Source organism: Anomalospiza imberbis, chromosome 2 (genome assembly GCF_031753505.1).
Source record: "Anomalospiza imberbis isolate Cuckoo-Finch-1a 21T00152 chromosome 2, ASM3175350v1, whole genome shotgun sequence".
In the NCBI taxonomy this organism is placed as follows: domain Eukaryota; kingdom Metazoa; phylum Chordata; class Aves; order Passeriformes; family Viduidae; genus Anomalospiza; species Anomalospiza imberbis.
Window position 1 is genome coordinate 57536484 of NC_089682.1, and position 243793 is coordinate 57780276.

The 243793-nt window shown below is 40.2% G+C and overlaps 3 protein-coding genes and 2 long non-coding RNA genes across 18 annotated transcripts; 2 read left to right on the forward strand and 3 right to left on the reverse strand.

Moving 5' to 3' along the window:
- Positions 1–33754: 33754 nt before the first annotated feature.
- Positions 33755–39041, forward strand: GPR12 (G protein-coupled receptor 12). 4 transcript variants are annotated; one of them, XM_068181226.1, is made up of 2 exons: positions 33755–33894; positions 34499–39041. In XM_068181226.1, the coding sequence occupies exon 2, from the start codon at positions 34511–34513 to the stop codon at positions 35513–35515; it is 1005 nt and encodes a 334-aa protein (XP_068037327.1). In that variant the 5' UTR covers positions 33755–33894; positions 34499–34510; the 3' UTR covers positions 35516–39041. The 4 variants fall into 4 exon arrangements, with proteins under 4 accessions (XP_068037327.1, XP_068037328.1, XP_068037329.1 ...); XM_068181227.1 differs by having other exon boundaries at positions 33758–33911; XM_068181228.1 differs by having other exon boundaries at positions 33770–33894; positions 34496–39041.
- A 6236-nt stretch (positions 39042–45277) lies between these two features.
- LOC137468964 (uncharacterized) lies at positions 45278–52864 on the forward strand. Its single transcript, XR_010996281.1, has 3 exons — positions 45278–45391; positions 45528–45667; positions 51348–52864. It is a non-coding gene; the product is annotated as an uncharacterized lncRNA (long non-coding RNA).
- A 13033-nt stretch (positions 52865–65897) lies between these two features.
- Positions 65898–131752, reverse strand: WASF3 (WASP family member 3). Of its 3 annotated transcripts, none has more exons than XM_068181242.1 (10): positions 131648–131752; positions 112665–112756; positions 89007–89149; positions 82890–83024; positions 79370–79523; positions 78846–78963; positions 72550–72716; positions 71615–71878; positions 69230–69585; positions 65898–68509 (listed from the first exon to the last, which is right to left on the reverse strand). In XM_068181242.1, exons 3-10 carry the CDS (start codon positions 89137–89139, stop codon positions 68352–68354), a joined length of 1485 nt encoding a protein of 494 aa, XP_068037343.1. In that variant the 5' UTR covers positions 89140–89149; positions 112665–112756; positions 131648–131752; the 3' UTR covers positions 65898–68351. The 3 variants fall into 3 exon arrangements, with proteins under 3 accessions (XP_068037343.1, XP_068037341.1, XP_068037342.1); XM_068181240.1 differs by lacking the exon at positions 72550–72716 and adding an exon at positions 74516–74691 and having other exon boundaries at positions 131648–131749; XM_068181241.1 differs by lacking the exons at positions 72550–72716; positions 112665–112756; positions 131648–131752 and adding exons at positions 74516–74691; positions 93459–93568.
- Positions 131753–133219: 1467 nt separating this feature from the next.
- Positions 133220–240779, reverse strand: CDK8 (cyclin dependent kinase 8). Of its 9 annotated transcripts, none has more exons than XM_068181236.1 (13): positions 240531–240777; positions 221013–221088; positions 210432–210542; positions 207184–207324; positions 188886–188943; positions 185982–186113; positions 183965–184108; positions 181946–182015; positions 180838–180910; positions 178470–178567; positions 177034–177112; positions 176756–176914; positions 133220–133595 (listed from the first exon to the last, which is right to left on the reverse strand). In XM_068181236.1, exons 2-13 carry the CDS (start codon positions 221034–221036, stop codon positions 133317–133319), a joined length of 1368 nt encoding a protein of 455 aa, XP_068037337.1. In that variant the 5' UTR covers positions 221037–221088; positions 240531–240777; the 3' UTR covers positions 133220–133316. The 9 variants fall into 9 exon arrangements, with proteins under 9 accessions (XP_068037337.1, XP_068037333.1, XP_068037332.1 ...); XM_068181232.1 differs by having other exon boundaries at positions 176756–176911; positions 240481–240775; XM_068181231.1 differs by having other exon boundaries at positions 240481–240775.
- LOC137468970 (uncharacterized) lies at positions 150211–153125 on the reverse strand. The gene is made up of 2 exons (XR_010996283.1): positions 152569–153125; positions 150211–150901 (listed from the first exon to the last, which is right to left on the reverse strand). It is a non-coding gene; the product is annotated as an uncharacterized lncRNA (long non-coding RNA).
- Positions 240780–243793: the final 3014 nt, after the last annotated feature.

The following is a 243793-nucleotide window of genomic DNA, read 5'->3' on the forward strand; positions in this document are numbered from 1 at the left end:
CCCACCATTTTTTCCTGCTCCACAGGGCAGCAAAACATTCAATGGTGCCTGAAAGGAGAGCAGCCATTAATAAAGACTGAGCATGAGCCTGTGCCCAGGAGTCAAGGTACCAACAGAGGAAGGAGTTAGAGGTCCTGGTTCCCCCTCCTCAGAACATATTGTTGTACCAAGAACAGGGGCAGGAGCCCTGGACTCATCTTTACCCCTGTATTACTCACATCTCCTGGGCCTCTTTATGTATTGCATTTATACACAGCTGGTTATAAATATCGCCACATGGAATAAAATGGTTTGGGGCTTTTTATCTAGCTGACATTCCTCATATTTTCCCACATTTCTTATGGCATGTGGTAGAAGAGCAGATCCCACAAAATCAATCATCCTTTTTCAAGGATTTTCAGCAAGATATGCAGTGAGGCAATAATTAAGACCTCAAATCTACATTTTGGCAAGGTTTTCAGTGGACTAATTTGAAATACATAACAAGATAATGATATCTTAATGCTTTTTTCAGGTTATTATATAAATTACACCACTCTCTCCAGAATGATGGAGGGTCCTACTTATTACTACCTCTTCAGTTTCCATCATTCACTGTTGCCCCAAAATATTTAGAGTTGTTGTGATATCTCTTCCCAATGTACTAAGATACAATTTGCCTGTTGCTATTGCAAGACACCAAAGACCAGATGAAGTTGGGTTTTTTGTTTGAATCTAGGAAGGAAAGTTGCAGGAACATAACAGTAAGTTATAAATAACATCCATTCTGGTGCACCTGTCAATTGCAAGCCATAAAGATACCAAAAAGGGCTATAACATGCTCCTAATTTAAGATCTTTCATCTAAAAGACTAAAAGCTTCAGATATGACAATGTGTATGCATATAAAAAAAGTCAGACAAAAACCAAAAAACAGTCCACCCAAAAACCCAGAAGAAATGAAAAGTATAATTTTCCTCATGCTTCTGTAGGAATAGAGAGTCTATTATGTAACAGAGCTGAGATGACCCTAAAAAAGACCTTAAGCTGTAAAAAGAAAAATTGATAGTGCTTGCTAATTTGACCTGAAGATAAACTCCTTCCCAGTCTTAAACCTCCTGACTGGATCTAGGGGGATGTGTCTATCTCCATTTTAGACCTGCCACACATGATAGGATTTTTTTAGCATAAGTATTTTTTTCATAATGTAAATCAGGCATGTAGCTCCATCTTACCCTAGGAAAGCTGTTCTCTATTTGCTTAAACTAAGGAAACGTGACAGTGTGACTAAGCTGAGACTCCCAAATATGTTTCCTTTTACTGTGAGAGTCATTATTAGCATGCACATGTCCTGGACTAGCCTGTTAAAATTGGTACAGCCCCTGCCCTGTGATGTGCATGTGAGACACAAGAGGCAGGTAGAGCTGGACAGAAGGAAAGAGCAGAGTGAAACAAACCAGCACTAGGATTATTCATGGGCCACTCTTTGTACAAGCAGCACTAATTCATTTTAAATGTCCCAGCAGGGAAGATTTTATTGGGGAGTCAGAATGCAAGCAGTGAGGGAACTTTGCCACTATTTACCTGGAGCTCCTCCACAAACTTAGGGAGACATTCAACAAGTAAACTTCCATGGGTAAGATCACAAGTTCTCTTACACTTTCTCTTAATCCAGAGGAGAAAACTAAAAGTTATTTGCAGGAGTGGTTTATCCAAGCTGTCAGACATTCATGGAACAAAATCAAACTCAAGTTTGGCAAGACCAAGGGATTTTTCAGAGTTGTATTTATTTCAAGAAACCTGGGAGAAGTCCAAGTAGGGTTGTTTTACTAAAAGCCAGAGAGAGAAAGACCTCATCTGACCTGCAAAATCTGAGTGCTGCTTGTGCATCATGAATACTAAAATTGAAATGGCCTGTGGATGCCATCCCAGAAAGAACTCAGCTTTCAGCCCAGAATAGCCAGTACTCGTTGTGGTCGATGCAAAGGCCGAGTTCCAGCCCTGCTTGTTGCTGAATCAGGGAAGCAGTGACAATGCTACATGTCGTGTCTCAACAGAGCACCCTTGTCTTTACACCTCTCATCATCCTTAGTGAATGTATTTTGAAACGTTGGCAGCTTTATTTTGAGGCAAAATAAAAATGGATTTTGGAACTGCAACATCTCTTCATGGGATAGAGTACTTTTTTTCCAGCTCTACTGAGATTTAAGCTTTAGTTTTCAATGCCTAATGCAAATAATTTGAAATTGGAATACTGAAAGGCCTATATGCATTCTAAGCCCTAGTATTACAAATCAGTAAACATAAAACATATTTTAATCTCACTCCTATTTCATTAATCCAAACTTCTAGTAAGTAAAGTAGAAATCTTCCTACAAATTCAAAAGCAAACCACTTTCCAATCTCCTTTCATCTGTTTAAATTATGCTGACTGCCATAGAAAGCATACCCTTTAGAAATAACAGATGATTAAACAGCCTGCCTCACCTGTAAATAAGCATGGAATTTGGTGTGTTAGACATGTTATTTGCTTTGCACCTACTAGTCAAGCTCAAGTCCTCTGACTATTTATCTACCAGAGAGCCTCCAGAATTTTTTCATTTGAAATAAATGCCAAATGACAAATTACTTTTGACTCCAGAGATTTGGAAACCGAACTGATGCCACACATGTAAGCTTGTTGCTGGGGAGCCATCTGCAAGGCAAACACAAAACTTTAACATCATTATTCCAACCCAACATGAAATACTGCAAAATACAAACTCAGCCTCCAGTTTCACTCCTACTAATATGCACACAACATAAGACTCAAATAAAAATGTTCAGCTGTGAAAATTCATGTCTCATTCTTAGCTCCATTGTGTTTAGAGTTTTAGTACACCTTTGGTCTCTTCCCATCCTCCAAATAGACAACACAGAAAGAATTTTTTGTGCCAGTCAGATACCGGCATCTGCAAGACAGAAAGAACACGGCAAAGGTACACAAAATGTAAGAAGAGGTTTGCTGGTCCTTGCTGCATTTCAAATGGATGTTTAAAATATGTGAGAAGTTTTACTGGTTGCAGGATATGCTTTCAAGAACCAGCAGATTTCTTAGAGATTTCTTACATGTGGTAGTCTAACTTGCACTGTCATGTCTCTAGCCAAAATTGCAACAAGGTGCCAGTGGGCTCCAGAAATCTCTGATGTTGTGTTTCTTCACCTATGGGCATTGGGCAAATCATGCAGTTCTGACACACAGTTTTCTCTGAAGACATAGGAAAAATCTTTCCGAATCTCCTCATTAGAAAAAAGTACTCCCTGGCAAATCCAACATGCTTATGTTATTAATGGAAATTAAGAAGAAACCATGCCTCTCACTTGCCTTTCAGACACTAAAGTAAACATTCATTATTATATCTCTGAGCATAACTTGGCAAATTGCATAAGCCCTGCTGGAAAAGATGCATAGAAATGAAATAAAATGGTGCAAATGTGATCTGAGCAGTAAAAATTAATTCTAAAAGAAATACATGATTGCCTTTACTAATCAATTACAGTACTGACAAAAATAATGGTTGCAACAGCTCTGCAGTCACTGACTATTTCTTAAGGCACCACCATAAAACACTATGCATTAAAGATGTTGCAAAACAACAACTTTTGAAAAACTGAATGTATGCTAAAATACAGAATCTGAATACAGAGATTAATCAAGAGAGGAAAGTCTGTGTTTTAGCAGCTGTGTTCTTTCCCTCTGATTTGGATGTAAATACTGTCTTGGAGGACACAAGTGTCAAGACACTGTCAGTAAACATGTATCTGATACAATGAAAGGATGAAGTAGTGACATATACAATTTCTCCCATGTGCCTGACCATGAATCTTGTTCACAGTGACTCAGGTACACTAATTAAGATTTCGAGGAGGAGACACCAGGACTATCCATGCCCTCCACCAGGAGTTTTACATCTAAGCTTTATCTCTACTAAGCACTTCGATGAACCTTTGTGATTCTACTGGATTCAGGGAATCTTTTAGAATGTTTTCCAAAAAGAAATGCAAAGCTTTCAGTGTGATCCTAGTAGGATTTTTTTCCACTTGCCACTGACTCACAGCTGAAGGCACCACACAGATCTGAGGATTTGTTTGTCCAAGGCACTGTCAAGGTCCCCATCACTAAATGGGATTATCCAAATGGCTCACAAATTAACATCCTTTAACAATTTGAACATGTTTAACCTCATACTATCCCTACTGTTTCACAGAATATTATACATATTCTGGAATTACAGCACAAAGAGGCAAATGCTTAGATCCTGGAAAAAGGGCACTAAAAATAATTTACCATTATGCCATTATGTGCCATTGCAATGCCCAGCTTTCAGCATCCTTGTCCTCCTGATGGAATATGGACCTCTGATGGTCTGATCACTTGTATACCTCATGCTGGGGGGCACCCAAGGGAACTGCACAGGGCAAGAAATAGCAACCTATTTCAAATCCTGCCCTCCTTCTATGGCAGCAGAGAAGCATCCCCAAGCCTCCTGAAGGTGATAATGGATACACACTGAAGAAATATAGCAAGAGATCTCCATAATAGTAAGCTGGATAGATGAGCAGCCTTTCAGGGAGCTGTAGAGACCAGTGTTTTGACAGATCCACCAGCCTGGTTACAAAGCAAGAGTGGGGTAGGTGTGTCATCTTGTGTCATTTGAAGGTGGTATTGTCATGTTCTAGGAGGAGAAGAGATCTTTAAGGAGTTAAAGCAAGCTGTCCCTTGACCATGCAGCTAGACTCATGCCTTTAAACAGGTACTTGGTATTGTCCTTCAACATTTACCTCAAGACTTTAATATTGCAAATGGGAACACATTTTAGGACAAAATGAACTGTTAGATGCTCAGGTGTGAATTACTTTGTTCATCACAATTTCTGGTTTTTTTTTTTTTTTTTTTTTTCCGTGATTACCCCTGCAATCAGCCCAAAGTTTAATTTTGTTTTAAGGAAATATTAGGACCAGGACAAACTGTCAGGGACATTAGAACAGCCATGCATGGCAGAGCAATGGTCCATCCAGTCCTGTGCTCCTTCCCCAGTCTCTTTCTGGCCCAAACGCAGGTGCCCAGGTCAGTGCATGACAACAGGGCAAGCACCCATCAGCACCTGACTTGCTTATGCCCCCGGCCCCTTCAGGTTGTGGCTCTGGGACCTCCTGGACCAGGCAAAGCATAAACAAGCAAAGTGATAAAGATCAACATCAAGTGAGCACCCAGGACTAAAAATTCCCTTTATATTTCTCATTGCAAAGCATTATCTTCAGAAAAAGTTTGTGACCTTTTCACAAATTCTGCAAATTTTTATCATTCTTTTTTTGAATATATAAACTGGGTGCAGCCTTTGAGTACCACTCCTACCAATGCTAAGTACAGAATTTAGCTCCCTTTTGACTCAGCAATCTTTCAGCTACATGTCTTACAAGCATTTTTTACTGCAGCACCAAACTAGAATTTCATATTCAGGTACACGCTCACTGGGATTCTTAAGCTTTCATCAGCACCACTGTTTTCCTATGAAAAGTATAGGTTTGATTACATTTAAATACAACTTCATGTAACAAGGCCAACTTATCCAGCACTCCAGACTTCTCTGTAGGTCTGCCCTCTTATCTCTACATGTCTTTCTACAGTCTTTGTGTGAGCTGCAAGTTTTCTTCTGACTTCAAGTTCAGTACCAAAAATATTGAGTAGTGATGGTATTTGCATGGAGCCTTGAAGACTCTCATGAGACACACTTTAATCTGGCAATGATTTCCTATTACAAGCTTCTAGACTTACACAAATTCAAGAGTGGTGTTTTTTACGAATATTGCTCCAAAAATATATCTTATATGCTACTCACGTCTTGCTTTCTATGAGCAATCCAGAGCTGTGTGCTGGAGTTTGTCTTTAAGTCCCAAAACAAAAATGGACCTGGGTTTGATATGTATCAAAATAAAGTGAGCAGAAGTGTGAACAGGGTGGGAGTGAGCACTTTTACACATGCAGTGAGTGCCAATTAACAGACACCAGAAGTTTATGCCAGTGTGAGGCAGGCACTCCCAGCCCCCCCCCACTCACCACAGGCTCTGCTCTGCAGGGACTCTTTACAAATGTGATCCAGAAGCAGTCAGGGCTGTGGAGACAAGGGAGTGCCAACCTGAGACTATCAGGAATAGGAAAAGAGGGCAATTAGGATGGTGGGATTGATTTGGGGTTCTGGTCTGTGGACATGGGGTGAGAAAAGAGGATGGAGCCTCATATCAAAGCATTTAAAAGATGGGTGATGTGGGAAGCACTGCTTTGAGGATGTGGCACAGTAGGGATGGGACCTCCTAGTATTCAAATCCAAAAGCTTTTTTTCATAAATATTTACAAGCCTTTCTCCCTTCCTTTTTTTTTTTTTTTTATAAATATGATTCTTTTTAGCTTCCACCAATTAGCTGTATACTAATCTATTAAAAGTATACATTCTTGATAATGTAGGCATACCTTTGCAATCCAAATGTCAAGTGGCAGATACAAATGCCTCTCAAAATTTAAAGAAAATGCATGTGCTCCTTTCATGTGCAACATTTATAATCTCAGCAAAAATGAAAGCAGATTTGCCTGATGAGATGTACCATGAAACATTGAAATCCCCCTTTGCCCTGGCTTGCCAGCCAAATAAATCACAGACCACTTCATTGAGTCCCTGTCTGAATGTATAAGCATGACAAGACAGCTTTGGGAACATCTAGTAAATCTCATTAAACACTTCCACTGATAGCATAATAACATGCTAAGCATATTCTAGCTGCCACACTGCACTGAGAATCAGAGTGCCTCTCTCCTGCTTTTTGTAATGCTGAGCCTTGCTTCCATAAAAAGAAAGATACTATCAAAGTTTTGTTTTAAAATACTGGCTCACCCTGCAGGTTGTATATTTTCAAAACTCAGCTTTTCTCACTCTCATTTTTGGGATACATCATTTGTTAACCTTGGTCTGCTCTCCTGACAAGGTGAAAACTCATTAACCACCTCTGTATAATTTAAACACACAGGTTTGTTACTATGCTGGCACCAGCCCATAGGGACAGCTGGGTTCCTGTAGCAATAGTTTGTTCTCATGGCAGGTACATCCTCAATAGCTTTCTCTGGGACAGAAAATAATTATCTGCCCAGTAAAAGAATCACAGCACCAGAAAATCCACAAAAATGCTGTATGAACTTGTATAAGGCAAGATCACCTCACCCAAGACTGTCATAGAGAAGAAAAAAATAATGCCACTCTCAAGTTTCTCTTTGCATGTTATCTGAACTGTCCCCATGGGAACGATTCCTCTCCTTGTCTCTCCCAGTACCTGATGGCACGAGAGAGAGAGGCACACACAAAAACTTTCAGCTCTCACGTCAAACACTTTTCTTCTCTCAGCAGCCATTCCAGTGGTAGACAGCTTTTCAAAAGTGATTGTTCTTAATAATAGCCCAGGAGAACAATTTCGATGCTGGGTATCTCTAATACTTTATATCACTGTCCCCTGTAACAGGCAAAGAAACACTAACATTGCTGCCAGGGCTTCAGGGAAGTGGCAGATGGATCCAAGTGGCAGGGCAATAGCCCCACCAGTTTGGAGCCACCTTCCTCAGCACCAAGGCTACATCCAGATGATTTCTAGTTACATTCAGTTAATGTGGGCTCCTTGTGGTTACCGGTGTACCCCTCTGCCAACCTTCCAAGTGTTGTTCAAAGCCTCATGGCACAAGGGATAAAGGCTCCTTCAGCGAGGATCGCTGATTTACATTCACTTTACAGAACAGGCTTTTATGCTTGCTCATTGCTCCAGTGACTGGGTGCATCCAGCACCTGCAGACTTCCAAAGTCACCAGAGACCCACCGGGCTTCAAAATCTTGTGGTAGCAAGATCTGACAGCAAAATCAAGACTGCATCACTTAATTTATGATAGAGTGGGAGATGGAGAGGAAGCGGCTTAGCATGGTAGGCACTGGGTGAAGGTATTAGCAAATGAAAGCCACTGGAACCCTTATGTCAGATTTCCCCGCATGCATTTATTTCTAGACTGAATGCTAAGCAGGATCTGTCTACTTTCCAGTTTCAGTTTGAATGATGCCAAAATCTTTTGAGCACAACCCAAGGAAGTTAGAGTGGCTCATTTTACGAAAGAAAAAATAATCTAGGAAGCTCTCTAGAGTGCAATAAAGGCCCATGCACAGAGAGCCCTGAGATGTGGTTCGGCATTCACATTGCAGAGGGCTTCTGGCCTTTGGCAAGTCCCCCACACTGACACTTCCCATGTCTCAGGTGCCACCTAGAGCTGCTTGCTATCTCCTCTGATGAAGATATGGTGACAGTCCAGGGGCAACAGCAAGAAAGCAAGATGAGAAAAAAAAAATTAGTCTAGCATTTAAAGAGCCAAATTCACCAATTTTTTCTCAACATCATTAAAATGGCATGAGACAATTTTGAAGGGATCAAACTAACTTTTTCATATGGTTCACCTTGTCCCTCATATCCTTCTTCATCCCATCCTCATAATTTTCCGCCACAGAACAACTGAGGCCTTGCAAGTCCTTGCCATTCCACCAGAACCCTTCCTTATTTTTCTTTCCTGATTCTTCAGATCAGGACCTGACCACCTGTTTAAGGGCTGTCTAGACATAGGTAAGGTTTGCAACACCTAGGAACCTCATTTCTCACCACATTTGCCTGTGTGTAAGGCTCTGGGTGGGAATAAATCCACAGTTCTGGCCCACACCTGGAGCACTGCACCAGCTCCAAGAGCAGCACAGCAGCCAGCCTGTGGTCCATCCTGACAGGGAGATACCTGAGCCTGACTCAAACCTCTACAAGTTAGTGGCAACACTCCCATTGATCCAGATGGAGTCTGGATCAGCACTGTGGTGGGACAATTACGAAGATAATCTAAGTGAAAGACTCCAAGTAAATGATCGCCAATGAATGAGGAGCTGATGAGCAGAAGAGAGAGATTGTGGCAGTAGGGAAAAATTTTAGCAGAAGGAGCAACCAGTCAACAGTTGTAAAGTAGAATAAAAAAAATTCCTACGGGATGATACATAGATAACTTGTCATGGATTCCTCTCTGTAATCCCCTCCTTCCAAATCACTTTTATTCACACATAGTTTACACTGGCACTTACTTTACCTTCAAATCTGGACTAATACATTTCAGATCCATGCAGCAAGCACATATCATAGCATAGACAATAGAAAGATCTCTTTCTCCCTCCCAGTTCCTTCCCAATTCACATTTGTGTGGATCCGTCTCCTTCTTTGGAGATAACAAATGCTGTCTCTGTAGCCACAGCAGCAACTTGGTAATGAATTATTAAGGAAGTATTTAATGCTGTTTATTTGGCATCAATTTAGAAACTGCCCTTTTTTAGGAAGGTGACCAAATCTCTAGGCAGAAAATGCCAGTGAGGCCTTTTACAGTAAATCAGTGCATGGAAACTGCTGGTAGAACTACGTGGAGGCTAATGCCAGAGATGTATTCCCCAGATCCAGCTGTTAGCGCTTAGGGGAAGAGACTGGAAACCTACAGTCCAAGGAGAAGAGAACTCCAAAGGCATCCTAGACTGGGTTGAGCCCTCTCACAAGGTACCTTCCTCCTTCCCTCACCGTGGAAGCCAAATTTTGACTAATACAGACCTGTGTTTAGAGGAGACCTGGAAATGGATCTTGTGAAATGGACTGGCTGCTGAGGTAACACGAGCCTGAGCAGATGAAACCACTGGGATCATTTTTCCTTTTAATCATCTATTTTTGTGGCATTGGAAATAGTTGATGTGGGCAGTTGCTCATGCAGGCAAACAGGGAAAACTTTGGAGGGCAATAGGGTCAACCAAGCACCCAGGTTATCCAGTGGGTTTGTCTTGATGGGGCAGGTCCTGCAGGTCAGGACCACGTTCCACAGAGGCACCCAGGGTTAGAACTGCCCTGGGATGGCCAAGGCTTTGGAGAGCTGGAGACCTGCACTGCTGCTGCATGGCCAGGGCAGGGGCTGGAATAGGGCCCTGGCCCATGGGCAGGTTGGGGGGAGGTCTTAAAGAGGTCAAGCAAGGCCAACAGGGTCTGTTAGTGCACTAAGGACCCTGGTAGAAGCTTGGCTGTAAATGTTCAAGGACTCCAGCTTTATCAGATTTCATTATAACCAATGGGATGAAATCATACCTATTCATAATGTGTCTTGCCCTCCTTTTTTTAAATTTAAAAGTCTCTCACTGTAAGCAGAGCCTTGAGAACAGCTGCAAGAATGGCTTGTTATGAGGAACCCAACCTGCAGTGCTGTAGACTATTGCAATTACCTGAATTTTTACCACTGTTGCAAATTACTCCTATTTGTCAATGTCCCCATCCTGTCCAACCCATGATATGTTGTTATCATTGCCTTTGGATTTGAAAATTCCACAATGCTGCATTTGTTGCAGAAGGAATCTATTAAAAAACAACATGAAATTTAGAGAATACTTTTGATTACAGATAGCCTGTGCAATACTACATTAACACTCATCAGTCTTCACTAATTTATTCTTGCTCCCTTGTAATACATGTGCAGACACTGAGTAAACAGGAGCTCTATCAGAATGAATGAAGCAGTTTCATTCCTCAAGCACAGTAGATAGATTCTCACTCCATAAAATTGTTCCATTTGTAAATTATCCTATAGGTTAATAGATTTTAGAACCTGAAGGGGCTTCTGGCATCATCTAGCCTGTATTAACTCTTGCATAACCGCTGCATGTATTAGATGTACAATTTTATCCAGTGACTTCTAGTAAAGAAGAAATTATTCTCCCAAACGTAATGCAGTTGGGGACCTCTGAGGGGAAAACTATGAATGAGATAATCTTTTGCCCTTAAAAAATACTTCTAAAAGGATATTTCCTTGGTGTATAAATCACCAGTAGTTAAAGGCAGATTACATTTATAATAAATCATTGATGTTAGATGTTATCGAAGTGATTTCAGGCTTCACCCCACAAAGGCACTTAAGACTGAATAGCTTTAAACTCGTTAATTGCCTTGTAGGTGTCCGTGGGATCACTCCTGGGCTTCCAACAGAGCCTGCATGTAAGAGCTTGCTAGAATAACTCTTGCAAAAGCTGGCTGAATACATCTATAAAACAGCACCAGATGAGCTTCAGTGTGGACTAAAACTCCAGACTCTAACAGCTGCACTGCAGCAAAATGCCTTCAAGGCAGGTCTGGAAACATTATGGTGTCTATATATCCCACCCAGCTGATTTCAACTTGTCTGTGAGCATGGTGATATCCCATTTAAAAAAATCAACCCTGATACATGACACTCAGGCTTGAAAATCTTGGATTTTGCTATCAGTAATCACAAAATAATGCTCATTTCTGCAGCATATGGCAAGAAATAGTTGGTGTCTGTGCTACATACTGAGCAAAGACTGGCTTTTAAATGGTGACTACAGCAGCTGTGGATGTTTGTTTAGCTGAAGCCACCTTCATTTACTTGCCTTTCGAGAAGACAGTATTGTCACAACAGCTGCGTCATGTCATAAACTCAACTTCAAAACAACAATAATTGGAATCCATGGGAAGCATCTGATACTTTCAGGAAAACACAAAATTGTGTCAAAGCACATCGAAGTAAATTAAGTTATACAACAAGAAAGATGTCAAAGTAATATAAATATAGACAAATAAGAAGGTGAAAGATTAAATGCAACAAATATTATTGCCAGCTTTTGGAAATAACTGCAGAATATCCAGGTGACTGAAAAATATTAATTGGGACACTGGGAAAAGAACAAATTAGCTCACCAAGTATGAGCAAGGGAACTAATAAAAACTAACAAGACTGAATAATACAGCTTCAAGGTGTACTTTATAGAATCTATACAACAGCAAGCTGATTTTGGGATATCTTCAGGTAGACCATTATCCAGTCGATAACTTAAAGAACACTCTTTATTTCCTTGATTTTTTTCCACAGGTTTGTTCCCACCTCTGATGCTAAAGATTTTTTTATCATGATCAACTACTTAAGCCTCTAAAGAACTCCACTCAGAGCAGAGCCTGAAAAAAACTATAGTACCTTAGCAGTACCAATGACAAAGCTCCTCCAAAGCCAGTAGAGCTATTTGTCTTTCCTCATTTCCTAAGGTGGCAGTGAATGGGATACTTGCAATAAAAATTACGAAGCAGACGTCTCAGTTAAGACTTTATCAGCTAAGGTACTTCCCTACTTTGTTTTTGCAGTTGTAACTTGAAAAGAAATTATGTTCCAAACCTCTAGAGAGGTTTGTTAGTGGCTATGAAGACAATAAAGTGGTACCTACAGTTGGCATACTGAGGAGCAAAAGGAATGCCTTAACTGAATGAAACAGCCCCAAGCTACCTACACAAGCCACCTACACCCCACAAGCAGCAGCAGTGCACAGGGTGCTCCTGAAGGGCATCTTTGGTTTAGTTAAATTTGAAGAGAATTCAATCTGTGTGCTCCAAGACCAATTCTTGATGTGAACCAAAGCATGCTAAGGGGGCAATTGCTGCTAATGCACACTCTTACTTTGCACTAAGATATCACTGGCATATTGCCTGCAGGCACCAGCCTGCTCTGCTGGGCTCAGAAGCTGAGCAGCAAGTTAATGCTTCTGGCAGGACTTGAAAACAGGTTTACTAAGGCTCTTTGGGATTTCTAATGTAAGTTCAATACTCAGAGGAAAAGATCGGGCCTTCAGGTGCTTTACTGTAGTGAGCTGCTGTTGAGTTCTGAGTGCCAAGCTAGTCACAGAAGACTTCAGCAATATTTTTGAAACTAGAAAAAGAAATCAATCCTCTTCAAGTTTTGTACAGAGACTGAAAGTCTCATAAATGATCTGAGGTGAAAAATTAAAAAGAACAAATTAGGATGGAGACAAGAGTGTGAGATTGAAGGACATGGACACCCAAAAAATTAGAAAAGCTGAGGAAACCACTGCAAGGCCTCACTTTCTCACTATAAAATTCAGCAGAACTTGGAGGACTGAAATCTTTGGCTGAAGGATAGAAACACAGTGAGGACCAGAGGTGCAAAAAACCATGAGTGACCTGCTTTAAACTTTGAATCCCAATACGGAAATCAGCGATACAGATCAGAAACTTCTCCAGTAACAGTAGGTCCTGCAATCTTCTTAGCCCACATCTGTTTCCTGCTGTAAGTTTCTGTTTTGTCACTGAAGCATGCCAACTTCCCAAACAATTGTTTTGTGCAGGTACAATCTAGACACGAACAGGGTATAAACGTTTTGGGGTTTTGTCATTTGGTTGCATCCAAGAATGATTTTCCTGGCTTTGCAAAGACTAGTCTGTGTCCAAACAGGTGGCACACAGAGTAAAAAAGACAGAGCAAGTTTCACACAAAGCAGTATCACATCAGTCCCCCTTGTCTGCCTTGTCCTGTACACTTTTCTGTACCAGGACTGATACCCCACATGCTCCCCGTGCAGCACTATCAGACAAGTACATTTATGCAGTGGGTTTCTAGCTGCAGTTCTCTGAGACACTGTGTTTTCAGGACATGTTTTCAGATACAAACATCACTCTCCTACCACAGCTAACTTGAACATACCTTAGCAACATGGCCAAAAAATGAGAAGCCTCAGGCTTACAGACAAGTTGCCAGGCAGTAACGAGTCACTGTGTGTCAGCTACCCTGCAGTGGCTATCTGCACTGATGCTGTTAAATGTCTGCAAGGAAAGATTTGTGGCTGTGATTTGCTTCTGCCATAGACTGTGTGCACAGTTGCAGCACATAAGCTGATAGGAGGTCATTTCTTTTCCACTTTCATCCTGCCTGTGCTGCCTGTAGTATTTTGCTGGCTGATTTGACAGGCCTGTGCAGACACAGGCTGTGGATGGCTGGAAGCTTGTTTCTATAATTTCCCACTTTGCTCCTGTTTGAAGCACAGCCTGGCAGTGTGTACCCACAGGCGTGGGTCTGGCAGGCATTGGTTGGCAGAGGGCCCAGGGAAGCACCCATGGAGTGGGAAGAAAACATTAGCTATGATTTAGTGGTTGGGCAGAAGAAGAAGGAAAGAAGAGGGCATGGAGAGAAAAATTATGCAAATGTTTCTCAGTGGAGTGAGGACAACGAGGGTTCATAGAGGATGGAAGATAACAGCTGAGAGTATGATTGTGGTTCTGAGGGCACTGACTCAAAACAAAGGAAAAAGCTGTCATGTCAAGCAGGACCCTCGCCTCACTCCCTATAAAAGAATAAAGATATTGGGAAGAGAAAAGGAAACAAAACCTGCTTATTCTCTTCTTGTTTTCTTCTTTTTCTCTGAAGTACAGAGAAAAAGTACAATACAATAGGAAATTTAGAAGCACACTGAAAAGCAATTTCAGTGAAGTGCCTTCTCTGAGAACAACCTGTGAATTAACTTCAAGACTGAAGTTCAAAAATATATTACTGGTATACCTCTTTTTACACCAAAGGCTTCCTATAACTACCCAGCATTTCAAATCAGCTTATTACAAAGCTTACAGTATTACCTTGTTACAGTTCCCATTTGAGCCTAGTTAATGTTTGCAATAATAAGAAAATAAATTGTTTCAGTGAGAAAATAGCTACTGCAGATATTTGCTCGCACTGTAAAAATGATTGGGTCAAAAAACAACTTCCCCAGAGGGGAAAAATATAAAGAGATCCAAATAAAACCAGAGACGTAAACAGAAACATGCATCACATCTCTATCCTGGCAACCAGCATGAGGGTTAAACAAATCTGCAGCAAATGACATCCAGCTCAAGGTCCAGCATTTTCCTTTATTATTTAGCTTTTTTGATTAAAGCTTTGGAGTTTTTTCACTGTCATGTTTTGAGTGATTGAGACATGCCTTTCACAAATTAAAATGTCCTTTTTTCTTTAAAATGCTGGGGTTTGATGGCTGGCAGGTCACATGTATTTCAACAGAAAAACTGGCACTCTCTTCTTACTCAAGCTGACTACATAAAACAGCATAGATCAAACCAAGCAAAGTCACATGGGAATAATAGACAGGGAAACACATATACTCCAGAATTTGCTGGATTATTATACTTTAAATAGGTGGTTTCTGTATCAGCTCATGGGTCTTCTGTGTACCTGAGATTCATGTTATTTCCTTTTTTTTTTTTTTTTATCTCCTGGGTTTCTTAAAATGTAAGTTGGATATTTCTGCTTGTTTGCATTCCCTCCCCAAACACCAACAAAATCTCTGGAATTGGCACTAGCACTCTGGCACTCTGGATGCATAAAGAATCAACTTTTCAAATTAAGCCATGCACAATTTCATTTCTCTTGGGGTCTTAATAACCACAATATCTTTCAAACACAAGGTACAAAGTTTCATGTCTTGTACATGTCTGCCTTATTCCCCTACTAAAGACAATATCTTAAAGCAATAAAGCAACAAAGGTAGAGGCAGCTATTTAGTCATCTGAATTTGTTTATCATTATTGTTTACTATTTATATCCCAGTGGCATTGTATTGTACACAGTGCAGTATGGATGAAGACAGTCCTGCATCACACAGCTTACAGAAATAACAGTAGCTAATAAGAAAAAGGAAGACCAGGATGGTCTCAATCTCTCAGGCTTTGATGTTCATCACCTTTAAAAGGAAGGTATATGTGCTCAGAATTCTTGGTCATGTGTCTACCATGGAAAAAAAGTGATAGTAAAATATTTAAGTAGCTAGACACTTTTACAGACTTCAATGGAGACATAATTTCAGCACTTCTAGCTTCCCTGTTATATGTGGAAAACTCAGCACATTAGTTACAAATGTGGGCTGCATGTTCATGGGAATCCTAACAGCTGAAAGACAAAGGGAAAATAAGACAACCACAATTTATTACTGAATAAACTAGAAAGCACCTTGTATTATGAAGGCTGTTCTCACAAACTCTAGATGTACAAGTCATGGTTTCGAATATTTGAGGCTGCAGGCTTTGCCCCTGCATTTTTTATTGTTGCCTGTGAGTATAGCACCAGTCTCATCATTAGCACATCTTTATGTTATTCTGCAATATGTCAAGAGCTGCATCCTTAAAATCTGTAGATTTGAAAGTAAGAATTGGCAAAATTCTCACCTTTTTGTTTTAATGTTAGAGAATGGCTAAACAAACTACAAGTGTAATCTGAAAAAACAGACAATAAACACTCAGTTTAACTGGCTGGTTTCTGGTTTACAGGCTCTTACATTCTGCTCCCACCAGTGGGAGGATCAGATACGGTATAGTTAAAAAATTTACTTGCAAAAATAATTCACAGTTCATTTATGGTGGAAATCATTTGTTTCTTACCCCTCAGAAAGTTTCACTTGGTTGCTTAAACAAAAGTGGAACAATTCTTCTGGATATAGGAGAAGGATCTTATATTTTTTCATAAACCCCTTTCCTCATCACTTTCCCCTTTTTACCTTTGGTATGTACCACTCTGTCTTGTGGGCTGCTATTTAGTTAAGAGACAATAGATATACTTTGCTCCAGAACACATCACTATGAGGAAAAGCCACATAAACACTAACAGTGCAGAAGAGAGGACTGAAAAAAAGGCAACTCAGAGCCAAGCTGTGTAATTAATCTCCATAGGAAGCATATGTAATTAATTAAACATTGAAAGAGAAGACTAAAAGCTGCCAGCTGGGTCATCAAGTAAAAATAAAAAACAAATAAAACAATAAAAAGAGATCCAAGAGGCCAACTCACCAACTCAGTGAGTGAGGGCAGCTTCTCTGATAAGCTAAACCACAGATTACTTTATTACTTTTAATGCTACCCTAATATATCTCAAGAATTTGCAGGATAAAATCTGCTCAAAAGCTTAATTCCCTCTCCTGTCAGAATCTTCTCAGATTCTGCCTTTCATATGTGAACTGGTTTCTCCCTCACCAAGCCACTGCGGCCTCAAATGCCTCCAGACTGAGCTCTATTATGTATTCTAGCTGAGCATACCTAGTAAACAGATATATGAGCCAAACTAATGATCAAGGTTATAAAAACCTGCTGCACTGTCATCTCACACATACCACCTGTTCTCCAGCTCATCTGGTTTGGGGTGTTTTTTCCCCCATCCATCTGTTATACTTTCCACTGTCTTCAGTGGTAAGGCCTGTGCTACATCGTTGTATAGTAAGCAACACAAAATTATACCTGCCAGCACTGAGCTATTAATTAAGTTAGCAGTAGTAGGATGATAACAGAATCCTGGCTCAGTACAATTTTCACTTGAACCAGCTGAACACATTGAATACATTTACCTAAAGGAAACAAAGGATGCTATTCCAGCATTTTATGTATCCACGATTTTTATTCATGGCACAATTAACCATTTCTACCATTACAGACAGTGCTGGACAGTTTTATTTGAACAGCAGTCTGTGTTTGCAGCACTGAGCAGTAAAGCTCTGACCTCTTGGTAGGCAACAGCAGATAGGCTTGCTTTTGCTCTGTAGTGGCAACAGCTCCCTGCAATGCTGTAATAAGAATGCTGTGACAACCAGCAATGACACCAGCCAGAAGACATTTGACAAACACTTCAGTAATGTTCAAGTGAACAAAATATTTAACTCTGCAGTTTCTTTACAGGGAAGCCAGGTCGGCTGCTTGCTGAAAGCAGGACCCGGTGCAGCTGCACAGGGCTGGACTGGGGCAGCGACCACTTTGGTGTGCAAAGAATTGTGTGTAAAGACTGGAGGTTTTGGTTCCTTCTCTAGAAAGCAGAAGACTGTCCCTTGCATGCCACACATGATGTATGCTTGCACAGATATGTATTAAAATATGTCTGCATAAAGTAACCCGCCTTTCTCCATCTCTCCCAGTCCAGAGAGATGGAGAATGTGTGTTCATCACACAGCCAAGGTGCCAAGTAAGCAAGTGGAGTATTTGTAACCCTCCTCTTTTACCTAAAAGAGCTTAAGCTATGCATATTTTCTTTATTTTATACTTCCATGCTACATCTGCAGGGAGGAATTACTCTTTCCCTGTGTCTGAACATATTTGATTTATGGAGGAACTAACCATTTCTCTTAATTTTGACCTCACTTCTAAAGCAATCTGACTGAACAGGGGTTGAAAATGACTAACAAGGAAAACACAGCAGCTTTCTAGAACCTGTGTCCATCCAAGCATTTCACTCAGCACTGGCTGTTGTCACAGCCAAGTAAATCCCAGTTACCTACTCCCTTACCAGCTCAAGAATGTATCCTACAAAAGACGCATCATCAGAAAAATAACAAACTGCTACATTTAATCTCCCCATCCATGCACTTTGTACAACAGCAATGCTTTTGTCTCCTCTGCTTTCTTTAATTAGTGTCACATCCATTACTGAGCTGCAGCAAAATTGACATTTCAGGAAACAACATCTGGCTCTTGCTAATCGGAAGGAAAGCTGTAAATCTCGCAAGGAGAGTGGTTTTAATTTGTGCCTATGGGATTCTGATATTGAAATACTGGCCTTAAATGTCTGCTCTGTGGGGAGTTACTGCTGCACATTAATTCTGAACTTACCCGTAGTGAGCGTGGGACTCCAGGACGGTTTGGATGAATGAGAGATCTCTGAAGTCAGGTCTTAGAAAATGTGGTTTCTTAAAAGGGGTGAAAGGCCCTGCTTGGAGTTGCCAGGCGCAACTCGTGGGAGAGAGGGAGAGGGAGAGAGAGGGAGCGAGGGTTCCAGGTGAGGGTCCCAGGGGAAGGTCCAAGAGAGCGTCCGGTCCCTCGGGCACACCTTATCAGGGGGCTTCAAGGTGGGCTGGAACAGGACTTGGGCCAATGGGGTCACAGATATCTGATACTTCAGGGGAGGGTCACAGGTGTGGGATGAACCCTACATTGGGGGTGAGACAGAGCATTCCATTTGACCTTTGGACCTATCTGCAGGTAAAGGGTGTTGTTTAATCAGAAGGGGGGACTGCTTTCAACCTGGCTATACTATTGTTTTCTAGTTATTCAGCAGTCAAGGTTTGTTATTTCAAATCTAGTTCTCATCTCAATGTCTGTATTTTCCAAATCTTTTGCCAGGCAATCATGTTTATAAGGTTTTCCTATTTCATCTTCCCCAACACTTACCAACTGTTGATCTGCAATAAGACCAAAAAAAAAAGAGTGATGAGTGACATAACACTATGTGACATAGAACCAGGAATGCTGTGCAAACGCAGGAGTGCACTCACCCGTGAAGCACATCACACCAATATTCACACCCTAAACACAGCATGTACTATCCACTTGGAGGAGGAACCAGCTTCAGACAGCTCAGCTTCACCAGAGATCCACTCCTACATACACAGAGAGACAGTTACATGGAACAGCAACACAGCCCATCAGAGAGACTTGGAAGGTCACCATCCAATGTGCCACTTCATGCCTTATTTTCTTTCTTTGGTTATAATGACTCATACTGGGACATTTCAAAAAACCACCAAAAAAAAGTCAGATTAACTTAGGAAACTTTTCAGAAGTGCCTCTCTCCAGCGTAACACACTTTTTGATTATGCAGTTTCCTATTGTTTTTGTGAAGTGACATGAGATCATCATGATTCATTCAAGTTGTCCATGGTTCACTACATTTACTGCTGGAAATGGCACTCCAGAATGCAAATGCCCTTCAAATTCCACAATCAATGGAAAAACTTCTGCACCATATTTAGAAAGTCTCAAATCTCTCTTTGCTGTGGCCCTTCATAGAGGAACTTTTCCCAGGGATGGCTGTAAGATGGATTGCTGCTTATTTTTTAAGGTGCAGTAAGACAGTTTAAGGGTCCTTCCATTCTTAAGAAGTCTTGGTAATATACATACCATTACTTTTTTGCTTTTAAATAAGCCTGTAAAAATATGTAAAAATTCAGATTTCCCACATTTTACATGCAAAATCTTTTTAATACCAAATGGTAGCAAAAATATATCTGGTAAATGCAAAACTACAAGGAATTGTCAATTGGATGGAAACAGAAGCTCTCCTTTTTGCATTAGATAAATATTTATATTCATATAAGCTTCAATTATGATTCACAAATATCTCAGAATTATTAGCAGCTTTGTGGCAGCTTCCTGAGGCACAGTAATGCTGTCATGTCTGCTTCAGAGAGGAGGAGCTGAAACACTGAGGTTCACCTCAAAGAACTTTTAGTTTCTTAATCTGAATTATTAACCTGGGTTCCTCTCATCATGAAGCGAAAGAGAAGCAGTCAATTTCAGAGTGACTGGTCCTTCCTAAACTAAGCCAGTTGAAATTACACTCAGACATTATCTCACCCTAAACTAGAAACATGGAGAAACAGGAGGGCTAGAGGATACAAGACACAAATTTTCTTCCTGTGCATAGGGACTTCATTAACAAATAAAGTATGCAGCAAAACATGATTTTGACCTCATATTTCTCAAAAGTCAAGCCCACATCTTAACAATTGAGTAACATAAAATAGTGGGCAAGACAATAAAATAAGCATTTGCTAAAAATCTTTGATGGATTTGATGCAATAAGGAAATTACAAGATTGGTTTAATCTATCAATAATTCTATAACATAGCTATTACAGATGCAGACCAAAGTAGCTTGTTTGAAAATGCTTGATAGGTACAATGATGTATGAAAAAATTATTACATATGAGAATGGTAAATCTAGTGACACAGCTGAATACTACAAATAGCTCAAAATTGCATGCAGCAAGTCATCAAACACATAGGTGGATCATGCAGTTGTTTTTTCTTTTGAATCCACTGGAACAGGAAATTAAGCAGTAAGGTCAAAAGCCAGTCTGGATTTCTGGACTAAAATGTACCAACCAATCAACTAAAAATGAGGATTTAAGGAACCATCTTGTTCATTTGTCAAACATAATTTTATTTGGTTTTCTTTACTTTGTTTCTATTTCCTTGAAATATTCCCCTGTCACAAATCTTTCCTGGAGCTTCAGCATGAAATATGTCAGCTTTCAAGTAATACAAGGGCAGGAGAAATGAGCTAGCATCCAAAGAGAAAGGAGAGAATGAAGCCACAAGATCATAGTTGAGCTTCAAGTGTGTTACAGTCATCTTATAAAATTCTCATCAGTTTGGCTACTTACTCTGCAGTTTTTCCCCAAGATTTCTTTTCCAGCAGAAATGAAGTGTGATACTGTGGGTTGTGTTCAAAGTCAACTGCTATCGCTGATTTCAGTAGAGCAGTTCGGAGTGTAAAGCCAAATGCAGAATTGTGGTCCATCTTGTACAGCTAAATGAAAACAGGTGTTTAGAACAGACAGAAAAAGGGTGGCCAAACCATAGGTCTATTCAAACTAGTATTAAATGTATTCCACATTTTTGAAGCTGAGTCACAGCCAAAGTATTTTGGCTCTTGGGTTTTACATAGTGTGATTTTATTTATTTCACTTTTACAATTATTTGACAATAACCAAAGTGATCAATTATGAATTTCAGGGAAAGTTCTGGTTTCTGCTGGACTTGTTTTGTATGCTGTGGTACAGCTGAGAAACACATAAGGAATATTCCTTCTTTTTCTTTACCAAACCTGGCTGGTTTTCAACATTTGTATTTATTCTGAAATCAATTCAGATTGACTCACTTCTAATGAACCTGCTCCTACATCTACAATTTTAAAGAGGAACCAAAATGCTTTAAAATAAATGTATTCCAAACCCTGCTTACTCTGGTAACCAGGGTTTACATAGTGCACAGGCAAGGAAATGTCAAAGCATTGAAATAAAAGACCAAAGAAGCCAGTCTGTAGAACTGATACACAACTACGCCACAGCAGCTACAGAATCAGAAAAAAAAGAAAAAAAAAAAGGCATAGCAGAGTGTTCCTATGGTTAAGACGAGTGGTTCCAGGCAGCTTGTCAATACACTGGCTGTAATATCTCTTGCGCTCTTTTTACGTGATGGAAAGGCATACATGAATATTTAGGTCAAATAAATAATACATGTCTCATAAATAGTAGAAACCAGTGGGCGTGTCCTTGGAGGTTTCAGTTTAGTGGACAACATTTGTGTCTTGAAAACAGATGCAAGTGTGCTTTAACCTTTTGTATCAAGATGTGCTGGTTTGGGCTGGGGTAGAGGCAATTTTCCTCACAGTAGCTGGTGCAGGGCTGTGCTTTGGATTTGTGCTGGAAACAGTAATAACATGGGGATGTTTTGGTACTGCTGAGCAGGGCTTACACAGGGTCAAGGCCTTTTCTGCCCCTCACCCCATCCCACCAGCGAGTGGGCTGGGGGTGCACATGGAGTTGGGAGGGGACACAGCAGGGACAGCTGACCCCAGCTGACCAACGGGATATCCCAAACTATGTGGTGTCATGCTCAGCATACAAACTAGAGGGAAAGTTGGCTGGAGGCTGCTGCTCAGGGACTGGCTGGGCACTGGTCATTGTTTTTTATTTGCATCACTTATCTCTCTAGGGTTTTATTAATCTCTCTTTTTTTAAATTATCTTCCTTTTCATTACAAGTTATCAATTTTAATATTATTTTATTTTATTTCAATTATTAAACCATTCTTATCTCAGTCCAGAAGTTTTCTCACTTTTACCCTACCAATTATCTTCCCCACCATCCTTCTGGTGAGGGTGGGGATTGAGAGACCAAGTGTGGTACTTAGTTGCCAGCTGGGGTTAAACAACAACACAAAAGCATTGGTGATTTAGTGATTTATATAAAGTTCCTTTTTTTTTTTTTAATATTCATATCCAGAAGGACACACTTAGCAAAACCAAAACAAACAAACCAAACGAACAAACAAAACAACAACCAAGAAAACCAACAAAAACAACCAACCAAAAAAAAAAAAAAACCAAAGGAAAAAAAAAGAAAAAAAGAAAAAAACAATCAGTAAAATAAAAATCAAGGAAACATATTCCAGGCATAAATGAAAATATACTGTGTCAGCTCCTGGTTGCTAGATCGTTTTCTCTCATAAATAGGTCTCTTACCTACTTTTGTATACCGACTGAGTAGTCCAGAATTTTCCTCTTTCACTTAACACAGGTTTGAATTCTAAAATGAAGACTAAAATTAAGACTATAAGATTAATCACTTATAGAAAAGTACACAAAAGCATGGCAAATTAGGAATCAAAATGCAGACAGAGAGATGAAACCCTCCAGCAGTCTGAGACCAACAATTGTGCATTCCAGCTTCTATTATAATATGTATTTATTTTTTCTTTACATCATACCACACATTTTCCTATTCATTATCAGCCAGCTACTATCAGGGATGACCATGTGCTCTCTTACTTACTGCTTTCCTTAATAATGCACTTGCTATATCTTCTTGTCTCACTTACTACACTTGTCACATTTCCAAGCACCCATTTCAAGCAGCTAATTACAGTCATAATTGGGGCACTTTCAGACCAGCATACATGCCTCGTGTTTGCCAGATGGTGGATCCAGATCTCCCTGTCTTGTGTGTACTCAGCAAACACATATAACCACAGCCCAACATTTTGGAAACCTGTTTTAGATCAATGCTGCATCAGTATGTCACTGAGAACTGACTTGGCCTACATCAATACAAGGTAGTTCTGCTTAACCTGTTTCATACTGAATTTCTCCATGAGCTGCTCTGATACTAAAAGACTTTTGAAAAAATATTACAAAGATTCTAACCCCTAAAAGGTGTAATCTGCACCTCTAAAAGTGCAGCTTGCCTATCTAAATTTTAAGACTGCTATGACAATTAAGGGCAATAACAAATTCAAGGTCCTGTCACTGGATGCACCACTCAGGATTTAACACATGTCTGCAGCTCAGACTTTCACTGTTTTTGTACTCACAGCTTGTTCTGCTCAGCACACAAGTAATAATGTAATGACAGGCCAATCTCAAGCTGACAATGTATAGCCATAGAATTAATAAAAAAACATCTAAGAAGAAGAAGAAGAAGAAATATTTAAGCCAGAATGCTTACAGCTCACGGCTTGGAGCCTTTCTGCCACAGGAACTTTACAGTTGCAAGGAGGTAAGCTCAGGTATATTTACTTTTTCCATACAATAGCCACCACACAGGAGTTTAGAAACTTCTCATGTTACAGTTGATCAGCATTTTACTCCTTCATCTGGCCACTTAGCTTCCTTCTGTCCTGTTCAGTGTGCCATCCCTGTGCCACACAGCTTTAGGAAGAAAGATGGAAAGAAGAAATTACCAGTCACTGCATCCATAATGAGGAGAGAGTATTGTAATAGCTTCTGGCCAGGCCATTTCTGCAGTGGTTATTGGCACATACAGCAGCTCTCCTGGAAACAGCTGAAACCTGACGGATTATAGCAGCCTTTGTGGCAAGACTGTTAAAAACAGAGCAAATAACAAAGCGATAAAAATACAAAAAGCAAGGTTAGATTCTTCAGTACTGGGAATGAGTTTGCTACAGTGTTAAGCTATGAGTATGGACTAATTTTACACAAAGACACTGGAACAGCATTACTTTAGATTCAGAAGTGGTGCTTTCCCCAGAGAAGGCTCCCAGGAGAATCACTTCCAACAATTTTTGTCCCACCCCCCTTTCCTCTCAACCATGTGAAGAAGTGCTGTATTCCATCCCTGTCGGAGAGAGAAAAATGAGAGAAAAATCATTCTATCAGGCTTGAAATCCCCAAATGCTTTTAGTGGTTGTAATTTCCCCAGTGAGCAATTTTTAGCAGAATGAGCAGATAAAATTACACTGCAAACCATCAGACTGCAAACCATCTTCGTGATAATCAGGCATCATTCTACCAACCGTTTCATCTCAGGAATTCCTTGCATATTCATCCCTCTTAAAGGCAAGGGGACAGAGGTCTCTGAATAGATGCTGTATTCAGGAGTTCCTCCTACATTTTATTGCAATAGAAACAGTGGCTGTATTTACAGGGCCTATATTTGCTGTTCCATCAGGGTAATCCAAAGCAGCCCAGTGCTCCCAGGGTACAGCAGCTGTACAGTTGTACTCTTTGCACCATTGCTGCACCAGCCCTGGGTTCCTTACCAGGATTGTGGGAATATTAAATACCAGTCAGACACTGAACCCAAATATGTACAGGTGACATCGAGCGGTTATAGATTTACAATCATGTAAATGAAATCATGATGAACCACCAGCTCCGCTCATCACACTTTTCCTCCTGGTCCTCAATCTGTCTTTCAAGTACCGCTTTTTATTTCATACAACTGCTGTGAAAAATGATGGGTCTTATAAATCTTCACAGGTTCAGATACTTAATCACACACCTCCTGCATCTATGACCAGGGTAGAAGCCCTGTAGACCTGGATTTATAAGGCCACATTTCAATTATCAGCTCTATGGTCACGTATTTTACCATTCCTCTTTCCTTCACAGTTTCTAAATGTCAGATGCATAAAATATTTGACATTTAGGGAAATACCGGCATTATAACAAATACAATTTTCATACAATACATGCTAGTAAGCATGTAATTTTCAAGACTTAATTTCTACCCTAGTATGCATATTTTAAAATCACCAATTTTAAAAATTAAATTAGAACAATTGCTAGTATTAAAAAATTATTATAAGCATGATCACAGAACCAAAAATAGGAGTGAGTTATAATTAGCATGCCAGCATATAAATGCCATAGTAGGAACTGATACTGGTTACAGATATTTGATTTGTGAATAGATATGTTCTCTGTGAACTTCAGAAATCTGTAACTCAGAATTATTGTCATTACAGAAACTGGGCATCTTAGGTGAAAATACGTCTATGGATGAATGATCCAAGAAAACTAATCACTTTTATGGCCACAGAAAGAGGTTGTTCTGGGTCGCTGTCCAGATAGTAAAATATTAGAAGCCTGTGATCTTGTTTATAATTCATGATAGGCTATAGTTAGGCCTACAGGTATTAAAAAAATATTTCCTCACCTGAAACAGAAATTGCTCTAGAGACCTCTGCAGCTTTCAGAGTGTAAACACCCAGTCCAATAATTTTGTTAATATATGTCTGTAAATTACAAAATTTTTGAATAAATTGTTTATTCGAATTTGAGATAGGCATCCCAAAAGAAAACAAACCTAGCCCTTAAAATTTCAGTATTGCTGTATTGTCCAAAAAGTACAATAGTAACTTTATTCCATCACTATTTGCTTAACAGAAGAGTGGGAGTGAATATAAGATGAGTCAATAGGAAACACAGGTTCTAACTTTTTCCACAGCTTTGCCTTCAAAATGGAATTCTGAAAGCAATCAAAAAGAAGCCCATGTCTTGATGTTTCATTATCTGTCACTGGGATCATGGTCTGCTGTCTAATGTCCAGCACCAGCAATAATAGTAATAATAGTTTTTTTCTTTGCATAAATTTGGTCTGTATTAGCTAAATACGAAGGTGCTGCCTAGACAGCTCAGTAGCAAAAGCAGCCAGAGGAGCGGGAGGATTCTGATGAGGCTATTTCTTTAGATATCACATAAATTAATTGAAAAATACAAAAAAGGCTCATTAAATACCTCTGTTTTATACAAAATAAGAACACTTTTAGAAACATGATACACAGAAGTAAAATGTAACAAGTATACCTAGCTACATACATGACACAGAGCACGCACAGCACAAAGATCAAATAAAACTCAGAAATCATTGAGATTCCTAACATTTAGGACCAAAGTGTATCTTTGAATCAAAAGTCTGACCTCTGTAAGAGCACATCTAATAATTCTTATGTTTGAATTAATCAGTCAACAACTTAAGCTGTTGAAAGGGGATTATGAGGTGGCAACAAAGATGTTTTACAGGACACACGTGCCAAGTGTCAAAGGAAGTGATGAATAGGTAGCAGAGGATGGCTCCAGAAGCTCATTACAGGTGGTGGACACATCTCAATACTAAATTTAACGTTTCCTGAAGGATATTGGAAGTATATATTTTATATTTGAATATAACGTCATATTTGAAGTTTCAGAGGCCACAGTCAATGGAAGGTTGTTAAGAGAGGATTAAATTGTTAAAAGCACTGCTCTAGGTAAGTGACCTCTGCAAGCAGCATTTTGGATGGATATCAGCTGGAGAAGGCTCCATTTGTTGAGGTTGGATAAAATCATGCTTCAGCGATGAGGGACTGGGCAAGACTTATCACCATGCAGGGGTTGAAGAAAGGCAGTGTGATAATCTAAAGGACATAGCTTAAGTCTGAATGCAAAGAGACAGGGCTGAGTTGGAGAATAAGAGAATGATCTATGAAAAATAAGTAGGGTGGTGACCACTGAGCAAGGTAGGAAATGACCGGGAAAGTCAGGTAAAGAGGTGAGACTAGCCATGCCACTCTAGGGAAGTTTCATAACACAACTAAATGTGTTCCCTTTTAATAAAGTAGGGTGAATAGCTTCTGCTCCTGCCCAGAATGCTTTCTTTCACTCATGCATTCCCTAAGGAATACATACATACTTACATACACACACACACACACACACACACACACACGTGTATTTCCTTTTTCCGAAGACAACTGGCTGAAAAAAAAGCAATTTTTAACTTGCCTTTATTGTGATGTCTTGATAGAAAACTTAAAAGTGGTTCTGCTGCTCTAAAGACATGCTCATATGTGGTACCCATTGTTAATATTTAAGATTTGAGTGGTCTGGCTAAGAAGTTTATAGTAACTAAAGGAATATTTCTTTCAAGTAAAAACTAACAGTGATGGTTTCCAGCTCCCCAGTTTTCCACATCATTAACTATGATCACAGATAATTAAGCTTCTGTCTGACCTGTCCTAAATTGCACTTGCATTATTACACACTTGGATTCCCCAGATGTCTGACACTGGCATTTACAAATAAACAATTCAGAAAGGTGTTCTCATTTGGAGTGGAACTGCAAGCCTTTTCTTTCGATGGATTTTTCTCAGGAAAAAAAAACAACCTAACTTCCAATTGATTTCACAGTTTGGAGTGAAGCATCACACCTATGGAGGCAATAATTCTGTGAAAGACATGTGGGATCCACAAAGAATTTCCGACATTTTCTGCTTTGACACAGAAGAGGAAGTCAGACTCTTCCATTCAGTGGATTTTGCCACCAACCAAGCTCACAGCTAAACCCCTCTCACTGAACATCCCATGTAATACAAAACAATAATCAGACAATGAAGCTAATGTTTCTGCAGGAGGAGTGCATGTTGCTGGACAGCCCCTCCATCCAACTTCCTCGCACAGTTAACATTTCCCATATCATGCACAGTAACACATCTGACTTCAATAATCTTTTAATGACATTTGTGAGCTTGATAACATATCTTTAAGCATTATTATCACAGTTTCCACCAAGGTGCAAGCATGAACATTTAAATCATTTATATGTCTCAATCAATCAATCATCAATCTCAATCAATCATCATTTATATGTCTCAACAATATTGTCACTTACCCTTCAGAGAACTATCTATTATAACTCGACATGCTTTTCAGAACACTCCCAGAAATACTCTCCATGCTTTTAAGAGCCATGATGCCCATTATCTCCTTAAAAAATAGCAGAATAATCAACATGCCTCAAATAGTTTTCCACTTTGGGATACTACTTTGCTGACCAACAGAGCAATCAAATATAGCTGCAAGCCAACCTCACTACTTAAGCATGGTCAATATAGGGGTTTGTAGCACTAACTTTTTCCAGGACAACATACACCTTTTAATATCTTTAATATGCTGCCTTGTTTTCTCTTCCCTGATGTCCTGTGTGGTCTTTTTGAAGAACTCCAAGTACTTTGTGGGGCTCTAAGGAAGCTCAGTGCTTCTCACTCATTCATCTCATGCTTTATGCCCAATGAGTAAATGAAGACTGTAATGAAAACCATTTTTATTGATGTAATAAAAAACTAGCAAAAAGCAGCAAGCAGCTTATAAAAGTGCACTTTCTTCAGTTCCAGAATAATCCACCTATGATAAATCACTACACCTCCCCGCCCACAAAAAAAAAGAAAAAAAAAGAAAAAAAAAAAGAGAGAGAGAGAAGGAAGTTATTTAAAGTGCCTAAGAGAAGAAGTAAAAGAAAAACAGTCAGCTGTGTTAAAGGGAGCAAGAAAGAGACACTAGATACCAAGAAAAACATGAGATATATTTGCAGGGAAACATGCCCCCAAGACAGACAATTTTGAGGACTGTAAATATTCAGCCATTTATCAGACATGGGCAAAGAGTCCATCAGGATAGGACAACTCCTCAAAGCAGTCCAGACTACTGAGAACACAACGGAAAAGGGTTTGTTTTCAAACATCTCAGACCATCAGAGTATTATGTTCTTTCATCTGAAGAGAACAAACGGCGAGTTATAAGAAATTTCTCCTTGCTATAATGGCCCTCAAAAAGGAAAAAAATGAAATTACTACTAATTCGCTCTCATTTCCCAGCACTTTTTAAAACACACTGGCCTGGACTGTACAAAGTTTTCAAATATTGATTTCATCAGTTCCCTGTCCAGAAGAAATAATTATTTCCCTGCTTCTGATCATGATTCTCCTTTTATCACAGCAGCCCTCTGTCACAGCTCTGCATAGGGAACTTATATACAACCAGCTACTTCCCATTCACAGTCAGTGCTGGCCTGTACTTGGTACCCTATAATGTAGGAATGACTAAATTTTTTTTTTCTTAGAAATACAGTTATGTTTATAGCTGTATATACTAAAAAATAAATTGCCTGAACAAGCTATGTGACAAAAGCTTCCCCCTCACCCTGAATCCTCTGCTGTCTTCTTTGTTTACCATGATGTCCACCTGTCTTTATAACAAATCCATTCTTTGCCTGTTCTGCGGGTTATGGAGTAAGTGCAAATCTAGCACAGGCTCTGGAAGCTGGTGTTTTAAGAGGTTGTAAGAAAACAGGTATTAATCCCCTTCACAAGAATTTTAATGAAAATTGGCACTTCTGTTATAATGGCATATGATAAGACAAGTGCCTTTCAAAAATCTGTTGCATCTGTGGAGAAACAAAATATGTCTTCCCATTGTAATAATATCTGTGTGACAAGACTTATTTTCTATTAAATTGATATAAATTGGCAAGTATTCTTTTATGCTCCATTCTCTTTCTTTCCTTTGGAAATGGGCAAAGACTGATTTAGAATAAACCCAAAATATTCTCTATATAACCCCTACTTTAGTTATGCTCCTAATTGTTTCCAAATTGCCTAGCAATTCAGAAAAAATAAGTGAAGACTTCAACACTTGATTCACTTGGGAGGGAAGCAAAGGAGAAAGTTAAAATAAAAAACAAAGGTTAAATGGGCTGTGCAGTGCCCAAAGATTCTGAAAGATCAGTAATAACTGCACAGTTCTGTGCATGGGAAGAATTTGGTTCATTACATGGTCTGAGTGTCTAAATGACATTCATGTAACACTGAAGAGTAAATCAATGTGAAGATGGAATCTCCTGAAATTCTAACAAAAGCCATTTCTACAATGCACACAGGCTGCTGTCATATATTTAGAGTTTTCACACTTCTTTTGTACAGCAAACCATCACTATCTGCAAGAGTTGTTACCAGAAACTTTCTTTTCTTAATTTTATTTAAATTACTGTAAGACTACATATGGGGAAAAATAAAATCCAAAGGAAAAATAATTCCAGATAATGAGGACTCACATAAGTAGGTGCTCCTTCAGGGTGGTTTTGATTATATGGATGAAAGACTAGGAGTCAAAACACAAAGATTAAAAATAAAGAGAGGTTGCTTAGGAAGGAGTAAGAGAGGCATGGGACCCTGCTGGATTCCCTGAAGGGAGGCTTGCTAGATGGTAGGGACACAGATGAAAAATATGTCAATGTGTTATTTCAGGATCATTTTTCTATTTGAATGGTACTGTTTAGTTTCTGTGGATAGCTCTATAATTTACTGGCTGGTAACTCAGGATGCATCTCAAAGCCTGATGCTCCTACTGCTCAGACCAGGAAGGCAATGGAGTAGATGACATTTTTCATCCCTCAATTGTATGAAGAGGCTCCCCATCCATGGCACATGGGGTCTTGGAAGCACACTTGCCCCTCAGGACATGGCTGGGGCATAATCCCAGAGAGGAGATTGCCATGTATTGCCAGTCACAGATACCTGAAAGAAAGAAGGGCATGTCCCTGAATTCACCCAAACTCCTGGACACAGCAGGTCACTGACTGCCTTAAGAGTGTGAAACTTCCAGATTATGACCAAGACAGATAAGAGCACTAGACTCCACAGGTATATTATTCCACACAGGCATATATATTCCTCAGGATATGCCATTATTATGCAAAGTCATGTTGTGTTACCTGAGCTGGGCCAGAGTATCTTTGTACATCACCATGGCAGTCACAGCGTCAGACACAGATCCCAAGATCCTGGGCCCAAAGCCAGCACAGCCCGACCTCTGCTTCCAGTTCCAGCACTAGGCTGTTCTGTGCTAGCTTGAGGGTCAGCAAACATCTCTATCAGCAGGTTCATGAGAGACAGAAATAAATAGCAAGATAGTGGTACAAAAGCTCTTTAGCTATGACCTATCACTAATTTTTGCATCTGGTAATTTTCATATTGCTTAAACAGAGATTTTCCTCTAAGTGACAAGTGTTCCGTTGCACTGGGTGAAATCCATGCCAATGCCATTTGCCCTAATGACGACAGTCTACCATCTCAGGAAAAAGTGAGGAACTGGCAATATCCTGCAATACAGGATACAAACATTAGCTTGTTTATAATGTGTTATAATTGGAATGGAAATCATTTACAAATTAAATAAGTGGATAAACACAGCTCTCCAAAGTCCTAAATTAAAATATTCAATTGAAACGCTTGTCTTAGCCATTTGTGAAACAAATGTTAAAACATTTGAAGAAAAGCTTTTGCATTTTTATTGCAACTGTTCCTAATGGAAGAGTGACAGATGATGAAACACACAAAACATATTCAGTCCAGATCACAGGAAAGTATTTGTCACACTGTCACATAAGAAACCACTGGATAAAACTAGAAGACAATGATCAGCAGCAAAGTGATATCCATTTTTAATTCTTGTTATAAAGAAGGAGGGGCACCAAAAGTATGAATGAATCATCTTGAGTCATCCAGCAAAGTTTCACAAGGCTTAGCACAGTGACTGAGGTCGATCTGAATGAAGGATGGCACCATGCAGACTTGCTGAGTCCATAACTCAACAAAGGAGAAGGAAATCTGTCCAGATTCCAGTCATTCCCCAGGGCCTGATTTTCCGGAGGGTTTTAGGTGTATAGTGGTGTAAATGAGGACTATGTTTTCCTAATAAAACTTCCCAGGCTTCTCTGTAGACCAACTTATCCCACTGTTTTGATATGCCCTGGAGGACACAGTTCTCTCCACTGACTGTACAGAGGACCTTGGGAGACTATTTTCTGTACAGAAACCATCTGTATCTGGCATTTAAAGCTGTTTGGTGTGGCTCCTCTGATCCAGTGGCCTATATCCGAGTTAAGTTCCAACTCACTCCAAGTCCCACTGGCCTGCCTGCACTACTCAATATCTAACACCTTTGTGTAAATATGCCCACGTGTCCCGATTGTCAACATCCAAAGATGGCAGGCACCCCCGTGCCCATGCTACCCCAGCAGGCACCCTGTACAGGCAGAAGCTACCTGCTCAAGACCAGACACTGGGCATCACTCTTTCAAATTTTTTATACCATATTTTCATTTTCATGTGGTTGTAGACCACAGAATCACAGAATGGTTGAGGCTCCAGAGTGCCTCTGGGGGTGGTCTGGTCCAGCCCCACTTCTCAAAGTAGGGTCAGTTAGAGGAGGTCATTCAGGACCTATTGGAAAGGAGGTCGTAGCCTCTTCTCCCAGGTAGCACGGATGAGAGGACATAGTCTTAAGCTGTGCCACGGGAGGCTTAGGTTGGACATGAGGAGGAATTTCTTCAGAGAAAGACTCATTTAGCATTGGAATGGGCTGCCCAGGGAAGTGGTGGAGTCGCTGTCCCTGGAGGTGCTTAAGGAAAGACTGGCTGTGGCACTCTGCCATGGTCTGGTTGACATGGTGGTGTTCAGTCATGGGTTGAACTCAATGATCTCAGAGGTTTGTCCAACCTAATTGATTCCAGCATTCTCTGATTCATTTTCATATGGCTGTAGACAACAGGATCACAGAGAGGTAAGGCTCCAGGGTGCCTCTGGTGATGGTCTGCTTCAGCCCCACTTCTCAAAGCACTGCCAATTAGAAAAGGTCATTCAGGACCACAGAATCACAGAACAGTAAAATGGTTTGGGTTGGAAGGAACTGGAAGACTAGTTTCAAATCTACTTCCAAATCTAGTTTCAAATGCCCTGCCATGGGAAGGGATGCCACCCACTAGATCAGGTCACTCAAGACCCCATGACACGTGGCCTCGAACACTACCAGGGACGGCGATGTCATCAGCTTTTGAGTTACCTCCAGAGGCAGGGACACCACAACCTCTCTGGGCAATCCCGTGCCGCCAGCACTTGACCAGCCCCACGGTACGAGGATAATTTTCATTTAAATAATTCTCTCGCTGCAAGGGAAAGGCCGGCTGGTCCCCGCGGAGCCGCGGGCGGTCAGGGGCCAGCCGTGCCGCAGGGCCGGTCCCTCGGGGGCGGAGGAGGAGCGGGCCGGGGGCGTCCGCCCCCTTTTCCCCCCTCATCGCCGCCTCCCACGCGCGCACCTGCGCAGGCGCGCGGGCACGAGGCGCGCCCCCGCCCCCTCACTCCCTCACCCGCAGCCAGGCGCACGCACACGCCCTGCGCGCGCGCGCGCGCGGGGGGCGCGCACCTGCGCTGCGCCCTCAGCTCCCCCCCGCCTCCCCCCACACCGCGCGCGCGGCGCCGGCCCCGCTGGCGCCTGGAAGGGACCGCGGCGACCCCTCCGTGCCTCCTCCTCCTCCTCCTTCCTTCATCCATCCTTCCTCCGAGCCGCCGGGGGACAGCCCAGGTGATCCGCCGCTGGGGGTGCGTGGGGGATCTGTGTGTGTGTGTGTGTGTGTGTGTGTGTGTGTGTGGTGTCCGCGTCGAGTTTCTAAGTTCTCAGAGGATATCTCCCTACTCTCCCCCCAGCCCGGGCGGGGTTTCCTCGTTTCCTCGCTGGGGGTCGGTGAAAGATATTCCGCCTCCCCTCCTCCTTGCCCATCCTGTCCGCTCCCTCCGTGACCAATATAGCCCCGCGCTGAAATCGCGGCTGCAGGGTGCGGGGTTTACGCCTCCCCGCAGCCAGCCCCCACCCCAAATTGCGGCGCTTAGAGCGGGCTTTAGCTGCTTTATGGGTTGCCTCCCGTGCCCGTGCCTCCCTCCCTGTGCAGGTTACCCTAAGGATCACTCAGCCTCCCTGCCTCGATCCCTTGGAGGATAATCTCGGGCACTTTTAAATATCCTTCCCCCTCCCCCGTTTTTGTTTTTATTTTCTATTGTCACATTTATGTAACAAGTGCCTGCCTGCACATCAGGCTGGTGTTGCTGTCTAGGGCGTTGCATGCTCCGGGGGGGCGATGTATCCAGTGCTGTGGCTGAACATTAAAAACAATGTCTTTCTGTTGAAGAAGACAGGGGTTAAAATGAATGAAGATCTGAAGGTTAATTTGAGCTGGCTGCCTCAGGATCATGTAGAAGCCAGCTCTACAGAGAATGCCTCAGCTGCAGGCTCCTCCCTGGTTCCTGCCGTAGACCCCGAGCCAGAGCTTTTGGTAAACCCCTGGGACATTGTCTTGTGTACTTCAGGGACCCTTATCTCCTGCGAAAATGCCATTGTGGTTCTGATCATTTTCCATAATCCCAGTCTTCGCGCCCCCATGTTCCTCCTGATAGGCAGCCTGGCGCTGGCAGATCTCTTAGCAGGCATTGGATTGATCATCAATTTTGTTTTTGCCTACCTTCTGCAGTCAGAAGCTACGAAACTGGTTACGATTGGACTGATTGTTGCCTCTTTCTCAGCATCTGTTGGCAGCTTGCTGGCTATCACTGTCGATCGTTACCTCTCCCTGTATTATGCTCTGACTTACAATTCAGAGAGGACTGTCACTTTTACCTATGTCATGCTTGTACTGCTCTGGGGAGCATCTATCTGTATTGGACTGCTGCCTGTAATGGGCTGGAACTGCCTCAGAGATGAATCCACCTGCAGTGTTATCAGACCGCTCACTAAAAATAATGCAGCTGTCCTTTCGGTCTCTTTCTTGCTTATGTTTGCCCTCATGCTGCAGCTCTACATTCAGATCTGTAAAATCGTGATGCGCCATGCCCATCAGATTGCCTTGCAACACCATTTCCTGGCCACTTCCCACTATGTGACCACCCGAAAAGGAGTGTCTACTTTGGCCATTATTTTGGGGACTTTTGCTGCTTGTTGGATGCCTTTTACACTCTATTCTTTGATAGCAGATTACACCTATCCTTCTATATACACCTATGCCACCCTCCTGCCAGCCACCTACAATTCCATCATCAATCCTGTAATATATGCTTTTAGAAACCAGGAGATACAGAAAGCACTTTGGCTCGTCTGTTGTGGCTGTATTCCTTCTAACCTGTCTCAGAGGGCAAGATCACCCAGTGATGTCTGATTGGCAGCCACAAGGACGCTCTTTAACATGTTACTTTCCAGACATTCTGTCTTTGGTTTAGATGCATTCATTAAATGGTGTGTGATGGGTTCACGTAAAAACCACAGGATGGACTGACCTTTTTGTAAACAGAAAACCCCAGCGACCGAAATCAATCGAGTGGTTTAAGGAAGATTTCCAAAATCAAAATAATCAGTGTTCTTAACAGATTTATAATGTTGCTCAGGGTCTTTTTGTCATATTACCCAGACTTTGCCATGTTTGCCATGATTTTACATTAAGTTTTCTAATTAAAATTAGATTGAAACAGCACACTTCTTTAGAATTGTTTGTGATTGAGTTGAGTCATACTGCATGTTACAATCTGTTGTTTGGATATTTTTTTCCTCTTTAATTTTTTTAAACAGAAAAAAACCCTCAAACCAAGTCCTGTTACCCCATCTGTATATCATCAGAATACTCTTCAAAATAATGGCCAATTGTACTGATTTATATGGAATTTATTGTAATAATGTCAGTGCAGCGAATTTGCTCGAAGTGAGAAAGTACTTGTGCAGCTTTTTATTTTACATCTCGGCATGAATTAGGTTGACAATTGTTTTCAAGAGTTACCTGTTCTCTTATGTGTTCTGGCTGGATGTTAAAGCAAGAGATATGCGTTGCTTTCCTTTTCAAAAATCAGACATATGTTTTCACTTGCATGTGGGACATTGGAGCTATGCTGTTGATTTTAAAACTGACAGGGGTATCTTTGAAATTGATGAAACAATATGGCCTCTTTCAGCTATGCATTTGTAATAGATTGAAAGCTAGGTTTCTCAGACAAGTTTATCTTTTCAGAAGAGTATAAGAAATGTTTCATAAAACAATCTATAGATTGCTTGCAGCACATCTTTAGCACTACATGAAATGTTTCCTGTATATTTTTTACCAAGTCAATACTATTACCATTTGTTTTTACTGTTCTCCTATGTAATTTTAAATACCGACATTTATAAATTCTCAAAGCATATCTGGTTCATAATTATATGCAACCAGGACTGCAAGATGAAACAGTGTTTTCTCCTTTTCTGGCAGTTTCATTCTTTGCACTGTACACACATCAGTTCACTTCATTATAGAATTTCATTATAGTTCTGGTCTAGAAAGCAGAGCTTCCTTTCATGAATGGTTAAATTTCAGACTGCTTCTAACCTTCCACTGAAGCCACATTAAAATGCACTAGAAATAAAGCATTGTTTTCTGATTTGAAGACTACTTGATTGTCAGAGAGAAAATCTTCCTGGCACTTGTCTTCGTGAAACTTACGATGTACCCTCATGTCAGCGCATGGGAGTTTAGAGTACCGCTTCCATTAGTGTTGATGGGAGCTCAAAGTGTTCATGCCCTGGCATCAGCAGGAGGTTATACTCCCTTGGATGTCAAAGTCAGCATATTGTATTGTTGCTTCAGTACCTTCCATTAAAAAAAAAAATAAATCCAAAACTCAAGTGTAAAACTAGCAATATTTACAGTTCAATGAAAAAATATACCTGTGTAGTAGAGATAGTAGAGACAACTGCGCTGCTGGTCTGGATTTTTCCAAATGGAATCTGTCCTTTCCACGTGGACGTTTGGATGACTGTGGCTTTTTGTGGCAAAGTTTCTGTGACGTTAAGAATCATATGCTATACACAAAGCTGAATCTCAAATGTGAGTTGTCTGTAAACAAGGCTCTGTAGAGATTTTTATGAGCAATAATTAATTTTAGTTGCAATGCTGGGTTTAAATTCCATTATTTATTTGGTTCAACCTTCATGATATTTGGTTCTTACTTGGTAATCTGATAAGTTTAATAATAATTGCATGGCATGACCTAGTAGAGCTGTGAATTTAAGCTCCCCTGGCTTCCCTGTGATTTACAGATGCTCAGCAAGTTAGACTATGACCCCTGCTCAGTGTAGGGTATCGGTGTGCTTTATCTACTTATGAATGTTACTGAAACTCTAGTCATTGAATTTTCTTACAATTTTTTGTATAAGAAATACTCACTTCATAAATATCCATGATACATATGTGTGCAGTTTTGCAAGTATGCAAACTATTGGGAAATAATAGCAGTAAAAGTCATGAGATGAATAATGTAGAGAGGCTGAATAATGTAGGATGGCACTTTTAAAAGAAAAAATAAGTTAAAGTCATGCAAACTTTGCTCCCCCTGCTTTTTCCCTTGTTTGTTCTTCTGTAACAAATTGCTAAAAGTATGATGAAGATGAGCAGCTACAACTGTGACCAAAACTCAGTCCTGAGGGCAACTGTTATTTTCCATATACAGATGTGTACTCATCCTCTTGGATAACTTCATAGGCATTAGTGCTTTTCTCTAGGCAACACCTGTGTGGTAGGGAGGCCAGAGAAAAACAGCACAGAGGGAGATAATGTCATTCCCTCTTCTCATGTGGTTTCACCTCGTGTCCTTGTCATCTTCCTCATTCCACAGACTGCTCAATTCTGCAGAGGCTCTCCAGTGTGCTGGGGGAGCCGACCTCTTCCTTGTGCCAGAGCGGAGAGATTTGTAATTGGAAGCTTCTCTCCTGAGGAGCAGAGCAAGTCAAACAGAGGAAAGAAGGATTAATTATAGCAATCCCACAAAGCTGGCTCATAGGGATGTGATTTGCCCTTGTTTGAGGAGTTGTGCATGGTTACCTTCCACCACAAACAGATGAGAAACATGATTCTGCCTCCAAAGATACTGCTGTGACCTCCAGTAAGGATTTTGCCTCTTCCAGAAATATGTTCCAAAACTGAGACTATGCAGCATAGGCCAGAAAATCCTACTGAACATAGGTTTGCCTGCAGCTGTCAGGCCAAACTTTATCATAGTCTGCAGCACCAGGATGGATGCTACATAACACACCTCTGAATGAGCTCTGGGAAATACAGGCAGAGCTATGGGTGCAAAGCTGCCTACCTTGCTCACCCAGAAGAATTGCTTGACAGCCAGCCACCTTTCAGACCCTGCAGAATTAAGCAACTCTCTGCTGGCCCCTCAGAATGACAGTGGAGGCCCCTGTTCTGTATGGTGGGTGCCAGCATCCATCCAAGGGCCTCCTGGAACTGTCAGAAATCCAGCCAACTTGCAGTTTCTGATACTTTGTTGTCCCGTCAAACAACAGCCGTGCATAAGACCAGGGGGCTTATATTCACCATTCTGTGTACAGTGAGGTAGCTTTCATATCTCTCTTGTAATGACAAATGGAGGTTTTTTTCCTTAATATGTAATTCAGTTTAAAGAATTAAAGTTCATGTTTATTTATTAACACACTTGACCCAAAGTTAGTAACAGGTTGTATCCTCATGGGAAAAATTTATTTTGGTCAGTTTTTCTCATACATTCATCCTCAAAGCTTAGGAGAGGATTTTTTGAATTGTCTTCTTTTTTTTTTCCTTCTTTTTTTTTCTAATAATTTACCCCAATAGTAGTATTTCAGCAATAAGGAGAAATATGGTTTTAGCACAAGAGCAATAAAATCCTCCATGATGTGGATACTATAAACTGCTGAGTAAACTCATAGCAATAGAGAGGAAGCAATATATACTTTAGACAAAAAAAAGTAACTCACGTAAGGACTTTTAGTAAGCATAAGTCTTCCTTTGTTAAGCAGATCCTATCAGACCGATGTAAGACATTATTTCTGGTTGATTTGTTTTATAATCATTGAATTCCTGAATAGAATTACACAGCAATAACATTTTACCTTAATTCTTGGATCTTGAATTTGTGCTATTTGCTGGAAGAATTATATACTGCATTGGGGAGTTCTATTCTTTTCATTGTTTGGCATATAGTTGTACAGCATTCTGTGGATAAATTAATAGTGTTCAAGATTTACAGTTATAACTTGATCCCGAGAATACCTGAATTGGTCATGCTCATCAGGGTGACTGATAAATGGTGCTAGCCTGTTCTGAAGACATCTTGGTTGTGATACCAGTGAAGAAAACCCTACCAATACCCAGGCTCTTTGGAAGCAAGCTCAAAGGACTGATATTGCTTCTGTATCTTCCTACCATGGACACTCAGTGACAAAAGCAGTTATATCCATCCTTTAGTGTTCAGGGACCAGCTTTGAGGCATCTTGGAGTCGCCAAAACTCCTCCATGGACAGCAGTGAACTTTGGCATAGATCAGTGCTCATGCTGTCCCCAAAGAACTATTATTCTCTTGCCTCATTTTCTTAGAGATATTTTAGCTTTTAAAAACAAAATATATGTGACTTTATTTCCTCAAAGTGATAAGCAACCTGCTGTGTGACTGGAAGTTGGATGAAATAACATTGCTACAAATCAAGCCCCTGAAGCATAGCTACACACTCATTGCTTAAAAAAAAAAAAAGAAAAAGAAAAAAGTGATTCTGTAACATTCAGAACAATGTCTTCAAAATGTTGGCCCTGACTTTTATTAAGAGAAAGTATATAGAGTCTATTTTTTCTATGTACAAGAAATAAAAATAAAAATTGGACAGAGCAGTTGCTATTTAAAAACCCAGCAGCAATCCTGTCACTTTATCTGAGATACTGAGTGGTTCTAGCTTGGCTTAGTGGTAGTCCAGAGATGTTCCATGGAGAAAAAATAAGATCTCTCAATCTCTGCTTATAGAGAACTAAAAGGAAGGTACTATAAGGGAGTGGTATAATTTATATCTCATGAATAAGCAATAGGTCAGGAAAGATAAATTAGGCATGTGTATCTCCCTCATCTGTCAGTAAAAGAATGATGGTACTCCCAATAAACTTGAAAGGTCTCCTGACTGGAAATACTTTTTTGTTACAAGAGGAAGTTACCCCTTAAAACTGGGTGCTGCTGTCTTATTCCGACCAAGAAAATGCAGTTCTTTTTAATGGATCAGAAATCTGAATGAAGTGCAAGGATATCTACTTTCATATTAAGTGGATGATGAAGGATGAGAGATGGAAGTCTTTATAGCTATAGTTTGGTGAATCAGCCAGATTCAATCACTCAGTGCTTGGGGTTGGCCGGGAAGGATGCTTGAATAAATGCACCCCCTGTAAGAAGGGTGTTTAGAACTGTCCATTTGGAACCTTACTCCAGGTACACAAAGCCCCCAGGAGGGCCCCTGGGGCTGTCCCTCTTCCAGGGTGTGGTGCAGCAGTCCCTTGTCCTTGGGGCTGGCAGTATGGCTGCCCCTCGTGAGTGGTGTTCAGAGAGCAGAGAGGAGGAGATATGATCAGAAGTGAGGTATCCTTTCCTTGAAAATGTTGCCCCATATTTTATTCAGATTATTGCTTGTCTTGTTAGCACAGTCTTGTGTGACCCCACTTGAAATCAGAAGAGGAGTTTTGTGGAAAAATATTGAAAATTCAAAGTAGGACCACCAGAAGATTATTTTACAGTAAGTCATTATGTATTTCTGTTCCTTTTGGGGAGCAGCTAACTGTATAACTTTGTAGTAAACGTTTCTTTGAAAACAGCATGCCTTTGCTCTAAAAAAGTCCATGCTGTGGTTTATACACAAAGTTGTTGTGATCTTGTAAGCCCCACAAGAAGAAAGAGTTGCACATTTCACTGTTGTAGAAGAGAAGGGAAAAATCCAACTTGAATGTAGGTTAGATGAAAGCATATTACAGTTAATTAGTGTGTCACTGCTGTGGTACAGACTAATTCAGTGCCCTGTGGAAAGGATGGGGGAGATTTTTTTTTTTTAGTATTTTAACTGATGGCCATAGGATTACAGGTTGGGTTATTTTTCTTTTTCTTCTTCGCCTCCCCACCACCCCAGCCCCCTGCAGTAAGATGTCTGGTACAGTCCTTTTTGTTTCAAGGCAAACATTGGTTTGCAGTTGGACTCAATGATCCTAAAGGTTTTTTTCAACCGAAATGATTCTGTGATTCTAAGTACCTGCCTCTCATAAGTACAGTGGTGCATTCCTAGGTAAAAGCTGATTTACAAAGTTTTTAGTAGTTTCTTATAACCCTTTCAAACATATCAGCAGCCCTTTTTCATTGAACCACTTCCCTTACACAGGAAATGTCTGATTCACCTGTGGGGAGGGAAAGCAAGTGTACTACTACTGTTTTCTTTGCACTGGTAATAATCTTTTTCCTCTAACCACTTGATCCCAACCATATGATCTACCATGATGCCCGAGCACTGGCCTAGTCCTGGTTTCTCAAGGAAAAAATAAGCCAATACCAACTGCACATGCTGAAGACTGCATCCTGCAATGATTTACCTTAGAAAATGGATGTGCCTTTCCCTTTTATGAAATAGATGCCAACAAAATAGATTGTTTTTTCTTTTAAGTGTTAACTCATTCTTAAAAGGAAATACCTATGTCCAGGTTTAACATACATTACATTACATGCTGAGTAGAAAAACAGTTTCTAAGAGTATTTTAGTATGCCATTAACTTGATTAAGTATGATGAGCTATCATTTTTAAATAGCATAATTACATACTTAAATATAATATATATACATACATAATTATTATAATTATTTAATTTAGTTTCTATAAGTATGACATGCCATATATCATGCTCTATACCTGCACTGTGGATGTGGTTAAAGTGTAACTTCTGTGCTCAGCAGTTTCTTATGATCAAAGACAAATATTTCCCAACATGTATGAGTCTTGCAAACACTTAAAGATTCAGCAGTAATTGATATGTGAGCAAACAAAGACAGGCAATAGGTTTTGGAAGGGAAGCAAATTCTCATGTCTTTAATTTGGACAAATCCCACTGCCATCTTTGAGATTACAGGAATGTTTTCCATGACCACAGATGGTACAGAATGTAGGAAGGGTTATTGCATGGGCCTATGGTACTGACAAGCCTATAAAGCAGTTATAACTTTTTTCACACACTGTTCCCTTTTCTCTCTTGCTTTTTTTCTGTCTTCCATAGGTGCTTTGGTAACAGGACTGCACAGATCATAATTCCACAGGCAGACATTTTGCACTGGTTGATGCTAACCTGGGGAATGTTAGAGTACCTAAAAGAATTTATTGCATTCATTTTTTAAGGGCACACAAAATACATATATGTTTCAGGGGTTTTCTGGGAAAAAGGCCTAGGACTTCTAAGATTTAGGGCCAAGGTATAGAGCTCTAATGCACTGATTACTTATGGTCACCATAGAATTTTCCTCTTACTTCAGTGTTCACTAAGATTAAACCCATCAAAATTATGAGGAATTTGGCTTCCCCTGCTTTCAGGGGAGAGATATTTTAGAGTATGCAAATAAAAGCAGCATGACCTGGCCCTTCAAAAATTGAAATACCCACATCCAGAAAAGGACAAAAGGGTTGTGTCCACATGGAGTGTGGGCAGTTGTGCCCCATCCATGGATTTTTTGTGTTGCCACTCTTTGGTTGCCCTCTGACAATGTGGTCTGTCTATATATGATCAACACTCAGTCCACCTTGTGGAGCCTCTGCCCCAGAGGGCTCAGGAGAAAAGAGCACAGAGGTGAGGCTTTTCTGCTGTGTTGGTCACAGGTCACAGTACAATGGTTTTGGAAGGGAGCTCTGCTCTCAGCACAGAGCTTTTTGAAGATATGATAGAAAACAGGGAGCCTTCTTCAGTCACATTCCAGCCAAATATTTTCTTTTGTATTGCCCTCTCAGCATAAGCAGAGACTTTCCTTAGTCCAGGAGGAGGAGGGTGAGTGGTTGCTGGGAGTTAGCACGCTCCAGCACACAGCTTATTACACGGCAGCTATCCCAGAGCTGAGCAGCTGAAGGTACAGTAATCTGGTGCTGAACTCAGGCTGGTCCCTCTAGGAAGAAAATGCACTTTTCCAGAATGCAGGAACAGTGTGTCTGCTTTGTGCCAAAAGTTTGGAATGAGTATTGCAGCTGAAGAGGCAGGTAAATTGCCTGGATTACACATACAGCAAAATAGTCAGGCAGTCTCTAGGGTTACTTGCATGTGCTCAAATGTATTTTTTGTTGAAGCTGATAGCAGTCCCATATATGTATGGAGAAGGGGAAGAATATGGACTTTCCTGTTGGGCCTCAGCCAGAGCCAACCAAAGGAAATGGGTATTCTTGGTTTTGTCATTGTTTCTGGAGAGAGACACATTACACCTCGGTCCATTTTGATGTCTATAGCTTTTTACTCTTTGGGGGCTAAAGCCCTCCTTTTTTTGGTCTGAGCTTTACTGTCACAGCCAAAATCTAAGGAAGTTGATTGTAAATGTGTTTACAAATGGAATTTCAGAGGATAAGTGTGCCTCTGAAAGAAAACTGTGTTTAATTTCAGGCCGTGAAATTTGGAATACCTGGGCTAGTAGAACCACTTGTAAACCGCCACAACTCTTGTTGCCAAACGCAATTAAAAATAACCTGTGGTTTACCATGTTCATGTCATCAGATCTTCAGAGAGAACTTTTCCTAGGAAACATTGTACAATTCAGGTAGACACTTGATACTACTGATTGCAGTGTAGTTCCATGCTGAATTCTAAAAGCTTTAGCAAAAGCATCTGCATGAAGGATAGTTCTCATGCTCTACATCTCACTAGGAGCCAGGTGGATTGAAATCCTGCATGTTGTGCTTTTCATATGAGAACCAGTTACTGGTTTCGTACACAAAGGCCTGTGGTTATTTTTTATACTAATTTAGGTTTTTGGTCTGATTTTTTTTTTTGTTTGTTTTGTTTTTTTTTTTAATTTAACTGTGGTTGAAGTTTGAACCATAGCTTGGCAGTGTATGAAGTGATTTTAAAAGGAAGTGAAACATCTTTGCCTCAGTTTCCCTTAAGCTTAAAGCTTTGAATTGCAACTACAGAGCTTCTTGTTGTATACAAGATAGTAATTTAATGCACTTTATTTTAAAAAGGCACAAATTATTTTCTTTATAAAATGTTACAATTGCACTATGCTGTAAGAATTGGTTACTAAATACAAACTGTACAGTTTTATAGTCAACATTGTGTTTAGTCATAAATGATTGAAACAATTACATGTTTCAGTTAATGTTAATTTTATATGTGGTGTGTGTAGCCATAAATAAATCTTCCTTTTTAAAAAAAGAATGGTTCATTGTTTCATTTCATTGAATTCCGCATTCTGTTTCAAATAACAAAATTATATCCTTCTACAAATATAAGATTTAAGTGTGTTCCAGTGCAAAGAGATGACAGATGACACTGACTAAACTTGGGGTATTAAATTTACATATGCAAACTTAAGTTAAATTTCTGTAGATCCTCCGCATCTACAACACTGCAGAAGGAAATACCAGGCACTACAGACAAAAACTCTGAAAGAAGAGCTAACAGGAGATCTTGAATGTAGAGTTTCAAGAAGTCTTCCATTTCTCCCTTTCTTATTCAAGTTAATTTATCTATACTGCACTCCCTTCTGACACGCTGCCTTTTATTATCATTGTATACACTCAGTCTTGGGGAACAAAATGCAGTATGGATTATAAGAGGTTCTGCATTTGGTCGTGCTAAATGGATCTAAATACTTAATATTTGTGTTAGCAGTCATTAACTGGGAGATGTAAAAGTTATTATGGAAGTAAGAAAATGTGTTAACTTAGATTTTTTTTGGCAGTTTGGTCCTAATCCTTGAATCAAGTAACTGAAAAATCAAATGCATGATCACAGTTATGTATTTCCAATTTGACTGTTTAGACAGGCTAAAGGAAAACAAAACGGTGTACTGTCTCCTTTTCCAAATTAAACTTTTTTATAAAACATATAACTTAATTCCTCTGAATGGCTTTCTTGCATACCCATCTTATTTTCCAGGCATATAAATTGATGGAACAAGTTACATCTCTAACCATAGGACTGTCACGCACCATAGCCATTGAAATGTGGCTTCTGAAAGAAATGGGATAGCGACTGACAGATATCCAGGTAAATGATCAAGAGTAAGGCTGCTTCCTTTATTCTATGTAGGACTACAGTCCTGCATGTCAGATGGATCCTGGAGGAGATCTTAGGGATGTTTACTTCTACCAGATACAGCTGTCCTCTCCACCTCTCACATCAGCATTAGGCACCACCTGCTTTGTCTTGAGAATAAGAAACTGGTATCATGGTGCAGGAGTAGAGATCCAGTTTGTTAATCTGACGTTAAACTATATCCAAAAGGACTGCAGCCCAGTGGAGACCAGGATGTATTTGATAAAGGTAACAGAATTATGAATAATGGGTATGTAACTTCATGTGGCCAATGGTAAATGGCCACTGAACTTATAAGGATGCAACAGTTGAAAGCTGTCAGGACATGAAATAATTTCCATGCTACAGTAAGCAAAACAAAGTTTCATTTTATGAGGCCCACAAGTGGAAATTAAAAAGTATCATTTCAGTGTTCTTTAGTTCAAGGATGCTTGACTGCATCATTCCAGGTGTGCCTGCCTGTTCTTAGGTTCATTTAAGTGTCTGTAAGTCACAGCAGAAATACTGAGTTGAATGGACTTTTGGACACATGCAGCATATCTTACCTTCTTACTAAATTCTTATGAATTGTCTTAGTTACAGCAGGATGTCAGAGAGTGTCTACTACCTCACCACTGTCCTATACCATGAATCTTTGATGTGCATGCAAAGTGTGAGGCCAGTGCAGTTAATGGAGATTTTACATTCATTGCTGAAAATTTTATAGGATAAATCATCAATCTGGCATTTATGACAAAGACAACTCCATTTGCAGATATTTTAAAAATCCTCAATTTTAAAGTTATTTTGAATTTATCTATAATCATACACATCCAAGTATTTTTTTTCTCTAAAATTGTTTTTAAAATTAACAGCTCAAATCTATTTTTTCTTTTTCTTTTTTTTAAAATGAAATGTCACCCTCATAACAGAAATGCTCCATGGGATTGGTACTACTTTGCATTCCTCTAATGTGGGTGTGAGCTGAGCAACCCCACTGCTGTACAGCACATTACAGCCACCACTGCATGCAGATGAGCTCTTACCTGAGCATATTCTGCTTGCGAATTTTATTGGGATTTTCTTTGATATCTGCAAAAGCCTTTCATCCCCATATTTTGCACTAATTGTGAAGCTGGTGGCCTTTCAATGGAGATGTTGCTTATCTGACAACAAAAGATATTTTCATGTAACCAGGACACTGCCTTCCCACTAGTGGCCTAGCAGAGTTGCTTTCACCTTCATTTTTATCATGATGTATGGCATTTAAATGGTGCTTGACTGAAAGCCTATATAAACACATTTTCTAAGATACATTGAGTTTGCCATCATCATCATTTTGAGCTGTCAAGCTCAAAAATACACAATTTCCAGAACAAGATCAACACATTCCAAATCATTCAGCTTACAAGGGGAATAGAGAGGATATGGCAACTAAAGTGGGAGAGAGCCTCTCAACTCCAGTTTCAGGCATTAGACAGGTCTAAATGGCAGCAGAAGATTCCAAAATCTCAAACTAACCTCAAGATTTCCTTCACTCCCCTGGCTATTCCTACTCTTTCACCTTTCCATAAGGGGTGACAAAGAAGGGGCTGGTTCTTGTTCCCACCCCCCCACCCCTCAGATGGCATCAGTTGCTGCAGCCTCCAGCTCCACTTTTGTTTTTTCCAAGAGCTGGAATTCCTCAGTGGTGCCACCGGTGATGCAGTGCAAGGATGTACATGGAAATTACTGTTAACCTGGCAAACCATGAATCTGCAAGGGCATCAGGCTGAAGAAGGAAGCATTTGCTATTTGCCAGTTTAGCCCAACCGAAAAAACACTCCCTGACATCCGACATCCAAGCAGGTCAGATAGCCCCACTGCTTTCAGTGCTTTTCCCACTGGCCCTGGCCTAGAGGCAGGGACTGTTGGGGTGGAGGGGCTGGTCCCTGCCCAGCCTGCAGACTCTCCCTTGGTTCTATTGCTCTGCAGATATGATTGAGTTCCCTGCCTGGTAAGGCAACTGAGCCAGGGCCACACGGCAGCAGTTCATCTCTCCCTTGATGCTTTGGATCTTTCTGCAGCCTTGTTTCTTGCTCAGACGGGCTCCATGATTTATTGTCAATGCTGGATTCCCAATGCCTTCACGGCTTTTTGTAGGAACTAATAAAAGAGATCAGGCTTTTGTTGTTTAATTAACTAGCCTATATTAGTGTCCCTGGAGCTCTCTGCACTGAGGTTGGTTTTGGTTTGGGTTTTTACCCTCTCCTGGGAAGATGTCACAGAAAAATGGTGTGGTTTCTTAATGTTTGGTCCATTTCATTCATCGTGCTTTTTCTGGAAAGTGTTTGCTTGCCTTCCACCCAGCCACAGCTTGTGCACAGCCTTTACAAAAATACTGTCAGCCTTGCCAGTAGATGTGTCTGGTGTTAGATATGCAAACCCTTGTGTCTGCCATCACAGGGTCGTTCAGGCTGACTCCCATTCAGCAGCTGCGTGTCAGCTGCGGAATCGCACTCAGAAGCCGCCCCCTTCCCCAGGAGCAGCAGCAGCAGCAACCTGCCTTTGCTAAAACCAGGTGTTTTAGCTGGCAGAAGGGGCAGCCAAGAGAGTGTTCCTTGGTGTGCTGTTTGCTGCTGCTGTGGTCACCACATCCCTGGGGCCTGGGGAGGGTGGGTGTGAGGGTCAGAGAGCAACAGGCACCATTCAGGGAGGCTGATTTCCTTCCCTTGTGATCCCAGGTTGCAAGCAGGTGTAGGAACAGACATTAACTTGTCCAGGATATGTTTGCTGCTCAGCCATCCATGGTGTATCTTCCCTCTAAGATTCACCTGGCTAGCTGTGTGCTGATAGACACCAGTCCTGCCCTGTGGACATGCAGTGAGGCTGTGCTGTAGGGGTGTGTACACTGCAGACCCACAACAGCTTGTTGGCTTCCAGCTCATATCAATTCAGTGTATTTCCTTGCCTTACCAAGGAATGTTGTATTCTCCTTCAGAGATGAGATAACACATTCCTCAGAGCTCAGTAGTTTCCCTTACTCTCTTCAGTGTTTTTCTGCTTCTCCTTGATTCTATTAGAGGCCGTTTTAGTGAGCAGTCATTGATCACACATGTCTGTCTCCAGAGATCTAAACAGCAAAATCTCCATAATTTCCACTGCTTCACAAAATGATAGTGTTTCATTAAAGACAAGATAAAAACAGAACAAAATGCTGCTCTATGTCCCTTTCAATCACTTCACCTTCAGCAGTCATTTGCAAAAAGACTGTTCCTTTATCCTCTGCTTAGAAGTTATTTTTTCACATCATTTAAATGACAGCTTAATCATATGATAAAAGGACTTCCCCGAGCACAGGTCTTCCCCTTGTGTCAAAATATCACTGGATTCCGTATTTAACATCAGACACGGCTGCGTTGCAGCCGTAGGTAAAGTTTCCCCTGTTAATAGTTTGCATGATATTCCATCGCTGTGGAGAGCGCTTCTTCTTGGAAAGCTGCTCAGAGACAAAAGTTAGCAGGGCTCCAGCCCCCACAGTGGAAATCAGCAGCAAAAATCCTGAGCAGCAATTAGGTACCTGTAAAGATGTCAGTGTCCCTGGAAAGGTGGGGCCATGTATAGAATAATTCAGACCTTTTATGATAAAGTAGCAATATTGTTTTGAAAGATACAGAAGGCTTGACAAACACCCATAAAGTGCTTCATAACAGATGGCAACTTGAGCACAAAGAGGTCATATCAAGCATGTGGCAAACACAAATATCTGCTGCTCTTCCTTCTTGCTTTCCTAAGTGTTTGCTGTGAGAATGTAGCAGATAAGACTAGTGCTCTCTGCCACTGTGCATTTGTGGGATTAATGTCTAAAAGAAATTATTACAGTGAATTTAACATTTACTCTAAAGTTCTGAACAATTTCCACTCCTCAACTAGGCTACATCACATTACATCACCTGTATGTCTCCCTCTCAGTAGCTTGTATCATCTGGAAAAGTGCACCACCACACAACAGTTGTAAAGCTTAACATAATATTGCCTTGTTTCAATCTTAGAGTGTAAAACAGGCTGGCATCAGCCTTCTGCTGATGCAGAAGCAAATAGCAGTGTAAAAAAAGAGATGGCAATTTGAAAGGCTTCCAGTAATGGGGCAGGGGAGAGATAGGGATACTTCACAGATTCTGTAGAGCTTTGAGCACTGTGCCTCCCCTTGCATGCCACAGACATGTCTCCAGACTGAGCCAGGGAAAACCCAAGGGGAGAGACAGCAACTGAGAGTTTCTGGGCAGTGCACCAGGTTAGAACCTATGAGGCCTAAGGTTTATTTGACCAATTAAAAATTACTAAAAGCCTCGCTTCCAAAAGGGTTTTGCCAGATGCTTTTCTTTCCTGGTGAAGCTGGAGCCCTAGAGATATTTTGCAACCAGCATCCACTGGTTCAACTGCAGCAGAAAGGTCACAGGCCATTTGCAGCTTTCCAAGTGAAAAGCAGTCCTTAAAACTCCATCTAAAAACCACCTGGCAGCAGTTGTCAAGCGCTGTAATTGCCCCTGTGTTGTAGCAGCTGACTGTGAGAACCAGAACTCGAAACAAAATCCTGCCCAGGAGAGATTATGGGTTTGTTACTGATGGTAAAAGCAGAGCAAATGTGTAAGTGGAAGAGCAGTATGTTGTTTTTGAGTGCATAGCATCACGGCTGGGATACGGTGTTCCAGATATAAGTGGGGTAATGAGCTTATGTGAGAGCTCATCTCATCTACAGTGAGCATTGTAAAAGAATTCAGGAAGAAATGCAGAAACTTTTTGATAACTCTTGCTTTCCCTCTGTTTCAGTATCAGGAGAAAGAGAGGTCTGGGTAGCCGGCGAGGCATAGAGAGGGTATTTCAGATCACTGTGAGACAAAAAAAGCTTGGAAACCAGCAGGGCAGCTGAGAGGGATGCAATTTGGACCAACCTGGAGGAAAGGATTTTAATGTTGATGCCTGAGTTTTGATATAACATCGAATTTAGCAGATGAAATCACTAGAGAGGAACTGAGGGGAAGCTCTGACATTTATGTAAAACATACAGACATCGCTCCTTTAACCTACAAAGGCTTTTTAATACCTAAATTGTCATCAAGATAACAGGGGTCAGACTGGTCAACAAATTGACATCATCTTGTGCTGCATTTGGGTGTTAAGAGATTTGTTTTATAAACACATCCCGACAGTTAAGTCAGAGGTTGCACAACAGCCAGTGAGGAGATGCTGGGGGAGCTTGGCTCCTTCAGCCTGGAGAAGATGTGGCTTCACAAGAACCCAACAAAGCTTGTGGAGGTGTTATCAAGACATCACATCCAGGATCTTCACATGGTGCATGCTGAGAGCCTGCCAGCCCAAGTGAAACAGTGAAGAGGTGACTGGATATAAGGAGAAAAGCTATTTCCCCATCCCGACAGGAGGCAGTGGCACAGGCTGGCCAGAGAGGTGGTGCAATCTCTCTTGGGGGTTTTCAAGACTCCACTGATTAAAACCTTGAGCACCCTGGTCTGACCCTGCTTTGAGACAGAGGATGGACCAGAGACCTCCTGAGGTTCCTGCCAACCTGAACTATCCTGTGATTCTCGTGGACAGTGAAACACACCTGTGGGTGTCCATACCACGATCTGGAAGGCTTAGACCTTGACAGAGCATTATCATAGAATCGTAGAATATTAAGTGTTGGAATGGACTTTAAAGATGATCCAGTCCCAACTCTCTGCCATGGGCAGGAACACCTCCCACTCAGCCAGGTTGCTCAAGGCCTTATCCAACCTGACCTTGAACACTGCCAGGGTTGGGATATTCACAGCTTCTCTGGGCAACCTGTTCCAGTGTCTCACCACCCTGATAGTGAAAAATTTATCTCTAATATCTAACCTAAATTTCCCATCTTTCAATTTGTATCTGTTACTCCTTGTCTTATTTTTAGGTCATAACAAAGAGGTAGATGGAGATCAAGCCTTGGAAGATACTCCCTAGGAAATGGGGGATCTCCATCTCCTGCCATGTAGATCAGCTACTGAAATGGCTTGAGCCAAGCACAAACTACTGGATTTAGTAGAAGAATAAATTACAGACAAATTAAAAGAGCCTATAAAATACTGGTGGTCTGTCTTAAAGATCTAGTGGACATTTCTGGAGTTAAACAATAGGAATCAATGACCATGGTCACAGTAGAGGCACTGACACAGCCTCCACAAGTTACATACTGGCTCTTGCTCCTATACCTCTTGGTATCTGTTGGCTTGAACAGTAACAAACAACTTTGGTGCCTTCCAAAGAGGAAGGGCAGAGAAAGAATGGACCCCCAGCCATTTTTTTTTTACTTTTTACACTATGCCCTTCATAATTTTAAGGATTTCCCCTATTATTCATAACACTGGGTGCTCACAGAAGTTAACACATTTTAAAATTTCAGACATTACAAAAAGATCTGCCTTGGGGCATGAGCATTGGAAATAAAATTAAATAAAATTATATCAAGATCTTCACTGGCCCACGGTGGGTTTATGTCATATCAGAGGCAGTATTTAAAATAAAAAATTAACACTTATGTGTCAACCTATTCAACAGATAAACCAGAACAACAGAAACATTAGAGTTACAGCATGAGGCGCATTAGCATTTGGATTCTGAGTGGGAAAAATTTCCTAATACCATTAAAAGCATGTTCTCTGTCAAACCAAACAGCTCACAGTCACTCAATTCCAGCCCAAGTTGTAGGCAGATTTCAAGTCTGCAGGGCCATATCATCTGGAAGAGTTAAAGCAGAGCCTTCTGTCTGCAGGGTACCCGGCACAACATACCTTGTTCCTCACCTTAGAATCATAGATAACCTGTGTTTAATGCAAATAAAAAAATACATCAATCACAATTATGAGTTCACCATGATTTATTTATCTACTTGAAATAATCTGAGGGGATCAATCTAGTTGGTGGTGACTGATCCATTATTCTTTTGATGTTTGACTCTTATTCACAGACTGGAAAAGGACCAAGAGCACAAAAGTAACTTAAAGACATCCTGACCTCTGTAGGACTGAGGTACACGGAAAAGCTTGCACAATTTCTGGATTGAGTGAGCCTTCCAGTCACCAGGACTACCAATGCTGAAGTCACAAGGGGGAAAAAAGGGACAAAAAAATCCTGCCTTTGTCAGTGTTACTAATCAAGTACTAGTGGTTATGACATGAACATTTTCTATGGCAGCTAGTGCATTGCTAAACTAATATATATTCCTTAATACTATTTTCCATATGATTATGTCTGGCCTTATCTCTCTAGATATAATACCATTTTGCTGCTATAACAGTATAAAATACTACACATCCACAGTTTATAGAAATGCCTGTTCCCTGCTCTGTCTGTACAGTGGACCAAACCACCTGAGTAAGTGAAGTAATAGCTTGTTTGTCAGTGTCCCAGTCACCTGTAAAAACCCCTTGCTAGGAATCCTGGTCAAGCTGCTTTTAGGCTTTTGTCCTGTTGAAAAGATTAATTGAAAGCCTTGAATCTGCAACAAGAACTTTTTCCTGACTTATATTGCATGAATGTTTAAGAAACGTGCACAGTCAAAAAAAATCTGATGGAAGTCTCTATATCAGCCATCTGGACCACCACCATCCTGCCCAGACAAAACCTGCTCACCTGGCAGCTTCCATCTCCAGCCAGAGAGAGAAACACATCCCCAGTACATTTGCAGCTGGTCACTGAAAACCCCGAGTACTAGCTGCTGAGTGACATTCAGGGAGCCCACCTGAAACAGAGCAGAAGGTGCCCTATAAATCCTCAGCAGCTCAGCCTTGGAGTGTGTGAGGCTGCCAGGGAGAGTCATCACTTAGCCTGGGGATGAGGGAGGATGGGAGAAGGCTTGTCTTTAGGAGAATGTGGGTTATAAATTGTGCCAGGTTTCACCTTAAAAGAAAAGCATTATTTCCTAACTTTTCATATAAGGGGAAAAAAACATACCCACACAGAACAGGGTGAAAAAAATGTCCCTCCTTGCCATATAAACCTGGGCTCTCTGACCTGGGTTACTCTACTGACCACCAAAGGCCACCCTTTGGGTAGGAGGGAAGTTCTCAGGAGGGTGTAAAAAGTGAGACTTGGGGGACACATGCTCGCATCATTCCCTGAACACTTGTGGAAATGAAGGTGTGTGGACAATCCCTTCCACATGGAGTGTATTCCACAATGGATACTAACAGAGAGATCACAAAGCTCCAGATGTACCAAAAATAATAGTGTCACACTTTTACACCTATCCATAAGGTAGAGCCTGTCCATCACCACTCTGCTCCCTGACAGGAGAAGGAGCAGCTGAGGAGAGTTCCTGGGGGAACCTGCTTGGCATTGGTGTTTTCCCAAGTGGGATCTGAGCAACAAATGCAGTGGAGGTTACACAGCCCAGCAGAGCTGCACACCAGCTGTGCAGGGTACCTTCCACCTACCTCTGCTACAGCACGAAATTGTGTGTGAAGAAGAAATCTGCCAAGAAGCTGATCTGAGGTGCACCAGAGCACATTCTCACTTGACAGACAAAGAAACTGAAATAAATGAAGGAAGAAGTTTTGTCTTTATGACTATAACTCATAGCAGGGCTTTCCCTCAGCTCTATATAACCAATAAAATGGAATTACAGAAACCACTTTACTAAAATTTTCTTAGACCCATGCATATTCCTCCAAGCATTAGGAACAGATTAAAACCAGAGCAGATAGTAACAGTGCTACGTCATCCAAAAGATTTGCCTACCAATGAGAGACTGCTTGTGTAACGCTGTCCCAAGGAGAAGCCAAGCACCAGGAGCTGAAGGGTCCCGAAGCTGCTGCAAGGCAGCCCTGGTGTGAGCAGTGGGGCAGAGGTGCCCTGACTGAAGCCAAGGGCGATGTGCAGGACAAGCTGCAGTGCCACCTCCCTTTTTGTCCTGTTTTTTTTTTTTTTCCCTCTTCTCTGCCCCATTCTAGCAGGTATTCTCCTCCCTTTCTGCTTCCTCTCTGCCTCCTGCCAAAGTAGTTCAGGAATTAGCAGGGGATGCTCTTTGGCCTCCTTGTCATTACATTTAATTAGAAGACACCCTCATTTGCTTTGCTTTTGCTCTCCTACCTGGCAGAGTAATTTGCATTTCACAGGCCATTCTTGAGCCTTATTTTTCCTCTGCCTGAAGTGAGCAGCACAGAGGGTCACACTGAGTGGCTTAGCAGCAGCAGCTGTGGCACAGCCAGAGTCAACAGCTGAAAGAACACCTGGAAAGTCTGCAGAACTGGTTAAAAAATAATGAAAAGGGAAAAATGCTGAACATGCAATAGGCCTGGGCTGTCTAAGGTCAGTGCAGACACAGAGAGCATCACAACTAGGTGGCACACGGAGAGCAAATTGAACCCTAAGCACCTCTCCAATGCAGAGTGATAAGAAATTCACAGCAGTTTTATGATCTATGCCCTCTGCATGTGCCTGGAATATCTGGACAGCAAATACTGTTCTGGAATTCCCATCTCCTCTTCAAATGGCACCACAGTGAGGCAGCAGTTCTGTTTCCAGGTCCCTTTGTTGTCGAGCTGTGCCAGTGCTGCTACCAAGAGCAGTAACTCATACCACATCCAGTGCTAAGTCACTTTTTTGGCTTCATTGCATTATTTGCATCAGCAGTACCATAACAAACCATCTGCTTTCAGAGACCAGACATGTTTTGAACACCATGTCCCGTAACATAAGTTAGTAATACAGCAACTCTCATGGGTACCCAGATGAAGATATTCACAAACACTTCCATAATGTATGAAATAAATCTGATCTTTCAGGAGCAGTCACTTTCCCAGTGAATGCTAAGAGCTTTTCAGATCTCTGCTATTATAGTACAGATTACAGATAGAACCATTTCAGATTGCTCTTGACTTTGATTTTGTCCCAGCTGTGCTTCCATGGCTGAAGCTTCCAGCCTTCAATACTTACAAGGGAAATTTGAACCTTTGGATGTGCATAAGCTTTTCCTCAGGTCCACTCTTAAACTGGCCCAGAATTATTGAAAAATACTAGTGGGCCAGGAAAAATATTTATGTTGCTACATCGAATCCTAAAAGAGATTCACTGCTGAGAAGGCAATCTAGGAACAGAATGATGAGAAGAATCCTGTCTGCTCTATTTCTTGCCACCTGTTCACATGAGGCTTTTTTAGTCTGGTTCACTTAAAGAAACAGCAGTCATCTGGCAGAGCTGAAATGCAAACACAAATCAAAATGCCAGCCCTGGAATTTGTTTTGGCTAGAGATTACAGAGATAGGAAAATATAACTGCACAACTCACAAACTCTAGGCATTTCAATAGAATGATCTATAAGCCATGTTAATTACCTCAAAATAAATAATTCAGAATCTGCTCTTTCCTAGAAAACATCAATATGTTTAATAAAATTTGTGGTATCTAAAGTTTTCTTCCATATTTTTTTTGCCTTGATAGGGCACAACCAAAGAAATCAAATTAATTTCTCATGACAGCATGGGAAATAAGGAATGCATAGTAGATACAGGCTTTAAATGCTGCAGTAGAGACACAGTTTTACAGAAAAAAAAATTGTCTCTCTGTACATGGTTTTGCTGTGCACACAAAAGCAGCTGCATTACAGAAAGTTATTAATCAAATAGGCTCAGCACTTTAATTTCTAATCCACAATAAATTCTGAGAAAACCTCATTCTAAAGAAGTCAGTTTTGAGTAAACTACTTGGAAGTCATTACATGTTCTCTGAAAAAGGTAATTTTTCAAGCTATTAAGACAGCCCATCTGAAAAGCCATCTATTTTCCTCCCACTCCCACAATTTTGTCATCCTTCTCCCCCTACTCCAGTCCTCGTGTACCTGCTGGTTTTTCTTGCACCTTTGTAAGCACAGAAGACAGACCTAACATGGTTGTGCAAGCTGATTAAAACTGGAGGAGAAGAGGTGATGTAAAGAACCTGAATAAAGTTAATCTTGGACTAATGGCTGTATTCATCATACAGAAGAATAGAGAGCATTTGCGGGGGAGGGGTGGGGAGTGTGTGAAAGAAAAATAGCACAACTTGGAGAAGGTGCAGAAAAACAGCCAGGGAGTGTCAATACTCCAGCACATCATGTTCACTGTGCTCTGCTACTGTGAATCACAGCACAAGGTTTTATGTACCAACCATGGCTATTCAGTCAATTTAAATTGTATTTCCTGTTGTGACATGCCTTTGAAAAGAGACATTGTTCTGACTGAAATGTTTTCTTTCACTCTCACTTCTCCCATCTATTCAGAGTCAAAGCACATTATAGCAAAATAGAGCCTTCAGAATGGCCGAAGCAGATTGTTATATGGCTCCAGTTAGCTCAAAGGAAAGAACAAAAAAATATCAAGTGGCAGCAATGCCTTTCCTAGACACAGCAGAAATGGATGCTGGACTGGGAATCACACCATTGCTGTAGGAATGCACTGGCAACAGGTTCTTTGCAGAGAATGCTGGGTTTAATCTGAACCCACTCCCTGCTTGGTATCAGTACAGCGTTAAATTGAGTACAGCTTGGTCCATAGCAAATGGGCAGGCTTTGAATCAGGAAAAAGTCAAGGTTACTGTTCAGATAATGTGGCAGCCCATCAACTACCCCTCAAATTCAGATTAGACTGCAGGGACCACCTTTTCTTTCTGTGGTTGTGCACCACCTGCATTGCAAGCTTCTGGCCGTAACCTCAAACAGTAATAAAATTATGAAGACTGCAATATATTTCCCATTCAGAAAGAACAAAAAACCCATCTGGAAACAGCCAATTAAGGGAGAATAAAATGATGAAACCTTTTATGCTATTAGTACTATTGACTTGTAATCTCTTGATGCAGTTTAGATATTATGGAATTTCAGACTTAATATTCTACCCAGAGGATGATATAAAAGCCATTATTGATTTCCACTCCCTATAAGCAGACTTCATCTCTATGTAAATTAAAGATTGTATAATATATTTCACAATATAGATTAGTTGTCATTCAAGCGTTGATCAATTCTCATACCAACAGGCAAGCTCCAGGCAATAATACACCCTGTCAAATCTGGTTAGGCCTTTGCCCATTAACACTCACATCTGCAGGTACATCATCAAACACCATAAGGAAAACTTGGGATGTATTTCTTGTGAGAGGAGCCACCAAACTCTTACCTCCTTGAAAAACAACCTTACCAAAACAAGCAAGGCCCTCAGATAATTTCTCATTAGGCTGCTGATAGGCTTTAAAAAACCTCGCTGGGTGGTGAAATTCAAAGCACATCACGCAAGCAAGGGTGGAGAATAATCAAGGTTTTCTAGTTTCATATTAGGCTCAGCTCCTGCCATTGGAAGTCTGATGATAAAACTTGCTGTGCAACTAACTTTTTCTTTAGTGATTTCTATTACCATGTCACTCAGAAGCTGAACAGCACATCCACCTCTAACCAACAGACCATTTTCCCTGTAAAAAGAGAGACTCATGATTTTTAACTCAAGTGTTGCATTTACAGCAACACAGTTTATTAAGCACTGATGGGCAGCATCTGTAAAGCTCAAGAACACAACTTAAAGCAATGGGCACAAAATGACACACAAGAGGATCCCTCTGAACATCTGGAAATGCTCTTTCACTGTGACCCTGACCGGGCACTAGCACAGGTTACCCAGAGATACTGTGGAGTCTCACTCCTCAGAGATAATCAAAAGCCATCTGGACATGGTCCTGGGCAAAGAGCTCTAGGTCATCCTCCTTCAGCAGGGGGCTGGAGCACATAACCTCCAGAGATTCCTTCTCACCTCAAGCCCCCTGTGATTCTGGGAATGAAAAGTTTAAAACATCCAACATTAAGCAATTCATATCCCTCTCCCAACTTCCTTGGAGGCCTCCTCTTCATCATCTCATAACCAGGGCAGGCTCAGGAGACTTGTGAGGACATTTACAGGTGGGAGCTCAGCCAAGGTGCAGTAAGTTCCTCAGCTGTCAGACCTTGTCGCTTCAGTGCTTTTAGCTTCACGGCAGTTTTACATTTCAGAGCACTTTGTTCCAAGTTTGTCAAGGACCGAGACTCTGAGTCTCCAGCAACCAGCACAGTTGCACATGCACAGAGATTTTTCTGTACATCCACTTTTACCACACTACCACTCGATAACTGGGAGAGAAATATCTCTCCCTCTCTCTAACTCGAACTTCTTCATCTTCTCTCTGTCTTCATACAGCTAAATTTTCATTAGAACAAGCTCTTATGTCTTATGATTGCCCCGTTTGTCCACTGGAGGTCAGTCTCTTGCTACAGAAAGACTGTCCCTCTTACCTGGTGGGTCTGCAGGGCACAGAACTCTTACAGCAGCACCTCATTTTCCTGTCACAGGACTGTAAGGCTTTGGGTACAAGATGAGAGAAGCCTAGTGCAGTCCATAATGGAAGGTCGCTCCTGGCACGTCATTTCCCAGTCAAAGTGACACAAAGAATTGCAGGAAGCTCAAATGTAATGTTTTCCCAGATACTGAGTAGGTTCGATCCAAAACCTGCAAGTGCCCTCCTACAGCTCCCCTGCCACCACTGCAGCATTGCAGGAGCCAAGTGCCAGACTCCTCCCTTGGGTAAAAAAGCATCTCGTTGGGCAGGGAATTCGTAACTGATGAATGAGCATTTTGAAACATTTTCACGCTTTCTGCATTACCTGGCTTTGTATGTAAATCAAACACTAAAGTGTAATTACCAGCCAACAGATTTTTTCTATCTAGTAAATCCTACTTGGCTTGTGTGCCAGGATGAGCTCCAGAGAAGGCGGCTGTTTCGGCTGCTGCTCAGGCTGCGTAGGAGAGGTGCTGCACCACGCTGCTTTCAGCAACACCCGCTCATTAGCAAGGCTTCCTCAGCTGCTGCCAACACTTTGCCAGACATTCAGCATAAAGATACGGGTGTTTGCCTCTCCCAGGCTGAGCAACAGATGATGTTGAAGGATGGTAACAGCAGCGACCGGGAGCCAGGGAGTGTGGCAAGGAAGGGTGAACAGCCATGAGAACAGGGCTGTTTGGCAGTCACACACAGAGCACAGGCACTGGAGTCCATACCAGTACTTTAGTTTGGATCAGAAGCACTTTGGAAGCAAATCTGCTCACTCCATCTCTCCATGCTGTAATTCCCATCATGGAACAAGCACGTGAATTCGATTCCTGCCAGGTGCAGGTAGGCACAAGACCTGCTCTCACTACAGCTCCAGGCATTTAGTTTGCATGAAGCAGAACTGAAGCCCAGCACCTGCCATGTCCTGGTCTGTAGACTGGCTCCCTTTGAGCCCCACTTCTGAGTCACCTGGACAGGATCTCACTGGCCAGCTGACATCAGGGTTGTCTAGGCTGCAGTTTCAGCCACTGAGACTGATGAGATGAGACAGTCCCCACGCTGTGGATCACAAGACCTGGAACTTTCAAGTTCTACATTATTTTCTTTAACTGCCATGCTAAGAAACTAATGGTGCCTGCTGTATCTTCAGTTCCATCCTAACAAGATCACTCATGTTCTCAGAGGGAAATTTTGTTCTTTCCATCCCACTAGCTCTCCATATAATTCCATATATGCTTCCTAAGGCAACAACATTTTTCTGCATCCTTTCTACAGCACTGATACCCCTGTTAGCATTCAAGCAGTTGGGTGAGAATAAATGGTTGCAGCCCAAACCCAGAAAGAAGCAATACCTGCAGCAGGCTGGTAATTGCAGCAATTGTGCAAAGCTCACATCTGGAATCCTTAAAACAGAGGAGCACTTCAGAGGTATGCTTTATCCACACATTCTTTTTATATATCCTACCACCCTGAGTACAGTATGTTTTGCTTTCAGAGCAGAACACATTACCAGTTCACTAGATTACTTAAGCAATTTTTGTATTCATGAATTTTAAAAAAGACCTATTTACTATTTAAAATGTCAGCTTAAGTCTATTCATCCTAATCAGGTATTGAGGCCAGCAGCGCCGCCAGTGCCATTTGTACCCTCATGTCTCATCTGATCAGTGAAGGAAATAAAAGCTGAGGCAGGCAGATGGCTGAATCGAAGAGAAAGGTCATTGCATACTGCAGCTGATAAGGTGAAAAGAATAAAATAGGGAAGGTGATCTTCAGGGAAAAGGTTAAAACACAGCCTCACCATTTGGAGGCTTCTGTATGGAGATAAAACAAATACAAAGAGAAGTTTCACCAAAGCACTTTCTCCTATTGTTTAGAACAGAAAAAAATTCCAGACCTTTCTCTTCTTCCCCATCTCTGTTGTAAAAATCTTTATTTTCTACCTCCCATTTAAGAGACAGAAGAATGCCACAGATCTGTGCTGTTACTCTCCCCATGTAAAAGATGCATCCATGCTTAAATGCTTTTACTTGGCTAAAACAATAAATAAGCAGCAATGTTATAGACAACTCCCACATCTCCTCTCAAATTATTTTAGCTGTTGGCAGCTGCTTCACCATTTGGTGTATTTAAACTAGGTTTGAAAATCCCTAAAGTAAGGATTTATTATCTCTTTCAGTAAAGTACAAAGTAAATCTATCAAGCCATATAAATTATTCACATAAATTCTAGAAACATAGCAAATAATATAGGACAGGAGGGGCACCACAGGAGTGGGATGGAGCATCCTTTACTTAAAAGCCTGTGGTAGATCTAAATTCAGTTTTCTAAGCAGACTGTGTCAACTTACAGAATAAAGATGGCTCTTAAAAAATTTTAAAAGCATGGGTTGTCATGATAGTCACTGGGGGTTTTGAAGAGAGTACAGGAGATGATAAAAAATGGGATACTCTTTCAGGTAAGCATTTGGCTGATGGCAGTTGGTTGAGTACTGATGCCTTTAGTTTTAGCTATCATATTTTTCAGATTCTGTGCTGCCTTCGTGTGTGACTCTGAACTTCACATAAAGTGTTAACAAGTTTTCCTCACAGTTTAGTTAGCAAACAATTCTTTTCCAGACCAAGAACCAAGGACACCGTTGCAGCTTCAGGCCCAAAAGGTATAAACAACAGCAAATTGTGGAGAGCAATCTGGGAGGATGGGACTTCATAAACTGAAGCTCTAACTGGACAATGAACCCCAATACATAAATGCACCAAAACTTCTAAAAGTGTAAAGACTCATGACTTGGGGTCCATTTTGGGTAGAGCCTAGGACAGGCTCTTGTACTGCCCAAGGGGTACCCTTTGAAGGCCTTTCAATAAATACCTACTCTATTCCTTTAACACTGCCTAGTCTCTGTTCCAGGTCAGCCTCTCAAGGCCTCAGTACAAGGCAGCAATCTTGCTTATCTTTCTGTAAACATTTGTGAAATGTCACAGTGGTGCTTTGCATCACTTATGCCAAATCAGTGACTGCTACTGGGAGGAGCAGTGAGCCAGCAGGATCCAGGTGTTCTAAGGTAAACCCCAAAAGCCCCAAGGAACTGCGGACGCTTATAACTAATCAAGCTCACATCACAGCACGGCACTGCACACATTATACATCTTAACAGTCTCAACACAGATTAAGTATTCTGATGAACCTATACAAAAGTTCTTCACAGCAATACAAAAACTTTACCATCTGCTGTAAGGAAAACTTCTAAACCTTTGTTACAGCAAAATGTGCTATAAATACAAGTTATGTAGAAATAAATTTATGGGGAAACTTTAACAGCCATCCTTGAAAGTGTTACTTTGGTTGTCATTCTGAGCATATGAAACAAACAAAAATCCTTCTTTCTCAAAGACAGAAATAAGATTACAACATAATGGCAACCATAAGCAGTGTACCCAGCTATGTGAAGGCAACATAAGAATTTTAGGAAGCAAACTAAATTTGGAATGAAACACAAACAGAACAGAAAAACAAACCACTGCAGGTGATGCCTTGTGAAAGCTGACCTAGAAGCGAGGCTAGACAGTTAAAGAATAAAGCAGGTACTTATTAAAGGCCTTAATGGATACACCTTGGGCAGTACAAGAGGCTGGCCAAGGCTACACCCAAGATGAACCCAAAATGGTCACAAAATGGATGACCAGTCATGAGGTCTCACACTTTTATAAGTTCTAGTCCATTAGCAAATTGTCCAATTATAGCTTTAGGTTATGAAGTCCCATCCTTCTTGTTTTTCTCTCTTCAGTCCACCATTGTTTATGCTCTTGGGCCTGAGATTTGGATCGGTTGTCCTTGGTCCAAAGCTAGAAAAGGAATTGTTTTGTCTACCGACTCTGTGAAGAGAGCTTACCATCCCCTAATAGGAAGCTCAGAACTACACACTAAAGCAGTATAGAATCTGAAAAACATAAAAACTAAAACCTAAGGCATCACAGGTATAGCTGAAAACACCCCAAAACCAGACCAGAGAAAATGAATAGAAACAAACATGAAAGAGTGTCTCAAGTGAGGCTGAGGCCTCACATGGTTGGGATAAGCAGCAACTTTAGAAAGTCTTAGTTTAGTGATAAAGTGTGACTCTATGATGAACAATCCTACTACCATCATCCTCCTCCATGGGGAGGAAAAGCCCTGTGCCTTGAAGCAGCACCCCTTTTAACATCCACTGGTACCAGCACACTCAGAGAACAAGGATCTACCCAAGGGAAAGACACCATGGCCAACCAACCAAACCACAGGTCCTGCTGAAACAGGGAAGTGGAATACCCTTGGCTGGTAATGTGCAAACCATCTACTTAAAACCAGGAGGAAGAGACTTACAAGGAGAGGAGGCAGAGGGACAGGCTGCAGGTGACAGCCTGTGCTGGGCTGTGGAGTTCAGGAGAACAAGGGCACTGCCACCATGGCTGGTGACTGCATCCAGTTTATGAAGGGTGACAGAAAGTAGAAAAGGTGACTGGTAAGGGACTAGAAAGTTAAACTCACTAGTGAAATCAAACATTAACAGCAGGATGACTCAGGAAAGCTTGACTAAAAGTTTCACCAGCGCTGTCAGATACCAAGAGAGCACTTGATTTCAAAGAGGAAAGAGATGAGTTCTGCCACCCCCTTCAGTGTAGTTGGCAGGACTTCTGTTCAGAGTTGCTACCCCAGACAAAGAGGAAAGGCTGTCCAGTATTAACTGGCATTAGGGTAACTAAAGTAGATTCCCAGGTCTCTCTTCCCTCCTCTACCCTACACTTGACTGGCAAAGAGTGACTGCTGAACAGAGCAGTTTTCACGTGCTGCCACAGCACAGAGCAATTGAAATGTGAGTGGCTCAGAAAGACAACACGCTTAAGACAAGCTGCCGAGACTTCTCAGAACAGCGTCCCTCAGCTCTAATCTACAAATCACTCTGCACATAACCCCCTGACAAGAGAAAAGCACAGAACTCCACCCTACTCTGGCTAATCAGATAAGAAGTTCTCTATCTGCAGCAGTTAGAATAATCTCCAAGAGACTACTATATTTAGCTAAGAATCTTAGGGGCAACTTGTCTTTTTATGTAGCTGAAAAGCCCAGCCCAGCACAAACCTGAGAGTACTTTCCACTTGTAGGAGTGTACATCTATGTCACCCACAGATGAGAACACTTTTCTCCAGAGAAACCTAAAGAGACTTGACAGCACATGAAAAGCGATTCTTTGCCTGTTTAGTAGAGAAAGTAAGATATGAAATTACTTCTCCCTGCTTTATACCTAAAGGACTTCTTTTTCTCAGTGTTCTTGTTCTTCCTCTTCTTTTTAACGAAAGATGGGCAACTGGCAGCCCACAGTCCTTCTGGAATAGCCACACTTCCTTTCAAGTCCAAGGAAACTGGGAAGGGTGTTCAGTGGTAAGCTCAAGTCTCTCATGACTGTTCTGCAGCAGACACCAAGGCCTGAGGGATTCTAGCAGGGATCATAATTTATTTTTATTCCCCATATATCACCTTCAGTGTTTTAGTACCTGAATGCATATCTGCCTCAATATGCTAAAAATCCTTGGACTTGAGTTCATGTATATATGTGTATGGACTCACTTTTACCAGGAATGCTTGACTCAGAAGTAAAAATCCACACCCACACAGGGCAAGCACTTTTCCCCAAAGCAGACTACAGCAAGCTGAATGTCTGTGGTTTTTCAGAAATAAAAAATGTATAATGTCACCTTAAACAAAATTCACTGTAAAAAACCATCTCTGGATAAGCTGTTCAAATATTTATTTTACTTCTTGGCTAGGAACTAATACCTCAGCTCAAAATTTAATCTGTACAACTTCAGCTTCCAGTCATAGGATTCTAATGAAGTCTTCATTATTATCAGGTTTACACTCAGTTCAGTTCACAGTGAGATTTTAAACAGTTTTAGAAATTACATCTTTGCTGTACCCTCAGGTATGTTGTTTCAAGGAGAAAAGAAGAACTCTTCATTATTAAAACAGTGCCCAGCACAGGAGAGAGAACATAGCTGAAAAATACATCAAGCACCAATTTCCCAAAAAGGTATTTCCCTTCCTCACAACTCCATCTGCATACTGCAAATGAGTTTAATTTGGAGCTTGTGCTCAACACCATGCACCCCTCGTACAATAAAGGACATTCATCTTGGTAAAGAGAAATCTCAAATACCCAAAAATCCAGTTCAGTTTAGTTCCATGAAAATTCTTTAGAATGTAAAGGACAACCACAAAAGCTGTAGAAGCAGCATGCTGAGTGACCATCAGTCCTAACTCCAACCGAGCTACAACAAGCAGTTATAAATGCTTTTACTAAGAGAACTTTTGAACCAAAAAATTTCAAGCTTGCATATTCAGTTTCTAAGTAGAACTGGTGCTAAGAATTGTGGTCTAAATTATTTGAATTAAGTTCAAATCAAAAAGTGGGAGATTTGAGAGAAGTAAGAACTGAGAGCCAGAGGATTGGGGTTTTCAGTTAAACAGAATAAAGATTAATTTATTTTCCCAAGAAACAACCGAGTCTAAGATGCATAAACAAACCTGTTTAATTTACAATTAACCTACTATATTACACAATTGATTTATGTAAGTTCTTCCCAGTAGGATGAAAAGCCTCTCCTGGCTTTAATCTCATTACAATTAAAAGATTAAATTTAAAGTATTTTTCTAGTAGGCCTAAATGAGTTTGTATTTATAGTACTGTGCTGGGTGTCACTAACCTACAAAGATGACTTATTAAAAAAGTGGGCAAGAAGACTTGCTGATGTAACTTGTATTTTCTGCCTATTTTTGTTCTTTCTGGAAGCAAAGCTGGCATTTAATGTATTACCCTGAAAAAAAAAATCCCTAAAGCTACCTGTAGGGAAATTCATACCTCCTTAGACCAGCCAGGAACTTGGAGCTTGAATCAAGGCTGCAAAAGAACCAAGTATAGATGCTAGCAGGAGCAGCAGTACGTCAAAGGAATCTGGTATTGTAGACTCCATCCTTCATCCCAGGAACATCATGCCTTGGGATCAGAGATAGCATTTGGAAGTCTTACATCTTCACTTCTGTTATTGGTAAGTTAAAGTAGAGATTAACAGCAAAATCTTACTCATCTAAGGAAAGAAACACAGGCTCAAAAGTGAGATTTTATTCGTATTTGTTACTTATGCACAACCCGAAGTATGATAAAACTGATAAAAACAGCCTAGAATAGTGTTTACATCACTAAATTCAATTCACATTTTGTCCATAAGATATCAAAAGGAAAATTACAACATTGCAGGTTCAGAAAAACAGGTTGGCTACTATGACTGAAAAATCTACACTATCTTCACTGTTCACAACTGATTGCTTGTTTAATGCTTATTATTTAAAATAAGCACAAATTACAAAATTTCAGACACACCCAACTTCTGTGCTCATAAAATATATCTTCTGTCATATCAAATTTCAGTAGATTGGAAAGAATTTTCTGTTGAGACATTTCATTTCAGCACGTATCAAAAGAACATCAAGAGTGCTCTCACCTATGCAGTGATGTAACACTGAGGTCCCAGTTGCACCTTCAGCTACCTCCCCAAAGAATCATTTTGCAGGCCACTGTGCAAGCACACCATGATGGTAAGGACAAGCCATCTCCAACAGAGTGATGAAAGCCACCATCAGGCTACAGCCTAAATTCTGTCCTCCCTGGTGGGCATGCAGACCTCAGACTCCAGGACACAAAATAAAGCACCCTTCAGCTCTGCATTTTAAGGCAAAGACAAAACCAGCTCCAAGTGGGATGGCAATCAGCAAGTACCTTCAGCTGCCCCTGGTTACCAAGAGCCGTGGTTGCTCACCACTATGCAGAGATTGGTCATACTTTGTGTCATAAATTTTAACACCAGCCCTGAGGCAGCATGTTAACCTTCTACCATAAAGGCAGCCACCAAGGATTGAAAAATCATATGCAGATTAAACAGCAATGCAGTAGCCAACAGTTTGCATGCAAACATTGTGTTAGACTGTTACATTCTCAGGACTAAAACTGTTAATGGTGTAAACACAAGTTAGATAATCACCTTCCATTTCTCTTTTTATTTTACATACTTCTTTTAAGAACAGATGGGGGGCCTCACAGAACAAAGGAGGTTTACCAAATGTTAGACCTGGAATTACACAGACTTCTGACACTTACCAGATTAAAACTGTAATCTGGTAAGGAAAGAAATCTTCCCCTGCTATGAATAAAATTTAAAAGCCTCATTAGGCAGAGCAGCAGCCTGACTCTTGGTCCAGAAAAAAAAAAAAAACCCACAAAAAAAAGCCCCAAAACAAAACAAACTATTTTAATACTGTACGGCTGATAAAAAAAATGGAAAACAAGAAAAACAGAGACAGTCAAAGCGGACTTTATGGGAACAACTATGCCTAGGAAAGGACTAAGAAAGTGAATGTGTATATATATATATGGCATAGTACCTCAACAGCCATCAAAACTGCTTTAACTGTCCATGTTTTATCCATGGGATGTACTGGGAAAGAAATACATTCAAAATAAGAGTTCTGAGTCAATATGCCACACAACTACACATGTACAAATCAACAACAACAGAACTTATTTACACACATTTATACCTACAGGCATAAAGACCAAGTTTAATACTTGTGAAATGTATCCGATTGCTAGATCCAGACTGTTCCAATCTTTAGCAACAGCAGTAGCTTTTCTGCACTGCAACAGCTACAGGATTTCCATCAGGTCTATCCTGCATCCAGTTCATCTTATTGTAAGACTGAAAAGCTCTACAGGTATTTTCATTTCCATTTATAACAGGGACATGCATCTGCTACCCAGCAGAGACCCGCCCCCCCCAAACACTCTTCCCAGCAAGCAGCCAGCAACTCAGAGCTGGTACTGTTACAGACATATCTGTCTGCTTACCAAATGTTCTTTTTGGATCATGTGGGCTCATTCTTCAAAGTATACATTTCATCATATGCTACATTTTTAAGATAAAAAGGAAGACAGTATAAAATCAATTCTGTATGCATAAAAACTTAAGCCCAGAAGTGGTTAAAAATAGACTAAGGTGGGCATAATTAGTACCTAATAAAAAAGCTAAAGGTCACATTTATGGAACTCAACATTTCACTCAGCCAAACAGTTAACTGCCCTCAAAGACCAACAGCCAGACCAATTCACAAGTATCTAAGTTGTTTACATAATTAAAAGAGTAAGATGTAAAGTCAAAAAAATATATTTTATCCCTTCAAGAGCAGGAAAGTAAAATAAAATGCTGGTTTTGTAACAGTGCAACAACTGCATCATATTTTGCACGCAGCACAAGAGTTGCTACATTTAGTGGCACTTAAGTATTATGCAGTAAATACTGAAAGTAAGACAAGTTTCTGATCTGCATAAGCATAATCACATCATTACTACCAGAGTTGCTAAGCTACAGCATTCTGAATAATACCAATTCAATTTTAGCACTTCCCTCACTAGCCTTAATACATGTCAATGTCCTGCTTTACATCTTGCTAACAAAGCAATCACTGAAGCCAAGTGTTTAATGTAGTTGCCAGCAGGCTTGGACCACGTTCAATCTGACCAGTCGTTCTCATCAAACTCGGAGTCATCGTCAGAATCGCTGTACTCCACGGCAATGCGCCTCGACAGGATGGTGGCCACGTCATTGCCAACGGGCTCGCGCTTCGCCTCCTGCTCACGCTGCTCCTGCACCTTTTTCAGCTGAATTCCTGCAGACACAATCACTCTCAGACAAAGTTTTCCAGGCAAGAGATTTCGTATTTGACACTGTTATCAGTGAGTTTGTTGTATTCTTACAAAATATTCAGGAAGAAGGAGGGGGAAAAAAGAAAGCAAGCGTTGAGAGAAGAGAGCCTCCTTGAGCAAGGAAGAGGGAAAGACAAAAAAGGCAGATGGGAAATAATTCTCAGAGACTGAATACTTCTGGACTTCTAAAACTGTCAACAATATGTTGAAGCTAAATATTCAAGACTGTATGGGTCATTTTGATCTGAAGATGAAAGTTTTTAAAACTGTATTTGGAAAAAGCATTAGACTTACAGCTCCATATTGTAAGCGAGGTCAGGAAGAGCCATAAGTCACTGGTTAAAAAAATCAGTGGGCTGAAGCCTGGTGTTGGGTAATTCAGTTCTTCTGAACAGAAGCAAAAATCCATGTACATGTACTGGCACTTTACATAATGAACACAAGTGCTGTGTTCATTAGATTATGCCCACACAAACACTAGAACATGCTTGACAAAGCTGTGTAGCTTCAGGTGCTAGGAAGTGATCCAACCTAATGGCTGAAAAATGTCAGAACAGGTGTGTGGTACTTGTGGTTAGTGAAATCTTCCCAGCTGGGAAAAGAGGCCACAAACCCATTTCAGTGGAAAACACTGTGCTCTCACTGAAAAAAAATGGAATACTTCAAACCCTGTGTGCACTTACCCATCCTGATGGCAGCCAGCAGATCACTCCGTGCATCACTCATCGGTGCCTGCTTCGCCTCCGACGCTGGAGGAGCGTGCATGGGGGAGGAAGAGAGGGATGCACCTGCAGCAGGAGGGCCTGGAGGGGGAGGAGGTGGGCCAGGAGGAGGAGGAGCAGTGACAACAAGCCCACCAGAAGGAGGAGGATGAGTAGCTGCGTATGTAGAGCCAGTCACCAGTCCGGAATGGGAAGGTGGCACAGGAAGCTGAAGGGGACTAACAAATGCAGTTTGTGCTGAAGGAATCATAGGAGGGGGAGGAGGAGGGGGAGGACCTGTAGGATTGTAATAATCCACCATCTGAGCTGGGAGCATCCTATATAAAACAGAACAAAAACATTTAATGCATTCAAAGTTAGAACTTCCAAAATTATTGTCCCTTAACCTGTACTCATCTAACCTCAGGTAAAACAAAAATCAAAAGTAATTTAAACTGGTGTCTTAAATATGCAAGTGATTATACATGTAAGAATTGTCAAATTGTCGAATATTGCTGATTTATTGAGATTTAAGACAAATGTTGAAGTTAAAGGCAGTGTCCTTTCAGCACACTACAAAGTGAGCTTCTTTATCTTAACTCTCCTGCCCAGTTAAGTATGAAGCTGCATTTCTTATTAAACATCTACTCTGTGGGACTGTAAAGTGCAAAGTCTTTCAAGAAGAAGGGACCAAGAAAACTGCAGACTACACCCTTCAATTCCATAGAAGGTCAAGAGGTAATAGAGGATGCAAACATGGAGAAAAATGGAAAGTATGAAAGGAAAGATTTACCCATGGGTAAATGTATCTCATGTGCTTCTGTTGTGTTGTTTTTTTCCAAGTTTTAAAAGTTTTTTAAAAGTTTTTTATGGTTTTTTGATGTTTATATATTTCTACTGGAGTTCTCACACACTGTTTATGTAAATAATGATTGTTTTGTATTTTTTTTGTGGGAGGAGAAAATCGATAGACTGTTAGTTTGACTAGTGTAGCTGGAGAAGTAGCAATTTCATCCTCCAATTCACTGTCACTTTTAGAATTTTATGTATTGTGAGGTCAGAAAAAAAAGCTACTTTTTTGATCTTATGTATTGTGATATATGTATTGTGATATATGTATTGTGATATATGTATTGTGAGGTCAGAAAAAAAAGCTACTCTTTTGATCTTAGCGTGAGCGCATTAGTTATTTCGTACTGTAGTGCGACATGCTTCTTCAGTCAAACTTATCAGTTTAAATACCATTTAATTAAATTGATACATTTGATCGATTCTTAAAATAGGAGGCACAGGGAAGAGCTCATTTCTTTGTTAAAATGTCATTGAAAGAAATCTTAATCAGAAAAAGAGAACTGGTAAGAGTTAAGAAGTAGGTAAAGAACTAGATACAGGAGAGAGGAGTTGAAGCAAAGCGACTGATGACACTGAGTGACACACACATGCCAGTGGTATAACAACTGCAATACCCTGACAATGGTCATGGACCTGAGGATTAAGCCCAGTAGTGTCATACACAATGGAAACAACAGAGAAAGGGCAGGCGGCTGGAGCAGTCACTCCTAACTGAGTCATCTGCAGCACAACAGCCATGAATCAGGCAAATGCTAACCCAGGATGTATCAAGCAAGGATGACAATCTTGGCTTGCATAGTAAAAAACAACACAGGCAAGAATGACTATAACTTTCCTGGGGTTACAACTTGAAAGTTTAAGCTATTTACACAAAAGAACAGACACAGGCTCATTATAAAACAGATGTTTTCTTGCTACAGGAGAACTAGAACTCTGAAGCAAGCCCTCCTTCAGAATGCATTCAGGCAAAGTATCAACACAGGCGTTCGATAAATCTCTGTCTTGAATTAAAAAGTGGCATTCCTCCTGGGACAGTACGGAATTTGTGTCTGAGGAGACCCCTTCCAATTCTGTCACAAGCTTCTCTAAAAAGGTCTTTTAGGGATTTCAGGGATGCAACAAAGACTGCCAGATTAATCACAATCAACAATACTCTTTCTGCCCATTTCCTGAAGTTTAAGATATTATCCAAATTATCCTGCAACTACTTTCCACTTTAAAGGAAAATTATCCCTTCTTCAATATTGTATTAGGCACCCTTAATATTTTACAATCATACTGACTCCACCAATACACACTTCATTCAATACAAACTTGGTTATTTCTGCTTTCACTATTTCTTCACTTAAATTCAGTTCATACATAGAAATTATGCCAATTTTCTTCTGTCCTCACCAGGGAGGTAACTAATGTATTTGGGGTTTTTTTCTTTGATGCATTACACATTACGATAGCTATGAAAAACATGCATTCCTCTGGTTTTGCCAAGAATCCCCTAGAATAAATCAGACTTACCCATATTCTGCTGGTACCACAGGTACTGAGCTGTGCTGGCCATCTGAAGGCTGGGGTGGAGGCGGAGGTGGTTGCTGAGGTCTGTTTAAAGTGGCGTGTCGGACAGTAGCGGAGGGTGGTCTGTATTCATGCTCATGGCTTTGGGATGCTGCCATGTACTGTGGACCATCTCCTGCTCCATAGGAAGGCATTGCTATCTGCTGATGGAGGGAATGATTCGGAGTAGCAGGATAAGAATAATCTGTAACATCGGATGCATGGGATCTAAAATTAAAGTAAATTGATGCAGAAGAGCAGATTATGTGAGTGTAACAGGGCATTACCTAAATAACTGACAAAAAAAGCTAAAAAGAAAACAATCAGCATTATTTTTCTTGCAAGATGATTTCCCGATTTATCAAGTACCACTCCCTTTAAAGTCCACAGAAAGCACAAGAATTTTAGTAGCCATAACAAAGCTTATGGTTTTTGTCAATGATTTTGACAGTCCATTGTTTGAAATGGCAATACTTACCAGCCTGCCTCAAGTTAACAATGGCAGCAGAAAAAGAAAAGCAATACTACAAGCACTTGCAATTACGCAGAAGAACATATTTTACCAATGCAGAGAAAATCAATTTTCAAAGTTAGAAAATTCTTTTTATTTTGTTTGCACAATTAATTTTGTTGGAAAGGCTTAAAGGAACTGGGAAATGTAAGTATTAGTTGAGCAGAGAGTTCATAAAGATACAAAGTCTAGGATGTTCTGTCAAATAAGCCCAAGAGAGGGAGCAAAAGGATCTTTTCATCCCATTACTGTGAAGACTCGTTTTAGTAATGAACAATGGTGCAGCCTGGTTTTTAGTGAACACAGTGAACTGATGCACTTATCTGTGAGACTGGAAGCAAGGTAAGCAACAAAAAGCCAGGGCTTTGAGCAAAACAAAAAAACAAACCCTTTGGGCATTTTGTCCTCTTTCATGCTTCCTGCCTGTTCCATTTTCTTTGCGTCACTCATGAACTCAATGCCCATTTTCCTTCTCTCCCACTCTTCTTTTCTTGTTCTTACTTTTCTCACATTAATTTGCTGGTTTCTGTTTGGATTCAGCTTGTGTTTCTCTCTCTAAAGTACAATAAGTATAACAAATGCATTGTAAATTGCCACAGTCCAAACACCGGGATGTCAACATTTAATCCTTAAGTCTTACAAGTAGCAAACACAAAGAAATATGACCTTTTTTTTTTAACTTTGGCAGTAGGGAAAAAAAGACAGCATAACCAAATACACTTTCTTGGGACGTGACTTACAAAACACTGCTCATGCAGTAGCTGGCAGCATGAAAACGTATCTCAAACCAGTACATATTTCTTTACGTATGGGGTTTTTTTTATAGCTTAAGACTACTCCAAGGTGATAAAATAGAAAGCCCTCTCTCCACCTCACTACCATTCTCAGAATCAACCCTTTATGGATGTAAAACAGATTTCAGGATTCAATCTCAGATATTTGATTCACTGAAATGTAAAATACTCCATAATTTATAAAATATAAAAGGCTTATGTAAGTACAAGGTATCTGTCACACAAACAACATCAAAATCCAACACAGACACATCCCTACGATTTCTGCTTAAAAAAATCCCACAGATTGCAAATACTACATATCTGCAAACAGCCAAATACATGTTGACATTGCTGGGAGATAAAAACAAATCAATTCAATATGATAATTTAAACTTGGGAATCCTGGAAGCAAGGTGTTAAATCTGAAAAAAAAAAAAAACAAAAAAAAAAAAACAAACAAAAAAACCTCAAAAAGTGTGAACCTGAACTCCTGATGAAAAAATCCACAGCTTTTACTAGATCGACCCATGTAAAGCTTTGTCAGTCTGCAGTGTTTCATTAAGACTAACAGGAAACAAAGTTTTGCATTAGAAACTGTAAAATAAAACCAACCAAACGACAGCTTTTAGACAGGGAGGGAGTCTAAATACATTTTTGAAAGACCAATCTCAATATCAAGTATTGTATTTCAATTACAAGTTCATTACTTTTCACTAAAACCACAACATTGCAAAGTTCTGAGCCAATTTTTTTATTTTAAATTAATCTCCTACTGGACAGTGGACTAAAGGTATCAGTCTACATTCTTGCAGTGGTAGCTGCCTCCTCAACCTAGCCATTCAACAATTTAAACACTTTTTCCAGTGGACCCTATTTATTTCTATGCTTATTGTTAGTACTTAATCACAACAGACATAGGAAATAAAGTAAGTGGGAAAATCCTCTGGTGAAACCAGCTTAGTATAAAAACCGATACTTCAGTGCACATCAGGTAACTCCCACTGAGCTCAAAGGGAATCTCAGTCAATGATGATGAATTCTGCTGCGTATCTCTAAGCAGAGATTTTTGTTATTTCAAGCAGTAACATCTCATCTGGTTTTGCAGTTTGGTTTTTAGACTAATATAACATCAGAAACCTGAACTCTTCTTCCACCGAAGCATTCCTTACAGGCAAAAGTATTCTTGACTGAATAGATCACAGAAAAATATTTATTAAGCTACCAGCAGAGCAAACAATAAACTAGACACTAAGGAAGAGCTACTGACATTATCTAGTAGAGGCTTAAATGCTTTGTAACTACAGCTACTGAAGATGAAATACAAAGCATGCAGCAAACACTTCTTTCTCTGCAATATATAACATTAAGATGACAAAATGCTCATGTGAAGCTGAGGAAGAAAAAATCATTATGGAATCTGTTATGTCATTTACGCTTTAAAATAAATTTGAAAAGAATGTTTTACACATGCATTGTATGTTTTGTCTAACTATTCCCGTTCTGCAGAAACACCTAATTCTACTCAGTATTGCTGAACATACAACTGTGGTATAACAAACAGCTTTGCTGTAAACAGACCTAGTATCTGGGGACAGTGATCCCTCGGAAGATGCTCCATGGTACACACTTTGAGACAACCTGTTGTCAGGTCTAAGCTCTTTGTCATATGCCATCATATTCCACTCCTGGCGTCTGTTCCTGGCTTTTCTAACCTTTTTCACCTCACGGGTGGTGCCATCTATACGCTTTTGCTCCTAATGTCCAAACAAAAGAAATAAAGCATGCAAAGAGAGAGAAAAAAAGGAAAGGGAAAAAGCTGGTTAAAATGTAGTTAGAGTGCATGAAAATAAGACCAGATTTACAGATGAAGCCAAGTCTTCATAAAATTTCTCTGCACTAAAATAATATCTCCTTACACTATGAACCTCATTAGTAGCAGGACTTTTGATTTGCCTTTGTTCTGTAAGGACGCATGTGCTACCGTGATACCAATCTTATGGTTTTCCTAATACAAAAATGTGACCAATTTTAAAAGCCAGAAAGTTGATTTTCTTCTGATATCATGTCTTTTATTTAGACCACCCTGAGGCACTTGTAATATTCATCTCCTGAAAATCAAATTTCTGAGAATGTTAAATAAGCTCAGGGCTATTCTGGTTATTCATTATGGTCACAATCAACAGGGCCAAGGGAAATATGGAGAAATAAATTTCTGAGAATGTTAAATAAGCTCAGGGCTATTCTGGTTATTCATTATGGTCACAATCAACAGGGCCAAGGGAAATATGGAGAAATTGGACACACTTCCCTAGTCTAAGAGCAATTATTTTTGTTTGTTTTAACTTCTTCTCCCTTCTTAGCAATAATTAACTACCAAAATTCCTCCTAGTTTCTCCTCATCATTGATATAAAAATGAATTACACTAATTCTCTCTGCAGTGAGTCAGTAATACTCAGGCCAGAAGTATGGGCAAGACACCTTGATAGGTTCATGACAAACTTGGCTGCTTTAATCTTTCAATATAACATCAGGCTCAACCAGCTGTCAGTGTTTATCATACCTATTTGTCTTTACCTCACCGATAGCAAGATCTCCTAATATTGGGACCCAATACTTTCACACTGTGGAAATGTTGTACTCACCTACTTCTGACTACTCAGTATGAATATGAAACTCATACTGGTGCTTCAGCACAAAAAATGAACAAGATTGCTCAATTCAGACTGAGAAGGGTCTGCGACTCCTTTTCTCAGTATTCATGAAAGCATAGGGTTTTTTTTTTTCATTCAGCTCTAGATCCCACACCTTAGAATACATGTCTGATCTATTAGTAGGTTGGTATTAGGCTTTTGGCTGCTAGAAAAATAGCTTCTCAAGAAAGAATTATATTGCTATTCTGAGAATGCAGTCAATGAATTACATTGAGGGAAGAGCTTGGTCAAATTGTGGTAGACAAGCCTTTTACTGGGGAATCTAGACCCACAAAATAAGGGAGAATAGTTGGAAAGTTAGCTCAACAAAAAGTTCATCACAGATGAACACAGGTTTTTTACTCCAACTGTCGAACAGCACTGAGTAAGTAATTTTGAAATAATGTGTTTGGCATTCCGTAAGTAATAAAAAACTAACAAATGGTTTCCTTGTCCTTGTTTTGGTTCTCCTGCTCATTCATGCATGTTTGCATGAGGGACCTTCTGACCTTGCTAACATTTAGAATGACAGAAAAGATTTCTTGAAGTTCAACACCAAATGTTTTGACAAATCTTGCTCATTTCTACAGCAAACAGATTTTTGGTCTGATTTATGTTAAATATCAATGATCATCTTGGTTCTTAAGCAGTTCTCCCAAAATATTTTTCCTCCACTAAGTTTTCTGGGAAGACAATCATATTGATACAATTCCTGTACAATCATGAGTGCTTACATGACTGCTTACAGTTACTGCTTACTCTTTAGAAGTTTAAAGAGATCATCTTTTTTTTTTTTTTATGGAAAGGTAAATACATATGGATGTATAAACAACAAAAAATAAGCACAAAGCTTAGCTGGTTTTAATTGGATCAGATTTCAGCTGGACAGGTTGTTCCAGATCAGCATCTGTAAGCATGCTTGAATCCTTTTTACTCAAGCAGTTACTAAACACTGCTGGTAACAATATTTTGATTAAATATTATATCAATACATCTCTAAAATATTAAATTTCTTCCAAAAGTGGGGCAGCACTATTACTAGCAGCTGACAAAGCTACATGTACCTCTAAGAATAGTTCTAAGTTGTTCCACTAGCAGTTTCATTCCTTTGACAATGGTGACAGCTCTAGCTTTACTACCAAGGGCAAAGACGACAGAGTTTTAGGGGAGCTGAAGCCTTCCTAGATAATTACAGGTGGAAATATTTCTCAGAAAATTAAAGTAATATTAAGAGGAGTTACATTTTCTTAACTAACTGTAATAGAAGCTGTGGCAGACAAGTGGGTGCTGTAGATTAAGGCAGAAAAAAAGTCATTCATGTTGGCAGGAAATTATTTCAGCAAACACAAAACATATTAAAGCCTTCAAACAGGGTTGAGTTAATTGTAAGTTTGATATATGCATCAGGAATTGGCAAAAGATATTTTAAGCATCTTAATAAAGAATTAAGAGCTAGTAATAAAAAGCAGCTTCAGCAAGTATTTGCAGTACTTTCAAAAAAAAATGGAAGCACAAGCCTAGAGTATTTTCCTGACCACAAATTTATAAAATCCTATAAAAACATAAGTCATCAAGAATGATTTCTGAAATACAAGCTTTCCAAGTTTAAAAATTTTACTTGCTTGTATAGCTAATTATTCTCAGATAAAAAGACAGCACAATAAAGAGCAAATTAGAACAGCTTATCCTTTGTTTAATCACAACTGCTCTACCTACTGTCATTCAATTTGTAATACTACTGGTACATACCAAGTCAAAACTGCACTGAACTCTCAGACACTGATCTATGGAAAGTAAAAAAATAGACTACACAGATTTTAAACTTGAAGAATTAAAATTACATTTTTCTTCAGAAAAAAGTTTGCCTGAAAGAGCCAAATCAGAGGAAGCCTGTCAGATATTTTCAATTAAACTGTATACAGAAACAAAAAGCATGATCTTTGAGGCAAGAAAATTAAACAGTTCATAAACCTCCTGCTGCAACAGGTCAAGCACTTAGGGCAAATTATCAAAATTATACTGGAAAAGTGATTCTCCTGATTCTCTGGTGCAGGGACTACTCTCACATTTCACCAAGCACCTAAAAAATTGAGGCTAAAAGTTAGCTGTATTTGGTCAGCTGAGTAGAATGGCATTTGGATATCTAGCTTGTACTTTGTTAAACAATACACATTTATTTCACCTGCAGAGTTTCTCAACAACTATCAAGTTTTGTGCTTCTGTAGAGCACAAACTGAGTAAAGGATTCTCATTTAATAGATTGAAAATTTAAGTTCAGCTATCAAATTGTTAATAAACACTCTGGAATCATTCCTGGTTACAGCTACTATAAGGACAAGAACAAAAGAAAAAGGACATTTGGTTCAGCAACCTGTGGAACAAAGTGTGCCTGGGAGACATCTTATCCAAACCATCCCGCTCTCCAAAGGACACAGATCATGAAATGCATGAAAACCATCTTCTGGAAAGCTAAACCTGAGATTTCTTTCCATCACAAAATTAACTTTATCCATGCAAACTCAAGTCTATGCTGCTTTCTTCGTAGTTGGACTTGGCATATATTTAATCAAATAACACTTCAGCTAGAATTTATCAAGGGGTATTTCTGTGATGTACAGCTATAATCAGACATTACTGGAATTGAGCATATTTGTATTTGTAGACTGCAATAAGACAATTAAAATCTACAAAAAATATACCATGGATGGAAATAAGCAGGATGTGTTGCCTAAGTTAAAGTCTAAAAGTAACTTTTATATATAAAGTAGTTTTGTAGAAATCATTCTATAGGAATAGAGAAATGCTCAAGTGATTTTATTAATTCCTATAAAACCATGTCTAGTTTTCCTTTAAAATCAGAATGGAAAAAAAGGGACACTGGAATGGAAAAAACACTTATTCCAATTCCTTTCCTCTCCCATTACAGTGTCTTTTTCTGGAGCATAACAGGGCCATTTTTCTGGGTACCAATAAACAGATACTGGCAAAAGATTCAAGACAGCATCTTGGAAGATAACCACAGCACTCCTAAAATTCAATTTGCTGCCTTCTTAAAATAGACAGGATAAGCTGTAAAAATAGAATGCACTAAATCTACAGCCACACAAGGAACTATCTTTCCATGCACACAAACTAAGTACAACCTGGAAATTTTTATGTTCGGACAACTGCACATAAAGTTGTAATGCAAAATGTGCCATAATGTTTCTGCTTTTACCTTTTGTCTCCTCTTTTCTTTTCGCTTATCTTCAGTATCTTGTAACATTTTTTCTTTCCAAAGATCAAAAAAATAGGAAGGATCAGTATAGAACTTCAATCCATCTTTCTTATCATCCCTGGAAAAAGAGCAGAAGAAAAGCTAAAAATACATGAATTAGTATGTTTTAAATCCAGAAAACTTAAATTTGATGATCATCCAAGCCTCAAGTTGATCAATAACAACCCTTACTAACTGGATGTCCATGAACAAATAGCATCACTGTCTGTAGCAGCAGAAAAAACACATCCCTTGGCCATAAATCCTACACAATTACCTTCCAATTAAAAATTCTTAAAAATTAAATACACTGCAAATGCTGTGTTATACTATTATTAAACAATAAATAAATTATTTATTGCAGATGATGTTTTATCAATCTTGAAAAATCAAATCTCAATAATCAATGTAGCTTTTCCCTTCTGCATACAATTAGGAAATAAAGGGCAAAGTACAAGAAGGTAAACAATCAATATTTTCCTTACCTATAAGGTGAAAGAATATTCAGAGGTGGTGGTTTGTCACTTTGATTATAAATATCAGCCACCGGGTTTGGAATGCTGTTCTTTGAAACTACCTGCTGGTCTTGAACTGTTGAGCTTTTGAATGCTTTTTTCATGTTGATGTCCTGTAAGGATACTGTTAGAAACAGAAATGCATTTACCATAGGTCTGAAACGAATGGAAAAGTGGATACACTTTTCACTAATCCATTTTTCACTAATAGTGAATCCATTTTTCACTCATTTTTTAAAATATTTTCAGCAAGTTAACAGAAAGACAGGTTTTCCCTTAGTGGGTAATCCTGACATTTAAGCGTAAAGGCATGTAAGAATTCCCATAATAAAAAACATTTAAATCTCACTTGGTCCAGAATCTCACTTAAAATAATGGGACCGTGGACTGTATCTTGGAAGATGATGCAAGAATGCATCATGGACCGTGGACTGTATCTTGGAAGATGATGCAAGAATGCAGATGTCCAACCATTTCCCCTTTTTGTAAGATTTACCCTGGAGTTCTAACAGCAGAAACACTGGCTGCAAGACTGAAACACAAGGTCTGGTATTCCTCTGACAAAGTGTGTTTTATAACTTTACCCTCTTTCAACTCCCATATAACGAAACCCTCCTTGCTTTTAAGTTTTGCTCATGTCTCTACAGAGAGAAATACTTGTACTCTCATACTTTCATTTTATCTTTCCACATACACAGCTCTGGGGGAAATGACACCAGGCTTTTCTTTCTTTTCAAATGAAAGGTTGAAGTTGGTTTTAATTGTTCCTGTCACTTTTACCAAGACTTTCTTTCACTCTTAATACAAGTTTTCATGAGATGCAGCAATCATTGTTAAAGAAGCTCCATTTAAAGGCCAATCACAATTTAGAAGTGGCAGTAAGCTCTTGAGATCATCTTCCACCGCTAAGCACCTGAAATACAGGTTTTAGACTGCAGTTGAAGAGGATGTTGAAGTCTTCACTGGGTTGTCTACAATGACACTGACCACTCCTGGATTCGATCCAAGTGTTTTATAAGAGTGTAAGCTGTAGGATTTGTGCAAACAAAATGCACCGGCTTAGTCTCCTTTTATTCCCATTGACATTTCATCTAATACTTCTTGCCCATTCATCCAATTTATTGAGTCTCAAGAACAAACTGAGAGAAATTTCACAAGGTAAATTAACAGTAATGGCCAAAAATGTAGTATACTGATGACCTGAAAAAAGAAAAAGGGATGCAATTTTACAATGTTATTGTCTGTCATGATGGACACCAAATCCCACACAGACTTCTCTGCCCAACTATTTTTGTTATCTGTGCTGAGGACTTGCTTCTCACTCCTACAATTACTTAGTTTCTTATGTAACTCCTACAATAGCACAAAATTTAAAATAGAATATTTAATGTCTAATACTCGTTCCCCAACTCATATCATCTGAATTATCAAAACATCATTTCTGAAAGTACTTTCTATTTAAATCTGCCTGTAAGTAAAAGGTATTTCAGACAGATTTTTTACATGTATATATCTGAATTGTTTCATTCTTGTTTGATGGAAGACATTCAAAAGAACAAAAAAAATTCTGGAGATTTTTTAGAATAGGTTATTTACATAGTTTTTAAAACTGAACCTCAATTATTTTAAATTTTTTAAAACTGTAGTTTTTTTATATATAAAATATTTTTATATACACTGTATTAGTTATAGCTAAGAATATAAGAAATCACTGATGCAATCAAATCTGAAAGGCTTTTTAAAACAACTTTGCAATTGACATTTTGCTTAAATGCCGAAGTTATCCAGAAACATTTCATTTCTGACAGCACAATGAATTATTATAAAGACTTCAACTTCTACAGTGAAAGAGCTAATAAAATTTACTACTGACACTAAGGTGACAGCAGTTTGTATATACAGCTTATTAATATGAAGCGTGATTAGCAATGCAAGAGTAACAACTGCTGTCAATTTAAAATAAACACTGATTAAATTCTCAGTCCATACACAAGTTTCCCCTTCCAAAAGATTGCTTTTAATTATTCTCCAAACTCTGAAAACTAGCTGGGTGGTACTGTATAACATTAATGAGACAGTAATGAGGCATTAAAAAAAAAAAAAAAAAAGAGGGAAAAAAACCACAAACCAGCAAAACCAAGATGAAAATTGTCCCTTCCAAAAGCACAGTATATTAATATATCATCTAGCTTGCTCATAGTACCAATACAATATACCTCAAAAACTAAGCTGAATAGTGACCCCATAGGCGCTTATTTTATTTTCCCATAAAGCTCTTGACTCCTAAGGCAGCAAGATGCAGGTGCTTGTACCAAAAAATCAGAGTGGTTTAGTTTGGAGGGGATCTTAAAGATTATCTCATTCCAAAACCCCTGCCATGGACAAGGACACCTTTCACTTAACCAGGTTTCTTTGGAGATAGGGTATGTACAACTTCTGCGGGCAGCTGTGAAAGTCTAACAGTTAATATGTTCCAAAACCATAAAATGATGACACGTAATAATTTCCAGACAGTAACCAGCTAAAAAAATGAAGGCTAAATATTACACCATGACACTATTAAATATCAACAGTAAAATTTAATATTGGCACTAATAATCAGCACTATAAATATATAATCCACAAAAATCTGAATGGCACGTGAAATATATAAGCCATATAAACAGCACTATTGAATAGCTCACAAGTAGCATTAACTACTAGTGAGCCAATATTATACTACTGTACTGATATAAAAAGCTTTTATATTTTAGTAAATGTCAGGAATCATCTAAACAGAAAGTACAGGCATTGGCTGGCTCAGACATGTAGCATGGAGGCCAAGATGCACATTAACAGCTTTTAAAGCTAGACAGAGAAATGCTTTATCTACCCAAATAAGTGTTTTCAAACAATACAATGATGTTACTTCAATCCTTTGTTTTTACTGTGTATTTATGAAGTGAATGACCCAGCTCAAATAAGCTGGGGAATATTTTTAAAGCGGGAAATATTTTTAAAGGAAATGCAGTTTCTAGTGAGTAGAATCCCCTAAAGAATTTCACCTAGTTGATCCAAGCACAGTGCCTTGTTTAGATACAAAGTACTTTAAGATCTTTGATGACCACAGAACAGACTAATGTACTAATGAAGTCTGTGATTACCCTACTCTGAAATTGATAGGGACACCCAGTGTCTCAAACTTTTTCCAATATTCTGACTTACTCCCAGTAAGGTCTGTATTTATTAATTTATGATTTACTACACTCACAAACTCAAAGTTTTCCTTGTGAAAAAGGCAGAGTAATAGCTCCATTACTACAGAGGCTTCTTGACTCAAGTACACTTTCACTTGCTCTGCTAAAGTGATTATTCCCAGCTTGCCTTACTGAGACAACAAGATGAAATATCGTTACAGGATTACTTTGAAAAGACAGAGGTTATTGTGCAATTAAATACTGTGCTCTTGTCAACATCACTTCTGGCTCAATGCTTTCATGCAATTACCTACCCTCTTCCACTGTTGAATCCAGCTGGGTGACTTTGACAGCAAGGCGATCAATTCTGTCTTGGAGGGAATTTGCTCTGATGTAGAAGCTGTTGGCCTCATTAAACAATTCACCAAATATGTCTTCAGCATGTTTGCCTGTGTAAGAAAATAGACAAGGAAATCCCTTTGCTAGTGGCTTACAAAACACAAGAAAAATGGCTTCAATATCATGAAGTATAATAAAACACAGTAACTGTAGGATTAGAACAGTGCAGTTTGTCATTCAGCAAAATTTGGGGCAACAGATTTGCACAAAAAAAGTCAAAGTATACCATAAATTCTGCCTGAAGTGTATTCTTCTGGACATCCTGGTTAGCAGTCTTCTTAAAAACACAGGGAGACGTACAAAATCTAATCCTTCTGTAGCTGAGATAGTGCCAACTGACATAAACTGAACATTAAAACCTGCCTCTGTGATGAAAAGGCTTGAAGTTACTGCAGTCAATAAAAGCTTCTGAAGTAGATTTTGAAATTAAAATCATGCAATCCATAGTAGCACAGGCCAACATCAAAATTAAAACAGCGTTATAAAAACAGCAGTCCACTTATCTCTACAAATGCTGACTGCAAACATTGCTGTCCCTGGAGTCATTTGAGAGAGGGTCAGAGGCCATGGACCACATTCCCCCATGGCCACAACTGGACTTGGTGCACAACCTTTTTAGCCTCCCTTTCACCTGCCATATGCTCTCAATCACTGTGACAGTGGACAATGCAGTCCAGATCACCAAATCACAGAATCAATTACATTGGAAAAGACCTCTGAGATCACTGAGTCCAACCTATGTTCAGACACTATCATGTCAACTAGACCATGACACCGAGTGCAACATCCAGTCTTTCCTTAAACACCTCCAAGTCATGGTGACTCCACTATCTCCTAGGCAGCCCATTCCAATTTCTAATCACACTTTCTGTGAAGAAATTCCTTCTCACATCCAACCTAAACCTCTCCTGAAGCAACTTAAGACTTTGTCCTCTCATCCTGTCATGTGTCACCTGGGAGAAGAGGTCAACCCCCACCTGCCTACACTCTCCTTTCAGGCACTTGTAGAGAGCAATAAGGTTCCCCCAAGCCTCTTTTTCTCCAGGCAAAACACCCCCAGCTCCCTCAGCTACTCCTCAGACTTGTGCTTCAGACCCTAAACTGGCTTTGCTGTCCTTCTCTGAATCCACTCCTGCATCTCAATGTCTTTCCTGAACTGAGGGGCCCAGAACTGGACACCGTACTCAAAGTGTAGCCTCACCAGTGCCTAGTACAGATTTGCAGCCTCAGGCCCTTCCCTGAAAGTACTACAGTTGACAGAAGGTGCCACATGATAAACCAAATCCCTCCCTGATGCACAGATCATTGTGCTTGGCCATTCCTCTCCCAGTCCTTCCACAGGACTAGGCATACTCATCCACAGTTTGACTCTCTTCGTGCCCAAGTCCACAACTCTCATCCACTCCAGATCAGTGGTTCCAGATCCCCAATTTAATAGTTTGCCTGGCCCAGAACTTCCCCTACAAATTTCAGATTCCACCCAAACTCATTGCTCCCGCTCACTGAACTGATGGTCCCTCCTACCCAAATACTGATATTTTATTTAAGATGTCTCCCTCTACAATTTCTGCAGCCCAACCCCCTCAAGAAATCCTTGTGGAAAGAAAAGTCCTGCCTCCTGCACTTAGCAATGCTTTATAAACAAAAAAAATTTTAAAACCCTACTTCTGAATTAAGCTCATCTTGTTATGACCTGTATCAAGAAGAGTTTGAAGAGCAGAAATGGAAGGGGGAGAGAAAGTAAAACTATCCAAATAGTTGGAAGAATATGGAATATGTATTAACCACCTAAATGGCAGGGACTTCCAAAGCAGCCATTATTGACATTTTACGTTGGTCCAATAAACAACCTTAACATTTTACAAAGAAAAGTAGAACTACAATGAAAATTTCAGTTAAGATTCCATTCTGTGGACATCTGGATATAATAACTCAGTGTAAAAAAAATGGCCCCACTTAGGAAGTCAACAGGATAATTTGGCCCTTTCTTGGTCACTTACCTGGGAAGGGAGAGAAAACAACAACTAGACTAAAACATTCTCTGAAAACACTGTGAATCACAAGAATAAAAGTGGTGGCCATTGAATTAAGGGCTTTACCAGTAACAGTTTTCATTACTATGTGTAAGATCAGCCAATAACTAACCCAAAAAGTTAGGATATGTCAGTGTATAAGTTATGTCAGTGGATAAGAAAGGTATGCTATCTACCTGCTCCTAATCTCCTCCCCCTCCAAAACAAGTCACACACAAGCACAGAATAGCTGAAGCTCAGAATCATCTGGTCCAATTCCCAGCTCAAAGCACAATGAGACAGGACTCTGACCAGCTGGGTTTTTGAACACTTGCAAGGATGGAGGCTCCACAACTCCTCTGGGCTACCGGTGCCAGTGTTCAACTGCCTTCATACTAAAAATGTTCTCTAAGGGTTCCCAGGAGCTAGGTGAAATTTACTTATAATCCCCACCTGATTTAGTTGCTTCAAATGAAGATGTTATTCCAAGCTATGGAAAAAATAAGCTTTTCAACTCTTCAGCTAAATAAAGCAGTTATTACATTCTTCAGCCACCAGTATTCAGAGCTCAATCAATTTTAATAGATGTTAGTTTATGTTAACATATTGAAATCAGCCTGCTGAGAGAGGACTGCCACATCCTAGGATTAAACAGATCACCCCTGGAGAAGTCAACGAGATGGATGTTTGTCGGTTATCTTTCAGAAGGCAAAGTGGGAGCATACTTCTTTTTAATACTTGATTTTTTTTCAACGCATGCCAGCCCAGAACATGTGAAAGACAGATTGTCAATCTCCTGTCTGTGAAAACAGTCACATGGTGAAGCAGTATTGGACATGCTGTTGTGATTAACATGATGCAGTAAGTTTTAGAAATAAAATAATACTTCAAGTGTTTTCTATGTCGCCATTGTTTAAATTAGATCTTTAATGTAACAGAAATAAGCAGGAAAAAAGCATGTGTCTTTCAATTTAAGAGCAGATTTTGGTACTGTAAGACAGTAATTTAAAACCAACAGGTGTTGCCCAACATGTGGCCAACCTGTACATTAATTAAAAAACCCATCTAAGAAATCATGCAGCCTTTCCTTCTAAGGCTCCCTCCAACTACGTAAGACAGTGATTCCATGGGTGGGTGGAATCACTGTAACTGGATTAACTAGAAACCTAAGAATCATGCTTTAGCACTCCTCTTTTTTTAAAGATGCAAAAGTAGTAGGCTGTTACTGACTAGGTCTTGATTGCCATCTTCTTTCTCACAGTACCATGATACTTAATGGCAAAAAAGCAACCTTTCCAACCCAGCCAGGTTCAGCAGTACTACAGAGGAAAGTGACACAGAGGTATGCAGTGTGCTTCAGGCCAGCATGAAAACGAGTGAAACCGAGCCAATGGCCAATCTACCCAAGAAAATACTAGGAGGCAAGTTGGTGGATGCTGTTCTCTACATTAAGAAAATTGTCTTCCAAGTCTCCACAGATTACACTTCCTCCATGCCACTTAGAGGTACGAGCTGCAAATGCACCCTGTTTTTCCCCTCCAGGAGATTCTTTCCTCCCAAGTAGAGGTGAATCCACTAGACAAGATCTTGCCTTACATAAAGTGCACAGGTTCATACAGACTGCTGCTCACTCTGCCTGTGCTCTGAGCCAGCTAGCTGGAAATGAACCCAAATCTGAAAAAAATAATACAGAAAAAGGTCTCCTGAGAGCACGTTCCCTTTGGATAGGAACTTGTTCACATCTCCCAAAACGAGCAGAGGCAGAAGCAAGCCAAGTTTGTATGCAAGAGTACAGACCTGCCAGTTTTTAAAATCCACACTGAACTCCCAGTGCAACACTAAAAAACCAGTGTGATTGCAAGATAGACTTGAACTTGCTCGCACTATGCCTCAAGCTGTGGGAACACCAACCAGCCCTGATGCAGTCAGCAGGACATACTACTTCAGCTCCAGCACAGCGTTTTTCTGTGATCACTTCCTTGCTCACAGATGGCTCAAAAGACAGGCAAAGCAATGCTGTCTGCAGAAAAAGCCCTCTGCAAACATGACATATTTCAGACCGTGCATGAGAATATGGTGGCACATTTCACTTGTTAAATACCACGCATTCATCTGTTAAGACTAAGGACACATCATTTATTTGCATAGATCTTTAACTTGACACTAACAGAACTTCAGGGGCTGTCTGCAAAGACTTGAGATGACCGTATAAATCCACTAAGGGAAAAGTGACGGATATGAATATGAGCAGTCAGTTCCTTAGCAACAATCTTAAGAGGATCTAAATACACTGTATAACAGATTAGCCCCAAGACCAAATCTGGATAAACGAAGTCGTACACATTCCTAGCAAGTCAGACAAGTAAAAAGTGTATTTTCCAGACTTGGACAATCATAGCACACCAAAATGAGGTCTTATCATGTCTCCTTCACTATAATTAGAACATTAACTATTCTTACTTCTCTGAAACTTAAGGATGGTGCTACTAAGCAGTTGTCTGAGAAAACAGCAACTGAAACTCAGTGACAATACCAACATAAAAAATCCAAATAATATTAGGCACTAACTCATCAGCTGCCTTGCAATCTTATCTGAAAATAATAATTCAATGCTTAGCAACAATCAAAATTCTACAAATTCCTAGGGCAATGATGATAAAACAGAAGTCTGTTTTGAATATGGCCTTAAGTCCTCAACACTTCACCTTAAAAAACCCAGAACATACCCTAACTTACATATCCAAAGCAAAAAAAACAGTGATCAGAAATACAAAATGGTTTCTATTCAAAAAGATCAGGATGCTTCAACCTGGAAAAGACATCACCAAGAGAATAGGATAAAGACTTAATAAAATCACAAATTATTATGGAAATGCACAAGTTGAAAGCACCTTTCATTATTTTTCATCACACCAGAATGAGAAGGTATCAGGAGGAAGTATAGGTCAAGTTCCATTGTGGGACATTCTGCCACAGGTCATTCATTGGTCAAGAAGAAGGTGTAATCCCTATTTCAACAGATCTAAGAAATACCACAGATGATATTTTACAAATGCTCATTACATAGGATGATTCAGATGGACCTCCAGCTCAGAAAAATCCCTAAATCCCTGACTACTGCAAAGAGGAAATGCTGTGTTTCTTGTCCTCTTTCCCTAAGCAAAGGCTTTTTCCTATCATCATGAACTGAACACCAGTGGGCCCCATAGTCTGAGCTCCATACAGACTCTCAGTTTTAAAACCACGTCCATTTACAAAGAGAAGCAACTGATGAAGCAGTAATTTCTTTTCTAGGAGTAGCGTTATCAGCATAAACAACAGCTGCTGATTGTTAAAGACTGTCTGAAAAACATCTCTTATCCCTTTCATCAAAAATATTGTTCATCTTGCAAACACTCCAGTCATGCTTCTAGAACTGCTAGTGGTGGTGTCACCTGACAGGTGCGGTGTGTAGGCTACTCTGTACAGAGCTGATGTTAGCCTGCCTCAAAAGTAGCCTGCAGGATTATTCAGTAAATGGCATCCTTTCAATGTGCTTAATTTCATTCATATGAACTGAGCACACACATATATAAAAGAGAAGGCTTAAGAAATACTAGCACACTACGAAAAACTAAAATTTCAGTCAAACGTGCCATCTGATGCCAAGAGGCGGAAGAGTTTGCTGGGATAATCCTGTAGAACTCAAGTGCTGGTCTTGTTTCTTCCACTGATTTCTCCCACCTCAGAAAAATTTCCGGTCTTCTATGCTCCTGTCTTTTGGTTGGGGCTTTTCTTGGTAGTGTTTCTTTTTTCCTGCTTGTTTGTTTTTTTGTTGATTTGTTTTTTGGAGTGGGGTTTCAGGGTGGGGGGGAGGGTTGGGTTTTTTAATAAACTTCAAAATATAGAAAAGCATAATGGCAATTATTATTATAATACATAAATGGTAATGTCCTATACCATACTTTTGCTATTTAAAACAATCCATCTCAAAGGTTTTCATCGTGAATCAAATTCTTGCAGGAAGTTACAGATACTTACTTAAGCTGCTTAGCTGGCGTATGATAGCAGCAAGGGTGCTATTTGTTACACATTCCAGTTCACTTGTAATTCCCTCTGGCAGAGCTCCTCGGCAGAGATGCCGTGGTTCAATGTTCCTTTTCACCAAAGGCATGGCTCACAATCTGGAATTTACAAACAAATATATATGACATTTACAGAAATGAAATTAAGAGCTCTGAATCAAAGTAGCTTTCAGGCTTTTTTTCTCCAAAAAGTACTTTACCTTTCTTCTTTTAAAGCCTTGCTTCAGCCTTCCCACTGTAAGGCACTGTCCAATTCCTACTGGGGCACTGGAGCTGTGCACTCATGCCAGAATATGACAAGAGCACTGCAGAGCAGCAGAGAGTAAATGCAGTATAGGTAATGTAGGCTTTTTGCCTTAGATTTGGTACAAGATTTACTGTATGCACAGACTTGTGCTGCAGTTCCAGAATCACTGGACTTCAGTGCACATTTGCATTTAGAAAAAACTGGCAGTCCCCACAGGAGTGGCAGGAAAGGTCACTGTCTGGAGCAGGCTGGCATCTTGCCTTGGCAAGCTGGCCACCAAGAGACCGACCAAGCACTACAGCCCCCAATTACATCAGACACCGACCTACCCCAGCTCTGACAGTTTTCAGTAAAAAGTATAAATTCGTCTGACACGTAAGGGCAAGTGCCTCTCAGAATTAGGCTGCATGAGGAAGAAGATGGTTTTCCACAGGTGGAGCTGTATGGCATTCTGAATGGGATAAGGGCATTCAACTGAACAGCTTTTGGGAACATGCCAGATACAGGAAGACATTTATCTGAGAAAACTAAGGTTGCCAGAACCGGTTTTCTTGCAAAAATGACATTAATGAGGATGGTGTCTTGGTTCCAGCCCAGACCAAGGGGAGGAGCCAAGGTATTGTTTTATTTGATACCATCTCACATCATTGCCAGGGGCAGGGAAAAGGGATTCCTCTCTCATTTCCAAGAAGCAGTGCATTCCTCTACAGTCAGGAACAACCTGGCTTCTGTCATGTCAGGCTCTGCATTTTTTGAGCATTTCTGCACGTGAATCATTCTCTCTTTTTATATGCTTTTCTTATTAATATTGTTGCTGCTACTGTTTGTTTTCTTATCTCATTTCTGTTTCCAGTAAATTGTTCTTATCTCAAGCTGTGATCTTTGCCTTTTATGCATCCAGTTCTCCTCTCTGGCTACCTGGGGGGTGGGGGGCAGGGGGCAGAAGAAGGGGAGGAAGGGGAGTGAGCAAGTGACAGTGTGGTTTGGAAAGTCTTGGGAGGAGAACTAAATTGTGGAGTACCATTCCTAAACCACAACAGATGGGGAAAACAAAAAAAGAGATCTCAAAGCATCACAAAAGGGCACAATGGCATAGAAAACACTGGCCTGCAGAGAGCAGCTTTAAGAGCAAGGATGCCCAAATGAGACAGAATTCTCTCAGAAGGGAAGCAATGTAAAACAAAAACAGTTTTCTTTAAAACTACATAAACACAATAGTCAACTATTACATTTTAACAGCAACAATTCAATGTCCATGTACTACTCATGAATAATATTCTGTTTAAAACTATGTGGCATGGAAATTTTCTGGAACAAGAAGTTACATTATTACCAAGGACACAGCTCATTTGGAAAAGACTTAGCTGAAATTTCTTTTTTACCATACTAAAGCAATTAAAGTAGCCTTTCAATTTCTCTAATTAAAATCACATTAGTAAATTTAAAAATCCTTTTGTCTTTCAAATGTTGCACAGTAATTTTTGCAGTGACTTCTGCCTGAAAATTTAAAATATTTTATTCTCAAGAACATTTCTAAAAGCTTAACAGCCTTCATGAACAAAAAGAAACTATTTAACTGTAAGACTATTTCATAACAGGTCAGGAAGGAACAAGCTCATGACTTCTAAGCAGTAGTCTTGAATTATATTGTACGTCTTTCTTAATATGAGACAATTTAAATATGTCAGAATTTAAGGTTAGCTGAGTTTGCTAAATTTTACACAACACATCAGAGGTAACAGAGGAACAATTTCTGTATTTGATTAAAAAAACCTTCCTGTTTCTCTGTTCTACGTTTTTTCTAGTTCTATGTTTTTGTATTCCTCTACAAACACAAATATTTCAAAATACTACTTCATATCCATTGCAGACACTTTTCTGAACTTGATCAAAAATAAGTCAAAACTGGAAAGTCACTATTACTGAAGAGCAACACCTAGCACCAACACTCTGCTAACAGGCTAGCGCATTGGAGCTACAAAATAGAAATCATTATGAGGAATTTTTCCACTGTAATATAAATGTTACCATGAAAAAGCATTTCATATAAACATAATTTGTAAGAAATAAATTAAAAGGAGCACAAATTAGTGCTAAATTAACATTTTCTATGACAAAGCCTGTTTTTCCCATGGCTTTCTGTCTAGCACTCTCAGAGCTGCCCCCTGCCCTTACCCTCTGCAGTTCAGCCAACTCCCTCACCTGCCCACACAGCACTCTGGGCCCAGCTGGATCTGGCTGCGTGCTGCCCAGCTAACCTCTTGGAACACCTACCATACTGAGTACAGTCAGAATGCCTTCCAGCACGAGCTCTTATTTAAGTCCCTTCTCCACATAATATTCTTTCTTGCATGCAAAAGCTAATTTGAAGAAAACTACAACTGCAGTTTGAGCTTTTTGTTTTCTTGCCACTTACTGACGAAATGGTCCAGTGTGTTCAAGAGCTACCAGGGGAGTGACAGACCAACACAAGAAATCCCATTTCTTTAAAGAGCAGGCTAAAGCACACACCAGGGTTGAGGGTAAGGGGGAAAAAAAACAACTTTCATATTTGAATGCATGATTTAAATTATTATGTAGCAACCTCCTTTCAGTTTGAAGTTTAATTCCGAAAGGTAAACTGAACACCAATGAGTAAATATATCCAAGAAAATAAGCAATCCACTACCTGCTCCTGATCAGATGAAGAAAGAACTCTGCAACAGCAATAAGTTTCTTCTAATTTAAAACCTTTACCTGAATTAAACACTTACAGACCTATTCAGATATTAACCCATTACTAAGTAAAAAGCTTGTGTCCTTACTACTAAAGCACAACTACTTTTTTCTTCACCACACACCACTCAGATTAACTTAATCCTTTAAAAAAAATGCATGAGAAGTGAGGCTAAATTAATTTCAAAATCTATGTAGCAAGAAGGCAGATGAGAAATCAAGATAAAACACGCCTCTGAATTACAGGGTCTTCATGAGACACAACAAGACTGAAGGGAGTGTATTACCAGGAGCAGAAGACAAGAATTTGCAATGGCAATTCCACTGCCTTCCACATTCATCTTCCACCTGTTTTGAGTCACACTCATTCCCAGTTTCTTCCTAGACAAAATAATCACTGTGATGTCACTATATTAAATACACTGGCATTTAGAAATCATATTCAATTTTGCAACACAGAGGTTTAATAACTTCTCTTCCCTTCTGCCGTGGTTAAACCCCAGCCAACAGCCAAGCCCCCCAGAGAGCTGCTCTCACTGTCCCCCACCAGCTGGATTAGGGAGAGAATGAAGAGAGTAAAAGATAGAAAATGCATAGGATGAGATAAAGACAATTTAATAGGGAAAGGAAAAGCTGCCCATGCAAGAAAAGCACACCAAGGAATTAATTCACTGCTTCCCACAGGCAGGCAGGTGTCCAGCCATCTCCAGGAGAGCAGGGCTCCACCACACATGATGGTGACTTGGGAAGTCAAAGTACTGCACCATCACTCCTCCTTTCTCCTTCTCCTCACTTCATACACTGAGCATGATGTCACATGATCTGGAATATTCCCATGGTCATTTTGGGTTGCCTGTCCCAAGCACCCCCAGTATTATCCTTGACAATGTCAAAGTACAATAAGCAGAAAAGGCTATAGCTCTGTGTAAGCCCTGCTCAGCAATAGCACCTCTAATTTATCAACCCTGGGTTGAGCATAAATCTGAAACACAGCTCCCCGTGAAAAAAAATAACTCTATCCCAGCCCAAAAAAGAACACCTTCCATCCACAAATAACTGAAAAATCTAATGCAAATAAATTATTATTTTCAAAAATTATGTCAGTGCAGTAGATTGGTCCCAATCATAAATTTGCAGGTTTTTTTTACTCATTTTACCCCAGTAAGTACACAATGAAACCAGGGACTTAAAATTTGTATAAAGGAGTTCATTTCCACTGTGAGGCCACCCTCGCCTGACAGCTGCCTTTAAACCATCGGCTGCACCAAGCACAAGAGAGGAAGACTCTAAAAAGATGCTATATTGCACATATACAACTGGCTGAAGTGGAAATGTATGACACGTTAGTGTCAGACCAGAAAAATCAAAGGAGTCAAAAGGGGAGAGAAGAAAAACTAAGAGGGTGAGATGTCGCTTAACATCTCACTAAACCCATGAGTGCCTCACTGGACATGGATCAGATTTGACATCTGGCTGGACTGAACTCTGACTGGAGTACAAACAGACACTGCTCTCCAAACCCTCCAGGCATCCACAACTTGATTTCCACACACATTCTGAAAGGACGGGACTTCAAAAGCTTGAATTAGCTTAGATCAACCCATTAGAATTCAGATTTTGCATGCTTCCTCAGTATTCTCACCTCCCTTTCTCTTCTTTCTCTCTTCCCCTCCCATAAAAACTTGCATAACAACTCCGTAACAACTTGCCTTTTGTCTTAAAATTAGAAGGCACTCACCCCAGTAGTCATTGCTGTAGAGGTAAGTGTGCTACAGAAAGACTTTATCAAAGCATTTTTGCTTTTCTTTGCACGCTTCCCCTGCAGCCACAGAAGTACCACTCCAGGTCAACTCAGACCACCTTCCCCTGCCCAGCAGCTGTTAAACTGCATGCAAGAAGTCTGACACTGCCTTGGCAAGTCAGATTCTTAAAAAAATCATGAAGAGAGCAGATGTACAGTAACAGACTTGAAAGACGACAAACACCATGTGCTATCTTTCCAAACAACAGCAGAGCACAGCTATTACAAGAGACAAGATGAATTTTTCAAATATTTGAGCTACTGGCAAAAACTCGAAATACCAGCTGTTCCCCAAACCTGCCTTTTGTCCTTTCACATCCCCAAAATGGCACTGCAATTTACACAAGTGCTAAAAATAATGTACGTGAATTCCATGGTTCTTTATTTTAAGTTCTTTACGTGATCACTAATGCCACAAAACAAATTCCAATTCATTAAACAGCCTCCCTACTTGTCAATGTTTACTTACTACATTTTCTCAAAGACTCTGTTCAATCCCTTTCTTAAACTCTTCAGAGATTTCTTCTTATATCCCCTAGTAAAATATGACAAAGCTGAACATTTTACCATGAAAAAGAGCTTACTATATATCAATTCTAAATTCTCCCTGAATATAGTCTATTCTTTTCAGAGAGCTTTGGAGCTTTTCATTGATGAATCTCCCAGCTCTCTATAAAAAGAGAACATACCATAATTCTCTTTCTATGGAGAAGAAAAACAAGACAGACTGAATACACAGCTTGCCATGAGTAAAGTACCAGATGGGATTCCATTCAGGATTAAGCACCTAAATTTGTATGACTACATATATATGAGCTCAGCAGAAACCCACAGAGCAACCAAATCCCTGCATCTCTTGACAGATACAAGAATGACATGGTGTACTCAAATACCTCATGTGTAAGCTCTGATAGGTACTCACCTAAATTCAGTGTCTGAATCTAGAACTGCATTCCACCTCATCAAAACCAGAGAAATACTGTTGGCTTGTTCACATCAAGCCACACAATCAAGTTACACTACCTCCTAATCACAGTCTCCATGTCTAGGGCATTTCAACATTTAAAACCTTTACAGACAGTTAAGTTTTCCCTTATCTGATGTCCTAACAGTCAACTCAACACAGTTTCCATCTCTGAATGGTACCCAATTTGGTAATACTGCCCATTTTCCTGTTCAAGTTTGTAATACTAGATAGCCTGCCATCACCCACCTTCAAGGATCACATATGTGCTAAATTGGAATGGAAGAGAAAGCAGAAAGGTGAAAGACCCCATACACCAGCTTTGGAGATGCTCTCCCATCCCCATTTTTTTTTCCCCATGGAGGTGCCATTATCACACATCTCCATGTCCGCCAAAGGCTTTTCATCCTTCATAAATGAAATAAAAGGGCTACATGGAGAATAAACACTGCTATCCCTACTATTCTAATCAAGGAAAGGAATAAATATGCCTTTAATGCATGCTCCTTTCTGGTTTTTCCTTATCCTAAGTGAATGAGAACCTGATGTTTGTGAACCTTTCCTACTTGTCATCTCTGAATGTCATTTACTACCTGATCAGTAATGGCAAGTTAAAAACAAACCATAACTAGCATATATTCTGGAAATCACTGAATTCGAGATTCATCTAATGTCATTCTTCTGTACTTTTAAAAGTTTTGTGCTTTTTTTTCTTTTATTTTAAACTGGCTTCATTCTAACAAGAATCTGAATCCACATTTTGTATACTGCAAAACAATACAGAATATTTAGCCATCACTTATTGTCTCACAGTGCTCTCTAATACCACAGAATTATTTTTTATCGAAAGACATGCAAACAAGACTAATTTTAATAGTCTCTTCTAGTTATTTAAATCTATCAAGTATGCAACTCTTCAGCCACATTAGTATGTAATTAGTATCAAAACAAAATATTGTTTTACTAAACCACATTCATGCTTCAAGTACCAAGTATTTTACTTTTATTAGAGCTAACCTAATCTAAGGGACATTGTATTTTTTAGTTAATATATGTATTTTTTCACGTTTGCCATAATTTTTAATGCAACTCTCTTGATTTTGATAGGAGTTTGGTGATGCAAGGGCAGACTTTTAATACAAATATGCACATAGTCTAACAGAATTATATTTCCTACGGATAATTAAAATCTTGCCTATCTACAACAAACCACATCTTTCAACAATACATGTAAAGTGAAATGCCTAAAAAATGTCCTCCTCACTACAATTTAATATATAGCCAATTCTACCACCACAGTTTTCACAGCTCTTCCTCCTGATTGCCAGGTCTGTGTGAAAGGAATGAGAGTCAAGACTGGAATGAAAGCAGGTTTTTTCCTCTCAGTATCAAACCACCATTTCTCATCTTCCTCTCATATCATACCAATCTAAGTACTAGCAATGATGAAAAGGGCACAGAAATTCCTAAAGCTATTTTGTTTCTTTAATAGAGCTCTTCAGTGTCTGTTGCAATGAGCTGTTTCTGAAGGTTCACCAACTTGGACGGTTGTTTTGTTTTCTTTTCTTTATTTGGCAGAGCATTTGTCTGTGCTGAGATCTTCAGGGCAGATTTTATGGTCCAGTGATATTATGAAGGAAATCAAGACATTAAGTAATGACAAGAGAAAGGACAACAGGAGTAGAGATGGTAATTAGTTTTGCTTATCTGCAATCTAAAATTTTATGGATGCACATTTTCCTAGTCAACCCTTCATATCTCCAAAAAAAAGTGTAAGAAGCAGAACAATAGCTACCTCTATTAACAGAGTGGGCGTGAAACACAAAAGCTTGCAGAACCATTGAAAGGCAAATGCATTCAATCAGGAATTTCCACTAATTAAAAAGTTGGGAGTGAAAAAAGTGAACAGATCTTCACAGTAGTGAAAATTTACAGCTACTTTCAATTTAGTTCTCAATATTTCAGATTAACTATAAACATGCATAGAAAAGGTAACATTCACAATGTTGTCCTGAGGATGATTCAACCTAAAATTAAGTAGCTATTCTTTCCTTGACCTACAGACTGTAATATAAAAGGCTTTGAAATAATCTACAACTGTGACGTCAGATATTGACTTATTTTCTCTACAGCTTCCAGGATGAGTATTTTGGGGTCTTTTCCCCTTTGTTCTTACAACCCTATGTTTGCTTTACCTGTCCACTGTAGCTCAAGATGCTCTTTGGGCACTGCCATTCTTTGGTAGCATCAAAAGTCTCCTCAACTTCTGCTTAAATACTTACGTCTACAGTTTACTGCCAAGTAAGCGTCCCCCAATGAAGAAAAGAAGATTGAGGGACCACTTCAAAGTTATTGCATTAACTTTTCCCTCTCAATAGAACTGTAACATTTCAAAGCCACAAGCCTAAGAATAACTTACAATACTTTTCACAGTTTTTAAGAAAACAAAAAGCTTATCATCAGGAAGTGCAGACAGATTATGATGAAGTTTCATCTCCTGCTCCAAAATAAGGCATTACATACATCTCACCCTATTAAATGGCTTCATCATTGCTCAAGGAAGAAATAAAGGTATTTCTCACTCTCTGCTAATGAAGCCACTTAACTAAAGGTTAACACTGGTATATCTCAATTTCCATGTATGCAACTTTTAAGAGCCAACAGCAACATACATATGGAATACAGAATGTATTCCCTGTATTAAGTTCTCACTGTTCAAATTAATGGACTTTGCCATTTGACTTCGCTGCCACTCACAGCATTTCTTCCACTGCCCAATATGCAAAAATCTTTGCCAGTAAACTGCATTGAATTTTTTAACTCCTGTCACTTAAATCTTTATACTTTTTAAATAATTTATGAGTTAAAATTATATACTTATCACTGATAATGATATACTTACCATTTTCATAAAAATACAGGAAAAGCATATACACAGTATATTTGTCATACTGAATATGAATATTTACTTAATTCCATCACCCCATTTCTTCACACAATAAGTTTTCCCCAGAACATCTATGCATATCCCTTAACTAGTTTTACCCTCTCTTATTTTTCTCATGCTTATCTTTACTCTGAAAATGGAGATCTGAAAGCTGATATCTTGGATTGTGTCACTTTCTTCTGATTATCTTCTTCCTTAGAACAGCTTACACACTACAGTAGTAGTTTTAGACTTTAAGCATCTCATTTTCAAACAACCTTCCTGAATCTGATTTCAGATTTCTTTTCTTTAAAAGAAACACACAAAACAATGCAAGAAATACACTGTGGTACCACTGAACCTGTGTGTTAAGCTTTGAAATCCAATTGCTCCTTCACTAACACATTTTAGTCTTCCTTGACACCCAGTGTTACTCAGGTATCTATTCAGAAACAATTTTCTTACCTGAAATCTAACAGAAGTTCAGAGTGCACAGCTTGCTGTACTGAATCCAATCATTGCCAGCATCAGATCCACCCACCCTTTTCTACTCATTCTCTTTCGGAATACAGATGATCCAGGGCACCTTCACACATGACTAAAGCCCCTTGCTTCTAAACCACAAGCTGTCCTTTCTCCAACCAAAATTTTGTTCATTAAGCCAGAACACTTACACTTTATCTCAAAAGATGTAAGGCTAAAAGGGTACTAAAGAAATCCAACTGAGTAAACTGAAAGACGTCCACACATGGTATACTTGTTTTTGTAAAAAAGAAAAATCCAAGGTAAAAAAAATAAAGTTCATTAAGAGCATGAACTGAAAAACATGTATAGAAGTTTTTTCCCAAATCAGTACATTTGAATCTGTTTTAACAAAATGCTATTACCTGATACTGGGCTTAACGGTAAAAGGTGGCCAGTCACATCAATACAGCTAAATGGGGAAAAAGTGGGTTTGTATGGGTCTAAGTCCAGCCTGACTACCAATAAATTTATTAAATGTTCTATATAAATCACATTTTCTCTTCTGCCTTCTTTCCACAGCCACATGAATGGTCTTAGCACACAGGGAGTCATGAGACGCCCCATTGTTTCTTTCCGCAGAACAAACAGTGACCAGTTTAAAGTATCAACAAAAGATGCCGACACGTTAATCTTGTTCTTAGCGTGATGGCTGCTCATCCTGCTCCTAGTCCCTTCCAGATGGCTCGGTGTGAAAGAGATGGTGGGATGGGGAACAAGGAATATTCCATGCTGTTCTGAACATCTGTTCCACTGCATTCATACATTTAAAAAAAAACAATAAATACCTTACTGCCACCATCAATTTTATAATTTCAACCTAACTCTGCTAGACTATCACCAAATACAGTGTAAATGTTATGCATGCACTTGAGAAAGGAAAAAATCTCCTTTCAAATCATGTATGTAAGAGCATGTATTTCATTTCTGCTATCTTAAGAACAGACTTGTTTCAATCACTAAGTACTTATACTGCACTGAAAACACAGTTTTCCTTCATATGACCTTTCTGTATTATACCTCAAGAATTTACTATCATCCCTTCTCCTATTCAAGCAAACAGAATTGAATTGAGTCACCATTTGTTTCCCTTTGGTTTTATTTTTTTGTCTTTACAGCAAAGATGCACACTACGCATTTGTTGGAGCTTGTTTAAATTTCATTTGTCCAGTTCGGTACAGCAGCTAAAAAATAATTTGCTTGCGCATATAAAAAAATAGTGGTAGCCTTTTGTTTTTTAAGCAGGGTTGAAATAAATCAAAATATAAATACATTACTACACTGTACTGCCTACTTCTCAAGTGACATTTACCCTTTAAAAATACAACCTCTTTCTTGAAAAGAAGCACCCAGCCAGAGTTAGGAGGAACTCAGAACAGAAAGAGGAAGAAGCAGTGCTTTGTCCTACAGCACAGGAAAGAAGACTTAGATTGATCATTCCCCTTCTTTTGTATAATCTTGACATGTGTGAGCCATACGGCTGCTGAATTATTCAGCTCTTTGTACTTGGAATACCTAATGATTCCATGTATGAAAATTTAGAAGTACTGAACACTGACTGGAAGAGCAGCAGATTGTAAAATCTAATTTTGTTTTGACCTTTAGTACCCTACATGGTAACATTCAGTGAGAAGTATAAACCAGATGAAGTCAAAAGGAACAAAATCACAAAGCAGCGGAGAGCTAGTTATAACACCAAGCTAATTAGGTCACGAACAGCCCTCCACTAGCAGGTCAAAATGTTTCCAGATGTCATCTGGAAACAGGCTTGGATCTTAATCAGATGTGAGCCGAGTTTGTTACGCAGACAGAGCCACACAATTCTCACTTTCCACAGCAAAACTCAGCAGCCCAGACAGTTGAGAAAATGTCTATAGGCCACTATCTCAAAACCCAGAAGTATTCCCATAAACTGGCTAAGATAAATTAAGCCTTAAAAGTAAATCATGGTTCAAGTAACTTGCTGTGTACTGCAATACTATTCATTCCCACTTGTTTAGTACCTGTTCATTTTTCTAGCATAGTAATACCACAAAGCAACAAACAGTAATTTATTTTTTTTTTTAAACATGGCACAACCAAGAGATCTGCTATTGAATAAACATTGGTACATAATTAACAATTAACCATACCACCACCTGAAGGAAATTTCTTTGTTCCCTACCCACCTACTGCAGTCTAAAAAGCATCATTACAAACAAACTCCTCCTTCAGCTGACAATTAAAATAATAAGACAAAGCGCAGCTTTTCATGTCCCAATTTAGGATACACCACTGAGAAACTACTGTAAGTATGACTGTTTCAATAGTCTCTTGAATGATGGCATTAAACACCTTGCAGTGCTTACTTTAAGCCTGTTTTGGTTATCTGATGCACCTTCTTTTAAGAGTTTAGAGTTATATACAGTCGCATTCTATCTACACTACCGAAGTGGAAAAATTCTGTGACAAGAACCATTATCCTATAATTTCTTGACACTGCTTCAGACAATTTGATGCTGGAAGAACTTGTAATAGAATAGTGAAAGTCTGCAATGGTAAACAAGCCTTTTCTTAGTGTTTTAGACTACAATAATGTACAAATAACTCCTGCAGACCATTTAAAGTACATATGTCCCAGCTGTCCTCCTTCACAAACAGCAAGGGTTATCAGAAGCAAATGCCTTGATTATATAAAGAAAACCTAAGATGCAGCTAGGCTTGCTGACTTATATTGATCTCATTTAACAGAGCCTTACTGGATTTAAAGTGCTCGAAATAACTGTCTGGGTCACAGTCCATGCAATAAAGGCCACCTGGTGAGGCCTCAGGAGCCCTCCTGCAGGGACAACATGCCATTCAGATCCTCCAATGACCTCAAGCTAAACCAGAAGCAAATTCAGTAATTTGTTTCTCAGAACACCAATTAACCTTAAATTGGAAGGGAAAGTAAAAAAGAGATCGAGGATTCCATTTTTTTGTCAAATAGTATCCATTTTATGGCACTACACAGTGTTCCCCATTTTCCATATCTAATATTCACCATGAAAAACCTTTTAAAACAGGATTTTCCTGGGGTAAAAAAAAAAAAAATCTGTTCTTAAACTCTTTTATTCCCAGTAGTTGATCTAAAATGTCACATGGAAGTGTTACATTTTCACATTATTCAATTAATCCAAAATTTAAAATGTCACAGCAAAGTGTCAAGTTTTCTTATAGCTCTTTTCTGCACAAGAAACCCCCTAGATGTCATATATGCATATGCACACAAGTACTCTCCGTGTATGTTTATGTTCTATATATACACATGCAATTTATACACATTTATTATACTCACGACACACAGAGATGATGGAAGAGAGCAATAATGTAGGTCAAACAGCAAAAGAAAAAGCACTTAAGATTAATGTTGAATTGTCATGATACTTTCTCCACCCCTACTCCCAACAAACCTCCTCCACTCCCATTTCTCACCAGGCAGGAAAGACTTTACCACTGGGAAACACCTGCAATTATGCTTTTTTCAGGCTACCACACTATGTATCACAATCTTTAAAATACTTTGCAGTCAAAGCAACTTCAATATCCATCTGAACAGCCAAACAACAGCAGCAGAAATTTCCTGGTATGTGTCAGGAAACACATGGACGGCCCATGAAGATTTAAATTATTACAAAATAAAGCAACATTCCTGGAGTTCCTCAAGGTGAAACTTTACACCTACACCACAAATTTTCCTGATTTTGACACTCCTACCAACACTTGACTTTCTTTACCTATATATCAGAAGCCTGAAAATGGCAACTAGTCTGTGTAGGGGAAAACCAGATTTATTTTGGATGCTTTCATGGAAAAACTGAACTAAATATTTTGTGTCCGGATCCAACAGCTGATCCAATTCACTTAGAATTGAAAATTCCCAACTATTTTTATCCTGAGCCAAGTGTGCCATCTGTTCCCATGAAGTCCATCCTCTAGTAACTACTATACTACAGCATTATCACAAAGTGCCATGTGATCAAGGACTGGTGTATAAATCAAGAAAGATACTATGAGAGAAAGAAAGCAATACTCAAGACAGTAGTAAAAATAAAAATTAAAAAAAAAAAAAAGTAACACAAAAACACCAACCCACCACCCCCAAAAAAGTCACCACAAAGCTCAAGCAGCCTTATCGAGGTCCCCTGTTAATACAGCTTTTTGTGTTGTGGTTATTTCACTCTGATGCCTAAGGAAGGCTGAGCTCTAGTCACAGACTTTCCCACAGTGGGGATACATTTTATTTCTTTCCTGTACATTATCTGCCTGTGCACAGTAACCAAGCAGTAAGGATGCTATTTCCCCTCTTCCAGCTAATCTTCCTCACTCTCTTCCACACAGTTAACATCTTCAAGTTAATCACAGAAACCATTCCTGCTTGACCCATGAGAAATAAGCAATGTGTGTTTTTTTCAGTTCATAACACAAAACAGTAACAGTTACAGATGACAGCAGAACATCCAGTTATCAGAAGTACAGGAGCTCCCTGCACCCCAGCAACTGAATCACAAGTGAGTAACACGGGTCCAGCAGAAATCAAGACATATCATATTCCTTTTTCCTGCCCTTATCAAGGGCATGAAGACATTTTTTCAAAACTAAGTTACATGGGCAGATACCCATTTGTACCTCTCACCATAAACAGCATACTAAGAGAAATGAAGTTGCAGTAAAAAACTTAAATCTAAACACACTTGATATATTTGTTATTGATATGTAAGGCACACTAAGACTGTAAGCAGCTACAAAACATCACATCCTCTCTTGGTATTTCTGGCTCTTTTGTGACAGATCCTCTCTCTTGCTAGGATCACAAACTCAGTTGTCAAGGTTCTGCCCATCATTACCTTCTCAATAATTCAACATAAAATGCTGGCCTCAGATTTTTCTTTTTCTGCTGTTCTGAAGTTTTAGTAACATTTTGTGTTGGAGTTTTGTGGGGTTTTTGGTGGTTGGGGGGGTTTGTTTGTTTGTTTTTTGGGGTATTTTTGCTGGAGTTTTCTTGGGGGGGTGTTAAAGCTAAAATCAGTGTCAGGCAGTACAACAAGTAACATGCTTTGATTCAGTAACACTGGCATACAAAACCTCATTTTCAGCATTAAAGAGATCTCCTCATTACACATACTGTAACTCCCATTGTGAGACAAATAAGCTACTGTAAAACCATAGTGAGTCTCAGACAGAATTCAGCAGTTAGTCTTCTGTAAAAATCCCCTTTCAACACTTGAAGGCTGGAAAGAAAGTTGTGTTCCATGAAATCTGGCATTGTATCAACACATCTCCATGGAGCTGGCAGGATAGAAGTGCTCCAGAAACCAGCTTCAATGAAAAAAAGCTTGTACATTCTTACCATGTACAAATAATCACTAAGAAGAGGCTTAAGCAACTTCTTCTCCTAGCTAAAAATCCTCAAATCATAGCTAAGATTACTGAGGATGCAGAGGTTATCAATGATAACACTAAATTCTTTAAATCTGCTTTCAAATCAGTGCATTAAAATACCCTTTGTGGAACCTTTTGCCTTTCTTCAAGACACATATATATAAATATGACTTGAAAATGTAAACCTGGCTTTATACGGAACTATGAAATTTCAGAACCTAACACTGAGTGCTTGAAAGCATCACACTGATTTATAGCTATGTCTGTAATTGTCTTCTTTTAGTCAATGCCAAGAATGGGTGAATGCTAAGTGTGAGCTTGGAGGAAAACACTCTTACATAGAATAATAAAAGCACAAACCATCAAAATACATGGAGTCCACAACAAAGAACAGCATGAGCCATCAAGTTTTTCACCTGTGAGCCTCTGGGGATGTTCAAAGACTTCAGAGACTGCATTAGCAAGTTGTGTGGTTCAATGGGGCATAAGCACCTTCAGAGCAGAACAGCTGCTGCTGATGATCCTGAGTCCATCTTGTATACACTCTTTTTTGTAGGGAAACAGGAATATTTGTTTCAAGCTAGTGCTCTCCCAGTCCTTGGACCATCAGATGCTGACATTGTCACAAATGCCCCTAGAGACAACGTTTTGGTTTTACGCTCATCTGAAAGAGTTCATATACTTCACATCTGGAGAATTTGCATCATAAATATAATCCTGGATCCAAACCAAATCTACAGCATAATACATCCTACAATGTTGTTTCAGCATGCTTTAATTTGCTATAAAAAGGCTGAAAAAGAGTGGTTTTATTTTGAATTTTGTAAAGATAAGATGTAAGAAAGGCAAATACAGGCTAGAAAAAAAAGAATCATCTTAGGGCTGAAAATATGTCACAGTATTTTTTAATTTTGCTTCCCACCAATACTTACAAATGAAGGCTACAGGAGCCCGAGTTACCTTGATCCTCTCACTCCCTATAATGCACTCAGCCTCCCAATCCTTTGGGAAGGATCTCATCTTCCTTACTAACTGTCAGTCAAACACACAGCAAAATCCTGGCAATAGAGCCAAATAAAACCCACTGGAAGAGGAACAGACTGCCTAAACCTAGCAAGGCTGCAACTGCCAAGGAGCATCACCAAGCCTATAATAGTAAGGTTACCCAATACCTTCACTCCTACAGTATCTGTACACCCTGACATGAAATTTGCTCTCCAAGCATAAGAAAGGCAAGAAGCAGCATCTCATTTACACTGCTGAGCAGCACAAGAGCCACTTGTATGCTGGTCAGCATCATCAAGGCCTGTAGAAGGATCAGAAATTGGACATATATCACATCAATACTTAGCAACAAATGTTTCAACCACAAGATGAGTTATGTTTCCTTCTCAAAATCAAAATCCAGCACTACCTTAAGATCTGCTCTACTTAAAGTTGTGCTTTTAAAGACAGCTGCAAGCTAACCACTCCTTGATTTAATTAAATAGATTCCTTTTCCCATTCCTGTTTCAACATTTGTGCTATTATAGCTGCTGCTCCTGGCTGAGCTGCTTCTCATGCTGGAATCAAATTGGAAGTCAGCAAAAACCTAATCCAGGGGAAAGAAGTCAAAGCAGTTTATGGAATTACTCTCCTTGTATCTGAGAGCATGGATGTGATAGTGAAAGCACTCAATCTGCTTCAGGACAAAAGAAAAAAAAAAAAAAAAAAAAAGCAATTCAAGCTGACCTCCCATTTCATATCCAGTTACAAGATTTGGCTGTGTAGGTGAACAGCAAGCTAAGCACAAGTGACTAGACAACAAGGCTGAAAGACTAGCAACTGCTTCCTACAAGATTTGGCACCAATACTGTCACATCAAAAGAATTTTACTTGAGTCATAAAATATGCTGAGTTGGAAAGGACCTGTGACGACAGTCCAGTCCAACTCCTGACCACACAGGGCAAGCCCAAAGTTAATCCAGGTACTTAAAAGTGTTGTCCAAATGCTTCTTGAACTCTGACAGGTTTGGGTTCATGACCACTTTTCTGCAGAGCTGGTTCCAGTGCTTGACCACAATTCTCAGTGATCAACTTTTCCCTAACATCCAATCTAAACTTCCCTGGTGCAGCTTCATGTCATTCCCTTGCATCTTGTCACTGGACACCTGACACGGGCTGGATCAGCACTTCCCTTTCCATCCCCCTCACAAGGAAGTTGTAGACAGAATAAGGTACCCTCTTCCTGAAGATTACACATAGTACCTTCAGCTGCTGCTCAGAAGTCATTCTCTCTAGTCCCAGTCCATCTTAGTAGTAGCAACACAAACCAATGACACTAAAGACATCACAACTCTTGCAATTTTCAGGAACTTTCTGCTGACACATTTCTCAAAATCATGTAGGCATTCCAACAAACTCTGAGTAGGTCAACAAAAAATTTACTGAACAGAAGAAAACAGATATCCCCATGTGTGCATTACAAATTCTGCTTATCACATTAGCCACATAAGTCGTTTATGTCTGTATCCTTTCCATCTCTTTCTGAAAAACCTGCTTTTAGTGAATGCTAACCTGGTATACATTGAATTCTGTGGTTTGCTTATAAAAAGAAACAAGCAGCATATACTCATAAATATTTAAGACCAAATTTATTTTTAAAGAATGAAATATTAAATATGTACTTTTTAATAAATACACAGTACTCTGAAACAGAAGCGTGGATAGCAACTCAAGACAAAAATTAGTGTCCTCTTCTCAGGAACAAGAAGTCACTTATCTGATGAAAGGTACTATCACATCTCAAGAAAAGTAGTTGCCCTTAGCTCCTGGTAAATTGTGAAGGTCCCTTTTTTATTTTCCAAGAGACTAAGATAGAATCAAGGACAAACCATTGAAAAAATTAAGGAACCATTCTCTCTATGTTTTCAATCTACAATCCAAATTTAATCCAATTGATTAAATTGATCTTGTAAGTCACAGAGAACAGAATATTTCTTTACCTGTTTACCATTAATCACTAGTCATAAAATGCAAACAGGTCGATTGCATGTTGAACTGATCACATTTATATTTCTCAATTTCATCTATCAGCATTCCACAGCCAAACACCTGAAGCCACTCAGTTTTCTATTGATGATAAGATGCCCTGCCCATATTTTAGAGCCACAGTCCAACCTTCTCCTTTACAGGTGTCCTGCTGCTAGTGCTTTATCTCCTCCTTCACATCCAGCACCACTCTTTTGTGCATATTTGCCACCCCAGTTGCCAACACAGCAACCAAGATTTGTGTCCTTCACGTGCCCTACAGCCACTTTCCTCTACTAACCTGGACTCTGCTCTCCACACTTCACTTCTGCAATGCCATGTCTCACTGTTTCTTTGGAAGCTGCCAGCTGGTCTAACAAGAGTTGAAGGCAGTGAGCTAAGAGAAGAGATATAAACTAATTATTTTGACTACCCTTTCACCCCTGTAGTTTTACAATCCAGTGTTTGCCAACAAGCCCTATTTGGTACAAAACATTTTTTTTTTTAATAATTTAAACTGTTTACTCTTCAGACACAGATTTAAAATACCGTTTCTTACTCTCAGAAGAGTCTAGCAACTAAAAGAATGGGACAGGGTAACTGCTTCTCCCCCTTTCCTATCCACTCCCCAGAAACATTCCAAACTCCCCTTCCCACTGTCAGTGTAAAACATCCTATTCAAAGGCTGTGTTCTTCTTTGAATATGAAAACTCTTCCAACACACTCCATAGCATGTCAATCCTTCCACAAACCCTCAGAAATAAATGCTGCTTCTCACCAAACAATAAGGAAAATGCCCCTAGCTTACTAAATGCTGACAGATTACAGACCAGGTAGCTATCTGCAAAGACTCAGTGCTCTATTTTTTGAGTATAAGGAGACATCAATGCCTCATTTTAAGCTGTTTTAATGCATAGCTGAGGCTACCTTGTAGTTGCAACCAGGTAACTTCAAGGCAGTCTGTTTTATCTTGAAGGCTCTTCTCAGTGGTGCCAAACAACAAGAAACAGATGTACAGGAAGTTTCACCTGAACATGAGGAAGGACTTCTTTAGTGTGCAGTGACTGTACACTGGAACAGAATGCCCAGAGAGGGTGTGGAGTCTCCCTCACTAGAGATATTCAAGAACCATCTGGCCACAACCCTGTGCCATGTGCTCTGGGATGGCCCTGCTTCAGCAGGGAGGTTGAACCAGATGCCCCACTGTGGTCCCATCTAATCTGACCCATTCTCTGAAATACACAAACCAAATAATAAATGAGGAAGCTTTAAATGTCAATGTTGTATTTACATGTAAAAGTATAACACGGCAATGAGTATAGATTAAGTATGCTTTAATTTTATTCCTGACTTGAAAATAGAAAGGGCAGCCATCTAGATCCTGATGATCACAGCAGTCTCTTGTAAACTTAAAGAAAGCAGCTGGAAATCAATTACAGCACCTATTTCCAATGAAAGAAAAACCCAACTGATATTTTTCACCCCTCCAGTTCCACAATGGTTAGCAGTGAACTTTGCATGAGTTTGCCTTAAAATATTTTGCATACTGGATCAAAACACTTTCCGTATTTCCTATCATTAAACTGCTTTGAATAAAAAGATTTCCTAGATGTTCACTCTTAACACTAATAAGTAGATTTTGAACATAAACATGTTGAAGTGGAAACAATGGTGGGGAGGGGGAATAAAATCCTGGCATGTTAATATTCAGGATGCTTTTGTTTTTCTTTAAATATACAACAGAAACAAAGAAAGATGTTGAATTCTGAAGTGAACCTACTCTAAACTTGCCTCCCTCACAGCAGTGCTGTTGCTGTTATATTAGTGATAAAATCTTCTCCTGTGAAATGCAATTATTAGTTTAAAACCCATTGAGCTGATGAGATCCCCCAATCCAAGAGGAATAGATTTCTTAACTACAGCTGTGACCAGCTGGCTGCTGAACAGAAAAAGGACTGCTATTGCCATCCTCTGTGATGAGGCTCCAGGGGCAATGCTGTGGTTGTTGGCACCCTTCCTGAGGTTGAGAATCACATCAAACCAAGCAAAACCTGTTGTGACTGGAGACTATTTTGTTCTTATGGACTTTCGGGGTGACTGTAGGCACAAACACACTGACTCCATTTCTCAAAGTCTGTAATTTAAAGTTATCTATGATTACACAGGTCTTCCATACACCTCACCAAATTATGTAACAAACCTATCGATATTTACATTGCTCTTAACTACACTTTAAAGTAATCAATGTAATCTACATAGATTACAAGCACATATGGAAAAAATCAACCCATTAGAGACTAATCTACACACAGTTCAAGAAGTAATTTAACTACATCAGTTAAATTTAGAAGCTGATTTATTTAATCATGGCACAGGCAACCAAGATTTAAACCTCATCTTCAAGCAGATCCCTGTGCACTAGCTGCATAATTCAGAGGGAAGTTATTATGATGCCAATCACAGAAAAGTTCAGAGAGAGGCCAATGATTGCATTTATTTGCAGAAGTGAAAATTTCCCAGTCTCAGACAGTGATAACAAAGACTATTTCTAAATGTGATGAGCATGCTAAGGCTCTCACAGTGCAGACATCAGTTTTAACACACAAAGAGAAGAAATTTGCTAACATCAAACCCATCTTGCCAGGCTGCAATTTAATCCAACTCCATGCAGTGAAGTCCAAAATGTAAATAAGTGCATACTGAAAAGAGTTTAACCCCAGACAGGGAAAAGCTAAGCCCAAATATTCAGCCTCTCCCAACATCAAAATTGGACAGAAAACAAGAAAAAGTTCATAAAAAATGTATGTACCTGAAGATCAAAATCTGTGATCACTTCTCTGTCCTGTTTTAAGTTAGTCTCTCCCAAAACCAGTTCCACCTCATTTTGGCTTTACCATTTGTAATGTAAGAATTCTGCAACACTTTCGCCTTTCTCATAGGTCTTCTTCCACCCCTGGGAGACCACTGGAAAAACACTGTCCTCCTATTCCCCCCACCCACTGCTATGCAATTAGTGATCTGCAGTTTTGGCTGGTCTAGTAGTCCAAAAACCTTCCACCATTCTCCAGAGACTATTTCTCTCCTGCCCAACCTACTTTTCACACTCAGTCTGCCCCATTCTGAAAAGCTTACTTCTTTCAGGGGACTATTCTTAATGGTCTGTTTTAAATCAAACATTTAACTTACTAAGTAATTCTATAATTTAGCAGCCATGAAGGTTAAAGGATGCAGGTTGCATGACTGAAGAGTCAGACAGTACAGGCAAAAGTCTTGGCACATAAATTTGGTTGAACCCTGACTAAAAATATCCAAGCTGTTTTCCCAATAAAAATATTTCTAAAGACTGGAAGAGTATCATCCACACAGCAATCACAAACATTGTTTTAGCATCTTTTTTCAAAATGTGTAACTGAATATACAGTATTTTTATCTGTCAAACTACGTGTAAAGGTGTATTTCTTAGAACTGCTTGTATGTGATGACAAAAGAATTCTTCTGGTAGTCTACTGAATTGACAGCTGAGGCTAGTAAGCATCAGAGGCTGTTTTCAAGCCCTGCATCTGGTATTTTATTCCTCACTCCATGCTCTCTAACTTTCTTTGTGGAAGACACTTTTGTACCCTAGTGTTGTAGGTTTATAATGGACATTTAGAAAAGCCAGTGCATGCTACTCACACAGTATGGCATTTTAAGCAATCAGCAACTTGTACAAACATTTAATGTAGTGTTTTTATCACCACTGACAACTTTTGGGGGTATTTTTATTAGCAAAACACAGTAGGAAATCCAGAGAAGAGAGATAAGGCACAATGATAATCCAAGTGACAAAATGAGTGACTTGATTTCAAATTCAAATGCCTTACCCTGCATGCAGAACAGGTGAATTAAGCTGTTTAAATTTTTATTATGACTTGTAAGTGAAATTCTTTGAATAGAAATTTAAAAAGAAAATATACTACATTTCAGTAGAAATCAACCAATATTTTAAGTACAAGTTTCTCATTTTATTCATCAGGTAGTTTCCAAATTTTATGTCCAATCCGAATGTTTGTGATGCATAAATGATTAATGTTCAACCAAAAGTTCAAATTTGTTTACTGGAACTAGATTTTAATATTTTTTAAAAAAACTTAAAGGTTGATATTTTCAAGTATGTTCAGCATTGTCTTTATACACCCATCTGTTACATTAAACTCCAGACTAGTTAAACGCTTGACACTTCAGTTAACCTCTACATGAAATTTGGGCTTAAACTGCACAAAGAAACAGGAAATACTTGATAAAACTACACTGCGAATGAACAGCAAATATCTCAAAATAATTTTTGAAGTTTTATTAATAAATATAACCTAGGTAAAATATTCCAAAACCAAGATTCTTATTCCTGTAGTAACTAATTTCTCTAGCTCCCTGTGAATAAAAGCAATGATGTTCCCATGCAGCAAGAAACGCAACTGAAATGTAACGGTGCTGTAACATTCACTGCTTTGTTAATTAATAAGCAATATGCTGATCTATTAATCTAGTAGTGAAGCATATTTGCAGTCTTGTTTTTTTGGTTGGTTTTTTTGCAGACTACTTACTTTCCCTGACACACTTCCTCCGCTTTTGACATTTACAGCAAGACATCTTTTTTCCAAATGATTTCAGTATACAACCATTGTTTTACCTTTCCGTTTAGGGTAATGCAAGAGAGGTAAAGGGGGAAAGAGTGGGTTTTCTTTCACCCTTCTCCTTCAAAAGTTGTTACCATAACCCCCCCACTCCTGTGTGCACCATATTGCTTCCTTATTCCTTCATTCCTCGAAACAGTTTCCTACTTGAAATTGTGAATGCACACATTTTCCAGAATTCTTCTTTTTCCTAACTCAAAGTGCAATCTTGTTCAGAACACATATGCTGAAAAGCATCTTGAGTATCATCAAGCATATCCTCAGAACTCAAAACTGAAATAAGCAAAAGTGAATTTCACCTGAGGGGAAAAGTGTGCCAAAGGATCATAGGCAGGGTTATAGACAGCGTCAGCTCTAGGACACAGGAGAACAGTATCCTAAAGAACAGTCTCCTAAAGCACTGCTACATACTTTACTGTCTCTCACAGACCTTGAAGCAAGGCTGGCCATGGTTTCTGGCAAAGGTAGCACTGTGATGTGCAATGCAGGAAGAAAACAGTCTCTCCTACAGGTAGCTAATACTACTTTTAACCTCACCCTCTCAGAAGGAAGAACAACAAATCTGCTCTTCAGCTTCTTCCCCTGCTCAAAAGCTTTCTCTCTCCCACTGCAGACGCCAACAAGCTGCAGCTCCCTGTAAATACACACATGCACACACTTATCAGCTTTACTTATTGTAACAAAATTGTCTGTACTTTGCCAGCAGTCCTTCATTAGCATCCCCCAGGTGTGTCCCACCTCTTATGTCACATGGTGAGGAAAGTGCTACTCTTCCAGCAGTGCAACAGATAATCCTTATCTAAAGGTCCCTAGTGTTGGGTGGGGCAGCTGAGACTGGGAAATATTTCCCCATACAGCTAGTTTAATATCAATAAATACAAATCTTTTATTATCCTTTGCACTTTGATGCCAACAAACATTCAACTTCAGCAGATTTAGTTTAAATCTCTTAGACAATACATCAACAAAGTACAGATTATACAGGGTAAGAGTAATTAACAGATGCAAATTTATAAATCCAGTATCTCATGAACAACCATGAATAAAGTAAATTTATTCTGGTTTCTACACAATATGATTAGTATTTAAACCCTACCAGTTTCCTGGGTGAGCAATGCTTTTGACATTTGTTTCAGGGCCTAATCAACATTACAAAAATATAAACCTCCTATATATCAGAAATATAAACCTCCTTCCCAAGGCTAACTCAAAACCTTCTGGACAAGTTTCTAAAATTCATCACTGGTCTTCAGTTTGAGGGACTTACCATAGTCATCAAAGCTATTTGCAATATAGTCACACAAAGGCAAAGTAAGTGACAAGGAACGTTCAACAAGAGCTCTCTTGAACAACTTACCATTTAAAAAGGAGTGTGGAACATCAATACCGTTTACTCGTTTGAGAAGACAGCTGATCTCTTAACTTCCTGGCACGCTCAGGTGGCTTTTTCTGCAAACAACGACAAATCTAACTTAGTCTTTCAGTAACAGAATAATTAAAAATATGCATTAAAAGTGGGGTTTGGTTCAGTGATCAGCTAAAAAAAAAACTCAGTAAAATATGCATGAGTAGAATCCAGATAGTTTTAACCATTTTGTGCTGAATATTTCATGATACAGCTTAATTTTTTTCAAGGTAACAAAATTGCTTGTGTTATTTTATAATCAATTTTTAAACAGAAATATCAGCAGAGAAAGTAACATTTACCCACTTGAAAGACTGTGGGGATGGAAAAATGACGTAACAGCCTACAGAAATGCACAATAAAACAGCAGTCTTAAATCCCTCTGAAATTCTTCACAGCAAATTAAATATTACTGAACAGAAACCCATTAAAACGGACTAAAAAAAAGCAATGAGAACCTCTTGCAAAAATTTAGTGAGATGTTTCCATAAAAATATTACAGTTCCTAGCATCAAGAGAACATTGTGACATAGATTAGCATTTAGTCATACACTAAATTTTTATAAATTAAGGTTTTTTGCAGTTAAGATATAAATGCCCTTTCTGCAATAACTATATAAAAATTATCTATAAAACAGATCACTTGCTTAGAGGAGGCTGATACTATTAACAGAATTTTACCAGAGGTGCTACTATGCATTTTTTTGCCTCAATATTTCACACAATTAAAGTTCACAAGAGGAAAAAAACTTCTTTATCTCAAGGACACAGTTATAAACTGTGATGTATAAGAAAGACAAAGCATCTAGAAGAGCAGGACACTTAAAGTCACCACACAGATTTCTCAAAGGCAAGACAGCACTGTCCTGCTTGCTCACTGTCACCATCTGCCTTGCTCACATTCCTTCATCCTCTCTCAGAATACCAGAGCTTTAAGGTGCCTAGACCTTGATTCCACTAAGCACTGGTGCAGTAACCACCTATTCCAAATAAAATATTGTCCTCTAGTTAAACCTGCTCGCAAAATCTACCAGTTTGCCAAGGTCTTGGTCCTCACTTAAGTGTTTATGTGCTTAGAGAAAAATTAAAGAGACACATTATAAAGGCTCACATACATACAATTCATTCATGTTCTCATTACCAGGACAGGTGTACTATATGGGGAAAGCTATTTGCCTAAATTAACATAAGATGGACGTACACCTGCGGAACGGATTCCAGGAAGGCCACAATGATTACTAGAGGGGTTAGACCACCTTGTCCTATGAAGACAGGATCCTGGACAAGAGAAGGCTCCAGGGAGATCTTACAGCAACTTCCAGTACCAAGAGGAGACCAACAAGAGAGCTAGAGATGGACTTTTCACAAGGACATGTAAGGGAATGGCTTTCACAAGTACAAGAGGGAATTGCTTTAAACTGAAAGAGGGTATACTTAGGTTATGTATTAGAAAGAAATTCTTCACTGTGAGGGTGGTGAGACGCTGGAATGGATTGCCCAGAGAAGTTATGGAAGTGTTCAAGGCCAGTTTGGATGGGGCTTTGAGCAACCTGGCCTAGTGGGAAGTGCTCTGCCCATGGCAATGGCACTGGAACTAGATGTTCTTCATGATTCCTTCCAACCCAGCCCTTTCTGTAAGTGACTTCAACCAGTAGTGATTTAAGTATGCCTGTGGCTCAGGAAACAATACATCTACTTTAGAGCAAACAGCACTACATTAAGAACACTACAGAACAGACATCATAGAGCACTTGTAGTACAAGGCAACTTGAACTTTACATAGATCTTAAACCCCCTAGTACTACCAGGGTGTCTGAGAATGTATTCACACATTATGTTATCCTCAGCAGCAAAGGCACTTTAGGAAGTTCTCAGTTCCCCACATGAGTGACACGTTTTTGTCCACATGCTGCAGTTTGCTTCCATCATTTACATTTACACACTGTCTGCAGTGTTGCACTACATAAATAGGATCCCTGAATCCATTTTCTGGTGAAAGAACTCCTTACTCAGATCAACAATACAGAACCTATACAGGGATGGAAAGAAAGCTGAGAACTACCACACTGTGAAAACAAATCTCAGCTTTCACAGTGAAAATCAAATCAACTATCTTGACATGTATTTCTGTCTAAATCCTTACCTGGCTAAATAAAAACATCAAGACTTGGTCAGTGTCAAGCAGTTTTAAATCTTTTTTTTTTCCAATCAGATTTTTGAGATTTTTTTTAAAGTAGAACATTGAAAAAGGCCCAGGATAAGCCAGAGACAAACTGTTGGACTCTCTATGTGTTTCACATTTAAGATACATAGCTATGATGAAAACACAAGATACAGGAAGGAAAATATGTTTTGGTACACCACTAACAGTCCAGCAATACCTATCTACTGCCCAACTGTGAAAAGACACACATTCCCTTTTGAATGGATTCTTTCTTTCCCATGAAATCCCTAAGTGGGAAAAAAAAACCCAACAAAAGCCATTATAAAAGGATTCTTACTCATTATCAAGAACATCTCTGACTCCTCTGCCAAATGCCCCATTTGACACATTCACTGACTAAATTATAGAAAGTACTAAACAGTTTCAACAGGATAAGAATTTAGACATGCAGAATGTGTAACACTGAATGTATAAGAAATTTATATCCAGCTGAATTTTGTTTAAAATCAACATTTTAACGCTTTTTAAACAATACTCCTAGAAATGAGGATATTACAGGCAAGCAATTTGAAGAACAAGCTATATGGCACACAGAGGATTACTTCAGAAATCCACAGAAAAAAACAATAAAGGATTTAATGCAAGACATAACTTTTACACAAATTGAGGATTAAAAGTATCCAAATGGCAGGTCATCATGAAAATGGTTAAAAAAGCATTTTATTTTTAAGTCTGCTTTCTGGGGTTGAGGGGAGGGTTTTTAATATACATTTTCATATATGGAGACCCAAAGCTTACCACTATAGTTTGAATTCAAGTAACTGCATACACACAAAAAAAAGGAAGTGGTTTAAACCTTCAGTACTGGTTTGCCTTGTTAAATTTATGCATGTATTCTATCTTAAAAGCATGAAATTCAATCTTGGAAGCTGCTGTAACTCTGCAACACACATATGGAAAATCTAGACAGGTTCTGAAGTCTTCAAAGAGTAGAACCACATATCAATTAGTGGTTAGGTCCCCCTTGATCTTAAGTAATCCTACAGTGGGACAGAAGCTTTTCTGTAAAAGAGCCATACAATCAATTACTTAAAATTGAGGGGCCTCTCAGTAGCACATCCTAAGCAGCTTTCATAAGATTGATCAAGACAACTCCAAAGTTTCTTATCTTTTAACTAGACTATCGTTAAATCTCTAAACTAGATTGTTCTACATCCCAGTCTTAAATCAGAGTACAGAACAGGAGCAGCATAAAGACATGGCAACTCGTGTTTTCTAGGTGGTCTTTAATTAAAGATTCACTTGCTGCTGTCTTATCTATGAGCCTCTGCAGCATCCTGAAAATTACTTGGGATAAACACTGTCCTTGGAGTGCAGAGAGCAATCTGCCCTTTGACAAGCCCTCAAGGGATAATTTCCTACTCTGCATCTTCTTGAGAACCACTCTGACAGTCAGACTTAGTCACCACACCCAGTGTGTCCTTTGCCACCAATTCCTTCCAAGGAACAAACAAGTTCAAGTTCTTGAAATTTTTCTTCAGAGCACAGGCAGATAAAGTAAAAAAAAAAAAAATCCAACCTATGTGGAGTACCTGGTGTCTCTTTTATTCCATTTCATTCACTGTATTACGGTACAAATATTCACTACTTGACTGAGTATAGCAGTCCTTCAGTACTGGACAGAGGAAACCCACCTAAACAGTAGACTTGCAAAATCCTAAACACCCTGTGGAATTTATTTGAGGTTAAACACTAGATCTTCAATCTGCAAAAGCCAGCCCATCAAGCCTACAAGCCAGCCAGTAGCAGCAGTGGTTTGTCAGACATTCTTCGCTGGTAAGAAGCATGACCATCCCTACATCTATCTCCTCTTTGGTGTCTCCACAAGAGGCTTGCCCAGGACTACGCTCTCTTCTTATGGTCAGCACTGACTACTGCAAATGAAGCCAAACAAAGATTATACCACAAATTACCAGTACCAACCACAAGAGACAGGAAGTAGCTCTCTTGTCTTTGATCCAAAAAGAGAGGGTTCTTCCACCACCAGGAAAGACAAAAGGCCAATACCTCTGAAAAGGAACAGATTTCAGATGGGATATCAATATCAAAATGTTTTCAAATACTTGAAAAGGTTTGCTGGCAGCATTCACCATCCCTAAATTCTTCACAGATAACAACCCTAATATCACCGTACAAGTCTTCTGTACTATCAGCCTGCTCCTTCTCACAATACAGCCCTGCACTCTTCTCCAGAAGGTCAGAGTACACATCTTTACAGAACAGCAAAGAGCTCCTTCCTAGCTCCACTCCTGGCCTGTAGAGATGTCTCCCTAATGCTTCACAAAAGGAATGCTGATGGCTTTACTCAAGTGGATCCCTACTCTCATGTAGCAACTCTAAAAATGGGTCATCCTCGGCAGACAGCATCTCCAATTTCAATTGTTACCCACCCAGCATTACACAGCATAGATTTTTCAATTACTAATATTTAAGAATATGTTTCTTGAAATAGAAAGGTCCCTTAAATTGTACTTTCTGGAACGTTTAACCTCACTTCTTGTCGTTAGCAGGCACTGCTAAAAAGCATGAACATCTAGACAGATGCTTTGTGTAAGTACTCCAGACAGAAAACCTATGGGTCCATCAAGCGGATTAGTTCAAGGCTAGATGATGTGACTTTCAAGTTAAATGCTTCATTAAAGTACCTGAATTTGGTGACAAAATCAATCCAAAAATATTGTCAGGTCATTAACAGCCAACATTCAAATCAAGTATCAGATTTCACCTTGTGCTGAACAAAACTTAGTATTTTCTTCACTCATACATCTCAGAAATAGTAGAGGGTAATGCAGGTTGTACTCTACAGTTTCAAAATGTTAGAGAGAAGTGGCAGAGTAAGGGAAGCATGAATCAGCACAGGCCACAGAACTCTGCTGAAAAGCATTAGCCAAGAATACCATATATACACACACACAAACCACAAATGAGACACCTCAAGATTGAGAAACAAAATCTAGTAGGTTTCAGAATGTCCAGGAAAAAAAGAGAAATTAAACAGAACTGTTGTAGTTTTTAAAAAGGGGAAAAAACACCACACCAATAAAGAAGTGCAACAGGAAAGGAGGCAGCACCAAGGTCCTACTAAACGACTCCGCACTGCTGGAACTGACAGCCAACTTCAATTCCATGGAATCAAAATTATGCAGATGGTCACAGCCTGGATCAAGCAAGCAGCTGCTCTCTCCAGCACAACCCATTCAGGGCCAAGACATATTTTTACATCTGGATTTAGCCGAAAACAACAACTCACATCACTCCATGGCTAATTCCCCCACAGCTTGGTGGTGAAAGAGAAATGAAAAAACATAAGAGCACTCAGATTTAATGTTTGGAGAACAGAAGGCACATCCTTCACCCCAGCAGATAGAATGATGCTTTGTGATCTAGAGCTGGGTAGATATATGGAAAAACTTCACTTTCCCTGTTATTATGTCCTCCTAATAGGCCACATCCTTTGTTAAAAAACCACAACTGAGATATGAAGCTTGCTTCCGTTGGGAACTACTTTATGATCCCTTAAAATGGCTTTTTAAAGTACATAAATAGCAAGAGGTCTAAAACAAAACATTGGACTTGTGGGAGATGATTAAGTGACTGCTAGGGGTGAATTAAAAACAATGACGTTCAGTGGTTTTTTTCCATTAGAGAATTACAGAATGGCTTAGGTTGGAAGTGACTTTAACAATCATCTTGTTCCAAACCCCCTGCCATGGGCAAAGATACCTTCCACTATCCCAGGCTGCTCAGAGCCACCTGGCTTTGAACACTTCCAGGGATGGGGAATCCACAACACCTCTGGGCAACTTGTTCCAGTGCCTCACCACCCTCTGAGTAAAGAAGTTCTTCCAATCTACTCTTTCAGTATAAGGCCATTGCCTCTTGTCCTGTCACAAAAAGCTTTCTCTTTCCCAGGCTGAACAGCCCCAGCTCTCTGAGCCTGTGCTCACAGGAGATGTAGTACAGCCCTCTGATTATTTTCATGGCCTTCCTAGGGATTTGCTCCAATATGTCCACATCCTTCTTAGGCTGGGGGCCTCAGAGCTGGATGCAGCACTGCAGGTGGGATCTCACAAGAGCAAAGCAAAAGTTGAAAATCACATCCCTCAACATGCTGGTCAGGTTGCCTCAGTCACACTATTGATGGACCTGGGGCTGCCCAGTCCCAAGTTGGTAGACCATGAGTGTGGGAACAGTGAGTTTCCACTTGTGGACACTGAAATTCTAAGGGACAAGCTGTATCAGCTGAGTATTTCCAGTTCCACGGGGAATGATGAGATTCATCCCAGAGTTCTGAAGGAGCCAGTGGATGCTTCAGCAGCACCCCTGTCCATCTTCTACCAAAAGTCTTCAGAGTCGAGAGAGGTCCCTGCTGATCCAGATCTAGTTTTACTCCAATTTTTCAAGAAGGATATGAAGGAAGATCCAAGAAACTACAGACCTATTAATGTAGCCTCAGTTCTTGGAAAAATTATGAAGAAAAGATTATACTGGGTAATACTGAAAGGCATTTAAAGAATAATGCAATTATCAGGCACTGTCAATATGGGTTCACAAAAGGAAACTCATAACTAATAAACTAATTTGGTAACCTTTTCCAGTAAGGTCACACATCTAGTAGATGAAGGGAAGGCAGCTGATGCCTTTTTCTGGATTTTTAGGAAAGCTTTTGATACTCTCACAGCATCCTTCTGGACAAGTTGTCCAGCTGCAGGACAAGTGGGTTCATGGTGCGCTGCGTGGAGGACTGGCTGAAGGGCAGAGCTCCACAGGTTGTAAAGTGAAGGGGGCTACATCCAGCTGGTGACCAGTCCCCAGCAGTGCTCCTCAGGGATCAGTTCCAGGGCCAGTCCTGTTCCTGTACTTCCCAACGATCTGGATGCAGGAGTGCAGTGCACCATTACTGAGTTTGCTGGTGATACCAAACTGGGAGGTGCTTCTGGCATTCTTGAGGAACAGGGGGCTCTACACAGATTGGAACACCGGGCTATGATTTAAAGCATGAAATTTAACAAGTCCAAATGTCAGATTGTGCACCTGGGAAAAAGAAATGCCAGACACAAGTATCAACTGGGAGAGAGAGGGATTTGGATTACATGGCAGAAGCTCGGTCTGAGTCAGCAATGAGCCCTGGCAGACAAGAGGGCAAACCCCATCCCAAGATGCATCAAACAGCATCACCAGCCAGGCAAAAGAGGAGATTTTCCTGCTGCATTCAGTGTTGCAGTGGGCCTCACCTCAAGGACTGTCTCCTATTCTCGGCTGCACAGTTTATGAAGGTTGTGAAAGTGCTTGAATGTGTCCAGAGAGGCTCAACAAAGCTGTAGAAGGGCCTGTGAGGAAAAGTCCTGTAATAAGTGGCTGAGGACTTGGGGTTTCTCTAGTTTGGAGAAACAGAGGCTAAGTGGTGACCTTATTGCTCTCCACAGCTTCCCAAGGAAGGGATGTGAAGAAGAGAAGTATTGAGCTCTGCTCCCTGGGACCCAGTAATAGGATACATGGGAATGGTTCAAAGCTGCACCAGGGCAGGTTCAGGCTGGACAGTAGGAACTGTTTCATCACCAAGGGAGGGGTCGCACACTCAAACAGGCTTTCTAGAGAGGTGGTTGATGCCTCAACCCCTGACAATGTTTAAGAGGCATTTGAACAACGTCCCTAATGACATGCTTTAACTTTTGGTCAGCCCTGAAGCAGTCAGGCAGTTGGACTGGACAACGGCTGTAGGTGCCTTCCAACTGAAATACTCTGTTCTCATAAACGGCTCTCTCATATGCATTTACTTAGGTATGCATGTAGCTAATGCTGTAGTTATTGCATTTATAAAGCCTTGTGTACCTACAGATATAGATCTCTCTATATACATAAAACCAGTATATTTTATCACTAGGAAGATATTTGTGAAAAGTGTGGGGTTTTCCTCCAATGTTAAAGTCTCAAAAACCATATAAATCGTTTTCAAACAGACAGAGGTATCACACAGATTAATCATTAAAGAGACACCAATTATAAAATTAAAACTCAATGCAATTCAACAGCTAATGACTCCTTACAGATGACCTATGGAGTTCAATCAAGGACATTATTATGTAAAGAAATAAGGTGGGTGAGAAACAAGGGACAGAAATTAAAGCATTTAACAGGTGAATCTTATGTATTGAATTATCGCTTATTTCATCCCAGCTGGAAAGCTGTTCTTGAAAGAGACTGGCATACTTTAGCACTAGCTACATGGTTCAGGTCTATTCCAGTTTCTCTAGGGTTTTTTCCCTCCCTACTCCTGTTTTTAAAGGGCCAGATGCAATAGAGTTTTCTTTGTTTCTTTTGGGTCTTTTTTGTTATAAACATTTTTATTTATAAGCCAGTTAAGCTAAAGCAGTTTTGCATGGATCTGTGACCTCAAATCTCACTCAATGTAGAGGAGCTTAGCAGTTTAGGAAGATCAAACAAATCACCAGAAATCCAGAAGTATGTGAAATAAAGTCCACTTTTTCTTTTGAAAAGAAGGCTGAAGTGGCTTAAAACAATCATGCATGGCATTACCATGGGATTTTTATGGTTTTAATTAAGACCTGTTTTCATATAAAGGAATTTTAAAATACTTTTTTAATATGGGTAATGAAAACTATCTACTTCATTATCCCAATCACATAACCCATCCAAGATATCTACTACCTTACCATCAGATTCAACACCATGCAGTCGATACTAACTAAAGAGACTAATTTTACCTGCTCCCACTACATAGTCCCATAAATTCAGTAAATCTTATCCTTCAGATTACTTCACTACGACATTCACAGCCATGTTTAGTATTTTCTGCTGGGGGTGAGGAAGAAGAGGCAGTTAGTTGCCAGAAACACAGCATCTTACAAAGTAATTTCCACAAAGAGATTTAGAAACAATAAGATATGATGTGACCACAAAGAAAACTCACTTAATACATACAATATATAAATCTCAGATATCTCCAAAATAATGTGATTGCAGGTAAATTATCATATTCTGGATTGGTTTCTTGTCTGCATCCCTTCCTCAGTCTTCTAACAACCAGAAAATATCAGTTTCAATTTTGCCTTCCTCTATTAACATTTTGAAAACTATAAATAATTTAGATTTCCAATAATTAAATACAGATTTACATCATGTAAGATGCAAAATATCTTGACTTTTGGGAAAAAAAAATAAACATTTAATGTGGCAACTGGTTGCTGAAAGAGATGGGCTGCCAATAAACATGCAAGAATTTTTTTTTCATTTGAAGAGCAGCTATTCTGTTTAACCCTATGTAAGCAGGAGCGGAGGCAGAGGATGTGTCACAGGAAAGAAGGCCTGCCATGTCCCAGGGCAATGCCATGCCTGCCCAGGCAGCAGCTGACAGCTCCAGAGAAATGTGTGGCTTACATTTGGAAATGGAAGCAACAATATTCTGGATATTACTGACCACTTCATTCTGGGATGGGGAAAGAGAAAAGACAACAGGACACCCGGCACAGCTTCAAATCCACCTCTTCCCACCTCCATATAAAAAAGCAGAAACCACACAATGCTTTGAAGAGTTACAACTCCACTTCCCAGAGGGCAGGGCCAGAGCTGCACAGCTGTGACACATGGCTTCCTCTTTCCCTCTTTATTTAACAGCTGCTTGGTGCTGGCAAAAGATCAGTAGAGGAATAAAATACAACCAAATAGGGAGGCTCAATTAAAACTACTGATATGCAGTGCATTAGGCTTTTGTTCCAAGAGCACCAGCACATGCACTGCAGATGGGGGGAAGATTGCAAGTAAAGCCACACCAGATGCAGAATTTGATGCCTTTACTCTTCTACCACACCTGACCTCAGTTTGAAATGCTTATGTAGCTCTTCGGATGTGACCTCTATGACCAACAAGTGCTGAGGAGGTGTAAGCACCACAATCATTTGAGCTGATCATTCATGTTATTATAGGTTGTGAAACCTCTGGAAAATTCTGCATCAAGTACAATGAACTAAAACAGATCAGCCAAGAAGATGTAGAACCTTGTTTGTTTGGAGGTTTTTTGTTAATGTTTGGGGTTTGTTGTTTTCTTTCAGAGCCTCCTTTATGAAGTACCACCTAAAACTATCATCTGATCCCAAATAATATAGTGTTTCCTTCTGCACAAGTGCAGATGAATACTGGCTTTGTTATTTTAGAAAACCTTGCTGCAGATTACCATGGGACTCACACTCTTTTTTAAAGAGATAAGTGCCCCCAACACTTTCAAGATCCTATGTTTTCACAACTACCTCATTTTCAAATATAACAACAGTATAGAGATATTTTGCCCTTGAGGAGTACCTTATTACCCAGTTAACATGTAAATAAGGCTGTTCTGCAACAAAACTACTTCTTATGGGCCAGCTGTTCCACAGATCACATTCTCTTATACGCAGAATCACCAAAAGTTGTTTCAAGTCTACAAAAAAACATACTGCTTAAGGTTCCTACTTTGGCCAAGTTTGTTCTTCTTTTAACACCCAATAAGAATCTGATTGAAATCATCAAATCCTACATGCTTTGAACAAGAAAAGAGGATGAACACTTCATTATACACCTGCAGAAATTAGCAAAAAAAGTACGGAAGGCATATTTCAGAGAACACTACTAATATAATGCAAATTAACTAATCCACAGTGGAATTCAATTATTTCTACAGTCTTATCTTCCTACAGTTACATTTATTTTAGTACTTTGTTCAAAGTGGATTTAGAAGCCTCAAAAATACACTTCTGACAAAAAAACACTTGTCCTCCAAGCTTCGTATTTCAGACAAGCTTTTGCTTGAAAGTTTCCTCCATAATTTTAGCTCTAAAATATCAGGTTAAACATCTTAAAAAAAGATTACTATAACTCTCAGTAACCCTCAATTAAATTCACTAGTTTTACTCCTCTAGATTCAACACCCATACTTCTCACCCTCACAGTTCCATCTCCCTGATGTTTCCCACCCAGTGCTAAAACATATCATTCTTCTCCTTTCTTAGCCTATCTCTATGAACTGAATGAACCTAGACAAACTTCTTTGAGTAACCCGGACTGCTCTATGCTGCGTTTATTGTTCTGTGATGAGGCATGAAGGAAGTTATCTTTGACCAACAAATCAAAGCTGTTCACTATTTAGACTGTCATCCCTTAGGTTCACAAAACCTAATACAGTATACTGTCTAATGCTTCATATTCAAAACCATTAACAGCAATAATTCCACCAAGATGAATGGTAGTGGGGATACTTGAACTACAGATTTAGAGTCACAGGTCTTGCAGTTAACATCACCATTACCGAAAGTATAAAATAAGGCTGCATTTTTTATAACTGAACCTCAACATTTAAGTTTGTTTTAAAAAACCTTATTATTACAGGCTGCCTATGTGCTTCTCTAACTTCCTCTGCTCACTTGGCTGAGAAAAACACTTGCCAAGCTTGGATTAGCATTTAGCAGCTTTGGGGCTAACTGTGCTTGCTGTTTCAACCTTGACAACCAACTGTATGGACACACTATTCTATTTAAGCTTCCAGAAGCATTTAACATTTGATTCTGGTGAAAATACAGTTCTACTATATGTTTTGAAAATAAAATCACTTTTTCCTCTTTTAGAAGTCTATGATGATGCCAAACATATGCTTGTTTTCCAAATAACAACTGTTTAAAAGAAAGAAAACGCTTTCTGATGTTCCTGCCAAAACCAACATTCTGTGGCTTAAAGAAATCTGATAGTAAGCAGTTCACTCAGCTAAGGGAAGAAGGATTTACATTTGGCAAGGATTTACACTTCATGTCTTGCATCTACTTCCCTCCATTTTAAATTTTTTCGGGGATGCATGTGGCAACTGGGAAGGGTTTTTATGGTTTTTGTTGGGGTTTGTTTTTTTTTTTTACATCTCCAAGTATTTCACTCTCTAAAAATAAGGCATCTGTGGTTTTACTAGAAATGACACAAAGAACAAGTTCATCACAATGTTTGTCTTTTTTACAGGGAATACTAGGATATAGAAATGAGTTTCAAAGGGAAGTAAAAGATTTCAGAAAAAATGCATGAGCGAGAGTTTGCAGCAAGAGGAAGTGGAACAGAAAATGCAGATGAGGAAGTGGTACACAAAACATTTAACAGCTTCATTTTAAAGCATGGAACAGGGAGAGAAGGCAATGAATTTGGGGTTTCAGCAGTCGTTGTCGCAGGCAGCAGTAATGCATACCACATACCCAATAAAGGTGGCTATTTCACTGCTGCCTCAATAGTTTCAGATTAAGAGAAAAAATGGCTAACAGAAACATGCAGTTTGGAATACATACTATAAAAAAATTATTTCTGTACATTTCAGAAAGCCAGAGGTTTAAGATGAGGGTTTAATCTGCTACAATATTTGACTCTGTCCTTCATTAATAACACACAGAAATAGTAACTTGACCAATTTACTAAATAACAAAATATTTAGTCCATTCCAAGCAGCTAAGACAACAGAAGTTCTGAAATTCTCCCCAGCTGTGGAGTATTACCTGCTTCTCCCCAATTTTTGCAAGCAGAGTTCTAAATCACATTGAACAAAACCTTGCCATCACCCTCCAAGATACAGGAATTACTGAAGACTGCTAAACCTGCTCCAGCATCAAGCCAACTAGTCAGACAGTGCTTCAGCCGGCTGTGTGACCAAGCATGACAGCTTCAAGGCCCTCAGAATTCTTAGTACAGCAACCAGAACAACACTTCACAAAGCACACACCTTCTCCAGTAAGATGGCAAGTATTCTAGAAAAAAGATCAGAAGCCCAATGATGTTGCATTAGTATTTCAGATGCAGCTATTTCAGTATGATAAAAATCCTTAACGTTAAAAACTTAACCACTTATTAGTACCCCAACATGGAAGCTTTGCTTGTCATTACCAGTGCAAATCAGTACAGAAATTCAGCAACTAGACATGAAGGTCTGTCATGAATAGCATGAGCTATAACTAGGTGTAGCTCCTAATGTTCACTATGTGCTTGTGTGGAGCTACCCACCCGGAATCAAAGGATACCTGCAATTTCATCGTAGTCTACAAGAGCATGAGCAGTGCTTGATGACAGAGGTATATGTTATAATAGCTACACTTCATGTGAGGGCTGAAAGACGATACCTCGGTGCGCTCTCAGGCACTCCTCTGGAAGGCATTTGCACCTCCTCCCTTCAACTTTCAGGTATATCACACTTACCATGCCCAAGCTTCACAACTCTTTACTAGCTATAAACATACAGTGAGTGCTACAGTGAACATGTACAAGACCTGTAGGATTGGAAGGGAAAGCTTCAAGAGATGCAAGCTGGCTGAGCAGGAGGAGACAGGATCTCCTCCTTCATCTAGGGAAAAAAAAAAAAAAAAAAAAAAAAAAAAAAAAAAAAAAAAAAAAAAAAAAAAAGCTGAAATGCTAGTTCCTGGTTCCTCCTGCCAAAAGAATGGATAGAAAGGACATGGATTGCACACTGGCTTGTCTAGCAATGCAAATACCCTTCTCCTATTACTCAGTTAAATAACCTGACACTGTAACCAAACCACTTGTCTATCTGTACCAAGACATGATCTTTAAATATGACTTCAGATTTAACTGCAGCCCCACTCCAGCTTGAGTTGGCATGCAGAGGTGAAGAAACTTCAAAATTCCATGTGCAAAAAACATTGATACAAGACTGTCTTCAAATTCAGCATGAAATCAAAAGCTTCATTTGAAGTAATGCATTCTTGTCCATGTTTGCAGCTGTTTAAGCATTCAAAGCAGCAGCCAAGCTTCATAAAGAAAAACACTACTTCTCAGGAAATAACTCTGCAGTAAATCTGTGCTGATATAAGTTCCAGAGAATTTCAACATTCTATAGAAAACTCATCAGCAAGACCTAACTGCTGCAGAAAAACAAACTAAAAAGCACCATGGCCACTAAAGCCCCCCTTCTAATTCACAAGTTCGAACTTCATTTATCTATTCACATGTAATGAGGCAGAAGAGCTTCTCAAAGAAGTGTTTCCAAAGGCTGTTTGAAGTTTCAAAATAAAACATGCTCTGCAGGCCTTGTCTTCTAGCACATTAGTCCCCACAGCTGCCTGTTGCTCTGTTAGGACAACACCAAGTCCATAGCAGATGAATGGTTTTCCTCAGCATCACTTGATACTGACCTTTTCAACTATGGGATTTCAAAATCAACATCAAGAAATCAATTCCAACGTTCACTGCATACTATTAACATGTTTTGATGTATCATGTATTATCCATTACATACACAAGCTCTTCAACTACTACTTTTTATGAGCATAGTAGTTTGCCACTGTGAATATGCCCAAGAAACCTGGGACCCGTCAGCTGAAGTACTGAATAACACTTAATTTTTCTGCTTCTAAAACAGATACTTGAAAATGTAAATCAGTTCAAGCATGGAAGTGGCACGAGTATAAAGCATACTCAAAACCAATATATTTAATAAATGTGGCATGCTATGCTTTACACTCAAAAACACACACTATCCCCCTATCACTGAATTTGGCTACCAAAACTCTGTTAGAATAAAGAGATTATATTTGTTAGATAGGAAGGGTCTCCAAGAATCTTGAATGAGTAGCTAAAATTCTGCTGAATTGAGAGGTCCACAAAATAAAAAAAATCCCCATACATTCTGGGTCACCTCTAGAAGCAGAAAACACCATCAGTTCAATAGCAGAATATTTCAGTATGTGAAAGGAAAAACTATATCACAACATGTTGAAATTCCAGACACCTATAAATCGTTAACATAAATAAAAAACAGCAAACCAACAAATATTTACTGTACTTAGAAGCCTTCAAAATAATTCTCCAGCTACCTCACCTGCCAAAAATGAAGAAATCAAAGATAAGCTCCAAGTTCGCAGATTAAATCAGCACAAAGGCTGCCATTTTGATCTCCAGCTGTTTGTAAAATTTTCTTAATTTCTTCCCAAGCATTTTGATTCTTCTTGTGGCAGAAGAAATTACATCCATCAATAGCTAAAAATATTTCAGTTATTTGAATTTTCAAAATAGGGGTGAAAAACATCTGTGCTTTACCAGTTAAGAAAGCAACCCAATGCAACATTTCAACAGCTTTTATCAAAGGTTTGCTTAGATCTAAATAATAGTTAAATGTGAAGGAAAACATTTGGTTAAACTATAATAAATAATTCTGGTGTAACTTGAGGTTATTGTCATTATTACCACTAAAGGCAGACTAAGTTCTCAGGAGAGAATGTAAGTGCTATGGCAGTTCTGCTACAGAGCTAAGGCTCAAGATGCTTCAATTTAATTCTCGGTCAAGATGCTAATTTTTCTTAGATTACAGGTATTCTGTATGTGAGCCTTCCATATGGAGAAGTTAACAGTCACCCTCTACCTCCACCTTATATACAGTGACAGCCTGCAACTCATCATATTCCTTGTACAGGGAAGCTTCCAAAGGCAAAGTACAGTTATATCCTACACTGGAAGACATTTGTAATCTGATCCCATCAATGATCTCCATATATTGCATGCCATTAAGATTAGAGAACTAAGAAATTAGACTGACAAAGCCAATTGCTCCTCATCAGTACTGTATACTAATGTATTTCTGCTATTGAGATAATTAACAAAACCTAGTATCATAACCCACTGGGCATGCACAGCCTGGTCAGTAACTTATACCAGTAGTGCAATTCATGTGATACACTGCCTGTGGCTCAGGATCCTGTGCAAGCAAAAATAAAAACAAGTCAAAAGTAATGACCACAACTTGTCTAATAATTTTAACTGGAGCCACACATGAACCAGGAAGTAATCACACATCTCATTTGAATTGAAAAGTCCAAGAAGAGTTGTATTATACAACATGTATTAGATTTCAGTGCAGTTACAAGACAACAATAAGTACACACCAGCTAAAGACAGGCCTGCAAGAATAGACTGAAATTACCTGCAGCAGTATTTTTTGCTCCTTCCTCACGCAAAGCAGTCAAGAGAACTCTGGAAGACAGTGCTCTGAGACTGCTCAAAAGAACGACAAGTACTTCATTATGCGACCATTCCTGCAGGAAGCTTAATCAAAAAACAAAGACTTGCAAAGGCATGAATGAAAGCTAATTCATGTCCAAGTGACACTGATACAGTGATGGAAACACTGAACCACTATCAGTTCTTCTGGAATTCTTCACCAAAGTATCTGCCCTGGTTTGGTTAGCTTTTCAGAAACCCTGTCCTTCTCATTACTGTATAAGACACTTCAAAACACTATCATCTGTCAGATGATGGCTTTTCTTTCTCTTTCCTCCATTCTGCAATAATGCCCACAGACAGTGTTATTCTTGTTTCAGAAAAGTAAACGGCATGTACCTTCTCAATGAAGAATAAAGTAAATAAACCTGAGCTAAAGTAGGGACACTAAAGAGTAGCTGATGTACAAGGAGTTTATATTGCTACTCCTAAAATCGTGATCCCTTGAGGCATGTTTTACAGATAGGCATATACTGGAAAACAAAACAGGTTTATGCTGTTATTAACTATGAAATGTCACATGTGTTATACCATATAAATCAAACATGAAGCCACAGTAACTTATTCCTGCTATGAAAATACCTTTTTAAAGCACAAGCAATTCTATTTCTGGCATGTAAAGTAATTTTTAATACTTCCATGGACAAATAGGAAGATTAACAAAGACTATTCAATTTCTGTAACCATTGAGTATAATCAAGACTATTGTTTCAGTATCTGATAAAAATAATGTTTTCTATTTTCTCTTTTATTTGAGGAAAATAGCCGTGGAAAACGAGACGAGGGCTGGCTCAATTATACATTATTTCATGTACAACAAAATCACTGTGTTCACTGCCTAATAACTCCATTCATACTGCCGCTAGCTATATAAACACAAAACTAATCTTCCAGCAAGGGACAGAAAAAGTTTGTTTTGCACAACTCATCTCCAGAATTCAGCTGAAAACAAATCAAGTTTCCACATCACTTAAGGGAAACATAGTATGGTCCTAGTCTCAAATGAATAGCTACAGATAAAACATCCTAATCCTTACTAAGAATGACTTGGGGCCCGTGGGCAGATAACTGTCCTTCCATCTTGGTGTATTTTCTTCTGATGAGAACTTAAAAGGCAAAAAGCTGTAGCATAACAACTGACAAAGCTCAGTTCCACGGCTCAAACACAGGGTTTAATCTTCAATCTCTGAAGTCTGCAAGCACTGTAACCAGTAACTTTCACAGATTTCCAGCTTGAGCACTAGTGCAGCATAATTATTTTGTATCATGTCAGCCTCCATATATTAGAAGCCACATAACTTTGCATCTGAACTACAGAGCACTGTAGTGTGGGACAGCCTACAGGAGGATAAGAACTGCGGTCTTATTCCATTACTTCATTCCTCTTTTCAAGTACACTCACTATTAGTTTATGGAAAATATTGTATCAGCCAAAGTCAAAACAACAGTCTGTCTCCTCTAAATGTAATATTTTTTGATTCCCTATGTAAAGTTTTAAAAAGAAGGCCAGTCTTGCAACCTCCTCATCCCCAGATTTAAAGTTTCTTATAGTTCCTGGCTGCTTTCATAATTTGCCCCCATCTTTTTCTAACAGGAATACCATCCCCTCATTCGCTGCAGTTTACAAAAGAGGCACAAAGAATTACAGCTTTTTCCTGGTCCTGCACAAACAACACACACTCTACACCGTTTGAAGTGTTTTCTATCAAGGAATCTCACAACTGTATCCAATAATCCATCACTCAAGTACTGCCCCACTTGACAGATTACTGCTCAACCAAAAACTATCAGCCCTTCTCCTGTTATCTACAGCGATTACTGAACTCTATCAGAAAGAAAGAGAATAAACAAAGCATTTCTTAACTGCTTTTAGGTCAGTGTTAGACATTGAGCAGTTGGGATAAATCCCTGTCTTCACACGCCTGCACTCACTCAGACGCCAGGCTCCTTCTCAGCGATACATTTACTTAAAAGTCAAGTAGAAAAAAAAAATTTTAAAAAAACCAAAAAAAACCGTGGTGGGGCGGGGAACGGTTTAAAAGTTCCCGAGCTGTCAAGGACTCCCAGCGCCCTTCAAAGCCAAAGACTATTATTTCTTAAGTACTTGAAGAGCGCTGGACATCAGAAAGCCTCGGCGGTGCCACGCCGCGGGGGCCGCTCTCGGGGGGCGAACACGAGCGGGGAACGAGTACCCGGGCGGGCGGCTCCCGGGAATGGGCGCCCTGTTCCCGCTGCCCGAACGGAGCGCTGCGGAGAACACGGGGAACAGTTCGGGGGCCCGTCCCCGACCCCACGCACGGAGGGCTCCGAAGCCTCCCCCCGAGAGCGCGGGGGGAAAGTGAACGCGCTCCGCGGCTCCGAGGACCGGCGAGGGGCCGAGGCCGGCGGGAGGACTCGCAACAAAGCTGAGGCGAGAGGGCCCGAGGACGGGCAGCTCAGCCCGGGCCAGCGGAGCACAGCCAGCAGCTCCGGAACGACCCACCGGCGCCCCCGCCGCGGCCGGGAGGAGAAAGGGGCTCCCGCAGGGCAGCGCCGGGATTATCCCCGCGGGCTGAACACCGCTAAAGCACAGCTGCTCCCCCTCCGCGCTCCTCGCAGGCGGGGAAAGGACCCTCTGAGCGCCGCCGCCCGCCCTCCTGCCCTCCCTGCACGGTAGTTGCAGGGGACTGGAGCGGAGCCCCGCACCCACCTGGCGCCGCGTTCCGTCCCATCCCGCTCCAGCCGCCGCCGTTCCAGCGCTCCAGCCGCCGCCGCCTTCGCGGGCTAAGCCGCCGCCGCCCCGCCCCCTCAGCCGCGGGCCCCGCCCACTCACCGCCCTTATGACTCCTCTGCGAGGGGCGGGGCGAAGCCCGCCAATGGGAAGCAGGGCCCGGCGGCGCCGAGCGCTGATCGGCGTGGGCAGCGGCCAATGAGAGCGCCGGGGGGGCGGCGCCAGCTGTCAATCACACCTGGGGCTGCCGAGCGGCCGGGCGCGGGGGATGGTGATTCCGTCCCTCCTCCCTCCCTCATTCCCTCATCCATCCCGCTCTTCATCCTTTCATCTCTCTCCCGGCCCGTGGGTCCATATCCGCCGCATCGGCCCCTGCCCGCCCCGGCCTGGGTCCCGCCTGGCCCCGTGAGGCCGCCCAAGCGCCCAGGGTGTGGCGGCTGCCCTAGGGCTCCCTGACGGCCCCCGAGCCTCTCGGGAGCAGCCGCGTCTTCCCTCAGTGCCCGAGCCGCCCCTTCCCCGCCCGGCGCCGGGACGGCGGTGCCCGGTCCCTCGCAGTCCCCGAGGCCATCTGGCGCCTCCCCTACGGTGCCCGCGGGGTCGGTGCTGTCACCCACCCACCGCCCCGGTCCCTTTTCTGCCCGCAAGAGACCTCTGCGGCGCTTCTGCCCTCATTCCCGACTGCCACAAGCACACCCACCCCCGCTGCCCTTTTCTTGCCCTTGCGACCCAATTCCTGCTGAGTCCAGCTCCTGGGCATCCGGGCCCCCAAGAGATCCGTGTTTATCCCGACGGGCTCTCTCCCCGCTGGGCAGGTGCATTGCGAGGGCTGCAGCTGCCGACCGAGCCCCAGCGATGTGCCCCTTCCAGCTTTGCCTGGGCTGCCGGCCTTTGTGGTTATCCCTGTAGCGAGGGCTTTTGATGCGCGCCGTAAAGCCTTTAGGAAAAAAGGAGGTGGGAGGGTATCACGTGAATCAGATTTTGGAGGGGCAGGGTGGGTAAAACAACTGCTACATTTATTTTAATGGCCCGGGCGGTTTCAAAAACTAATGACTACTAACACAGGACACCCCAAACCAGCGAGCTCATGAAGGTGACGACCAGCTGCTCTGTCCCGTTCAGCATGCTGTCCAGATCGATAGTCTCTGCTTGGCCTTTATATAGGACAAAGAGGTCAGGAACACCCCCGTGATCATGGAATAGCGCTCTACAGAAGGGGAGCAGGCAGGACCCACCGCGATGACGGGCAGCAGTCGATCTAACCAGCTCAGCAGCCTGCCCTCATCCATGGGGGCTCGGGCTGCTCCGCTGCGGACACTTGGACCCCGAGGAGCGGTGGAGCAGTGGTGTCGCAGGCTGTGGAAGGCTGAAGGGGCAGCCGCTCTCTCTGGAGTCATATTGAATAAATACTATTTAGTCAATAAAAATAATCACAGCTGAAAAGAGAGTTTTTAAAACACCATCTCCAGTCAATTGGCAACCAAAAGTTTACTGAACTCAACCGAGTTGAACCACTTCAGTTACCCACATCTTGCCTTAAAAAAAACTCCTCAATATGTGCGATTCCTATAATTCTCAGAAAAAATTATTTGTATTTGAGGTACTTGTGTCGGTCTTGGTAAGAAGCAACAGCTGAGAACCACTGCTGTAATCACTCCAGGTTACACAGCAAAAAGCAGCAAGCCAGCTTTGAACTGCTGATGGTGACAGTTTTATGATTGCTAGCAAAGTAGACAGAAAAGAAGTCTTTAAGTAACACAACCCTAAAAGAAGGAAGCAGCAGGCTTTTTACTCTGCATAAGGACTTAGTGGGACAAAAATCATAAGAGCAAAATAGTCTCAAGGTTTTCAGAAAAATTCGTTCTCTATCAAAAAAAAAAAGAGTATTTTTCCTGAAACACATATGCAGCAAGTGTAAACTCTTCAAAGACTGTAAAACAAAACAGAAGGAAAATGATTTGCTATTGTTAAAATACAGCTGCATTCATGCTCATTCAGTGGTCCTTTTTTCATGCTGAAAATGGGATATTGAGGTTTTATAAATATTAATTTCAAACAGACCTATCTTTACCAGTACTTTTTTTCCACTCCATCAATACAAGTAAGTAGCCTGTGTGATGCAAGGTATTAATTAACATTTATTTCGTTCCGGCTGCTTCCCAGTCTCCTGGATTATTTCTTAGCTTTCATTTTTCTCCTCTGTATTCATGACATTTTTAATGCCATTTCTCATAACATCTAAATCTTGTAAGAAAGTAACTCAGGCACAGCTTTATTACTGCTGCTTTGACCTTGCCTTTGAATTTGCATATAAGGCAAATCTGCCAAACAATTTGTATTGAATTGGTATTGAGTTTTCATTAAGAGAAAAAGAAAGGTTGTTAAATTAAATGCAAGGAATAATTGGATCAGCATTTGTATGAACCAATATTATTTTTAAGTTAAATCATGCTTCAGAAAAGCCCTCTGAATGCAGGAAATAGAGGTTTAGACTGAGGCACACCAAGAGATATCCAGGATAGATCTTCTATTAATTTCACTTGAAGGAAGAACCAGACTTCAGAGGGTAATGAAAAGGGAGGTTATTGGGGACTCAAACCAAGATGAGTTAGTGGAAGTGAGCATGACATTTTCTTAATGTCTACTTATAATATCACTGCTTTAGACCAAATTTATAAGGACCTCATCTTCTTGAATACTTAATTTCGCACACACAAAAAAAATGATACAGCGTAAGAAGAAACAATATTTTGAAAGCCTGTTATACAGCTTGTTGCTTCCTGCAGGAGAGCATATTTCATGATATGAAAACCTTTTTGTCTTTCAGGAAACACAAAATTGCTGAATAATGTTGAAATAAATAGTGTTGTGCAAATGATTTACAATGCCACTGATAATCATTACAGCATCTCTGATTATTAATGGTACATTGATAGGCCCCTGCAGAGTTTCTTGCTGAATCAGCTTTTGAAATAAATTGCTTTCCCTCCATCCACAGCCGCACCCCAGAGAAAGGGGAACCATGTCTTGACTGAAGTAATTGATTTAGGATAGCCAGCAGATACAGACACTGCACAGCCTAAGATGCTCTATGAATTACTACATCTCTGTTAATGGAGTTTATTTTCCTTTATCACGAAACTGTTTCACCTTGATAAGGCTGCATACGTATTTCTCATACTATTCACATTTTCAGTGTTATTGATATTACCATATGACTCACATTTTTCAGGAATACTTTCCTGACACTATTAATTATTTTGCTTTTTCTTTATTGTTTTCCTCCTACTATCCCTGGATTGCTGGAATACTGAAAGACTAACAAAGAATATGAAACCAAGATGCAAGTAGATCCTCAAAGGAAACATTCAACATAAGTTCAAAGAGTCACTGTGTAATCAATCTTGAGGAAAAAAAAATGCAGGGAAGCAAGAACAAAAGGAAGCTTAATAACTTTTCATGACGGCTACTTTCATCAACTAAACAGGAGTTGTAATTCTGCCAATTAATAGTAAGGTCCATTAACTGTAAGTCATAAAAACTATTTGCTATGCAAAGCACTCATTTTTCTTTGCTGGCCCTGACATTTTGGGAGGACAGTGTAGCAGGATATCCTATGAAGCAAGGACTGGTGATCTGTAGCAGGAGTGGACAGACTCTCTTAATGGTTTTACAGCATTGCCAATTGAACAAGCTCCCTTGATAAAAATAAACACAGGAAAGACATGATGCCAAGTTCCCTGAGATTAAAAACTTATATGCAGAAAGCTGTAGTTAGTAGTGTAGTGTTGATTTAATGTGGCACAATTAGGACTAATATGATGAAACTAAAAATTGGGAACCAGGGTAAATATCAAGGGGAGGGGAGGGGAGGGGAAGGGAGGGGAAGGGGAAAGGGAAGGAGAAAGGGGAAGGGGAAGGAGAAAGGGAAGGAGAAAGGGGAAGGGGAAGGGGAAAGGGAAGGGGAAGGGGAAGGGGAAAGGGGAAGGGGAAGGGGAAGGGGAAGGGGAAGGGGAAGAGGAAGGGGAAGGGGAAAGGGGAAGGGGAAGGGGAAGGGGAAGGGGAAGGGGAAGGGGAAGGGGAAGGGGAAGGGAAGGGAAGGGAAGGGAAGGGAAGGGAAGGGAAGGGAAGGGAAGGGAAGGGAAGGGAAGGGAAGGGCACAAGGATGGTTGGGTTTCTGCAAACAGGACAGTGTAAAATGTTTCAAAGAGTACTGTAACAAACACTTTCCCATCAGCTAAAGATGAGCGCATTTATTTTTCTCCTGTCTGGATTCACTATAGCTTTTTACAAATCCAGCAGTCCTTTCCTAAACTTCTGTACATCCTTGTGTTATGGCCACCAATCATAACAGGGGTGTAATGTCAGAAGAAATCTCTTATATAGGTAAAAATGGGCTTTCTTGGAGAAAAATAAAAGGGTAAGGAATAACAACATATTGTTCAGTGTCAAAGGATTTATGCAGTGTTCTGGGAAGTCCCTAGCTGCTTTCTCACTCTTCTAAGCCCATAAACAGACATGGATATTGAAAGATTCATGATAACTCAGTTGGATTGCTCCCAGCCTGATGTCCAATAGTTACTGGTAGCCTCACTCCATCTGATTTGTCTGTCCCTCTTGTGTCTCTCAAGGGTAAAGTTTACCAACAGAGATTGCAACCATCCATTTCCCACTGACTTTCAGCAAGAGGTTATCATCTAGGTCTCTTAGGGCCCCTTAGAAATCTGTCTTCTCATCTGCAGAAAAGAGTGAGTGCCTCAGTGCTGTACTCCATTACCATCTCTGACTTTGGGAAAGTCAAAGGGACAGAGTGAAGATAAGCTATCTGAACAAGAAGTGGCTTTGGCTTATATTTGAACCCCTGTGACTTGCCTTAGATATGAAAGTACTTTGAATGACACATGGATGCCCAAAACTGCAGAGCCAAACCCAAGCTTGTTTAAAACTTTGGAATGTCTCAGTGGCATCCCACCTCTTTGGACAGACATTAGCTGCGGTCTAGTATGTGAGGTAAGGTGAGGGAGGAATAATGAAGGAGATGGCTGTGATGAATGGATGAGTTATGTTAAATTATTTTTCTTTTTTTAAATTCAATTTTAAAAATCATAGTAGGTGCAAATAAAAATATGCTCCTGGAATTGTTAGGAGGAATTTTACATAGCAAACAAATATGAGGAGTACAGTAAAAATAGATAAAAATAGAAAAAATATAAAACCCAACGCTTTCAACCATCTATTCCTCATGGGAATAAAGCTGTCATGGGAGCACCCTGATTACTGATCTCAGTGTCTGCCTTACAAATATCAGCTTCTTTTTAGAAATGGCACAGCCATTTAGATGGCAGGGATCAAATGACCAAGTGTACAAGGATGCACAACAAAGAGTACAAAATGCTTCTGAACTTTCCCTGGCCCATTGTACACAGCTTCCTCTTAGGAGTGCTGTGACAAGTGAGCTGTTATATCCTGTTATGTGACAGGGAAGTGACACAAGGCCAATGAGATTGTCTTCTTCCAGCAGCTTGACCAGGAATTTATTTTCCTATTGAGATGCGACTCTCCAACTCCCCAGCTTCTAGACACAGTTGGATCACCAGTTAGGCTTGCCCAGTGGACTTGGCACCTGGTGTCCCAGAGTGGAAGAAGCTGAGATGTAAAGGATTAAGGTGTGAAAGTAGAGGTAAAAGTTGGAGAGCACCAGAAGAAAATTAAGTCTATGAACCATGGAGGTGAGATGGAGTTTTACTGAGACCATCTTTCAAAAATGTATGTAAATTAACTGCAAATAGAAAAGTTAACACTAGAATTAAATCATGGGAGTAGTGATAGGGACATGGAAAATGGGGCCAAAATGGTAGAAAGAACTATCTTCCTGTGCCAAGCCTACATAAATGAGGGAGATATGGTTATGGACCGATGTCTGCTTTATTATTTTAAGGTATTTAATCTAAAGCAGAGAATTTCACCATTTCCCCATTTATTCTTGCCTAGTTTCTATTGTCAAAAACTTTTTGCTAATATCTAATGTAACTCTTCCATTATGCAATTTTATCACATTCTTTTCTCTTGATATCCACCATAGATACAGAGAACAGATGACAACCTGTGATTATTTGAAAGCTTCTCACATCTCTCCAGATATTGATTCAATAAACTAAAGCCCAGCTCTTTCTCTCTTGCCTCATTGGACATGTTTTCTAATTCTCTGGTCATTTTCCTTTCTTTCTTTTGAACTGCCTCCACATATGCTGAAGTTCACTGCCCAGAACTAGACATGCAGCTCTCAATAGCAAAGCCTCATATTTGCTTTTACTGTAATAGTATGACACTGTTGATACATATCCCACTTGTGAGTCACTGCAACCTCAACATCTTTTTCAGCAAAGTTGCTGCCTAGTCAGCTGTTTCCCATTCTGTGTTAATGCACTTGATTTTTGCAGATTAAGTGCAGACCTTATGTTCTCCTCTTTGAAGTAAGTTCATCCTAGTTTTTTTGGCCAGCTGTCCCATTTGTCAGGATCACTTTGATTGCTACTTCGCCAGCTTTGTGACATCTGCAAATGTGCTAAACATACTTTCTACTTCATCATCCAGGTCCCTGAAGTAAATACAAAACATTACCAAACTCAGGACACATCCCTGGAGAATCTTAGGCAACAGTTTTCCATTGTAGTTGTGATCCTTTGCTAACTATTACCTGATCACTGCTTTCCAAACAATCTTCTCCAGCTTCTTAAAAAGAATGTCTAGCAACATTAAAAATCTCTCTCTATACCAATGTTCTAAAGGGAGCTGAAGTTAAGAGTTTCCTTAAAATTTGTGAGTATATTAAATTTGATTGCTTATCTCTTGTTTCTATTATGGAACATTTAGTATTTTCATGAGAGACACAAAACCATATTTCAGAGTAGACAGTGCCCAGTAGAAAGCTGGGCATTTTGGATACCAGGCAGGGAAAAGTTGGATTTTCAACTCAAAGAAAGTCCTTAGATTTTGAGCATCAGTAAGTAATTTGTATGTGAGTGTTTTCTGACATGACTGAGCGTCCACATCACTATGATTGATCTTGAAAATGACAATTTTCTTTTTATGAAGTTTTAGAATTCTGTATTTATTAATTTCCTTTTTTTTTTGAAGCTTATTCTTTATTGTCCTTAACAGCATAGCTTCAGCATGTGAATTCTCTAGCTTTTATTCTTTTTGGCTAGAGCTAATACAATTTTGCTACATTTTAGACTCAAAAGCAAGGGAAATCATGCTCCTCCTCAAAGCACAATGCACATGTCTTTATGCAAAGTTGAAGAGCAATCACCATGATAGGTTTCCATCTTGCACATTATATCCTAAGCCTCCTGTTGTCTCCAATTAGACCTGTGTACCCATGAAGCATGAAGCATGAGTCCCTTCAGATATCAGTCATGAGCTCAGTCCTGCAAGGCTCCCTTGCTCTTGCGTTATCATAGGCCCTTCTGCCTGAGCTACATGGGAGTTTCCAAGTTCCACCTGTACTTTCTGGGTCAGCACGCTCATTTCTTTGCAAGATGAAACCTGATATGAAAAGAGCACAAAAAATATCACTTTCTGTGGGTCTTACATCTGCCTGAAAGCTGCACGGATGCCTAGGGCCTTCAGGGGACATGCCTAGGGTCTCCTTTCTCATATACAATTCATATTGTATTCACACGTGCCCCAGTGCACAATCAAATCTCATCCAAGTGCATGCAAACTGGAATAGGCAAGAGGCACTGGCTGCACTCTGAATGCTCGCTGTGTCAAAAGGAACAGGAGTCCTTACTCCCAATGGTAATTAAGCCTTGCTGGGAAATCAAGCGTATGTCATATAGAATAGGCTGCCTCTTCCGTTCTCTTTCACTCCCTCCCCCTCTCAACCCCATTTTGGATAGGAAAGAATAAAAATGGAATGAGGGGGAGATTTTAGTAATTCTTAACAGCAGTTTTTCAGGTGTAGGAAAATGTGTTGTTTGGATAACAGCATTACAAGAGGAATTATTAACTGACACTGGAAGGAAATAACAGCAACCACAACAAGACAGAACAAAAACCTGTCAGAATAAAGAAATCTTGGTCAACCCACAGAAAGGGCTATCGGGAAGCTCTGTTGCAGAAAGAGAATAGCAGAGCCTTTATGCAATGTAGATGCTCAGGGAGGCGAGGCAGCAAGGAGAAATAGAGGCTATTTGCTTGTTCAGTTTTAGCTGGAATGGGAGATGGCTGTCTTTCCTATCATACATCAAACCGAGCTCCAGAACTCTGCAATGAAAACAGTTCAATACAGACTGTCTGCAGCTATGTGTTTTTATTCTCCTTTTTCAACCAGTGCTGCATGGGAAACCACTTATCACACATGCTCCCCCAGCTGAAAAAAAAAAAAAAAAAAGTCAGTTTAGAAACAACTGTAATTACATAGCATATTTTTCTCATTATAAGGCACTCAAAGAACAAGAAAAAGCCATCTGCTGTAACTTGGCTGTCCTTTCCATTTTAGGTTAATCCACATTTCTAGCTTTTTCATTCTCATTCCCAATTAAATCTTTCTCAAAAAAAAAAAAGAGATGTTTTTACAATTTGTATTTAAACTTTCTTATTTGTCAGAGTATCAGACAAAATCATCATATCTTATAGAAAATAGTTCTGCCTAAACTTTGAACATGTAACTGATCTTCCATTTTTAAGCAGATCTCTGGGGAAAAGGACTTAAGATCCCATGGGATTAATAGTCCTAGCTTTGTACTAGATGCTAAAATATAATGGCATCATAGCATACCTTGAGCGTGAAATACTTCCTTGTACAGAGTTCTTGTGTGGAGCATTCTGTTCACTTCCACTTTACATTTCTAGGAGGTTGCTAGAAGAAGCTGTTGTACTGTGCTTTGTACAATCAGAGAATTGCACCATGTCCTGTCTCTTGGGAAGGCGTTTGATTTTTGTTCTGCTTAGTTCTATCTACTGTGCCTTAATCTAATACAAAAGTATCTGTGTGGAGAGCAGAATGATGGGAAATGTTTGCCCTCGAGTTCTAATGCTGTCTCTCCTATTTCAGTCTTGTTAATGAACAGCAAAACAATACAACAAACCGACAAGTCTGAGCTGCTCTTTGGTATCACAGCAGGCACGTGGAATGGCTTCTCCCAGTCATACTGATTGGTTTTACTACATTTATAGTGCTCTAATAAATGCTGCTTGGAGCCGCGCCAGGCAATTGTAATTAATTCTCAGTGGGATGCTCATAGTGGTCACCCCGGATCAGAAAGGTCAGGACTTTGTCTGTGCCTTTACAACATCAGTAAAAATTAAATACCCACTTTCCCCAAAGGTCATCACAAGCCAAATACACGAAATGATCAATCTCAATCAGTTTCTCGTTCCCTGCTGTTTCTCATTATTTCTGCAGATATCCTAAAAATTAAAAGTAAACACACAAACAAATCAAGGCAGAAGGCGTTTTCGGTGTTCGTCTAATCTTCTCTCCTATGCAAACAACTGATGAAGATAACAACCAGGGAAAGTGAGAGAGCCTCCTGAGCGCGTGGAGAGCCAATTCACCTATGGGGACTCTGGCTTTAATTAATCTCCCTGCCTTCTTAGGGTGGCTAAAAGAGGAAAATCCAGGCTGGAAAACATCTGTTGCACCGCGGAGGCAGCGGCAGTTCAAGGTAGAATCCTACGGCACCTGAAGGAAAAATGCTTCCGCGCTGCAGGCGCGGGCGAGAAGCGAGGCTGGAGCTGCCGCTCAGCACCATGGACAGGGCGCACCGGGTGGGACTGGGACACGGAGGGATGGCCGGGAGAGATCGGGCAGGCTGGGAAAGGGGCTGCCCGCCCGTGGACCCCCGAGACTGCCGCCCCATCCCCGCGGGACCGCCCGGCAGCCGGCGGGAGGGGAGCCGGCTTGGCGAGACGGCTTTCTTTGCTGCATGCCATTATCGCCAGTGCTCCGCTGTATTTTCCATAACTTGTCATGTCCTTTGAAAAGGGCAATGTGAAACTGGTTGTCAGGCTTCTTTCTGTTACTTTTCTCTTCTTCCCTCTTTTTTTTTTTTTTTTTTTTTTTTTTTTTTTTTGCCAGTTTTGCAAAGGAGGAGGAGGAAGGAGGAGGAGACCTTGGTGCAAGCAAAGCACAAAAAACAAGGAAGAGAAATAGAGCAGTGTGCACTTCAGCCAAGAGAGGAAGCATCAGCTAAAATCATACTCAAAATAAAACCAGTTCTGGACCGTTCTAACCACACAGCTACTCATAACCATGGCCTTCCTCAGGGAGAGAACATCAGCCAAACATTCCTCATTGACACTAGTGTAAATCCAGGTGCCTCTTCCTGCATAACTGTTTTCTCTTTACAGTGCCAGAGAGCACAAATTTGACATTGGTGATTTTATTAAAAATATATAAATTTTACAGAAAAAAATCTACTTCTTCCCCTGTATTGTTTCTTTATCTGACAAATATTATTTTCTTTCACTGTCATGGTGGAAATCCTGAACACATTATCATTTCTTTCACAAACCATGTAATTTTGCTTGCAAATATCAAGTCCTGTTGTTCAGTATGGGAAGTGCCAGGTTCAGAGCCAAGGCAGGCAGGTTGGCTTAAAAACTGCAAGAAACAGTCTTCAAAGGCTATCAGACACTAGGTATCATTACACTGCTAATTTCCCTTGGGACACTCAATCTCTGCTCATAGGCTCCTCACAATCCCCTGCAAATTCTTCATCTCAGCCTCACTCTCTTTGCATCAATCTCTGCCTCCCTCTCCTCCACTATATTCTCACATCTGTGCATCATCTTTCTCACTCTGTTTTTCTTTTTAGTCATTGTGCACCACCATTAAACCAGCCAAGGAAGAGAAAATGTTCCAGCCTCACTGCCTTTTCCTCAGTGCTCTACTTCCTTCAAAGAGCCAAGGAGCCAAATTAAGGTGGATACCATCACATCATATATGATGTTTTCAGGGTCTCTCTTATATTTTACTTTCTTTGACTGCAAATCATGGGGTAGTCAAACTCTAAACAGTACAATTTCAGTTATCTTTGGCTACTGCTGAAGTACAAATGAGAAGAAATTATCTGTCTTCATGTTGTACACAAGATAATTTAATTTCTCATCAAAAAGTGTGTCTTGTAAGAGATGCAAACAGATGATGGACTCTGGCTGGTGTTTATTATATGAAGTTCAACAACTCCTATGATGCAGCCCTCCTTTTCCGCTCTATCTCTCTATTGATTCCCATCACATAATTAAATTGTGAACTCTGAAAGGGAAAGCCATCTTTCATTTCAAGTACTGCTCAGCGTCTGGCCCAGCAGGGCTCTGAGCCTTTATTAGATCCCTGGCAAGGCTGCAATGCAAATGGCAAAGGGACTGCATCTGCCTGCTCACCAGCCCCAAGACTCCATGCTTGCCTAATGCAGGAGTCTTACATATCCACTAACACAATAGTTGGAGTGACAGATCACTACAGTGCTATTGTGCCACAAGTGTTGTTATGAATATAAAGGACTGAGCCAGTTATTAATCATCTCAAAGCACTTTACACGGGCACAAACATAAATCGCAGCACTCCATCCAGATGGGTAATTACATTCTGCCACAATAAATTCCTTCTAAAATTTCTATCAATAGTAGTATTTTTCACTTACAGTCCCAAACTTTGTTCTTTGTTGCTTGCATACCACTAAATAGCTTATGTACTTATCTTCTGAGGTGATCAATTGCTTTCTATGGAAATTCAGATGTCTGTAGAGCTGCAGTATGTTCTTTATGCAGCTGTCAGAGAACTCTAAAAAGCTGTTTCTTCATATTAAATTATGCATAAATGCACTTTTTTTTTTACTATAAAGAAAATGCATGAATGATGTTAAGCAACAGAGTTCTTCAAGCAGCCTTTTTACATGCCAGAAGAGTAAGCATAGATTCCTAAATGGTATTTATCCCATTATGTCATCAAATCCAAAAACATCCAGAAAAGAGAGAAAATAATCTCCTCCTAATGCACCTTTCAAAATCTCCACACAACTTGGACAGTTCTGAATATAAAATGGCAACTTCATTTGCAACTGGCTATTTATTATTTAGTATACAGTCTATATAGCTGTGCATTCCTTTATAATACATGAAGGAAGCTTTTAATTAGTAAAGTAGGGAAAATTTGGCCCTTTAGGCAGCCATGCTGGAGAGCATTTGGAAAGCCTTGTGGAACTGCAGTTTCTGAAGCCTTGTGATGCTATTCATAGCTACCACTTAGGATTTGTTCCTCAGAGAGAGCAGCTGCCCCCGAACACAGTAAGGTGTTTGTGTACAAATGGAAATAGCATACTGGGGCATTCCATGCTGGTGACAGTGCAGGTAATTTTCTTTGTTGAAAAAATTAAATAAAAATCACTTTCCAGCTGCCTTACACAAGTCCTGATGCACTCTTAAAGCTTCCAAATAGCAGATAAATGGATCATCTTTTCGAAACAATGTCTCCGAAATTATGTATTATACCTGATATCATCAGTTTTGCAGCTATCTTTGGAAGCTTCTCTGGTTTAGCAGCAAACTAAAGAGATAAGCCAACACATACTAGGATCTGCATCGTTGCTTAGGAACAATCAGTTTGGGAATGGCATAATCCTCTTAGTCTGAGGAAGACCAAAATTTTAATAGACTTCATGCAATTCAGATGCAAACTCTTCCTCTCAAATCAAATTTTACTACACATATAACAGCTTTCCTCTTTTTTTTCCCCTCCCTACTAAAGGGCGCACAAAAGGCCTCATGGCATCGCAACAATGAATAATGATGTGCTAAACCTTTATTGATTTGCTTGGCATTCTCATAGACTCCCCACTCCCAAAACATATGCACTGAATTACACACTCATGTTTGCAGTATTAAAAATGCATTACATTCAAAAGAGAAGATTGGAGAACTTAAAGGACTGCTAATGAAATATAGAGGTCCAGATTATTCAAGCTGGGCTTGGCACAAGAGCACATCTGGGTGCACAGGAGGGATGCTGACACCACAGTTTTAGGCCACTCAATCAGTTGGCACGTCTGATTAGAGTCCTGCTATTGCGAATGGAGAAACACCAGGATCTCCTGTGACTGAGCCAGAGCAGGGGCTCACTTTACCTTCTACACTTTCTCTGCCGACTACAGAAGCCTCACAACCTGAGAAGATCTTTGAAGTTGAGCAGAGCCTCAGGCCTACTCTGATGTATTTTCAGCTGCCTCAGGAGTCAAATTGACACCCTGGGGCTGCTGCAGCATGGGGAAGCCCTGTGCTCGTGCTGTGGTGCCAGCGAGGAGGGTGCTGACTCCTTTCCTCAGCTCCAGGATGCAGATAGTTCTAGTGATGACTCATGAAGACAACTTTCTGAATTCTAAGTGATGCAGAGCACGAAGAAAGAAATAGAGGTTGAAGTCTGTAGCCTTGCATAGCTACATTTCCAATTTCAGGAGTACTGAACTAGGCACTGAAATCCATCTTTATTCAGAGGAGCTCTCATTTACACACCAAACTCCCTTCTGCTTCAGTGGAGCAGAAACTTGTGTAAAGTGCACCATACACACAATGCTTTCCCAGTGGAATTACTTCCTGCCTCATGGCTGTGGCTGCTGGCTTCAACCCAGCCAAGAAGGAGAGTTATCTAACTTTACTGTGTCAGTGTGAAATTCACTCATTGGCCGCGGGCAGCTCCTTCTCAACAGATATCACGATCAGAGCCGCTATGACAACCCAGATTCAGTTCATACCTGCTCAGCAGCCACACAAAGGATGGGAGCAGCCTTACCAACAGACCTACTCTTCACCCCAGGACACTTCTCTCTGAGGCAGGGTTGAGACTTGCAGGGCAGGAATAATGCTGAGATGCTACTGATGTTGCCTGGACTGAACTCCATTATCTCAGGCTGTCAAGCAAACTTGCACTTTCGACATTAAAAGCATGAATTGCAAAAGTACAAATGGGAGATGATTCTCAAAAGGCATTTTTATAGCCAGGAGAAAGCTTCATGCCAATTGCTTAAAAAGGCTTTGAAAGTTTTCCAAGACAGCGCAGTGCAGGCCCAGATCACTCCTACTGGTTTAGCTTCATAATTGCCTTCTCTTTCAATGCATACTTTTGTCTTTAGCTGAGTGTCTCCTACCCTGCTGCCCAAGTCCTCTCTCACTGCCAGTATCCTTCAGGAAGGGATGAACAGAGCTTCCTTTCCCACCCACAAACGTGACCTGGCTGTGCCACAGGCTGCCATGGGCAGAAGAAGGTGCACTTATCCAGCTGTGCCCAAAAGTATTTCCAACATTCCCTGGGTGAAATATGAGGGAGAAAGTCCAGCTCTGAGGCACAGCACAGCTGACTGCCAACTCCTAAAACTTGGAGTGATCCCACAGCATTTGGCAATTTCTGCTTGGCCAACACAACGTTCGCAAAGCTTAACCTATTCTGTCACCAAGAATTACACAGCCAGCTGAGAAGAGGAAGTGTTTGTGTTTCAGCCAGCCCCTCCAAGTGCTGGGTTTTACTGAGACAGGTTTCTGCAAGTAATTTGAATAAAAGATCATACTCTGAGCTATAACACTCCTTCTGGAGGCCCCCAGAAGCCTTTTTTCACCTGCATAATGTCTATCTTCAACCAGTGCTGGAGGTCCAATGAATTTTTACATGCAGCAATTGGTTCAGAATTTTTCGAACCTTCTTTGCTGCCATTTCTGCACATGTTGCAGAAGAGCTAGTCTGACCCGAGATCTCCAAGACTATACTAGACTGTTCTGCTGTTGTCTAGACGTCCTGGACATTTTTATTTCCACCTTGAGATCTCCAGTGGTGCTGTCCTCACTCCTACATCCAAGCACTGAGAAAATTTTGAGCTAGCTGCTTCAGAAATGCAAAGCAATGGATAATAACCTCTTCTCACTTGTCTTTCTTAAGTGTTAACAGCTACACACACCAGGCACCTGAAGGCACTAATGTTCTCACCATTTTCCCAGAGCAATGTGAGTAAGAGTGGGAAAGAGATGCTCAGCAGTTGCAGAGCATCCCTTACAGTCACTGGGCTGGGTAGCACGTTCACTGAAGCCCTACATAACCTCCTTGCTATAAAGGATTTCTAATTCCTGTAAGAAACCTCACTTTTCCCCATGGCTCTGCAGTGCATGCAGATAATTCCTGTCAGCTCCTAACAGCTCTATGCTATGTGTTTTAATGTGCTTTTCTGAGTATGACAGAACAAGGTCCTGAGAAGTGTGAGATCATCCCCAGCACCTTTGGTTTTGCACTGTAGCAAAGGGGCTGTAACACTGTATTGAGATGGTTTTTATCCAAGCACCGAAGAGCAGAAGAAATCCCCAGCTGATATGGGACATGTAGGATCCATTATCCCTGTTCCTTGCCCACAGAGGCAGTCAGCTCTTAACTATTCTGGGTTTATGGTCATTTTGCCTGAGGAGAGCAATTTAAAGCAGGTGCAGCATCACCAAGAAATGAGACCAGTGACCTGGAGTTTCCAAAGGATTTGAGCACCTAGATGCAAGTACAACCTTGCTGAAAATACCCCCCACTCCTCGGGACATTCCTCCCTCTACTACTGATTACCCTGGTTATTTCAACTCTTCCAACATTTGATTAAAAATTTCCAGATCTCTGATGGAATGGATGAATTTAGGAGACAAAATGCCAGCATTTCCTTCTATAAGCACTGAGATAATTCACTGAATTTCCAAAGCTGCTACCTGCAAATCTCACTCAATATCAGCAACTCCAGTGGGAATTCAATGCCTGTGAGAGTTCAACAAGAAACAAAACCACAGGCTAAAGACAAACTGCAGGGGATATTGGTGAAAGAAATTGAAGAATAGTTTTCTGAGAGATGTGACATTCCCTGGAGAAAAGGCTGTCCAGCCTGGCTGCTGTATAAATTTTTAGGTTGCTTTTGTGAGAAAAAAAAATTTCCAATTATAAATGTGTACAAAAAAGTTTTCACTGCCAGATTATCACCTAAATCCTTTGCAGGAAAAGTGAATTAAAGAGGAATTTGAGTGGAGAAAGAACAGTGCTTGGGTCAGGAGATCAATCCCTTATGCACAGTATATATGCCTTTACAATGTGCATGCATTTTCCTTGTGTTTCCCAACTTTCTTTCTGCCCTTTAATTTAAGCTTGCATGTTCTGATAGTAAATGTCACACAGCTGCAGAAAGGAAGTCGCAGACAGCCTGTAATTTACTGCCAAGCATCACTCTGAAGAAGTTTGCAGTTTGTGGTAATGGTATTGTTCCTTCAATTCTGTTCTTGTAGCTCATCCTTCATTACACACAACACTTTACAAAGCCTTCTGTGTTTAGCAGCATTAGCCCCTCAAGCAAGAGATTACAGTAAGAATATTTAAAATTGTATTACTGCAGCATTTTTTTCAAGTCCCTAGTGGCAGTAAGTACAAGGTATGTGTGGGTGATGTCAGGAAAAATCATCCTTGTTTGTGTCAGGCAACAAATAAACCCCACAGGTATAATACAACTTGACATGATAAACCATCAGTGCAATTAGCCCTTGGATTAGTAATTTTATAATTCAGCTGTTCAGCAATGACTCAAACCATTGTATGCCATCTTTCAAGATATAAATAGCTTTAGCAAGCAGAACAGACACCTGCAATTAATTGCTTCAAAATGCACTTTTCCATTCCAGATAACTGATCTTTTTTCCTGATAAAACAGAAGATGATTTGAATTAAATGGATGGGCTTTACCCAAAGCAGTCTGAGGCTCAGATATGAGTGTATAATCTGTGTCAGCCCTGGATGGGCTGGGGAGGTGCACCTTTGCCTCACAATAGGCCATTTGTCTGGCAAAGAATTTGCATTTTACTGTTTTCCCAGGCAAGAAATGCATCATCTCTCACCTCTAAGGAGGGGTGTGGGTGTACACAGAGAATCACTGCAAAGAATCACACAAGCAGGATTCAAAACAGACCGATCTACTGTTTCTTCATGTTAAAGCTTTGGTTTGCTTCTAAATATGATACTGGTCAAATCCACATAGGATTCAGACTGGTGAAACCCAAATTTATTTTGATGTGTGATATTAGTCTTGTTGAGTTTGCCCATCAATGACTCTCTCCAGATACATTAGTTGGTGCCACCAAGGGCCTCCCAAGGACGGGGGAGTGCTCAGCTCTGCTGCAGAGCCATTATCCACAGACCACATGCAATTGCCCAGGATCTGTGACACTGCACTTGGCTCACAGATTATTCTGCATTGTATCAGTACCCAGTGCATCCTCTTGAGCATTAAAGAGCTAAGCTTTTCCTCTTCGGTGTTCCAATATGATTTTTTCTTTTCCCCAGCCGGGATATTCCTTTCCTCTAAAGAAATCATATCCAGTGCCTTTTGAGGAGTCTCTGGTTTACCTTGTTTATAAACCCACTTTATACCATAGCTGAAACCCCACTGTCTCATATCTCATGTCTTTTTTCTCACCTTAGTACGATGAGAAAGAGGGAATAATGCAAGCAAGATCTTCATCTACTTCATGGAGAACTGACCCAAAACATGGTCTGTGTACAGCCAAGAAAAGTTTTCCAAACTCTGGTAATATACATAAAAAGAAAACAGAAACAGGAATATGAATGATCCACCTTTTCCCTACCAATCAATAACTATATTTAATTGAACACCAGGTCAATAAAATTTTGTGATCAGATAATCTCATTGACTGGAATGAACTCAGACTAGGCAGTCGAGTTGATATGGTGTTTGTGAATTTAGATTTATTTTCCAAGACTAAATTTTGTAAGGTTTTGTAAAGCTAATGTGTTTCTAATGAGGTTAAATATAGAGGTGACATAATTAAAAGGTAGTTCATAGTTAATCAATATTATAAAGATCTCCAAATGCTTTGGTGGATAGATCATCATATATAGTTTTAAATACAAGTAAGATTGGTTAAGAAAAATCATATTTTCAGAGAGATTCTTTGGATGATTTTTTTTTCAAAATGCATTGCTGTCTTGTTCTGACAAGATGAGAAATTCAGTTGCAGAAAAAAAGGAACTACAAGATTTTCTGAGAGGGCTGAAAAAAATCTATAGAAAATGCTTCCTTTGCTTTCTGGAAATCTGTAGCCTCTGCCAGTAATTTTTGTGTAATTAGTCAGGAGTAAATCTAGCAGAAGTTTTACTCAGGCTCTGATTCATTGCAATATAAGAGAAGTAAGAAGTGTCCTCTGTGTAATTTTCTCCTCTTCTAGTATTAATATTTGCCTACTAAAGTAGTTTCTTAAGTACAATATGCTTTCCTGTGCCTCTAGCATATCCTAACATAGAACTTTAACTTTGATTTCTATAGGAAGTGGTACCTGTGGTTTTCAGAGATTTGTGGCACGTGCAGCTGTGCAGGTATGAGGCATCTTTGGGCAGCAAGGTCTGTTTTGGCAGCCCTTATATTCTAGGTATTTCCTAGATTTCCTCAGTTAGCGAAAAGCTCCACAGCAGCAGAGAACCCCAGAAGACTTCATGAAACCTATATGAACAACCCATTAAACACAAGTTGCAGGATAATTACTGTCTTTGCTGTCATCTTTGAATGGCTGGCCACATGCAGTTTGACCAGCAAGCCATGACTTCCATCTCCCCTGCAAAGGAACACGATTAGATGGGGTGATACTTCAGGCTGGCTGTGAACAGTGGGAGACATTTCACTGACTAATCCCTAGAGGAGAAGAGAGGCTGGGAAAGGTGTTGCTTCTCCTTGCTGAGGACAGTTTACCACCAGAACTCAGCATTAAGAGATACCAGCCCTAAGAATAGCCTTTTCCAGATATTCTGTGAGTCCTTAGGGACATGATTGTATCTCAGAGTGAAGGCTCCGGGACATCTCTCCTCTCCTTTCCTTGTTAATGTGTTTGTGATACCTGCAGATTGGCATCTCACCCTCATCAGGCCCCTCTGAATCCACCCCAAGAGTAAACACAGACACTGCTGGTAAGAAAAGCCCCATTTACCCACCAAGAGATAAGTTCAGGTTTCTGTTAGATGATTTGCCAGCAAAGCATAAATACAGTTTCAATCTCAGCCCTGCAACACAATGTGTCTGTTTGCTTGGGCCCTCTTGCCTAGAACATATCTCTGCTCTCAGAAGAAAGGGCTGGAGGCACCATCCCACCATCGTGGTGTCAGCCTCTGCAATCCAGAAGCAGAAACCTCTTCCCCAGTGAGGAGCTGGTTTATAGACCTTAGGACTGGAGTCAGATGTTAAAAAGCAAATGCTGAGAAGGATATTTAGGAGTCAGACTAAGGACTACCTGAAATACCTACAGAGTGTCTTTTCCCTGGACTGCAGACAAGATAATGTAATACATTGCTGTAACATCACAGGGGGGAAAACATGGTGAAACTCATGTATTTTGCTGTCTACTTGCAGCCCAGATGCTCGTTTATATATTTCCTTATTTCCATCCTTCTCCCTCCAGCAAATGTCACAATCAGCACAACAGAGCTTCTGAAGGCCTTGTTTTCTTCAGAGAGCATGAAGTAACCCAAATAATATCATTGGGCTGTGGCTAGAAAGTTTCACGAGGGAGGAGAATTAAGCCAGTTGAATAAACATGGATCAGCTTTGGCTATCACGCCAGGGTGAAATCTCTAGGTCACTTTGGCTGTAAACGGCAGTGTGAAATGGGTCAGACATTCAGCCCTTGGCTCCCCATTTTCCAGGCCCTAAAGTCAGTATTCACAGACCAAGCAAGCAGGGAATGTTTTCACACTGACCCACTGGAGTTAATGTGCTCTGGGGGGGCACAGGGGAGGGATGGAGCCCGCAGAAAGAAGGATGGGGACAATCCATGCTCAGGGAGAACAGGGAGGGGGCAGAAAGGGAGCAGAGCATTGTTGCAGCAACAATGGCGAGCTCCTGCGGCACCATCCTACTGCACCCCAGTTCTCTGCACAGCCAACAGAGAGGAATAATTGTGTTTTCAAAAGGCCTGGTATAAGAGACACGATAAATTTCCTGACTGACACCTCCCTGGTAAATGTGTATAAATTCCCTTGGATAACATGCCACTTGGAGAATTACAGGCTGTGAGTGCTTGGGTAAGTTTTACTGCTTTGGTTTCAGTAGGCTGGCTAATGGCTGTGAAATTCCCTCCCAGCTCCTAGTTTGAGCTCTACATCCGCAATTTAAAAGCACTCACATGTTTACCCCTATGTTAGCTAAAGAAAGAAGCTACATGGGCTGTACGTTATGTTATACTCCTTGATGGAGCTATAGGGATGCCAGAAAGCTCACTTCAGCAGCAAAGCTGTAACTTTAAGTGAAAAAATACACAGAAAACCTTCTCTGGCAAAAAAAACAACCAAAGCAAAACCAAACCAAACAAACAAAAAATCAAAACCCAAAACCAACAAACAAAAACCCAAACAAAAAACAACACGTGAGCTTTGAGCACCAGGCAGAAAAACGTCCTAATTCTGCAAAGATATTATCAGCAGCCACTGCAGCACCTATTGTTTCTATTCATAAGCTCCCTCCAGTATCTTTGTCTCTTTTACTACATCAGTTTCTGGTTACTGAGAAATTCCTTGGTTCCCAAATCAGGCTGAAGCCACTGTAACCCCTGGATGCACTTGAAAGCAGCTGATTCTGATTTTTTTTTGCTCAATTATCTCACATTTCCTCCCTTGACCTCTTGAAGATATACCATTCAAACATTCTGAAAAGAAGCTCTGACTTGCTACTTACATAAACTTTCAAACAAAAGGCGTGCATAATTAGATCGCCCAAATTTGTGCAGTAGCAGAAGCTTTATTAACAGAGAGCAGGCCTGGAAAGACAGCGTTTTCCTAACCAAAGCAGAACTACAGTGGTCTGAGGCTGAAACGCTGAGAACACTTGGACGGTACTTACCTACTGCAGTCTTGTAGATGACATAATGCTGTTAATTAATGGACTCCAGAGAGTCTCTTTTGTTTGTCTTTGTCTACAAGCTCATTTAAGTAAAAACGTTTCAGTCGCTGACTCGAACTCTCTTTGAGGGGCCAATTCTGCATTGCATTTGCAGATGAACAGCCAGCACATAAACAGAGTAAAATAGCTCTATGGAAAAACAGGGCCATGGGGACTTTTCTCCATCCCGGAGAGCTCAGCTCATTTGGAAGGAGTCCAGTGGCCTTGCACAGGCACAGAGTGGTGCCTTTGGAGGGTTGAAGAGCATGTTTGACTCAGATTTTGCATCCCTGCAGACACACAGCTTCAGTGTATTCTGGATGAAAGCTGTGGGAGCACAAAAGTCGGAGTTGAAAGCACAGCTGGGCCCAGCTGTGTGCAGAGACACAGAGCGTGCTGGGTTGTGCAGGGTGGTCGAGGAACATCTGAGTGTTCCACAAGGATCTGCCTGCAAGCAAGGTGCCTGCTCTGCCATTGTAGTCAAGGCAGTCTCTGGCTTTTGGGAACAATTTTACTTCTCTTAAGTAAATATTAGCTTAGCTATGTTGGATGGTTGGCAGTTGTAAAGGATGTATCTACACATCCTTTTTTTCTGGTTTGGACCATAAGTGAGCTTTAGAAAAAGTGAATCTCCTGGTCAGCTCTGTAAAGTCTCCCATGGACTTTAAACACTCTTCCCAGGATCCTTGTCTATAATTTAGGAGAGCTTCAGGCAATCAAACATTTGTCAAATTCTGAAGCTCGGCAAAGCAGCTGTTTCCCTCCCAGATGGTGATACACTTTGTTCTTCCTGAGCAGCAGCCCCAAAGCCTGGTCGAAGAAGTCTGACCAGGACATTAAAGGAGAGCCTGGAAGGGTGGCAGTGGCAGATGAGCTGAGGATGGATTTAAGCCCTCATTAACTTATTTGATCTCGAGTAAGTGCAAAGCTGATTGTTTCCTCATGGAGAAGTGATGAATCCCAGGGTCACCAGAGCCCCAGTCCAGCTGATAGACTATTGAGCATCTCCCATCATTCCTTAACTGGGCCAAGGGCACAGCTGGGAAGGGGAATTCAATTTGAATATTATAGCTTGGTGAGGAAGTATGGATTTCTCTTTGTCTTTTTTTTCTGGTTGGACATTTGTCACACCGTCTTATTTTTTTTCTTGGAAAAGAGATACTTCAATGGATAGTCCTCTGGAAGTTACAAGGAAAATATTTTCATAAAAAGAAAATTAATTTCTTTGGGCTCAAAACATTACTGCAAATTAATGTGCATCTAATAAGAAGTTCACTGTCCAAGAGCAATGATATTGAATTTTGGTGGGGTTTTTTAGTTTTGGTTTTGGTGGGTTTTGGGTTTTTTTTTTGTTTTTTTTTTTTTTTTTTTTTTTTTTGTTGTTGTTTTGTTTTTTTTTTTCAATCTGTGTGGGTATTGTGGAGGTCCTCCTTCTTTTTTGTCAGAGGCAGAGGAGATCTATGCGAGTGCTCTGCCTGCCTGCACCAAAGGCTCAATCACCCTCTTGTCCTCCATCAAAATGGTTCAACTTTCTGAAAAAGGCAAAGCAGGGCCTGCTCAGAGCAGGCTCTGCTGCCCCTTACTGAAGCATGTTACTCTGGGCCAGTCCTTTGTAGGGTTGGGAACAGGAGTTCCATCTTGGCCATGTGCCTGGTAAACAATGTGTTTCTGGGACCAAATCTGGCACTGCCCAAATAGTCTTAGCCATGTCCCACATTCTCCTGGCTCTTCAGTGTGAGCCCCTTGGACACATTCCTGTGGTTGTTGCTTTCATGTACACTGACTGCAGCACCTTAGCATAGGGAGCAACTCTACTTTTGATAGTTGTACCGAATTTCACAGGATGATGTTTAGGGTAGCTTGGTTTTAGTTTTTTTTTTTAATTTTGTTGTTGGTTGGGGTTTTTTTGATTGCTTGTTTCAGGGTTTGGGGGGTTGTGGGGGTGTTTTTTTCATTTTATTTTTTGTTTATTTTCTTTCAGAATATAGAAGGAAATGCAAAATAAAAGAAAAAAAAAAGTAGAGGATGATGTTAACACAAGCTCTTCAGAAAAGCAATTGTCCTTTGATAAAATGTCTAACATAAAGCAGTTCTGACCTAGGCAGGTGCTCACTAGAGCAAGAGGGTGATCCTACCTTTTGGGAAGCTTTCTGGTAGACTGCTCTCTCAGCCACTTTCTCTAGCAGCAAACTAGAAATGGAGCTGCCTTGGTGCTTATGTCTTTTAGCTCTAGAGAACAAATGCTCACAACTCTGACTTCCTAGCCATACAGGGAAGGCAAGAAATCTGTGAGTTTATCTTCATCCCCCTGAGAAAATCTGCTACCAGCTATGGTGCAGCAATCTCCACTTTGTGCTTCGATGTGATGCCCTCTGAGGTCAGGGAGAGGGGATCCTTCCTTCTCCTGCCACTGCTCAATGTTAAACTGGAGGGCTGCAACATTCTCACTGCCTCATCTCTCACTGTCCAGGACCTGCTGCATGTAGCGGGACACAACCTAAGGACACAAGTTTCTTGGGACGGGAATGTGGGGAGACGAAAACTACACAAGACCTGCTCCACTCTCTCCTCACAGTCCCACCCTCAAGGATTTCCCTGCTTCCATCCCTCCTGCTGAAAACCAACCCACAGCTTTACCCTGGCAAGAGACTTTCTTGCTTGGTGCCTGCCTGTTGACTTTCTCTGGCACCTCTTGAGTCCCTGTTGCCCATCTGCTTCCCTCAAAAGCCTGGCATCCCAAAACCTTTGGCTCAGCAAAGATGCTGAGGGGATTCCACTGTAGCCTCTCATAGCAGGCTGCTCTCCTTCTCTCTGCTTTCTCCCTAGTGCCTTGGGAGGCCATGCACATTCCATGGAGCCAAGCAGCCAACCTCGGGCAAGATTTTTTTGTGGCTTGGAAGCATTTGGTGGAAGCACCAGGGCAGAGGTGGAGTTGAGGAAGCTGCTGTGTGTAGGACACTTCAGTCTGTTCTTGGGCCATTACAGGAACTTCTGAGCTTGGCAAAGTTCAGGCCCTTTCCAGCTTCAAACAGTCTTGGCAAAAACAACGTCTGCCACTCGGGAGATTGCTGCGGACTGGAAGAAAGAGGCTGTTAATGTAATTCTGCTCCTTAACCTCCTGTGACAAGGCTTGGAGAGAAGGAAGGGGGAAAAAAAAAAAGGTGTGATGGGAAGAGGAGGAGGGGGTGGGAAATATCTCAGCACTTTAATGAAGACTTTTCAAAATGTCTCGCACCTTGTCCCTGAATTCAGATATTTTCCAGAAATGAACACCAAGGAATGTGGTGCTGTTTTTGAGGCAGCCAGGGTGATAATGCAAGATACCTGCACTGGTACATATGTTTTGGTTGATCTGATTTCTTTTGTTGAAGTTCAAAAAGCATGGTTCAAAAGGTCTAAGTTTGCATTTCAGACCTTGGGAAAAAAAGTTCCTTCCCTTGGAGGAGGAAGGCTGGCTTTGCAGCAAAATTAATATTTTTCTTCTGTGGGGCTGTTAGAAACTGACTTTACATTGAATAATATTCAAAACACTTTGGCTAGAACACATTGCAGCTGTTTTTGTGTCACAACACACTGGAATACCTGAAATTATCCTTCAGGTATAGCAGCCTTCCCAAGACCTATTGACAACCTCCTGGGATAAACCCGTGGAAAGGACACCACACTCCCAAGGTGAGGGATCCTGAGATGTCCCCTTCTTCTTCTCTCTGCCAGAGCTCTGTGCCCATCATAGCCCACCTTTTCCACCGGCACCCACGACTCAGGACAGGGCTACAAGTCCCCCAGAAAATCCACAGGGAATCATCTCCCTCTTACGGTGCGATCCCGTACTACACTTGGGTGCGTCTCCCAGCTCCCCGGGGCTCGCCGGAGCGGGCAGGCGGGAGACTCGGCAACAAAACCATAGCAAGAGTGATCTAACATGGGGATGGGCTGGAAGATGGAAGAGGGGGTTGCTGCTGGGGAGGAAAACGAGGGCAGAAAGGTGATGATGAGGATGATCACTCTCTGAGGGAAACGGGAGGAGATGATCACCCGCGGCTGCTGAGGACTGGAGCCGGTGGTGCAGAGCTCCCAGACAGTCCTTTCCACACCACATCTAAAAATATTCCTTTGCCCCGAAGGCTGTGCTGGGGCATAATGTCCCTCCGCACAGCTAAGGGGAGGGACAGGTCGGTCTGCCCGTCGCACAGGGGAGCACTCACCCGGCAGCACTCGGTGCGAAGGCTGGAGGCATTGCCGTCACCAGTCTACCGAACTCTCACAAATTCCGTGTATTTCTTGTCGCGGAGCTGCTCTGCCTGGCAGAGCCTGCAAAGCTCTCTCTGGAACGGGGGCTGCGGCGGGGGCCAGGGAGGGCAGGAGCCAGGGAAGCGCTGTGCCCGCAGCTCACAGCCCCGCTCGGCCCCGCTGTGGTCGCCAAGGCAGACCTTGCACGGCTCCGTCTGATGCCTGCGCAGGGAAAAAGCCAACCAAGCTTGCCAAAACAAGCCTTGTAGCTGCAGGGGTGTCAGGAAGGCTGGGTCAGCGCTGGCCTGCTGGGCAGTGCCGGTGTTGTCCCGTGGAGAAGCAGCTACCTGTCCGGGAAGCACAGCAGCTCCCTGCCGGCCCGGAAAGCGGCTCCAGGGGCTCCTCCTGCAGCCCCCGGAGGGAAGCCGGCCTGTGCCCGCGTCCTGCCCAGGCCCCGTCCCCAAAAGACTCTGCTGCCCGTGTGCTCTGAAGGTGCAAGCCCAGAGCCTCCAGCACAGCAGTCCCAGACCAGTCAGGCACAGAGGCTGATCCTGGTTTTCATCATCAATCTGATCAATGGGAAACCTTCATGAGACTGTTGCTGCTATGTCCATACACCAGTCTTCAAAGAGGAATGCAAAGTGTTCAGGTCTCTGACTGCGTTGTTTGCAGAGCTCAGGGCAACCGAGGAGAGCTCACTTCATGATGAATATTCAGAGAGAAAAGCCAACCTAGGTTAACAAGAATTACAGTGAATCTGGTTACATTAATTTAAAAACCAAGCTGCCCCATTTGTTCTTCACACTCTATGATTTTCATAGATTTCTCCAGGTCTGACTGATTACTATAAAGCCAGACTATCTGTGTCCAGCTGACACAAGCAGCACTCAAAAATGTAGTTCAAGCGCAGTGCTCAGCAGCACTGCAGGGGCAGGTGCCACACACAGGTGGCAGAACCTCTCAGTGTGGGCACACCCCTCCTCACAGCCTGTGGCAGAGGCACAGACCCTCCACAGAGCTCCTCTCTGCTTCCCACATCCCAACGGCATGTCCCACAGCTCAGCTGATCTGACACTTATTTAATACACTTTACAGCCAGGTGCTCATCCTTTGAGATGGATCTGAGAGGTATCCAGGGGCTGCTGGCTGGGCTGGATTTCACAGGCTGCACCTGGGCCCAGTCCTTGTGTGCCTATTTTGCCCCTCGATTAAATAATCTTGATGCACTGCAGCAGGACTTAAGGGGAAAAGCTGAACACAGTTGAACCTGGGTTTATATTTTGGCTTTGCTCATCCCTTCACAATCCTGAAGAACAGCCAAGTGCTTAAGTGCTGTTCATTTTGTTGGGTACATTCTTAACAGTGTGAAGGCTCCTTGCTCAACAAATCAGCAATAAAGCTAATGAATCTCAAGGTGAATTCTAATACACACGAGGTCTTCTATTTACAAATTTTCCCACTTCTTGCAAAAAATGAAAGCTGAAGTTCTCATGTAATGGCATGAATTTACAGACTAGCAGGAGCAGACTAGCTTCCAACTTTCCATTAACACAGGGAGTGGGTGGGAAATAACTCACTTCCAAACTGGCCAGGTACCTTCCCTCTAGTTCTGCCAGGAGACACCACACATGGGCAGTGCTGCTGCACCAGTCATGTTGCTGTCTAGGTGAAATCCCTGGACCCAGAGACCTTGTTGATCCCCACAAAACCAAGGCAGAAAGGAGATAGGAATCTGTAAATCTTGGATCCTCATTTGCAAGGATTTCTCCAGGCTCCCAGTCTTGCTCAGCAAAAGATCAGCATTCACTGCAGCATGTGTCCTGCAGGAGAAAAATCCCTTGCAATCTACAGTTCCCTGCCTGCCCTTCACATGGAGTTAAAACAGGACCTCTCATTAACCTCTTGTCCATTTTGGCTTCACAGGGTACATTTCTAATCACACTGAAATTATAGGGAAAAAAGGAAAAAAAAATCCGAGTGTTTATTTGCTATTCTGGAGTAACAGTTTCTGAGTAATGCTACCTACAGATAAAATGGATGAAAATAAAACAGACAATATGGAATTTAACAGATAGTCATGGTACAGCAAGCAGAGGTAGACATATTCTACTGAAGTCATAATTTAGCAGGGAAAGTGGTGGGGGGGAAAGAAGAGCAAAAAGGATATCTACTGCTAGGGGAGGTGGTGATAGAGAGGGAACAAAAATACCTGCAATGAGATTTGTGAAAATCACCAAGTATTTTGTTCACAGCCAGTGTCCTATTCATGCTCCCAGTGCACAGATGTGTGGGAGGTCTCTGTCGCACCTGGAGGGAGCGTTTGTATTATTCAGATTTCTTTGTGTGACCAACTCCTCCCAAGTGAGCTTTTACGGAGCTGCGGTGATGGAAGTGAAGCTGTCTGCAGCAGGCTGGGGGCTGCCAGTGGCAAGCTGCCTCTCCCAGCACCAGCAGCCACGTGGCGTTGCTCCCGGCCACCGACTGGGTGACATTCCTTTCTGTGTAAATTACACGTACTACGAGTGAACGAGCAGCTGGAAATTCATCGAGTCATAACTGGGAAGGCCAAGGGGCCATTGCCATCAGCTGCCCAACCTCCTGTATAACTGGCCATAAAACTGCAGCCAGGAGCTCCCGCATCCAGCCCGGAAATTTGTGCCTGAGCAGGAGTGAATCTGTGAGAAAGACACTCTGTCTTCATTAAAATCCTGATGTGTGTCATAAATCCTGGCTGAGAGCTTCTAAGGGCTAATGACTCTCGCAGAATTCATACCTTATTCTCGCTTTGGGTTTGCTCCTGCCCACAGGGCTCCTTACCTACGTTACTTCCAGAGCTCCCCTCCAAAAACCATTATTTTGTTGTACCGGTGTTTGACAGGCTTGGAGACCAATGCTGTTTGTGGACTAGATTTACACATTGCCCTGAGCAAACAAGGGGCAAGGGATTACCCACCCAGAGTATTCAGGACATTCATCCAATATATTTTACACAAATGATTTGCTAAGCCCTTGTCTAAAAGTGCTCAGCAGGTGTTTGTGCCTGCAGTAAGGGCACACAGGGAAAAGTAAGGAGAGGGAGAGCTGGGAGGACTGACCCAGAGCTGATTAAGGAGAAGACTGCTGGCAGTGTGACAAATGTCACTGGGGACTGAAGACTGAAAGAAACCAAAACAAAAAGAGCATATTTTGGGAAGCACCGAGTGCTGAGGGAAGGATGAAGAAAAGGGGTTTGAGACAGAGGTGCCAGGCGGGGAGAAGTCTGCCTGGACTGAGGGCCAGGACGCTGCTCTCAGGCATCGTGCTGGGAGCAGGCAGCTGCAGGGGCCAGCTGCCAGTCACCAAGGCACAGGAGAGCAGGGCAGGGCAGGGGAGCAGAGAGTTTCTCGGCATTCACACCAGGCAGAATCTGACCTCCCATTCCCATGGCAACCCTAACCCAGCTGCGGCGCACGGAGGCAGACGAAGGCATTAATTTCCCAGCAAAGCCATCTCAGACCCTCGGCACGCGCGAGGCAGCTGCCTTTAGGTTGCTGGGGGAACCGTAACTTTTTTATCACACTGCATTAAGGATTTTATTACTCTGCATATTTAGAAGGGTTGGTTTATTCAGATCCAGAGAGAGAGAGAGAGATACTATTTTTACTGTGTCTTTCAGATTTGCCCAGACTTTCCTCTGCATGATGCTGGTGCAGGTGACCAGGGTACCACTGCTGAGGGCAGATGGGATGCAAAATAGTTAGTGTGTGCAAGCAACACAGCAAACAGAGATGCCAGAGAACTGTAAAGTATGTGAAGGAGGGAGGTCACTGAGGTGGTAGATCAGTGCCTGATATATCATATTTCTGTGGCTGTTGAGTGAAAAGACAACTGGGATAAATTTTAGCACGGTGTTTTACATAAATGGCAGCTAAAACATATCAACAACCAAAAAGAATGACAACCAAAGGGTAAAAAAAAACAACTCAATTAGCTACTTTAGGAAAGACTGAGGAACAAATGTAACCCAGAAGAGTTTTTCTGTTCACATCTTTGCATATCTCTGTTATTCCCACTCCTGGCCTGTACTGCTTTGCTCAAAAACCTATTTGGAAAGCTTTTAGAAAAACATCAGAATTAGTCTTTATTTGAACCAGCTGGAAAAAATGACCTTTCCTAAACATTTGGAAAGGTGCAAGAGTGACTGACCTAAAGAAACCCTTGGAGATTGTCCTGGACTCAAGGCTCAGACAGACTTGTTTCCTCAGATGTAGCTGTAGTGCTTTTACATGTCCCTCCAAACTTACCCCACAGACTTGAGTGTATTTAGGCTTCCTGCTGAGCCACTTGGCCCATTGGAGTGGCTGGAAAGGGCGGCGTGGGATGCCAGGGCCAGGCATCTCCTTCGGCCCTGGCAAGGACCGAGAGGAGCTGTGAGGCTGCGTGCAGCCCACGCAGGCTGAGTGGTTTGGTTGCCCCTGCCAAACCTTACAAACAGATGAGCTTATGCCAAGCAGTCTCTTCTGAAAGTAGCAGGAAAACCAAAATCTGTCAGCTTTGTGACATGCGCTTTGGAAAATCCCTTCCAGTGTTCCAGTCATCCCAAGCTCCATCCCAGACAAGCTGAGCAGCTGGCTGTGCCTCTGTCCCAGGCTGCTGCTGCCAGCCCCATCTGTGGCAATGATGTATCAGGATAGAAACAAGATCTGCAGCTCCATTCCTGCTCTGGCTGCTGGGTCTTCAAAGAGGACTGTGGGCACCAGAAACACCAGAGACTCTGCAGGGGGTAAGAGCTGGTTTGTTTATTCCAATGCAATAATTATTGGGAAGAGAAGTCAAAAACAGGAGCTAGTAGCATGTGTACCATGGTGGGCTGCACAGATTGGGGTGCTCCCACTGCTCATGTTTGTCCTTTCCTCCATCTGCTCTCCTTTCCGTCTCTGCCAACTATTCTACAGCTCTCTAGGCCCTTCCCACTCCCTTCAGCAATGCCCACGTTCTTGGTGGTACCTGCACCAGGAGCTGTGGTAGCAGCAGCCTGTGCCCCAGGGGTTCTGGCACCTTTGCTCTCTCATCTCCTCCTCTAACCCTGCCAGCTCAGTGTCTCCTCTCACTCACTTTGCTCCAAGGCTAATTATTTTCAAATTTTTGAAGATTTTGGGCTTTGATTGTCAGGCAATGATCAGGAAAAGGCATCCCATATCAAAAGGCTCCAGCTGTGCTGAGTGAATGGCCACACTGCAGGACTGAGGGGGCTGAGCAGAGCACATTTGCCAGGCTGCAGCCACAGAGTGACCTTCACGTGGCTCAGGGACAGCTGCCCCCACTGTGTGAGACTGCGCGCCGTAGAGGAGCAGTCACCCTTGGTCAGACCAAATGTCCATCTGACCCCACAGCTTGTCCCTACCAGCCACAGATGCCATGTGAGGAGAGTGGGGACAGGGTGAACCCACTCCAGCACCTTCCCAGCCTCTCCTCCCCACCCATGGGGATCCAAGGGGCCTCCTGGGCTGGAGTTAGTGTCTCAGTAGGCAATAGAATTTAAATTGTTTTCCTTTCATGACTTTTTCCGGCCACGTTTTGAAGCTGTGGCTGGCACTGGCAGGCTCCCATGGCAGTGCCCCACTGTGTAAAGACATACAGTGGGAAAGCACTTCTCTGTTTGAAGCTGCTGCCTCCTGCTTTTGCTCCATGCCTCCAAGGTGTTGAGTGGGAAAAGGAAATGAATTGCTATGGCCTATTTGCTGTCCCCAGGCCTTTTCTATCAGCTTTTTGGCTGAAAACCACTCCCTTTTCCCTGCTATTGCAACTGCTGTACACTTTCAACTACAAACTGGCTGTCTGGGGTGGGCTGTTGCACTTGGCTGTGGGGCAGAGGCTGAGAGCCCGTTCCTGGCCCAGGGTGGCACCTGCAGCTGCACACAGCAAGCCACCAGTGCTGGGCATGCATGCAGCTGTGCTGCCCACGGGGCTGAGCAAGCGATCACACCTCACCCCAAAACCTTGTGCAGTCACTGTCAAGGCTGTGATGCCTTTATTTTTCAGTGCCCTTTTCTTCTCCATTCAGCCAGTAACTTAGAAGCACACAAGATATATTTAGACCTAACTTAGAAGTGCTTCAGGTCTGCAATAGGGTGACTCAGCTACCAATGCTGTTTACTTTAGTTTTACAATGAAAATGGGCAATTACAACCCTGAACAACTTTTAGAGACCACATTGCCTTGTCATGCTGTCAGAGCTTGCACGCAGCGCTGTCTGTAAAGCACTTTGCACACTCAAATACGTGTCTGAAGGTTTTCTAAAGCAGGTGGAGAAAAAAGCCCTGGGCTGTCACACCTCTTTCCTCTGTCTGCTTGTAAATCCACCTTCCTGTGCCCTTCGTAACGCTGCCTCATTGCCAGAGGATCCGGCACGCTCTGCTGGGGATGCTCCCCAAGATGACAGCTCGCAAAGGATTGCTGCAGGATTTGGGTCACGGCCGGAGTGCAAGGTGGCATTTTCTCCCTAATGAAAGTCTCTCTCACAGCTTTTTCCTTTCAGAGGAAGAAATCTTTGCAGCTCACAGAGCCATTTGTACTGGTTTAATGATGCTCAAGACATTTATCCTGGGGAAGAGTTCTGCCTGAGCTCCCTGTTTACTTCAAACTCAGTTATTTATAACAACCTTTCCTCCAGTTTTTTAATCCTTCACCTGCACAAACATCTCCTCTAGATCATCTTTATTGAATACAGTTAAGTGTAGCTCATGGGGTTATTGAATTACAGGCATGAACTTAGCAAAATGAGATAAATCACTCACATATTAGCCTCTCTCTATTAAACACATCTCACCCAGAGGCATTTTCCCATAAAACAGTAACTATATATCAAACATTTGAATATTTGAAGCAGCTAAGGCGGGCTTCTCCCAGCAAGAAGTCACACAACAGGAATGTAGCAGCCCTCTCTGAAGATGTTTTACTGCCTAAAATATTTATTAGAAATAGCACCCGCTGTGTGAGGCTTGATCAGTAAGAGCCTGAGAGCTGCATTTGCTCTGATTTCTCTGATTCTCTTCCATGCAATGTGGCACTAAGTGGAGATGAGCAGTGACAATCACCCAGCCCTGACACCCACCTCTGCCCAGCCCCTGGCACAGCAGGGACAGTGCCCTCCCTGGGCTCACTCCCCACTGGGCCCCTGCTAGGCACCAGCTCGAGAGGGACATTTTATCTTTGAGAGTGAGTGGAGCTTGATTGGGGCCGGAGCAGCACTAGGACATGTTGATGCCATCTGGGAATGCAAAGGGGACTCAGTTGCAAGCTCAGCCCCTGGCATGGAGGGCGAGCAGCAGGTCCTGGTACTGCCCCAGGTCCTGGTACTGCCCAGCCCCAAACCACATCACTGCCTGCTTGCCCCACAGCACACTTGCATTCATGCCCCTCCAAAGTATCTCCAGAATATTGGTTTGCTTTTCTCTCTAGGTAGTTTTCATTCTAGCACACCTTTTAACTTATTTTACCGTGGCCTCAGCTTTGGTATTTTCAGAGTCCATGACAAATCCATGTATAACCTTCCCTGCTCTGTGGTTTGACGTGTCTCAGGTTTTGAGGGGATTTTTTCCCCTCCCTGTGTGACTTGGAAGGCTGAGGGGGTGTGTGATGGTTTATTTGGGAGATCCTGATCCCCAACTGCATATGCTGCAAGCCATTGATGCTGTAAGATTTTCAGATCAAAAGACTGACTGAAATACCAATGGAAAAAAAAAATACATATATACAATAATCTGCCCTGATACATCACTGTGAAAATCAGCAACTTCTCAGGACAGGCCATGTTCTGCATCATAGCTCCTTATGCACAGGATTTTGTTCTGAATAGCTCTTGGATATTAACGTTTTATAAATAATTAGCATAATCAATATTTTAATTCCTGGCATTATTAAGAACTACACAAGGATCAGCAAAGGTGTATTTGTAACCTCATGGAGCATGAACTACCCTGTTTAAATACTACTGTTTAAGGTGCTGCTCTTTTACAATCCATTCATTAGGTTTCTAGTCAGTGAAAATGGTTTTCAGTGTGGATGTTCAACCCTTTTCTCTGGAAATGCCTTTTATTAAAGAATAAACTGCAGATTCAATAACAGTGATGACACCTCTATATTCCAGCGTCCTCTGGGGAGGACACTGGGGCTTCTCTGCCCCATTTTGCAATGTTCTGTAAAAAAATGCAGTGGAAACAAAAGCTGCACCCCCCTTCTGCTGCGTGTGGCCCTGCACCCTTCAGGAACCCCCTCAAATGCCCTGAACCCCAGGAGCAGCACTTGTGGCTGCAGCATGCCTGGGCTGCACTGCGCAGTGCGATCAGTCACTGCCCGTGGACATGTGCGTACAATGTGCTGGAACCAAACCAGGGGGCAACTCCCCTTTCAGGGCCTTTTGTTCAAAATGCAGGTTTGTTATACCCACTTTGTCCTCCAAATTCAGATTCCAGTTTGGCTTTTCCTCATTCCTTTGAAGTATGTGCATTTTGCTGGTTTATGGACACTGCATGATGCAGCATAGGTTACTCCATTAAAACACAAACCTCTGGGATATCATTCCTTCTTGTTCCCAGTGAACTGGATTTCATACTTTTTATTCTCTATTAAAAAAAAAAAAAAAGACAGAAAAGCATGACAAACAAGCTTTCTTTATTATGTTTTATGTTGATCCATTCTTCCTGCCTTCTTTTCTGGTGGAAGCGAAAATCACTCTTAGAGCCATCTCCCACTCTTGCAATATTTTAACCAAAATGATCCATCTCCTGTAAACACAACCCAGCATGTGGTTCATGAGAGCAGTGGTTTGGCACCTGTGTCACCAACTTACCCCATGACTGTGCCTCACTGTTCACACACTTCGGATGCTGCACTCATTGATGTTCTGTGGACATGGGCACAGCAATAAATCCCCAGGGGGCTGGACACAGGATTGCAGATCCCAGCAGGCACTGGAAGCACCGTGAGGAACCAGGTGCTGTGTAAGGCAGCTGTAGGACATGAGCTGGTCTCCTCCTACAGCCCATTTAAATCTGCCTTCAAGCACCCACATGCTCTGCAACTTTTCAGTCAGACTAAAGTTTTTCCAGCAGACTGTCCCTTCTGAGAGTGGATCCCCACGGCATCTCACGCCACCAATGTCCTGCTGAGCCCCGGGGCACCAGACCAGCCAGCCTGACCAGCACATCATCGCCCACAGCCACCACCTTCTCTCCTCCCCTCAGACCTGCACAGCACTGCCTGAGCCTCCCTTCTCCTCCTGGGAAGTTGGAGAAGTGTGTGATTGCAAATGACAGCCTCACCTCATGACCTGGATGAGATCTGATCAAGCAGCTGCTTATCAGTCCCGGGCATTGTCTGCCCATCACTCAGGAGCCACAGGCTGCTCTGTGTCAGAAGCCCCTGCAGGGCTCTCCCAGCAAGGCCTCCAAAGACACTGAGGGGATTTTCAAACCAACTGGTTTTGTCTGGTGTGCAAGTAAATTACACAGCTGTATTGCATACCTGCATGGCTGGTGGCAGTGGAATATGTTTCAGGAGTTAATACAGGGATTTCCTGGGCTGGGACATCACACTCCTTTCACCTTTTCTTGGTCTGAAAGCAAGGTGAGGCAGAGCACCAGGGCAAAGCAGCTGCAGAGAACATCAGGAGTGCCTAAGCTGTGCATGAGCTGTTCTGCATTGAGCTGAGCACACTTCAAAACAAAACCCCCCTCCCACAGGCATCATTGCTGGCACCCAAATACAGGATTTATCCCCAAAGAATCCGTCTCCACAGTTTGCTGATTATCTCCATATTCTGATCTACAGGAGCACGTGGCTGAAGCAGGTGTGAAGAACGCCAAACAATATATTCTACTGTCTCCGTTGCTCAGGTAAGGGCACAAACTCACTAAGGCGGAGCTTGGCTAAAGTAAGAACTTCACAGGTCCCTAATTATACTTGAGAAACACTATAAACAGAAACAGAATTCCGATTTTAAAAGGTGGTCAAGAAGAGCAGCTCTTAGCACACCTGGCCAGCATCTTTTGGGAAGACCAGCTAAATACTAAAGGCAACCCTGCATAAACCAGTGTAGGACACGGTCAGATTTTGGCACAGTGGGTCAGAGAAGGAACGAGCTCCTATGAAAGACAGGTGCTCTTTACACCTCAGGGCAAGACAATACCTCTGGGCCTTCTCAGTGTAACCAAGGGCCTTCCATAAGCATCTGCTCAAGGGCTTTTCACCTATAGCTCAGCACTCCTTTAAGCACTGTCCATACACAAATGCCTACCTCACCTCCCTCCCTCGGTCAGCCACTGCATTCGGTACGACCCTAACGGGGCGGCAGAGAGGCGGCTGCTCTTCGTACACTCTGGGTGACACACTGTACAAATTCAAAGCTCCCACAAACATTAAACAAAGGCTTGCTCCAAGGATATGGCAGCTTTCCCACATCCCCGGCTAAGCAAATGGAAACACTTCCCAAAAGCACATGCCGTAAAGGCTGTCCTTGGTGGTTCTGTGGGCTCAGGGCTATGTGCCAAGATGTGCTAAGCAGCTTAAATAGTAACCACTCCTGCACTAGCCCTTTCACCACCTCCCCTGGCTCAGGGCACTACCCAGTCCACCTACCTAGGACCAGAAATGAGAACGGATAGTTAAACTCAGGGATAACTAAATTCCTTGAGAGCCAAGGAAAGGCACCCTAATCCTGGCACACTGAAAAGTACTTTTCAACATCTTGTGACATAGGAGCTTCCAGAGCAGTGATGGAGCTCATCCAGATTCCCATCCTGGGCAGGAGCTGGCGTGTATCACCCCAGGGCAATGGCTTCATTAACATCAGTGCCAATGCCCAGTTCTCCAGCACAGGATCCCTGCAAGTACAGACAGTCCTCTGGAGACAGCTCCTGCCATCATTGAAGCCAACCACCAAGATAAAGGCTGCCTGAAATTCTTGAGGAGAGGAACTTATCACAAGAGACCTGGTAGAAACAGCAGCAGCTTTGTTTCTGCTTTGCTTTCAAACGGTAAGCACCTTTTTCTCTCCCTATCCTACTGCTGGAGTACAGTTTGTACATCCCAGCATTCAGATGTCTGACAAATTATTTCAGTGTTCTTTATCCATAGCTGTGACAAGCAAATTATACTGATTTAGGCTCATCTACCTTGGTCTCCAGGGACGCTGGATATTAAACTCTCTCAGAAGTGGCAGCCTGAAGCACTGTCACCACTCAGCCTGAAGGAAGATGCTGGGATGGCTTCCCTACTCAACAAAAAAAGGCTGCTTTATTCAGGCGAGGAACTAAAATATGATGAAGGGAGCACCGCATTACTCATTCTTTCTGCAGAAATAAGGCTCACCTGAGCCATGGCAACAATACTTACTCCAAATGGCAGGTCTGCAACTTCACCACTGGCTCCAAGAAATACTCCTTCTTTCCTTCCTGATACACAGGAAGTCCTATGAGATCCTGCAGGCTCCATTGCCTCACTTGGTGGCAGTCAAACTGCCTAACCATGCCCATAAAGTGATCAACAGGCACCACACATGAAAGGCAGAGATCACAGCTGGCCTTTCAGTGAAGCCAGGAGAAGGTTTGCCCAGCAGTGTCTTCAGAATGAAGGAATCATAAGAATATCCTGAGTTGGAAGGGACTTAGAAGGATCAAAGTCCAACTCTTGGCCCTGTACAGGACAACCCCAAAAATCACAGCACGTAACTGAGAGCATTATCGAAGTGCTTGAGCTCTGGCAGGCTTAGTGCCATGGCCATTTCTCTGGAAAACCTGTTCCACTGTCCAACAACCCTGTGGGTGAAGAACCTTTTCCTAATATCCAGCCTAAACCTCCCCTGAAAAAAAAAAAAAAGCTAACAGAAAATAACAGAAAATCTGAACACTGGCCTACCCCTCAGCTGAGCACTGCTTGGGCAATGCCATGGGCAACTCCATGAGTGCACTGAGTATTTTCCTATTTACATATATATGCACAGGAAAGAACAGGACAAAACCAGTCTGCTAGTTCTAGGAAGGTGGGACTGCCCTCCCACCACTAATGCTGAAACCCTCTTCAAAAGGGATCAGTGCAAAAGTTATTTATTTCTTCTAAAAGCAGCTGGATCTTTATTTGGTATGATAAATGCAGAGCTGCCACAGGCCAGGCTTGCTGGGAGTGCCAAGGTTAAGGTGCAACAGTACATTTATCCTCACAATCAAGTTAAGCTTGCAGCCCATTTTCAACATAAGCCTACTCTAGCAAAACAATTTGTCCTTTAATCACAGCAACAAAAACAGGCTCCCAAGACTCCAGCTATTTTAAATGCACTTAGATGGGTCCAGATAATTGTTGGTGAGTAAGGAAAAGCTTTGAAGTTCTTGAATCCAAGAACAAAAGCTGAGCAATTTGAGGACAGAGGAATGGCTGGCAGGCTAGCTGCTGCTGCCATCTCCTCATGGAAATTTGTAACTCTTCTATTAAATACTTCTCAAAGGTGCTTTCTTCTTCTCTGTAACCCTCATGTAAGAGCCTAACAACAGGATTAATGTTTTTATACAATTCAGGAAAGTAATTTAGAGCCTTGCCCTCTGTATTCCTAAAGCCAGTATTAAAAAGCTTATTTGATACAGAAGATCCCTCAAAATTATCATAAACATGATGTGATTGACCTTATCTGCAATATAGAATAACACCCTGTCTTCGAGGTACTGAAGGTTATACCAAGCATTGAAAAAGTTTTTTTTCCAAAGTCCTAGAGAAAAAAATCTCAAGTACCTCCTAACAAATGACCAGATGACTGAGACATCAATACAAGCCAAATATTAAGATTTGACTTCCCTGTAGGATCCGTTTGTTGATGTAATCTGCAGCACATCTACTAAAAATGAGAAAACAAGTGAATGAAATTGAAACTAGCAGGCTATTCAAAACTAAATGCAGAATATAATTTGGTTTCATTATAAATATTTGATAAGCTGCATCTTTATCTCAAATACAATCTTAATAAGAAAATTAAATTCAAGCATAAACTAATGGCAAGAACACCTTCTGTCAACTGGATGCACTTCCTTTTGCAAAAACGAAATTCAAACAAGCCTGCTATTTTTCAACTGTAGACATCACCATACAGTGGTATCAAATAAAGTCTGCTATGACATTAATAATATTATCTATTATGCATTATTATGAATATACATCAATACAAAAAAAAAATCTGGGCCAAGAGCACTTTAGCAAAAAAAAGTTACTTTTGGCACCATCTGAGTACTTGGGAACAGTCTGGACAATACTGAACAGGCAAGCTTAAAGCCTATATATAAATTATGAATAAAAACTGAAAATGCTTTCACTTAAAAAGCAAACCAAGAAGTTTAAGGCACTCCCACCTATATATTAATTTGTTCCAGAAACCAAGGAAAGACAGATTTTGACACCTTTTATGTCAAAATTAAGAGGGCATCATACAGTATCATAAAAGCAGCATAAATTCTGCACTCAGATTTTCTTTAGTTTTAAGTCTCCCTTAATACTTGAACCTGTAGTCCCATCCAGTCAGGTAGTTTTATCTTCACTTCAAACATGGTTTGCCTTTCAGGCAGGCTAACGATTTGATTCTATTTTGCTCCCCATCGGAATCTCAGTGCATCTGGATGAATCACACCAGTTGATCTTCACACTACATGAAGCACCTGAAGAAAAATATCCTGTGTGTATTGCATATATTTATGCCAAAACCATGGTGTGGTATTACCTACTAAAATAAGAATAAGCTACAGAAACCTCAGAAGAACTATCCACACAGGAATGCCTCTGGATTTTGTAGATGAAAAGGAACTGTCTGATCTAGGAAATGTCACTAGTAATAAACCCACTTTCAGAGTATCTCCAGCTGATCAGCTACATGTACAGAACAAGAGTAATGCCTTTTTTTTTCTGCTGTTTAAAAGAAACATTATCCTTCTCACCAGTTAATGGAGATAAATTCAAGATAAAGCAAGATAAATTCCTGTTGAATGCTGTTTCTCAGGACACAACCTGATACAGATGTAGGGATGGGGGAGCAGGGGGGTTTTCAATGATAAAAAGGAACGCAGGCAAAGGTCATATGCAGATTTATGAAAAATAAATTTATTACATAACACCTTGTTTTAACAATGTTTGATTTTTTTTTTACTCAGAATACTTGTGTCATTCATGTAAAATAGTTTGATACAGTACATTGTATGTAAGTTTTTCCTCATAATTTCTAAGGCTCTCCTAACATCTTGTTCCTCTGCAGTAGGAATGGCACCCCTAAACAACGTGCGAACATTAAAAAAAAATTAACTGAACAAAATTTAAAATCCACTACACCAAGCTGGTTCTCAAAAATCATGACAAAATATCTGAATGGATGCCGCACCTTTTTAGGAAATATCACTCATGCTTTTTTTAATCCCAAAGCATGCTCACAAATCATTAACACCAACAGGAAAAAAATAAAACACTGTCTATGACAATCATTTTAGTTTGTTTGCTGAACCAAACATGTTTATATCAATGACAACATACTTATTTTACTATCAAATAGCAGCTTTAATACCAGTCAAGTCATAGATTTCAAAACAAAAACAAAAACTCATGTTGGAAATAAATCTTTGGGACGCTTGTAATTGCTGGGAAAAAATGCAAACGCTTCCATGTTCTTAAAAAAATCTCATTGTAGCAATCATGTCGGTCATAAAACATCGATCTAGCTGGAAAATGAACCAACCCACAAAAGTCACTAAAAATAAACGTTTATCAAAACTGTCTGAGAGTTACGGTTAGTTTGCTTTTTTGCCATGGTAACATATACTGTATGCTTCAAGTACCAGTTCAAAGATGTCATGTACTATTGGTCAGATGAAGTTGTTACATCAAGAGAATTCACCACATACGACAACAAAAATGCTTGCCCCTAGCACATTTCACAGCTTCACCTGCTACAGACTGTCACTGAAAAAAATGCATCGGTCAGTCTGAACCATGTCAAGTAAACTACAGAAGTAGCATATCCACAACACAAACTGTGCTAGCACTTTCTTTTCAAGTCTAACCCCAAAACCAGGTACAACGTGGGAGCCCCCCCTCGGCCCCGTGGCAGGGGGTGGGTCGTGGCGGTCGGACAGGTGGGAGGTGTGGTTGTACAGTACATTCTCTGGCACAAGCCAGGCTCCTGGCACGCAGCTGAGCGGCCGGTCCTGCAGCAGCAGCGACAGCGCATCGACGGCACCGGGTGCAGCTCAGTACCGGTGGGTCTGGTGCGAGTACTGCGGCGGCTGCTGGGAGGTAGCTGAATATCCCATGCTGCTCTGTGGCTGCGATGTGCTTGGTCCGGGGTTGGGATAGGCAGCATGGGGGTTGGAACGCTGCAGGGGGGGAAAGCACAGACACACAGCCCTTCGTAACATGGACATGGTGACACAGTTTCACCTACTGACTCGTTTCTTCAAGAGGCACCCAGCACACACAGTCTCAAAGCAGCTGCACTTCCATGCTTTGTTTCACTAACTCTGGTTACAGCAGGTAACAGACATTAGGAATACCAGATTAGAAAGTGACAGCTGCCAGCCTTCTGCTATCCACCCTAATGGGAATCTTCACCCATCACAGTCAAACCTCCAGCCAACCCTCCAGATGGCTACTGTGCACCTGTGCATGACACTGGGCTACCACCACTCATGGCAGTGATCTTCCCCACTTGCTCCCTTCTCCTAGCAGGAAGGAAGGCTGCGGTGGAGGTCCAGGTGAGGCATCTTACTGCTGATGAGCCACTCTGCCTTATTCTGGAGATTTTCACACATATAGGACATACTTGCCACCCTTCTGTGTGACCTAGAAGTACAGGCAGAGAGCGCTGTGACTGGGCTAAGGTGTCACCTATCAGCACCTATAAAAATGCTCGAAGGAGAGTTTAAAGACAACAGCGACATGTTCCTCAGTGGAACCAGATATTTCAGGAAAAATGTCCTTAGGTTGTGGCTTGGGAGTTTCAGATGGGACACTGGAGGAAGGACCAGAACAGCACTGGAAGAACCTGCCCATAGTCTGTGAGCTCTCTCCCTCTATGAAGGTTTTTAAGATTCAGCTTAACAAAGCCATGCTAATCTGAGTGAGTCAGAACTAGCAACAGCCCTGCTCCAAGTGGGAGATTTGGCTAGATGGTTTCCAGAGGCCCCTTTCAAACAACTCCCACAATTATCTGAGTGGAGCATTCATCATTGCAAGAAGCTCTCAGCAAACCAGGAACTGCCTACTTCAATTTTAACCTAAAAGTTATTATTCACTGATCATGCATTATAAAGGAAAGAAGGACTGCCTATGAGATTTGCAGTAAGTATCTGAACACTTAGTAGCATTTAACATTTCATTAAATTAACACAATTTCAGTACATTACTGCACTGGTTTACATTCACATTAAGGTTTACATGCCCTCACAAACTTTGCAGAATTTAGAAACTGTGTAGCTTCTGAATTCTTGATATCACAGCACATATTATGTTTTTTAGGAAAAGCTGCTTCTAGAAGAGGTCTGAAAACTTCCATAAAGTAAGTATTCCAGGACTAGGGCACTGCTACTGAGACCTGAATAGGAAAAAACTGTGGTGAACCAACACCCTAAGTAAAATATTAAGTCACAACATAACACAAAAACCCCAATTTTTTCTTGTACAGCATTCAGAACAGAAGCTACACCAAGGAAGCTGAGATGATGGCAGAAATAAAAAAGGCATTTTCTACTTGTTAACACACACTCACAGGACTGAGCTAACACCTCTAGAGAAAAGAGGGAGAAATGGCTGGACCAGCACTTAATGTCAGTGGAAACAAACCAGCACTGCTGATCCACACCGTTAGCACAGTGACTGAACTTTGTGGGCATTTGCCTTCAGCCTTGAGAGGAAAACTAATTCACTCATCAACAGAAGGGTCACAGCTCTGGGTCACCCTTCTCCATGTTACAAATACAGGATGCACTTCAAAGAGCAAAAATCTTGAACGTTGGTTTTGCCCATGTGTGGCTCCTGTATGTAGGAAACCATCACAAGTTTGACCATTTAAAACTGACCACTCATTTCAGTTGTAAAACACTACCTGCATCCTGACTTCTGAAACAGATCTTATTTAAGACAGAGGCAATGAAAAATCAGATTCCTTTGTGACACCCAGAACAACAAATGCCTTTTGTTTAAGAAAAAAAGTAACTATCCAATCCTTTCTAAATACTATTAAGCACCCAGAGGGCTATCCCAAGCTCCAGCCTGAATTGCTCCAGCCTGCTTAATCACATTGCCTTTGGGAGTGTCACATTGCAGATTTAAACAAGGAGGCAAGTCTGTGTGCCATGTGTCTACTATTTTTATGCATGGCAGAAAAGGATATGAGGTCAATGTGCCCTGCAGAATAATTTGACTACTGAGTGAATGCAGAAACTGTCTTAGTGTGCCTTGCCCAGGAGATGGCAATCCTTCTTCACAAGCTTTTTACGGGGAATTTGAGCAAATCAAATGACGAACAAAGGAACAGGTGTTTGATTAAAACAGAGGGCTGTATTGTAATGTTTGTTTTCCTTCTCAAGCTGCTGGATCAGAAGCAAAAAATGTGAGGAATTTTTTTCAGGGAGACCTGAAACCATCAGTTGGAAACTCTTAACTTCTTTTGTTCTAGTGCTGGCAAGTTCAGGTCTCCATGTTTTCCAGACACCTTAATCAGAGCAAATCTACTGACTGCCTATTTGCAAGGCTAGAGGGAAAAGGATATATTTTTTTGAAAACCAGAGAGATTGTCTCTCCTAGAGAGACAGCAGAAAGATTGGTCAGGAGTAGTCAAGTTACCAGTAAGAGCTCCTGAGACAGAAAAGCAGCAGTTGTCATTATCTTAAGGGAAAAGTATTCTGAAATTAATGTTTGTCAACAAGGGCTCTCCCCAGCTGTAATCCCAGGATGGATATCTTGAGTACAAAAATTCTGAGGAGCACAAACTGAGAATAAACCAATGCCAACTCCAGCCAAGCAATTTGAGTCCTCTGACTTGTCAGCCAGCAAACCTCAGCCCTGGCTCACAGAACTAGGAGCTGAAGTTTGTTCAAAATATCACAATGCATATGCAAAATGAGGTGGAGGGCATGTAAATGAGGCATGTAAATGAGGCTCCCTGACACAGTACAGGAACCTCTGAATCAACCTCCTTAGATGTGTGACTCCACCCGAGGGCAAGATTAAGAAAGTTACAGCTGCATTTGCCTTCTGCTCTGTTGTGTGTGTTTTTAAGAAGTGGAAGAACCAATTAAAAGGCCAAAACAGCAATTGACTACAGCTTGCCAGACTGAAAGGGATGAAACTCCTGTAAGAGTGCCTGTGATGGATAATCCTACTAAAAGAAAGATGACATTTATACTTAGAGGCACCCCTCCCTGCAGAACTATAGTTAAGGCTCACCACCATCTCAAACAGCTCTAAAAATGTGTATTGTTCAAGGAGAATGACTTGCAAACTGATGTGTTATTGATGTCCTGGGATAAACTGAACAAAGACACTTGGGGACTATATGAAGGGTCTCACAAAAAAGCTCCTGAAAATTATCTTATTTTACATTTTTGTAGTACTTTTAAGTTTTGTCCAATGCTGAGAGTACACAGACTTAGGCAAGGATGAAGGTAATGCCACCAGGCAGCTTCTGAGGCTATCTGGTACTCTGAGGAACAAACTCTGAAACACAAGATTTCAAAGCCCACTGGTGGTTCATGGAGAAGCTGTATCAAACTGAAAGGCAAGTTGACAGCAGCAGCTTTACTGACTTTGTTTTTTTAACTCTCCCTATGTTTTGCTACAGATTGTAAGCCCAGCTAAGTGGATTTCCATTATCAGGGTCTCACATTTAGATATCAACATTTAAATTAACTGAAAACATTGCCAGTAGTTTCCAACTTCCCCCTAGGCCATCCAAGACTGTCTGGCCACCTGGACCATGCATTCCATGTGAACCAGTATGCAATGGTTAGTTCCTGCAGGCTAACATTTCCAGCAGCATACCTCCTCTTGAAATCACCTATTCCCTAAGCTTGCAAAAAGCTGCTGTTCTCCAACTGCTCCTGTGAATCATTTGAAGGCTTCCCTGATCCTCTTTCGTAACTTCTAAGCTTGTATTAGCTAAAGGTTCTGTCCTTAACTCTCTTCTCCCCCATGTCCAGTAGCAGCCTTCTCCAAACCCAAAAATTCAGGTATCATTTGCTGGGATGACAAAAATATTCTTATACTCCAGGCTCTGATTTCTTAATGTCTGACCACAAGCTCAAATGCAGGAAGGCCAGAAGACATTTTTCATTATTTCCTTTAAGTGCTTTTTCCCAATGCGCCTCCTCATCTTCCTCACTCATTGACTGCCACCACCTCACCTGTCTTCAGATCTGCAATATTTGGTTTACTCAACCTAGAATCTCCCTTGATCTTCATAAGAGATTATGACTTCATGATGCCAAGTCTCTGTCATCCAAAATACTGTTTCCGCATCCATTAACCCAACTAAAACACTAGTTCAGATTCTTATTTCACAGCTCTTTTACTGCAACATCCTCTGCCTCCTACCACTGCAGGTTTGTTCAAGCAAGAAATGGCATTTTTAGGTGATACAGAACACAGCATAGGAGGCTCCTGGTCCATAACCATTAGCATTCCCTAATATGAAGATGATAATTAGTAACTCTAATAATGTCTGATCCTAATTTCGTTACTGCTAACCCAAAGAACATCAGGATATCAACACATCACCAACTAAATGAATCTGAAAAAAATCAAAAGATGCCAAAAAGTAACAGTTAATGCAGTGACATTTACAAAATTACTTTTTTAGTTTGAAGAAACACTGCTCTAAACATGAAAAGCAAACACACAATATGTGAATAAAACAAAATACCTGATAGTCTGAGGTCATAATAAGTCCACCTGAGGTAGTGGTAGGAGGAACAACTCTCACTTTTTTCAGTGGGGGTCCCTGTGTGTGACTGTTGTCTTGGTTCCCTGGATGACCAGTTCCATTAGTATGGTTATTGCCCTGCTGCTGCTGCTGGTTCTTCTCAATTGTTTAAACACAAAGAAAAATTTCAACTCAAAAGCAGTACATGAAATAACACAAAATCAGGAAATAGTGTAAAAGCCAGTGAAACATGATGATACTGTTCTTCTAGTACTTACTTTGTCTCCTTTATCATCTGGTTCTTCTTCTGTTAAAAATTCTCGTTTTGGGTAAGGGATTTGACAACCTGCAAAAACACTGTCCCCCAAAAAAGTCTATTTATCACGGTATTAGAACAGAAGGGTTAACCTGTAAGATTTACACTTTAGCCATGATAGTTTCTAGCTGCCAAAGCCTTTAATACCTGTAATTTAGGGAGACATTTTCCCTGTCTATCACCATATTCTAAACTTTGTAAAAACATATTCACATTTGATTTTAATGTTCATTTGACTCTTATCCACTAACTTAAGCTCCCAGTATTTTTTTTGTTGGTTAGAAAGGTACATCACTTGTTAGGTATCTACAAGGGCACAAAGAGCTATCTCAGTACAGCTATTGTGTAATTCATAGTCTCAGGACTAACTAAAAATATTCCTGGAAACTTCACTGACTATTAAAAAAACCCACCTGGTAAAAAAGTTTAAAAGTAACTAGAAATTTCACCTATCAACTCATATCTCACAGTCCACATGGATTTACTACTTCTAGTTCAAGCTAAATATTTACCTGCCCTTCATCAGTAGAATGTATTCATAATAAAGTCTCCGTACAGCTGTTAGCAATACTCATTGTGTATTCATATTAAAATGTCAACCTAAATTTGAGAAAAAAGCCAAACACTATCCTAAAAGCAGTTTCTGCAACAGCCATTATTCGCATGACTTTAAATCACAGAGACAGCTCAGGAGATGCTATAAATAATCCAGCAGGCTTTAGTGAAATAATTTCATTTTTAATTAATTTCTTATAAGTATACATATTTTATAAATTCTTCCCTACATAAGGGTAGAGAATCACAGACAGGATGTACTAATAGCTTTCCTAAAAGGGTGCACAGTCATGCTCTCTGGCTAGCCTTTTGGAAGACGGGCTTAATTTTTAATGAAATCATTCACTGTCCATACATTTTCTCCCTTTTGTAAATCGGCCTGTGCAAACAAAAAAGAGGAGTGTCTACAGAAAATGGATTTAAGTTGTTAAGGATGACAGCACAGAGACATAGACTTGACTTTCCCCACCCAGTGAATTTACAACAAAGGCTAAGACAAAAATGTAAACTAATTAGAGTGTGTCATCTGGCATTCTAAGGCAGAGAAGCGGACCTGCGGGCACTTAGCAGTTGTCTACCAAGATCTGTAGCATGCATAATCAACCTGTCAGTGAGTAACAAGATTAGTGCTGCAACTAAGAGGATCAAACTTCCATAAAGCAAGAGATTAATAAAAATGCTACTTAATTTTAAAAACCACAAATGGCATTTTAGGGGTTATAGCTTTCTTCGGTTGTTAGACAGTATTTAGCTCAATATTCACAAACATACTTAGGGCAGAGAGAAAGCACAGTTCTAAAGCATCTCTGAATGCACAGATAGGTTAATAAACTGACCACTTACTCGGACGTGGGAAGAGGATCTTCCAAGAAGTAAGGATCCTGCATAGCCTGTTCTGAGGTAATTCTCTTTATTGGATCCATAGTGAGCAATTTCTGAAGCTGAAAAAAAAAAAAAAAAAACCACACCTTTACATTACCAAAACCATCTACAGAAACTTCACTCTATTCCTGAAAGTTAAGATTATACAAATGTGTCTGAACTCAAAAGCCTAACACTAAATGCCATAACCACATTCTTCTCCCCTGTTAAAACAGTAACTTCATTTCCTATCAAAGAACACCTATTTTCACTTGCAAAGCCCAGGACTTTTGGTTCCAGTCACAAGTGTTCTATCAAAACCATTCAAAAAGTTTCCACAATGTACTAGCACCTATAATCACAAAATAATTTGGGTTGGAAGGGCCCTTTTGAGGTCAGTTAGTCCAGTCCTCTGCCATGGGCAGGGACACCTTTAACTAGACCAGGTTGCTCAGAGCCCTGTCCAGCCTGACCTTGAACACTTCCAATGATGGGGCATTCTGAACTTTGTGCAACGTGTTCCAGTGCTTCATCACTCTCTGAATAAAGAATTTCTTCCTAATATCCAATCTAGATCTACCTTCTTTCATTAAAAAGACATTATCTCCTATTCTATCAAAAGAATGTTCCTCTCCAGCTTTCTTGGAGATCCTCTTCCAAGTACTGAAAGGTGCTATAAGGTCTCCTGGGAGCCTTCTCTTCTCCAGGCTGAACAAGCCCTGCTCTCTCACAGCCTGTCTTCAGAGGAGAGGTGCTCCAGACCTCTGATCACCTTTATGGCCCTCCTCTGGACATAGCACCCCAGATGAGACCTTGTGAACTAGGAACACCAGAGCATAACTATTCTATTTAGCTCTAGCACTGAGTTGCAGTGATGCATTCTTAAACGACATGTTTCTTATTCAAGAAGTCTGGTGTACGTGCATATACTTCTCTCCATCCACCCAAGCAGCTGTGGAATACAGCTGTGCTGGACAAGCAACATGAGATAACCTTCAGATACCACACAGAAAAATAGTGAGTTTTCATGTTTCACCAACAGTGTCCAAGGCAAAACTACACCATGACATACTGTCCCAGACTTGAAAACAAATGCTTCACTTTTAACCTCTAGTGGGTTTTTTTAACAAGAAAATACATAAGTAAATAGAATTAATTTTACATTTCCTATTCATACTTTCTGATAGGATTCATACATTCACCTTTTTAAAAAGATCCCGTGTCATGATCTAAATCTGAACTGGTCATCTCCTTTCACTAGGAGAAATTCATAATTGCATGTGAGAATTCATAACTGCAATGCAAATCTTCATACTTCAAAAGCTGAGGTTGAGAAAGTACATTTCCCTCCTCAGCTTTCAGTTTTGACAGCACGGTTAAGAACTTGATAACTATGAATTACCAGCATCAATCCAGTTTTGTTTTTCACATCATCCACAAGAACTCACAGTAAGTTTTTTCAGCTCTCTGAGTCTACATGAAGTCTTTATAGAATAGCATGTTCAACACGCCAATTCTTACTCTCTCAAAAAGCATTGCCAAGAGCCAGAAAAGGAAAAGGCAAAACATGACAAAGAACTGCCAACACAATGAAAAACACAAATAAAAAGCGCTACAAAATACTAGCATCATTTGTGGTGATTGGATTCTAGAGCTGTCCACCACACGATGACAAGCCTTGGTTGTGATCAGCCATACAAAAAGAAATCAAAATGACTGGGCAACCACTATCCACCCAGGGGATCAAAACTTTGGTTCTGCTCCCTTGTACAGGTGTCACACAGAAGTGAACCTTGTATGTATTATTACAAATATTTTCTATTTTAAAAACTGCTTGATGTAAAGATCACCTTACTAAATGACACAATACAAATGCAGTAAACTTCATATATCATGAATTAATGGGACAATCGCTATAATTTATATGGACCAAAGTAACCATATGGAAGACCAAAAAAAAAAAAATCAGGCATATAGGAATTTTTAAAAGTAAAACTAAGCTATTGAAAGTATGCAAAGCAGCAAAATAACTAAGGATTGCAGCAACACTGCAAATGTAACTACAGGCTAACACAACTATAACACGACTTTAAGAACAAAAATTTCAAAATTACTTGATACTGAACCTAATCCAGTGAATGACACTCAGAATAATTTTATCAATGTGAGAAGATATTTCATCAATATGAGAAAATAAAGTGATTTTGCAATCTTCAGATTGCAGAGTATCAATTATTCCTAACTTAATTTATAAAGTTAGTTACAGTGGACTTGACATCAGCTCAACTCTTACTTGAAACAACCATAACATATATGAGGAATTTGATTTTTTATGTCTGCAGGAACTTACCAAGTGGAATGCCTTACTATCTGGTTTAACTTTATGTTTTTCCATATATTTGATAAGGCTGCAGTTGGTATACCTAGAAAAGGAAACAGAAGTGGTATTTCTAATATGCAAAATATTGATACTGCGAAGTTTTCCTGGTAGCCACAAAACATATTAATAAGAACAGTTTAGTCTCCCTGCAGATCCAATAAGCTGGGAAAAATCACAACTATCAACACCAGAGATTACTTAAAAATCAGAACTGCAGAAAGGCATGTTTCCCTCACATCCTTATAAAAGCATATCATACTCACACAAAAAGCACACTTTTAACCCACATGCAGACAGCAAACTACCAACTGGATTTAAACTGCCTGGTAGCAATTTTACTACTGTACTGTTTGATTCTGTTTATTTCTCATGACAGTGAAGATATATAATCTGCTCATCTGAATGCTCTCCTGCAACCTACAGGCTGCTACAAGAACATTCACATGTTTACTTTTTTAGAAGAGAAACTCAAATAAAAGGTTTCTAAATGGTTGCAATAGCATGGCAGATGCAAGAGATGTATGTAACTATACAGACCCAAATGCCTCAGCACAGAAATCAGGCAACAGGGTGGCATTTTAAGCGCAGGTATTAGCCTGTGGCAATGTGACAGCAAAGCTGAAGGGTATTTTTTTCTTTTGTCATTGTAAGCTACGCTAGACACCAAACCTAACAATTATTCACACTGTTTGCTGGAAATGGTATAAGGTTACCAGACCCCTTTTAAGCAGCTATTAAAGAAAATCATTGGCGGTACCAGAGATTTGGGAACAGCTGTGCTTTGCCACACTGTGCTTTGCAAACTTCAGAGCTCCACCGGGTCTTACTGGCATCACCTGTTTCACACCTGCCACCTTACCCTTTACAGCCTCTGGCTACTCTTCTGATCCACACCACCTCAACAGGCCAAGTTCACCACTATGAAACAACTTTATTTTTCATTTTTCACAATCTAAGTCATAACTATTTCATAGTCCTTGTTTGACATCTACATAGAAAACAACACAAATTGCAAGAAATTTAATGTAGGAAAGAGATATAAAATATGCTTTATTAAGAAAGCTCAACCCAGACTTACGTGTTTCTCCGGAAATCTTTCATTAAGGTTGAATGTTCTGGCATCTTTTTTATGTCTTCCCAATCTTTATCTGCAAAGCAGTATTAATTATTTTTTCCCTTTCTCTCTGAGTAAAACAAAACATTCCTAAGTATCTCCACAGCCTTGATATTTGTTTTTTTTAAATTCTGCTTCTCTAACCTTGAAGTTTATGTCTTTGTACTCCCTAGCTCCTATTCCTTCATCACCTCTTGACAATAAATCATACCAACACCTAAGAGGTTCCAGCTGTGTGCTGATTAACTCAAGAATGTGAAAAAAAAGATGCCAGCTACAGTGGCCACAAAACAATGCTGAAGAAAAACACATCAGGCCTTGTGCTTGAACCCTTCCGGACTGTTATTTAATTTATTTAGACAAAGCTGTGTTCTCAGGACTGGAACACACAGAACTCCAGCAAACCCTGTCTCCTTCTAAGGGATTCTCTGTTCTCACAGCACTTTTAGTTACAGGAAACTGCCCAGACGTACTTCTGCAAAGATATACTGTTACTAAACAAGAAGTTAAGAAAAAATAAAGTTTGCACACTCAAAATGAAGAATAATTCACCTCGATGTAGACCAAGGCCAAAATGGATTTTAGAATAAAACAAAAAACTCACTACCAGCACCTAACCTCAAATGTCTTAAGCTCCAACTCTTGAAAAGGCTCTGTGGGCAACTAATTTGGTTCAATTAAAATCTTTACTAAGTCTGATCACTACTGCAGAACACTGATTTTAAAAGCATTAAATAAATAAATCGAACATAATTATTTAACTATTACTTAGTTAAACAAAATATTCTCTTCTTTCCTATCCCATAGACATGAGAAACTGTTTCAGATATGGCAAGTATCAATTAAAATGCAAAAACTTGCTGCTATTGAAAAGCATTGCTTGATAAAAACCAAAGAACTCCAAAGGTCAAACGCAGACCATTATAAAGGATTAATTAAACCAATCAGAAAACCAAAATGAGAGTATGATCTACTTATATAAGCTATACAGAACCAATGTAAAACCCAAATGAACTAAGAAAAATATAAAAGGGTAAAATTCTAGTTCAAAAGCAGAAGGGGACAGTTGAAGAAGCAAAACTAAGGAGACAATATGCAAAGGCAACATTTCCATGAATCTCATACAGCATTACAGAAGCAGTCAAGTACATATACAACAAAAAAGGCAAAAGCAAAAATAAGAACGTTTAATAACAAAATTCTAGAACCACCACAAACATACAGACCACAAAAGTCATGTGAAAGGAAGAGAAAAGATCAGGAAAAAAAACCCAAAAACATAATTAATAGTGGAGCAGGGAACACAAGCAGTAAGGAGAAAGATAAACAAAACGCAAAAATAAGGCCTCTGTTACTCTGACTCCTGCAATCATGTGAATACTAGAAGACAAAGTATTAACTGAAGAAGCAAGGCAGCCTGCATAAAAACAAAATATAACCAACACTGAGGGGAAAATGCAACAAGTGATATCCCCACTGTCATTTGTTTTGGTTCATACAACCAGTTCTTTCTTCCAGTTTGGAATAAAGAAATTTTTTCTATACCACCAGCTTTCTACCAGGTGGGGGGGGAATCTATACCCTCCATTACCTCCAAATGCTACATTTAATTTGACATGAGCTAAACAAATGCATAATATTCACTAAAAATTTTTTTGCTTGGTTTCATAAATCAGTCACCTTCCAAATCAATAATCAGTAATGAATCAATGTAGAAATATTACTTCTCATTTTTAATCACCCAGCATTAAATACAATCTTTTAAAATAATAAAGCATTGGTACATGTATACACAAAGATAACCCTAGCATTAATAAAAGGGAAAATATCTAATTTGACCATTGGATTCTAGATTTATAACTCATTAAATAAAGATTGTGTTTGAACAGCTTTGTTGCTTTGATCAGCTGCCACCTTCATACGCAAAGAAAGCAATATGGATATCTTTCTTTGAACAGCGGTGATAGAAAATACAGTATGTACCTGCAGGAAATCCCATTACATTGAATATTCTGTCCAGCTGGTCATGGTGATAAGGATTACTAGTTTTGATATCTTCTTGTCGACAATGGAATATTGGCTCTGATGTTAGCAGCTCTGCAAATATACACCCTATGGCCCAAATATCTTTAAAAAAGGAGAACAGAAATAAAAAGAAGAACAAATGAAACTTTCCAAAACCATCTGGATGAGGTAGAATGTTAGTGTTTAGCTTATCAGAGATAAGGTCAAGTTTCTACGGTAGAAGTGCGATACTTCCTCAACTTTTTCTTTTAGCTTTGAATGGAGGTACCCAATTCAGAAACTACACAGGAGCTGAGAGAATAGCACACGAGTTTTTGTGGGGTTTTTGAAGCGCAGTTACCACTTAACATTGTAAAAAATTAATTTGGTTAAGAATAAAAGTGAAGGAAACTATCGGGATAATGGCCAACACACAAAACACAAAGAAAGTAAAGCCAACCAGCATCTTGCCCTTTTAATGCCACACTGTCCTGACCAAGAAATGTGCAATCACTGATCAGCCAAGTTTAAGTATTAAAGTAGTAATGTAGTATTTAAGTAGTAAATGACTCTAAAATACAAGCTGAAAGGTAGTGGTATTGGTATAAACCAAATGCCATCTGTAACACTTAGCTGAAAGAGAGTAACATGCCAATTGCTACAAACCCACACACCTCACAACTTTTCCATAACATTCATTTAAATAAACCCCCAAACCTCACAACCCTCCTCTCTTCATGTTACTCTCCTATCTAATAGTCAGACTGCCTGAATCTTCACAGTTGTTCTCTCAATTCTTTTCTAGTATATACAAACACAATTTCTAACTCAAAGTGGTGCTATACTGAGCCTTGAATGAACAAGGTCATAAACAAGGACAAAGGCAAATAATGCAAACAGCATAACTCCATTACTCAGTGTTTTTACACAGTCATTTTTTATCTACACTGAAAAAACTGTGTACTAAAGGCTATGACTGCCCATGCAGTTTCACACACTGCAATCAGCAAAAACAGCAGTAACGTGAGGGAACATGCAAATACAACAAATTAAGCAGTTTAATGGAACATATAAAAATTTATCTGATCTATAAACACAGTATTAACAGAAAAGTAAACAAGGATACATTTAAGGCATAAACATTAGAATTGCTGACAGAAACACAGATATGATCTTTAAAAAAACAAAACAAGGAAAAAAAGATTGAGTTCTGAGGAAGATTCAGGTTACAGAAACATCACAGTATGCTGACATACAACCTCCATGTCTGTGCAAAGTGGAGTAGCTGCTAGGGAAGTTACTTCCTCCCAGAATTGGTTGCCAGCCTTTAACACATCTTTTAAACCAGGCAGCAAGAGAAAACCTTTCCAGTGCTTTTCCCTACAGTCTCTCTCCCTTCCATAGCAAAGCTGATCAATGCAGTAAAAGTGAATCTAATCTCCCTCCAGTTTGCTGCTGGGCTGCTCCCCTGTTCTACAGCCCACAAAAGCTCTGGCCATCTGTCATCTGTCTTTGAAAAAGACACAGAGAGGCAAAAATGCAGCTTAATTTTACATTTCAGCTTCAGTGCAGCCACAATATTCTCCATTTTGTACATTCTTTATTTCATATATTTATTATACTAGGTAATAACCTCTGCAATAAATTTAATGCACTGTGCCTCACAGTCATCCTAATATGAATTCAACGAGCAGTTCAAAGATGCTTTCATATTTTATAAGCTCTAACAGCATTTATGAAAGTCCTGTGTGAAAGCCACAAACTCAGATTGCATTGCAGGGAATTTGGAGCCAAAACCCAGCAATATATTTCATTTCTCTATATAGCCTGAGACCTCAGTAAACTAATCAATTTGTCAAAGTTTAATGTTTCTTCAAGAAACAAGTAACATACCTTTAACTCAGATACTGTCCTTTGAACAATTTATCTAAGCTCTAATAGTTGGGTACAGTTTACATAAAGAACAAAACAGTACATTTTTGTCCAATTTACTTACCAATAGCTTTGGTATAATGCCTTGCTCCAAGAAGCAACTCTGGAGCTCGATACCAGAAGGTTACAACTACTGGATCCAAGTCTGCTAAAGGCTTCAGAGGTGAATTAAATAATCGGGCAAAGCCCATGTCAGCTGCAAAATTCAAAGAGAGATGCTTCAAAATTTGAGCGAAACTAACAATTTTTATTTTTTTTTAACAAACTGATTGAGTTTACTTGTTAGCACTATCATCACTCCTAAATAAAATGCAAATGCAGACTGTAGCAGATATGAACTCTCTGAGCAGATTTTCTTTCTGTAGAAGTTACTGGATGGCCTATGAAGTATATCACCTATGAAGTATATCATTATAAATCATTACTAACATGAGTCATTTACAACAATGAATTAACCATTGTTCTGAAGAAGTGCATCAGCTCCTCAGGACACTGGTAAATCCTGACTCATTTTACCTGACGTTCTCTGGTAATACTCCCATTATAACAGGATGTTTTTAAACAAAGCAGCAATTTTTAAAGTGAGCAAAATGCGGATTCTGCAAAGGTTAGAATGATTTATAATACATACGTGCACATGACAAAATCTCCCTCTTCATGAAGTTAGCTGTGGCAAGACTTCCTTCACACAAAAACAGCACCTAAGCTTACAGCATCTGCCTCCCTGCTGATTTTCTATCAAGGTGTATTTCCAATATCAATATACCAGTGCTGAATACCATTCAGACTATGATTTTAAAAATTTGGTTGTGGGCATTATATCATTAAAAACTGCTTTCTAGAATGTGTAGTGTACAACTGCCTAGAAAGTTGTCTGAACAACTAAATATAAGTCATACAGGAAAAAATGGGCAGAGACTAAAATATGCAGCTTCTCCCATGAAACTGCTTTCCTGATCCACCAACCCCAAATCCCAAGATAGAGGGACCCTATCATGTAGGGATATTTATATGCTGAGAAAGACTTGAATGGAATGAGATGAGTAGCTACCCTGAGGGAAAAGGACCTACATGCTATAGCTCAATGAGGGAATACTGCAGAGTAAATATGGGTCTCTAACTTGACTACACAATCCTTAATTATTTTTTCATATGCATTCCTATTTATGATTGCTTTAATGCATTTAAAAAGAGAAACATTTTACAGTTTTCTGCACTAAAATATCAATTACTCAGAATTGGTCAAGTCACTAATAAGTATGAATAATAAGGAAAATTGTTGGCAGAAAGTGAATTTATGACCCAAAATGACACAAAACGCCTATGAAATTATTTTAAGTTAAATACCAGTTATGTATCTTTTAGAAAAATTAGTTACACTGGAAAAGTGGAAGCCCTTGCTATGTGTATAACTTCTGCATTCTTTTACTGCTGTGGCAATCTTAAGAAAATAATAATAATAAAAAAAAATCTACATTTTGATAACACACTTCAAAATCCAAGGTTCCCCTCCCTCTTGCCCTGCTGGGAATGGATGGCTCAGAGGACTGGTGGCCCAATACAGAATCTTTCACCTGTCCATTAACAGAATCTGACTTAATTTAGTTGTTTACTAAGCTATTCTCAAATTAATTCAAAACTATAAATTCAGAAATCAATGGGTGGTCTATGTGCAATTACTAGCAAGTAGTTGTGTACAGCAAATATCACCACCACTGTCGAAAGTGAGTCCAGAGGATGACCTACATGCTCTGTTTTGGAAGAAACCCTCCATGAAGAGTAAGGTAATATGAAGAAATTTTCCCTTCTGTTGTCCGTGCTGTATCTGTTTTCTATGCAGACTTCAATCCCTACTGCCAACCTTAAAAGCTCAGAAAGGCACTAAAAACTTTCAGAGTAGGATCTGCAGAAGCATTCAACCCTGGCCCATCGCTCCCTGGATTCCAAAGGACAAGGGAAGGCCTAGAACAGCACTGAACACTCCCAGAAAATCCTACCCTGAATCATTCTACTAGTGACTAACAATATAGTTCAGATCAACAAAACACTAAGAGAACAGAGCAACAATGCAGAAGAGTAATCTCACAAAAGCAAGCCAGAGGGAAGTGAAAAAGATAAACTAGCTTTAAAAAACCCTTCCAAATGGGGCTGCATTACCATAACAAATGTAAGCAGGATGTGCATTAGTAGCCTGCTATTGCAGCACTGCCATGATAATGCATGGCCTGGCACAGTTTATTATTGTTAGAATAGTGTTAATTTTTATTTATGTATTTAGTTTAAAACAATTGAACTTTTACAAATCATCCTCTCACTGCAAATAGTAACTCCCACCAGAAAATGTTACAATAGTGTGGAAGTGTTGGGTCCTTTCTAACCTGGTACACCCCAGGCTAGTCATTTAGCATTAGCTATTAGCTCTCACTAAACATTTTGGATGGATTTCTGTGTTTTCTGCACTTTTAAGATCCCTTGTGTTCATCTCCAAGGGACCTGCCTACTCCTTCAAGAATATTTTGTAGGCTGAATGCCATCTTTGATTCCATCACAAAATTTAAGGTTTGTAGCAATGAGTAGTTCCCTATTTAGATTTTTATAAGCAGCAGCAAGATGTCATGGCATTAGAAGTAAATGGAGGAAATTTTAAAACCCCATTTCTTTCTCCTCCTTTCCTCCTAGCTGGCTGTCATCTTTAACCCCACATCAAAATCCCCCACCCCACACAAACACCCACTTAAGCAAAATATAATGACATTTTCCACTTTTTATTGATGAGGTTACAGCATTTCATTGTCAGAACTGGTACATGGGGCTAATATGATGAAGCCAGTCACTCAGAAAACAGCATTTAGGCAATGTGCCCAGGCACATACTGGTATTACAGTGACTACTTTAGGTGGTACAACTGCACCTTCAGAACATTCTAACTTAAATGCTACACTGGGACTTATCAAAGATATAAACATACCAATTTTTACTCTTCCTCGCTCAGGACCTTCACCCATAACTAAAATATTAGCAGGTTTCTGTGGAAAAAAAAATAAATATACAATACATATACCACGATAAACCTAAACATTAGTCTCTGAAAAGTTAATTAAGCTTTGTTTTGCCAGTTTTAAACCAACTTTGTTTTGATTAAAATGACAAGTTTCTCCGTCACAATAATGCTGTGCAAGGACCCAGACACAGGCTCTCCCTGACTGCATCTTCCTCACATTTCTTCTTGGCATTGCTGTGCTCCAGCAGCACATTCCCTACTGACACCCTGGTTCTGTCCTCGACACGCGTGAGCTGGCAGCCACCGAGCCGCTGGGATTTCTACCCAAATTGCCCTCGATCCTTTCAGTGGGAGGCAGTCCCACTGCTGCCCACCACCCCAACCACAGGGATGGGAAGCCAGCTCTACAGCAAGTTTTGCCCAGGGTTATTAGGCACATTTGCAGACACATAGTACATAAAAAAAAAAAACAGATGAAACATTACCATACCACTTGATATTGGAGAGAACACTCATCTAAATTCTTCCTATTTACAAGTGTTTACCAATTCACACAGCTGCAAAACTGGAAAGCACTGCCTTTATGTTACTTTTCTGTCTTTCCTTTGTTTCTTTTACTATGGAGGCACATTAAAGAACTGAGCTAGAGTTTGGCTGGTTAGAAACATGATAACTCACTTCATAACCCTCTATTTTCTGCTGTCCTGTTTCTCATAATCCATTCTCAGGATCTGTAGTCACAGGATTCCTCAACGCCTAACACAGTTTATATAATAAAAACTACAGTGCTTATTTGGAGGGAAAAAAGTAAAGAAACTCACAACTAGAGCTGATAATGTATGCCATACTTGTTCTCAAATTGAGTGATTTAGATACCCATTCATTCTGTAAATCCTGGACAAAACAGGGATTCCTATTCAGTTGTGACCTGTAAGACTGCAATAAGGCTGAGTTACAGCTCTTGCTTTGCTTTTCCAGTTTAAATTGATCTGAAGGTAAGAGTACCTGAGCAAAACAGCTTAGACCACCTAAAAGTTAATGTAATAAATCCTAGTGTCTTTGTGTGATTTTCTAAACACATTCTAGGATATTCTCAAGCCTTCCTGAATCTATCAGGCTCTAATGTAAACACACATGCAAAGAGGCAGAAGACCACAACATGATATCAACCTAGAAGTAATTGCTATTATGTAAAAACAAGGTAGAAAAAATTAGTACCCTAGCAAAAATTTTCCTTGAGAAATTTAATTATTGTTGTTTATGAAAAGCTGCAAAATGGATTTCTGAAACTGTACAATCCTTGGACAAAATATGTAAAAAGAATCTGAGGTGTTGCATTTCTAAGAACAGGTTAAGGATAGAAGATGTTATCAAAAATGTGGTCAAAAAAGGAATTGTCTTTCCAACAGCAAGAACAACAGATCCAGCCTGTGCTGTATTACCTCTGTGATTTCCAGAAGAAATTGTTCCCCACACCTCCACCACCCCCTTTTGCTTTTTTTTAAACAAAAGCATACATTCCAGATAAGTACTGCTTCAGCATTAAAAAATGCAGAATGTGGGCATACAGCTCTCAAAGCATTCCATTTAGATTGCTTCGACAAAAGTCCTAGAAATAAACAAACAGCATACATCTTTAATTTCATAGTTAGTGCTGAACTTTATGGCAATTCAATCTGCTAGGTATGTAAATACATCATTTCACCAAAGAAATCTTTCTATTGCTACACTGTGACTCAAAGAAAAAATCCACATATTTTACAAAACCTGCCTCAATATATATGGGGTGTTAAGCTACATGTCTAATTATCATGTTTTCATTAGGGTTAACAATACATTACACAGGCACTAAAATTTCTCAGATATATAATACATGGACATAATACATAAAGTATCACTTTCCCCCTTCAAGTTCACAGGTTGACAATACTCTACAAAAATGCTTTTAACATCCTCATATTTTCACCTTAAAATATTTTACTGTTTGGATTTGGGTGAGGACAAGAAGTCCTATTCACACAAAGACTGTATTATACCAGATAACTAATCAGCACGGCACTGGGTAACAATTCCTGCACCAAAGATCTTCTGCCCTAAGGTCAAGGCAGGTAGAGATTAGAAAGCACAGTAAGACAGTACTAGTTAGAAAAGTAAGTATCAACAGCTTGAATCACACTCAAATTTCAGAAGTCACAGAATATACTTAACAATAGAGACAATTTAGAAATCTGTGTAGGAGTATTCTAAAGCCGCAAAATAAAAAAGAACCCTCAGTTGGTCTGGAATATTCAGTTCACCGTTTTCTGAAGTCACAAGTCCTTCACTGAAACAGCTCTGTTTTGAACAGATGATTTTTCCTACAGACAAAATTATTTATGTACTAATATCACTGTAAAAATACATCACAGTTTTAAAAAAAAAGTAAATTAGATGTCTTATTCTGGAGGCTTCCATTTCTAAAATCATTGTATGCATAGACTGGAACAACATTTTTAGTTCAAAAAAATTTCCAAACAAGACCATTCAACTTAAATTCAATAGGGGGATATCTACTAGAAATCAGTATAGGGATAGTATTGATATACCTAAATACTATGTATTTTGAAGAATCCCTGAAAAACACCAAAGTCCACTAACAAAAGTGAATACATGTGTCAGGAATTATTGTTACCCATCTTTTAATTGAGTCCACTATCTGGAGGAAAAAAAAAACCTGAACAACTCCCCAGATTTGTCTCTTTGAGCAACTCATTACACATCAGAAATTTATTCGCAAAGAAAAATAAGCAATCATTAGAAACAGAAGGGAGAAATTTGGATAAGCATTAGTTTAATTCATTAATTTTCAGTTTAATTCTAATTATCCAGAGAAAATTGAAGTTGAAACTGCTTATTCAAATCACTTGGGCTGAGCAAGTGAAGCAAAATCTTTTAGCAATTCTTATACTGTATTCTGAAAACACTTTAAAGCAGCTATACTTTTTAATAACTACAAATTACCAACTTAAAGTCCCTAATTTCTGTACTAATAAAGGAATCATTACTTTTGCCATTCAGTAAAATAATTTGTGCACACCAGACAAATGCAAATGAGAAACCTGTTATGATCCTAAACCAAATGTGAAGAGCCATGCAGTGATGTACAGCTGAGTATTACAGAGGCCAACAAAAGAGTCTGGCAATCCCGTAAAACCACTAAATTCAAGAAAAGTCTTCCTTTCTCCTTCCTTCTCCTCCCAAACCCACCTCAGCAGCAGGAGAAGAATTCATTCTCACGAAAGAATGAACTTGTGACCATGGCACAACACTAAATCTTATTTTGTCCTATATTTGGCTTTGTAGGACTCCTCCTTATGATTCCCAGACAAATCTTCATCTTCTGTATTTAATCACTATTACTGCTGAAAAGAGAATAAAGATCCCCACTGATATATATTTACTTCCAATTTAACAATTATTTGCAAAGTGCAAAAAGTAAGTCTAAAAAGCAGGCTAATTTCAACCAAGGGAGGTAAAAATCCAAAAGAGGTTCATAGATCTGTGAAGAACTTGAGACAGTCACCTTCACTCATCTGCCTGATCTCAAACAATATTGCTCACGTTCACTCTTATTCTGAAGTCTCTGGTGAAGAAAGTTGCACAATTCCCATGCAATCTTCTCTTTCACTCTTCTCCATTGCAGTGTTTTTCCTTTCCTTCTAACACAACAGAAAAGGTTAGTCCCCTTGCCTCTTTTCTTCATTAACAGAAAGCACAGACAACCACTCCTTGACTGCCTTCTTACATTTCCTGGGACAAACATTTCTCTTCAGTTCTATCACATCGATTTTAAAAAAACCCAAAAACTCTCTCCTGCTCTGTGTTTCCTAGTAGGCTTTTTTTTTTTTCTGGATCTATGCTCATTCTTGCTGACTTCCTCTAGCTGTTCTGCCTTGGGCCACCCATTTCTTTGAACTCCAGTGCTCCAAATTACACACTGCTCCTGCTGAGGCTTCACTAATGCTAAATGCAGTGGAGAGATTGTTTTACATGCCTTGCACAGCATCTTCCACACTGTACAATCCCAGTATGGTATCCTGCCTCACTATGTAAGGCTATTGATTATCTTAAGGTTACCAGCCATGCATTTTCTTCACATCTTTTTGGCAAGACTACTACTTTGAAGGAACATTGCAGTCACATACTGCTTCTTAACATATACTGAAAATGTTTGTGTTCTTTCACAGAGGGGAAACTAGACTTCAGAACTTATCTGAATTGCTGTTTTGAAGGCAAAAAGGTAAACAAAATTAAAATTATACCATGTGTCATGATGAGATGTGACAAAAAAGAAAAACCATGATTCTTGCTGCTCAGAGGAAGTTATTGATAGGAGCAGGGGATGATTATTTATTCCCCGTTTGTATACTAGGTATCTGGAAATCCTAGCACATTGTCTCATGCTCATGGAAAAGTATTTTGGTGTTAGGCCCTCCTTTCACTAAGCTTTACTCACCAAAGCAGTGAGGAAAGAACTGCGAATTTTTAGACAGTTTAGCCATTGCAATTTTTGATAGTAATTTAAGCATCAAACCACGTCTGCAGGAACTATTATTCTACATAGGTTTTGCCACTAGTCTGTTTCTGAAATCACCAGTTTTCAAAGACTGATTTTAAACATAGGTATCAGTGAGTAATCTAAACTCCTCTGAATTACCTATTAAGGTATTATAATGTCGATGCTACCTCCCCCCCAACCACATTATTAACTCTTTACAGCATTTCTGTGTATACTAATGAACAGACTCATACTCTTCACACATCCTTTTTAATGTACCTTTTAATAAGGTTTTAGTAAAATCCTAACCAATTTTCATTTGGATAATCCAGTACTTACGAGTTGGGCTCCTAAAACATTACTCTCTAGAGGATTCACAATGATGGGGTGAGTCACACCAGTGGTATTTGTTTAACTGCTGGTATTTGTGCATCCTTACTGGCTGTGAGACCAGTTTACAGAACTGGCCATGCCATCCATTTCCACCTGTGATGAGCCATGATAATTTATAAGAACATAATACTGGCTTTCAATTTTAAAAAAAAGAGCAGGTTAACATTAAAAGAACAATACTAGACAAAGGGCTTCTTTTATCCCTAAATTATTTTGCTTTTGCAACTATGACCTCAACAATGATTCTACTATGATTTATAGTGAATGACTTGTTTGTATTTTAGACTTCAAAGTATCATACTAAACAATATAGGAATTATAATCAATATTAAACAATATAGATTTAAAAACTCAACCCCACAATCATACAAAACCATAACTGAACGTCTTCAGCTGTATGTGAGCAAGTGCCTGTGAAGCTTAAACACAAGTAAGCTAAAAATGTCTTGCTGAGAAGAAAAAAAAATCAAAAAGGCTTTGAAAGACAACTGCAAGGGCTTAACAAGTTGAAGCACGCTCAGAGGAGCATTTTTGTGGCACAGTGGTAGAAATTGCAATATACTGATGTGGTTTATCACTACCCAGTCAGGTCCTCTGACAAGAAAAGCTGTGCAGCAAAACCCACCAGCCTTCAGCTTGGCTTGCAAAATTCACACCACATCTCAAGGTCTCACAAAAGATTCAATGTTTATACTTCTTCCAGCACATCTCTAACAACTTTGTTGATCTTCAAGCAGTCACAGCAACATCAAAATATTTCCTTATTATCAAGGTGATATGATCCCTTGCATTCTTAGGGACTGGAACTGTCTTGGATCAGTTTAGGTTTAGAGAAAATAATTTCATTTTCATTCCAAAATGATTCCATTTTCTTTCCACTTGGAACAAAACAGACTATTTCAATACTAAATGGTACTCTAACACAATAGCAGTGACAATATAACCTTATTCAAATGAGAGTATCAGCACTTTTCTGAAGTTAATTGCTTTCCTTGAATTCAAAGATGTTCATTTTCTTTTGCAACCGATTGGGCCTTTAAAATATATTATAATCAAAAGACCACCACAAACACTGGTGAAAACAATGGCTCCACAACACGTATTATATCTAAACATTAAAATATTCTTTTTGATTACAGAACACATGAATTATAAAAAGCACTGGAAAATTAAGAAAGCCTATTTTAATGTAGTACTTCCCGTTCATTATCTTCTTATAAAGAACATCCCAGAGTTCTTTAAAATAAATAAATTGAGCATCTAAATAAAATTCTCTTTAAAACTAAGAGCCATAAAAATTACCAGTAACAGCCAAACAAAAACAAACCTCTAAATTATCAAAGCACACATGTCCAAAAATTTTAAAAGTACAGGAAGTATTTGGATAGGATGGAAAATAGAGGGATGCCGTATCTATGCCAAGGGGGCCTTCTGCTAGTTACCATCAACCATATTTTATCTCTGTTTCAGCCTGATGAAAGCTGTTAGTCTCACTACTATGTTTTTAGGCTCTGAACATACTCCAAAAATTTTCTTTCACTGCTGTCACTCAATTACTGCCAACGTGGGGCAATGTAACTTATTAAAAGCTTGCACACTACCTAATACACAGAATTTTCTCATTTTCACAGGAACTGAATTCAAGCTGAATAAAAAAACTTTAATTACTCTTTTCAGGCCAACTCTTTCACTCCCTAGAAATGTCAGCACAAGCAGCAGGACATGACTTTCTGTACGAAGCCTCAAAGCAAGGAAAGGTGGATATCACAGGCAAAAATATTATTATAGCAGGAAAATCTACCATGTCAAATTTAAAAGTGTAGTAACAGACTTAATAGATCAACATGAACAGTCCTGAAGAACTGTATTTCCTGTGGGTTTTGCATAGGTTAGAATGATTCTGGATGCTGTGGATACATCAGAGCAGAATCAAATGCAAGAGAAGAGCATGCTCTGCAACTAGTTTTTAGGTACTATGTTATTCTATACACATATAATTCCTTTTACATTCAAAGTTCTGCCTCACAAGTAAGGATGTAAAATGTATAATAAAAACCCTGAGTACCATTTTTGCCCAGTAATTTAATTGAAACAGTTTCCATGGGGTGACAGGCATTCAGCAGTACTGTAATCTCACACATCCCAAAACTTTTACACAAAGGCAGAAAACTGTCTTATTTACTCTTTGGTTTACATGCAGCCGTGTTAACCCTTGCCATTTTCTTTAAATCCCTATTTTGTTGTTTTTCATTTAAATAATACTCTATATTTATAAATAATAGTTTAATACTTTATTTAGATATCACCCTACTTGTATAGACTATAAACAACTCCTCCCTGTTCTGGATTAAGAAAAAATATCAAAGGTGAAAAGCCTATGTAACTTACTACTATGCACTTTCCAGTGGTTGCATGGGCTTTGCCTGTGTTAGAGCACTTTTGTGCATAGAATAAGTACAGTATTTCAAACTACATCCCAAGTATCTCCTTCTGCATCACTCACATTCGCAGTAAAATAGATGAAGTTGGGTGTTCATAAAGAATAAGTTTTTACGCAGGATGAGTGTGTCCCATTCATAATGTTACTTTAAAACTCTCCGGACTAGAGTTACTCAAAGGACTGTTTTCATATCATCTTTTCCTCTGTATCATGAATATAGATAATTCATACAGAATACAGCATTTTCTTTGTACAGCAGACTGCCGTGAAAACGCTTATTATGGCTATTTCCTGTATTTTGAACAATCCATATTCCTACCTTTCATAGCATTTCATGGTGTAATAACTTTTCCACAACCTTAACAAGGTACGTAGCAGTAAAAAAATTCAACAAAACTAAAATTCAAACTGCATTTAGGTGTCTCTAAAATCATACCCAAGGGTTTTTACTAAATCCTACTATGGGGTTTTTATTGACTAAACTTACTTCAAAGGTACATTTGTGATCAAAAAGCTTCTGGTTCTCCATACTTCTCTTAGGTCAGAACCACAAGTTATGCTGGTATTTTTTCCAGCTGGCTAGTACAGCTCATCACCTTTATGGCAGGAATTAGATCTGAAGTTTCTAGCATGCCTTTCTTCTGCAGAACTCTTACCTCTATTTGTATTTACATATATAGACATGAGAGTTCCTGCAGCCATTTTAGTGTAACTACTGAGATGACTGAGTTTGCCTTCAAACAGTGAAGGATTACTTAAATTACTCTTTCCAGTACCACAATCAGGTATCTGGCCATCTTGAAAAGAGAGCACATGGAAAAAAAAAGGCTAGTAACAAAAGAACAAATTTATAGCTGCAGAAAAGAAAGAAATCTAACATAGTCTGCCCAGTATCTGACATATTTCCATCCCTCAATGTGTTATATACATGCATATAGATAAAAGTAATAATTGACAAATTATATTCCTGGTGTAATATATTACTTCTATTACACCATTCTACTTCAGTTATCAATCTAATTAAATGACCTAGAATTTTAAATAGTAAAAATATTTCTAAGCTGGAAAAAAGCAAAGGAAGTATTTCAGCATTTGTCCCTGGTTCAACAATCAATACACTTCTCCCAGAACACATGCCCTCCTCTATGTGACATTTGCTTTTCATGACATTTGAAAGAAACGGTCTGTTCTGATACCGCATCTTTTTACCAAATGTACCTGAAATTTGCTAACAGATACAAAGGTCACTTGAGGAAACTAAGAACCAGCATCCCTAGCGTGTGTCTCCTTAAGTAATCACACAGTATCAACAGAACAACGTAATTTTCTTTTTATTATAAAACATGCAACACAACTTGCATTTTCTAAACTACTTTTTCCTAGAGACTGTAGAAGCCGTGCTATCATTTTGCATATCTACAACTCTAAAGCACCACTTGTTTCCAGCTTAGAAATCAATATGCAATATGAAGACACGTGTTTCTGGTGCTGTAATTAAATGCATATTCCACCAGACAAGGACAAACTTCCCAAAGGCACAGAAAAGGCCTGTATTGATTACATACCCTGTAAAGTAAAGATGCAAATGGTCACAAAGATCAGTTCTGAAATATTCAATTTAGTCTTGAAGGGCTCCAGAGGAATGAGAAAAAATATTCAAATTCGGAATTTCCCTTTTACACTTTTTCCTTTTGCAATTGGTACAAAACTGCTGGTTAAAATTATTCCATGTACAATGATGTAGCAATTTTAGGGGAAAAAATTGTCTGCTTCCATTGCTTCTTGTGTCTGATGGTTTTGCAGCAGATAAGGCAAAAATATCTCACTAAAACATCAATAATAATGCAATGCAATTTCATGCCTACAAATCCTCATCTGTGTTGCACTTGTCTGTCCCTAACATATCTGGTAGCAGTTCAATAAGCAGTCTTACTTTCTCCATTTATTTTCTGCACCTTGTACTTCTTTCACGTAGAAGTCAACAATGATTTCAGAATGCCAAATTCAGAAACTTTATCTGCGCTTTCCCTAGGCAACAACAGTGTCTGAGTACTTGTCTCTAAATTGGGTGTCATGGTTTGACACAGAAGAGAATTTTCTCAGGAAGTTGAGGTCAAACCAATCAGTGGTCAGGTTTGGATATTAGCACTTGGAGTGACCACTGAAGGCATGGACACGCCTCTGAGAACACAGAGGGTTAAAAGCAAGAACTCCCAGGGGAGCTCTCTCTCTTTGGTTCCGGTCAGTGAAGGATGCAGACTCTCCCCTGCCCAGCCCCAGGCTGGGTAGGGGAGGGGAAGCCATGCGGCCTGGGAGAGGTAGGCCAGGGGCTGAAGGGACTGGAACCGGGCCGGGCTGAAGGGACTGGAACCGTTCCAGACAGAAGGGTGGAGAGAAACGGAGATGCCTTTGTTCCACCCCTCCCCCTCAGAGGGAAAGAGACAGAGAACCTGGCAACACCTGGAATTTGCCATCAGAGGAGAAGAAGGCGGGGGGAAGGTGCCCAGCCGTGGGAGTTGGAGTTCTGGGCAGAGATTTCAACCGGCTGGGGAGTCTGAGACTTTTACCTTTCCTGGGAAACGAAAGCTTTGTGAAATATTACTCTTCCTCGATTTGAAGGAGAAGAGAGACAGTCTGGGACCTGAGATGTTAGAAGAAGAAATTTTTAGGTGGGAGGAAATGATGGAGTGGCTTTTGGCTGGACTTTTCTTGTTAGCCATAGACTGAACCAAATTCTCCTGCAACAGAGACTGCATTTCTAGGGGGATGCAATGGTGACCCAAGAGACCTGCTTCAGCAACCACCAACATAGGAATGGAGTGAACAGAGAAAACCTGAGGAGGGGGTGGTGGTGCCCTTTGTCTTCAGAAAGAAGATGATCTCTGTTGAGACCCTCAGCCCCAGGGGAGGAGGAAATGGGGGGTACTGTTGTCCCAAAAAGGAGAAGCTGTTGAACCCTCAGCCCCAGGGGAGGAAGAAAATGGGGGGAACTGTGGTCCCAAAAATGAGAAACTGTTGTTTCTTTTGGTCCTTGGCAAAGCATCCTTAAAGGAGCCCTATGAGCAGTCTCTCCATGCTTGGTGGTGAGAGCACTGTGACATGGAAAGGAGAGTGTCACACTGGCAGATTTTCTCTGGGCGGTGCCATGTGTGATGTGGAAACACAAGAGGTGGCAATTGTGTTTCCTGGGGTTCTATGGTACAAGAGAGACTTCTCTCTCCCTTGATGGACTGAGTATTGATTATCTGAAGGGTGATGACTTGATTGAGCGTCCAAGTTGTGTCTCACTGTGGTTTGTTGGAATTTGGGTGGGGGGAGGAGGAATGTTTTGGAAGGTTTTCATTCTGGATTTAGTGTGCATCTTTTATCACAGTAGTAGCTTAATAAAGTTCTTTCTCCTTTGTTTTTAAGCTTGGGCCTGTTCTGCTCCTGATCTTATCTCACAGCATTTATTTGGGGAGGTGAATTTTCATGGGGGCACTGGCACTGTGCCAGCATCAAACCGTGACACTGGGTCATATCATTGGCTTGGTAAATTAGCAAAGCCCCTCTTATAATACAATATATTATTCCACCTTGACCTTCCCTTTGAACTTCGGACAAAGATTGTATTTACTCCAGTTTCAAAACAAGATATATTCATCAAAAATTAAAAAAAATTGTAACTGTTGTCAGTATTACTGCCAGTTTTAAATATGAAGGTTGTGAGAATTGGGTTTTATTACCACATAAGATTAATTATTTTGAGAATTATTTATGGCAAAGAAATACAGAGGTAACAAGAAGAAAAACTAAATTTAGGTTCCACCAGACAAAACATAAGTCAGTACCCCAGACACAATGATATAGTCAGACCTTTTGGAAACACCTGCTGAAGATAATGAAAGGCTACAAAAATTACAAATAGAGTTGGACTTGACAATCAAGCAAATGGCGCTTTGAATAAAAGCAGCAGCCTAAGAGAGGTAGATTTGAAAAATCTCTACCTGGAATAGAGATTTCTGACCTTTCCTTGCACCCCTGCTTTCACTTAAATCAAGAAAATAAATGAGCTTTTCACTTGCAATCAGAAAAATATCCATCAAATGTTCCCCTATTCAGCACTTCATCTTTTTATAAATTGGAATCTAACAGCACTGTGTAATAAAAGATTATCAAATAACTTGTAGGACTGATTTAGCATTTCTGCTAAACACTGGTTGCTTGGATAAAAATTTTCAAGTGTTACCTGTTGATCTCACGTATTACATAAATCTTGGAGTCTGTACTATTCTTTCATAATCCTTACTTAAACTTGTTAAATGGCCTTGCATTTTCTTCTTGCCATTTTCCTAAGGCTAAAGATGATCAACCTGTAAAAAGCTACAAAAGATTACATTCAGGTTCAAAAATTGCTTGAAGGGACACAGTCTGTGAATGAAAACAAAATTAAATCTTTTCACTACCTTTAAAGATGGATTTACAAAACCACCAGGAAGTCTTGCAGTGAAGGCTCAAACACAACTGAAGAGTAGACTAAATAGTTTCTTTTCATTTATATTCTCCATTTGATCTTAGTACTTAGCAGCTTCAGTGAAGAATGAAAAATATAGGCCTGATAGCTTAAGACTTGGCTATATCTTTCTAGAGATATTGTCATTACACAAATGTTTCATACCAAACAACTGATGATCCAGTAGAAGTGTATCTTTCATTTTTTGACCACACAGCTTCCAGAAAGGTTTTAGGGAATACATTACCTTTTTCCTCAGGAAAAGAAAATGGCACCTTGTCATACCTCTCATCATACTGCAGTCATGATACACTGCAAAAACGTCCTGCTGCACTTCAAAGATTGGGTATTTCACTGTTTTCTTCACACCGTTCCTTATTCCTTGGGAGCTATTTGATCTTTCATACTCATCTTACACCTGCTCCTACACAGCCCACCCTTTGTACCTGGCATCTCTTCTCTTGATTTGTCATCAGCTGGATTTTAGACTTTGAAAGAGCAGTAATTGAATTTTTCAAGACAAATCAAATGGTGAAGATACAACACATTCACAGAATGGCTGAGGCTAGAAGGTGCCACTGGAAATCATCTGCCAGCTTTTTGAGGGTGTGCTCCATCTCACTGTTCAGGTTACTAATGATGATGTTAAACGGCACTGAACTCAGAATCAACCCATGGGACACTCCACAGTGACTGGTGTCCAGCTTAACTTGGTGGCACTGGTCACAATCCTTTGAGCCCTTCAACTCATCCCATTTTCAATGCCCTTCACTGTGCACTTCCCAGGGTGCACTTCATTAGCTTGTCTACAAGGAGGGATGGGATGCAGAGCTGAAAGCCTTATTAAAGTAAGCAACATCCACTGCTGTTAGCCCAAACATTGAGCTCGTCATTGAAGAGTTTCAGGCTGGCCAACCACAACCTCCTCTGCATAAAAATCCATGCTGACTACTCTCAGTCACCTTGATATCTTCAAAATGTTTGAAAACAGCTTCCAGGAGGATGTGATCCATCACCTTTCCAGTGATCAAGGCAAGAGTGACCGGTAACGTAATTTCTCAGACCCTCATTCAAGACTGGAGTGACATTTGCTTTCTTCCCCTCAGGAGATTCCCCTAATGGCTGACCTTTCAAAAAGAGTGGTTGCACAATTATTTGCATATATGAATATGAAGCACATGATTTGATATATCTCTATGGGCTTCTCTATGGTGAACTCAAAGATCTCTCACTACTTTTCCAACTAGAAGGCTGGTAGCACTGTAACAATATGCTCTATTTCTACCTTTAAATCTGCATTTGTACAAAACTGACAGACATTACTCAGTCAAAAGTTTCACCTAACAGGCTATTTTCTCAGGGTTTTTTGAGTAGCTTTTCTCTTTTTTTTAATCACAGGTATGAACATCAAATACTAAAATTTTGCAGTCTCTTTTGATAACTTCTGTATTTTCATTACTTACTGGTTTGAAAGTGTAATCTAATATATTTAAAAAGTCCTCAGAAAGGCAGTCAAGGGAGTAGTTATGCTCCCTGTAAACAGAAAAATTAAAAACACTAGATAATATTATTTCAACTACAGAATTTAGAACTACAGTAAAGTAAAACTCACAGGAAAGCATGTGATTAGAAGCACAAGCAAGAAAATAAAGTTCTGCCAGACACACTGTTCTTTTGTGATCTCATGAAAGTAGCTACCTAATGAAAAACACCTTGGAAACAAAAATCTTGGGAAATATAACAGCTGACAACCAGAAAATGATTGGGTTTGGATTGCTGGGGTTTTTTTCCTCCTCTGAAAGCAAACCATCAGCAAGTCCTTTTGGGAAATAACACCTTTTGGGAAATAAGGCCTATTACTTGTCGATCTACTCAAGAGTAGAAAATTACCCTACTTTTTAAAGCTGTGAACTTATTTCTAGTAATGTGCACTATTATTACGTTCTTGTTTTCAAGGATTTAGGTTTACTCTTTCAAATGACCACAGCTTTGGTAGTTTTATAGGAAGACAAGAAGAGCATTCCTGTATTTCTGAAATAATCCTTAAATATTGACAGGGAGCCATCCTTGGATTCTAGAGTTCTAATAAGGAAAAATGTAAATTGGCACAGTAAAGGTTCCATATATTTAACTTTGCCTACAGGACACATTGAAGTGATTCACTTTATGGAGCCTGGAAAGTAACTAAGATCCTGTCTACAAAAAAATACTCTGGCAGCGGCTTTTCCTCATTCCTTGTTAAAAGAACATCTTTAATGTTCTCACTAATCCCAAACATGGTAGCAGGTAACCTTGGGAAGAGTCCAGATCTCAGAAAGCTATGTGCTAACTGTATTAAAGCCTGAGTGCCTCAAAGCTTATTAAAAGCCATTGCTTGTCCCACAGCAGCCCACGAGCTGAGCTGCACACTAGGAACAACTTCCCTACACTGTACTGCTGCCAGTCTGCAAATGTCCACCAACACAGTGACACAATCCCAGGCTAACTAGGACACTATTGACAAAGGCTAAGAGACTGTTAATTCCTTTGGCAAGAGACAGGAGAAGAAAGGGAAGCAGAAGCCCAACACTCTGTTCCCCATTTTCATACCTCACTTGCCAAATGGCAATTCATCTGTTGAACACCCACTCACACCAGGCACAAATAGGCCAGAGAATGTAGTCTGAAGATTTAGGAACAAAAATAATTTTATACTACTGACCCAGCTTCAGTACTACAAGACATGTGAGATGTCCTCTAGGTTTTATTTGCTGGAATTTTTTGGAGGTGGTGGTGGTGGTATGCTTTTAAGCACTGCTGCACCATGGAACTATTTCAAATAGCTTAGGTGCCAATTCCATTATTAATGTAAACTGCAGACTAATCTTACTTACTGTCACCACACAGAAGCTATGGAGGTGTGCTCATCTCTTACCTGAGACTGATTCTGACTGTGTAGACAGGACTACTACCAAAAAACATTAAACAGAGATGCACTTTCAAATGCTAACAGGCATGGCTTAAATGTTATTGTACCATGTAAAAGGACCTCTATTTTGAGCGCGTTACTTGAAAAAACCTTCCAAGCATGCTGTGAAGTGCATGCTGCCTTTTTCCTTGCTGTTGAAGTTGCATATTGATGAAAACAGATCTATGGCAAATCTTCAGCTTATGCTTATTTTTAGTCTGGAATAAGAACTTTGAGTAAAGGAAGAAGCACAATAACTGTATATTATAAAGTGGAAAAAGTACTCAGAAATGAAGTCAGCAAAATGCAGTATGTTACAAGTATGCTTGATAACTAAATTCAAAATATTATTAAAACTATAATTGATGCACTTTGTGGTAATTATATGAAGTGTTCTTATTTCCTTCCTGTTACAGTCAGAGCATGAATAAACAATCTGCTTTCAATTGCTCTCAGCCATGAAATTTAAAGAGGCTGAAGAATATGCAAGTCAAGTAAGACATTTTTAAAAGGCTGGCATTTATTTGTTGAAAAATTTTACTGGTATGTTTCAAAGACTTATGGAAAAGTTAACTACTCAAGTACAGTAGTATTCAAGGCAGTATTCAAAGGCAAATACAATCAACATCTCCCCGCTTTGATGGAAATGGTGAATTGGCTTTTATGTACCCAGTGGAAGAAAAACAGAGTCAAGTATTTAAGTTACTGCAAAGATTTGTACACATCTCCTTTGTAAAAGGCACACCATAACCACAAACCCCACAACAGACGCTTATTGTCTTCCACCAGCTTTTACTGTTTCATACAGAATACAGTCACTTTATACAAACCTTACATGAGTTGAGGCTTCTTGACTTCAACACTGTGAAGACAAACTTCAGTCTAAGTTTATTGATTTTAATAGCTGCTACGGGATTTTAATTGCTACCAAGAAAGGAGTTGGTTTATGCCATATTTTGTTTCTGATTAGTGAAGTCAAAATCTCAAAGAACCTCCAAAAAATTAGCTACCTAAAAGTTAATTTGACTCAGACATCTTAAAAAACCACCAAAAAAACCCCAAACAAAACCAATCCAAACCCAGAAAACTGCACTTAGACAGAAGTGAATTATATACTTAATTAATATCCATTTAAAAATTCCTTATCCTATGAGAGAATAACAGATTTTTTTGCCAAGTACTATACTCTTTAGCTTCCTACTAGCCCCAAGGCACCATCACTCTTATAATATACTATATGACATGAAAGGAAGCATGTTACTTAAGCAGCTCTGCGGGTATAGCTAAATCTAGGAAAACATAAGACATCTAGAAACTACAGCAATACCTATTGTTTAAAGGCTCAGTAGGAAAAACATAGTAAATCTGTCCAGCCATCCAATCTGGAGTTAAAAGTGATGATTTAACACTGATATTCCTGAAGAATAATGTTACAGGTATCCTGGAATAGAAAATCACATCTAAGCATTAATGTCAGTTATGCTGCTTTGAATCAGGATATTAGTGTAGTCCCAATTCTCAAGCTTAACCAACAGGTGTCTGTCTTTCAAAGACAAAACACTAGGTAGAATCCCTTCTGTTACTCAGGTTATTTCCAGACCCTGATAGAAGAAAGCAAGCATTGGCAGGTGCAATTCTGCCTTTCATTCTGCATGAAACATGTGCTTCCTGAATTCAGCTCAAACAGGACAGTTTTGAAATAACAAGTCCAAAGGCTTCCATGGACAAGGTAGCACAGGCAGCCCCTGCATAGCTCTTATAGGACTCTCACCAACACAGCTTGACAAGGTTCTGGTGGGAAGACTCTCAGTCTCTGCTTCAAGCTTTTGGTCTCTTCCTCAGATTATCAAAAGATAGCCAATTGTGATGGTGGATTTTCTGCTGGAAGGAAACTTCATGCTGGACTGAGACCACCAACTCATTTCACAGAAAATAAGATGGCAATAGTTTTTTGCAGTTGCTAACTTAAACTGTATTTGAGCTACAGCCCTAGATGTGAAAGGCTCTGTAATAAATTACCAATCTCCTGAGCCATCCAGTTAAAAACATGCCTGGTTTTCTTTTAAGCATTATTTCACATTCATAAATTTTCTGAAACTGTAGAAAGTAAATCATAAAAATTTAGATTCTTGATGACAAATCATTTGCTTCCTGTATGGCTCTTAAAAATATAATAAAGTTGTCTAAGTAGTAACATGCACTATGCATTTCTATGTTATGTTTTGCTTCACTACTTCATGAGTCATGACAAAGCCACCAGAATATTTTTGATTTTTTCCCCTCAGTGCTGAGACTTTTGTCTCATTTCTAAAAACAGGAGCAAATTAAAACCATCCACATAATCACTGCAACAAAGCCAAGTTTCCTTTTACTTCAGTTCTGAAAGTATTATTTACCTTTTGCTTTTCATTCAAATGGAGAAACTGGCATTCTGTAAAAGCATTTATCAGGCATGAAAATAGATGTCACAAAACTAGTCCCTGACCACATTTCCAGGAACATTATTAAAGCTATTTCAAAGACAAAAAGTGACTCTGGAGGAGTAGTAAGGAAGCCAGACTTATTTCACCAAACACAGAATATCACTGGCAATACTGACTCATAGGAATGAAATGTCAAACTAATGATACTTCTAATTACTGAAATATACAAATTTCATTTATGCATAAGAGTATCATATACAGGTAGTGCACTTAGAAGTAAATTGAAAAAAAAAAAGAATTCTATCAAAGAATAAGAGCTACAGACGAGTAGATCAGAGAAATTACCCAATTTCAAGACAACAGACAAAAAAGACCAGTTAGATGTGGGCATATTTTGAAGGCAAAAATATAAGAATTGGTGTGATTCACCAGTTGAAAAGAACTTGCTGGTTAAAGACACTAGCTCAGGTTAAAAATGTTTTCCTTACACTGTAGTTTGGATAAACATTAGTTTACTTGCAGAAATCATCTAAAGTTGGCATGGCTATATTGCTGGTAGATTACAAACATAAGGAGAAAATAATGGCTTTCAAAAGTCACTTTCCTACATTAAGCTGATAATTTCAGAAAAAAAAAAATCTTTTTTTCAGCAGTTCTTACAGCCAATCATTCTCCCCCACCTACACCAAAGCTGTATTTAGTTATTTATCTTGCCTGAAGTGATACTACTCAAGGCATTTTCTGTACCTCAACGTGCCTGTTATTTAAATGAACCCATTTAAACTAGTTTATTTAGAAAATCAAAAAACATAAACAGCCATCTGATACACTTGCTCTCATAAGCATATCAGATCACAGCCAGCTTTTAAAATCCACTCTACTAATCAAGGCCGTCTGACTGCAGTGTAAAAATAGATATTAGTACATGCTCTTAGCACCAAGGTTTTTGTTTCCCAGTGGTTTTTCATTAAGAAAAACAACCCTTGCCCTCAATCATCATCCCAGTGCTAAAACCCATTGAGGATCCACTTACCAAATCCCTGTGCAACACCCAGTTAGCATGCAGGTAGTGAATACCATCTAGGATCTGATATAACAGCGACTTCACCATTCCCCGAGGTAACTGAACTGGTTTCTTGTTTGCTTTAGAAGCCCTGTGAAACTTGATTATATGCTGCAAAGGGGAAAAAAGAAATGAAAATAAAAGAAGTGCAATGTTGACACAAAAAGATTGCCATCAACTCCTTACACAGACTTCTTAGGGTTTTTTCAACCTTTCATGATTTGTTTTCCAAACTAGAAACACGTGCCTTAAGTACTAAAAATTAATACTGTACTAAGTAAAGTGATCACTGTCCCAAAGCAATCTCGCAAAAAATTAATTTGGTTTTTGCTGTGGTTTAGCCCCAGAAGGCAGCTAAGCCCTGCAGAGTATGAGGAATACAAAACCAATATGACAATCAAAGCACATTTCCTTTTAGATCATTGATCTTTCAAGTTTTAGAGGTATTTTTGTTTGGGGAGTCCTTTGTTCAGCTAGGCTGATATCCTTTACATCAAATCTCAGAATTACACGTGTATTACCTCCTACATTATTTTACTTCTAAGTTTTCTCCTACATTAATAATGACTGTAACATTCATCACCTAAAGCCAAGCAGAAATTTTTGCAAACTGTATTAGGAATTTTATACATTTAAATCAGAAGCCCAGATTTATTCCTTCTTTATTTACTGTACCCTTATAGCACAGTACTCTCAAAACATAAGCTGTTGACTGAGCAAGTCTACAAATCTGTCCATCTGAAAGTCAGCCACCAAATCAGACACAGAAAAAGAACCTCTAGTAACTCTGAATTTAGACATAAGCACTGATGTCTGGCACTGAGGAGGAGGCCAAAAGGATGTGTTTTCTTAGTACTTGAGGCCCAGGTGTAACTAAGTTCAACAGCCAGGTGTGCCATAGTCATGGTAACCATTTCCATGTTTGCCTCCTTCAATCACAGAAGGAATTTCTAGAACAAACTTCTTAACCCATTCACACTTTTTTTCTGCAATGGCTCGCACTTCTGTGATCATCAAAACAGCCCAGATCTTGTCCACCAAAGCCTGGCACCAAATTTCTATCGTGTGCTCTCCCTATGTTCCTGACTCCTCATATTCCAGGTGCCAATTAGCTAACCCAGCTATCTAACACCCTTTTGCAAACTGCTTTTCCTCTCCTGCTGCAGCCCAGCTCCATACAGCCTGCCCTGCTTCACTTCAGGCAGCCAGGCTTGGCTTTCCTGTGAGGAACAGGCACACTTCTGCCCTATCAATGGTAAAAATGGAGATGCACAGAGCAAAAAAACATTGATGAGAATGGGACAGTCCCTGCACTGTCAGCCAAGCACCACATGCAGGAGCATCCCTCAGCCTGAGCCACAAGTTTTACCTCCTCTCACCTCTCACTTCCATCAACTCCAAAACAAATGTTATTTTCATACAGCAGACAGAGAGAAGTGACTCTTCAGAGACAGGAAGAAAAACAGATGGTTGTCCCAGACTTCTTTTGTTCCTGCTCTAATACACTCTGTATTATCTAGCCCTTTCCCAGCCTTACTTAAAACCTGCTGTCCTAAATACACAAGTGCTGGAGCACTTGATCCATGGCCAGCTCTCCGGGGCACAGAGCCAGCCCAGTCATTGCAACCAAGTCTCTCACATCCAGATACAGTGAACAACCAAGAGTTGGTGCAGCTAGGGAATTCTGGAGTTCATACAGGTATATGCATTTAAGCATAAAGGTCAAAATTGAGGGTCATTCCTAAGTTACTTTCATACAAACCAGTGTTTCATTAACAGAAAGACTTCTGTGGTGATTTAGGTTAAGTATGAAGCAATGCAGAAATGTATAAATACAAACAAGGACAGGTCATAGTAATAATACCCCTAACAAATATGAAGTCTTGTAGCACATTTTGAAACAAAAAAAACTCTCAAAGGTTCCTAGACCTCTGCAGCTTAGCATATCATAAATATGGGGGAGTAGTGGAAAAAAGAGTGCTCTTATTTTTCTATCATATTAAAATAAAAACAAAACAAAACAACTGTATTCCATTTCCTCAAGATGTTGTTGTTTCTGTTTATCAGCCTTAAGAATGTCTCAACATTTCAGCTGTTAGATGACTTTTTTGTCTCTAATTGTATTTTGGTATCAAAACATCAATACCAAGTATCAGAACTTCCAAGCCATTTAACTGTAAGAAAACATCTTTCATTTAGCTTAGCAGAAAGAAAACTGACACACTAGTTTTTAGGCAAAACAAATAATCACAAACTATAAGGAAAACCATTTTTAAAATAAATTAATTTTACTATGGTTTGTGCTAAGTAACATGCTGACCAAAAAAAAAAAACAATTCATGATTCATACTGTGCAATTCTTACATGTACACATTCATTAAAATTTTCCTCTCCTTACAAATTGTTTCTGTTGCACCCTTTGATATGAATCTTAGCATCTTTTGAGGTTAGCATTTGTAGCATTGAGAGCAATGCTCCTCATGTACGTCAGCATTAATTTGAGACACACATACCTTTTTTCAAGAAAGTCAAGGCTGCATGGTATTTTTCATTTTACCATTCTACTTTATTTTTTAAGTATTTCAATTGGATATTAAGCTTACAAATATTGAGTTAACAAAGGAATTCAGTATGTATCTTAAAACAAATTTACTTTGCCTTCAACAGGTTTGTATTTTAAAGCTGTATCTTGCAATTAGGAATAAATAGCTTTCCTCCCAAATACACAGAATTCCTACAGATGAGTCGAGACAAATTTTTCCCACTGATATGTATGAACTAAATATACAGAGTCACTACTCTCTTTTCATGTATTCACGGATGACAATCAATGCAACTAAAACTCTGAACCATCCTATTCAGAAAAAAACCTGTCATTTTCAAAGGGAATTCATCTGCATAATCAATACATTTTCCTGCACCCTACTTTAGCTGTAATAGGGGTTTATATCTACATTTATTTAAGCAGACTTCTAGCTACTGAGAGCTGATTTCTACAGATTTTTTGCATTTTTTTATCTTCTTAAAGAGATCACAGGTTAACTGTGTGGTGTGTTTACTTAACATTTTCCACTGCTTTTCCTTTAGTACTGAAAATGATTCCAACAAACATGGAGTAAGCACTTAAGCTATGTTTAAAATTTATGCATCTCCCCTGACCTTGTCCCTCTGCTGCAACTAAAACTCTAAGCCTGGTACCTACAAACAATTCACCTTACCCAGAGGTCATGCTCAGCGTAGTCAAAGAGAAGCCACACTTTCCTGTCAGCATGAGAAAGGAACACCTTTTGCAGAGAAATGACATTTGGATGCTTGAGCTCCCGCAGCAACTGCAAAAGAAAAAGTCCACAACAGTTATATCCCTACATCCAGAGCTGGGATACTTAGAACACAAACAAGAGAAGCTGAAATCTGCAAGCCACAGAAAATCACTTTTTTTCATGAAAGAACCAGTCATTAATTTTAAACCAAAGCTGAAAGTAGGTCATAACCCCCCTCCAGGGCATTCACTTCCTACTCATTTTCTAAAAGCTCAACTCTGTGTAAACCTCATTATTATCCAGGACCAAGATGACTCTGCAAACAGCCAGCTGTGGCATCTGCCCTTTCGTATAGGCTGTAAACTTCAACAGTCCTATTTTGGGTACCCCATTTTCTTCTCACTCCCAATTATCTGAAAACGCTGCATTTTGGTTGCAGTCATTTGAGACTGAGTGGGATGGCTGATGTAGAGCCTGTTAATGCAGCTAAACCAAGATGTGGTTTGTAAGGTGGACTCTGCTGATCTACAAGGTCACCATTCTCTACAAAAGAGGGTGCTGCTTCTTGCCACAACACACACTACACCAGTTCGTACATTCACAGAAGCCACCCATAAAACAGCACCTAGTTTAAGAGAAAACTATTCTGGATGCACAAAGGCTGGTGAAAAGAAACCTGGTACAGAGCTGAAACAAATCAGGGTACTAAGAGCAGAGAAAGCCCCAGCAAAGGGACACACCTGCAACTTCTTTCAGCAGCAGTGAGCCATTACACCAGCTCAGCTGCTTCAGAAACGATAGTCTGAACCCCATCAAAAGGAAAACACAGATAAGATACAGCACAACAACTGAATGCAGACAGCATCAGTCTATTTGAGGTCTACTGGTCATGGTACAATCATACTGTACTCATTTAATTGCTAAGAAAGAAAAAAAGCTTTATCTAAGCAAACTGTGGTTAAGTGTGACTACCCAAGACTAGTCCAATTCCTGCCAGTTCAGTGTGCCAAAAATGATGATATATTTTATTAAAAGGAATGAAAAAAGCCTTTATTAAAGGGCTTTTATTTTTTAAATGCCAATGCAAAATTAAATTACTCTTTGATTACAGAATTTACTTCTGAGACAATCTATTTTCAATTAAATATATTTTTCCACTACGTAACAGAGGAAACAAAAAAAATCATGCCTTTACATTTATACCTTTGTCATAAGTGCTAAAATTTTAGCTGCTACTGAGATAGTAAAGTGGAAGTATATATATGTGTGCTTGTTTCCTTCTTTCCTATTTCATTTGAGACAGAAGTGCATTATGACTCACTGACCAGTCTTCAGTGTGCCATTTCTTAGAAAAAAGGACCTATAACCACAGAAATTTTACCTCAAGTATAAGATCAAACAGGGAGAGAAAGTGTAGAGGAGACAAAGCAGCAATAGAAAATAAAGCAGAAGGCTGTAGAGTTTCAGCATGGTAAAACTTAAGATTTGTAAAAGCACTACATGGAGGCATTTTAAGGCAGGATCCACAAGAAGTATGGAATTCTTTAAATGCCTGTAATTCCTAGAATGAATAAGATCAGTATGGGAAAAACCAAGAAATGCTTATTTGCACTTTTTTAGCAATTACAGGTGGGGATCGCCTGTGGTAATTTAACCCCAGCCAGAAGCTAAACCCCACAGAGCCACTTGCTTACCTCTCTGTCAGACGTGAATGGAAGAACAAAAATGCAAGAAAATGTGTGAGTAAGACAGTTTAATAAGTAAAAGAAAGAGGACTTAAACATCACATCCACAACAAACAACAACAGAAGCAATGCAAAGGCAATCACATACAACTTCCCCCAAGAGAACTAGTGCCCAGCCAGTCTCCAAGCAAAGGCTACCCCTCCAAAGGGAGGAGGGGCAGGAATGGGACACAGAGAAAGCCTGAACACTACAAGCAATAGCCAAAGCACTGCTTTAGTCACAAATCCAACACACTCCACCATACAGGCTGACGTGGAGAAGATCAACTGCATGCCAGACAGGCACAGCACAGCATCAAAGTCCAGCCTGTCAATGGTGAATGATGTTGCAGGGTTTAAGAATATACTGTGCCATTCCTTATAGCAATATAATTTTTCTTTAATCAACATAAATTCACATATTAAATTTATACTAAAAATTTTATACATGACAGTTCAGCAACTATGTGTCCATACCAAAATATTGTATTTCCTGTGACCTAATGGACACATCTGTACCAGACACAACAAAATATTCCTTGATGAAAGATGCAGATACTAGTCAGAGCTCTAAAAAATAATGTAATGTTCCCTTTTGTTGTTTCTGATCCCATTTAAGTCTCTCCTACTCCTTATTCCTGAGGTAGTTGCTATCACCTACCTAAAAAAAATCCAACCACTTCACATGAAATGTGATTCAGCTTGGAGAACATACAGAAAATCTGTCACCAAAGCTGGACACAAACATGAGAAACTTAAGTAATGCAGCAGCAGGATTCCCTGTCTGTGTAGTGAGGCAACATAGAATTCTCCCTTGTTTGTCCTAAGAGTCTTTGCATACTTTGAGATTGACAGCATTCCTTGCTTTTTTTCCTCCCCACTCCACCTTGATCATTCCCCTTCCTGCCTTTTATTTTCCCTCTAAACATCCCAGCAATCCTCTCAAATACCCAAAACCCCCACTGTCCTCCTAAAAATTCCATAGCAACCTGCTTTCCTTCTCATCAGTCCCAGTTGACACTCACTCCTCAAGTATACACCTGAGAAGTTCCTTCTGCAGCCCATCACCATTCTCTTAGGAGTTCTGGCCTTTGCTACTGTCACTGACAGCACCTGTTACTGTTTGCGCATCTGTGTTATCATTCTTGCTGGTTTCTGCCTTTGCCTTTTGTATTGATTAACTGTTAAATCCACATTCTATCAGTTTGCTTAAAAAACCTGATGGGTTTTGTCAAAGCCAGTCAGTCAACAGCAACCCAGTGAATAGGAAGGCTAAGATACATCAGCAAAACCATCAGCATAAGGAAATGATTGCTGCAGTGGGACAAATGATTCCTGAATCACTGTCTTGGAAAGGTCGAAACGCACACAGTGACAAATGCAAACACTGCCTCTGAAGTATCTGGAAGAGCTCACGCAGATGATAATACATCACATGGGCTATAAACCTCAGTCTCCACGAACCAGGCCTCTCTAGCCCATAAACCACATGCCTTTCCTACCAGATGACTTGACTTGTGTCCAGCAGCTGACAGAGTTCAAACAAAGACAGTTCAGACAAAGTAGACTGCAAGAAACATGCTTTGACTATCACTATGATGCCTGATAATGATAAGGGTATTTTTTGGCCTAAGGACTTTGTTATCTAACTGCTTCTCTCTATCCTAGCTCAGTTCTGTAGAATACAAAGAGAAAGCAGAGAAAAGTGACATTTGGCTCTCAGTAAATTGTCTTAATTTTCATTTGCATATCACATGATGATTCAAATCTATTTCCTCAACCAGAAAGTTTCTCTTATATTAGTTAGTCTGGGTACCCCCTTATAAAGAAGGGAGACCTAACAGACCTTCAAAGAAATAGAAATCAGCAAATGACAAAGATGCCAATACATCTGTTTTAGAAGCCCATGTTTGTCCCTGGCTGGTTCTACCCTTGTTTTCACACTCTTCAAGATCCAGCAAGGGAAACAGCATCCCTTTGTGCAGGTCCCTCCACCTCCCTCTTGAAATGAAGAAATGCTCATTCCACACAGCCACGGGGCAGCTGAGGGACAGTAAATCAAAGTGTCCCAATGATGCATAAAATTGTTAAATTGCTTTGGGAGCAAGGAGAAAGTGAAGTACAACAGGATGTTATCAAATCATCAACAGCAGCAGTAAGGGAACCAGGAAAACTGCAGCATGACTAAGACCAATATTTTCTTGCACTAACAACAATTAACTTTCACATAAAATATGAGCTGAAGTCAGCACAATTTTTATGAACATGACCTGCTTCCTCTAGTAATATTCCTACATTTCCTGTGAAGCTCTCCACGACTACAACAATTCTTAGAAGCCAAGACAAAGCACTCTTCACATAAGTGAGGATTTCTAGCTGTACTGCAAATTCCATTTCACCCCTGCCCTTGACACTTGCTAACCTTTGTGGGCCACAGGGAATCTTAACCTGCAAAACGCAGCCTTGCAATACTACCATGCTTACTTCTATAATTCAAGTTGCACAGGGGAGGTTAAGATCCGTTATCAGGAAATATTATTTCACCAAAATACTTGTCCATGACTAGAACAGGATGCCCATGAAAGTGGTTGAGCTGCTGTCCCTGGAGGTATTTAAAGGACATGCAGATGTGTTGTTGTTGAAGGACATGGTTTAGTGCTGGACTTGGCAGTGCTGGGTTAATGGCTGGACTTCATGATACAGGTCTTTCCAAACCTAAATGATTCCAAAATCCTGTAACTGAGCACAACTGCTAGAACAATTTGCCAGGTAACCTGGCCCAGGAGTTTCCCCTATGTCAGGACATCAGCTATTTTAGAAAAAGCAGCTTCTTGCTCTGACCGCCTTCCTTTGAGTGCCATGCAGCACTTCTCCCAAGCCCTAGGACAGTCAGAAAACTGGCTATACACAAAGCCATTGGCAGTATCAACCACTCATTTAAACAAAAGTCACTATTGCATTACATGGCTAGTTTGATGGCATAAATTCCAACTCTAATCATCATCTCATGCCTCAAAAACGCTCACATCAGTTTCACCAGGGAATCCAAAAACAAACATCATACATTAACAGTCATGCCATGGCCTTGCAATGGAAAAATGGGCAAGCAGGACCTTGGAACACAAAGCAGATTGTAGTTGATGCAAAAAGGCAACTTTCAGACTGGAAGGAGAATGACAAATTTTACTAATCCTGTAACAAGTAAGGTGTCAGTGGAATTATTGGTACAATAGATGAGTACAGGCAGCAATAAGACATTACCTGAAACATTATGTATAATTCTGGCCCATTCAGAGAAGATTAATTCCAACTGCAACAGGGCAAAGAAAGCCCAAGCCTACACCCAGAGGAAGGGAGAGCCTACTGCTCAAAGAAAAACAGCAAGCCAAGACAAAATGCTTATAGCCTGCCAAAACAAAGCAGAGAAGAAACAGTCTCTATCTCTCTCTTAAAAATGCGAGCAGAAGAGAAAAGCTATTTTAACTAACTGACAATATTATGATAAGTATAAATGGGTACAAATTAGTCATGATTAATTTTGGCTTAAAGGCTGAATAATGTTCATAGACTCATTACTAGAATGAAACTCAGAAACTGCCTTCAGAGATCTCTTTTCCTTAAAAGTTTAACTTGTAGCTTGCTATATTTTTTTAAGTACCCTTTGCTTCTCTGCAAGAGCAGGAGTAAAATATGACTCAAGAGATGTCACCCAATTCTACACCACAAACATTTGTTTAAAAGTTTCCAATCACTATTCTTAGTTTCCTATGAAACAGTGGAGCTCGACTCAAGTACTTTAAATGTATTATATAAACTAACCCCCAAATTTTATTATACAACGGCTCAAATCTCAGGCTGGCTTAGCTGCTATGTCATCAGATTCAAGATCTGTTTGCTTCAGTGTAAATACAATTTTAGCTTTATATTCCCTCAAGTCAGACATTCCACAGTACTAAAAAAGAACAGAATACCTGCTGAAAGTACATGCTGTTTTCCTTTCAGAAGTGTTCAAATAAAAGCTTACAAAGGCATTGTTGTAACAGAAAGTTATAATACTGCTCACATTAAGAATTTACTATGAAGCTGACAACACATTTCTGAAGCTCCAGTTCTTCAGACAAAGCAATAATTTCAAAAAAGTTGTATATTTTATTTTATTTTTTTAAGTCCTAAATGTGCAAAAAAGAAGCCTGACAACACAAAATGTCAAGTGGAAAAAAACCCCATATTTCTTTCACTCTTCCACAGTTTCTAAAATAAGTGAGTCTTATGTGACGTCATATGCAAGTCAATATTTATTAGCACCTTCTAATTCCAAACACGTTTGAAGTATTAAAAGAGGTGTTACTAAATGTTCTCTCAAAGTAAGGAGGTGGGTGAAGAACTCAGATGAGACAGACACTGGATGTCAAGCTGGAACAAATTCTGCTGTCATTATGATTCCTAAGGATTCTAATTACAACATTCAGCCAGCATCTTTGTCCCACTGTCACAGAACTAAAAACAGTGCTACACTCCCTTCACACAAAATCTCTCAAGAATACTCTCTTCAGATCAGTAATGTAGCTGGATAAGTAGTCAGTCACAACTGATATTTTACATACCATGTTAGTATTAAAATAAAACATTTGAGAATCATTAAACATGCCAAAAAGAATCTAATCAAACATATCTTCCTCAGTACTTTGTCACCTTTCACTACATGGAAAGATTGCCACGAAACCATAATATGCTTCCTCTGACAGCAGGAAGACATGCACTCATCTAAGTGATTTCTGTGTTTCTTGTGGAAAACTGCTTTCACTGTTAGCATGGAAGGGACATGACAGCCTCCATAACCTGAGGAACCTACACCCAACTATTGTTCATTGCCACACAGCTGGTTCAGGATCTCTTCAGGCAAGCTCACTTGGGAGAACTGTTTGTTCCTTACCAGGGGAAGGTGTTGTAGAGGGTAAATCCTAGTGTCACCCAGTTTTGCCTTCTGCCTCATTGGGTCCCTCTGGCTGCTGCAGGCTGCAGAGATCACAGTCATCCTTAGACTGGCTATGAAAGAGCCTTTATACTCTTCTTCCATCCCTTCCACTAGCAGAGGGAAGAGAGACCTGATATTCACATGGTGAGACACTATTGTCATCCAGGGCACGGAAGGCCCAGTGTGTGAGAAGCACCAATTACTCTCTAGAGGAGCCTCCTTCACCATGGTCAACTTGGGCAAAACCATTCACCAAGAGCACCTCCCTTCTTACTTGCCATGGGGGCTGGGCCTGCTGCTGTGCTTCTGCCTCCGCCACCCTCCAGTCCAGGTGAAAGCCATGGGGATAGTGCAGATGCAGAGATGAGCAGGCCTGCTGCAGAGGCTCTCCGTTTCACAGGAGTTCTGTTAAGTAACAGCACATCCAAAGGATGCCTCAACCCTGCTTGCTCACTCCACAAAACTGCTCTTTTGCCCTTCGGCGAAGATGAACGTCCTACACTCGCGTTATCACTAGATCCAACACAGAGGACATCATCTTTTGTGATAACAGCCTGCACTTGTTACAACAGGAAACATAAAATCCTAGGAATGCCTCCAAGGCAGACCTAAAGAGCAAAAATAACCAGAGAAGCCAGCTGCTTATTGTTCTGTAGTTTACTGTTCCATCCCTGGCAGCCCCAAGGCTGTTTTAACTCACACAAACTGGATATGGCGTTTAAAGGACACAACACAAACAGGAGACAGCCAGAGCACAGCACTGTTCACCTCAGATCTGCATTGTCACTTTCACCATTTCCATCACTGAAAGCATCTGCTATGACATCCAGCACTTCCTCTTCAGAGCCAAGACAAAAATTAATGCTATCGGATATTTCTGTTGACCTAACCAGACACCAATAAACAAATTACATGGAAAACTGGTAAAAAGAAGAAAAAAAAAAAAAGAAAAAAAAAAAAAAAACAAAAACAAAAAAAAAAACCAAAACCCTCACAGCTCCCTCAACTAAACAAAACAAAAGTCCCAAACAAAACCTCAGCCTAAGCCAATTCCTCGCTGGCCAAAGGAAACATATGCAAGCAAAGTACTTGCTAACCTGCTAAAACTGAATGAAAAATGCTAATCAACACAACACATGTCAGCAAGTGATTTGGTTGCTTCAAGAGCTATGACTTCTGTATAGGAAACTGTCCAAGGCAAAATCCTGAAGCTCTGTTTAAAGCCTGGTTAACTACTTCAGCTTTCTACAGCCTTCAAGAATTCTCCTGCTTTGTGAACTGTGAAATAGCATTTGCTGCACTATTCCAGGTGGATAGACTTTAATGACTTTCTTCCACGTGATTAAATCAGAAGATGAGGAATCAATCATTTGGGCTTGTACATTTTGCATATTTTTGTACAAATCTTCTCACCATTCCATCTCTCTGCTCTCCCATCTACTACAAATTACACTCGTGGCGTGCCAAATGTGCAGTTTTTAGTGCCTGCTTAAATCCTCAGAAGTGAAATTGCAGATCACAAAACAGATACCCAGTATAGCAGGCAGTGCACAGATCTGCAGAGAACAAGATATGAGCAGCCAGACATTCAGTTAAGGCTCTGAAAGAGGCAGGATTCACAAATGTTTACCATGGTGGATGAATGGGGCAAAGATAAGGAAAAAATACAACTCTTTAACTAGCTTGATATGAAACATATTGAGTCAATTAACACAGTAACTGTTAACTCCACCAAGTAAACAGATGGTTGAAGAAAATAAAAATTCAAATGATTGAAGGAAAAAAAACCCAAGCAAATCACTTATTTAAACTGAGTTATACATTGAGCTCATACCATAACTGATTCAGACATCTGAAATCAGGTCTCTAACCTAGTTGAAACCTTTCCCTGTGACTGATGAATTTCAATACTTTATTTTTCTTACACTGTTCTCCAACTCAGGTGTCTGCATCAAACAGATGTCTTAAAAGAGTAAGTTATGGGCATTTTAAAATATAAAAGTTACTCAATACTCCAAAACTGAAGTTAGTCATCATAAGACAAAAGCCATGGCAAAGCTGTAAAAACAAGAGTTGCACTGGGATTTCTATCAAGCTACATTCTTCCCAGATTGTCACCGAGTAGAATATACAAGCCACAGCTCTCCAGAGAAACTGAAATGGATATGGCGCATATGCAAACCAAATCATCCTAGTTCCTCCATGCTCTTAACGCATTGACGTTAATTTGGATAGCCCAGAACACACTGTAACAAAGTCTAGCATGCAGCCTTGACTTTTTAAGTGCAACAAATAATTTTATTAGCTATATGTACAGACTACAGGGTATAATACTGCAGGTTAACTCAGTAGCATTTTCACATATGTTACATATACTCATATCATCAATATAAACAGTATGATTATTATCATCATCAATTTGATTCATTTCCATAGGAGGTTCATTTTGCTCCTTTTATGATATTAATTGATAGAAGGGTGGAAAAAATCTATTCAACAGAATTAAAATAAGTAACACCCTATTCCAGAGGGGAAAAAAATTTCCTCTTCACTTCAAACAGCAACATCAAAAGAATGGCAAGAAACCAATTCAAACCCAGAAGTCCATGGTGAATTATTAATTCAACTGCAGGAAAATTCAACCACATTATTAGAAGTCACAAGTCTGGAAGCATAACTAGAAGCAAAGTCAACTATAGCTCAAGAAATATTGCTTCGGGTTTCTCTTTCATCCCTACATCTGCTTTTGGGCTCCACGCCTATCTTCGTTCTTGATGCCTGCTTTCTTGGCATCTTTGGTATTTGCACTGTGCTCCCTCCTTCCCTGACCACACCTGTCCTACATGGGCCCTGAGTTGTACTGCTGTTCTCTTCCAAAGGCACATGCTGCAGCAGCTCAGAGCATGGAGAAAGCATCCCTGCTGCCCGCTCCTTTTCCATCAATGCTGGGGGACCTTGCTGCCCAAGAGGAAGGAGGCCAAATCCTTCCCGCCTGTGCCAGGCTAAGGCTTTTGATTTCACTAAGCCAACTGGAATTTGACTAAGTGGGAAAGCCTAGTACTCACTCCAGTCAATGAAAATTAAATGTAGGTGAAGTTTTACACTCTTGAGGAATACAGACTGAAAATAAACTATTCCCTTCCCACACACACCCTTAAGTTAGGTGCATTTCCTTTTAGCAAGCAATTTCATTTGAAACATTTAAAGAACAATAAACCCATGCAGCAGTAAAACATAAGAACATACAACAGGTAAGCTTCATAATACTGATTTTTCCACTGTTTCTTCACAAGCTTCTCACAAACTATAACTAACTACATTATTCACCAGTTTCTAACAACATGAAATATACAAATGCAAACCTGAAAAACTAAACAAAGTGTTTGAGTAGCATTCATGATTGTATTAGAGCCTCCAAGGCAACAACAGTCTCAGTTTAGTTTGAAATCTTCACTTAAACAGAAGTTAAAATGTTTTAATCATTGTAAGCCAATAAGAACTAATTTTTTTTAGGAAAAATAACTGAAGTACAATACTAAAAGTCAGACCAAATGTGTCATTTAAGCCACTAACGCCAATCATGTTTTTAAACTGCTGCATTTAAATCTAATCTGCCCTGAGGCAGGCAGTAAATTGCAACTTAAAAACACTGTCAATTTTAGACACCAAACATAACAGGTACATAAAATAAATCTTCCATGACATTTGTACTTACTTTATACTCCTATGATAAAAATACAGCACCCATAGTTGAATGTGACTGAGCAGACAAAACCCAGCATGCATGCAAATAAATACTTTTCCTAAATTTGTTTGCCAGTAAAAACAACTGTTACTTACTGCTATTTCTCTGCATGCAGACATGGAAATTCCAGTACCTTCTATCTGTTTTAAAGCGTAATCTTTATCATCTTTCCTGTGAAGAGAAAAAGAAGTTTGGTTTGTTGTTTTTTTTGTTTGTTTTTTGGTTTTTTGTTTTTTTGTTTGTTTGTTTTTAACTGCACCATGAATTCAAAGTGAAGTCTTCAGTACCATTCAGAGATCAGTTTCTAATTAACACAATTATGAAATTATGTATGAAATGTAATATGAAATTATATACGACATTTAATTATACAATTGGAAATTATGCATCTTATTTTCTTTTAATTCTTTACTAGTTAAATGTCTGGATATCCAGCTAAACTGTAAGCTAACCACAACACCTTGATAAAGTTAAAATATAAGTCTGCTCTCATTAGATTGAGTAAATAAAACTTTATTTTCTAAATGCAATGATTAACACTTCTTCCATTTCTTCCTTCTCTTATTAAAAAGAAAACAAAGCAAACAATTAGCACATACTAGAAATAAGCCTAGGGCTTTATCTCACATAAATGTATTACTCTAGGACACAGTAAGTCTCACCCATATTTTAATAAATTCTTAATCAGCCTAGAACTAATGTCACATTAAAACACATTTTCTTTCCCCTAGGTACCAAACTGCAAATGAAACTGCCAAGATTAATAAAAAAACTCCACCAGATGTCAGAGCAATCTGAAGAATCCAGAAATGGATTCCAGTGGAAGCTGTCCCTGTCCCTGACAGGGGAGCTAGAACTGGATGACCCTGAAGACCCCTTCCAATCCAAACCATTTTATGAGTTTATGAAAGTTTGTTCAGCTTCAAATGTACATACCACTTGTAAAAACAATACCGTAACCTCCCTGTACTTCATCCAGTCTGTACCTTAGAGTCACTTATTGAAAATGCAAGCCTATTAGTAACTCCAGCTACCAAAAGCAAAATCAGGAAGAGATACACTGCAGCAAAAGAAGGTACTGAATTCTTCTCATTCTCAGCCTCAAAGACTCAAAACTTTTAAGAGATGGAGTGCTTGTCCTTCCCACTTGTGGGCAGACATCCACAGTACTCCTGGGGGGCATGACACTTAACAGCATTGCTTTCAATATTTAGAGCACTTTTCTAGCCTCAAACCTCTAGGTTACATAAGAAGCCTTATTCATTTCTAATGACTCCAGCTTTCACAGCCATGAAGAGCCACCCTGAAAAAATGAAATTCAACCATCCTTAAGGCAAATAAAACAAAGCTGTAGTTAAGGATTGGGAACAAATGCACTTGTTTCTTCCAGCTCTCACCATCTGTAAAACTTTGATTTGCTTTATTCCTACCTAAAACACCCACTTTTCCCTATTCATTACCACCTAGGGAACAGAGAAAAAAGTGGGAAATTAATGGACAAAATCTGAACACGGATAATGAGGAGAAAGAACAAACAGCAAGCAGACAAGAGAAGGTTTCAGTAAGGGGCCAATTACATGGATGCAGTGAGATAAAAGACAAGAAAATATACAGCATTTGACACAAAAAAAGGACAAAAAAGAATAGGGAAGGCAACAATAGAAGACATTAAGAAGCTTCCATGTAATAAAACCCTAAAATATGCCAGCCTGGAAGAGAAAGAGACAATGCTGAGCACAAACTCTTATGTGGACAAAACAAGGTGTTACACAGTCCCCCAGAGTACATACCTCTACACAACTCAGATGAAATCAAGTTGCATGAAGCCCCAAACCAAGAAACCATTATGATACTAAGCACATAACTGAACTGTGCAACTCATTATGTAAGAATATTACAGGGATCAAAAGCACAGAGATTTAAGATCAAATTACACATTTGATCTTTTGATGATCTTTGGTAATTTAAGATCAAATTAGCACAAACCCACGGTAGATAAGGAAGTTATGGACCACTCCATGAGCAGCTTCCGAACATAACCCAAGGTGCTTTACAGCACAGAGATTTCAAATGCTGCAGACAGAAAAAGAGGGAAATTTTCACAGCTAAAAATTGTTTTATCTTCTACCCGCCTTAGCGAGCAATGGCTATCCAGCTGTCACTCAATAGAAATATGAAGCAGAACAAATTGGACTATAGCTTATTCTCATTGCCCTACATGCTCATCTACTTAGTTTTGAGGTGTTTGGAGAGATCTCTATTTCAAGAGAAGCATTACCACAGAGCTGCTGTTACATGCATTACCACTGACAGAAGAGGGAGCAAAATGGGCCAGACTAAAGGTTCTTCTCATTGCCCTCTTGCTCATCTGCTTAGATGTCAAGGTATTTGAAGGATAAGTTAGTGTTAATATGAGGTACTACCATAAATCTAGCAATATTTACAACAGTGAAGCCTGCCATACACTTAAGATGGTACAACTATTTTTAATTGGTCAAATTTTTGCCAAATTAAATCTGGACTAAAATTTTCCATACCAGATGGCAGACCTTCTCCGGAAATTTTTAGGGAAAAAACCCTCAGCTGTTTCCTAGAACAAAACTGGAAGAACACGCTTTCATCTGTGTATGCTAACTCTTCCACAATCCGGGCTTCAATGCTGAAATTTGACAGGCTGGCTTAAAGAATACAGCATTTGGTCTCCTCAAAGCAATGAATGAAGTCTCTGAAAATTAATCTTCTCACATTAAAGGCCATTTTAAGAGCTGAAATCAAGAGCTTCAAAGCCCAATCTTGCTCTGCCCTCACAGTGTCCCAGGGCTGTGGGGAATGAACTGTTCCCTTGCTGTGCTCTGCCCAGGTGCTGCATGTGGGAACCCAGACTAAGTGGCCTCTGCTGGGTCCTCAGCCTACCCATGCAGTCTAGAAGAAACAGAAGCATGGCAAAAAGAAGGAAAATAAGTTAAGGGATAAAGCACATTTTTTAGCACCACGCTACACTCTACTCCAGAATGAGGAAAAAAATAACCAAAGATGTCTAAAACTTAAATTCTCTGAATTGTGCTGGCACAGTTGAGATACAAAGTAATAAACCAATTCCTAACCCACTACTAACATGTTCTACACGGAGGCTGCTAAAATACCATGATTAGCAAATACACAAGTACCAGCTTTTCCATTTACAGGAGTAGGAATATCCTACTTTTACCTTTATGTAATTTCATTGAAAAACCTAATGTAATGCTTTGGAAGCCAAAGGAATTGGGGGAATACTTTTTAAAGGGAGTGGTAAGCGGGAGTGCCAAACACTATGACCAAGCTTATTTTAAAAATCTTAATAAACTATTTTGCCAATAGTCTGTTTAGAATCATAATGCAGCCCAAGGCTTCTCCATGATTTTGGACATGGGCGATTTCCTTCTCTGAAAATAAAGAGATGTTCGAAGATAAAGAGACATTCAAAGACAAAACAGAAGGAAAAAAAAAAAAAAACAGTAAGTAAAGAAGGAAAAAAAAATGGAAAGAAGTCCTGTTTATAAGCATCTTCCACAGCCAACTTTGAGTAACCATATGGGCCAGTTAGCAGGCTGCATTTTAAGGACACAGTAAGACTCAATTCAACTAAATTTCTTCCTTCTAATAGAGAGCTCATGTTGGGAAAATCTGTTCTCTTTCCCTGCTGCCTGGAATTTAAACATTAAGTAACTTCAGCAGCTCCTACCAGTAAGCACCTATCAGTAGGCTTAGAGAAGCTGGTCAGTCTGAAAACTTAATTTCATACCAATTTATTCTTACTTTCCTGCACTTAAATATGCTGGTATCTTCAACTCTGTGGTGCTCCCCAATAGTAAAATGCGGCATCAGAGCACCAAGAATAAGAAAACTCACTTTGTACACTGCTGCTAACAACAGCAGTACTAACTGTAGTCATGATCAAACTACATAACCTTGTGGAAAATCCTCAGAGGGACAACACTAACATCAGAGATGCAAACTTGAAAAAAATGCTTACCCTCAACACCACTTTGAGCAGATTTTAATGACAACAGCAAAAAAAAAAACCTACTAAATTACCATAAGAAACTATAAAAGGTGTTGCTCTTACAGCTTGAACAAACTAAATCAAAACATTGCCATCTTTAAGAGTTTCAAGTTTTTATTATAATGCTGCTTCTTAACATCGTAGTTTTTAACATTCTATTGAATTTGGAAGTACAACGGCATCATAAGAAATATTTGGTCTCTGGGGGAAACAAAACCCTAATCTGTGTATAAGTAAAAGAGAGGAGGCCTATTACACAAAAGGCAGATTAAAAAAAAAATTATTTCATCTTACATACCAAAAATGTCGTAGAAATGTATTGACACAACACTACAATGTATCCTTTATTCAGATCATCAGAACAGTTCAAAATTCATCTGAGTAATATATATAGCAGAATAAAGTACCAAAGTCTTTAAATCAGCAATGATCATTCTAAATGTACGTTACAGTTAAAAATCTCAAATTCAAAACTGACTGGTCACAATGTAGGATTAGTTTTGTCTATAAAGAAGGAGATGCAAAATCTGACAGCAGTTAAACATGTGAGGGAAATAGACACTTAAGTTTTCAACTACCAAAGGGAACGAAAAATGCAGTATCTCTTCTAGAGAAAACTAAGGAATCTCTTAACTGTTTATGCCTCTTATTCCCTAAAACTAAAAAAAAAAACAGATAATGAAAGATAAGTCTACTACTAAAATGTGTACTTTTGTTTTATTTCTACATGTTAAATTATGAAAATCAAACACAACAGCAATGTATAACATATAGGAGACTTGGCATTTTCATTTTGTGGCATCATTCCCTGTCTCTTCTCCCAAGTCAAACCAGTGGTAATTTTTGGTTTTATTTTTCAATAAATTAGAATCACTCTAGTCATACAAGAGATCCAATGAAGTCTACAAGAAGTAATCATTCAGTTCTTGGGAAGCGTATAAATGCACAAATGCAGATTTTGAAACTGAAAGATTTAATACCTTTATACTAAATGCCCATGATATAACCACAGCAAACATTTAAATACAAACCATAAGAACACATAATACTCTAGAAAGCAGAGCAAGATGAGGACAGACTTGGTACCCATTCAAATGATGACTTGCGAGAATAGAATTATCTGTTTCCCACAGATATTATCAACACCACATTCGTGCACTAAATAATCTTGCCAGAATAAGTTATTTATACCAGGAGTTCTAACTGTTTTGCATTTTGTACCTATTAACGACCAACCCAGTGTGTTGGAGAGCCAAGGGGCAAAGGACACAAGAGGCTCAGGTTCTCAGTGCTTTCTTGGCATCGATTTTCACATCACTGCACACTTTCACAACTACACACTCCCAACACTAGTGGCACAGTCCTGGTGAAAGAAGTAGAGGAAAACCAAATTAGGGACAATGTCAACAAACTGGACACACTCAAGTCTACCGTGACCAGGTGGGCTGCATTTAAGGGTGCTTAACAGCGCTGGCAAATGTCATTGCAAAGCCACTCTCATCTGCAAAAGGTCACAGTGCACACTGGCAGATTCCTGGTCATTGGAAAAGGGCAAATATCGGGACCCTCTCTGAGAAGGACAAAAGGTTCAGCGATATTATAGGCCAACCAGCCAAATCTCACTCTATGAAAAGGTTATGCAGCAAACCCTCCTTGGAAGCTTTAAGGAAATCAAATGACTAGGAACAACTAGCAAGGATTTTCTAAGGATAAATTGTGTCTCATCAACCTGTGTGTCCCATACAATGAGACGACAGTGAAAAAGCACTGGAGGTTACCTTGACCTTAGCAAAGCTTGTGACATGACCTCATCACACATACAGGGCCAAATAAGAGAGCCTGGACAGCAAGCAGCTGCCTGGGGCTGAGCTGCTGAGGTTAATCCTTAACAAGCCCATAAACTGCCTTTAAAACTGAAGAATGCAGTAAAATTTAAATTTACTAAGGGTCATTGTCACAACAGCTGAGAATGAGAAAAGTTTCAAATTGTAAAGACATTTGAATGTATGGAACCCAGCGGTTACCACTGCATACTTTTCAATGTACAATGCTGAACAAGAATAACTCTGCAGAATGAGATATAACAGTTCTGTGAAGAGAGAGGCTAACAGTCAAATAGCAAAAATTATGTGCATCAGTAGAAAATAAATTGTATGGGAAAAAAATGGATACTAGCCACTGGGTACAACAGCTGAGAAGTCACACTATAAGCACCTGACTTCCCAGAAACAAATTTGGGTCAAAACTTCTGTCAAGTTAATGAGCACACACAGTAAGTCTCATCACTGACCCTGTACCTTCAGGTAATCCTAAAATAAAGAACAAAATCCTATAAATAATTCTCTCAAAAATATCTGTGCTAACAATGATGCAATGACAACCACTTCATCTTCCTGTAATTTACTTTTACAAATCCTGCTGGTTTTCATATATCAAAATGTTTTCCAATTATGCTGACAAAAAGAACTGAAAAATACCAAGAAGTTTTGCACAATGGCTTGCTTTGACTCAATGAGTTGCTGCTGAAACAACCCCTTTTTCATACACACAGACACTCCTGTCCTTTGTGCTAGAGCCCAGGCACTCATTTTCTGATGGAGAGGAGCTTGTTCAGGGCTTGTTCTGACCTTATTCAGAAAGGTATTTCCAGATTTTTCTCTGGTACACTTTCTGCCCCATTAGTACATTGAAGTGGCCTGCTGAGTGATCAGATGAACACCGGACTTAACTAAAAACAAAAAGGAGTCATAGCAGAAGTACAGTAGTTCCCGTCCACATTTAAGATGACGTTAGATTATCTTCTAACCATTACATTTTTTTCCCACATCAGCTGGATGCAGTACATTCACATTTGCCAGCTAAGTGCAGCACCCCATGCAGAAGTAATTATGATCACTGGAAAAATTCAAAATAGCTAAAGCCACATATTTTTCAAAATATGGAAACAATATAAACTAAAATTATGTTCTTCTCTTATAGATGTTTAAGAAGGATTTGAAAGTTATTTTACTTTTACTGATACTCTATGCATATTATGGATATAAATTTCCAAAATTTGATTATTCTACAAATACTTAATTTTACAAGAGCCACTCACGGGTTTGTCTAGTGAGCACATTTCAGTTAAACTGGCTAAAATAAGTTGGACGAAACCAAATCAGAAGATAAATATTAGCTCAAATTACTGCTTCTTCATTTGACTGAACTTAAACATTTTGAAAAATGCAGTAGTTCTATAACACGCATTAAACCTACAGGAAATAGGTTAACATTATCTTTTCTATTATAAACTGTGTGCCATACAACCAAAGCATGACTATTTTTAAAAGTTCAGATTTATTCAAGCCTGGAGTATTTAAATGTATTTACAACCAGCTTAAAGTTTATCCCATCATAAATTCTAGCTTGTTCTTTCAAGGAAGAAATCTGCCAAAGAGGAGATAAAATCCCAGATTTTGTGATGAAAGCCTCTTATATATTAATATATGAGAAAGTATTATGAATAATACAACCGAGTCAGAAAATCTGTGACTCTGAACTATTTTTTTAAGGATTTCAGCTAAAAAGAGTAGTTTACAACTCTTCTCTCCTCTACAAAGTTACCTGCAAAGAGAACATGAAAATAAAGGAACAACTCTTTCCAGGAAGAGAAGGTAATAAAGTGCAGCTGGTACTACTTAATCAGTAGATGAGAATAAATTCAGTTCATAAAGTAGTGTGACTTCTTACATATTTATTCTTGCCACTAAAAGCAGCATCTTCCACCCATTCTAATACAGATGCCAGTATCAGGACCTCTTTAAAGTGTCACACACTCAAGCGTGCTCACTCCCAAAGGGGAGATTTCAGACTGCTTCCCTATCTATACAGAAATAAATGTTCTTTACTTCTTCAAATTCAAATGAGAGATACACACAAAAAAATATGAATAAAATGCATAGAAGCATGTTAAAACATTACTATTTACTGTTGCTATTAGCCCCCTGCTGCCCCCCCATATAGCTTGTCCTGAAAGAAATGCTTCAGAATGAGTGTTGTTAATACTTTAATATGCAATTTTTAGACTGTGCACTTTAAAAAAAGCAAAAAGAAAAACCTTTACAAAAGGATAGAATTATATAAGGTGCACAGTTTTTCACTGAAGCTGGTTTCATGGACTCGGATCTGATTTTACAAGATGTCATGTGAAAATAAAAGCCCATATTACTCACCACAATGCTAACACAAAGAAATTAGTCCAGGGGAAAATGCATTAACAGAACTGAAATTATTAAAGGTCAAGCTAAGTCATCAGTATTTTTTTCCATTCCCAAAATACTCAGGAGGATATGGCAAGATCGCTGGGCCAGAACAGCATCATTATTATTTCAGACAGCAAGGCTCATGCTAAGAATACTTTCTACTTCAAAATAAATCCCCCAATAATCAGAGCTTTTAGTGGGTAAAGAAAAAGTAATTTCCAAAGCTGGAGGAAAAACCATCAACAGCAACAGCCAATAAACACAAGGGCTTCTGAGATGGCTGGTGTGGTAAATGGCAATTACTGATTCCCTTTTTTCCTTTTGTTCTCAGATTTTTTTTAATTAACAACTTTTGCCACAACATGTAGTTTGGCAGGAAGTTCAAAGCAACCAAGTAAATTCAATGATGCACTGTACATGTGGTTCTTCTGATCTAAGAATTTGCTGCAGTCAAAAAGAAAGCCTTCTCTCAACATCTCTGTCTTGCTGCTCCCAGCCAAAAAATTCCCTCCCGTTATGTCAGCTCTGATCTGTGCCACACTCCATGACAGGACTCACCTCCTGCATTTTCCTAAGAGTTAGCTACTTCTAAAAAAGAAGTTAACCAATGTTAAGTAAGTTAACTAACATGAGTTAGCTAATTCTGTCCATTTACAGCAGGGTACAAGGAATTTCAAAACCAGTACTAACAAAGTATGTGGTAAGAGCAAAAGACAGCAAAGGAATTAGTAGGGGAGAGAGATGGAGGAGAAAAAAGCAAGATACCACTCACTTCACACCCTGCTTTCTAGTGGTAACACTGCAGGAAGTATGGCTGTCCATATTTCAAAAAACAGAAAAAAAGGCAAAAAAAAACCCAAAAAGCCCATCTTGCCCATAGCCCTGCAACTAGCACCGGCACAAAATTTCCACAGAGGAGAGAATCCCTGGCATTTGGTTATCTTTTCCTCTCGTAATACACAAAACTGTAATTTGCCAGCCAGCCTAACACCTAGGTTTTAAACCCACACAATTATGCAGATCATTCCAATGACATTAGCTGATGGGCAGCAGACCCCTGCTCCAGACTCAAAGCTCCACCACGGTGCTTTACTAGGTCATGGCAGTCTTACCAGTACTTTTATAGGAAACAAAACAACAAGTGCCTACACAAATTATCTCTAAAGGAAAAGACTGCTGTAATTCATCCACACTTTCCTTCTCTTCTCAGATTGCTCTTAAGTCACCTCAGTATTTGTACCACTTCAGAAACTAGAAGCTGCATAAAGAGAGCACAGCACTTCAAAGCATCAACAACAAACTGGGCTTGAGCACAGGTGTACACTCCAGAAAACCATCATTTCATTGGGTAATTTCTATTTTTGGTCCATTTTTCTTCAGTAGTCAAATCTATGACATTACTTGGTTTACCCAGAAGAAGGAACATATTTGTTGCTTTTAAAAAAAGCCTAACAGTCACAAACTTACTACTGCAGGAGCTACAAGTCCACAGATTATATTTGCTTATTTATTTGCCCTTAAGGGAATTCTCTTTCAGAAATGTATCCAGTCACTGAACAACTGTTTCTTCTCAATGACACTCAAGATTTTAGAGACTTTGTTCCCTTGCTCTCACAGACAAAAGAATCTTTGTCCATGGGAATGACTTAAGTTTTCACACAGATACTGCTCCACGTTCCTGAGTATTGCTGTTGGTTCTGTGGGGATCGGATTAGAAGCACCTACAATACTGAAAATAAGACTTAAAGCAACAATGGCACTGTGCTTTGTGCTCCATTCCACTGCTAGCAAGTTCTGTGATTCTCTCTGCTTTTTAGCAATTGCTTGCATTAAACCGGCAGTTTCATGAAAATGTCATTATAAACTTCACAATTGTTTTCTTAAACAATAATTAACTTGTGTGTGTAAAGAAAGGACCATTTTCCCAAACAAACAGCTCCACATCAAGTACAATGTGTTACTGGAAGATTGTGATACTCAGGGTAAAGCCATCATGATCAGTCCTTGCCTTCAGTATCCCAAGTAACACTCATCAGCAAAGCTTCTCCCCAGTTATTTATGGCAAGTGATTTCCAAACAAAACTTCTGAGCAGCACAGATTCCTGGAAGGTACCACTAATGACCTCTTACCATTATTTCACATCTCTAACTTCTCCATCCAGAGAAGGATCATCTCTAAATTCAGCTTTAGTCTCTGGTAGGAAGCTTAATAGGATGCCTTTTGAAAATATGGCTAAGATCACATAAACTGCATTGTCTTTGGCCTGCATATTAATTCCACTGATGCATTTTAATAGACTTATGAAGTGCTGAATGTGTTTTGCAAGACTGTTCTCTTCCATCTCAGCACCTATCATGGGTCCACTATCTCTGTTTTTGGTTCACCTTACCAATTAGTAGTTTCCACTTTTCCAGAAAGTCCTTTTAAAATCTGATCTCACCACTGCCCCTTTCCAGTTTTTCATAACTGGGACAATTTAAAGCACAGGGTTATACTTTCTGGTTAGAAATTTGCTCCTTCTGATGTGCAAAGTATATCTCACCTTGACAACTGTCTGCACTTCATGAACACCTAAGTTTGAGAAAGATCCTTCAATCACTGTCTTCATTGCTAATCCTTTAAGTTCTTTCATAATGTCTACATTCACTTAGCTCCTATTTCTTTATTCATCCTTCACAGAAGACTTAATTTTTCAAATAACATACACTCATTCCCAAGGGCTTCCTTTATTCTACTATTTCAGCATGTCACATTTTTTTAATTGATGGGTTTAGAGTACCTACTCACCCTCAGTCACTGAGAGCCCAGCAAAACTTCAAAAACTGCTCCCAGTAGCTTGCAACATGTCACTATCTTGGCTCTCTTAGCTTTGAGAGGCCATCTCCTCCCACCACCACCCCTCATATTTTCTTTTTTTAACTGAAGTGGTACTTCAAGCAGGTTTGTTTTTTTAAACCCTGTATAGATTTGGCATATTCCAGGAGCAAAGAACAGCCCATTTTTGTCACAGACAGCCCTCAGCAGTACCAGTTTGCATCTAATCTTACCCTGGTGTAGGCCAGGTCCCAGGTTGATCCCCCCTCTGTGCATGCCCTATCTGTTTCACTAAGTTACTACTCACTACCATGAAGTTTTGTCTTGGCATTCCTTCCCGCCCAAAAGCACCCACCTAAATTAAATGAGGCTAACAAGCCGTTCATTACTGTATTCTCTGCTTTGCAGCCTCACTGATCCAACACAGCACAGGCAAACAAGTCAGGCAGATGTAAATGCAGCCCTAATGATATTGTTCCCCTGCCCTTACACTCTACCCACAGACCTTTCCGTGTTGCAATAACTAGTCTTTTTTAAATGTCTTTTGGTATCTGACACTCATCTGGCAGAGTCACATAAGCTTCCAGTTGGGCTTTCATACAATGGAACTAACATAACAGTGAATGGCACTGTTAGCACATTTAATTGCGAGGGGTTGCTTTGTTCAACCCTGCTTAAATAGGATTGATGTTCACCCAAAAAGAAATGAGAGATTTTGAAAGCCAAGCTGTTCAAGTACAAAAAGTTAGATAAGATTCAAATTACAGTCAGGGACAAGTTTGCTGCCTTGCTGTCTTCAAGTCCCCCCAGGTAAAGCTTGCTCCAGTTGCTTTGATTGCAAGCTCCATACCTTGCACAGAAGTTCTGTGAGAAAACACAGTTGATGAAACCTGACTTTCCAAGGCTTCATTGTGGGATTATCCAGTTATCTGAATGCAAACCATAATTGGAAGTACATCTGAAGTTAGGGCTCCCCACTCACAGGGTAAGGCTATGCCTCTCACCAAAAATGTATCTTGGCCAGAAATACAAAGTAGAATCAAGAGTTTTCTGCAATTCAGATCCTTTTGTATTTCAAGTTCTCAGCTGCACTTATTTTTCACACAGACAGTAATGAATTGAGTCTTCATTTTTAGAGCAACTCTCAAGTGTCCTTTATTCAAATGTCAACATCTTGTATGCAAGGTGTTACAAGCACACAGCAGAGCTTTCCCAGAAAAACAGGCAGATTGTTTCAGTGACCTTTAGTTGTGTTCTTGCCTGCTCACAAAACATGCATTTTTTCAAGGATAATTTTAATTTTTGATGTTTAGGCTAGCATCTGTAGTTGAGAAAATCATTATGCTCCCTTGAACATTTTGTCCTTTAAAAAGTATCTGCAGCTTTAATCATGGCTTATACAGTTCTTTTCCTGCAAATTCTAAACTGACTGCACAATATGCTTTGCCATACTACCACTTAACACTCAAGGTTGTTAAGAAGCTGTTGAATAGAAACTGTTTTCTGAACAGCAGTATCTTTTTGTTTGAGTATCACACATAATTTTACAAGCACTCTTTGGCATCCAAATATTCCTATGATTAAGTCACTAGGATATGCAAAAAAAAAAAAAATGCAATAGGGCAACATCAGTAGAATCCTCTGTTAAAAAAAAAGCAGAATATTAAATGGTATATCCAGCACCTTTCCTATATAAGCTACTAAGGACTTCATATACTTCTGTATAAAATTCAATATATTTATTCATAAAATCACAGAATGGTTTGGGTTGGAAGGGACCTTAAAGATCATCTAGTGATTTCCAAATTCAAGCAGCTATCTCTCAAATGGGAAGCCTCAACACACAGAAGTTAGCAATTCATTCCCAAGTAGCCAAACAAAAAATTGTAACTACGAATAAAGCTTGGGCTGTAATCCCAAATGTGCTATTTTATGGGGCTTGACAAGGTCCCAGAAACCATTTGTTGAGCCTTGAAGGAGACAAGAGAGAACAGCAGGCTAGCCAGGCAGAACACAAAACCCTCCTGAATGGTTATCAGCCCGCACATAGCAGTAACACACAGCATTACTTGCCAAGCTCACAAAGAAAAGATGGGGGACGGTGGGGGGAGAGGAGCATGAGAGGTACAGCACTGGGAGGATGAAGCCTGAAACTGAAACTTTATTCCCATCCACTCACAAAACACAGGCTCCTCTACTCTGAATTCAAGATTGCCTTACAGTAGAAGGCTACCAGAAAGAAAAGCAAGCCTTTTATTAACAGCAGTGTTCTCTGACAACCTTCGTCTCCTGTACAATCAGCACCCTCAAAAACTAACCCCTGTTCTCTAATGGGAAATCACGCACATGCAATAGCCACTCCATGCCCCCACTATTTACATATATTACTGTAATTTGAAAGTCCAGAATCAAACTACATTGAGACCTTTGCTGGTTTTTTTGTTGTTGTTTTGCAACACTACTTTCATAGCCTCTTCTCTGTACTTGTCATAAGCTTCAGGTAGGAATGAAATACCAACTCACCTTTGCTGCAGGGTATGAAAATAAATCAACACCTCTGTGACAAGATAACAAAAGATCACACCAAATAAGGTCCAAAGGCCACAGCAGGACTCTCTCAACCACATGACCTTAAAAACCTACAAAGCCTGGAGCCATGTAACTGGGTGAGAAGGGAAGGAAGAAGATGGAGGACAGTTAAAAGAGTGGCTGACCAGAAAAATGTAAAAGCACAAGACTTCATGCAATATGGCATGCCTACCTCATTATGTAGATACAGTTTAATTAGGAACTTTGTAATTACTACAGTGAAGGATCCAAAAGAGACTCGGGGCATATATTTTAAGAAGATAATACCACATATTACATACATAAATAAAGTTTGTGGCATTTAGAAATTCCACACCATTGTTGACAGGAGTCAGAAGCCAAAGGCTTGCATGCCAGCTCTGTGGTTCTCACCACCTGCCTGCAATCTCCACCAACTGATTTGGGTCAAAACAGTTGAAATCAACACACAAACATTCAGTCAAAAACAACAACAACAAAATCACCACTGAGAGAAGACAAGAGTTGTCTGGAAATTTATAGTGAAAACTAACAGCATGAGGTTCATGATATAACTCCTGTAAAGGCTCCATACAGAACTAATCAAGAAGCTTCAAGTCCAGCCCCACTGTTTCACCTCTCACCAAGTAAAATTTTAACTCCTTACCTCTACTTGTGGCACTCCCAAACTCTATGTAATGTGGAAAATTAATCTGTAGAGAATTCTCAAAGCCAAGAAATGCTTATACTGTATTATAATTAGAAAACAGTTAGCTTTAATTATAATAGCATAAATTATAACATCTGTATTGTCTTACTCTTCGCATGAGACTAAAAATATAATAAGTTTTTAAAATGCCTCTCAGTTACCCTACCTCGAAGTCAAAAGGAGACTCAATCTGACATGTACCTCTCAGTAAATATCAGTTTGATATAGACCTTGATGAAGTAAGTGATTACGTATCCAGTGTAACTCAATCAATACACCCTCATAAACGCAGACAAACTGGAACTAATCTGCTAACCACCTTATGAATGGCCAGAAAGTGGTTTAGTGTTAAAAAAAAAAATAGCCACCAAAACTCAGAATTCCTGAAGCAAGCAAAAGCAGGCTCTTCTGCATCCATTCCAGAGCTTGGCCTGATCGCTACACGAGCATCCTAACTTCTACAACTGCAACAGTCAGAACACGTTACAACGGTCAGAAGTGACTGGTTTTGACAACATTACAGAGCAGACGCTATGCTGTTATCTTTTCCCTTCGACAATGGATTATGCAGTTTATCTACACTACATTAAAATATTTATGTTTTCTGAAAACATTCTAGGTCAACCATCTTTAAATGCTGTGAAACAAGAATAGCACAAGAATCTTGCACATTATCCAATCCATTCATTATTTTATCTAACTTAAATAGTTCTGCCTTCTCTATTTTCCAAGATAAATATTCTTCATCCCTTCAGTCTCTCTTTATACAAGAGTTTCTGAGAGAGAATTAAAATTCTTGCAATAGCCTTTTAATTGGTAGGTAGAAACTATGACATACCATATTAGAGATTATGCAACCCAATAACTTACTGCACATCTACTAGATTTCCACCATTCTGCTTCTTTTACAACTCATACAGACCCTCAAGGGGAGAAAAAAAGTAGATTAGATTTGACTGCATGCAAATGTATTTTCATAACGCCAATTACAATGTGTCAGCAGGTTCAAATTAAAAAATCTGTTCCCCCCCCTACAGCAATACTTCCAACATAGAACTCTAAATGCTGAAATTACAAAAAAATAAAAAAAAAAGTCCAATTCCACTTGTGTTTGGGACCAACATCACTTCTCACAGTTCCTGACAACAACTAGGACAACACCAGTTTGCTTAGTGTTGGTTTCCCACCTTCAGTCTCACCACTCAAGTCTCTCTCCAAGAGATTAGGAAAGCTTTCAATAAAGCGCCAGGAGACATTTTTACAGTTCAAGACCCTCAATTATGTAATTTTTTTCTGTTGTAATTAAAAAGTTAGATACTGCCTAGCAGGGACATTCAACAGTTTCTTATTCTCATCCAAACCACATCCAATAAACAGGAAAAATTATTATTTGGAAACACTCCAAATTGCCACTGAAACAGTCAGGCTTCCTCCACAGAACAGGCTTCTCTCTCAGATTTCTGACTATAGCTGTACCATAAAAAGGGAGAGGAGAGCCAAGAAAGACCAATCCCAGTAAGCCCTGGAACGCAGCTTGGACATTACCACGTGCTCAGCACATGGTGCCAATCCCAGGAAGGGCCGCACCTCCTGTGCTGCACAAGCTGAGCAGCCAGGTTTGCACTAGAGACCCCAGTGTCCTGCCACCTCAGTCTGCCAGTGACTGGCACTCAGCTCCTAGGGAGCTGAGAAAAAAAGTAAAAACAGTAGATCTGCATGTTCACCAAACAAAAACTGTCATTATTTTCCAAGTCCAGCATAAGTCAAATAGGTAGATTTTAAAGCTGGGTTCAGCAGTGCTCCTGACGGAGCACCCAAATGGCACATAAAGCAACTTTTATGCAAGAGATAACTGACATTTTCTGGACTCCCCCCAAAAAAGTAAACTACCCTACAAATACTAGAGATGAGCAACAGTTCCTTTATCTGAAGACTGATGCTCAACATGCCATGCCTGTGTTCCCTTCCCAGTGTATGCCATTAGAGTAAAATGCCTTCTTGTACACCTTTCCACCATAAAAATAAACCCCATTAGAGTCAAATGCTTCTTTGTACACCTTTCTGCTATAAAAATAAACCCCATCAATTCACAGATTTTGCTCTAAGCAGGTTTTAGAGCCCACTGCAGGTAGTGCACTGATGAAAAAGACACCACTATTGAATAAAAAGCCAGGAAGATTCAACCACATAGACAGACCACAAACTTAAAATAGAAGAGATTAAAATAAAAACTCTAGAATACCATTTTGCTGCAGGCAGTGCATCAGATAGAGCTCAATTATGAGGCCTGACATTGTCACTCAGCTGATTTGGTGTTCAGTTGGGTCAAGTTTGGCAGTTAATATGTGAGAAACATCCATGGAGCTGTATCTGGTGATCCTCTGAGATGGACCAGCAGAGACTCCAAGCCTCACCTTGTGGCAGAGGGCACTGCAGGGCTCGATTGGCTTTTGTCTTGGAGCAAGACTTGAAAGAAACCCTGGTTACACTCCCATGTGATCACCAGCACACATACTACAGGACATCTCTCCTTCATTAGAAGGATTCTCAGTCCATCAAGATTCCTGAAAGACTGTCCTCCAAAATATTCCTGTGTAGTTCAAGTGATGCAATTAACTTCCTAGGACTAGGATACACAGCTATCTAATTTTCAATTGCCTTACTGCACCTCAGAGGCAGCTGTAAAACCTGGAAAGCAGTAAAATAAAAAAAAAAAAAAGGAAGTGAAGACTGCAGTTGTACTACAGACACTGCTCCTAGTATTCTTGAACTGGGTTTTATCACCAAGGACCTTATAAGATACATTTGTACAAACTGAATTACTAAAATTTAGTTATTTTTGGTGATACTTCTCTTAGTCATCCATAGTAGAAAACATCATTTAAGAAAAAGCTGAACCAATGTTATTAACAAAATATTTGCAGTCCTGCAGGCCACTCTTCAAAGTACTCTAAAAATTACCGTGCATATCTTAGCAGATTTGTGCTATTTAAATTAAGAATTAGAATCATGTTGCAAAGTTTAAAGAATGCTTGTAAATTCAAGAGAAATATAAAAAAGAAAGTTTGAGCTGTATAGACTCTAGAAACAATTTTAAAAATGACTGATCCATCACTACTTACCATTTGGGGAATACTAAAACAATGCAAGAGTATTTTTTTAATATATGCATGTACTAATAAACAAATACTGAACTCTGTTGCAGGTACTCCCCACCACAGGACATAACATCCATTCATCTATTACTACAGCTTCAGGAACATTAAATGCTATTACTAAATGTTATTATTTGCTTCTTTGCTTTAACTGATTCCCTCTGGATAAAAGGATGTAAATAAAACCTCCAACTTCAATCCTAACTCCACCCTTGTAATTTAAGATCACATATGTACAAATGTATTACAAGCCACAAAAACATCTATGGGTGCTTCTATTTTACATATTTTAGTGACCATCCAAGGGCAATTACACAGGATATTTAAAAGAAAAAGTTTTCAGAAATCAGAAAGGCAAATGGGAAGCGTTACGGAAAGGGATGGGAAACAAGGCACTAAATGAACAACAAAGCAAAGAAAAAAGGAAACTATATATATTGCTTATCTTTTTTTTTTTCCCAAACTTTAATCAAATACCATACTTTGATTTCCCCACTCACCAACAAGAGTGAAGATTTAAAAACATATACATCCGACTGTAAAACCACCTTTGAGCAACTATCCATTTTTAAAGCAAACAATTCAATTTTTTCCTGAAATTTCTCAGAACAGCACTACCACCAGCATTTTTAAACACTCTCCCAAACAACATCAAGCAGACTGATGGTTTCACCAGAAATGCTTCAGTAGTATGACATGCTGAATTCCCTACACTTTGCTGCAGTCCAACATGCTGAACAGCTGCAAGGCTGCCTGACATAAACATTAGAAATGTAGCCGTATCTTTCAGTACCTCGACTTATTTTTCATATTACAGATCTCTGTATGGGCACAGAAACATGGGCTGGCTATATCAGCAGCGTTGGTACCTGCATATAAGGAGACTTGAGGCAACAGCCTATCACACTGCTCGTTTTTCTTTCCTCTTGCCCTCCCAAAATAGACATGAAAAATTCTTATCTTGCCCAAATTCTATGAACGGATGGAAGGACCCAAATAGAAAAGTTGTGCAAAAAAGCAGTTACCTGACTCCTACCATCAAACAAAATTCACGCTGAAGTAACTGTGCTGCAATTAATATCAGCATATTTAAGACAGAGGCGAGACAAGACAAGGTGCAACCATTTTCATTACAGCTGTTCTCGAGGTAATAGCCAGAGCATTTCCTTCTAGAACCAAAAGCTTATGTAAACATAACCAGATCGTATTTTGGCCATGACTGACCACTGCCTGCTTTAAAAGTTTATTTATCCAATGTAAAAATAATAGCCAGATTTTTAAAATGTACCTTATCTGAATGACAGTATACAGAGCACCACTGCAGTGAGACTTTAAGAGAAAGACTAGATGCAATTCAAAATTTAGGACCTGCTACAGGAACAACCCGTGCGTCTCCCGTTTCTCCTCTCCCTACTTCCTATTGTTCCGCTGCTCAGCAAGTGATGCCATGTCACGGAAGAGGGAAACCTAAATGACACTTTCATTAGGTCTTTCTCCAAAATGTTTATGCCAAGAAATTAATTTACTCAGGTCTGTAACAAGAACTGGTCATACACAAAAGGTGGTTTAAAGCATTCTAAAGCCCCAAAAGCACGAGCAGACTTTGGCTTTTGAAGCAGCCAGCAAGACGACCCAAAATGGTGACTACAAGTAATAAATCATATTAAAAAAAAAAAAAGCATTGTTAAAAACAACAACAAAAAAAAAACAGTTCTATGAAGCCGATGATCAGGCTGAACAGTATAAGCGGCCACTGCTTTACTCATAACGAGAATCCATGCAGGCAACGCTTTTCCTCGGGCACAAAATTTGTTCCTGCAAGCCCACCCGCTACCGAAACACGACTCGGGCACAGCGCTGAGGGGCTGGCGACGCTCGCAGGCACCCGGGGGGAACCAGGCGCCGGCCGGCCCGGGATCAGGCAGGGCCGGAGAAAGGACGGCACTAACGCGGGGAGCGGGGGGGAGGCACACGAGCCCGTGGGGCAGAAGGCGGCCGGGGGAAGGAGGGCGCGGGCGGGCCGGGGGTCCCGCGCCGCTCGCTGGCTCACTCACCCGTCCTTGCGCTTGGCTTTGTAGACGTGTCCGTAGGTGCCCCTGCCCACCTTGCAGCCCTCGTACTCGAAGAGATCCTCCACCCGCTCGCGCTCCCCGGTCAGCTTCACCTTGAAGTCATAGTCCATCTTGGGCGCCCGCCGCGATCCGCCGCCGCCCCCGGCAGCCGCGCCCCGCCCCGCCGCACACACCGGGCGGCGGCAGCAGCAGCAGCAGGAGGAGGAGGAGAAGGAGGTGGAGGCCCCCGCGCCGCCCCGCGGAACATCCAGCGGCGGGGCTGCTCCCTTCGCTCCGAGCCCCAACCCCGGCGCTCCCTCCCTCCCTCCGTCCCTCCCTTCGCCCCACGCCAGGAGCGGCACCGCCGCCGATCCCCGGGCGGGCTCTCGGGGCCGCGCCCGCGCGCGCTGCCGCAAACGGACGTCGCAAACCGCGGGCACCTCCCCGGCCGCGGGCAGCGCACCACGTGGAAGGGGCCGTCCCGGCGTGCCTTGCGGGCGCAGCCGCACGCCGGGAGGTGTAGTACAGGCCGAGGGAGGCCGGCCGGGCCGCGCTGCGCTGCATGCCGGGAGCTGTAGTTCGTGGGCAGGGCACGAGGGGCACGGGGCCCGTCATCAGCAGCCACTGCGACCAGCGCTCGGTCCCATCCTCAAGAGTCACACCATGGACCTGGAAGAGTTGTCCAAGCACTTCTTGAGCTCTGTCAGGCTGGTGCTGTGACCACTTCCCTGGGGAGCCTGTGCCAGTGCCCAAGCACCCCCTGGGTGAAGAACCGTTTCCTAACGTCCAGTCTAAACCTCCTCTAACACAACTTCAGGCCATTCCTTCAGGTCCTGTCGCTGGTCACCACAGAGATCAGTGCCTGCTCCCCTTTCTTCCTCCATGAGGAAGGTGCAGACTACAGTAAGGTCTCCCGTCAGTCTCCTCTGCTCCAGGCTGAACAGACCAAGTGATCTCAGCCGCTCCTTCACCATCTTGGTTGCCTTGCCTTGGACACTTTCTAATAGCTTAATGTCTTTCTTATATTGTGGTGTCCCAGGCTGCTCACAGCACTCAAGACGCAGATGGATGTCACAGTGCTGACAAACCTCTGTGTGGCTGCCGAGACCAGTCAGGATGTAATACAAAAACTGTTTGTGTTTAGCAAGGCCCTTGTATGTGACCAGTAACTGGGCATTTCCCAATTCCTCTCCTTGGCTGACAGAGCCAGAGTCACCCACCCAAGACAAAGTCAGCCAGTAATCTTGTAGAACAGGCAGCTTGGAACTAAACTAAAGCTACAGCAATCTTCCTCGTTACAGCCCGGTTTTTGGCATTTTTAATAGTCATGCACGAATGTTCCACGTTTCATGTCAAGAATGCAGCACATTGAGTAAACAAGTGGGCACTCAAATCCCCTAACTTGGAGACATCACAGAGCGTGAGGGCTCCTGAAAAAAGTAACAACATATTCTGGAATCGTCTGAAATCATCTCAGTTTTCAAATACAAATCTCAATTTTCATTTACACATTAGCACTGATCCCTGAAAATTGGGGATAGGGTTGTGCCTGCTTCCCAAGCTGGCATCACTCAATCAGACCCACGTCAGATGCCCACAGCTGGACTTGCAGCATGTTCCTATGTAGTTGTTAGGGATATTATGTATATTGAATAAAGCAATTAGGCATATGCTACAAAAAATAAGTGCAATTGAGAGAAGCAGCAAAATTACACTTTATTTGCCCAGCAACTCAACTAAATTTTACCAGAATTGCCCAGCACCTCACTACATCAACCAAACAGAAACAGGTCAGGACAGCCCAGCACAGATCAAACAATCTGGAAGATGCCATCCACCTCACAAAGTTCACCCATCTCAGCCCCATCTCTGCTTTCAGGGACTGCTGGGCTTTGGGGACTTTCAAGGACAGTAAGGGACCAAGCTTGCATGGCCACACCCAGCATGTACAGTACCTCTGGCCTGCTCACTACCCTCAGTCCTATCAGCAGGAGAGGTAGCAATAACCACACTTCTGTAACTTTGTACTCTTCTTTGCATTATTAATCACTTTTTTGTGGAGGCAATGAACATCCAAACTCCTCCACATGGATCCAGTTGCTGCACAGTGATTAATGGTTGGGATTAGTCCCAAGCTGAAACATTGCAGGATGTGGAAGACAAACAACGTCTGCTTAGAAAGGAAAGAGATCATGAAGGAAAGCAAGAATAGACAATCCAGATTAATTTTCTGATGACCTGTACTGTTTCACATTTGCATAAAACATTTGGAAAGAATTCCAGGCTTTGACAAACTCTAAGAAGTCAAAACCACACTGAGATACCTTCTTTCCCAGATTGTTGGTCCTTTTGTAAGAATATTTACAAATTTGATTGAATGTTTCTTTCCTTAGTTTTACATACCATTTGAATTGTATGCCTTCCAGAACAAGTGTAGCTGCAAATCTACTGCACCTTCGCTCTGTTTCCACTTCAGGTACTTGTATTGAAACCAACGTCTGATTTTACCAATTCAGACATATGGTCCCCAACTCAAGAGAGATTTGAAACAGAAAGCACACTTTGGCTCTTTTTATAATGAGAAATAAATATTGACATTTCAAGGTCAACTTTTAACTCTCTTTCATGGAAAGCTGCATACTTTCTGTGCTTCATTTCAAAAATCTGTCACAGTGTAATATAATTTCAAGGAAAAGTTTAATTTTAGGTCCGCTCTTCAAAAGACAGACACAACGAGGATCTGGTATTCCTGACTCTCAGATCTCCCTACCCACAGTGGCCCTTTCAATTGATAGGATTTCTTATCTCTTACTGCTTGTTTTTCATTCTCTTCTCTCATGCTCTCTCAGGACTCAGTTTAAAAATATATGCTTAACACATCCTGCTGAAGTTGGATTTTTGGAGCTTTCCTCTTTCTCTTTTTTCCTCTAACAACATTCATGGTTTGCTGTATCATATCCTTCTGTTCTGAGTTTGTGTAATTTCTAATATGCCCAGAACACAAACACTTTTGACATTTTTTTGTTTGTCACCACCACGCCTATGAAGGATGCCCGAGTTCTCTGTAGGGAAGCCACTGTTACCGTATTAGCACAGGTAATGTGCAGTGGGTTGGAGACAGTTATCAAAGTGAGCTGTGACCAGAAAGGACAGTAGTCAAGGAAGGCTGACACCATTAAACATTTCTGAATTTATTTCAGGGAATTGTCTTTCAGGTGAAAGCCTGAATTGTCTGGGAACAGGATGGATTGTGACAATAAGTAAATGCGGTAACTTGGGGTATGGGAGTGTGTAAGAGGTTTTACAGCGACTTCTG

Excerpts from the sequence above, each read along its gene's own strand:
- GPR12 (XM_068181226.1), top strand. The coding sequence starts at position 34,511 with ATGAATGAAGATCTGAAGGTTAATTTGAGCTGGCTGCCTCAGGATCAT.
- WASF3 (XM_068181240.1), bottom strand. The coding sequence starts at position 89,139 with ATGCCTTTGGTGAAAAGGAACATTGAACCACGGCATCTCTGCCGAGGA. Across the intron at positions 83,025-89,006 it reads ACGCCAGCTAAGCAGCTTAA|GCAAACATGCTGAAGACATA; the intron begins GTAAGTATCTGT and ends TTTCTTACACAG. Across the intron at positions 78,964-79,369 it reads AATATTCTTTCACCTTATAG|GGATGATAAGAAAGATGGAT; the intron begins GTAAGGAAAATA and ends CTCTTTTTCCAG.
- CDK8 (XM_068181231.1), bottom strand. The coding sequence starts at position 240,608 with ATGGACTATGACTTCAAGGTGAAGCTGACCGGGGAGCGCGAGCGGGTG. Across the intron at positions 210,543-221,012 it reads CTGCATGCAGAGAAATAGCA|TTGCTGCGGGAGCTCAAGCA; the intron begins GTAAGTAACAGT and ends TTTCTTTTGCAG. Across the intron at positions 184,109-185,981 it reads GCATTATACCAAAGCTATTG|ATATTTGGGCCATAGGGTGT; the intron begins GTAAGTAAATTG and ends CCTTTTTTAAAG.